At 41.7% G+C, this 288,358-nt stretch overlaps 4 protein-coding genes and 2 long non-coding RNA genes across 9 annotated transcripts; 3 read left to right on the top strand and 3 right to left on the bottom strand.

Annotated features, from left to right (window-relative positions):
- Positions 1 to 21,645: 21,645 nt before the first annotated feature.
- On the bottom strand, positions 21,646 to 35,988 carry LOC135312283 (uncharacterized). The gene is made up of 3 exons (XR_010371849.1): positions 35,896 to 35,988; positions 24,537 to 24,665; positions 21,646 to 22,630 (listed from the first exon to the last, which is right to left on the bottom strand). It is a non-coding gene; the product is annotated as an uncharacterized LOC135312283 (long non-coding RNA).
- A 27,005-nt stretch (positions 35,989 to 62,993) lies between these two features.
- On the top strand, positions 62,994 to 81,436 carry SQLE (squalene epoxidase). Of its 3 annotated transcripts, XM_064442104.1 has the most exons (12): positions 62,994 to 63,326; positions 63,725 to 64,066; positions 66,154 to 66,406; positions 66,678 to 66,858; positions 69,503 to 69,599; positions 72,629 to 72,742; positions 74,355 to 74,526; positions 75,232 to 75,327; positions 75,914 to 76,056; positions 77,162 to 77,258; positions 77,801 to 77,888; positions 79,547 to 81,436. In XM_064442104.1, exons 2-12 carry the CDS (start codon positions 63,785 to 63,787, stop codon positions 79,737 to 79,739), a joined length of 1,716 nt encoding a protein of 571 aa, XP_064298174.1. In that variant the 5' UTR covers positions 62,994 to 63,326; positions 63,725 to 63,784; the 3' UTR covers positions 79,740 to 81,436. The 3 variants fall into 3 exon arrangements, with proteins under 3 accessions (XP_064298174.1, XP_064298175.1, XP_064298173.1); XM_064442103.1 differs by having other exon boundaries at positions 62,995 to 64,066; XM_064442105.1 differs by lacking the exon at positions 75,232 to 75,327 and having other exon boundaries at positions 62,994 to 64,066.
- A 9,669-nt stretch (positions 81,437 to 91,105) lies between these two features.
- Positions 91,106 to 119,240, bottom strand: WASHC5 (WASH complex subunit 5). The gene is made up of 29 exons (XM_064442099.1): positions 119,145 to 119,240; positions 117,590 to 117,890; positions 115,158 to 115,303; positions 113,997 to 114,081; positions 113,635 to 113,735; positions 112,488 to 112,680; positions 110,539 to 110,691; positions 107,892 to 108,005; positions 106,582 to 106,753; positions 105,568 to 105,695; positions 104,594 to 104,723; positions 103,372 to 103,484; positions 102,565 to 102,731; positions 101,871 to 101,946; positions 101,067 to 101,177; positions 100,813 to 100,953; positions 99,277 to 99,357; positions 98,937 to 99,038; positions 98,101 to 98,280; positions 97,273 to 97,397; positions 96,715 to 96,877; positions 95,868 to 95,970; positions 95,678 to 95,757; positions 94,548 to 94,651; positions 93,941 to 94,070; positions 93,728 to 93,824; positions 93,164 to 93,317; positions 92,794 to 92,881; positions 91,106 to 91,533 (listed from the first exon to the last, which is right to left on the bottom strand). Exons 2-29 carry the CDS (start codon positions 117,773 to 117,775, stop codon positions 91,477 to 91,479), a joined length of 3,480 nt encoding a protein of 1,159 aa, XP_064298169.1. The 5' UTR covers positions 117,776 to 117,890; positions 119,145 to 119,240; the 3' UTR covers positions 91,106 to 91,476.
- A 43-nt stretch (positions 119,241 to 119,283) lies between these two features.
- Positions 119,284 to 255,431, top strand: NSMCE2 (NSE2 (MMS21) homolog, SMC5-SMC6 complex SUMO ligase). Of its 2 annotated transcripts, XM_064442102.1 has the most exons (8): positions 119,307 to 119,406; positions 120,323 to 120,380; positions 123,355 to 123,502; positions 150,739 to 150,845; positions 184,391 to 184,544; positions 251,264 to 251,364; positions 251,685 to 251,791; positions 255,055 to 255,431. In XM_064442102.1, exons 3-8 carry the CDS (start codon positions 123,370 to 123,372, stop codon positions 255,212 to 255,214), a joined length of 762 nt encoding a protein of 253 aa, XP_064298172.1. In that variant the 5' UTR covers positions 119,307 to 119,406; positions 120,323 to 120,380; positions 123,355 to 123,369; the 3' UTR covers positions 255,215 to 255,431. The 2 variants fall into 2 exon arrangements, with proteins under 2 accessions (XP_064298171.1, XP_064298172.1); XM_064442101.1 differs by lacking the exon at positions 120,323 to 120,380 and having other exon boundaries at positions 119,284 to 119,406.
- On the bottom strand, positions 237,606 to 265,247 carry LOC135311852 (uncharacterized). Its single transcript, XR_010371383.1, has 8 exons — positions 264,940 to 265,247; positions 259,667 to 259,767; positions 258,797 to 259,062; positions 257,465 to 257,634; positions 254,700 to 254,910; positions 250,920 to 251,011; positions 238,678 to 238,795; positions 237,606 to 237,869 (listed from the first exon to the last, which is right to left on the bottom strand). It is a non-coding gene; the product is annotated as an uncharacterized LOC135311852 (long non-coding RNA).
- Positions 265,248 to 265,505: 258 nt separating this feature from the next.
- Positions 265,506 to 270,834, top strand: TRIB1 (tribbles pseudokinase 1). Its single transcript, XM_064442100.1, has 3 exons — positions 265,506 to 265,808; positions 266,204 to 266,496; positions 268,587 to 270,834. The coding sequence occupies exons 1-3, from the start codon at positions 265,506 to 265,508 to the stop codon at positions 269,053 to 269,055; spliced, it is 1,065 nt and encodes a 354-aa protein (XP_064298170.1). The 3' UTR covers positions 269,056 to 270,834.
- The last annotated feature ends 17,524 nt before the right edge of the window (positions 270,835 to 288,358 follow it).

The following is a 288,358-nucleotide window of genomic DNA, read 5'->3' as shown; positions in this document are numbered from 1 at the left end:
TGTGTACATAACCTAGAACTATTTTTATCTAGCTAGGCACTGACGTTTTGGAGTTATCTCTGCTTATTTTCAAAAACCTTAACCTTTGGCATGTTCCGTATTAGTCCCACTGATTTTGTGTTGCTTTTTTTCCCTTTTCTTTTCATTCCTTGCCTCTTCCCCTTGGTGGATCCCAGCCCATGGTATCCTCCCAAACAGGCACAGGCTAGTTTCAGCCCTCTCTGCCCCACTCTGATTTAACCTAGCCCCTTCCCCTAACCCAAAATTAATAAAACCTTCTCACAATAGTGCTGGTAGCTTGTTTCCAGTTCTTAAACTTACAAACCTATTTATAGGACAAAAGGCTTGAAAAGACATCATTAAGGGAACACATTTGCGAATGTAGAACAAAGATCTGATTCTGGGATTTTCTTTATGCAATTACTTAGTGTAAATAATAACGTTTGACACCTGCTTTCCTCTCCCATAGAAATCTCCAAGCAGTTTACAGCTATGAATTCACTAAGCCACTCTCAGCCTGAGTGCAGCAGAGAGAGAAGCCGTCCTTGAGAGTCTTAGACTGACACCATGTTCAGATCAACTAATGTTATTTTTCTTTGTAATTCACTGACTTGCTCTTACTCTGCCTGTGACCCCACTCACGCACCTCCTCACTTCAGAGGCTGAAGCATGAGTGAATTAGACCTTCACAGATTTGAATTATATCAAAAATATAGCACTATAGCACTCAAAGGTGACATTCAATGGATACCCCGAGCTCCTCTCTTTATTCTGAAGCCATTAAACATTATCATTCATCTATAAAATATAGCACAGTTACACATTGATGTAGAGAGATTATTTTTTCCCTATTTCTTCATTTCATTATTAATGTAATGTGAGCATCAGAGTGCAGGGCTTGGGAGCCCCATCCTAGCCCTGCTCTACAGTGCCAACCTAAATACATTTTTTGTGCAAATTATGTTTTGTTTTTTACCTTTGGTTCTATTGAAAAACTGCAAACTTGTAGTTAGTGTTTGAAAACCAGCGCTAAGTTGGAAAGTTCATGCATTACTCATGGAAATGTGCTTCAAAACCAGAATTTTTCTTCTGGATTGTGTCTCCACCCAGAGAAATTGGGACTCAATTAAAAATTACAATGCCCAAACAGGAATCAAACTGATAATGCAGTCACATGAGCTTACCGTGGCTTTTTTATCCCTGAATTCAGTTTTTCCCATTTCCCTGTCACCTTTCCGCTCGAAGTGCCACTTTGCTGCTGGTCACAAAAGCTCAGCTGTGATGTGCGCCTGTTTGCAGTTTCTTTCCATAGTCAGGCCAGTGTTACAAGGATGATCACATTGACTTAACCAAGCAAAACCATCCACCTGCACCTGATACAGCCCAGCAGCTGGTGAAAAGCACAGCAAGGCCAGGTATTTCAAACACTAGATATGTCCCTTCGTAACCATTTTTCACAAGGAATTTTCTTTAAACTTCAAGCTCACGTTCTCCCAAAAAGTGTCTTTTGGTGGAAGGGTTGATTGACTCTGAAAAGTTTCTTCTTGCCATGAATCATCCTTTTCATTGAATCTTTACTCGTGGCCTTGACAAAGGTCTCAAAGTCCATTTTGTTTTCCCTGAGCAATCACTGACCTGCAGATCAGAGGCCTCATTCTGAAGAGTGCTGGCCATGCTTTGGCAGTGCTGTGAGTTGAGCACCTCTGTATTACATGGATGTGCTCCCCTTGGACCTCGATAAAGCCTGAAAGACACACCTCAGTGAGATTTCCCCTAGAAAATAAGGCAAGAATTAGCTTTATTTATGAAGCACATTTTAATCCAAGTCAAAATATATGGTGTTAGATCTGAGAATTCAAGTGCCTCTTGTTGTCTTAGGTACCTTTTGGGTGAGGGAGTAAAACGTAGTGATAAAATGGGGACACAGCGATTTCATATAGTAAGTGGGTAAAGGGGGGAGGAGAAGAGCTAGAATCACAATTCTTTAGGGCACCAGGAGGTATGACTTGGGGGTGAGACCAGAAATGTCTCTGTAGGCATCAAGTGCGTGCCTAAACCTCATCAGATTCCACAGAGGTTTTCTCCTACTCCCGTGCAGAGCTTGACCTGGTTGGTCTTCTCATGGCTCATGTAATGAGCTGGATTTAAAACCCTCCTATCCTTCTACTTCTTCAGTCTATTTGTGCACAGCACAGTCACTTTGAAACCATGATGGACTTGGCAGAAAGAATCACTGAGATTCTTTAAATTAATAAATTCTTCCCTGTGTTCACTGGGCTGTGCTTACCTGTCTTTGTCCACACCATGTGCCTCACCACTTTTTCTTCACCTGAAATGTGCTTATGCTTAGACTGAGTGTTCAGAGGTTTGTGATACCCTCCTGTGTCTCATCCCCCATCTTTGGCCCAGCTACACCTCCTGTACACGTGAACAGAGAGACTCTCTGGAGCAGAGACCTCTTGGATCTGTGGAAGTGTGAGCTGCTCTTTAGGGCATAAAAAAATTATGGCCCAGAATGGGGCCAAGTTGTTGATGAATAGCGGTTGCAGGTGCCAAGTCACTGATGACTCTCAGGCCTATTGGCAACTCCTCTGGCTACACCTGTACTAGTGAACGGGTGCCAGTGCCCGCCCTTTGGTCCTGAGGCCAGCTGGCATAGTCTGGCCATGTCTCTACTTTTACCTTCTCTTAGCTTCCAAAACAAGCTTGCAAACATCCTACTGTTTGTATTCCCTGGTCCAGGCTAACTCCTGAACCTTTGTTTAGGAAAGTGCTGTTCACCCTGGGCTGTAATCATGCCCAAGACCACTCCAACAGCCTCACAGTGTTGATGTTCCAGTGTCTGAGCCTGGTGTCTGGTACTGTTCATGCCAAATGAATGCTTTATGGTTTAGCAATATCTTCTTTCCAAACATGAAGGATTTATTTCCCTGCTCAGTTGGTGCTAATTTCTGTGAATCCCCTCATTGTCTTCCAGCTTTCCATGCATGTGTCCCCTTGGCTGATCTGCAGTGACACTGTGTGCGTGTCTTTGCTACAATTAAAAAGTGGCAGCAGCCTTGTAGAGACATAACAGAAATCTTCGGTTTAAAGTAATCATAAATCATAAATCACAACTCAGCACTCTACCTTACTTATTTGCAGCAAGATAAACCAACCCCTGCCGAATCCCAGGCTGCATGGCCAGCCGGTATTTCTGCAAAGCAGATATATCCTATGCCCCAGGCCTTCCAAGGTTTGAAGAGCCTGGAGGATCAGGTCCTAAACAGCTCACTAACAGTCATGAGGAAAGTCTGAATGGGATGTGGAAGCAGCTCTTCCAAGTCACAAGGTAGCACAGCAGCCCCTGAAGCACATTTTTCTTAAATTTAATAGGTGATGGGGCCTTTATGTCCTTTAAATTTTCTTCCCTCTGTAATAACACACAGGGCCAAGATTCATATAGGCCAGGGTCATAGCTCCAAAAGTAGTCAGAAAGCAAGCCTCAAGGGAAAAGAAGGAGCCCCATAGGGCAGTGGAATGCTAATTCAGTGGTCCAAATGCCTTAATTGTATGTCTGTTCATATATTACAACCCAAAGGTGAGTAAAACAACTTCCATGACAGTGACATACCTGAGAAGGCTGAAAAAAAATTAATCCCGGAAAACAAAAAGGGTGAATAAAAGACAGAGGAGTAGAAGAAAATGGCGATTTGTTTGTTGTCTGTGGCAAGCTCAAAGTAGGACGTTATTACTGAAGGGCTGATAAGGAAAAGGGGGGACCCAGCACCAAGCATGGGGCAGGAGGGCTTGCAGAGGTTTCCTGCTCAAGAGAGGGCTGGGAGGGCAGCACACCGGCAGCATGGGAAGAGCAACGGACAAGAGCAGGGAAGGCCAGGTATGCACCATGCTGTCTGCGGAGAGCCGCTCCAAAGGGAAGCCCACCCAATCTTTGCTAGCTCTAGCTTGGTAGACACTCCAGTGAAGATGAGAAGTAGCACATGTAGCTCCAAACACAGGAGCCCCCTCTGCACAGAGTGTGGGCGGCTCTCCAGGCATCTGCAGGGGACAGGCACACTCAAGGGCAAAGCAGGTCTCGTTAGGGACAGCTCTGGTGGGTCCTGGAGGATAAGCACCCTGGCAGGTGTGTATCACATTCAGGATGTGGTTGTTCAATCTGCCTGTATTAATACTGGGGAAAATTAGGGTAAAGCAATCGCCCTTTTAATAACACAGGGTTCGCTAATCTTCCCACCTACTGAAACAGCAATATTTTAAACAAGCCTTTTCATTTTCTACCATGGCTGGATCCTGGGGTCTTATTTTATCTGTCATATCCAGTCTGTTAAGAGAGGCAGGTTCTGTATCTTAGTCTGCAGTATGATTTTCTGTTTGTCCTTTTGAATGACTTTGCCCAAAGGGGTGACAATAAAAAAATGTGAAAGCTGGTGTCAAAATAATTTCTCTGAACCTGGAACATACTTTTTTCCATTATTCTTGACATTCTCTTTCATTTATGCCTTCTCATTTCTGTTCAGTATTAGAGCAAAGTAAAGCACATAATACAGATAATTCTGCTTTCAGATTTCTTGGCTAGCATTGACCCACTCTCATGTGGATATGTGGAGCTCTGCACACATATGGTCTTTATATTCCTGCGATTTATGAAGACACATAATTTTCCGTTCATGAGTGTACAAGAGCATGGTCATATGGAAGATCCTTTGACTCCTGCTATTGGGAGTTCTCCTGCTATTTGGCCAGAGCCAAAATCTACAGAAGCATCCCAGAAGCAATCTCATCCAGCAGCAAATTAAAAAAAAAAAAAAAAAAAAAAAAAAAGAAGGAAATGCTCCATAGTGTCATACAGATTATCCAAAATAGATCTTATTAGGTCCTTCCATTCTGCTGGCCAAGTGGGGTGATGCTTCCAAGAGGAGGGGAGTTAATCCAGCGCTTCATGCTCGTTATTCACTTGGGTGGGAAGCTGGGATCTGGAAGGGCTTTAAGAACAGACTCTCCATCCATGATACTTAGAAGGATCTCAGGGTTGTCTGGTGTTTTCTTGTTACATGTTGTGGTGAAGAACTGAAAGGAAGAGGGCCCATGCTGCTGAAAGGACGCTTGTATGTGCTGTTGGGCATTTACGGCAGTTACTGTCCCTGGTGATGTGGTCTGTAACGAGGCACCAGCGTTAATGCCCCCACTCTGTCTGCGAGGCTCTCGGAGGCCCTTAGCGTGTAGGTAGCAGGAGCCAAATGGCAGCTAAGCGAGGCTGGAAAGGGTCAAGAGCAGATGACATTGTTTCAGTGCTAATCCCCAAATGAGGCTATTTTAGGAAGAAAGCTCATCTCATGGTGATACCATATTAACACATAACCACTGGCACAGCTGGCGGGGCGGTTTCTCCCCCTCTCAGCCCTCTTCATCTCCTTCTAAATTCTTTCTTCCCTAGCCCAGATTTTCTGTTTTAAAGCCCACTGTAAAGGACCTGGTCTGCTTCTAAACCCATTCACGGCTATTTCATGTGTTTAGCAAAAGCAGGGGCTGATTTTTGAACAAGTGCCACCATTTTGACATTTGTGTTTCGGAGATAGCATCTCCAAACCTGTATGTCAGGGTGACATCTCAGGATCAGACGTGGTTTGGCTGGCACCGTGGCTTTGTTCCTGGGCACGGCTGCTTCTCCTGAAGGCAGTGCAGGGTAAGCATTTGCGCTTTCCGTCTAGATAAAACATAAGCTGACATTTTTCCCCTTTAGTATTGACATTACAGCGACTCTTTAAATGTGTTAGATGATGTACTGACATGGAGGACACAGTGGTCCAGCTCCCACATCAAAGACAATGAAAAAGATGGAAAAATGCCAGATGCACCATGTGGGGTTATTTCAACCCACCGGTGTCTTTAATATCCACAGCTAAAAAATGGTTAAAATGAAAACTGTTTCGCACTCTGGGATCCCTGGCAAACCATAGTGCCACAAAGCTTGTAAAGATGAATTGAATGCTACAGTCAATTGGTCTTAGTGAGCTACTGAAGTCGATGCAAAAATAGGATTTGCCTTGTGGCTGAAGCAAGGGGCTGGGAATCTCCCGGCATTTGTTACAGTCTCCACCACAGATTTGAAATGGTGGCTTAGGGCAAGGCTTTGTTTTTCTGCCTTGCTGTTGTCCTGCTTGAATTAAACAGTATTTCCTCCCCTTAGAGAAATGCTCATGCTGGGAGATTAGCAAGGTGTACGGAGAGCCTGGCACGGCATGGCCACAGCTGGAAGTTCCAGAAACTGTTTGCTGCAAGGGCATATGTTAAATAATTGTGCTTTCTTTTTTTTTCAGCATGGCTGTTGCTGTCTGTCAGCAGCATGGGAACACAGCAGCGAATGCATCATCACTGTCTTCTGACATAATGGAGTAGCTGGGCCATGGGCTGAGTTTGGGAGGTTTATGAAGGCAGGGTGCACAAATGGTTTTTACGTGGAGATATACACGTTATCCTGGCAGAGGTGATGCATGCAACATGAACAGTTTGGAGAAATGCTTGAGTGGACACACTTTGCAAATAACGTTTGTTGTGTTTCAGAACAAACAAGGAGTGATTGAAATGCACAGAGGTATCAGCAGTGCCACAATGGGAAAATTACAAAGGCACTCACATGTGACACGTCGACTGAGTTCACATATGGGACACCTCTGAAGCTCAGATTTGTGAAAGAACAGAAGAGAACTGGGTCTTCAGATCCCACTGAATTCAGTGGGTTTTGAGTGCCCAACTCCTTTCAGCTTTGAAAATAACAAAAACTTGAGATTAATTTAATAAAAGAAATGGGCATTAATGCACTTGCCTCAGTTCAGGCCAATGATTCCTGGTGTGGGCTGCAGAGTCAAGGAGATGTTGTCACAGAAAGTCCGAGGTTGGTGGTGGTGGTTGCAGTGCGGCAATGGCCAAAGGCCCTGCTCCAGACTGGCTCCCGCGCCTGTGGGGCTGGCAGGAGTGGCCAGCAATGGATTACACCAGAGCAAAGGATCAGGCATGCTTCAGAGGAGAATAAATCAGCCACCTGTAATTACCCATAGGCAATCAGGCAAGGAGGGAAGCTGTTTCCTGATTGCACAGCAAACCATTTATTTTTTCCAGATTTCGGTTTGATTAGGCTCCTTTTTCAATATACAGAATTTCCTTCTTATGTGTTCCCAAATCCAGCCCTGTAGTTCACGAGACCATCCCTCCCAGCAGGTAATTCTGATTAATAGGAAATGGCTGTGAGGTCTCTTCAGGACACAGGATGACTAACTGTGCGACACATATCTCCAGCATAGATCAAGCAACAAGATTCAACCAAAGGACTCAGAAGCAGATTCTGACTGCCTTGACACCGGCTGAAGTCTCAAGTCACTCCATTAGCTTCAAAGGATTTATCTGTTTTGTGTAAGAATAAATAGTCCAAAATCTGAACTGAACTCCTTGCTGCATGCAGCAGCAATTATGTTACATGGGCAAGAGTGGATCCTACCATGCCTGGTTTTGGAATAGTCTCCATCTGATACACCACTCTGGCAAACGAGGTGCGGTCTGGGGTAGCCTGACCCACACTGAATTGTGCCATACCATGAAATCAGCTTCTTGAGCATTCAAGGTATGAGGCTCCCCTCGGTGGGCTGCCATCCCACCTTTCTCTCAGCACAGTGATTCATAAATAGGACCTGGCCATCCCTCGCTGGGACACAGGGGGAGGGACGAGTAACTGACATCATCAGATTGAATGACCTAAATTCTGCCCTTCATCACCTCTTAACCAAGATGGTGACTTGGCTGAAGAAAGAAGAAGAGGAGAGCAACATGGGAAAGACCTAATGAGTAAATTTAGGTAATTTCAGTAAATAAGTTAAAGTTTACTACTGTTATATATATTTTGGACTGGACACACACTATTCGGATGCCCCCCACTACTGCAGTCTGTAAATGTCAGGAGCTGTCTTGGCACGTTAGGGAGGACACACCACACGGGATATTACTGCATTATTTTTTAGAACAAAACTGACCTTTTCTCTGTTCCTCCAATATTGCCTACAGGAACAGTTTGGCCATTCCTGGGTTTTATATTATCTGCAGCATGAGTCTCATTTTTCACCTCAAGCTTTACATGGCAGGATGTGATTGTCAGACGCGGCTCTACTTGCTCTGTGCACACTCCTTGACAGCGCTGACGTGTTTATTATGATTAATAAATATTATTATTCATAGAACAGTGGCAGTTAGAGAGTCTAACGATACATTAGGGCCCTGTTACTCTAGGCCTGGTAGAAACTCATAGGAAGAAGCAGTAATTTAAATAGACAAAGGCTGTTATTGCTGTTTTATAGGTGAGACCCAGAGAGATTTGAGAATTTGTCCCATGCCTCACAGGAAGCTTTGCAGCATCAGAAGCTGAACTCACATCCCTGGAGATCCAACCTCTAATTTTACTGAGACGGAAATGCAGGCGGAAAACCACTGTCAGACGGCCAAGTGCATCACAGGATACACGCACGTTCTCTCAGCCCCATAGAGAACCAGTACTTCTGGGGTTTTGTTTTTGTTTCCCTTCCCTGGTGATTATTTCTTCTCTTTTTCTTTGACTTGCAGCTTATGAGTCATTGATGTACAGAGAAATTTTTCATCTAAACTGAAAGGAGCCCAGTTTTAATCAGGAAAATCAAACACATTCTTTTTCTTTTTTTTTTTTTCCCCCCTCCCTTTTTAATATCAAAGCAGTACCATATTGGGCCTTACAAAAAAAAAAACAACCAAAAGCCCCCCAAACCCCAAATTTCGTTTGACTGATACTCAAGTAACATTTGATTGCCTTTTACTGCACCTGATACCAGTTCACTTTCACAAAGGCTGTGAGCATTTTAACACCTCTTTACTGCTTGTTTTCTTCATCCTGCTGGCAGTGGGGTTAATCTTGTCCTGTAGAGGACATTTGGCATGATCCTGTACAAATATCTCAGTATCTAGTTCACTTGAAGCATGAAGTGATGTCTCCATGATCTCTACCTCAACAACTTGTCTGAGACTCAAATCCTTCCTTAAAACACAGCCCCGTCCTGGAATTACTGAGAAATTCACTGACCCCTGTGTCCTGCCTGGGGGGCAGCTTGAGAACCGCCTCTGTACTCTGGGCTATGTCTGACCATGTCTCTGCCGTCCTGTTTTTCCTCATCTACACCTGCTTCAGCGTACATTTTCAGCCCCCACAGTGCAAGTGGTTTGTTTTCTGCCGTTGGAGAACTCCTAGCTGTGAGTACTCCTATGCTATGAATACTACCAGAAATCACCTTGCTGTTGTGTTTTGGGTGAGGAAGGACGTGGTGAAGGGTTGTCTCCGCATCAGCACTTGCTTTCCTCTTTCTTTTTGCTGCCATGCTTCATTTCATGGCACCCTCAGCCAAATGGGTGCGATTATAGCCTTGCCAGTCTACACCATGCTGTGGATCCAGTCCCAAATACTGCTAGGATACAGCCTCTTTAAAACCTTTGCCAGACCTGTGGGCCAGATGGGGACGTCCAGGCATTCAGCATGTAACCTGGGACTACTCCTGGTGTTATTCCATGTGTGGGATTTCCACGGACGGAGAGAAGTCACCCCCTCTTCCTCCAGAGAGGCAGCTGTTTTAGGATACCTAATACAAGTATCATCTCCCACAGCTGCTCAGAGGAGGGAGGAATCTTCCTCTGGAGTAACAGTCTCTGCAGATAGCAGGTGCTGTGGAATAGTAAGACACGTGGGCTTGCGATCACAGAGGCTTTTCTTCAGCAGGGGAACAGGTTAACAGAGTCTGCGAAGAGCATCTGCTGCTGCTGTGGCAGAGAGAGCTCAGTGGGTAGAATAGCAATGCCTATGATGGAGCTGGCCGGGGTAGAGACTTACAACACTCATCTCCTCCAGAAAGCTAAACCAACACGAACCTGGCACACAGGCAATGAGTCGAGATTTAACAACGTGCAGTTACTAATGTTCCCACACTAAAAAGCCTACAGTACTGACTCCCTCTGGAAAGATGACCCCTTCAGCACAGAGAGGTGGCTTTCCGGTACTGCTGCTCCAGCTCACATATCACTTGGTGTGAATATGTTTTAGAGGCTATAAATACATAGATGCCAAGATGCTAGAAAATGTGGTCAAGGACATGGGCTTGTGGGTCACTCTGCCTCATAGCATACTGCAAACCAGTGCAGCAAAGTGCTTTCCTCGTTATGATATTAATTTTTGCAAGGGAGGTAAAATGAAGCAGACTTTCCTCAGAGGAAAGAGAGCAGATGGCAAAATCCCAAGGCATGCTGGGTTTTGAGTAAAAAGAAGGCATCATGAATGGCTGGATTTGAAGGCAAAGACCAGATATGATTTAGTCTGCTCTCTCCTATTCCCTTTATTTAAGGACAAAAGCTGACTGCATTTCCATTGTGTTTCAAAGGGCTGCTTCAAATGGCACGTTTCAACTCTAGGCATCTGCTTCTTCCAAACCACTGAATAGCCACAGTGCTTCGTAACACCGTTTAGAGCTGTGAATTTCAGGGGCACCAAGTACCAGACCCAAAAAGCTTCCAGGTGGATATTCAAGTGTGGAGACACTTGAAAATATGTGACACCTTGAAGACAAGGGACTACTTTTCTTTGGAGAAATGAGTCTGTTTAACACTTTCTGTTCAGTGCTGAGCAGGTCAGGCATCCACAGATTTAACCATAGATGCCAAGTAGCAGGAAAGTATAATGGCTGTGAAGAGGCATGTTCGTTAACACTGTTGAAAGCCTTCGAGCCTGCTCATGTGTTTCCCAAGGACCTGCTCCATGGAGAGGCCAACATTTTTCCCGCATCTTGTATCCCCCTTGGGCATGATAGACTTACCTCCTCTTGAGTGCAAGAGATGTAGCTCTTTGTGGACCATCCACTGAGTACACACAAGGAAGGGAACTCTTGTGCCATTTCCCCTCCAGCATCCTCATAAATATAGGTCCTGATAGACTGGAAGGAAAAACTGCAATATTTCTAATTGTAGCCTCAGCTTATAAAGACCATGTTTCGCAGCTTTATGTTGTTTGCATTTACCTTGACAACAGCTGCATTGCAGTTCCCTTATCTTTGTGGTTTTGCTTTCTCTGTGCTGTGGCCTTTTAAACCAACATCTGATGTCGAAATAGACTTGGGCTTTCCTGAATTTTCCACTTTTGATGGCAATCTTGTCAGACATCTCAAACCACAAAGATGTGTGCGTGGTGAGGAGTTCTGTGAATGGTCAGACACCACAGGGAGCGGCGCTGACTCTTCAGCATGTCTCACACTGAGTCACTGCTGAACCCATCAATGGAGTTGGGGAAACACAGTCCTTGTCAAGGTACCATGTTCTGAATGAAATAGAAAACCATCCCTTGGATTTGCAGATATTAAAATTTTTGCGGAGAAAACATTGCCATTTAAAATAAAAAATAATGAAAGAGCTCCGCTGGATCAAGAAGTCCTGTGGGGAGTAAGACTGAAACGTTACCTGGTGTCAGATCCCTTAATACACTAAATGAGGAGTTCACCAATTAGCAGCGTATGCTAACAGCTCTCTGACCTAAGCTCACTTTACTCAGCACACAGTATGTGATGGCTTGGAAGTGAGAAGGAAGTTGTTGTCCCCAGGAGGCAGAGGGTCACTGTGATCTAATGTCTGTATTTGCAAAGGCAAGACTTGTTACTCATCCCTTAAATGTCTGTTTTAAATAGTATTATTTTTAAAAGTAGCCATGAGACAGACTGTAAAGCAATTCCTTGTAAAAAAATGGTTCAAAGACTAGTTTCCAAGTAGCCTTTTCACATTGTAACTATATTCTGTGCATTTCAGATTTCCCCTGCAGTAAATAATGGATTAAGTCATGAAAATCACATTATAATGAGAATGACATGATGCTTTAATGAGACCAGAGCTAGGAAAAGTAACCCAACTTTCTGTTCTTCTCAGGAATCAGGCTAAGGTTTATCATTAACATATCAGGACCAGCTTTAATTGAGTAATTTATGACAACAGCAAGACAATAGCAAGGTGCTTGGCAGTGTTATTCTAGCTGCTGTATAGACACATCACAAAAATCTGAGCTTTGTCTAGAGAAGTTTACAACTCGAGAGAAGACTGGAACACAAAGTCCACAGCTGCCAACCTTGGGAGCACCCTAACTACAGGCTGATGGCAAGGTGGACTCTTCCCTACCCTTTCTGTTGAAGCTGAGCCCTACACAAAGACAGACCAGGGAAGAGGTCTTTCACTGGTGAGTAGCCACTGGCATGTCCCATCAAGGAAGAGCAACCCCAGAGCTCTGCTCCTCACCCCTAGCGCTACTTACACATTTCATAGCATGAAGCAGGACCAGAGAAGTCCCTGGTGCAAGGACCAACCATCATTCCCCACTCCCCACCCCAGAAGAACCCAAACATGCCACAGAGACAGGATCTCTTTTGCCTACCTTCTCTTTTGGCACAATAGTCCAGCTACAATTAGGGATGTGGAGTGTGGGGAACATTTCCTTCTCTCACTGACCTCCAGCAAAACTGTGAAGATGCTCATGTGGAAAGGGAAGCAGTGGCTTTGAAATCTTTCAGGCTGAGGGTATGAAACCCAGGTCTCACTGTCTCTGGGCAAGGGCTTGAACTAGCAGGCTTTTATATGAAAAGAAGGAATTATCTGTTCCAGTTATGGTCAGGGAGGAAAAAAAGCTAGCTGGTAATCTCTACCCAAGGGGAGGATTATGGTTATGTATGGGAGCGCTCTGCAAATCCCCAGTCTGGATGGTTGCCCTTGCCACTTCCTGCCTTTGTGCCCAGGGGACACCACGGCGTGCAGTAACCTTCCACTCTCTTCCTCTCTCCAGCTTCCACAGGAAGGAGACATGGGTGCACGGAAGCCGTGACTTGGCTGTCATGACTTGGCTGTATGGAGGACTACATGGTGAATTGTGGATCATTCTGCAGCCAGACAGCTGGATGTCCCAAGGTACAAGCTCACTCCTAATTTGGGCTTTCAGGTAAATACCTAAGTCCAAGAAAAAGGTGGTATTTTCAAGACTGACTACTTCATCACTTAGCAACGTCCTGCTCAGGACAATCAATGCTGTTGGCCCCATTCTGGGACGCCAGCTCTCCTCATTGTGGCAGTGCCATAGGTGCCTTAGCCCATTTAACACTAAGGGCCTTCTAGGTGCCATTCTGTAGCGTGCCTTTCACTTGCAGCTTTGTTCCCTTTCTCCCAGGCTGCCACAGGAGTGTCTTCCAGAGTCTCTGGGGCAGTTGTTTTCCTCTGTGGTTGGTTGTTCTCACACGGTTTTCATGCTGTTATTCTCATGGCCTTGAAGCTGCTAACTGATTCTGTTGTTAAGGTGGGTTCTCATGGGGAGCAGTTGCCACTGGGGTGAGACTTATACCTACCCTTTCCCTTCCCCTTGGTGGCAGCTTTCTATGAGGGGACCCAACAATACACAAAGATTAACAACCAGCCAGCATGCAACACCCACCCAAAGAGTGCTCCCAATGGCATTGCAAGCAGGAATAAAGCACAAATTCCCCCCAAACAGTTCCTCATGAAAACTGTGTGGTTATTATGGAACATTATAATGGGGGGAACCTGCTACACTGGAGATGACATCCAACTGGGAGCCCCATCAGTCGTCTTCCCAGCTGGCTGCTTAGAGAATTTTCCCTTTCCCTTATCTCTCTCTCTACTTCAACACTCACGTCTTGTTGTCTCTAATAGGCTGGTAACAGCAAGTGCTGTTTGATAAGATGATTGCAAACATGGCACCCTAACTCAGGACGTGGTTATGACTGTCTGAGAAAATACATACATCTAGGCACTTGTCTTCATAGTTCATTGCTCTTTCAGCCAGGCTCATTCAGAAATGTACTGAGGACTTCCCAGGAAAGGATTCGTGAGAGGTTCAGCCCAACTTAAGATCAGGTCTTTAAAAGGAACTTTGTCCCCCTCTTTATTATAAAGACTATCAGCATTGCCAATTCTACAACAATGGCATGTGTTAAGATTTCATGAGTTATAGAAATGTGGACCTACTTCCTTGGTGCAAACAATTATGTTGTTCATGATGGATGAGTTTTTTTAATCACCTTTATCTTTAGACCCACCCAGTAATTAAGACTTAGAAAGGGACTGTACAAATATGTTTGCATGCAAAAGATGATGGTCTGCATGGGTAACTGATTATATTAGCAGCTTCAATTCTGGCTGAAGAGTTCCTTAGTCCTGCCAAAACTCAAGAGTCAATCCAGCTAAGAAAGATATGATTTCTTAGTATCTTTTCCAGCTGCTGTCGGAGATTTACTTCAGCCAGAGTCCTAACAAGCACAAACCCAGACAAAGCACTGGGAACACATGGAGATACAGGAGGCTCAAACTGAAGAGGGTCTAACTTCCCAGCATCCTGGAAGGCAGCTGTGAGATGTTTATTAGCTGTGATGATTCATGAGATAGAAGGGAAGATGACTAACAAGCCTTTCACTTTAAACCATGGCTGAGTGTCTCATAACCAGTAACACTCAACTGCCTCTAGGCAAAAGCCTCCATCAGTCCCAAAGAGCAGACAGTGCAGTGAATGAGTAAAGCAAAGCTGTGACACAGCGATTTCTCAAATCATTTGCCATTGCTGATTTCCACCCCTGGTGCTTTGAGCTCTAGGATGCAGCTAGCAACGCCCTTGCTCCAAAATCGTTATTGGCTCAACAATGTCTAACATAACTCACTCATTACACATTGTCTAGGGTTCAGCTGTCATAGCTATAAACAGTGAAATAAGGTGAGATAAGAGACTACCCAGATTACTGGCAGCAGCACAGGCTGTAGAGCAACCTTGGCAAGGCTGCTTTTGCTATCTGGCAGAAAGCTGAGTAGAGAGGAAAACAAGGCTCTGCCCGTTCTGGGGGCACAGTCCTTGGCATCCTGCTAGGAGAGCTTGACACAGGCTGCCATCACCCAGGATTTATGGCAAGCCACCCTTTCAGCTCAACAAGGCTGTGTACAGGCTTAGGGCATCTCCTCACACACAACATTTGCCAACAGCACAGCCCCGCTAAAGGTTCAGACATACAATGGAGTTTTACTAGCCTTGGGAAGCACCACACGGCATCAGGGACCCTCTGCTTCATCATACGCTTACCCTGAGCTGGCGGCAAAAACGGTTTACGCTAACACACAATGAAGCTCCTATGTGCAACAGGCTAACCCTCGTTCGAAAGCACTTGGGGCTCATTCCAGAATGGCAGCCCAGTGGACTCAGGCAGGTGGTGGATGCCCACATGATAGCTGAGCTGTGGTAACTGTTCACGTACATGTTCTCACCCCTTTGCAAGTAGCAAGGAAAGCATGTTCATCTGACCCTCTTCCACTGAGGCTTAACATAATGTGGTTTACCTCATGGCTGCCGTAGGCAAAGTCTATGAATCAGTCAGCTGCTGCAGCGCAGCTGACATGTAAGAACTCAGCCATGTGTCTCAGCCCTCTGGGCTAACTATTGTCACAGTGTCCTTCCTCCTGCACTTGTCTCGGCTTGTTTATGACCCTGCGTGGTTGGGTCACATCAGATTTACTTTGCGTCTTCTCTTAGCAGGGGCCAGGTTCCCGTTTCGTTTTTGCTATGCAGTTTTCACTTTTCTGAGCTGCTGTGGTTCAGAAGACTCTTCTCCCTCCATACAGGGGGGTGGTTCACTGAGCTTTAGAAGTACTTTTTAGGATTTTACTTAAACCCCCCATTGCTAAGCTTTTCTATTCATATTCAGACGTGTTCCTCTATTGCTCTCCACACAAGAAATAAAGCTCTCTTCATAAGCAAGCAAACAAAAAAAACTAGCTTAGCACCAAAAGCTGTTTAAAACAGATAAAGTTTAAAGCCTTACATAAAAAGTGGGGCTGATTTTTGCAGTCCTCATTGTACTCGGCAGAGCATTTTGTCATTATTACTTTAGACTATAGCAAAAGAACCTTGCAATAAAAGGCTGCCATAAATTGACCTTTTGTTGCAAATTCTGCCATTCAAGCATAAAGCGCAAGAAAGGCTACATAAGCTGTGTTAAAAGTAGGTCACTGTACATCCACTGTTACCACGGCTGGTCCTGGCTGCGCGTTACTAACTGGGTTTCTTGGTTTAAGCAGCAACCTGCATGCAGGCGAGATGGCGAACTGACTACACAACTTCATGTGGTGTAGAAAGGCCAGTGTGGTGTTGGGGGTGTTTAAAAGCCTTGTTCCTAGGAGTGGCAGGGCTGCTGTGGACCATCCATAAAGCTGCTTCCTGAGAAATGGGGCATCCTGGTGGCAGGGATGGTGTTTCTGCAAAGACCCTGGTGGCTGGCACTGCCACCCCTTAGGTAGGTCCTAGGACTGCAGAAGTGACACCAGGAGCTGGTGGGAAGCTCTGCTGGTAGTACGACAGCTCTAGCTGCAGCAACAGTACTGCAGGTCTGCATTGCCTGCCCTTGCTGAGCCTCTCTCTCCCCACTGTGCTCCCGTCCAGAGCTGGGACAATGCTACCTGCGTGGGCTTCCTACCATGGCAGTAGTACTGTTCCTCCAGCCCGGGGTGTCTTCCCTTTCCCTAGCAAAGTGCTTCCTGTGTTATGCTCTGGCAGGTACAAGGTAGAGGGAAACAGAAGGGGGTGAAGAAATGACTTGCACTGGGTTATCTCCTCTCTTCCAATCTCAGCTTTTTAGTCGCTACCCTAAAGTCACCATAAAGTCTCCACCATAAAGTCACCCAGTACACAGTAATATTAGTTTGCTGTCAGCTAGAGAGCAGAGAGAAACTTTTACCTGCTCCACAACTGTCTGAACTGTCATTGATTCTTCACTCTTGGTCCTCTGAAATGTTCAAATGGTCTCAATCTCTGCAGCTCCAAGCAAAAATAACAGAGGTGGCTCAAGTCACCCTGTCCCCTTCCAGGTCTACGTACTATGGGTGATGCCCATTAGAGGCTCACTGATTTTTTTTTCAGCATTGTCAACATTACTAAAGAGAAAGTTGAATCCAAGCCTCCAAGAGTCAACAGGATCTTTCTCCATTAACTCCAGTGGGATGGCTACAGACATTACCTCAGAAAACCACCACGCTCCAGGAAAATGCTTAAGCACACAAAGCTCTAAAATGCCCTTCTGAATGGGAATGAACAAAGCTCAGAGTCAAATGTTTCCTTGACTCAGACCCTAACCACCATAATACAGATAATAAAAACTGAGTCATAGGAACTCCTCAAGAAAGTAATTATAACATCCATGTTTCCCCTCACTGTCCAAGCTTATCTGACTCAGCTGTACTAACTGGCCCAAGACAAGACTGGATTCAAGACCCAAGTGCCTCCTGGAGATTGACAGCAGACCCTGGAAGGTGATGGAGAGCAAGAGCACTTCCCCAGAACAGGCAATCCCAGTGCCAGTCCTGCCTCGTCCTCAGCTCAAGGGTTTCCTGTTAAATCTTTTACTCAGAAACAGGGAGGAGCCTTCATTTACTATCCTTGACATAAAATGACATTATAGGGAGAAATTGTTTTCCTTTATATCTCCATTATAAACTTACACAGTGAAATAATACACAGTCTTTGATCTTGTTCTGCTTGTGTTCTGCATTATCTTTGCAGCTGATTGAAAAAATATAGGATGTGTAGACTTAAAGACATTCAAAGCAACAGACTATGTAGACTTTCTGATTTGTGCTGAATTATTTATTGCACAATAAATTACTTCTGTTTTAGTAGACAATCTGTCCACCCATCCCTTTCTATGGGCTGCTGTTCAAAAGGGCTTAAAACACTGTCAGAAGAGGGAAGCAGCAATGGAAGCAAGATGCTGGTGCCTAGTCAACAGAGGAAGGAACAAAAAGTGGAAGTAGTTGGGTGTTTTTAAATAATAGCACTGAATATACATTAAGAAGGAAGGTTCTTCCCAATATTTCTCTGCCAGTTCTGAGTGGTCTCAAATGGAAGTACAGTTCCCTATACTGAATAAACATGGTCTAGGCAGGATGAGTGGCCCAAGACCCCACAGAGCGAGAACAGCACAACTTGGTGAGGGCAACCAAAACCTGGTCTGACTTGCTTGTCTGACATACAAGGTGTTGCATTTAATGTGCATTTTCTACTGGTTTTGAAGGATTTGCACTAAAATACATTGAATACACTTGTAGATATTATACGCCAAAAGGTCTGTGACCTGTAGTGCACAGAAGACCCAAACACAAACACAGTCTAATTAAAAAAATGCTCAGCACACAAATGCCAAACTTTTTAACTCCCCCTGAAACAAGCATTATGGTATTTCTGTTCTCTCTGTAAGCCTGACATTCGGAAGAGTTTATGCAGATGTGCCCACCCCGCAGAACCACAGAACAGTTGAGCCTGGGAGGCACCTCTGGGGATGATCTGGTCCAACCCCTGGTCAAAACAGGGGCAGTTAGAGCAGCTTGCTCAGGGCTGCAGCCAGTTGGGTTTTGAGTACCTCCAAGGATGGAGACTGCACAGCCTCTCTGGGTATCCTGCTCCAGTGTTTGACCACTGAACAGTAAAAGAGTTACTTCTTATGTTCACACAGAATTTCCTATATTTCTATTTATGCCCACTGCCTTTTTGGTGGTGTCACTGGGCACCCCCACTGAGAAGTGTCTGGCCCATCTTCCTTACTCTCCCCCCCCTTCCAGTCAGGTATTTATACATGTTGATAAGGTCCCCTGCAGCCTTCTCTTCTCCAGGGTGAATAATCCTAGTGCTCTCAGCCTCTGCTTGTATGACAGATGATTCAGTCCCTCGATCATCTTTGTGGCTTTTTGCTGGACTCACTCCAGTATGTCCGTGTCTCTCTTGTAATGGGGAGCCCAGCACAGGACACAGCACTCCAGATCTGTCTCAGCAGGGCTGAGCAGAGGCGAAGGATCACCTCCCTTGGCCTGCTGGCAATACTTTCCCTAGGGCAGGCCAGAAGGCTGTTGGCCACTTCTGCCACAAGGTCATATTGCTAGCTCATGCATCACTCCTCCCAGTTTTTTATCATCTGTGAACATGGTGAGGGTGCATTTGGCCCCACTATTCAGGTCACTAATGAAGAGATTAACCAGTACTGGCCCCAGTGTCAACCCCCGTGGGTACCTCAGTGGAGACTGGCCTCCAGCTGGACTTTGAGCCAGTGATCACAACCCTCTGAGCCCAGCAGTTCAGCCAGATTTCAGTCCACCTCACTGTCCACTCATCTAGTCTGTACTTCCACATTTTGTCTTGATGTTATGGGAGACAATGTTGAGAGCCTTGCCAAAGTCAAGATGAACAACATCCACTGCTCTCCCCTCATCCAACGAGCCAGTCATCTTGTAAAAAAAGCAATTGGCTTGGTCAAGCATGATTTGACTTCTGTAAATTCATGCTGACTACTCCCAATTACTTGGAGTTATTTGCTCCCTCACTTTCCCAGGGATCGTGATGAGGCTGACCAGCCTGTAGTTCCTCAGATTCTCCTTCTTGCCCATGCTGAAGACAGAAGTAACATTTACTTTCTACCAGGCCTCAGGAATCTCCCCCAGTTACTAAAACCTTTCAAAGATAATTGAGAGCGGCCTCACAATGACATTGGCCAGCTCCCTCAGTACTCATGGGTGCATCCCATCAGGACCCATGGACTTGTATATGTCTAGGCTGGCTAAGTGTTCCCTAAATTAATCCTCATCCATCAAGGATAAGTCTTCCTTGCTCTAGACTTTCCTATTAGTTTCAGGAATCTGGATTCCTGTAGTCACATCTTTCTGGTAAAAAAAAAAAAAACAAGGGAAAGAAGGCAGTAAGTACTTTCACCTTTTCCATGTCCTTTGTCACCAGTTTCCCTGCCCCATTCTCATCTCATCATCACTGCAACCAAGGCTACCCCTGACTTTCACACCGCTGACCAGTTCTTCCTTGTTGGTGTCGGGTAGAGCAGAGCACTTTCTTTTGCTGGCTTCTCCACCACCTGTGTCAGGAAGTGGGTTATCATCAATGACTCCAGAAACAGCCTTGATTCCTTGTGCCCCGCTGTGTTGTCCTTCCAATAGATATCAGGGTGGTTCAAGAACCAGGACCTGCAAACATGAGGCTTCTTCCAGTTGTCCACTGCTTCTTGCCAATCAGGTGATCTGTAGCAGACACCCACCACAGCTGCTCACATTGGTCTGCCCTTTAATCCCAACCCATAAGCTCTCAGCTGGCTCATCGCCTCTCCCTAGGCAGAGCCAGATGCACTCCCACTGTTCTTTCATGTGAAGCTCTCACACCCTTCTAACTTCTGAATCTTCTAGTTGATTTCAGAGAAATATCTATCTCAAGCATCTGAAGTTCCCACTACATTTTTTCATGGAAACATGTTTCCATAGCTGGTGGGGAGGGGTGGATGACGGACACACGACAGGACAGTGGGATGCAGGAGCTACTCAACCTTTCTTAGACACTGGAAATCCAGTTATAGGAGCCAAATAAATGGGGACCCAAATAAAGGGGGAAAAAAAAATCAGACTCCATTATTTCTACTACGTACAAAGCAGTTCTGTATTTTTATAGAAGCAGTGTGAGGCTTTGGACCTTCTAAAATAGAAAAAATCTGAAAGTTATTCTCAGAAGAAAGGAACAGCTACATCATAGGACAAAAAAAGTGAGATGTTCCTTACACAGCAGGAGTCCGGATCACAAAGTTGTTATCCAGTCCTATCATTGCCTGTACTTTCCACAAGAATTTTAACTGAGCAACAGCCCCTTAAAAATAATGTATGGACTTAAGGATTTTGTACTGTCAGAGAAAATATGAAATATCATTCATTGGGTCATAGAAATAGGACCCCCAATGTGTAAGTATCTCATGAGCACTGGAAACTCCCACTAATGTCAGTAATTTGTACAGTTTTGGCACCACACAAGCTATTACCACTTATTTGTTCTTTACTGAAGACCAGTGACACGCTTATGCCAAGCTTATAAAGAAGACTGAAATAAAAAGCCCTAAGACTCCAAATGTAAAGACACAGCTCCCACTTGCTGTTTCAGAGCCCCACGTCTCTCAGATTTACCCAGGAGGGAGAGGGAATTAATCCAGTCACTGGATGAAGTTATAAACTTCCCTTCAAATCCTGAAGAATTATTCTGATGGCTGTTGACAACGTGTTTATTAGTTTCCTGGTGTAAACAGCCATATGTTCTGTGGAAAAAAAAATTTAGATTTAAATCAGAGTTCCCACAGCTTGTTTGTGAATATGAACCTCTTGGAATTGTTTTAAAGCTTATCATTATTTCTGCTTTCTAAATAGGCAGGAATGAGGAACAAAAACATCAGTTGTTACTTCAAGCAGGTATCTTCTGCAACAGAGCTACTCAAGTGCCAAAGTCCAACCCTGATTCGGGGTTGCTGCAGGTCAGCCACAGAAGGAGCCCTTAGTACTAGTGTCCTGATGAGCAGAGCTCGGTGCTGCTCCCAGTGCAGTGAGAGCAGCCCTCACCCCAAGGAACAATGGTACTGCTGGCCCCATGCTAAGGAATTAGAAACTTCTCTTTTGAAAGGGTTCTTTGTTTCCATAAATAATGGGTAAAATTCTTAAAAGTTCAAATCTTCTTTCTCAAAAGTGACAGGAAGCCCTTGAGCTCGAGTCTTCAACGCAGCTGCAGCCAAGTTACCAGATCACAGGACCTGTAGGATCCAACATGCCCAAATACTTTTGAGAACCTGGGCCAAGAGCTTGACTTTCGCCAATAAGAAATGGAACAGGGACTCCAAAGTGCTATTTGTTTAGAGTACTTAGCTGTCCTAATATGGCATTGTGAAACACATCAGTAGAACCAAAGCACCCCTTGTAATTACACAGCTAAGACGTTTTTTCGTGCTTGGTCTTTGCTGGTTTTGAAAAGTTTATTCCAAATCTATAGCTACTCGTCTGCCTGTCCAAAAGCCCAACCATTCTGGAGAAAGCTCTGCCGCCAGTTACAGCCCGCAAATCACAGAATCATAGATTAGTTTGCGTTGGAAGGGACCTTTAAAGGTCAAATCATCTTGATATAAACATACATGGTGGCTAGATGCCTCCATCAGGCCAAAATGGTGCTTTGCTAGGAAATTGTATGAAGTAATGTTGCACAGGGGCAGTCCTGTATTACCGTGTGGTCTCTCCTCTCTCCATTACTCTAGGACCAGCATTACATATCATTGCAGGCAGGAGTAAGAGAGTGTCAGATGGGGGCTGAAAAACAGCCTTCTAGGCCCTCGTAAATCTGTCTTGTAAATGCGGGTTAGTGTCCCAAAGGGCTTTTGTATTACCTGCAAAGGGGACAGCTCCAGGGTCAATGTCAGGACATTTCTGTCACCACAAATGGTCCTCCTTAGAAGAACTTCTGCAGCTTTCAATCATTCGTAATGAATTATTGCTGCCACAGTCACAGGTCTTCTTAAGCACAGATGTCTTCTCTATTCTTTCTGCCAACATTCAGGATGTCAGTTTATCATGTGTTTCTCTAAACCTGGGAGCAAAGGTTTTCTCACAGGTAGAAAGAAGCATTTCAAGTATTAAACTTGCCTCCAGTAGAATATTGCATTTTGTCCTCCAAAGAGTTCTTCTGATATGAAGCCCTAAACTCATCCAAAAGCTGTGAACAGAAGAACAGAATTTTTTTACTTAGTTGTAAATACGAGAAACAGGTAATATTAAAAAAATATTAGAAAAAACACGACTGAGCTGGTATTTTCATTCACTCGCATCTGCCCACACTGCTTCTATATGAAAATGACAAGACTGTAGAATTAAATTCAAAAGCAATATAAAAGAAATATCATCTAAGCTGAACCATTTTAGTAGGCTTGAAGCTGTCCCGGCCTTTGTGGATTTTTTTGCTGAATCAGAGGTGTTACTTTTCTCGTCGCGCTATCCATGGGCCAGCAGAAGCCCACAGCGGCTGCATGCTATCCTTCCTCAGTGACGTGCTGGAGACCATTCTGTGGGAATGCCTTGTGTTAGCATTACTGCAAACGACATGATGTGCTAGTACAGATGTCAGGTGAGAATTTCACTGTTACGATAAAAATCAGTACAACGCCTGCAGCTGGCCAGCATACCAGGAAACCTCTGCAGACTTATGCAACCCTGTCTGTTCCAGTTACGTCAATCAAAATTGCTCTGGCTTGGGAAAATAAAGCAACTACAAACAATTATTTTCAAATAACAAAACTCCTAAAATGTAATTGAAGAAACTCTGAACTCTGCTTTATTCCCATATAAAAAACATTCCATACATATCAGGGATTCTTCAGAATTCCCCTTCCTCCGTCTTGCCTTCTTGTAAAATTTACTTTTAATAACTGTCAGCTTCCTGAACCACAAAGCTGTCTTTTCTGTTTTGCTGTTATTCACTGGGGCAAAATAAAATGCTAAGGCAATAAGAGAACACAGGTGTGTTTATCCTGGGTCAGGGCAAAAGGAATTTGCACTCCAGCAGGAGTGGAAACACAATCAAGGGGCTAATGGGCTGTTTCCAGCCTTTGCCTGCTGCAGTGGGAGGTCTCCTAGAGGGGTTTGCTAAAGGGCATCAGCCAAATACTGCACCTCCACCTGCACCCCCTACTCCTACCTGCTGCCCACTCTGATGGCTTATCTTGGAGGGAATGTGGTCATCCTCTTCCTATTGCAGGAAGTCCCAAACTCGCAGAGAGGAGAGGGGTGGGCAGCATCTTAAACCCCACAATTACCCCCCAAGAAACGATCCCGCTTCCCTCGCAACCTGAAACTTTATCATTACAATCAGAGAGTAAGTGCCAGGGAGAGGTTTCGATGCCTTTCATCCCACCGGTGCCTCCAAACTGGGAGCTTGGAAATAAGTGCAGTGCAGATGTTAAAAGTGCAGCTACTGAAAAGTCTCCCTCTTACTGCAGAGCTCTTGTGATGAGCCACAAATGGCAATACTCTTATGGAGGAATACGACGGCACTGCACAGATATAACAGGCCAGATTTTAAGAAGCAGTGAGCTCAATGCAAAGGTAGTTAGATCTGGGGGAGAGATTTTCAATAGTGTTTAAATCCCATCAATTTCCATGGCACCTAGGTGTTAGTCACCTTTCAAAAAATCCCACTAAGCACCGCCCCTTCATACCTGGCTTTTAGCTTGCAGTGGCCAGTGCCTATAAAACCACGTTTTCTCTGTGTGTGGGAAGTGGGTTGAGACAACTACTTTGCTGAGAAAGTACAGGCAGAAATGAAGCTTAAGAAACTGAAGCAAAAAGAATTATATTTTGAACCTAGTGTGTAGAATCCTATATAAAACATAAAAATATTGAGAATATAGCAGTGAGTTCAGGCAACTAGTATTTATTTTTTGCTATACTTTATAGACTTTGCTATAAAATTCTTGTACAATTTCATCTAATACCCAACAGAATCATTTCCCAGACCCAGCTCTCTCTTTCAACACACACGTGGTGTGTCAGTGCACTAACGGGCTGTTCCTGGTGCAGGGTGATGACAAGATACATCTTTGGTACATACATAGTGCCATATTGACCTGGAGTATTGACTGCAGACCCACATCCAGAAAGAACTGGAGAGCAACCAGAGATCAGGGAGGGAATCAGAGCTCATAGTGCTTTCCTGATCACTTTGCAGTTAGGTGGAGAGAGATCTCTTTCCAGTCCTGGGAGGACACAAAAAAAAAAAAAGCAGTTGTGAGACCTGCCTCACATCCACTCTCCACGATATTGACTAACCAGTGGTTATTGTCCTTCTCTAAAGAGGGCTTTTCCAAGGTAAGCACATTTCCATAAGCCAGAGAAGCACATAAACACCTAACATGCATGATGCATGCAAATCAGGTATCCTCCTCGGTCTTTAAATCTGTGACTAGTTAGAGCAGTCATGCTAATTCCTGCTTACAGACATAATCTTAAATTATGAACAAAATACCGTGAAGGAATGCCTGCACAGATAATAGACACCTATGAAAAACACATGAGCAAGGACCTGTTTTTCAAAGTAAATTCAGCAGTTGGTCTTCAACTACAAACATGGTCCAATAGTTCATTATACCACTTTTGAAGCTCATTACTTGGCCTATGTGTAGACCATATATGAGTTTATTTGAAACTGTCTCAGAATAAATGCTGGCATTTCTGGCCACATTTTTAACACCCAGTCTCCTCACGAGAAGACAAGGATATTCTCGCACATGGATTTGTTTGTCAGGAACATCCACAGAAAGTTTTCTGCATATATTGCAGGGTATTACAAAATCAAAAGCCTGCATCCTGCCAAAGCAAACACCTGAAAGCCAGCATTCTCTGTTCATACATGGGGACAGTTAGGACACTCATCAAGAAAGCGGGAGCTCTGGTCTTGTACCCTCTCAGGTTGCCATTAGGCTAAAAGGAGTATCTTCCTCCTCTCCCCCAAACCACACTGCTGCCTGGGTACATTAGACATAGATTTGAGTGTACTTGATTTCCTATCAACACCTTTGGGAATGAATGGAAGCACAGGCCTGGGCTCCCAGGCAACTTAGTATCTCCATTTTCAACAATCAATTGATTTTAAGTTCACTTCACTTCCGAGGGCACATGAACAGCCTGAATAAAACCTCAAATTAAGTGTCTCAAGTTACAAATAGGTGGAATTTAAGCTTAGGGTAGTTCTATATATTCAATAGGAGCAGCTAAAATGTTGACTACTAAATGCTTGTAATCAATTTTTCACAAATATCAAGGAAAGAATTGGTAGAAAATAAGTAATCAAAATGTAAAAAAAACAAAAGCAAAATGCAGAAAAATGTAACATACTCATGAACAACTTAAAAGTAATAACGTTACTCTGTAAAAGAAATTGACAGGAGCCACAGTTTGAACTCTGCCAGATGCCCTCAAACACTTGATTTTTATCCCAGCTAGAGCAAAACATCTCCCAGTCCTTTAATACCAGAAGACCACGGGGTGCTCTGTAGTTAGAAGTGAGCTGCACCAGCATGAAAAGTCATTGCCTGCAGGGGCAGCCAGAGCAATTCAAAGGTTTTGTTGTTTTTTTTTTCCCCTGTCCATCTGCAGGCTGGTGGGCTCAAAGGAACACACAGCAGCCACTGAACCGGAGCCACGTGAGTTGCCCTCCCCTGAAAGCCAGGACACAGAGGGCTTCTGCCTTCTGGGAAAGGTCCAGGGCACTTCTTCCTGCTTCTCCCATGTCACTGGAAAGTCCTGCTCAATCATTTTTCTCCGTCCCCTTTGTGTGGCAGAAAAGCCCTGAAGAAACCCAAGTCTCAGCCTCCCGACTATAAAACACGGACTGAGGCTGCCAGCATGCCTGAGTAGGCGTATGCGTGACAGGAGAAGGCAGCTCAGAGATAGGGGAGGAGAGGACTGGGACAAAGGCAAGGTGAGTAGGCTGGCAGCAGCAAGACTGGGCAGGCCCAGCTGTAGCAAGGGTATGAAGTTCAAACAGGGTGATGCACAGGGAGGTGTGGGTTCTGGCCTCCTATCCACACCGCGTGTGGTACCAGGGAAGAGTAAGGCCTCCTGAGACACAGCAAAGCCAAATCAGGAACATGGCCTGTGAGCAAATACCTTCTAGAGGTTAGTGCTTTGAAAAGAAGAGGGTGATCTGGCAATGGTGGTGGTTGGTGGGGAACAAAGTGGACTCAAAATCTTTTTTTATACCTAGCTATAAAAGTATCAGCAGTTAACAGACCGTGTCTCAGATTCCTCTTTCCAGGCGTTATCGTTTACAGACATTTTAAAAAACCACCCTCAAGTTCCATCACATTATCTGTTAGGCTATGAGGAAGCACAGAGAGGGGGATCCATCATTTCCCTACCTGCACAAGGTTCATCTGTGATCAGCAGTATTAACTCAAACTGTCTAAATGATCATCGACTCTCCAAACAACATTTCTCCTTCCATTAAAAGAGTTAACTAGACAAATGGCAAAACCCCTAAATCCATTCATTTAATAAGACAAGCTTTTCTGGGGGTGCTAAATTAGACATTAGAAAGAGAGAGAAACCTGCGTAACTAAAGCTGCCCAGGCAATGGTACCCGGTCATCTCTGCCTCACAGCTGTGCTGACCACCCCTACCAAACGGACAACATGGCCCACTTGTACAGCCCCCAGCCGGTAGCCACGTGCCACCCTGCAGCGTTACGCTTTTAGTTCCCAAGCAGTGAGGCCACAGGTTGATCGTTCCCACTTTGTACCCCATGCAACAAGGCAACTGCTGGCCCATGCTCTTTTTCTCTTTATTTCCTGCATTTTCAGCAGTTTGCAGAGTTAAAATATACTCAATTGCTTAACCAGGGCCATCATCTGGAACACAGTCAAGATTAGGAAACCTGCATTTTGTGTCTTTCTGAACAAAGTACCTTTAGGTATCAAGATAACACACTCAATTTTCAGCTCTGTGTCAGCAACAATTTTGTCTCGCTCCCTTCTTTATTTTTTTCTTTTTGTTTTAGTATGAAATGCATTCAAACAGAACCCAAATCTTTCCAAAGCTAACAAGGAAAAGATTTCTTCTTCTGACTAAAGTGGAGTTAGCAAGGTTGTGATGAAGTGCTGCATGCCGAGACCTGTACAATGCCGGCAATGAACATGTATTAAAATGAGAGGAGTCATTGTAAAACTCTGGGCAAAGGGGTTGGGCCGATCTCTCTGCAGCCTGATGTATACCTCATTATTTCAACAGCAGACAAACAGCAAGACCAGATTGTTTACAAGAGTGTGGAGGTAAATCTTGACAGTATTTTGTTTATTCTGTTGTTAGTAATGACAGAACAGGTGATTATGAAGTGCAATTGAAGTATTTCTCCCCAGATTGGATGACTTACAACTCATTGTTGATATGGTTGTCTCCAAACCAAAGGCTGTTGAGGATGGTGGGAGGAGGAAGAAGGAAGAAAAGAGAAGGCACAAAGAAGTAGTAACATGGTGCACTTGCAGCAATCTCTCTGCAATCCTGAACCACCCTTACGAGCATTCCTTGAGTCACACATACAAATGAGCACGCAGTCCAACACACAGGTAGGAACAAGAGTAAAACATTAAAAGAAGTACAAAAGTAATGCTTACATGGAAGGCAGAAGATAAAGTGCAAGCATTAGTCTAGACACAGGGTCATGCACTTAAAGCCCATTCATAATTTCTCACATTAAACCATCACCGGGATACCCCCAAATGAATAAGCCTGAGTAAAGCTCAGAAAAGCCTTTGTCAGAGCACAGGGACCAGGAAAGGGGTAGGTTAACATGTGCTACATCCTCACCTGCCTTAGTCAGAATAACTAGAACAAAGCCAAAGCAGCTGTGCCACTTTACACCAGCTTAAGCTATGACCCGTTTAAACATTTTTGGACAGAGTCCAGTGACAGAGTCTAGACATTGTTATTCAGAAATAACTTGATCTTCACCTTTTGCTTTTGTACAGATAGGAAGAGGAAATGCATGTCACAAAGCAACATTTCACACAGAACAGCAGGGAAAGACAGGATGGTAACCCAATTAAAGACAGATCAGAAATCTCTCAAAGCCATTTATAAAGAAACATAAACTATCTCCGTCCTCCTGTGACTGAGTGAAAAGAGATTGCATGGAGCAAGGAATCAGGTGATCTGCTTTGCAAAATCTTCTTTGCCTCAGAGAACAAAATCCAAGAGCCACTTCATCAGCCTTTCCCCTTCAGTCACTGCTGCAATCTTCTGCTTTTATCTTCCTCAGTTCCTGATCTGGCAGACCCAGCACCAAAGAAAATGAGTCTTGCCGCTGTCTGCTATCTCATGTTTGCAAGGAAAATAAAAAACCCCTAAGAATCTAGCAAGGTCTTCTGTGTTTAGGGGCTATGTCAAACAGCACTGTCTTTTGCCCCTGACTGCTTACTAGAAAAGACTGTCTGAAGCAATGTACCTTCTCTAATTCTAATATTTTGTATCTTTCTGGTCTTCGCTGCCTCTAGGTCTCCTGGTCACTAAGTTTTATTTTTAGCTTACTTCACTTTATGTAACTTCCGTGGAAGAATTCAGCATGCTCCTTCCACGCGAATATCTGCACTAAGAGCAGGGAGATGAGGGATTCTTTGAATGGAACATCTGTGAAGTCTTTGTGCTACAGCTTCCCGAAGGCCCTGACATTCTGTCTCTTCCTTTGCTTCCACCTTAGCTTCTTGTCTCTTCATATGCAGCTTTTAAGTATATTTTTAGATAGCTGAACAATTCAAACAGTTTGCCTGGAGCCAGCATTTAAACTTAGACCTATATTTTCAGAAAAATGGATTTAAAGTTAGAATGGTTATTTAGAAGTTTCAAAAAAGGTTGCTATGCTGCTGAGATTTTTACATACCTTATTTTTGTAGCTGCTTATATTTCACATGAAAAATTTGTACATTAAAAAAATCTGTTTCAAAAGAAAGAAAAGAGGTCAATAAATTCTGTCATAAAATAGTAGACTTATTTATTTACCTACACTTCTCAGGCTAATCTCAGTGGGTCTGCTTTAGTACAACACAGACTACAATTTGATGAGATCCTAAAGTCTGTGTTCAAGGTCCTAATACTGTATCTCAAACATCATGCACACATGACAAGCACTGGTTCAATAAAACCCCCTCTATTTGCTAGCTCTTTCTTATCAGCGGGTCCTGCACTTTTTATTTACATATTATTTATTAGATAATTATTTATTACAGATTTTTACCAGTGGGTGCTGCACTTCAGTCACAATAACCCATTGCCATGCTAAAGGCTTGGGGAAGAGTGGCCAGAGAGCTGCCTGGCAGAGAAGGCCCTGGAGGTATTGGCTGACACCCAGCTGAACATGAGCCAGCAGTGTGCTCAGGTGGCCAAGAAGGCCAACAGCATCCTGGCTTGTGTCAGGAATAGCGTGACCAGCAGGAGCAGGGCAGTGATCGTGCCCCTGTACTCGGCACTGGTGAGGCCCCACCTTGAATTCTGTGTTCAGTTTTGGGCCCCTCAGTACAAGAAGGACACTGAGGTGCTGAAGCGTGTCCAGAAAAGGGGAATGAAGCTGGTGAAGGGTCTGGAGAGCAGGTCTTATGAGGAGTGGCTGAGGGAACTGGGGTTGTTTAACCTGGAGGAGGCTGAGGGGAGACCTTTTAATTCTCTACAACTACCTGAAAAGAGGTTGTAGTGAGGTGGGGGTTGGTCTCTTCTCCCAGGTAACAAGCAACAGGATGAGAGGAAATGGCCTCAAGTTGTGTCAGGGGAGGTTTAGATTGGATATTAGGAAAAATTTCTCCACTGAAAGGGTTATCAAACATTGGAACAGGCTGCCCAGAGAAGTGGTGGAGTCACCATCCCTGGGGGTGTTCAAAATACATGTAGATGTGGCACTTCAGGACGCGGTTTAGGAGGCATGGTGGTGTTGGGTTGATGGTTGGACTTGACCTTAGAGGTCTTTTCCAACCTTTATAATTCTATGATTCTATGACAAAAAACATTTTTGTAGATTAATGTGGCAGGGGTAAGCAGTATGCTGCTTTTCATGCTGTCTGTTCTGTAGCTGGCCAAAATGAGCATCAGCTTCTTGGGAGCCTTTGCTAGTTGAACAAAAGCACATTCATAGCCCCCACACTAGTCTGATCCAAGAGGGCCCAGGTTCTACTTGCAAATGGGGAACCACAGCCTTGGAAGATACATGGAAAAGAAAGCCAAATGATCTCAGCAACTATCAGAATGGATATAGTGGTTGGATATTTGGGAATTAAAATGTGAAAACACAGCCCCTCATCTCACAGGTGTGCCCCTCGCAGATTGCAGGATTCACTGGAAGACAGCAATTGAGCTTGACAGACAGATTAGTTCTCCTCTAAAAGAACTCCATCTATCACCACCACAGCCTGTCTGCTAGTTCCAGGGAACCCAAACTTCCTGACCTTACTCAGGCATCTGTTGAGAAATTGTCTCCATCAGCCATACAAAGACACCACAGAGAGATGAAGAACAGTGAATTCCAATGGATTTTGCCTGCAGAAGAAAACAGTGGCTCCCCAAGAACCTCACCCCTTCCTGGCTGGACAAACCTGTCTTAGGTACCCAGCTGGCCTCTGGATGATCTCATGATACCAACCTCAACAGATGAAGACTTGCTTCCTCCCACAGGTGAAGTCTATGATCAGCAGCAAGGTTGTGCTGGCCCTAGAGACCATGTCATTACAGGAGTAACATAGGAACTGCTGGAAAGCCACATGTGCCTCAAGGGTCACAACACAGCTACTGCTGTCTTAGCCATATCTGCTTACCATTGAGTTTGCTGCTGTTACGACCTGCCTACCTGCTCCCCTCTATTGCTGCTGTTTCATTAAGGCTCAGACTACTAGTACAAAACCAAATAAAAACAAAACGTTGCAGTTCCTTGCTTTCTTCTGGCACCACTGCTGGTCTGACTCATCCACCACTCACCTCTTCACTTTACACTTACTACTTCTGCTGGTGCTTCATGTCCCTCTTGTGCCTCCCACACAAATGATACCAGCTACCATCCAAACATCAGGATCTTCAAAGACTGCCACAACTGCAGTCTTTATACTGGGATACTTCCCTTCCCCACGCTGCCAGCAGTGTACATTTTCCTGGCAATTACTTTGGACATATCCTGTGATGCTGAATTAGAGGAAACCGAGCAGAAGGAAGATCAGAACATCAGTGGGGTGACTTGACCTTGACAGTCAAGGAAAATAGCATTCAGGTGACTAGGACAGCAGACGGAAGGGTTCAGACAGAATGGGACTATGCAAAGAAAATCAATTGTGATGGGGCTGCACTGGAAGGACAATTTACCACTTTTCAGCTCATCTCCAGGTTTCCTCCACAGTAGTATGTTCTTACCTACAGCATATGTAAAGTAATCCAAAGAAACTTAGTCTTCTCATGGCCTCAAACTGGAAATCCAAACCAAGTGGATCTCTTTGATATTTGCCTATCTGGGCTTCAGCTCTTCCTTAATAAAACAAGGACTTAAACTCATCTCCTAAAAGGTATGAAAATGAATTCCATAATATTAACGATAGTTCTGAGAACCACAGAAGAGCGTATTAGGAATTCAACATTTGTGACTTCAGTGTAGTATTAAACAGAACCCACTGGAACACAGTCTGAAGCTGCACAGTGAATCAGTTAAAGCTGATCATTCAGCAGATATCATCTCTCTTTTGCCCTGAACAAAGTGCATCATATAGAAAATATAGTCATGAAATAAAACCCTGTATTGTAATGCACAGAAAGGGTGTAAACGAAGGTAACATGGAAAATTATAATTCTAATGCTTATCTTCAGAGTTACTGCATTTGTAACTGTATTTTCTTCTAATACAGCTTCTTGGATGAAATATCAGTATATGCTAGCAAAAACGAAATTCAAACCAGACAGCTGGATGTCATTTTTTTCCCCCTCTAAGGAATGTCACGTTTGGAATGGCCCAGTGGGCAAAGGCGAATGCATAATGGTTATTCAGAAAGCAATTAGATTCTGACCGCAGGGAAATGTTTTCTGAATGGATTGAGCTTTAATAGAATAGACCCAATAGTCATTTTTGTTCCTGTATTTCTTATATAAGGAATCTTTTTTCCTTAGAGTTAAGATCTGGGTTAACGACGAACACATAATTACACTATTCGTGCAGTTCTTCACTATGAACTCATACATAGTTACAACAGCTAATAGTTACAACAGCTGCATTCTTAGATAGATATAAATAAAAAAGTAGCTAAAGATATTTTGAGGTAAATTACTTTACACATGCCCTCAACTACAAGCACAGTTACATTAGTGAATTTTTAGCCCTTTCATTTACAGAGACGTGGTATCAGAGGAGTAGTCTGTGTTTTGGGCTGATACAAACAACAAAAGCAAGTAGTAACCCAAGCCATAATTAAAAGGGATTTATTTGCCTTTGAGCAAGCTCTAATGATTTAGAAATCTCCCGTCTTCTTGTGCTGTTTCTTTTAGTTCTAAGACATGAGAAGTTACACTGGATTTACCAAGCTAATAGATAACAGGCCTAATTGTGTTCTCAACAACACGGGCAAATCTCAAAGCAAAGGCCAGAAGGTTCAGGCAGGTTATGTAAGCCGACACTGCTACCAGATCTCGTCACAGGCTAATCAGCAGTGGAAAACAATAAGGCTGCTATAAATCAGTGTTTGATAATATAAGAAAAGTTAAGTCTTTACAATACCTAATCTCATACCTCTGTAATGGCAAACTGTAAATACCTACATTACCTGAGTAACCAGCAATAGGCAAGCTTACGTAGTAATGCAGCACAGGCAGCACAGACACTGAAGAAGGGTGGAGGGGGGGAATAAAAAAGTTTTTCCTTTGTTTTTCTTGAAGACATCCTCATACCAAGGGCAGGCTGACAATTTCCCCAACCTGAAACATGCAAGGCAGCACAGAATTGAGGTAACTTTGCTGTATAGCTACAGAACAAAATATGCTCTTCTATGTAGTAAAGCCTCATCAGAGCAGCTATACTTCCATTACTGGTTTTGCATTATCCCCAGTAACACTCAGAGGCTCCACAAAAGCAGCACATTACTGCACCACCTCAAAAAGCACTGACACCTTAGAGACTCATTTTTCTAGGGAATTTGTCAGTTCTCAGTTGTGGCAGTTACATACACCAGGGTTGCTTCATGCAGGTCTGAATATACCAGCTGTTGCTGGTTTTTAGACAGAATCAATTTCAAGTGTCTCTAATTAGCCAGTGAGATCAGGTGCTCTCATAAAAGACTGCAGTGTTGGCTCAGCTTCTTGGTGCATCAAAGCCAGTCTTGGTAGTAATCAACAGCTGAGGTGTGAGTAAAAATGCCTGAGGTTACATCATCTCCTTTTTTTGATACCAGCTATAACATGAGGTGAATAAACCTCTTTTCTTCCCTTTTTATTACATTATTTCTTCTTTGTGAGTGGGAGAAAAAAAAAGTCTTTGTCATTCAATGCATTTCTATGTCTGAGCAGCCAGCATACCCCTACATCTGTAGCACAACTCTGTTTCAACATCTGTGATGATTTAAAAGAAAAAAAGACTTCCTTGATTTGGTAGCCATATCTGTAAGAATATTTACCCTGTAGTGAACAGTATCCAGTTACTAAGTAGAAGAAGGGGCTTTTTTGTTATTAGTGACATGCAAATAGTGAATGAATTTTAATCACAAAGGTTGTTTCATAAGAAAGATAGAACACCTGCTTGGACAGACACCAAAGTTAAAACACATGAATGATATCACAAGTCATCAAGTGATAAGATCTTGCTCTTATGAAGTGTTTTTCACTGGTATGCTCAGATCATAAAGCACACTTAAATGGAAATCAATACTACAGAAAAACAATTGGGAAGCCAGTAGACAGAGATGTGAAGGACACACTCTGCTAGCCAAGAGGTCAGTGAGAGCAGTGGGAAGAAAATCCTTGTCTCTCAAATCCCTGATCAGTTTTCTGTCCATCACACTGCTGCAGACTACTGTTGCTTAATGTTTTTTTAAGATACAACATTCTAGAGACAAGTGCAAAAAGACAAAAAGAAAAATAATGCCTGTGGAACAACCTTTCAAATTATTACAATATGACAATGGGATTTTGTCCACTGAAACCCAACATCCTCCCCATCACCAGTTCAGGTTTCCAGTAGCATGTGGGAGAATCATGTTTATGGTGTTCAAATACTGTGTGAAAGAAAACATATACTGCAAATATTTTTACAGTCACTCTTCAGCATATAACCCTCTGCGGAAAGACTTATAAGGATTATGCTCTGGTATTTTTGAGAGTAGAAAACTTATCTATTGTCGTCTTTTATACAAGTCATTTTAAAGAAATGTTGGAAGAATGGCAACTGTTTTCATTTATTCTCTGGCTCTCTGTGAAGCTGAATGTAATGGTTTACTGCCTCTTCCTCCTTTCTCTGTAATGGATCATTTAATCAGAAGCTGATAGTCTAGTGGATTAAAATACTAAAAAGCCCATAGAAATTTATTCAGTCTCCTACCTTTTGCAGGCAGGCCACAATAAAATCAGTTATGACAATGTGAGGGAAACTGATCTAAAATTGGAAAGATTGAAGTTAGACTTAGATGGTGTTTAGGTACTAACTTCAAAATATGCAAATCTCAAAAATTTCACTTAGCACTACAGACAAATTAAGTCTGTAGACATCTAAACTTTCACTTATACATTTTCTTAGCAACTTAAAGTTCTGCTTCTAGGCCTGCTCAGAAACACCAGCCAAACTCTACAGTCAGGTCATCCCCCTACCTACATCTCCTGAAGATCCTGATCCAGTTGCTGTGCTCACTTAATGAACACCTAAAACATCCTCTTCTTCCTATAGCAACCGCCACTGTTGTTTGGGAACACGGCTAGCAGAAACCCTCCAGAGCTTATAGTTTGTCCTGTAGCTCAGATACTCTAGGGAAGGACAGTAAGGGGTTGCTAGCAGATATGAAGAAGGGGGCAACCCTTTCCTGTCTCCTCATAAGTACTACATCAGGGTATTCCCACAAAGAATATCATTGACAATGAATTGCTGTGTATGGCCTTAAGGGTCTCTTCTTTTTTTTTTTTTTTAAACTTGGTTGCAAAATTAGTAATTTCTTTGTTTCTTTTTAGAAAGAGCAGAACAATATTTCGGCTTGAATTTTTTTCATCTTTCTTGGGCACAATAGGGGGTTATCAGCAGTGTTAGAAAACCTGTATTTCTGAAATGTTCTCTGCGGCCATCCGAGCTTCACAGGGCTTCTTATTAAACAGAGAGAACAGCAGAGAAGGAAATTTCATATTGTCTATTGGGCATAGCTATGCAGCGTAAATTTTTTGGAAAACTGCTTCATATTGGATGCTACGGATACAGCCAGATTTTAAGAGTGTTGTTTTAAGTACCTGAAGCTCCTAAACCAGCATCCTCTCCTTGTTCCTCTTCCAACCTCAGTCTTAGTTCTTCTGACATGCTCCAGGATGAGTCAGCAATGACACTTAAATCATATCTGTATTGAAGACAAGGAAAATTTGCAAAACCCAGCAAGTCTATTGTATCATGATATATAAATGCATTAGTAACTACACCATCATTCTTGGTATAAACCCTGCTTACTGTTCCTGACTCTTCTTTCTCTAATCTTCCTGACTTCTGCTGTCTCTTACTCCTAGGTAAAATCTGGTATGTAATGGATTCTGTCAGTATACTCACATTTCCAAATTCAAAGCCAAAGTTTGCAAGTAGATTATAAGGTGCCTTTCACCATTTTACACATGGTAAAATATTAAATCAATTTATTATAAGAATATATTGCTACAAGAGTTAGTCTTGAAAACATGGATCATCAACCAGAGGTCACAAATTAGCCATCTAATGTACTCTGTGGGCTTCATCTTCTGTGATAATCCTGGAAAATGTTTTATGGTTAATTTTAATGCACTCCTTGGGTCATTTTGAGCTGCAATTTGTCATGCATGATTAATTTACAAGTCTAAGCAGGACCTGATATTAATTATTACTTCATAGCTGCCAAACATTTTATTAAGCTATAGTAATAGTCCTGTTCTTCATCTCTATCTGTAAGCACCTGGCTGCTGAATATTTGGTATTCGGTGCTTATTTTGTCTCATACTTTGAATGTGTTAGCCTGTGCTTACTAGGAAAAAATACTACAATATGAAGCATGCAATTATGATATTCGCTCTTTAACCTTCTGTGTGGTATTTGACACCCACAGAGATTTTCCCAGCTCTGGGAATTGTTGAGTCAATGTTGTCTCAGATAGAGACCAGCAACCATAGCAAATGTTTTCAAAGCTGTCAGAAGCTGCACTCTTAAATCCATTATTTACACCCTTAGATAAAAGTGATCTGAGTTTTAGAAACATAAAAATCCCAATAAATTCCCAACTGAAATCAACGAAGAGTACTTATTAGCATTCCTAATTAGCAAGTAGAAATAACAGCCTCTATTGACTTTTTTGTATTTGTGTATAGTCATACCACTTTTACCAGGACCGGTTTGGCCCAGACACTCCCATTAAACATCCTGTTACATTAGAAAAGAGGTTCTGAAGCTTGGGATTAATATTTCATGGCAGTGGCCAAAGGGATATCATAATCCAGGTCATACCAATAAATGAATTCCAACTGGTATCTTAGAGAACAGATGTCTAATAGGTTAGAAATGAATGTCAGTGGATAAAAATACCAAACTGTAACATGGCTTTAAAAATTTTTCTTTACATACTTAAAGAATTTGAGAATGCTTTAATTCCAGAGCTAACCAATAGCTTTGTAAAGGCTGATAAACAAAAGAAAAAGGGGGAAGACTATTATCCAAGAGTTTTCCCTTAGAGAATTGCCTGGAGGACACGGTGGGAGAGGTGAAGACTCCTTCCTGTCGCATAGCTAAGAGGTGGAGGTTTGTTCCTTCCCTGCAGCGACTCCTTGGCCTTTGTTGCATGGAGAAGGGAGGGGGGGAGGAGGAGGAAAGCACCCTAAAGTCAGGTAGGCTATTAGTAAGGGGAGGACAGAGTCTTCTTCACCCTGTATCCAAACAGCAGCTGGCAGGAGTTACCTTTGTCCTGCCTTGGAATTCTCTGATTTAGCCTACCCCACCTATTTCAGCTGCCTGGGTTTATGTTTCCTTTGCAGCAGTAATGCAGCCTGGCCAGTCTGGCTGACCTCAGCCAGCAAGCCTACAGCTGAGAGTCTCATTATAGCTCATGGTGATATGCTGTACTTTTATATCAAGAGCTGAAATAACAAACTCAGTTCATGCAGGGGGCAGAGCTTTGGACTCATCTCTGCTTGAGAGGCCTGGTTATTTATTAATTATATTTAAAGTTTTATAACAGCTTAAAAGGAATGTGAGCCAGAGGCAACACTTCCAGTGAAGCCTCCCTTGTGCAATGCTTGTGTAATTCTCTTTTAGCGCTGCTGTGTGTAGCTACAGAAGGCTCCAGTCTGTTCCCATCTCTAATGCCTCCACTGGTCCCGGTGATTTCTTCATCCTTTGACATGGGAGTGTCCTGATACACAGACCCCCCAAAAGCACTACTTTGTTGTGAAATCCCAGTGCATGGGAGTCCAACAGGCAGACCAATGCAAAATCTTGCCCAATCACTTTCTAAAGAAAATCTGTAAGATTCCTGCCTTTTGATCCCCACTCAGTGAGATTGGAGAGAATGCTTTGCAAGCCACTTGCCTTCTCCTTGAAGTCCCACTCACCTTAACAAGGTGACTGTGGTTGGCAGGCTGCAGGATCCACGTTTCTGATCCAGAGCCTGCCAAGATTAGAGTATTAATGCATGGTGTAAGTGAATGAGTTCAGGTTAGTTAGGAATTGATGTATATTGGCTCGTTGAGCCAGGAAAGACATTCATAAACATATGTGATTTGCCACAGCCTTTTACTTGGTGCAAAGCAATCTTTACTCAGTAGTAGGCACTTCTGAAGTAGAAATTCCCTGGTGTGACTGGTTTGGTCTTCAAAACACTGCACAGAGCGGGAACAGGGGAAACTGGTTTTAGCTGAGCCTATTCGGGGCATGGATAACTAAGGACCGGACTCTGCCATAAGGCTGCTTGTAAGGGTACCTGGTGTTAGTCACTTCAGTGAGCCTACCCCGGGTTTCGCCTGGCAGAAGGCATCCTGGGATCCTGCCCCACTCTGGGGCAGCTGCTAGCATCTACAGCCACCTGCTGGCTTCTTCCTGCATCCTGAAGGTTTCTGCACTAGCTCCTGCAAGGCAGAAGATTGGGCGTCAATCTTTCACACCACCCATGTCTTTTTAAACAAACTTCACCTATTTAATTTGAGATCAAGCTCTCATTCAGAACAGATCTTTTGAGATCTTTATTGCCTTTGTGTTCTCTTTTTATATACATTCCCTCTCTCTTTTATACAAGCCAAGTTACTTCCAGACACTTAGCGTGTATTAGCTAATGAAAACACTGCAGTTTTGCAAAGCAGATTAGTATAATTATGCCCATTTTGCAGCAGAGAGTACTGAGAAGAAAGTCAGGTGAAAGTTCAAGGTGTCTCAGCAGCATTATTGGTATGGGTTCTTGTGTGACCATTCTTGCTTACCCAGTTTGATACTTTCTGGTGTTTCTGGAGATGATGGCCCCAAGAAAGAAGAGGCTGGGAGATAAGATGTGCTGCACCCTGTTAGGAAGTATATGAGGAGTCCCTAGAAATCGTTTCACCCTCTGTCCTTCTGCACTGCTGAATTTAGTTTTGCAGGAGTGCAAGGAAGAAAAGGCAGGCCTAAGAAACCTGACGTGAATTCAATGTATTGTAGATGAGCTGCAGGTTGTGCTTTGATTAAATGAATTTGCATAACCAGTATTAGCTATATCCTAATGTATTTAAAAACATGTTAATCGATTAAGAAGTGCTTAGAAAAAGATATGCAAACTAAATAAAACAAGACATAGGAAGACGTGCTTAAGGGAGTGGTTCCTGAGAGGCTTCTTCAGCTTGCTGTCTGTGGATAAGATGCCATCCTGCTTCAGCAAGGCTTTATCAAGATAAGGCAGTAAGTGACTGCTTTGAGTTTAGCAAAAAAAGATATTAACTGTGTTTCTTGATTTCTTTTAAATTAACATGCAACTTTCTGTAGTAATGTTACAGGTTTCAAAAATAAACACTGCAAATGTTAATTGGGCCTACTAACCTCAATTTAATATGATAATCCACATCTTTTGTTTTTTCCCTTCCTGTGTTGCTGAGTGTGTCATTTCTCCCTTGCTCAGTGCATTAATCCTTCAGTTACCCCATTGATTTCATTTTTCCTTGGAAAAAAACATGTTCCTGGCCCATTATGCATCTCTTCACATCTCCGGCCTTTGGTACTATGCAAATGAATAGAACTGGAACACCTTGTCCTAGAGCCCTCACTGTCTCAGACCAGTTTCAAGTCTCTTCCTGCCGGCTCCCCTCCAGATATCCTCCTAGTAATGTCACTGAAAGTCTACTTCCCAACCGAGGTTCAAGCCTGCACATCATCCTCATCTCCTCTGGTGTATCTGTTGCCCTTGACACTACTATTAAATGCTTGTCCTTTGATACCTCGTCGCATTGGACATTATGACTTTTCTATGCTCTTTTTCTCTCAGTTTATGCTTTCTCTCAAGCATCTCTCCCCAAAGCTTTTCCTCCCACCTCAAAGTAGTCCCCTTAAAACTTCCTGGTGCCCCTTCCCCTCCACCCTCAGTTCTCTGTCCTTGGGTGACCTCTTCTGCTGATGTGGATGTAATTATTACCTCTATGCCAACTACCTTTCAAATACTTATCTACCGCTGATCTTCCACACATTGGTTTCGCATCTCACTGCCTCCATAGTGCTACATCCTGACAGACAGCTTGCTGCCAAGCTCACTGAGATCCAAAAAAGGAACACATTAAAAAACAAACCCAACAACACAGCTTTCCCTAGCTCTCTGGCCAGCAGCCAGGGTATGTGTCAATTTTGATGTCTTTGATATTTAAATTTAGCTCTCTTTTACTGCTGATACCATTTGGCAGAAGGTGTACTTACAATATTATTCCCAAAGCTGTTCACCAGGCATCTCTTTGCTACACTCAAACCTTCCCAGGATTTCACTTCTGTGAATAAAAAAATGTAGGGATGAGTGAACTATCAGTGCTGTCCTAATTGGCTACAGGGATGGTGTTCTTGTTTTCAATCTTCTTTCTGCTCTTTGTAAGTTTGTATGCTGTATCAAATCTTCCCTTCTAGCCAAGGACTATCTTTACTTGTTCATGACACATCTTCAGGTTTCTTGGAAAATTAATGTGTGTTTGTGCAGTTCTGTTATCGAATTACAAGGAAGAAAAAAAGTATTTTAGTAACAGGACAGTATGACTATATGGCTGCAATGCTGAAATGTGGTATCAGAGGCAGCTGTTTTATCTGCCTGAGAATGTTGTATTTCTAGGTCCCAGATTTGATGCTAGTTGTGGAAGACAGTGCAGACTGGACTAAAGCTTTTCTTATGTTGAATGTCTTGGTTTAAGAAAAGAAAAAAAACCAAGTTACCTGACAGCCAGACTCAATAAGACTATTTTGATTATTTTAGGGGTCTTTTAAAGGAAACTCGAACACTTCAGACTTGTGCAAGTATTGCCTTCATGTATTTCTTAACCTGTGAGTTCTCCACTGAGGTTCCTAATTTCTCTTTGAGAAGGATATGAGGAATGATTACTCTTGGTGTACTAGGACTCAATTTTGTAAATTTTTAAGAGATTACAGAATGTTGGGGTTACACAACTGGGATTCAAGTGATTCTATGTAATTTTAAGTGGTTTTGACCAAAATATAGGTGCTATTGGTTGTAATAAATAAATACATACATTTTTAAGAAAGAGAAAATCAGTGACAGTTACTTGGATGTTGCCAAAACCTGAAGATGTTTATCGTGCCTTGATACCAACATCTATGTAATTACAGCACCCAGGTACTTTGAATTTAGACATAAACCCCACTGAGATTCAGGAGACAAATTTTTTTGCCCCTCCCATTTCACCTGACGGATTTGATATGATGTAGGTGCTGACATGCAATTCCATACAGCCATGGCTGAAAGAGTCTGCCTTCTTTCCATAGTAGCTCAGAAGTGCTACTATGCAGGCATTAACCTAGACCTAATTCTTCTCCACTTTTTATCCCAGGATATTGGAAGTGGCTAGGCAAGTGCTATAATCACACAGCTATTCAGGGGAGAAGTTCTAAACTCTGTTTTCCATAAAGTGCTTAAATACTAATAAGAGCTGGGCACAACACCCACTTCTTGAACACTCTAATGACCCTATTGTAGTCTCATAATTGTTTGCTTTCTTTGTCCTGCTAAATATTCAGGTATGCCTTACATAGCAGAACTTCCACAGAGGACCAGAATATCCTGCAGCAGATGGGTAGAGTGACAGCAAAGAGGAAGGAGCTCTGGATTTAAACCTTCTCCAAAATAATGGCACCTGGACTTTGGCATCCTACATCCTGGGTGCTTTACCCGGGCAGCTAGATAATTGCCCTGAGCATCTAGGTAAATGCTCAGTTCCTGCCTATCCTTTGAAAGGGCTGGTGTCCTTCATTCCATCTCAAAGGAGTTCTTCCCAAGAGATGAATTACACCTCAGTATGTGCAGAATCAGGATCCCAAGTGCAAATGGTTAGAAAACAGGAGGTAAAGTTCTCACTGATAAAGCACTGTCACTAGATAATTACTCTTTTATAAATGACTGCAAAAAAGGTCTCCCCTTTCTCTTGCCCCCCAGCTCTTTTTTGTTCATGAAAGTCGTCTTATTAAGCTGTAGAGAACTGCTCCCTTTAGCTCCTTAGAACTACTCAGTAAGAACTTTAGCAGGGGATACTTAAAAATGCAGATTACAGTAATTTTATGTAGTAAATTCTGCAGATATAAAAAGTCATTGCTTCTTCCAGCAACAGCTCAAGAATAGTATTTAGCTGTGAAGTTATCTTGAGCTTGTTTGGAGGTTCTAGCAGGGGAGTGCAGCTACCATATACCATTGGACCAATGAACGGTACACCTCTACAAAGAAAGGTTGTCCTCTTCGACCGAGCATGCACCTTCTTGAGGGATGCACATGGAGCGGTGAGGGAGGAAGGGGACACCCACCAAGCCAGCCAGATCAGCTGAATCAACCCTGGCGATCAATGGGGTGACAGATGTCGCAGCCAGATCGCCCTCACATCCAGGGTTCTAGATTTCAGAAGAACAAACTTCAGCTCACTCAGAGCTCAGTTGGGAGGGATTCCATGGGAGGCTTCCATGGAAGATAAAGGACCTAGTGAGTGCTGGGAGTTCTTCAAGAACTCTCTATTGGAAGCACAAAACCAGTTTATGCCCTATAGAGGAAAGGGAAGTAAACAGAGCAAGAGCCCCCCTTGGATCAACCATGAGCTCCTGGGTCTACTCAAATCCAAAAGAGAAGCATTCCAGAGACGGAGAAGTGGAGGATTATCATTTGAGAGCTACAAGGGCATTGCCAGAGTGTGCAGAGATACAGTTAGAAAAGCAAAAGCCCAGCTTGAATTGAAACTGGCCGTAGATGTCAAAAATAACAAGAAAGAGTTCTTCAGGTGTGTCAACCACAAGCAGAAACAGAAGGAAAACATAGGCCCACTGTTCTACAGAAAAGGAGAGTCAGTCACCAACAATGCTGAAAAGGCAGAGGTCCTCAACACTTTCTTCACCTCTGTCTTTACCAACACTTTTGGGTCCCAGGCTTTGGGAGTGAAAGTCCTAGTTGATCCAAACACTGACCCACCATCAGTGAAGGAAGAGTTAGTATGTGAATTGTTACAGGAGCTTGACCCCTACAAATCGATGGGCCCTGATGCATCCACCCGAGGGTGTTGAGAGAGCTGGCTGATGTCATTGTGAGGCTGCTCTCCATAATCTTCGAGAAGTTGTGGAGAACGGGGAATGTCCCAGAGGACTGGAGGAAGGCAAATGTTACCTCTATCTACAAGAAGGGCTTGAGGGAGGAACCAGGTAATTATAGGCTCATCAGTCTTACTTCAATCCCTGGGAAAGTTATGGAACAAATCCTCCTGGGGGCCATCACAAGTCAAATGCAGCACGTGACTGGGAAAAGCCAACATGGCTTCACTAAGGGCAGATCGTGCTTGACAAACCTGGTGGCCTTCTATGACAAAGTGACTTGCCTGGTTGATCTGGGGCGGGCGGTGGACATTGTCTACCTGGACTTCTCCAAGGCTTTTGATATGGTTCCCCACAGCCTCCTCCTGGAGAAATTAATGCGTTATGGCCTAGACAAGTGGTCTGTGCAGTGGGTGGGGAACTGGCTGACAGGCTGCACCCAAAGGGTGGTGGCTCTTTTTCCAAGTGGCAACCTGTCACAAGTGGAGTCCCCCAGGGATCAATATTGGGCCCAATGTTATTCAACATCTTCACAAGTGATCTGGAAAACGGGATCAAGTGTAGCCTGATGGAGTTTGCAGATGACACCAAGTTGAGTGGGGAAGTAGACACTCGAGAAGGGAGAGCTGCTCTGCAGAGAGATCTGGATAGGCTGGAAGAGTGGGCCAGCAAGAACCTTATGAAGTTCAACAAGGATAAGTGTAAGGTCTTGCACATGGGAAAACATGGGAGTGCAGCAGACTGGGATCCACCTGGCTGGAGAGCAGCTCTGTGGAAAGGGACCTGGGGGTCCTGGTGGACAGGAAGCTCAACATGAGCGAACAGTGTGCTGCTGTGGCCAAGAAGGCCAACAGGATGCTGGGTTGCATCAAAAAGGGCATCAACAGCAGAGAGAAAGAAGTCATTATCCTGCACTACTCAGCACTTGTCAGGCCACACCTGGAGTCCTGTGTCCAGTTCTGGTCCCCGCTCTATAAAAAGGATGTGGACAGGCTGGAAGGAGTCCAGAGAAGGGCCACCAAGATGATCAAAGGACTGGGAAGCTGCCATGTGAGGATAGGCTGAGAGAATTGGGTTTGTTCAGCCTTGAGAAAAGGAGGCTTAGAGGGGGTCTTTTCACCATGTACCAGTACTTAAGGGGTAGCTACAAAGAAGATGGAGACTCCCTTTTTACAAGGAGTCACATGGAGAGGACAAGGGGAGATGGACACAAGTTGCTCTTGGGGAGATTCCGATTGGGCACCAGAGGGAAATTTTTCACAGTGAGGACAGTCACCATTGGAATAATCTCCCCAGGGAAGTGGTTGACTCGGCCACACTGGACACTTTTGAGATTCGTCTGGACAGGGTGCTGGGCCATTTTGTCTAGACTCTGCTCTTCCTAGAAAGGTTGGACTAGATGATCCCTGAGGTCCCTTCCAACCTATGATTCTGTGATTCTGTGACACCTATGACTTGTTCTGTATTGTATCTTTTTCTTACACAGTCTTTGTTCACAATAGAATCCAAGGCCTGTTAAATTTAGTGGGAACTGTATTGTTGCTTCTGTTGCTCAACTGGAGAGTTTTTCTCATGGTGCTTTAAAAGCTCTGCAAAAACACAAGTGGGAAAGTTTCAGTCTGCTTGACTGCTTGACACAAATTAACTATTGAACACATATTAATATTCATAAGGGACCCAATTATCTGGGAAAGTCACACTGATCTTATTTGCTGATTAGCAAAGAAAACACTGACATGATATTCTTCTTAAGTTCACCTTGTTGACTAAAATTTGTGTCAATGAGCAAGTGCAAGGTTAAGATGGAATAAGAGGATAATCACTGGTGAGATAATAACTGCTGAAGTGGTAGAAATGCAACTGAGTGATTTTTCAGCAGGTAAGAATCATAGACTTATATGATAATTTAGTTTGGAAGGACCTCTGGAGGTAGGTTGGTTCAACTCCCCGTCAAAGCTGGGCCAAATTCAAAGTTACATTCCTCAGGGCCTGAAGGGGACACTGCAGCATTAATAAAAACATGAAACAGGAGATGCCTGAGCAAAGGAGGTCGATATAATTAGGTATAAAAGGCATACTTAAGGGTGGTTCTTTGGAGTTTCATCCAGGGAAAAATGTTTTTTGAAGTCATTAAGCTGTCCTGTTTCGCCAGGCAGTGTTAAAAGTAAGCAACCTTATCTAAAAGAAAAGAAACCTTATCTAAAATGAGTGCTTTAATTCTGATCATAAGGGAAGATCTCCCAATTTTTGCTATAATAAACCTCAGACTTCCTAGAAAAATGACAGTGATTCAGGACAGCCATGACTGTAGTAGGTAGCAGCTGGGCCTTATCTGCCAATTTAATTAACAGTCAGCATCCCCCACAACTCTAGATGACTTGATGAAGGGCCACTGCAGAAGTGGCTCACAGGAGACACCTGCCGCAGGTCTCTCGGGATGAGAAGAGAGCTTCACAGCACAAACGTGTAGGGACAATAGCCAGGCTGTACCAATGTCTTCCTGCGACCTGGCGTGTGATGGGCAGCAGGCCTACACACACAAGCATCACCATGGAATGAAGCACAGCGCTTCCTGTTCACATACACACCTCCTGACACATCCTTACACTGCCCTCCATCACATATATTAAAGCCAGAGAGTACAGGTTTATTCCTGTTCCTGGGAAGGGTCACCACCTCAGGATTTTACGCAGGATGCATTCAGCCTTGTTACAGCTCTGCCCGTTGCTGTATATCTGACTCATGTTGAGGTGAGAATCGAAGGCAAGTGAACTTCTTGCGGGAGCTGACCTTTTTCAGCAGGGCTCTGCCATCTTCAGGCAATTTTCAGTTTGCCTCCATACAGCTGGAAAAGGCTGACTCATTTAGTGGTTATGATGAAAAAAGTACTCAATACCTTCTGGGAACTTTAAAAATTGGATTTTGGTTAATATTATTTCCACACTGAGAATGTTGCCATTTTTGCAGCTGAGATGGGGCTAATTTGAGCACTGGGGGAAAAAAAATTACAAAGATTCTTATGGAACAACTTGGATTTTTTCCCCTATATCCCTTACAAGTTTTTTGAAAGCCCCAAAATTAAGAGACTGGGAAACTTACTAACTTATGTGAGACTTTGTGAATGCCTAATTTCTTCTTACGTTTACTCCCTTTTTTCCCCCGTTGTTTGCTTTCTGTTTTGAACTACCCATGCCAGCACAGCCTTACTGACTGTGCATGTTCTGTTATTCAGGTCTGATGTATTGGTGATGAAATTTTGGGATCTACCATATATTCTATTGTCCCATGAAGTGCTGTAACACTTTCTTTAGTTTTGCAATGAAGGATTAAAAAGACTGATTAAAAGGTTGTCTTTCTAGTGGTAGCTTTTGGATCTATGTAAGAGCCATAGACTTAATTTTTTGTCCTTTCTGAAATGTTAACTAAAACATACAATGATTATTTTTGTAACGTGACCTCTCCAACACAAGTTTTATTAAAAGACTACTGTAGGTACAAAGGGAAGATTCTGAATAATATTAATTTGCGATTATAAAACTACTAAGTTAACCTCAGACAGTGTCTTCACCATGCTGCTTTGAATGTAAAGCACAAAAACTTCCAGACCAGCTTGAATAGCCCCTCAGTCAGATCTGTTTTCAACTGAACAGGAATGTACATAGCCAGAGCTAAGGAAGATAAACTAAGAAAGGTTTTAATGATTGGGAAAAAAGAGGATGGGGTAGGGTCTGTAAGATATGAACATTAACAACAGAAAGGCAGAGGAAAGACTTCTGGGCGTGATCTTGAGAAGCTGAAGGATGGTCTTTATGGGTCCAGGCTCTGGAGTCACACCCACCCACTTCTATGGCTGATGAAACTGCCTACCAATGTTTGCTGCTTCTGCATGCACAGAAACAGGATTTATACATATTTTTTTCAAATAGAGAAGATTATTCTAAGAACATATCTAATTTGTATCAGCAATTTTTAATCAAGTATAAAAAATAATCCTTGCAAGGCCTTGCAATTTGATGATCCACTTGAGCGAAAAGGGCAACATTATTCAATAACATCTCAAATGCAAAACTGTTCAATAGACCTTGAAATGCTCTGGGGAGTTGACTTTTAGTTAGCATTTTGTTCTGCGACGGTCACGAAGTAAACTAAAACATCAAATTACATTTCTGGTTCTTCTCAAATACTGAAGAACAATGAGTGTGATTTTGCACAATAATATAAGACTAAAAGGAGAATTGCTCAAAGAGATGTCCAAAGCAGGGAAATCGGGACACAGCAGACAAGCAAAGAAACTGAAAAGGTTTGGGAAAGAAATAAATGAGAATCAGCAGAAAGTCTCAAAATAGACTAGAAATCTCAAATACATTGGGTTCTGCTACAGCAAAGGCAGGACTTTATATAATGGGAACTTCTACAGAGCTAATTGAAAATGCTAAAGAAAATTTTAGGAAAACAAATTTCTGAATTCTTTACATTTATGAATTCTTGATACTTGTGAGATACTGAGAGATAAATCTTTTTCTGAAGGCAAATATATACATGTGTGTATACATGTATGGTTTATTTATAGATGGAAAATTTCAAACTGTGGGAAGCTAATAAAACGAAACATCTATTTACTTCAGAAAAAAAGGACTGATACAAAGCTTTCATAGATAACAACAAATCAGATTAAAACAGGATTTTCTTGCAGCTGCAGATTCACCTTTAGGTTTCTGACACATACGCAGTGACAGATTAAATCTGGTTGGCTGATATTTTTCTGTCTCTGGCTGTCTGCCAAACGTTTATGGCAGAGCTAATGCCACAGTGTTTTAAATCTAAAATCCAAAAGCGAACTAACCCTAAACACAACTTGCCTTATCACAGTAGCCTGAAAACTGGAGCAGTCCAAAAGCTGCTTCACTTGCCATTTACTTATCCCACGGCAGGGTGAGGCACATATGTGGGGTGGACTGGATCTGCCATCAATTTTAATCTGCCATCACATTGTGTTTAAGCATTAAGTACAGTTCTGCTGCTGCCAAAGAAGAGGCAACTTCAGCCAAGAAATGTCATTGGACAAGACAAACTTGAGAAAAAATGTTCAGTCTGAGCTGTGAGGAAAAACACACTGAAAGCACAAGCCAGAAAAGCTGAGGTTTGTGGGTGAGATCAGTTCTGTAAAAGGTATTGATTTATCTTTAACTGCTTAGCCCATCACCTGTATCTTGGAACAGGATATAGAGGAAACAAGAAATACCCTTATTCATGCAGCTAACTCTTCTTCTTTACAGCACAGCAGCATGAATGTGGCCAAAACCATTTTGACCTTAGCTAATGACTTCTTTCACAGAAGTGCCCACTAATGCAGACACTCCTTGCACGGTCTGCTTGTCATTACAATCCCTTGCATGGTTTTGAATATGAAATCAGGGCTTCTCCGGGACCTTCTCTTTGGCTCTCTCTCCAAATAACAAGAATTCCTGCTAGTGTCCCACACAGGGGAAAAGAATGGATAAGCCTCACTTGACTTGACTCTAATGACCATGTTTTGTCTTTGCTACTCTTTCAGTAAAGTCCCAGCTCTGATTTCTCACACCCTATCGCCCAGGAATATTTGCATTGCTACAGCCCATTAGGTAATTAAAGACCAGGATTCCTCAAATGCCAGAGCGTGGTCAGAGGAACAACCAAGACCACAGGGAAAGCTCAGTCAGTAGCGCAGTAGGCACTGTGCATAGGAGGACAGGCTGCTTGGGCAGCAGGGAGCATCCTTTGCCAACTTCCCTGAGGGGCTGGCTCTGTGATCCCTACTTGTTCAGTCCTGCTACCAATGGCTCTCCTGTCAGAGCACCCTGAGCCCCTCTCTGAGCCCCTCCTGATGCCTGCAGTTGTCCCTTTGGTAAATAGCAAAGGATGAGGCTCACCTCACCAATGCCCACCTTCAGCACTTCAGCTTTGGCACAGAAGCTGTTGTCCAGCAATACAATACTTGCTTTCACTCTTGAAGCATCCCAGCCACCAGTCAACAGGGCTAGTGACAGTGTGGGTAACAGAGTCTGAGTATCTTCTTGACCGTGGCAGGCTTGAGGTGTAGGCCCATGTGAACCTCATGAAGTTCAACAAGGCCAAGTGCAAGGTCCTGCACCTGGGTTGGGGCAACCCCCAGTATCAGTACAGGCTGGGGACTGAAGGGATTCAGAGCAGCCCTGTGGAGAAGGACTTGGGGGTACTGGTGGGTGAAAAGCTGCCCAACATAGTGCAAGATGTCCCTGTCCACGGCAGGAGAGTTGGACTAGATGATCTATTCTATGATTCTTCACATCCAAGCCCAGAGCACAGCCATAGACAATAGATGGAAAACAGATGTTAGTAAAGGGGAACAGATGAAAAAAATAAAATAAAAGAGGTCCCCTTTTTCCAAGCTCTTCTTTGTCCCTCCAGTGGATTTGCTACAGACTTGCCTTGGCTTTTCTCATCTTCTTGCAGTTACTGTATGTTTGGGAGTTCTCTTTACAGGCTCAGCTAAGGTACTTGCTCATGGAGGAAGCTGTTCTCCTCTTTTCCCAGGCATTCTACTGGTAGAGTCATACTCATCTTCATTTCATTATGTCAGCTATCACAAATTAACCAACCCTTCCTTCTGAGCCGCAAAGCTGCATTTTGCTTTAAGGTTGCCATTTTCAAATAGGATGTTGTAACACTCACCAGCTATTCTGCATGCAGCAGTAAATCTGATGTTCACATGTGTCTCTGCTACAGTCAAGTACTTAGGTCTGGGATTTTTCCTAATATTTCATTTAATCAGTACCCCTTGGCATTTTATAGATGCTCACAGGGTATCTCAGGAGCATGAGGATAACTCCTTCCTTCATTAAGTACTTCCCTCTCTCACTGGTAAACAGCTGGTTTTGAAACCACAAGAGAATACAAATTCATAAAATTAAGTTCCAGGAGGGGATACAGCCATTTAAACTGTCACATATAATACAAACCATCTTGTGTCAACCAGTTACCTCTGTATTTAACCCAATTACTTGTGTTGAATAGAAGCACAGCTTGTGGTTGGCTAAAATATGTACAAGGTGACACCTGATTTACAGATACAAAGAGATGGCTCTATCATCTCTCCTGGGAGTCTGTGCGGCATTAATCACACTCAGCATTAAACATTTGGGCCCTATCTCTCATTTGAATGGCTCTGGATCAGTTGGCAGCCACGGCTTTTGAGCCACTGCTGCTTGATTAAAGAACCCATTGGCACAAGGGATTTTTTACCTGAAGCTGTTTCTCTGCTATAATCCAGTCACTTCTCAGTCATTTATTTGACAAATTCATCACAGTGAATTTCTCATATGTCCTACTGAAATAAATTTTCTCCAGTCTAAAAAATCAGGTGTGGTGGTCTTTTGGTTACCTTTTTTTCAATTTTTAAGGTTGATTTTTGCCTTTGAGAATGCAAATTCCCACAGGACATTCTGGTATCATTGTCAGCAATGCCATACACCACAGTAAAACTCATTTGACTTTTCCTACTCACTCTGCCTATTTATACATCCAAAGATTACTAACGTTAATACCTCTTGCTACAGCACTGTCATGGATGTGCTGTCACGGATCGCCTCATCCAGGGGAGCCTACTGACGAAGCCTTCTTCCTCCAACTCCAGGCTTCGCACTCACAGGCTCTCGTCCTACTGGGGGACTTCAACCACCCTGACCTCTGCTGGAAAAGTAGCACGGCAAGCTGTAGGCAATCCAGGAGATTCCTAGAATGCATAGAGGATAACTTCTTGAGCCAGGTAATAAACAGCCCTACCAGAGGGGATGCAATACTAGACCTGATGGTCACCAACGCAAGTGGGCTCATCGGTGGTGTCAAGATTGGAGGCAGCCTGGGCTGCAGTGATGACGCATTGGTGGAGTTCACACTCCTGAGGGGTATGGGAAAAGCTAGGAGTATAGTCAAGACCCTAAATTTTAGGAAAGTGGACTTCCAGCTCTTCAGGGAGTTAGTTAGCAGGACCCCCTGGGAAATGGTCCTCAGGGGCAAGGGAACAGAATAGAGCTGGCAGATCTTTAAGGACACCTTCCATACAGTGCAAGAGCTCTCAGTTCCCAGGTGTAAGAAATCAGGCAAGCAAGGGAGACCAGCATGGCTGAGTCAAGACATGCTGGTCAAACTAAAGAACAAGAGGGAACTGCACAGGCAGTGGAAGCAGGGACAGGTATCCTGGGAAGAGTATAGGGATGCCGCCCGCTTGTGTAGGCATGGGGTCAGGAGGGCCAAGGTGCAGCTGGAGCTGAACTGGCAAGGGATGCAAATAACAACAAGAAAGGCTTCTACAGGTACGTCAACCAGAAAAGGAAAGTCAAAGAAAGTGTACCCCTCCAATGAACAAGAATGGTGGCCTAGTATCAACAGATGAGAAGGCTGAGGTACTCAACTTTTTTGTGTCAGTCTTTACTGGTAAGCTTTCTCCTCACCCCTCCCAAGCTGATGGACCACAGGATGGAGACCAGGGGGATAAAGCCCCTTCCACTGTAAGGGAAGATCAGGTTCATGACTGCCTGAGGAACTCAGATATACACAAGTCCTGATGAGGACCTGATGAGATGCATCCCAGAGTCCTGAGGGAATTGGCTGATGTAGTTGCCAAGCCACTCTCCATGATATTTGAAAAGTCACAGCAGCCAGGTGAGGTCCCTGGTGACTTGAAAAGGGAAACATTGTGCCCACCTTTAAAAAGTGTAGAATGGAGGACCCAGGGAACTACTAGATCCTCCTAGAAGCTATGCTAAGACACATGGAGGACAGGGAGGTGATTCGAGACAGCCAACGTGGCTTCACTGAGGGCAAGTCCTGCCTGGCCAACCTACTGGCCTTCTATAATGGAGTGACTGCATCAGTGGGCAAAGGAAGAGCTACGGATGTCATCTATCTGGACTTCTGTAAGACCTTTGACATGGTCCTCCACAGCATCCTTCTCTAAACTGGATTTGATGGGTGGACTGTTCAGTGGATAAGAAACTGGCTCAATCGTCGCATCTAGGGGGTAGTGATCAATGGCTCAACATCCAGATGGAGACTGGAGATGAGTGGTGTCCCTCAGGGGTCCTTATTGGGACCGGCACTATTTAATATCTTCAACAATGACATGGACAGTGGGATAGAGTGCACCCTCAGCAAGTTTGCAGGTGACAGCAAGCTGAGCGGTACAGTTGACCCACCAGAAGGATGGGATATCATCCAGAGAGATCTAGACAAGCTGGAGAGATGGGCCTCATGAAGTTCAACAAGGCCAAGTGCAAAGTCCTGCACCTGGGTTGGGGCAACCCCTGGTATCAGTACAGGCTGGGGACTGAAGGGATTCAGAGCAGCCCTGTGGAGAAAGGCTTGGGGGTACTGGTGGGTGAAAAGCTGCACATGAGCCAACAATGTGCACTCGCAGCCCAGAAAGCCAACCATATCCTGGGCTGCATCAAAAGCAGCGCGGCCAGCAGGGCGAGGGAGGGGATTCTGCCCCTCTGCTCCGCTCTGGTGAGACCCCACCTGCAGTGCTGCGTCCAGCTCTGGAGCCCTCAGCACTGGAGTGACATGGACCTGTTACAGCGGGTCCAGAGGAGGGCCACAAAAATGATCCGAAGGCTGGAGCACCTCTCCTATAAAAAAAGGCTGAGAGAGTTGGGGTGATTCAGCCCAGAGAAGAGAAGGCTGCAGGGAGACCTTATTGCAGCCTTCCAGTACTTAAAGGCCTTAGCAAGGCCTGTTGTGACAGGACAAGGGATCATGGTTTTAAAGTAAAGCAGGGTAGATTTAGACTGGATATGAAGATTTTTTATGATGAGGGTGGTGAAACACTGGCACAGGTTACCCAGAGAGGTGGTAGCTGCCCCATCCCTGGAAACCTTGAAGGGCCAGGTTGGATGGGGCTCTGAGGAACCTGATCTAGGTGAAGACGTCCCTGCTCACTGCAGGGGGGGTTAGACTAGGTGACCTCTAAAGGTCCTTCCAACCTAAACCATTCTGTGGTTCTATGATTCTGTTTAGTGATTTTCACTTTCACTTCTTTCCATGACAAAGTCCCTCCTTTTATATTGACTGAAGTGTCAAGAGAGCTTTGAAGACCTGTGTACCCTAAAAATAAATCAAGCATGAGATAAGCCTCAAGTACCCATTAGTTTTTTTAAAAATTCTGCATCAAGCAAAGAAAACTAAAAAGCAGAAAAAGCTAAAGACACAGATTGAGAAGTCCCAATATACAGAAATTAGTGGTTAAATTGAAAATAAGTTAAAATCCTATACTGAAATTGCCTCCCTGTCTAGCTTTAGCCCGTTTGTATTGCAAAGTAGTGCTGCATGCAGCAGCGTGGCTGTGAATCAGACCCTGATTGGGAGGAAAATATGGGAGAGCTTTTCCATGTAATTTAGCAAAACTCCACAAGAGGGGGGTACTAGACACCAGCAAAGCCTGCTCTGACAATGTAAGCATGATCTGACTAGGCTGGTCTGCAGAGGAGTTTGCAGTGAGGCTTAACTTGGCAGCGCTTCTGGGGGCTCTTTGGTAAGGGGGATCCAGCTCGTGTGGTTGCTGTTTAGGCAGCCCTACCTCAGCTATTTCAGGATTCTAAAGGAGCTGAAATACTTTCCCTATAAAATAGGTGAAAATTACATATATTGAAGTAAACATTGATTGAAACTATCGTATCAGTCACTTCAGCTTTTGACATAATAGGAAACAGACTATAGAAAGAAATACGGCCGCACTTAACAGCAGAATTGTTCCTGTGCCTTTAAAGGAAAGGAAAAAAACCCAGATATCCCTTTTTCACAGGGAATGTTACTGAGTCAAAACTACAGGTCTACTTCAAGCCAGCACTGTTCACACAACACAGCACTATACCAAGCAGTATCTACATGCATATTTAACCCCTTTTCTTACCTTTTGACCCCAGATAACTTTGGGTGGTTTTTTTCAAACTTGAGAGTTTGGAACAAGAAAGTCTCAAATTTGAGTCTTGTAAAATCTCAGTTTTACATGTTGATTTTCAATGCATCTCCATTCTCTTCTCAGTGCTGCATGCTTAGCAGAAAAGTACCTCTGTGTCCAGGACACAGATCTGTGGAAGAGAAAGCTCAACCTTAGGGTCCTGTTGGGCTCATTTCAAGACATTCCGGCACATACAAATTTCTCCAGAGAAGCTGAAAGAAACCAGTGTTCTTTAAAATCATCCCAGATTTATCTACAAAAAAACAAACTTGAGATTGCCCCTGAAACAACCTTTGGGGAAAGGTGTAATTTCAGGTAAATTCCAGGTGTTTATGTTTCTTGATGTTTATGTTTTCCCTGCAATACATTTGTACTCATTATGCACTCCTTTCTCCTTTTGAAAGCTACGTGATTGCTAGTTACCTCTTCTGTTGCCCTGGAGTTCAAGCCAACCCTCAACTGTCGTAACTCAGCCCTATCACAACAGATTTCAGTGGGAAATGGAATAACTGTAGCCTAAACTCCTGGTCTGGAGGAAAGGGACATGGACCATTGTCCCATAAATGTGACTATCAGCCACCACATGCAAGTAGGGAGTCCTGTAGGAGGCCACAAATGCCATTAAAGTGCTTCCTGAGAGGGTTTCATACAAGAAAATTCATTTACACTTTGACAGTGAGCACCTAGAGAGTGACCACGCTCTACCATGGGTAGAGCACTTTTGGAGACATTGCTCATCCCACCAGTCCTTGCTGTGTACCTGCTAACCACTGTGTTTTTCTCCTCCTCATTGAACGAGCCAGGGAAGGGTGATTACCCAAGTAGAGCGTGAGTCCTCTTGGCCTTCCACCAGTTCCCAGTGCCTGTGCTTGTGGCTGACTGTAGTGGCCAACTCGAATACAGGCAGCAGCTCTACAAGGCCTGCCCTCCTCAATGGCTGTATGGAGAATGCCCATCGCTTGCCCTGCACATCATTTGTCAGGGAGCCAGCCTCTCCCTAGAGGAAGAGGCAGGCGAGGCAAGACCGTCAGCCAGCCTGATTCTGCTTGTCAGCCTTGACTGAGCTGAAAGAGCCTGGTATTCTTGAAAATCAGCCTGGTCTTAAATGCAGAACAAATTTAGGAGCCAGAGACCTGCCCTAAGCTAGGGGAGACAGAATCATTGGTACATGGGCTTGGCATTGACAAAAACACGTGGAAAACTCTAGAGCAGCGGTAGGACTAGAGCAGGACGTTCAGCAGTCACCACTAAGAGATGGTAAAGTGGACAAAAAGGGCAGAGACAGGTAGCAGTTTTGGCAGCTGTTTGTAATTGTAGCAGTGAAGCAGGCTTAAGCCATGGCTGTGTATCTGAATAGTCCGTCATAGAGAGACTACGTAGTGAGCTTCCTTTGAGGTACAGGTAACACCCCTCTGGTGGAGGAACAGCGAGGGCAGTGCAGAAGGCAGTGCAACCTTTCATCTAGAGGTTCCTCTGTCTCTTATCCATGGCCAAGTTTGCTGAAGCACAGCTGAGTGAATTTCAGTCACTTTTATTGAGAAAATTGTTAAGATGTGAAAAATACATGAACTAAAGCCTTACCAGATAAGACAAATAAAAAGCAGAAGGCTGTTGAAATCCTAACAGTTAGCAGCATAAGGATTAGAGAAGAATTATGATATGAAAGATAAAATCCTAAAACACAAACCACAAGATCAGAAGACAGCAACTCAGCAGTACTGAAGATGGCTCTGCTCCACAGAGCAATGGAGGTCAGCCTCTCCCCACTTGACTGAAAGGCAAAGAGCCATCGGGCATCCCACCTAGGGCAGGGAGCATACGCTTAGCCCAGTAGCTCATTAATTCTGGCTCTGTATTTATTATGTGTTTTGGCCAACAAATTCTTGGGTTTTGCTCTTCACTTGTGTTTATCTGGACTGAAGAGGTTTTACTTAGACAGTAGAAGTTACCTGAACAAAGGCTTCTGATATCTTTAGCTGGTCAGGGTGAATCACTACAAAAATCAGTAACCTCAAGGAGGTAAAAGGGGAGATTAGAGGTACCACTAAATTAACCTTGGACTTCAGAGAAAAGTATTCAGTTCTCTAATCCAAGTGAGTATTTTCCCTAGGACTGCTTTTTCCAGTTTTTAACGACTAAGCAGCAATTGCACCTCCTAAAGAAAAATTAGAGTAGATGCAGAAAATGCTGAAAAGAAACAGGGATGATGGATGGCAGGGAAATATATATAGAACTGAGTGGAAGAACTTATCTGCGCCTTCAGACAATGAATTTTCAGAAGTTTTTATCACATGCTCCTAAAGAGACAATCTTTGGTTTATAAAACAACCAACCAAACAACCAAAATAACCTGCTAAACAGAACCCACCAGCTGCATGGACTCTCTCTGCCAAGTTTTGTAGGTCACACGTCTTGCTGCAATGCACCCCTCCAGAGCCTGTAATTACCGGAGTCACCATTTTTACTGACATTTCCAATCCATAATTTTCAGTCATAAACTTTAACTATTATTGACATTTAAAATGTAAAATGATTTATATGAATAACACTTTTTTTGGCAAGAAATGTTTTTTGTTGTGAAATTATGTGGAAATTAGTATGTGGCAATTAACCCTCTTGGGAAGTAAGTTTGCTCAGCAGCAGGAAAAGCTCACTCACAGCAAAGTCAATGTGGATTAATTCCCAGCTCATAAGATTTTGTTCATATTTGCTAAGCTCTCTGCTGTTTCCTCCTGGTTGTCTGGCTGGTCCTTTCTATCTGTCCTCAAGAGCTCACCTATTCTGAAATTTTAGTGCATGGATGGATTGCATGGGGAGACCTTATCACTCTCTACAACCACCTGAAAGGAGGTTGTAGTGAGGTGGGGGTTGGTCTCTTCTCCCTAGTAACAAGTGACAGGATGAGAGGAAATGGAATCAAGCTGCATCAGGAGAGGTTTAGATTGGATATTAGGAAAAATTTCTTCACTGAAAGAGTGGTCAGGCATCAGAACCAGCTGCCCAGAGAGGCGGTGGAGTCACCATCCCTAGAGGTGTTCAAAACACATGTAGATGTGGCACTTCAGGACGCGGTTTAGGAGGCACGGTGGTGTTGGGTTGACGGTTGGACTTGATGATCTTAGAGGTTTTTTCCAACCTTAATGATTCTATGATTATTGTTGATGTGTAATTTGCAATTCTAACTCATGGGAATTTACCAATCTGAGCTGCTTTCCTGTTTATAGAGCTAGTGCGTGTCTTGCTTCAGCATCGTGCTATCCTGAAGACTTGATTGTCTTCCTGGTGAACGCGAGCTCCAGCTGTGCAGAAACAAACTGCTCACTGAGCAAACAGTGGAGAGAAATGCCCTCTGAGATCTATGATAGGTCTGCCATAAAGAGAAGTAACCATTTGGACTGCATGTGGAGAGAGACACTACAGAGGCTGCATTTCTGTTAAATGCACAAAGACTTTTAAAATAAATGCCATTAGAACATTGATGTGCTGCTCTACCCTACCTCCGTCTTCTGGTTCTTTAGCCACTTTTCCCTTCTCAGTACCTGTCTATTAACCCTATTCCCACACCACCACCCTCACACCGCAAGCCTGAGGACTGCATGCCTGTAGTGTCTTGTGAAAAGAGTTTGCTGTCTTCAGCAAGGCACGACCAGGAAACATCTATGGAACAGAACTTTAAAATCAGGTTAACACACAAAGCTGCTCTGGTGCTGCTGGTGTGAGGACTGTAATTTTTTAAAATGAGTTAGCCTTTCCTTTTCTTTCCTTCTGTCCCAGTCAGCTGACTTGTGATTATGGGTATCACTGACTGAACACTCGCCCACTCTATATAGTAAGAAAAAGAGGTAAACACATTGATGATATATTAAAAAATCACAATGTGCAATCTGAGAGGTAAAATGATAGAAAAATGGACAGCATAATTCCAACCTTGTACGGAAAACAGAACCGAGAAGGGGACAAGTGCTTATAGATGTAGCTGTTGGGGCTGACACAGGGGGCACGTGGCCACTGGCAGTACCACAGCCTATTGCCTGTATTCTTCAAGCCCAAATAACTTTAAATTACAGACTGGACTCCCCAGGCATTACAGCTTTGCCCCAAAGAGGTGCTCCCTTAAATATTCTGTACTATCAGGCTGCAAAGAACATAATAGCTACTGGCTTTAATTCCCTAATTATGCATTAATAAGAGACAAATTATCTTACAATCTTCCTGCTGGGATAAAAAGAAAATATTGCTGAGCACCCCTTTGAACACTTTCTAAATACAGTGTGTCATCAGGACGAACTTTCACGATGTGCTGCATAATATTTAAAACTTCTTAGTAGATTTGCAAGTCATGCATTACATGTATATTTGATAATGGTTTTGCTGTTGCTCAGGCATAAGCTGCTTTTTTTGACATTGTCATGGTTTAACCCCAGCCAGCAGCTAAGCCCCACACAGCCGCTCGCTGGCTCCCCCCAGTGGGACGGGGGAGAGAATTGGAAGGGTAAAAGTGAGAAAACTTGTGGGTTGAGATAAAGGCAGTTTAATAGGTAAAGCAAAAGCTGTGCACGCAAGCAAAGCATGACAAGGAATTCATTCACTCCTTCCCATGGGCAGGCAGGTGTTCAGCCATCTCCTGATGGAAAGCACGGCATCCCCAGGAAAGCGTATGTAACAACTACTTGGGAAGACAACGTGCCATCACTCCAAATATCCCTGAGCCACAATCACTGCCCCCACCCAGCCAGTTTATATGCTGAGCGTGACGTCATATGATATGGAATATCCCTTTGGCCAGTTTGGATCAGCTGTCTTGGCTGTGCCCCCTCCCCTCCTGGCTTCCTGTGCACCTGGCAGAGCATGGGGAGCTGGAAATGTCCTTGACTACTGTGAGCACTACTTTGCCACAACCAAAACATCAGTGTGTTATCAACATTCTCATCCTCGATCCAAAACACGGCACTGTACCAGCTATTAGAAAGAAAATTAAGTCTATCCCAGCCAAAACCAGGACCTTGATTAAAAACATACTAAAAACATTTGCAGAGTTCTCCGTTGTGATCAGTTCTTGAAAACATCCAAGTGCACTGCACTACTTTGTTAGAAAAATAAATTAAACCACCCAAATTCTCAATATAATAAAATCTCCACATGAAGTGTAACATTTTGCAACCTTTCACACACCCACTGATATAGATGCAACAGTGATCATGGTTTTTTATGCAAGTGGCCTCCTGCTTCAAAACTCAAAGCATCTCTAATTTCAAATAATTGCAGTTTCATATGATCACCCTTCTCATTTTTCAGGAAGCCTACCACCTTCCTCTTCCAAACATTTACCAGGCTCTGCTTGTCCTCATGCTGATTAGTGAAACAATGATAGATATTTTTCTTTAATCTTTTAGTCTACATACCAGACTTTCTCCACCTACCTGCCAATGTGGGCAGATGGCCATCAGCTGGATGCACAGTGAGACCAGGCTCTACATCACATGCAGCATGCCCACGGGCAGTGAGGGTCAGTCTCTGATCGTGTTGGTCAGTTTTGGAGCACATAAGGAATAGGTCAGATATCTCAGATATTGGTAGATGTGACTGCAAACTAGGTGCCTGTCCTGGGTTTTGTGGGTCTGCATCTTCAGATGGCATACATATGATATCTGCTTCTGCAAAACCAGCAAACTCTTCATCAAGTGCTTTATTTTTTATACCCTGGAGTTGAGCCAACCATTTCTGGTTATTCCAATTTCACATTGCTGCCCTGCCAACAGCTGATTGCCTGAGCCTGAAAACAGCATTTCACTGAGTGAAGCTGCTTCTGAGGAAAGCCTAAGAGAAAAATGTGCTCAACTCCAACCTCTTCTCAGGTGCATTTATTTCCTTGTTGTGAAGTTGTTACACAATTTTAGAAATTCTTGTTTCGGCCTGTTCATATTTGCCACTGTGAGATTTAAACAATTAGAAGATGTTTCATAGTAGTCATCTTGACAGTGCTTCACAAGTGAAGCAAGTTTCTTGTCCTAGAAAGAAAATTAACGAAGTCTAAGAATGCACATAAATACAAAACAGAAAAAACAGGCTGTTTTGTAAAGTTGGAAAATAAGGCCATAGCAAAAAATCAGTAGGTCTTCCTAACTATCTACAGAAAGACTTTCTTGTTTACAATAATATATGCAAGAAAAGATAGCTCTTACAGAGAACCAAGAAATATAAGTATGTCAAGCTCTTCACCTCAGCCAGGGCAGTGGAGTAGATGAAGAGGTAGTGGGGAGCCACCCGCTTCCAATGTCCTGGCTGGAAATACAGAAATGCCCTATTGACATCTGAGCCTTTACCAGATGCCTCTGTGAGTGCTGCATTCAGAGTCAGAATTCTGTAAATGTTTTCATTCCCAGTGCTAACCACTCCAAATACAAGTGTCAAGAAAAATTACTTAGGAATTACACAATCCTGAAAGATGTTTTGCATCAGTATTTCATCAACAGAAGGTAATTTTCTTCACATGGAAGAACAAGTGTGCAGTTTTTTTGGTCACCTAATAAGATCCAATTACAGCCCACAGCTGAAGAGACACTCATACTCGTTCCTGCCGTACCAGCTGTGTATTACTGCCCTCTCCTCTGGCTCAGACACAGCAGCCACGCAATGACTTGGATGAGACAGAAAGCTAATGTCCTGTAGTGGGTTACAGTGACATGTTGGGACCAAGTTGACATAAGTAACCTTACAGCTGTATAAAGCAGGCTCCACGGCACATGAAGAGGGGTTTTTGGTAGTCTGCAGTAAAGCAGAAGATGAAATTTTATTCTAACCTTAAAATCATCATACCATTATCTTCATTCATATAATTCTGCTTCAGTTTTCTTAAACACCATTCTTCCTTCTGTTAGCCACTTATGCTTGCACTGTTCCTTGGCACAGTTCCGCACTTGCATTACTCTGGCATGATTTTCAGTAGTTGTCGGTTCGTGTACGCCAATTGCCATTTCTTAGTCTTTAGAAGGGTTGCGTTGGTTCCAGTAACCGAAAGGCTATGGTTCCTCTCCACCATGTTTCATCTCTACCATGAAATGCCTAGGAGGGTTACACACACTTTACTTTGGTCTTACAACATACTGAGTGACTCTGTGGAGCTCAGTCCATAAAAGGCGGCACTTCTACCAGGCATGGGGAACATCAGTAAACTGAGCATAGGAAATCAAGTGCAGACTTATTTAAGAGGTTCAGTCTCGAGTGGTTTAAATATAAAACTTGCTGACTGCTGTAATAACCCTAGTTCAAGCTAGGGAAAAGCAGCTCCTGCTGTAAACATGTTTTTACAGGTAGATGATTATGGATGCCTCTGTTGCACCAGAGTTAATTTCATCGTTGAGGGAATAACCATGATCGCTGGATGAGACCAGTGTCTTTACCATGTAGAAAAACCTGTGCTTGACCCCTTTAGCTCACAGGATCTTTTAGCCTAAACTGACTCATCTGGTGAACGAACCAACCCCCCATCTCTTACTGGCTCCTGTTTTTGCCTGTATTCATTTAAGCCTACCCAGTTGTATTCAGTCTACTTTTCACTGCGTGAGAAACAACTAGTTCTTCCCCTCCTCATAATCCCCTCCATTTTGCAACTGCAAGGTTCCCGTCTTCCTTCTCAAGCCCGAATATGCCGCTCCATTTGCTTGTGATCGGTTTTGCTCATTCTTTCACCAGTTCTGCCTGGAGTGGGGTTCTGACATGTTACACAGCATCGTCACTTTTAAGTAGCATTACACTGTAGAGACATGTTCAATATTGTTGTGCTGGAACAAGTACACAGCCCAAGAGAGGCCCCCTCTCACAGAAGAGGCAGGTATGTGCGTCTGCGGAACTCAACGCTAAATATGGATTATTTGTTTTGTTCGCTCTGTCCAGCCATACAAACCATCCCTGCAGCAAATCTCCGAATTCCCCTTCCCACCCGCGGGGCTGGGGCACAAGGGGTCTTTCTTACCTTTCGCCCCCTCCCGTTCCTCCCATGGTTTTACACTTCCAGGCCCAGTTTGCGGCTGGGCGGCTGCCAGCCCGCCCCTGCCCCTCTGGCTGTCCTGCAGCCGCACCCTTACGCCTTTCCCTTGGAAAATGTTTCTAAGTCTCCGCAGGCTGCAGGGAGGCCGCCGTCCCTCAGGACTGACCAGCGCAGGGACAAACGCTGCCGCCCCCTGGTTCTTTGCGCCGTTTGGCCGCAGCCTCCCGCCTCCCGCCTCCCGCCCCCCGCCAGGCTCCGAACCGAGCGGGGGAGACAACGGCGCCTCCCGCCAGCCCCTCTTGAGCCCCGCGCCCCCGCAGCGCGCATGCGCCCCCCCCCCGGCGGCTGCGGGGGAAGGAGCAGGCGGGTTCGCGAGGACACCCCCAGCCCATCCCGTCACCACGACAACCTACCCCGCCCTCCCCGTCGTCACATCGCCCTAGGAGCCCGGCGGGCGGGAGCCCCGCCTTCCTCCCGCTCGGATTGGGCGCCTGGCGATAGCGCCATCTCGGCATAGTAGCGCCGATTGGCCACAGGCCGCTGAGGCACGGGGCGCGCGGTTCCTTAGAAAGAGGCGGACACGGTCGCTCATTAGCATAGCCCCTCCCCTGGCCGCCGGTCCTCTTCCCCCACCCCGTCATCCTCATCCCCCCCGTCCATCCATCTTTCTGCCCGTCCGTCCGTCCATCTGTCCGTCCCCCGTAGCGCTGGCGGGGTGCTTGCTGTGAGGGGCCGCCGGGCCAGGGGGGAGAGGAGGCGGCAGCGGCAGCCCCGCATCCTCCCCGGGTGCGGCGGCCGCCGGGGGCCGAGACGCGAGCAGGTGCCGCATCAGCCGCGCCCCCCCGGCGCCTCCCCCGCCCCCCCCCGGCGCCCTCCCCTCACGCACCGGGCGCGGAGGCTCCGGCCGCACCGCCGCTGCCCACGGCTGCCCTTCCGTCCCGGGAGCCGCGGCGAGGCTGGGAGTGGTGGGTGTGACCCCGGGCGGCGGCGGCGGCGGCGGCGGCGGCACGGAGGGTGGGCGGCAGGGCGGGAAGGAGGGCGGGAAGCCCACGGGCAGCGGCGGCGGGGACGAGCGGCCGCTCCACGGGCATCGCCGGTGTCCTGCCTTTCCTCAAGGTGCTGTGCGGCGCTCGCCGGGTTTTAAGATTTTCTTTGACTATTTTTTTTTTTTTTTGGGGGGGGGTGTTTTTGAACCTGTGGGCTCCTGTGGCAGCCCGGCGAGGTGGGGCTTGTTCCTCTCCAGGGCTTTGCGGAGCTCCTTGGTTTTCAATCGGTATCTCCCTCCCTTCCATCGCAAAGGCAGTCGTTGCCTTTCTGTACATACGGCTTTTCATACCTTGCTCAAAACCCCCGTTTTGGGCAGCATCCGTCGACGGGAGCGCTTTGCAGGAAGCAGCCGGGAGCAGCGAGCACCCCCCTCACGATGTGGACCTTTCTGGGGATCGCCTCCTTCATCTACGTGTATAAAAAGTGTGGAGACCTCATGACTTACGCTAATAAGGAGGTGCTACTCTCCGTGTTAGTGTTTTTCTCCCTCGGCTTGCTGCTGTCGTACAGGTACCGCTTCAGGGGACCCAAGCAGCAGCAGCGTAAGACCCACCTGGGGATGGTGTCTGATGTTCTCGCAGCTTTACCGCTCGTTGGCTTCTTCTGGGCAAAACCCACCCCAGGATCTCAACAAGTCGAACAACCCAAATCCAGAAAGGTAGGTTCAGTTCAGGTGTGGTGCGTGGGGTGCCATGACCTTCTGGTGAGGGCATGCCCCCTGGTGAGGGCAAGGAGCTGAGAAAGCGCTGGAGAGGGAGGGTTTGTCTTCAGGGGCTGGCTGGCTGGCTGATCTGTCATGTTTTTGTATTTTGGATGACAAAAGAAATAGTTAAATTTATTTAAGTGATAGAACAGGGGTCTAATAATGTCAAATCAAATATAAGTGTTTGAAGAAAGATTTTTGGTAAAGCGATATTATACTAGCAGAAAAATATCTTCAGTTGCCAGTCTGTTGCAGAGATCGAGGACTGGAGCATCTCTCCTGTGAGGAGAGGTTGGGAGAGCTGGGACTGTTCAGCCTGGAGAAGAGGAGGCTCCGGGGGATCTCATCAAAGTATATGAATACCTGAAGGGAGGGTGCAAAGAGAATGGAGCCAGGCTCTCTTCAGCGATGCTCAGGACAGGACAAGGGGCAATGAGCACAAACTGAAACACAGGAGGGTGCCTCTGAACATCAGAAAACAGTTTTTTACTGTGAGGGTGACTGAGCACTGGAACAGGTCCAGCCCAGAGAGGTGGCTGGAGTCTCCATCCTTGGAGATACTCAAAACCCAACAGGATGTGGTCCTGGGCAATCTGCTCTAACTGACCCTGCTTGAGCAGGGGGGCTTTAAACCAAATGACCTTCAGAGGTCCCTTCCAACCTTGGCTATTCCTAGTATTTCTGTATGAAACACTTTTGTCTAGACAACTGCAGATACAGTAATTTGAAAATTATTTTAAATTATTGCTTGTACAATAGCTACAGGACCTGAGCTCAGATAGTCTGTTCCACTGAGCCCAGTGTGAGGCTTGCTGTGAGATGGTGGAGAGAGCTGTAGTCGTGGCTGCAGCTTAGCTGGAGACCTGCCATCTAAGACTACCAACTCAGTACACCTCTGGGTCGGCACCGTTCAGCTACTTTCCTGTGTGCTTCTGGGCATTTTCAGCTGGGCACTGACCCCTTGCACAAAAGAACTTGAAACTTTTTGGCCGCAGGTCAAGGGTTTTGCATTTTTATTTTGTTTTTCTGGTAAAGACTGCCTTTACCCCAATTTCTTGTATTATCTGAATTCAGATAGTTTGGCACACCCTTGCTGTGTTGTAGATACAAACACAATGCTATGCCACTAGAAATCCTGGTGTCAGTGTTGTTCTGGGCATTTGTTTCACTGATGCAATCGTGTTTTTACCACTGTCAGCACTGTAGTACTGTGGCATTTGTGAAAGAGCGAACTGGACTCTATTCTACCAGCTGGAGAAGTGACTTGTAGGTTTGCACTGGAATTGCCCGTGCAACTGTTTTTTAACTTTGAAGTGTATGTGCTTAGATGCTGTTGGGAAGGTACTATAGCATACCTGGTCTTCAGGAACCAGTATATATGTTAATTGATATGTAATCTGATGTATGTAAATTCTTAACAGTTTTAAAAGTAGGTGATTGATAATTTTGCTTATACTCCTGACTCTGATGAGTTTTCATTTCAGGACCACTTCTTTATAATGTTTCCCAGGTAGCTGCTTCTGCTTACACTGTTCCATGCTGGTTATTTTGGTAGGTAGGCTCACTTACAGTAAAATTAAAGAGAAATACGTTTTCCAGTTAATGTGATAACTTTTTTCATTGCAAAGTGCTAAGGCCTGCCTGTAGTAGTAGCTCACTGATATGAAGGCATTGGTGTGTTACTTTATAGACCAAGAATAAGGGACAGCCATGGCTTACTGCCTCTGATAGGAACTTGACTTTCAGCATCTCTGAGACTATATTGGTGGTTTGTCTTTGATTAGCGAGGCAGTTTTAAGCAAGTATCTTGATTTTGTTTGGGGGGCGGGGGGGGTGTTGTTTTTTCTTTTCTCTGCTTGTTATGTTTTTGTTGCATTGTAGAGTACAACTGATCTCATTTTTGATAAAACTTGAAGGTGCTCTCCAACAACCGATGTGCTGTCCATCCTCTGGGTCAAAGTAGAACTAGTCCAAGTTAGCCCTCTGATAAAGTTATGGTATAGGTACATTGACACATGTAACTTTGCCTTTCTTTTCTAAAGGGTGAAAGAGAAGTAAACTTCTCAGATGTATATCTGACAGAGACTGCTACAAATACAACACTATCGCCCCAATGCGATCCAGAAATTATCATTGTGGGATCAGGCGTCCTTGGTTCTTCCTTGGCCACGGTGCTCTCAAGGGATGGAAGAAAGGTGACTGTGATAGAGAGGGATCTAAAAGAACCTGACAGGATAGTTGGAGAATTGTTACAGCCCGGAGGTTTTAAAGCACTTAGAGACTTGGGTCTTGAAAGTGAGTACATTTCAAAATGTAAATATATCTATAATACAAAAGTTACTACACTCAATTGTTTGTTTAGAAAAAGCATGCATACAGGGAAATGAAGAAATACATTATCTATGCTTAATATTTGAATTAAAATTGTTTGCGTATTTCCAGTCTGGCACTTTGAAAATATTTGTCCTTCAACGTGTGTATTTTGATTAAGAAAATTGGACTTTACATAAAGAAATAATTTTCTTAAAACCTTTTTTTAACTCATCTGTTGGCTTCTATTTTGCAGATACAGTAGAAGGTATTGATTCACAAATAGTGAATGGTTACATAATTCATGACATAGAGACCAAGTCAGAGGTTGAAATTCCTTATCCAAAATATGAGGATGGCTGTGTGGTCAGTGGAAGATCTTTTCATCATGGCCAGTTCATCATGGGTCTCCGAAGGGCAGCTATGGCAGAGCCCAAGTGAGTTACCTTGTGAATGTCACAGGTGGGATGCAGAGATTGAGAAGCACTGTTCCCAGCATCCTTGAGATTCCTTAACCATTTCACTCTGTCCCAACACAGATGGCTGCAATGAACAAGACGGAGAGAAAGTAACAGCTATAGTTGCTCGCTTTGATTTCTGTAGACGTGTTAATGAGTTGCGTATGCATCATATGTTAGGCTTTGGGACAAGTTAATCTTTAAACTGTGGGAGTATAGGCTTTAAATATTAGGCAAGGTACTGGCCCGTCCATGTGAGAGAACAGTTCAAGGATAAAGAGTTGATTCTCTTGTATGGATCCTTGGGTTTGGCACTGTACCAGAAGCAGTGACCTCTTCTCAGGGAACAACATGTAGAACTCCTTTGGTCAAGAAACAAGTGGCAAATCTGGTATAATTTCTTAGAATCGTAGAATGGTTTGGGTTGGAAGGGACCTTTTAAAGGTCATCTAGTTCAACCCTTCTGCAATGAGCAGGGACATTTATTTCTTCCACAGACGTTATCAGTGTTGCCAGAAATCAACCTTCTTTTACATTTGCATGTTGTTCTGCTTTTTCTGATAACAAGTCGTCAAGCAAAAGTAACTAGAAAAGAAGCCCTAAATGGAAGTAGCTCCTTCCAGTTATTAACCTCTGTTCTAGAGAATCTCGAAGACACTTTCTCTTCCTAATGAAATTAAAATTAGCGTTTGGTATTTCCTCTTTAACTGATTGTTTTCTTCTATACAAGAGATGAGATGGAAACTTTTATTGAAACAGAATAGATTCTAGGTGCTCTTTTCTGTGGGGTGTTTTTTGATTTTTATTCCCCCCCCCCCTCCATTGCTTACAAGGGAAACATGGCTTTATCATCTTTTTACCTTACATGTCTTTATTCTGAACTGGCAAATTGCATTCTCCTATCATACCTGTTATATCATATGAATTATTAAAAGTATCACTAAAAGATAGCAGCTCTGTAATGCAGTTGAAATTAATGACAACTGTGTTTGCACGCTATAAAAATTAAAGCTTTGTTGTTGAGGTTTCAAGTTCAGGGAAATTTGGGCACCTGTTTGTTCAGCTTAGGGGAAAACTCCAGTAGCTGTACACAGTCTTTGAAACAGAAACTTAAAAAAGCTAATGTTTGTGACTTGAATTCAGATCTTTCCCCCTTTTCCACACTCTCTGTAATGTTCATTTTTTGTATGTTTGCTTTCCATTTTAATTGTGGCATAGAAATCTGCGTGTTGAACTAAGGTGTGGGAGAGATCGAGAACTCTTAATAGTGCCATGAGTTTTTGTTTTTCATCTCCTAACTTGTGAAAATATAGGGGCTAATTATTACTGCTTAATATAGCCTCTTTACAAGTACTAGGCAATATGAATTTATTTCAGATGAGTAAAATTAATTTTGCAGAGGAAAGAGGTAGGGCATCATTAGTTAACTATTTTTACACTGGGTGAGAACCAGAAAAAGTGAGCACTTATATAGTTGCCATTTCAGTTATCTAAGAAATTTAAAGCTGATAGGGTCCACAGAACTCTTGACTCACCTGCTGTTAACCTGACATGTTGCTGCACTCCCTTGCTGTTCAGGGAGTGCTTACGTATAACCATTCATAGTTTGTTACAGCCAACCTGCTTGTCGCCTGGTAAATTAAGCCAGTTATGATCTGCTCTGACATTTCTGTGTTGGCTGACATGTAGAAAAGACATGAATTCAGTTGTTCATGTTCCCCCTGAGAGCCTAAAATATCAAGCTGTTGTATTCTCATGTGGATGTTTAGCTCATTTCGCCAAGTTGTGGAATTCTATCTGGATATGAAAATATTTGTGACTGAGAGGGAGTGTCCATTTCGAGCTGCTAAGTCTGAGCTGCTGCGACCAGGTCTAGCAGCTCAGACCCAACAAGGGATTTAAATTTACAGAGATATACTTCGAAATCCAGATAACCCTGGTTGGGAGGTAGGGGTTGAGGATGCTCAGTTCAAGCTCCAAACATAAGCATTAGCAGAACTTTAAAAGCATAAATAGCCAATTTAAAATAAAGAAAGTAATTCCCGAATTCCAGAGGTGAAAAGCTAGATAGCCTAAACAGGTTAGTCAGGTTATTTTGGACTACTCTGAGAATTAGGTACCTTGCTTTTATCCAGTGTAGGTGTTAAGTGATGAAGTGCTACTTCAGATCTTGCTGCTGAATTCTGCTTGGAATTAGGTCTCACCCGCAGTGTCAGTGTTTTCCACCATTTAGCAGGGATGACTCAGCTGCCTGACTTCTAACCATTATTAGGCATCAAACTTCTCCGCATCTCTTACATGGCGGTGGAGCACCTGGAGTGCAACTGGGGATTCTGCTAAGTGGTAGGATGTTTAAGATAAGTACTACAGCTTTAGAGTGTTCTCAGGTATCAAACCAAATGGTAGTGTTGGACTGAAATTAATGCCGAGCACTTTCTGATGCTCAGTGTGGCTTCTGAAGGTGGTCGAGAACAGATCTTTGTAAAATGTAAACAAAGTAAGTGTCTGTGTTGGCAGAGACAAGATAAGTGAAAATCTGGTTTTCCTTCTCTGTCTAGTGCCTTGAAGTGTTGGCACCATTAATCCTCTTCCATTCTGTTCTAACACTTCTATTTTGTTTCAGTGCAAAATTCATTGAGGGGACTGTGTTACAACTGCTTGAGGAAGATGACTGTGTCGTGGGTGTTCAGTACAAGGACAAAGAAACTGGAGACACTAAGGTAAGACAGTTTCCTGTTACAATCTTTGTTAAACTATTGAGAAAATCAAGGATTGGTTTATAGATATATAATTTTTAAAAAAATCTGTTTTAGACACTGGTACACAAATAATGCAGTTATCAAGAAAGCCAAAGCTTTAGTAAAGGGCGATGACTTTCTAGTGGATACAGTCCCAGCATATGGGAATTCTTGTTATAACTTCTTGTGCAGCTTCTGCTTTCAGTGTGTCTGGAGAATTCAGTTCATGGTTTATTTCAATATTCATATGTCTGGAGTTTCAAATCTTTTGAGAGTTACTGGTGGAAAAAGCCCAATATGTTAAGATCTATGTTTTGCCTGTGTATAATAGTCTACACTTCCACGTACACTTCCATAAGAGTTCTGGCCTATTTTAATTACACCACTGATTTCATTAATGTTATTTGCCTCAAGCAATTCCATACTGTTGGCTAAATGCTCTGAACCTGTATGAACTTAAAAAGTTTAAGAGAGACCAATGTAGGCAGAATCTATGTGCTGAAGTTCTGAATATACTGCCTGTTCTCTAGAACAGCCAAACTTAAAATCTTGCCCTTTGCTGGCTTTAAAATTCCTTTGCTGCCTAAAGGTATGTAGCTGGTGTGTTCAGATGTTCTCTGGTGGGGAAGATGGGAAGCTCTGCTGCCTTCCATACAAGACTGAGAAAGTTCCTAAGTAGTTGGAAGATCCTGCTCTCAGCATTGCTAACAAAAATCTCTCATCTCTAGGCCATTTAGAAATTGGAATGGTGATATAAAACCATAGGTAAAAAAGCGTTTTAAAAGTACTTGCCCAAGATATAGGAGAGCTGGCTTTAGACACTCCTGAGGCAAAAGGTGTTTCAGCCTGCTTGATGGCAAAGTGCTCTACGTGGGAAGCTGTAAGAGAGCTGGGTGGAAACAACATCCTTGGCTGCTCTTGAGGTGGCTGGAGGAAGGGGGAGTTCCAAGTCCTGTTCCTTGGTCTGTCTGACACATCATGTAAAATGAAGAAAACCATCTTAGGAAATCCACTCTAGTAGAATAAACGATGAAATCACACATGGGTACTGGAAAGACTGGGAGGTGGGAGAGGAGGGCTTTTTGGGGGTGTGGGGTGGTATGTGTCAAACACGCACTCCCCCCACCCCACTTTATCATCCAGCAGTGGAGGGGATTGTTTTGTTCTGTTTTGTTTGGGGGGTGGAGAGTGATGGTGCATATTTGCATTGAGATCTGTTTTTTAGTTTTACACATTTGTGGATGTTGTTGTAATTTTAAGTGTGACTTATTTGACCAGCAGTAGGGTGAGCAGTGTTTTAGCCTGTGTCTTTCCTGAGAGCATGGATGTTTTTCTTAAGGCTTTGTGTTTCCTCTCTGTATAATGGGAATAAGCAAATTCATGTTTTGCTCTGAATGCTGAAGTTCTGTGGCTGGAAAGAGCTGTTTAATTTGCTGTCCTAGATCTCCTTTGACTGTAGAAATCTAGTGTAAGAAATTTCCACTAAACACTTCTTCTTAACTGTGTTTGCCTGCTTGTGACTTTTTAGATCTGGAAAACTGCTTAGGGGGAAAAAAAACCCAAAACCTGTTTACATTCCTTAACCTGCTTTCATAAAGAAAGGATGCTGATCTATGTTGTGTGTCTGTGTTTTCCTGTTTCCTCCATCCCTGTTGTCTACCACATTGCCTTTGAGATTTTTATTGTCTTAAATGAGGTTGAAATTAGCCAGTATGCTAAAAATCAACTTATAAAATTTATTAAAACCAGGCAACTGAATAAAGGCCTTAGTGTGTCGACTGTGGAAAAATTGTAGCATGAATGTCAGACCATTAGACACTAGGGAACCTATATGCGTGGGTGCAATCATCTGAGTTGGGAATTCAGAGAAGGAGGTTTCCTTAGCTCTGCTCAGGATCTCACTTCTATAACAAATGTATATTATTATACTCAGCTCTACTCTCATCTGATTTTGCCTGACTTCCCTGCGCAGGAGGGAACTGCTCGTAGAGGAACCCATTCACACACTGGCTCACCACATGCTTCCATCCAATAGTAAAATATTTTCGAGGAGTACTAATGAAACATGGCATGCTTCTTTTTTGCCTTGTTATTACATCCTGAAAGCTTAGAAGGAAAACAGTTCTCTTTCAGCTCATGCCAAATGTATGAGATTATTGAAGGCCAAGGACTAATGCTCAGTATAAATCTATAGTATCTGCAGGTAAATCACTGAAAGAACAATGTCAATAGACGCTGAGAAAGCTGTAGAATAGAAGGAAACATCTGCCTCTAAGTCCTTTCTAGTATAATAATGTTATATCACCATAACAGTAAAATGCTTAAAAATACATTTTAATAATCAGAGTAATTTGCTTATGCTAGAGAAAAATGCATGGGTTAAACATTAGGAATTTGCGCATATGTTCAGGCTGAGCCTGGTCATTTCACTCAGATTTTAATTTGTATTTTGTCTATATACACTATTTGTTCTTAAGGTTCCTAAGTGTAGTAGGAAATGCTCAGAGTTCACTGCTTGGTCTTTTAAAGAAAATCTTGGTGTGCTTCCTGCATTTCAGTTTGTTTCACTTCGGTTTATTTTTGTTTAGTTGCTTATGCATGGTTCTTCGATTTAAAATTTCTTCTTTGTTTTCTTTATTCTCCAGAAGAGCATTAGAAGCTGAAGGGAGCAATTACTCTACTTTTTTTCCCTTTTTTTGTTTGGTTTTTTAATCCAAGCTCCTACATAGTCCCCATAACTGTATGATCTGATTGCACATCTAAAAAAGCTGGAGTACATTGTTATATCAACTTTTAGAGGAAATAGAGTTAAATACAAATATGAAGAAGGAAAACCATGCTGTATCTCTTAGAACGTATATTATAAATATGGTCTGTGATCCTCTTACGTGTTTATTGTTCTGTAGAACATGTAATATGTGATTGAAAATGAGAGCTTGGGGGTTGTTTCCTGCTGTGCTGAAGTAAAATGGAAAAATGTAGTATTTTTTAATTTTTTCTTTATGCTGCAGCAACTTCATGCACCACTGACTATTGTAGCTGATGGACTTTTCTCCAAGTTTAGAAAAAACCTGGTCTCCAACAAAGTTACTGTTTCATCCCATTTTGTTGGTTGCATTCTGAAGGTAACTGTTATTTATACTACTGCATAAGCCAGTATGCTACCACTTCCTAGTGTGAGTCTGCATTTCACTGAATCCGTTGTTGTTTATTATCTTTTCCAACAGAATCAATTAGAACTATGCTGTTAGATATTCATCCAGCTGTTCTATCAGCTTCTGATGTGATCATCTGTCCCTCTGAGGAGTGCTTGGAAATTTTGGTCTATATATATTTTTAACTCTTAAATTATTGATGCATACTCTGTCCCAGCTCTAGGATAGCTGGACTTGCTGTGTCAGACTTGACATGCTTGATAGAGTTACAAATCAGATTTTCAACTCTTAAAACATTTTTAAGTAACCATGAGCTGGTTTGTTTTTTTTCTTTTTTAGAAGTTAGATTTCTGGTTTTAAGAGTGGTGTACAGCGTTAAGCATATAGTTGAACAAGGGAGGGTCTTAAAAAAAATGGATTAGGTTTCAACATAGCTAGTTTAAATTGAGCACTGGACTCACTAGACCGGTTCATAGGAAAGACTTTTTTTTTTAAAGAAAAAAGTTTCAGCCTCTCATATAAGGTGCCTTGTGTGCTGTTAGTGCTATATCTTATATATCTCATATAGCACTAATCTGTGGATTAGAGGTAAGCACCACTGAAAAGTTGGACCCCAATTTGTAAAATTATCTCCCTGGATATCAGTGCTTTGACTGATTTACGTTAAGATATCAGTAGCTAAGATGGTGACACTCATTTTTTCACAATACTTATGGCACTTGTCCAGGGAGCAGAAATCTTGAGGTTTAGATCATTGTAGCAGCTGTGTGTCAAACCACCTATGTTTTGTACTCCAGAAGAATGCCCAACCTGTGCTCCTGCCTGAAGGTGAGGTACCTTGTAACCAGGTACATGCGTACCTTCAGGACCTGTAAACTTTTAAGAGAGAAGGTGGCAGTCTAGGTTGGAGATGGTTGGAGAACTCGGGTAGGAATCCTGGGTGGGTCTTGCCCTCTGCGACTGCTGCAATTACCATTGGATTAACAGCAAAAATAATGAAGGGAGAGGGAACTAAAGCTACATAACTTTCACTGGAGTGGGAACACTGACCTGGAGGAACTTTAGCAGTTCTTGGGTCTCTACCCCTGTAATTACCACTGCCCAAGTGCCTTCTGTTACTCTGCTTTTAGAAACTTGTTCAAGACCTGGTTAGCCAGGACCCTGTGATTCTTCCTCAGTTGGTATCTCCATGTAGTCTTATACAGACTAGTGTATTTCTTTCCCTCCCACCACCTTCTTTATGAAAAGAAAACAAAATTATCTTATGGAAAACTACTATAGTGATTGCGTTACAGGTTTTCAATGGCATGGATTAAATACTAGTTGGGTGTTCAAATGAAATATTTACTAGAATGTATGTTAAGTTATATATGTATTGCCAGAAGAATCATAACTACACTGAAGTTCAGAACTTTCCTTTTAAAAACCATTCTCTTGTTCATTTAAAAACAGAAATAACACAAACTTAATATCACATGGGATTTTATTTCAAAGTGTTTCCGAAAATTATTTTGTATATCTGAAGTTTAATATCCTTCCATTAACCAGTCTCAATCTTTCTCTCCCTTCCTTTCTTTTTAAGGGTGCACCACAGTTTAAAGCAAATTATGCTGAACTTGTTTTAGCCAAAACTAGCCCAGTGCTAATCTATCGGATTTCTTCAACCGAGACTCGGGTCCTTGTTGATATTCGAGGGGAAATGCCAAAAAATTTAAAAGAATACATGATTGAGAACGTTCATCCACAACTACCTGGTAAGTCTAGAACGATTTCCATCTGTAATTGTCACAATTAAATGTGCCCAAAAAAGGCACAGTTTGTTGAAATTTTTTGAGGAAAGGCTGAGATACCTGGGTTTGTTCAGCCTGGAGAAGAGGAGACTGAGAGGGGATCTCATCAATACCTATAAATATCTGAAGGGTGGGTATCAAGAGGATGGGGCCAGCCTCTTTTCAGTGGTGCCCAACGACAGGACAAGGGGCAACGGGCACAGAATGGGCACAAGCTGGAACACAGGAAGTTCCACCTCAATATGAGAAAAAACTTCTTCCCTGTGCGGGTGCCAGAGCAGGGGCACAGGCTGCCCAGGGAGGCTGTGGAGTCCCTTCCCTGGAGACATTCAAACCCCACCTGGACGCGTTCCTGTGCCCCCTGCTCTGGGTGTGCCTGCTCAAGCAGGGGGGTTGGGCAAGATGATCTCCAGAGGTCCCTTCCAACCCCTGCCATTCTGTGATTCTGTGATTCTGAATCCATTGAACTGTGTGGGCTTTTTCCACGTGTGCAGTTACTGTTTCAGTAACCATTCATCCTTCTCTATTCCACATCACAAAGCAGTTTGTTCAGCTCACATCTGTGAGGTTAGCAGTTCAGAAGGATTATATCTCTAAGTGGTCAAAATGGGTTGCGTGCAAACTATTTTACACTCTAAGTAGTGTAACTAAAAAGTTTGGTTGTTGCAGATCACTTAAAGGAACCGTTCTTAATAGCAGTTCAGAATGATCGTTTAAGGACTATGCCAGCCAGCTTCTTGCCTCCTTCAGCTGTTAACAAAAAAGGTGTGTATTATGAAACAAAAGAAGGGAAAAAGGTATTATAAACTCTCCTGGGTCTTAAGGCTTTGTTGTCATAGACATCTGTTTGTTGTTCATTACAACTCATAATTATTCTATGCAAAACAATATTTTGAAAATGTGTACCTTGGGCATAGTTTAACTGGAACATTTGTATTAACACCAGACTTTGAACCAGTGCCTGCTTTATTTTTAATTTTATATCACTTGGATGCTCAAGCTCATACAAGTGTTGTCTTTTAAAGGGAAACTTAATTAAAAAAGGAAAGAAATTACCTTGAAAAATGTGTGGTTGTTTGTGTGTGTTCTTTCACAAGCACACATATGCATACCTGTAGGGAAAAATTCTTTTGACCTTCATCATCTTAAAGCCTTCTGAAGACTGATAATTTCAAAACATCCTTTCAAACCCCCTTTTATTTTCTTTTTTAATTTCTAATTGTTATTAATCTTATTTCCTGGTGGGAATGAATTCTTAGTAAGTTTGATTTTTTTAAAAAAATAGAGGGTTTGAGTTCTAAGATCACAGAATGGTCATGCAGTATCCCATTAATTTTTCCCTTCTACCTAGGTGTTCTTCTTTTAGGAGATGCATATAATATAAGACACCCTCTAACTGGCGGAGGAATGAGTGTTGTTTTAAACGATGTTAAAATATGGAGAAGTTTGCTCCAGGATATCCCAGACCTTTATGAAGATTCTGACGTTCTTCAGGTGAAGCTTTATTTTGGACTTACTGTAGGCAGCTTTTGCTGCAATATAATGACACACTTCTATGTTTTATGCAACTTGGGGACATGCAAATCAGTGAAGCACAGCCGTTCTCAAAGCTTTGGACAGACAAATCATACATTTGGCACTCGCCAGTAAGCGGACCTGTGGTTTGAGTGCTGTGGCTGTGTGGCAAAAGGCAGGTTCAAAACTGTGCTTACTGACCCGTTGTGTTTTGCTTGAGGAGACTGGCGTGCTTTGTCTAGTCAGTACGCTTTGCTAGTACAACATGATATTCCTGTATTAGCAGTGATTTGTAATGTAGATTGATCCTAAACGGGGTGGGTTTGGACCATTACACTTGTGTGAGTGGCATTTAGAATAACGAGCATGTGTACAGAGTTTTTTCAAGATGCATCTCGAGCCCCTTAACTGCTGTGTTAATCTCAGAGTAGTAAATTAGAAGACATCCTTCCTTCCCAGGAATCAGGACCATCAGTGTTGATGCTGGGTTTATTTTTTGAGATTTATATCCAAAATTCTGATAAGTAGATAATAAGACTTCTTATTTGTTTACTGTTTTTAATTGGGTTAGGTATATTGTCTTGGCTAAATTACAGCCAGAATAATTATAGACTACAAATAAATGATCCAAAAAGTGTATATGAAAATGAGAAGGCACTTAGAGGGACCCTGAATGTCAGGACAAAACAGGATTTACCTAACCAAATGCAGATACTTACATCTCAGCTAGTTACCACAGATTTTGGTTATTTCCTACTTATTCAACAGAAGGAACTAGCTGAGTGTTGTCCTTCAAGTTTCTGACCTACCCCAGCCACCTACTATGGGATGAGATGAAGCACGCTCTGGAACTATCTTTTGTTTGTTTGTTTTTCCCCTTTCTACATTTAGTGTAAGAGGAGCCCAGATACGTGGTTTTGACCATTTCCAGAGTTCCTTAGTGACCTAGCTTGGAACTAATCAGGTGTATCACTAAGTGCACTCTACATTTTCCTGAGTATGATTCTTAACACCTCTTGGGAAATCTTTTGAATGCTCTTCTGTATTTACTGACGGAAATAGATTTTGTTTGTTTGTTTTTTAGGCAAAAAGAACATTTTACTGGTCAAGAAAAAAATCTCATTCTTTTGTAGTGAATGTTCTTGCCCAGGCACTTTATGAACTCTTTGCTGCCACAGATGGTAAATATATTTTAAAGATAACTTCTGACGAATTATAACTTGGTAAATAAATGTGCCTGGGGAGGGGATGTGTATGTATATGAGCATATGTCCATGTGTTTGTGTGTGTATATATGTGTATATATATGTATATTGAGATATATATTTTTAAAAAAATCAATCAAACGATTTTAGTGGATTAGCTTGTGTTCTCTGCCTAGTTGTTTAGTCCAGTGTTATGCAAACTGAGTGTTAGCAAAGTGAAGACGAGTCTGGATTTAGTATTAAAAAAAAAAAAAAAGAACCAAAGAAAAACCCACAAAGAAAAAAACAGAAAACGCTTGTTCTTGTGTTCTTGTTAATATTCAAGAATACGTAGATATTCTATAAGACTATCCTTTACTTAAATAAAACTAGCTCAAAATCCAGCTAAATTTAATAGAATAACCTAAGTTATTCTAAGTTACAAAAGTACCAAAGTCCTGGATTTAATATCACTGCTGTGTATGCTGAAAAAGTATGTGTTGAATATGTTTTTTGAGTCATTTTAATTTATTTTGTAGATTCCTTGCATCAGCTAAAGAAAGCCTGTTTCCATTACTTCAGACTTGGTGGAGAATGTGTCTCGGGTCCTGTAGGATTGCTATCTGTGTAAGTTTGTTGTGCTGGTAATAGTTAACGTGAACCAGGTTGAGCACTGTGAGCCTCCGTAAGAATCTGCTTTGCCCCCTGTCAGTCAGCTCTGCACAGGGAGAATCATAGAATTGGTTAGGTTGGAAAGGACCTTTAAGATAATCAGGTCCAACTGTAAACCTAACATTGCCAAGACCACCACTAACCCATATCCCTAAGTGCCACAGCTACGCGTATTTTAAATACCTTCAGGGATGGTGCCTCAATCACTTCCCTGGGCAGCCTTTTTCAGTGCTTGACAACCCTTTCGGTGAAGTAATATTTCCTAATATCCAATCTAACCCTCCACTAGCACCATCTCCTCTTGTCCTGTCACTTGTTACTTGGGAAAAGAGACCAACCTCCACCTCAGTACAACCTCCTTTCAGGTAGTTGTAGAGAATTAAAAGGTCTCCCCTCAGCCTCTTCTTCTCCAGGCTAAACAACCCCAGTCCCTCAGCCGCTCCTCATAAGACTTGTCCTCTAGACCCTTCACCAGCTTTGTTGAGTTCCCAGAGCATGTCCAGAGAAGGGCAATGCCCTTCTTGTACTGAGGGGCCCAAAACTGAACACAGAATTCGAGGTGTGGCCTCACCAGTGCCGAGTACAGGGGCACGATCACTGCCCTGCTCCTGCTGGTCACGCTATTCCTGACACAAGTCAGGATGCTGTTGGCCTTCTTGGCCACCTGGGCACACTGCTGGCTCATGTTCAGCCGGCTGTTGACCAACACCTCCAGGTCTTTTTCAGCCAGGCAGCTCTCCAGCCACTCCTCCCCAAGCCTGTAGCGTTGCATGGGTTGTTGTGACCAAAGTGCAGGACCTGATACTTGGCCTTGTTAAACCGCCTACAGCTGGCCTCGGCCCATCGATCCAGCCTGTCCAGGTGCCTCTGCAGAACCTTCCTACCCCTGAGCAGATGAGCACTCCCGCCCAACTTGGTGTCATCCGCAACAGTCCACATGAGCCTATATTTTTAGAATTATACCAAAGGTTGGAGGTTTATTAGAAGCTGTGTGTTTAAATGCTGACTCCTTTTTATTTCCTTTGTAAAAAAATGCCACTAAAAGCTGGAGAGAGGTTAATGTGGGTTAACTCCCATGGAGTTTGAATGAGGTGGAGGGGTCCAGACTAGCAGACTAGCAGAGGAGCTCGTGGAGATGTTTCATGCTTGACAAGTTGAGAATAGTAAAGGAGGAGGCCTTCCATAAAGAGCATAAGGAAGTCGGTAACTATCAAGGTGTTTTGAACAACACCTCAGAAACTAGTGAATGCCCAACACATCACTGCTTGAACATGTGACGATGTGTGCATTTGTATTTCTCCCTTTTTGGAATGAAAGCTAAAACTGATAGAGCCGGTTGAGAATAATCCCCTGGGGGTTGATAAAGGCAGGCGCAGACTACTGGAAGTGAAGAGAAAGCAGCAGTGCGTGTGGCTGTGCTGTAGAAAGGAATGCAGGGTGTGTAGCAGCTGCAGGACAACCAAGTTCATAGGTTTAGTTAGAGACGGCAGAGCTGCCTAAGCTGGAAGGCTCTGTGTAATCTTGAGTGGAGATGTCTATTTGTAAAATGAAATTTGTCAGTGCTTTCCAATTCTGTTTATTTACATGTTTTTATCTATTTATTTTTAATGCAGGTTATCTCCTAAACCAATGGTACTGATTGGCCACTTCTTTGCCGTGGCATTATACGCCGTTTATTTTTGCTTTAAGTCAGAGTCATGGATTACCACACCTCGAGCATTTTTCAGTAGTGGAGCTATTCTTTACCGGAGTTGCTCTATAATATTTCCACTTATTTACTCTGAAATGAAGCATTTAGTCTACTAAAATCCAGGGGGAAATGACTGGAGGAAGAAAACATGAAAGTCACGATGCCTTCAAAATCTTTGGATGTGTTCTATTTAATATTGTATTATGTTTTCTTCTCTTCAAAAAAAATAATGCGATTTCCTTGATAAGGATTTGACTTGATTTTGGTTTTGTGGTTCTATACATATATATTATGTGTAAATATTCTTTTCTTTGCAATTAAAATTCAGAAAGGAGTTAGCTGTTTACAAAGACCATAATTAAGAGTTGACATGTGGTAGGTAATTGCCAGTTTTGTCAGAATTCCATTCTTTGCTTTATCCATTGCTGAATGCACCACTAATATTAATAAACTGAGAAGTGAAAACTGTAAACCATATGCTGCTATTATCCTTCATGCTTTTTTCTGTTCAGCAGTTCCACAGACAGTTTCTTCATTACTGTGAAATACTGTAAGAACATTCTTGATTTGGGTTATTTCATTAGGATTTGCCTCTTCTTTTTCAGTTGCAGCTAAGACACTAGTCTGCTGACACTTAAAAGGACACTGTAAAGGGTTTTAGATCTTGAAGTGTCACCATACCTTTAACTTCAGTCACTGTTGCAAGTGCCATGTTGCTCTTCTGAAATAATTCTTTACACCAGAATTAATTTAAACAAGTACTAATCAAGCCATGGTTACGCTGGCTGCTGCACTGCTCTCAGGTACTGGAAGCACATGGTTTTGAAACTTTCTTCCTGTCTCACTTGCATTTTAAAAACTGGGGGGGTTGTTTTGGTTTACTTGGGGTGTGTGCAATTGAAGTTTAACGCTGCCGCGAACTGAAGCACAGCAACAAACCGTATCCACTGCAACAGATTCCGTCCATGCTATTTCTGGTAGACGGTAAAGTAATCTTTTCTATTACCTCTGGAAATTCATGACAAGTACCACAAAAGTGTCCTTTTAATACTTGGAGTACGGGGGTTTTTCCCCCCCCGTAGAAATTACTGCATGCTACGGAAGAGTTCATGTCTTTTACTGTTGGTCACTACTCTCAATGTTGTCTTTATCAGTGTGCTTTCCTTTGCTCTTGTGTTTTCATTTTCCCGTTCCTCACTTATGGTTGCTTTGCGTATAGCTGTATGGCTCTCCTGTTTTGGCTTGCCTAAGCAATCCCACGTCAGTGCAGCCAACAGGTCAGGGAGCGGTAACAGGTTCCGTTTTTCTGTACTGGTGAAACTTTGACTGTACCTTTTGAAAAATGGCAGGTTGCCCAAGCTGTACACAGACATAAATTGCTATGTTGGACTGTGGGGGAAAAAAAATATGTGGAGAGGCTTTTTTAGTATTTTATTAGATGGATATTTCAACCAACATGTTCTTTTCCAGAAGCAAAAGTATGTATATTTTTCTAACCATATTGCTTTTGATACCCTCGTGAAATCACACGCATCTTGAGCATGCCTATGTTTAAACTTTAGGGTAAAGTACTAATATTTTCAGATATCGTTATGTATGGTAACAAAATGATGCCCCTTTAAGGGTATACAAACTTTGCAGAATTTATACAAGTGTCTTCAAAATTTGTGAGAATTTTGAAAATATTGATTAATTTTACATTTTTCTATTTTTTTATATTATTTGCAGTCAGTCTCTTTAAAGTCAGGGACAAACAGTCCTGAGCCAAATACGCATCCTCAGCTAACATAAATAAAAAGTTATAATACCTGTAGATTTTTTTTTTTTTATTGTGTATCTCTGGTTAACCACTTTTGTTAGGCCCTGATTTAGCAGGGAGTGCCAGCATGCTTAAACTTACGTATTACGTTTAAGCTCTTCTTTTCTTTTCTTGAACCCAGTGGCTGCTTAAGTGTCTTGATGATCGGGGTTACGGTCACTTGTTGGAAATGACCATGGGGGGGAGAATCGTGTGTGTGTGTGTGTGTTGGGGGACACGGGAAGTCATGAAAGAAGGATTTTTTGAGCCAAATGAAAGTAAAAGGAGCCAAGTTAGCAGTGAGTGGGCAATTCTAGGGGTAAAATGGAGTCTAACGACATCTAACACCAGCCAAACGATGCAGCAGGCAGTCTGTCAGAGTCCTGGTTTTCATCATCTGCGCCCCATTCCCTAATTGACGCGGCAGGAAAGATGTGTCGCAGGCATGATTCAGAATCCGAGGGGAACACAATGCACGGTGAGGCAACTCACAGATTGCATCAACTGCATACGATTTGTGCACTGCAAAATTTAATACCATCCTGTACCCTTAGCAGCGCGCTTGGGTAAGTGGCGTGGGCACGTATGACTCGTATCGTGCATATGTGGTTAGCCCCGTATGCCAGGGCTGGAGCAGATAAATGACAGCAGAAGGAACAAGAAGAGCAGCTATACGTAGTGATGGGACTGTAGCTCGTGACATGGTGCAGGGGTATGAAAACTTGCAGGTGGTGGGGAGGAAAGAGGAAACTGTAGCTGCCTTCTCTGCTAGTAAGTGGTCTGGGGGCCTGTTCATAGGCGAGCGGTTGGTACGTGCATGCAAGTGCCGCATCTCTTGGAGCTTCTTTGAGAAATTTGTATCGTGTAGGTTAAGTGTTCTGGGTCTTCTGGTTTTTGGGGGTTTGTTTTGAACAAGCTGTTTACTGGAAAATATACGGGGTGATGAGAGGGATTTTTATTACAGCTTTAAAATTCCTGCTAGTGCAGGCACGCAGCGTGGGGTTTCACGTGAGGAGCGATAGTTGCTTGGTCTGTGTACATGCTTAATGCTGCCTCTAGCTCCAGCGCGAGCAAGTGAAAGGCAGGGTAGTGGTGGTGGTGGTTTTCTTCCCACCTTCAGGTTAATCACCTGGACCAAAGAGAAAGCACTTGATTAGTCCTGGATCAGCTGACGGATTTTGTAATTTATGACTGGATCGTGCTTCTGAAACAGTGGTAGTATGACGTGGTGTTAGACATCTCAAGCACAATTACAGTGTCTCTCTGGGGAAGCATATGAAGAGGGGCTTAAATAGTCTGTTCTGCAACTGAAGAAAAGGAGAGTGTGCCATTTTCTGTAGATGGAGATGGTTTGTTAATGATGTCTGAATAGCATTTGGAAGACTTTACGCTTCAAACTGTCACGTGGATATCTGCAGTACACTCAGAAAAAACAACCGCCAATAGCAAGGAACACGTACTGTTCCTCATCGGGATTGCCCCAGCTCTTTTCAGTTGAACAATGATTTGGCTTTGAAGAACCACGCTTGAGTTTGGTTGTAATCAAGCTGTTCCAAAGTCTGTGCACCATCAGTGCTGTTACTGGGGTTTCCAAACATCTGTGGAAATCTGAAAAAGGGGGATAATTAAAAGAGATTGCTCCCTCCCCGATCACGCCGATTGCTGTGTTGTCTTTCTCCTTGTGCTCGTGTCATACGCCCGATCTCCGCCTTCTGCCTCTCAGTTTTCTGGTCCTTGCTCCGCACCCACAGCCAGAAGCACGCTGCAGTATCTGGCTCCGTCGCTGCACTGCAGAAGGGTTGGTTAGGAAAGGCGCATTGGGCCCAGTGCCTGCACTGGTTTCCCATGTGGCAGCTGTGACCTACCTGTGCTACTCCAAAGGCTGCTTTCATCTCCGAAAACCTCCCCGTTGGTGTCTACTGTAATACCGTTGACATGCGCTGGCTGGTCAGTGTCGGCAGGGCAGTGGTTTATGGCTGGCTCACGGTGCTTGCACGTATTGCTCTCTGGAACCAGCTCGTGTATTCTGGACAAAAGCAAAATCCATTCAATCCAGAAGAAATATGAGCAGTTGATAAATCATGCATCCTGAAATTTTGGCTTGCTCAGCATGACGTTACTACATGGAAAATAGTGTCATCAGTTCCAAAATTGTTCCCTGTGGAGATCCAAAGAGCTACGCGAGCTCCTGTACTGTGCATAGCAAACAGCAGCATGGCAGAGTTTGCTGAGATAAAGTTATTCAAGGTACTGAAAATAAAGTTGACGGGGGTTTTTTAAAATAGTAACTGAAATCCACTGAATATAAGAAAAGTAATATAAATAGGGAAAATAACCCTGACAGTGGAGCCCAGCTGTGAGTGTCCTGGAATCGCCATGACTGGTCTCCTCCAGGCTCCCACTCGCTTCGCAGCGGCAGTCAAAAAGGTAAACAGGCTGTTGGAAATTGTTAGTGAAGGGCTAAAGCAAAAAAACCCAATTCTCCATGCAACGAGCCTTTCCACCAACTGACGCATGGCAGAGCAGGAGCGCGTAGTGCTTCGGGCAGAGGCAAGAGAAGCTGCGGGGTGAAGCTTTGGGCCTTTGCCGGTGTCAGTTTCCAAAGGTAGAGAGTGAGTGAAGAGCCACAGAAGAAGGGGCTCTGGTGTTGCAGCCGGGTCGCAGAGCTGCTGGTGGAGCAGGGGCTACCAGGCGGGCCGAACCCAGCGGCGGAACCCTGGGGCCAGTACGGAAATACAGCACATAATGGGTAACTGTGGAGAAGCACCCAGATGACTTAGTGAGGTGTGTTGCATTCTCAGATATGATTTTAAGTGGTTCCACTTATGCTATTGCAGTTGCTAATTTATTTTTCCACAGGAGCGTTTGGGTTTTCTTCAGCTCAACACCTTGTTTACCTTCGGGTCACTTAGGTAAGTGCTGCTTTTTCAGACTTCGGTCGTGCAGCTCATTTCCTGCGGATGCAGATTCACATCCTTCAGACAATGGCACCTTAACACTGCCTTCCCAGGTGTGGTGTTTGGTATGGTCCTGTGTCGTGGTTCAGTCCCAGGGGGCAACTGAACACCACGCAGCTGCTTGCTCACTCCCCCCACCCCTGTGGGATGGGGAGAGAATCAGAAGAGCAAAAGAAAAAAATAAAAACCCAAAACTTGTGGGTTGAGATAAGAACGGTTAATAATTAAAATAAAATAATAATAATAATAATGATTATTACAATAATGGTATTATAATAAAAAGGAAAAGGGAAAAAAGGAAAAAAACAAAACCACAAACAATACAGCCGCTCACCGACCGACGCCGCCGGTCCCCGAGCCACGATTGCTGCCTCCCTCTCCCAGCCAGCCCCTCCCAGGTAACATACTGGGCATGACGTTACATGGTATGGAATATCCCTTTGGCCAGTTTGAATCTGCTCTCTTGGCTGTGCCCCCTCCCCTCCCGGCTTCTTGTGCACCCAGCGGAGCCTGGGAAGCTGGAAAAGTCTTGACTAGTGTAAGCACTACCCAGCACCAACTAAAACATTGGTGTGTTATCAACATTGTTTTCATACTAAGTCCAAAACACAGCCCTATGCCAGCTGCAATGAAGAAAACTAACTCTATCCCAGCTAAAGCCATGGCATCCTGAAAGTTTACACTGTCTAGTAAAAGTTTACAGAATTATATACACAAATACCAGCCTCTAGCTGCTGCCTGTGTACTTAGGGCACTACTGTTGGTGTGGGTTTGGCCTTACGGGTTCTTTTAGGCTACGAGACTGGATTCTCTGAGGGCAGGACAGGAAGGGGTGAGAGTATGTTCCCAGCCGTGGCGCATTGGCACGAAGGCTTCACCTACACTGGGAGTCACAGCAGGGCCACAGCCGGCTGTGCCCCCTCGCTGGTGGCGCTCTGTCCGTGCCGGTCTCGGCACAGGCCGGCTTGTGCTCTCCCCAGCACCTCATGGCTGCGATTCGGAGGGGAAGAGGATTAGCACAGAGTAGGGATCCTTGCCAGGACCGGGTGGATCAGGCTGCCTTGTTTTGGGTGCGAGTCACGCTGTGCCAGGTGGGTTCTGCATCACAGGATGGGGCCTGACGTGTTTTATGAAGACGTGGCATGAATACAGAGATGCTGAACCCAGGTGTGGGGCTTCCTGGGCGCAGTGCTGAGCCCAGCAACAACCGGTTTGTATACTTTTTGTGTGGGAAGTATGGCATAAAAATGTCCCTCACCTATATTTCAACATAACCTTAACAGCAGGTTTGTATTTATAGATTACGGAGCTTTACCACCTCCCTTATAACTGATGTATTTGCTGCCTTTGCATTTTCCACACCAGGGCACGGGTTGTTTTATCGGGTGCTTTGTCCTTGTGTCTGCTGGAGGAAACTCTTGCAGAAGAGGACACTGGCAGCAAGAAATTGGTTGCTATTTTGAGAATGTGATGGATGTGCTTTGACCTTGGCTAATTTTTGCTTTGCTTTTTGATCTGTGGATTGAAATGCATTGTGTTGGCGACGATCACATGCAATGCACAACCTGTTGCAGGCACATAAACCCCTCACGCATTTGAGATGAGAGACCATTGTGTGCAGGAAACAGTCTCCCGTGTCCCTGTCTCCACCTTCTCTTGAGTCCTTACTACCACCTCCAGTGGCCAGAAGCTATCCTATTAACCTTGGGCCTTACACCATTTTTTCTAGGCGAGTTTTCTCTTTCAACTGAGAATCAACAGGAGGCGGGAAAGGCTTCTGCCCCAGGCTGCCTTGGGATGCCTGGGGTCACCTGTGCTCCCTGGTACCTTAACCCATGCCAGAAAGCTTTTTCTGACTAATGACTGCCACCTCTATTGCACTTTTTCTCCAGGATCTCCATCTCTCCTGCCATCACCAGGCAGGAATCAGACCCAGTACATGAGTTTTCAACTTCAGTTGCTTTTACCTCTATCAAACATGAGCTGTAAAGCGGCACCGCGGTGGCTCAGCTTTGGCCGTGTGGTAACTCGGTAACCACAGGTAATTATGTGCGGTGGAAACAGATGTTGACTTACCATGGTTCCCTGCGCACGCAGAGTACGCTTGCTAACTGCTGTAGCGCACACATGGAGCTGCTCTGTCTCTCAGCGTATTTGGCGTCTGCATTTTTATCTTGTCCAGCATTATTTTCTCCTGCAAACGACATCTGGAAGCAGGTAGTGCATATAAATGTTATCTGCAAGCCAGTCTCTTGTTTTCATGTGTCTGATCACATCAGCATCACCCATCACTCCATATCGTACCTACACAGCACCTGTCAGCTACTGTATTTTTCACATACCATCTGTATAATTAGATAAATTAAAGCCTCGAACAGGAAGGCATTTCTCCTCTTGGACTTCTGCGTTACTAGTCATCACTGCCTGGTGCTGCTAAGAAGATTCTTTCGATGCCCTGGAACAATACTCTGGGGGAGCTGCACACCCTAAAAATACCCTTATAACCTGTGTCAAAAGACTGGCATACCTGTAAAAATGATTAATTTGATTTTATTCAGTTATATCTGGACAAGTAAATGAAGGTGCTTATTTGCCAAATGCAAAATAGAGAAGAGCACAGCACAGCATTCAAAGGTTTAAAAGACACGAGCATGCAGCAGTGAGAGTGTGCCTGCATTAGCTAGTGTATAATACTGTCTTGAAGAGCCCTGTGTGATTCAGCCAGTAAGATGCTTGAGGCTTCAAAATCTTTTATCCTGGTACAGCCACGGCAGCGCTGGGCAGCGTGTCCGGGAGGGACTCACGCCTGCACTGGGGCGTGTTTCTTTTTTGACACTGGAAGAGTCTCGATGGAGATTCTTGTCTTGTGGAGTTGCCAGTTACAGGCGCTGGCTCTCCCCAGGAAGGTGGTTCAAATGCGGCGTGAACGTGCAGGCTTAAATAAATGCCCGTGGCCAGATCTAGGTGTGAGTCTTGTACTTGAGCTTATCTGAAGCCAGCTAATGAGCTTTCCTTGGCCTGGTTAACAAATTAAGCAATGGATAAGGGTGTTGGGAGCCAACACTGCCACTGTCAAAGGTAACAGCAATACACTGAGTCTCTTGTTTCACACCGGATCGTGAACTGAGAATTATATTTTAAACACACTGCTAATAACTTGCTCTTAATTCCCGCCAGTGCTAATGGGACCCAAGTAGCTTGCGGTGGGACTGGCTGTCGGGTGAGCTACAGCACGGCAGCTCTGGTTTCTGGGCAGCAGTGGGAAGCGACCCCCTCGCAGGAAGGCTCCTGCCGCTGCTCTCGGGCGTCCCAGGGACGGGGTTCGCAGCGGCGTGGAGCGACCGGCACCCTCTGTTCAGCAGAGTCGGGACCTGAGCAGCAGCTCGATGCCGAGTCCCTGCTCCGGTGGGGATTCCTGCGAGATGAGAATTTAGGGGTTTTTTTTTTCTTCTTGCCTGATAATTTTTGCATTACAAAGATTTATACATAGAGAATTTGAAGATGGAGGACGTTATATGATGTTGCTTCGTTTGTGTATAACTTAATTTTCATTAATGTCTTATTTGTTGTTACTTTTTTAACAACATGTGAAAGCTGGAAGTCTTGTTTTCTGTGGATTTCTACTTCTTTTGATTATGTGGAAGGATGAGAAAATATCGCTATAACCAATGGATGCCTGCTGGCATTATACCCCTAGAATTATTCTAAGTATTAATTTTTCTGGTTTTGTCTTCAAGACCCACAGGAGTTAAAATTATGCATCATAATTAAAAATGGCATAAACCACATTTTAACTTCCGCGGCACGCTGCGCACTGGTCGCTCCGTACCTGCCTGAAGTGAAAGGGAAACCCTGCACTCAAGGTTTATACCCGAATAAAGCACGAGACAGTAACTTCCAGGGAGGAATGCCGGTTAACGCTGGCATCGTGGGTATGTGTCCCAAAGCAGATGAGTCACGTTTCATAAAGCATTATTGAGACTTTGGGTGTAATATAAGGTTTTAAAGACAAAATGCGGGGATATATTTCCTGCGGAGGCATACTGCGATGAACTAGAGCGCTGGCAAGGTGCCTGCTGATGTTTATGGGCTACTTCAGCTGCAAAAACTAATTACAAGTGTTTTTCCAGGGTTTTTTTTCTAGTCTGACTGTGACCGGTAATTTTCCTTAATCATAACATCACAACTGATTTATCTGCTTGCTGAGTCACAGCAGTGATTTACACTGCCCTCGCACTGCCCCTTGTAACCTGCTTTTCCCCCAGGGTCCAGTCTAACTCTTAAACAGGATGTAAAACTTGAAGTTTAATCATAAATAATTGCAATTACAACAAAAGTCCGAATGTGTTTTGTTTTCTGTGTGTTTTAACCTATCTTAACCAACTTTAGGAAACTGTACTTCTAGGGTGGGGCCAGGTTATTTGCATTTGTTTCAGGAAAGTTTAGAGCTTTCTAAAGGAGAAGCTTAAAAATAAATGCAAAGAGGGAAAAAAAGAGTTTGACAGCAGTTTGTATTCTTCCTCTGTTGCTCTTGGCTTTCCTACCCACTAGAATAGGAGAACGCTGTTCTTGCGTGGGTTAGACATTAAAGGCTTCAGGTTATTAAAGCTGGGCTTCCCTCCTCCCCCATTTCACCCTATCTGCTCTTTTATTTTTTTTTCTGCAATCTTATGCTGCGTTCCCTCTTTCTCCTGCTGTACATCTCCACTTGCTTATCTGGTGCCACAGGTGAAATATTAAGAGGAGTCATCACTAGGAGGTTAACCAAAAGCGTTTCATTAACTATCAAACAATGATCAAATGGTAATTAATGAATGACTGAATGCAAATCAAGTGGTAATCAAATGGTTCGTAAACAACAATTGAATGTTAAACAGTGACTTGATGATTAAAATATGACTTAGTGATGAGACAGTGGTCAAACGCTCTACTACCTACTACACTCTGAATAGCTGGGTGTATAAATGGCGCTCGCATACACTAAACATTTAGGCCTAACGTAAACCGTTGTTTACCTCGTTATAGATGTCAGATGCTGGGTGAGGGATCTCTCAACCTGGAGGAGCAGCCTCGAGCGGTGTCCCTGCTCAAGGGGAGATGACCGCCGTGCAGCCCGCTGCCGCACAGGAGAGCTCAGGGGGTCGGAGGGGCTGCCAATTTTTACAGCGTAAAGGGACGGAGTTGTAGTCGACCCCGCCCCATTGGTGTACGTGCAGGAGCGCAGCTCCCCAGGGCAGACAACGTGCTGGGCTTGTTCAAAAGCCCTTTTTTCATCTTTCCCTCATACAACCTGGTTCCTCTTTCTTGCTGCATTAAACCTGTGCTTAGCGTGGCATAAACTGGCGCCAGTACCCCAGTAATCCAACAGCGCGCTGCACATCGACCTTGTTTTGGGGCTCAGCTGGATGAAATTTTGTTTCTGTAATCTCGCAGGCTCCTTGCCAGACGACACTTCAAAATTGTACTTCATTTGCCGATCCCCATACTACCTTCCGAACCGCGCCCTCGCGTGGTGCCGCGGCGCTGCTCAGTGCCTCCCCGACGTCCTGCGGGGCAGGTGCAGTGAGCAGGATGTCATCAACGGAGCGGAGCAGATGACACGCTGGGGCCAGGCTGCGCTTCTCCAAGGGCTGCGCCACAACCCTGTGCCGAATCCCTGTGCCGATGTGCAGGCAACCCTGAGGCAGCAGCCGGTGCTGGCTGAAGGCTATGGGCTTGGCGGGGGGATCAGCACTACGGTGGGAGCCACAGCCCTCCCCGCTGCAAGCTCTGGGGTCCGAGCTGGCCAGGTACCAATGGAATATTTTCCCCTAGCAGGGGACAATCTGTTAACAGATCGTGCCCCGTGGTATGTTCAGGCACTCTCGTAATCCTCACTTGATCAAAAAAACTGTGGGTACCCAGCTAGTTGCAAGATTACAAAATCTTTTTGATCCAACCCTTCCCCCCTCCCAAATTCATTAGGATTTACCTTTTTATTCCTGTGGTAATGGGACCAATTCCTATGAATTAGGCTGGTCCCTATTATGCTGGCTCCAGTGTAGTACAAAGGGAAGGTGTGGACCACCGCCTCCCTGGCCCGATTCCTTCATCAGCTGTAACGGAAGGGGACTGCACCTTCCCTGCTCTTGTTTCCAGGGAAAAAGGCTGGGGTATTTAGGGGCAGGTGAAGAAGATGCACCTTCAGTGCACACAGAAGGCGACGCAGGTAGGACCAGTGGCCTGGGGCTTCACACTTCCCTGCACCCCTTCTCCTTTGCTCTTCCTTTCTTGAACAAGGGATTTGCCATCCAGCCCCTCCAGCATGTCCTGGTGCCATAAAGGCCTCTGCCCAAGTGACCTTTCCCTTCAGGTGCTGCATTTCCCTCCCTTTTTCCAGTCTGGTAATCATTTCAAGCTGTCCCAGTGACAGAACAACATCCCCCACCAGCTTTCCCACAGCAGCCCTAGCATGAAAATTATGCCAGGCGTAAAAGGTTCCATACCAAGATTTAAAGTTACGTGAATAAACACCTTGCCCCCACTATTAGTCATGTTACAATTGCACTGGAGGAAATATTTGTGCCTTTAAATAGCATGACAGGACTTAAAAATTATTTTTCTGTCCTCTATAGAGGAAAATTAACTCTTTGTAGTAGAGAGGCAGACACCAAACCTCTTTTCAGTGTATATTCATTCTCACTCATGGTTCTTTTAACAGGAAAATTGGCATTTTGGCATCATCAGGCCTGGCCAACTACCCAACGCCTTTATTTCTGTTTTCACTGTTCATTTGTGATACAAAAGTCAAACTTCCACAAACAGTTCTTTAGAACAAAAAACCTAAGTGATTTATACATAAACAATTACATACAGGATTTAGAATGTGCAGTACAAAATGTACACTGTTTGGATGAGATACAAATTGCGTATCACGCAGAGATTTAAACAGCGTTAATTACACAGCCCAGTGCTGACGGTTACGTTTCATAGAGGCGGTTCTAGGTACTGCCTTAAAGCACAGAAATAACACAGTTCTGAGAAGCTGCACTTGTTTCATCCTCGGGCCCCAGCTCACACCATTTCAGGTGTGGGGAAAGACTTTGTCCTTCTCCATATTCATAGAACAGTTCTGAATTCATCAAAAATGAAGCTCGGCACATGCGCTTCAACCACCTGAAGGACACAGGAAGGCACAGTCAGGCATTTCCTCGCTGTTCATCTGTATGCTCTATTCACACACCAACAAGCGGATCTCATCTCCGAGCCAAACACACACCAGTATTGACATGAACCACCCCGGCTTCAGGACGTGCTCTGGGATACGTTCTCGCTTGGTGCACAAGGCAAGGGGCAGGGACATGATGTTGGGCAGCTACAGCAAGCCCCAGGAGGCGAGGAATTGCCAGGACCATGGGTACTGTGTGAGCCTGGAGGAACGCTCACACCCTCTCTGCTGTTTCTCCGCAGAGCACCAGGCAGAAGGGGAAGCTGGCACAGGTGCCAGATACCTCAGCTGCAAGACTGGCACAGCTACTTTCTACTACATTGCCCTGTGGGCTGGGAAGAAGAGAGAAACTGGAAGAATATCACTATTTTAGTTGTGAGTATTAGCTGGGAAATGGCTTATTCAAGAATCATCGAGGTACAGTCTGTAGCAAACAGGATAATGACTTATTTTTAATACCATGTATAAATAACATGTCATCGTCAAATGGCATTAGGGTGCATTTAACCCTAAAATAAAGACTCTGCAAGCCCAGACTTTCAGAACTTCCCTTGCATGTGAAATACAGAAGCTGCCCGGGAAGCCACGCTTTGGCAGGAGGGAAATCAAGGGACTGGAGATAGCATTTAACCAAAATTTGGACTTGCTAATTAGCTTTTTGCCCTGCATTTAGAATACTGCTAAGTTTATTATTACTTAATTCTGCAACATCTGAAAACGTCTATTTTATTTCTTCCCTTCCCAAAAGCCCCCCAGCAATGTACATGCTCTCTGAAGATTAAATGGAACAGACTCTTCTTAAATCCGCACAAAGTTGAAATCCCCTCTGTACTTTCTAGAAAATTTTTCCGTAAGGATACTATGACTAGTATAGGAACAGTTACACAAAGCGCGCAAGTAACACAATTTGGAGTTCGTTCAGGGTAAAACAATTAATTATGACCCATTCCTATCAGGTAACAAATTTTTCATCTGTATTTCCTTTTGGCAATCTTGTGCAGAACATCTGAAGAGAGCCAATGCTGCTTTTTGGACAAGGTTAACAAGTCCATTATTTTGGATATTTGTTTACAGACAATGCCAGGCTCCAGGGTAGCTACGTGTGATCAAACTGCTAGTACGTAACTACAGCATAAACCAAGATCTCGCTCATCTGAACAGGACACCTGCTCAGTGCTACATAGGGGAGACATGGAATTCTTTCTTACCTTTCTTGGTAACTTTGTGTAGCGAATGTAATCTTCCAGGAACATGAGGGCACCCACTACCTCAGCCGGCATTTCTGGTATCTTCTGGCTAAAATTAAACCACCATGAAGATCATACTCTTACTAGCTTATCAGTTAATTTGGATAAAGTTACATGAAAATGCCCACCTTCAAATAACACCGTTTCCACTAGGTACTGTGTGATTCCATTACAAAAAGAAACAGTATTTTAATCTTTTAGTTAGTCAAATATATTGTTACTATTATGTCAAACATACTGTGCTAGAAAAACATACTGAAAAAGCAGTGATAATACTACTGAAGCCCTCTTCACAGAGGTGATACTTAAGGAAAAAGTAAAACATGGATACCTCGTGCACTGTTCCATCGTTGAACGAATAAACTGACCTATCAGAGCCAGAAATTGTTCTGTGTATCTTGAGTGAAACTGTTTTAACAGGGTAAGGAGTCCCAGAACCAAAGGAAGCCAGTCAATTTGATCAGCTGGCCGCTTGCACACCACTCCTGCACAGAAAAAAAAGACCCAGAACAACACCTGTTCATGAAACAGAACATATTCTTTATAGCAGAGGCAAACTTATATGGTATACTCTCATGAGGTTTTCTGCTGTGCCTCCCATTCTGCCAGCCCACACATAAAAATTAAAAACTAATACAACAACAGCATTTCTTCCATAGCAAATGGCTTAATGATATCAACTAAAGCATTAACTAGGATGGAATGAGAAAGTCAGGAGTTTGGCTTCTGTTTCCTACCCCATTGTATTTGGCTTCAATATTGTAACAAACCTGCCTGGACGTGATGGACCGAGGTCAGACACTGAGTATTTTCTATGCAGATAGTTTTACTGTCTTCTCTACAGATAATTTCACATAGGTTTTAATTGGATTTAGACAAACAACTTAAACGGTACCTAAATTTCTGTTGTACTGAAGTTTCGGGAACTGGGAAATGAGAAACAGGAAGTTGACAGTGGGAAAATATGGCAGACGCTTTGTTGTTATGTAGATCTGAGGGGGGGAAAGAAGAGGAACACAGTTTTTCCATGTATTAATTTTTTTTTCTCAGTTAATAATCTATAAAATAGAAAAAGCAAACTGTACCAGGCACTGGAATATAGCCTGACCTTATTTAATGGATTATGAATGCCAGCTGCTTCCAGATAAGCTGTGATTTCATACAAAAGAGTGTTGTCTTCTTTAGGATAAGGTAGCGATGGGTTCTGATAGTGTGCTTCAATGTCAGCCAGTATTGCTCTAAAAGGAAAATAAATTGGTTATATTAAATACTTATTCAAATTACCCCCAAACAATCTTCACACGATGCCACATGTCATATGAATTCAAAAACTTCAAGATACAAAACCTGTAAATGGTTACAAGCGAAAGTAAAACCACCTTTTTTGGAATATCTTTTTATAAACATCATATTTGTTTCAAAATCGCCACCACACATTTTCACTGTTCTTACTTCTCATCCAAATATGACCTTGAATCCAGGTATAACCAAATGCATTAGAAGCTGCGCTATCCACCAGCATGTTCATACAAATTACTTGCCAAGTTATTTATTTTTAATGGTTTTGTTGGATTTGAATTCAAATACTCATCAACAAAAACCTGAATACAATCAGACTCCATATTGTGCTGTAATTTAGGTTTTAAGGATTGCTCAGCTGATAATAATTACACCACAGTGATACATGCAGCTCTTCAGCAAATTTTGCTCCTTACTTGTTGAGATTTTCCAGAGCAGCAGCCAAATGCTTGGAGTCAAACCTGCAGGAATAATTTAATTCATTGGTAATCTGTCGTCTTAAAATCTGCATCTGACCAACCTGTTGAAACAAGCACACAAAAAAGGCTGGGGCGTTACACTGAAAGCAATGACGGAAGAGTGAAGTCAGACTGTGGAAAAACTTAATGAGTAACAGTTTACAATTAATGAGGACATGAAGTCCTCATTACACCTAACAGCCCTCTAGGGCTGTCCAAAGCAGGGACACACGTAGTGGTTGAAGCTACATCCTCATTTTGGTAACAGCGCAGTGATTCAGACTGCCTGCAGTCAGAACTGACAGACCCCAACCGCGCAGTGTGGTCAAAAGGAGGGAGGTATTCACAGCGCTCAAGATCTACACGCAGTTCACAGTAGCAAATACAGGTGGTGTGGAAACAGCACTAAAAAGGTAAGAGGTATAAAACCCCCAGTTACTTGCTTTTTTTTCCATTGGTCAGTGAAAATGCTTGTACTCTTTTCCCCACCTCTCCCTAGACCTTAGGGTCAGCAATGGCAGGGATAAAAACCAACAGAGAGGCTTGTTGCAGTCAACCTTCCCCTTCCTTCCCTGACCTTTCCTCTTCTCTTCAGTAACATAAACAAACACTCACAGCACTCTGAAAAACATGGGTCACAAAATATCATTACAAAGACCAGATAAAGAGACATGTTAATGGGATAGCATGTTTAAGTTTTCGGCACAGTAGACTGCCTTCTGCATGAGCAAGGTAAGTTCAGGAAATGCTACTGCTCCAGACTTCACCCTTGGGTACATTATGTTCACAGTATCAGTGGGGAGTCTCAGAGCTCCTGATACTGAGCACCAAATCTGTCTTCCCAGATCATATCTCTAGTGCCAGGCTCCATTTTTAGCAAACTATTACATATGAATCTCAGTACAAAGCACTTTGTGGAGTGTGAGCTGTCCATACAAACGAAGCTCAGGAGCTCTCACAAATCCAGGCCCACTTCATTTGTGATGTTACGGAATTCCAGGTCAACATAATACAACATTGTAAAATATGCAGATTGAAGTATATAACCAATAGAGTGAATTCTGTGTATCACTGTCACGCAGACCTACCTTCATTATGGAGTCTAAATATGCCGTCCAGATCTTCTGAGTTTTTGCAATTGCTGCAGAATAAACCTTGTTTGAATTTGCTGAGAAAAGAATAAGCGTGAGGCATTAAAAACAGAACAAGTAAAAAGAAAAATAAATGCAAACGTATAAAGCCATTGGCTTTCTTCCATCTTAACCAGTAAGCACTTACTGATAATTCCTTTGAGAGGACTGACAGCATTCATAAGTGCTTTTAAGGTATCCTGTACTGTCCTGTCACGCAATATATTTTTCTGAAACATACTGAGGAAATTCTAAATAAAAGAAAGAAAGAAGTAAGTAAAATCCACACGCATGTACTCTATGCTTAATCTTGGTGGTACAAGAGCCACATCTTTTAACAGCAGGGAAAGAATATTTCCACAGATGAAGAGTTGAGGAATTTTGCAGTTAGACTTTGTGCTTTTCTGAGTTATGCTAATCAGCGTTAGGACAATCAACAGATCCCCCTCATCAATATGGAATACCCACTGTAGAAAACTATCAATTCAATTTTTGAGGAAGAACTGTCTTCATAAATACTTATTCTCCTTAAATCTTGAACCAAGCTAGGACTGGATTCTTCTCAGAAAACAAAAAACCCTCAGTTTCACATACAGGTATTAGGGAGAAAGTCATTACATAGCCTTGACACCTTATTTATATCACGGTAGACCCAAACAATCTCATTCTTTGTTGATATCTAGACAAATAGAGGTTGACCTGAGATCAACTTTTAAGTATACACGAAGCGCACACCTTCAAAAGGCATTCCTTGCAAACCACTGTTTAATGTAACACATAACCTGGTGTTACACAGCACCATTTATTCAAGAGTATCAACTTTCATAATCATATCTGTAACTGAAATTCTTGTCTTTGGGTTTGAATGTACATTTTTCAAATTCTTTTGATTTCAATTTACCATTTCAAAAATTAACAGATTTTTTTTTATTTCACTAGAAGCTATTAAACAATAAATGCAACGTGACCTTGAGAAAACAAAGTTCAAAAATTACCTGCAGTTCCTTTACAATCATGAAACACAGCAGCCTGTCTAAACCATTGAGACCAAAGGTACCTAAAGTATCTTGGATCTCTGAGAAGAGACGACTATTGGTTACTTCCTGATGAGTTTTAATATCATACCAGGTGTTCATTTGGTCAATGTAACATGTGGTTCTGAGGAAAAATTAAACAAACAGCTACTTCAGAATAAGCTGCAGACAGTTCCTGTGATAATCTGAGGTTATATTATCAGGCAGAGATTAGAGATACCCCTCTAAATATCCCCGGTGACGTTCAGTTACTCCTCTTTCCACAAGGGTTCTGTCACCCTTCCCTGGCTTCTCTCTCCCCTATGTGTCTACGCACTGTTTTCTTTCTTAGATTAAAATCATAACTTTTTGAGACTAATACTTAAAACATACAGGATGGATCGGGTAAATTTGGTTTTAGATAAAGATGGTGATATGACAGCTAAAGAAAAACTGTTGTATATTTTGTTTGTATATGGTGGAATTAGAGCGATCCAGCGCATGGTGCTGTAATACAGGCTTGGGACATGCAGTACTTACTTTGGGTCTGTGATCCTCAGGATTTCTCTACAAAGCCGACCAATAAATGTTACAGATTCATCCACAGGTGTGAATTTTGGTATAGGAATATGAGTAGACTGGTATATGCTTTGCCAGTCTTGGATCTGAAAAATAAGTTTTAGAGTAATTTGCAGTGTTACAATTGCAAGTTTTTACTTCGCTTAGAAATTTTATTCCTTTTGTTTAATTTAAAAGCAGTACACTGTAAAACAATATTGTCAGTTACACACAGCAGAACACTATAAAAACAGAATAAAGCAAAGAGAAGAATAAGTCTTATGACAAAGAGCAAGGAGAAGATAAGTGTGGAGGTTGAGAGAACTACTTACACTCCTGGAGAGAATTCCATCTGCTCCCTTCTGCAGTAAGACTAGCCACCACTTTGTTAGCTAAATTTAAAGATCTATTCACTCCACACTTCAGAAATATCACAGAAAGAGCTAGTAACTACTGCAATCTTTCTAAGCCTGCATTCTCATGGCTAACAGAGAGGACTACTGTGATTCAGTAGTTACTGTTTTCTTTGAGAAAGAGAGAAAGGGTATTGTTCACTGCCAAGAGATATTAAAACATTCTGTTTGGGGTACTTTACTCTTCTTATGCACAGCTAATGCAGTGGGGATGCTGAAATCATTCAGAAAAAGCTGGGGGCAGACGTTTTACGCAGCCGTTAGCACATTTAGTTGAAGTCACAACAGCATGGACTGTGCACAAAAGAGGTACATACGCTCCATCAGTCACAAGCTTTAACGTCCAAATATAAAGACATTTATCAACTTTTTAATCATTCTTGTTTTTGAATAGCACCTTTGTTCTTAAGAAGTTATTGCACTCCTGTTCCACATTGTAGTTAATAATACGAGACACTTCCTCTTGCCAAATTTTTAAGCCATATATGTTGACATAATCCTGGATATATTCAAATGATCGATGGAACCCATCCATTGTAGCTGCCATTTCTTTCAGTCTGGGCATCAGTTCACTTGGCTATAGATGGCAAAAAAAAAAACCAAACAAAAACAAAACCAACCATAAAACCAGAACTGTGAACAGGTAGGATACAACGAAAATGTAAAAGGCTTCTAAATAACTTTACACAACAACCTCTAGAGGTTTTCACTATGCTCCAGACAGAACTGAAAAGCGCTGAGAAATTTATCAAAGCTTGTTTGGTTTCTGAAGTAATTCTTCTTACTAAATGTTTCTTCCTCCTACATTTAATGTTTATTTTAGGCTTCAGTGGTACTATTGATTGACCTGGGAGACTCAAGAATCTGGACAGGATCAAAATAAAGAGTCACACTCCTTATTCTGTCATTGCCTTTCTATTTTCACCTGGCTTACACGTATCATGTGTTGTCATCAGTCATCAAAGACAGAACTGTGAACTCAGAATTGACAGGACGCTTGGCAACAGAATAAAAATATGATTTTGAATTTTATGTACTCTTAGCAGTTTATAAACTCATTTTAACATCAAATAAGGTGTTCCAAATAACCTTTAAGAAGTTCAAAAAGTGTACTTCTTTACAAAATGTGAACCTGCACAGAAAAGAAATTATTTTCTAGAGGGTAGTATAATAGAGGTCCCAGCAAACCCAAGATACATTAAAAAACCGAAATCAAATAAAGCTGTTACACACCTTGGCTCTAGGATTAAAGATAAGTCCCCTGTGAAGAGCTAGGGCTACGCGTTTTACCAGCTCCTTCCTTATTCCATCCTCTAGTAACTGTTTTGGGTCCACCTAAAAAAAAGAGCGTCAATTAAGGTTGATGAATCTATTTACAATGAGGACTGTGGGTTCTTACAACCTTAAATAATACAATTCTTATCTGAATGCCAAGTTAGGCGTCACTATTTGAAAATTTGTATGGAAACTTATTGTTGCTTGTCTTTTTATCTTTCCTCAAGGTCTTGCTTAATGTGCTGAAGTGCTAATTGCTACTGAATGACTTTGTCCTACTGGAATAATGGAACATTACCTTGATGATACCAACTAAAGTAGTTTTCATCATGAGGATACCTTCAGTGAAGATAGAAATTGCATGGGTTAGCTTGGCAACCTTTAACAGAAAAGGAAAATACAATTTATTGAAGTGATTCAACAGATTAATTACTGTAAAAAGATATACTTCTTTCCCAGTGGTAGCTTCCTATTTTACATTAAAGTCATTTGCACTGATATACTTTCAATTTTACATCTTGTTCTAGACTTACAATAATAATCTTTCTATTACAATATTTTTTTAATTAGATCAATATAAGTATGCTACCAGTAGGAAAGAACATGTAACTCAGAGGCTTTACAGAGATTATGGGAGGAAAGACCCAGCTGGCTCTATCATGTATGCACAAAACGTCATGGACAAACCTCCAAGCTGGTCCCTTTGAGCAGGGCAGGGACACAGCCTGAAGTAGTTATTCCACAATAAAGCCTGCTGCCAGCAATGAGTCCACTTCAGTATTTCCACTCGTCGAATACAGCAGCACATTCACTTAGTTTTAAATTATCAGGTGAGCATCTTTAAGCTCAGAGTTCAGACAAGCCAGCCTTTTGCCTTCCGGATTTTTTTCAACATAGAATAGACAACACAGTTCAGACTTAAAATTCTACAGAAATCAAAAGTGAGAAGCTTTTGTGTGATATGATTAGTTTCCGCTCTAACTCCTCAAAATAAAATAAATATTACTGAATACTGCCTCCTCCTCCATCTCTGCCCACCCCCAAGAAACTGTCTTTACAAAGTTTAATGTGAGAGTCTAAACCTAGTGTTTAGATCTGAACATCAGCTTAATCTGAGACCACAGTCTGTTTGTATGAAACTCCTAACAAGTGAGCACTTCGGCAAAAACTTCTAGAAAAAGCCGGCATCTTAACAGATACTGCAGAGCTAAAAGATACATTCTTTGAGGTAAACAATTATTAGTCTACTCAGGTTTTTGCTCCTCATCTTCCTCTATTAAAATAAAACCAAATAATTTAATGTTTGTTCACTCCTCCAGACTGATAACAGTGCAGGAAAAAACCCTACAAAAAGCCAATGAGCAATAGCAGCTTTATCTGATCAAATCAACGTGCCTCCATCCTGTCCTCTCATTTGAGGACAGCAAAAGGCTTAACCCTGCTGGCTTATTCAGTCTTCAACCTTCCTCTCCTGGAATAAGCATTCCAAATGCTGAGAGCTTCTTTTCAGACATGGGTTTTTAGGGCTCTCGCCAACCCCCTGCCCAAAAACAAAATCTAAAAATCTTTACCCTAATTTATAATATATTTAGTTTTCCTCCCCTTTTCCACAAGATCAAAAGTTTAAAAGTTTACAAATAGAAGAGCAAAAGTTACTCATCTGTCTTCAGGAAACCTAAGGTATACTCATGATAACACTAGCCAACTTTAATTCTTACTCAGTCAGCAAACCCAACTTCACTGTTAAAGTATAACTCTGTGTTGCTGCACCCATTTAAACTCAGTTTGCTACCTGTAAGATATGCTTTTTCAGAATTCCCTATTTTAACTGCACCTCATATCGTGGTCCAAGCTGAGCATATTCTCGTAGCTTGTCCTTATCCAGGCGAGTAGGCACTTCAATAATATCATGAGTCTGAAGCTTTATAATTTTGAGAAGAGATGTGAACATGCTTTCTGGAATTATCTGTAGAACCTTTGTAAATGAGAGAAGAAGAAACAAACATAGTCAGTATATTCTCATTAAAAATCTTCAATTAAGGAAAAGTAATTAGAGAACAAGACAATTATGTCTCTTCAAATGCCTACCTTTCTAACATAGGAAACCAATTCGCCAGAATAATACTGTGATACACTGAGAAGATCGGGACTGTTTGCTTGATTGATGCGGAGAAGTGGCAAGTCAAGAGCAGAAGCAAGCTAGAAATAAAGTCAACATTTTAACTTCACATCTGTTTTTCTAATATAAATTGCATGCTGGACTCTTTTGCTCAGGCTCTTAACCTACAACTCAAGGCACAAGATTACTCCTAAAGAACAGTGTTGCAACACCAGGTTTGCCAACAGAAAAAAAAAAATTGTTAAAGTAAAAAAAGTCCAACAGTCTATAATGCTACACTTCCCTTATTTTTTTAACATCTTACCACTTGCATGAGGTATTTTTTTGGTTGTAATTTTAGACTCATCCCCATGCTATTTGCCATTCTTATTTCTACAGAAAATATTTTCATCTGATGTCAGATCTTCACCATGTCAGACAAAGGGCATAGCCAACGTAGCTTTTGTAATTCCTTCAGCCTCCTCTGATACATACGCAGAGGATTCCATCTCTGCACCAATGTGTCCAGCAAGTAACTGTAATGACTAGAGGCAATTTGCCCAACACAAGCAATATACCTGGTTGCATAAAAAAAAAAAAGATACATAACTTGGGTTTATTTTCTTTAAAACTAACCTTGAGCTAAGTTAATACAGTCTAAAAAATCTGGATATAGAGAACGTTGGTAAAAGGAAGCTTTAACACTTCTGTGACTTCACAGCCTTAAGGCCCATCTAACAAATGCTTTGGTTGACCTGCAGCATTCAAATACATTCACTGCTATTCATACTTACCTTTAGGAAAGTGGCTCTGAGTTTAGTTACCATAGATGGACTGACTCTTATGCTTTCCTGCATAATAGATGTAAAGCTGGGTAGGAAACAAACAAAACAAATCATCATCTTCCCCTGAAACTCTTACTTTTGGCTCTTAAATCATATGTCACTGTCACTACCACCAGTGTAATCTAGGAATGGCACAGGAGATCACTAAAGAACTTCACTAAAGGGGGATTTTGGTCTGAAGAGATATTAGCTAGGAAAAACCTGTAAGATAAAGGGGGTGGGGGGAAACAAAGGGGCATCAGGGAGCGTTAGCAGTCCAGACAATGAAGTAGCAGCTCAGCAAAATCACACCATTGTCTTTCCTTGTCCGTTTTTGGTTGAAACAGGAACTCCAGCATTTTGGAGAGCACTTAACTAGACCAAAGGCTGGAGATAATAGCTTAACAAAATTGTTATATTTAGAAGAGGACAGACAGTAAAAAGCTACAGTATCACTTAACCTGCAGCTAACAACATGACAAGGATGGCTGTTAATTCTTATTCAAGTTGATGAGAGTTAAATATACTCAACAACACATATAAAAAGCTTCAAAATTGTTTTTAAACTGGAAATTTTGTAGTATTAATAATATTTATGCATGCTATTTCCCACAAGTTTTGTAAATGATGACTGATTTAGAAGAAAAAGCTCCTGCTAAGATACCTGTCAATTAATTGCCAAGCATAAGAAAGATCACCAACTATCTGCATGGTAATCAAGACCTCTTCTTTAATGTTGATAGTTCGGATCATCTGATGGAGAAATTTCCGGGTGTCAGCCAGGAACTGGCAAACTTGCAGGTTAGTTTCCAGCTGGTGAAACTCTTGGACCTATATTTAAAAAAATAAAACAACAAACCCCACCCCTTAAAACAACCATTTTTTTTCCTGTTCCTCTTTACGGACAGCAAAGCAAATAGAATCAGTAAACTGACATATTTCTTCAGGATGTTATTACAGTAAGACACTTAACAAATCCTGGCCTACTTTAAAGTGCATTAAATAAAAAATTTCACAAAGTTACTCAAGGAGGTGTACTGTGAGACACCGTACTGAGTATTCTTTTATACCCTGGAAGTAGAAGAAATGTACACATAACAAATGTGGATGTTTTATTTTGCTTTTCAAATTACCCTCTCTAGCTTCAAATGAACTTATTTTCAGAAGTTCTGATTCAATCAGTAATGTTGCCAAATAATGTTTAATACTGAATTAATTTCTTTGAAAAAACCCTACTAATCTTGAGCTGCAGGTGGCATGATTTTTCATGCTATATCCCTTATTTTACAATCACAAGGCCTATAAGCAAGTCCTGCTGACTGTATATATAAAACTGCAAAGATCTACAGACTTAAACAATTGTCAAAATGTAGATTTGTTTTGTAACTCATCTATCGAAGCCAGTGCATGTGTATCAAATGTTATTTTTCAAAAGGACGAGGTCATTTATCTCAAAATTTCTTTGCCATACCTCCTCCAGTGCCTGTATTAGCTGCACAGTTTTTCTGCCTGCTGCAGTGGAATCATCGTAGTTTAGAGACATTATTTGCTTGGAGATTTCTCTGAACCAAGCCTGAAGATTTTCTATTGAAGACGACAAAAAATTTAATCAAATCTTTGTATGCATGATAAGCAAAGACACAGGGAACTTGCTAGTCAAAACAAGCAAATAAACAAAGGAAAAAGCTATACATATATGAAATGATTTTAAAAGTTTTCATCTTACTCTGACATTTCTAGTCTTTCAGCATGCAGACTTGTAAAGTGGCAAATGCTCAGGTAAGTTTCACACACAACATTAAAAAAACAACTACCAACACAAATGGGCATTATAAAATCTATACAAAGATGATAAAGCCCTTTAAATCATAAATTTGTGTTTTATGAACTACTTTACAATATTAATTGCCTTGGAAGTTGTAATTTCTGTGTTTTAGCCACAAGTTTGCTCACATCAGAAAGATAAAGGGAAATATTTCAGTAAGGTAATTCTGCTTTTAAGTGGAAGCAAGTGAGAAAGTTGCTTATATTCTAAGTGTTGCTGTTTTGGATTGATCACAAATGTTGCCCTTACACTGACACTTTATGCAGTGCTCCTGATCAAATGAGAGAGTGTTTTACAATTCGTGTTCTAACACCAGTCCAAGGGAAGAAAAAAACCAAGGTATTTCAAAAAACAGAGCAAGAAATTTGGAAAGAAATACAGATTCAATGTTTTTGAGAACATGAAGAATACCATGCAGTGCAGATGATAAGTAAAAGAAGGTTTGAAAAGAAATGCTGATATCATAGAAATCCAGGTTACAGCTCAGGAAGGAATGAGAGGAGAGGTTAAACCATCCCCATATTTAATGGGCATGATCTTCGCACTCCTCTGTAGAGAGAGCACAGAAACATGAACTCCATTATACATAGAAAAGTGAACTGGTATTTCATAGTCTTACCCAGCATATCTAAATAAAGTGATTAAAAATATTTTTTTAAATATGGCCATCTAAATATTAGGTACCTAAATGTGACTTACATATGGAATATATGCAGAAAATCTAAAGAAGACAGCATGTAAGAGACGTGTGGCGGTGGAGGGACATGCAAATTCTTCTTACCAGTATTAGCCTAATGTATTTTCTTTTGGTATCAGCTTAGAAATTAAAAAGTTACTTCTTTTCCCACAGTTTAGTTTTAATAATTACCATTTTTCTCCACCCTAGTAAGAGGTTTAACCCCTGAGAAGACATCAGCAAGCTCAGTCATCCTTTCAGATCCCTCTTTTTTATAGTTCTCCCATTTTGTTTGTTTTTCTGACAGCATCTGCTTGAACATCTATTGAAAAATAAAGCATTTGGTTTACAAAACTGGCAAGAAAGCATATACACAATAGATTAAACACAATAGATTAAATAAAATACTGAAAACAGATGGAACTGACTTACAGTGATTAGTAAATAGCTTCAAGATCTTGCCAGAACATTAAATACAAAATTAAAAACATTAAGAAATAGAGCCAGTGTGATGGACATACAGCAACATAAATTAACTGAATTGTAAAAACTGGTATGATGCAGATATTGTTGATTTTTAGTCACTTATAAAAATATCTGATAACTTTTTTAGCTTAGACATCAAAGACTCTGGTCTAATGTTGACTTATACTGCACATAATCATCTCAGCATACGCAGAGAAATACAATTCAAAAAACCATGTGCTTGAAGTTAAGCATACTCTCATATATTCCACCAGGCTAGTACCAGAGCATTAATGGGGACAGAACTTCATGCATAGGTGTAAGAGTTTTCTTAGCAGCTCATCCTCAACATACACAGGCTTTTGTCTCTGTTTAAAAGAAAGCCTGAAAAAGTATGGCAGGATAAAAACTTATGCAGCTTCCTCAACAGATTTTATTATGCCTGTTATCCAGATGTTCATGCAAAATCCTGAGTAAATATAAACACGCTGGGTAAGGATGAAAGCTGCCAATTACTGAGAAGACTGCCAAAGTCACTTACAAGCAATAGTAGTTTGTTGTAATCTACCGAAAACTCACAATTAACAAATCAAAGTAATTGTTCTTCATCTAAGTGGACTGTGCGGTAAATGTACTGCTACCATTCATGGCTCTGTTGAGCCATTCGGGGGAAAATGCTAAAGCAAACAGCAGCACGTTACCTCTTTCAAAATGAATTCAAACTGAGCTGTATCCAGAAGAAGCTGGAAAAGGATCCTGGGATTGTACCTTGAGTCTGTGAGAATTTGATCCTTTATCTGGCGGAGACGTTTGTTATTTGGATCACAAGCTGAAAACACAAAGACAACATTTCTCTACTGTTACAGAATTTGACCAAGCTTTTCAATCTTTGTAAATAGACTTTTTTTTTTTTTAATATATAGCTTGAAAGCAAAAGCATTTTGCTCTTACATGTAAGTCCCCACTGGTTCTCCATTTACATGGGTTGCACCACCTTGTACAACCCTTCCTTAGAATAGGAAATAATTAAGGTTTCTGTGGTGCTTCAGCCTTCTTAAAACTCTTCTGCTGGCTTCTGCAAACTGAATGCGAATTTAGTACACCTGACAGAGAAGCCCAGAGATCAACACTTCTGAAACCATCACAGAAAGCACATGGAGTTTTAACAGAAGCCCTCTCACATACCAAGAAGCCCCAAAGCCAGCACAAGCATCAACCAAGAGAATCTCTAAATAGGTAAAAGTTATCAGACCGAAACTCATGTCAGAGACATTATTCAGCAGCTTCAGTTGAATTTCAGTTCAACGGAACCTTGGTTTTAATCTATTAATTACTAAGATGTTAAGAAGTTGGCTACTGCTTTCCTTTTGGTGCTAGGTAAAACTTTCAGAATGATGCTTTAAGTGATAAGGCAGAAAAAGATAAGGTTCCCAGACTACTTCTGCAGAGTATTATTCAACAGGTTCATGACTTCTCCTACTACTTTTTATACCTGTGTCTAGCTTGCAAGAATTAAGGAAACGCATGCATGGTGTTTCAGATGAAGAGTTTAGGAGGGTGTTAGCAAAAGAACAGGTCAACAACCTCTTGAAAACAGTAGACGAAACTCTGCTGACTTAACAGCAGCACATACGGAACCTCCCTTGGGATGTAACGTGAAGCGCCAGATTGACAGGATTGACAGCTCTGTAATACAAGTCTAGCATGAGTCTTACCTGTGTCTGCAGTGTGAAGCATCAGCCAGCGGATTGCTACATTGCAGTCTCGCAGGCAATTCAGCAGCTTGGGAATATTGTCCAGCACCAGCTCTTCCCTTAGACAGCCTTCTTTGAGAAACTGCTGCACCTGACTGTGCACTCGCTCAGTGACTGCAGCATATCTGCTTGCCTTAGAATATACAAAGCTTGCATCAATATAATCCTTGCCTCAAATGGAATACATCACATACAATGTGACCGTGGCTTCCAAATAACTTAAAAAGGCACACAGATCAAAAAAAATAGCTATGAAAACTATCATTACTAGTATGCAATACCATACGTTGCAACTGCATGACAAAAGATGCAAGCTAAATTTTAAAGTAAAAAGCCTACACAGGAAGCATTATGTTTCAAAAACACAGACTTGTAAACTTCCTATATTCACTCATGTACTCTCTAGAAACCATTCCTAAAAAATGGTACTAATAGTTTATTGCCTAGTGGCAAAGGACAACAAAGATCTATTCCAGAATGGAAATACTTGTTATGAATTAAACGTCAGTTCTATTTAGTGAACTTCTTCCCTAAAGACTACGAAAAAAATGTCTGCTCATATTCCTTAAGTTTACTAGACAATATATAATACAGTACTCCTAATTAGACACTTCTGTGTGTTCTTTCCTGAGCACTGGGATCAGATTCTAAGGAGGCATTTAGCTATCATCAGTCAACTGATTTCTTGATTGGGCAAGCCATCAATCAACTCAATATTACTCACATTTTTTAGACACGGAAAAAATGATTTTACATAGTAAGAACTAACTGCATTGCATCATATAACATTGCAGTATCATTCCTTTAAATCAGATGCTTTCCCAGATTATTGTTTGTTTATTCTGGGAGGCCCTCACACACTGCCAGCATAAATGTGTAAACTTCTAAAGCTGTTATCTGTGAAAGACCAAACACTATAGGCAGCTCAAGACAGCCCGATACTGAACAATACAGCAACGAGCGCTAGCAGATATTCAGTCAAGTCACAACCTGAATCTTTTAGGGGAAACAAACACTGCAAGAGGAAGTGAGAGAAGCAGTGCTGTGAAGACCAAATTTTGAAGCTTTGAAGTATTTTTAACTTGAAGTTATGTACTCAAATTATTGTACTTGAATAAAATACAAATAGTAATACAAATATTGTACTTGAATAAAATACACATAATTGTATATAAGAAAAAAGATCCATGCGTTATTGATGTCATATAATACACTTGAGATGCCCACACAGCTTGAATCTCGCTAGAAATACTTAACTCTGTCTTGTGTACCTGCTCTTTGACATTTGAAAGATCCAGCGTGTAGTTGAGGGCAGTTTTTGCAGCTTTGTAGGGTTCCCATGCTTCTGCTAGATTTACAGTGATTCCCATGTAAATGCTAATAACCTAAGATTGGAAGCAGATAACAAGAAGCTGCACTTATGAAGAAAAAGGCATATTTTTAATTTAGCAATATAAGTAGAAAGTGATATGCTGTGGGTATAAATGAGACCACTAAACTTTTTTGGTAGCTGACCTTTTTGCTCCATCACCTTTGTAAACCAAGGAGTAAGACGACTTTGAAATAAAAAGGCACACAGTTAACTAAAGACTTAGTTCTGAAAACAAGCTGACAGTTCTTTCAGTCACTATGTATGCTCCTTGGCCTCTATTCCTCCCCCCGCAATGAACGTACTTCTTTTTCATTTCAATGGTCCTGTGTAGGGGACTGGAAAAAGCAACTGGGGAAGTGACTACAAGGGGAAAAAAAAAAAATCTGAATTAATCCTGCTCTAAGAATGCCCAAAGGACAAAAATGACATGTAACACATCATCTACGGTGAATGCAAACAGAGGGAAACTATGATTCCACGCTGTGATTTTTAAGGAGCAAAGAGGAACTGATTTCAGACCCCTAGTCCAAGTTTGGATGTGATTAAAAATACAGAATTGTGATTCACTTTCAAGTGTTTGTAAGATACTTGATTAAAAATGGAAGCCTTGGGTTACTGACAGACGAAGATTATATAGAGCTGTGGCACTATGAGCTTTGTCACACTATCGCTCCAATATTCCTCCATCCTGGAGTGATAACACGTAGGGGACACTGTCAGCCTTTGAGCTTTTCTGACAGTGTCAAAAAGGAAGCCAGTAAAGGCAAATGGGACACTGGTCTGCTGATATGAGGATCCCACTCATACTGTTGATGAGAAACGCATTATTTCCTGCAGATGACAGTTCCTCAAAAGGCTACACTTCAACTGCTAATGATGATTTGAAACCAGCCTGAGTCGAGTATTCTGTATGATGCAGCCAACTCATCCATTCCTGATCACAAGATGATAGGTGTTGTCTTAAAGTAAGTTTGTACTATGAAGTCAAGTGAATAAAAATGCTCACATAATCAAAATTTCACAATGTCAAGTTCCCATTTCTAAAATAAGCTTGAATTTTTCAGACACTGATGGGTTCTAATGTCTATTAAAATAGCCACCTACTAGTTTCCTCCTTCCTTTCTTCACTGTTCCACTCGTGGTACAGAAGAATACAATTTGAAACCAATAGATACACACATACTAATTTATAGTTTCTTAGCTAAGTCTGATTCCCTTCGATATAGACTATCTGGGGACTGCATTGGTACATGCCAGCCTATTTCAGTAGCATTTTTTGCAGACTAGGGCTTCTGGATGGAAATCCTAAATCTCAATACTGAGACACATAGTAATTCCATTTTGATCACTCCATATGAAAACATCTACAGAATCGCAGAGAGTGACAGGCTTTGCTTCTAAGTTATTTGGACAACGGCATGGAATGAATCCTTAAACAAATTTTCAAATAACATCAGTATGGGGGAGATTTGCTGGAGAGCTAGACTGCCATCCAGAGCACCCTTGACAAGATGGTATAATTCACAAGCAGAAACCACATGAAGTTCAATAACGATAAATATGAAGTCCTGCACTTGGGACAGAACCAAACCCTTGCAACAGCAATCTGGAAACTGACTGCCTATGTAACAATTCTGCAGAACAGGACCTAAGCGTCCTGGTGGACAAACTAAACATGAATCAGACATGCAGCCTTATGACAACAAAGACTAACCATGCACTAGGCTATGTCAGCCACACTGTAGCCAGCAGACTGAGGGAAGTGATTACTCTCATCAGACTCTCATGAGGTCCCATTTAGACTAATGTGTCCAGATTTGGGCTCCTCTGCACAAGACAACATGGACAAACAGGAATGAATTTAATAGAAGACCACTAAGACACTTAAGGGGATCCACTACAAAAGTAGAGGCTGAGGGAGTTGGGTTTGCTTAAGCTGGAAGAAAGATGAGTAAGGGACCTGACTGCAGTCTTCTGCTACCTGAAGGGAAGTTATGAATAAGACAGAACCAGACCCATCTTAGACGCACTCAGTGAAAAGAAAAGAGGCAACAGTCACAAGCTACAACAAGGGAAATTCCAGTTTTACAGAAGGAAGAAATTCTTCACCATGAGAATGATTAAACACAGCCACAGGTGCCCAAAGGCTGTAGATGTTTTAGATATTTTCAAAACAACTGGACAAAGCCCAAGCAACCTTATTTAACTCTGAAGCTAGCCCCACTTTGAGGAAAAGGCTGGATTAGAAGATGCCTGTATTACCTTCCAGCTACATTCTTCTATCATTCACTTTACCGTGATGATATCACAAGTGGTTGATTTAAGTATTTTAGACAATAACTGATATTTTTAAAGTTTGACTTTCCACACTTATCCAGAAGGTTTGACTCAGACCACTTTGTTCTGAGCAAAGTAAAATTTCCCCAGAGAATAATCTATTCTAGTTTTAGGACATTATTATTTTCTATAATTCACGCTGTAAAAAGATTAATTGTTTCTATAACATTAAATCCAAGGAAGAGTTTTAAAACAGAATTATTTTTTACCCAATTATCTGGAAAGTATTTATCCACTATCTCTCTCATTTTTGCTTGTTGAGTGTGAAGAATAGAAGGGTCAAAATACAGTATCACATAGAGCATAGCAGCCTGAGTAGCCAGGGCAGTGCTGCGGTGTTCTGGTAATGGATATGCAGAAACCTAGGAAAGGGGAACACAACAAAATGCAACATAAACCACTTGCAAACATTATGGGCCACATTAGAGAGTATGGTTTATAGATACTAGGAGGATATATGTGTAAGCTGGATATGCTGACACATGCAGCTTATTTACCAGATATATTTTACAGAATGTAAAAGTTGACTGTGTAGATGCCTGCTAACTTTAACAGGATATAGTAAGGTATTACTACGCTGTAAATGAGTCAAAGAAGGTATGACCCAAAGAGCTTACGGTGAGTTGAAAGGAGCAGAGTTAGAAATAAGCACTTCATAACAACTGGGTTTTTTTAATCCATCTCAGACAGAAACAAGTATGAATTTAATTGACAAAAAGGCAATTAGGATGCAGATAATTTATTCAGCAATTCCATGTGCCAGCAAGATCAAAAAGATTTAAATTATCAACTGAATTTTCATTTAAAAAATACATAGGATAATATATTAAAAGACCTCCATGCTAACAAAAAAAGTTGGCACGAAAATATTATCCAACAAGACATAATGATTTCTCATTAGGAAAACAGTTCTCTGCTTTTATTCAGTAACGTTCCATTTTTCTTTAATTTTGTTTGTTATCTTATTAGGTTAAGTGTTCAGACTAGTAAGAAAAATCAGGAGGCTTCTGCCCATTGCCATCAAGAGTAAGGAGATAACACCTCAGACATAACATAATTTAGTAAAACAGGCTGTGTTCAGTCTGGATTGAGCTGAAGATTCCTATCCTACTTTTTGTACTACATTTAGAAAAAGTACTTAGGTTATAATCATGCTTTGTATAGAAACATTGATGTTTTTAATTACCAACTGTAAGCAATACAAAATAAAAATCCCGAATTCTAACATTATTTTAATGCAAAGGCAAGAAATGAACAATATTATATAAAAAAGAGGAAAAGTAATTTTGATACAAAATATCAGCTGATTAAGGAAAGATTTCTAGGTTAAGTACTTTACCAGAGCATAGTCTCACAAACACTTCACAGTTTCCTATCATAGACATAGACTGTATAATAAAATGGACTCTTCACAACTTGCTAAGTTCTCTTTTATTACTCCTGCCTAAAGACTTAAGCCTTTGTTTATTTATTACAAACATTTGTCAATCTTCAAATGCTCATTTTCTGGCGTCTATAAACTGCTTCAGTTTTCAGGAAAAAAGAATAAATTCACTAAAAGCATGCCAATAATTACAGGAATAAGATTGCTTGTCCATGCTAAAGACTGAAACCCGCTCAAAAGCAAAGGCTTTGTTAAAGATCTCTCAAAGGAGTCATATTAGAGGAGACTGTACATATAGTAGCCGTTACTCATAGAAGCCGTTACTTGCTTCAATTTTTTTCCTTTATCAATGCAATTGTAATAGTTAAAATGTACAATATTAGTGTTTCTTTTTAAACACACTGTCTACTAAGGGATAATGAATCTTTTTGCAGTAACTAAAAGAATGGGAATCTCCAAAGGAATTAGAATTATTAAGAATGGTCAATTATTTATGATTTTAAAGACATTAAATAATTTTTTTTTTACTGCGAGATTGGCCAGACACCGTCTGCACCTCCAGAGATACTCAAAACCCAACTGGACACAGTCCTGGGCAATCTGCTCTAGCTGACCCTGCTTGAGCCAGAGGGTTTGACTATGTGATCTGAAGAAGTCCCTTCCAACCTTTGTGAGTCTGTGATTTATTTTCTTCTGGGCTTCATGGTTGAGTAACTAACTCGAGAAACCATTTTATATTCACTTTTAGATTCCTCTTATCTCACAGTAACTTACCTGGTTATAAATGTCATCTGACCGTAAGCGGCCAATAACCATGCTAATGAATGTTTCACTTATGGGTACCCTGCTGAAGTAACTCTCGGGGTAGTTTGGAGGTCTTTTAGCTCCAGGTTGGCTTGAGTATCCAGTGCTCCGAAGCAATTTACAGATATCATCTAAATTGGAATCAGCAGAGGATCGGGCTGCACTGTTTTACAAAAGAAAGGAACAAAAATTAGGCATATGTCCTAATCGTTTCTTCTTCTCCCTCCCCATGTAACCACGCCTCTCCTTCAAGAAAATGATCAGATACTACGGTCTGGGAGATTTCTGGTTGTTTACTCCATGAATACAATGTTCACTATATTATAGGCGGACACAGATGAATATCTGCACTGGAATCCCAGATAAGCACACGAAGCACAAACAAAAAAATAACTTTATTCAGGAACAGAATCAAGTAGCTTTATATTCAGAGGAGTAGTTTTGTTTTGGTTTATTTTTCCCTTTTCTTTTTGCTCCCCGTTTCTGAATTCCCTTTCTTGAATGCACTTCTGCATTCCAGAGTTAAGGAATCCTCTCATTACATACTGAAAAGCATAAAAATAGTCAAAAGAAGCATAGCAACAGGATACCCCTTTTTTACGTGTGTGAAGGGATTTGCACTGATACCCTTTTAGATCCTCACTGTCATAGAATGATGCTGTCAGCCTACCCTGGAAACTCATTAATGATTTGACTAATCGAGCACAGTAGCTACAAGAAGACTGTCTCGCAATACATTTATCATCTAGATACTCAGGAGTTTTCACCGAGATCTGCTCACACATCTGGGAACCTGTGATATTTTAATAGCTGACACCTGCAATGTTAAAGCTTTAGCCCAAAGTTTATTTGTCAGTGGACTTCATATTTCTATTGTGACAGCATGAAAAAATCTGTTGTTCCAGTTTTACAGCTAGACCTGCAAAACCAGCCAGCGTAAGGAGTTCTGCTGACATGCAGAGAGATCTGCAGAATTATCAGAGTCTATCTGTATGGTTGGATGGTCAAAGAGTTGCTGATATTTCCATTTATCTTACCTCAATAACCTAGCTAACTGAATATACTGCATATTCCATCCTTTCAGCCTTGGCTGCTTCTGAAAACCAATATACATTACCTGTATCTGTAGTAGGAAACCAACATCCTTTCTCTGACTTCTCCTTCAATCTTCTGGTCAATGACCAGTAGCATGACTCCATATAAATACAGCGCTTCACACTGTTTAGAAAAAGGAAGAACGAAGGGAAGAAATCACATAAACATAATTTTGTAGTAACACGTAAAGACAAACACGTACTGGCAAACTAACCCAATGTCAACTACATAGTCAATACAATATGGAGAATGGTGGACTGAATATTTTTGGTCTTTGTCCTCCTAAAAGCGAGTCACAGCATTTGGTAAATTTAAATCTTTGTCTAGTTTGGCACTAAACTAGTTGGTTCACTTTCTACTACTACAGAATTGTTCAATACTTACTAGAAGCTGTTTTCCATCTTCATTAAGGAGGACCGTTTCTAATGTTTGCTGAATATAAATTCCTTCATTGAGGTCATCTAAATATCTAGGGATCATAACAAAGAGTTGGTCATTGACTATTTGGCTCTCAAACTGTATGTCCTCAGAACTCAATTGGCCAATCTTCACTGAAAGCCAACAGACACATCAGAACATTTCCCTACCGCAAACAGCATGGAGTTTTTCAAACAAAGAAGAGATGCTCTACTATGAAATGAGCAGCTAAAACTCCTAGCTAGAGCCAGCAGTTGGCAAAAGCCTCCTTCCATATCCTGGTGGGGTATGTGAAAGACACTAGAGGATACTTTGTAACTTACAGCTAACATCCTCTTAAACTTCTTACAGATGGACAAGAGCCTGAGAAGAGAGAACTGAGAGGGCTTCTACTCCAAAATTTAGTAGAACTCTCATTTTCAAGTTACTTCAAAAATATCTCCTGGAAATAGCATAAATTTATCTCAATTGTAACTTTGAAGGTAGAGCTAGAAATCGAGTATGTTCATCTTGATTAACAGAAAATTTCTTCCTATTAAAGGATTTTCCAGTAACACTATTTATTAAAAAGTAATGTCAAACATTTAATCTTTAATTAATATTTTCATACAAGGTCAGTAACACAATTTTTATGCTTAAGATTCTCTGGAACTTTTTCTTAGAGTATTTCATGAACTTTTCATCATGTTTTTTACAGGTAAGAGTAGCAAACTTGAGAATATGGCAACTCCACTGAAAAATTAAGTTCAGGAAAATAATGCCAATGAAAGTTAAGGAAAAAACCTGTCTGATATTCTGTTTTGCAAGACCACAAAAAGCTTAGTCTAATAATATGAAGTCTCCTTTTATTGAAAAAATCTTCAAGACAATCTCCTAGATAAAGAAGAAAAATAAGCTCTAACGTAGAATTGAGGAAATGACGTAGAGAGGTTAAATATTTTCAGGTCATATATTAAGCTGGTAAGCAACAGTAGGAGTAAAAGTTATCATTTGCTTCAGCAATCCAGGTTTCCGGGTGCACAAGAATATGCTTTGACAGCGAGAATTTTGGGTGTCTAAGGGAAAAGCTTCCCATTATTAAGACTAAACAGTCTTTAAGAAAATTCACACATCTTTAAGATACCATACCTGTTTAAATCTACAATGTATTTATGTACACTCTGAAAAGCGAGATAAAATCTCGTCAAAATTTCAATGTTGTTTTCACGGAATTCTTCATCTAAATCCAGTAACTCAGGCTTAGCTTCCAGTTTGCCTTCACATGTCTCAGGCCCCTGTGAAAAGAAATTCATCTTTAGAAACAAATATTTGACTTCAACCTCTGCTTGACATCTCTTCAGTAGGACCCAGAACACATACAACTGCCACTGCGTATACAACACCAGAATTGACATTTCTTACTAAAACAAGGATCTGTAGTTTTCCAAGCTACTTTATGATTGAACATGGATTCCATAAAGATGAGTTTTGTACTTTGTTACAATCTGCAATGATTGTAAATACAATTTAATCTATGTACTGAACAGAAAAGAATAATGCTTTGGGTAAAGCCCCAGTGCATCTGAAGCTGCTGTGTGCTTTTTGTAGAGCTAACTATCTCCTTGCTGGAATTTTTTCCTTTACACATTTGATCTGACTGATTTGTCAGCTAGAAACCATAACACTGAGGCCTCACAAACACTTGTGAGCTTAGCACCTTCTCATGCATTCAAACTGCTTGAAAGTATTAGATCCATAAGAGAACTTTTGGTTTTTGGGTTTTTTTTTTCAGACTCTGGATCTAGCTCAGCACTAGTCCCCCAAATTAATGAAGAAACGATGTCATTAATGACCGTGGGGGAAAAAGGGTTGGGATGAAGAACCTGACTTCCCTAAGGCAATGGTACAAACTTCTTTAAACATTTAGCACTGTCAACATTTCTCGTAACCACCATTTGGTCTTACCACCACCATCTAAATGAAAATAGTTAGTTTAATTGAAAATATTATTAACACCTGAATGAAAATAAGTCATTGCACAGACAACTTCCACAGCATGAGATCATTGCTTAAAAGGCTTTAGTCAACACAAGCATAATAAAAATAAATTAAAATAGAGTTAAAATGAAATATCAAGCTTAATACCCAGCTGACAATTTTTGTGTGGTTTTAAACATGCTCTTTTGTTTCTCTTTTTGTACAAAATACCTACACAAAACAAAGGATAAGAGCAGGCCCCAAATTGCCTACGAAGTTCAAATACACAAGGTAAACAGCCTGAGTTTTCAAAATCTGAAATCTTTTCTCATTGGGTAATTATAAGAATCATGAATACAGGAATTGTGCATGCGCAGTGAAAATATCTGTAAATTCTCCAATCTCTTCTTTGTAAGTACATCTTTTATGGATTTTGGTGCTCTGAAAAACAGCAGCACTGTTGTGCTTCCTTAATGTTCAAAAACCTTAACATTTTAAGTACTTTTCACCAATTATATCTATCTGCTTTCAAATTTTCAAGTAATTTGTTTTAAAAAAAGACTTCTAACAAACATTTAGATCTAAAGGTATCTCAGAAATTATTTGTGCTCAGGGTTTTCAATGTCCAAGGCTCACAATTAGTGCTTGAAATTTGCAACTCTTACTAAAAAAACCAAAAAACCCCAAAACCAACCCTCCCCCCTTGCTTTACTATTAACACTTCTTGAATTGCACAATCCAGATAAAGTCAGGTTAGACAGTCCCTGTAGTTCCTTGTTAATCATGTTGGAGAATGATAGAGGGAACTAGGTACTGCAAGAAGCTTAATTTTGTAAGGGAAACAAGGGCTTTTCATGGACACTCCGCTTTTATTTGTTTATTCAGTGCATGTGACAAGTCCAGTGAACAATCACAGCACTGTCAAACAGGAAAGCAGAAAGCAGTTTTCATGGCTGCTAAGAATAAGCTACAGATAACCAAAGGAAGACGGGCGTAATGCCCACAGTACTGCTCCAGAGGAAAACAACCAACTGCACAGGCTCAGAACCTGCTGGTGAGAGTATAATTTAAAGGCTCTGCAGGAAATAATATTAATAATAATTAAAAATGAAAACCAGAATCCAATACTCAAGTCTTATATAATCAGTATCCATCAAAGTTCACAGGCCAGATGATTCAAACATTTTGAAATGTGTAGCTGGAACTGCTCTTGTGCTGATGCACTTAAAATTGCCTCCTCCTCTTGCCCTGATACTATCAGCGCAGGTACTGGTTATACTTATATTCTGCTTAGGGGCCTAAGCACAGAACCTTCCCTAGGCTGTTTCTGTGCACTAAAATGAGTAAGATGAGGCTGAGTATGATCAGAAGTATGTAAAATACAAGACAGCCCAGAAGCAGAATGTTAGCATGCAAGCATATCCCAATTGTTATCTCAGTTTTGTGAATTTTTGGTAAAAACTAAGCAAGTAGGAAGTCACAACAGTCAACTCTGAAGAATGCTAGTAATAAACACAAAAGTCAGGAATGGCTGTTTCCTAACCTGAAGCATGCTCATGCAGGACAGCAATGCTTTAAGATATTTTAACAATAAAAGGATTTACCTTAAAATAACTGAAATCGAATATGATATCACCATACTTCTGTTGATCAGCCTTGTCCTTTAGCCTGAAAACACCAGGAATAAATTCAGAAAGTCTCAGAAGTTCTGCAATAATGGCATTTCCACAGGAGACAATCCGAAGAATTGCCTGACCACAGAGATTGTTCTCTGCTAGAAAATCAACCATGATGGAGCCGGACGTGACAGAGCAGCAGAAGTCCTGCAGTCAGATTCTGGCTGTTAGTCTTTAGGTTATTTGAAGAAGAAAGTCTGATGAGAAAACTAGCTGCTCCATTAATAACCTGTAAAAACAAAACCACACACATTCAGAGTGGTTCATATTCATATTTTTGATCATTTAATCTATGTGATTTTTAAGCAGATTTCATAATCGGAAAGATTTGAGAATATAAGTTATTCACAGCTTTGTTAAAGGAAAAAATGCACTGAATTAATCCTCAGCACATACGCTGTGTTTGACTCAACAATCACAAATACTGAAGCAATTGAAACCACACAAGGAGATGGCAGCAAGGAAAATCATTAAGGTTGGAAAAGACCTCTAAGATCAAGTCCAACTGTCAACCCAACACCACCATGTCTCCTAAACCATGCCCTGAAGTGCCATGTCTACATATTTTTTGAACACCCCAGGGATGGTGACTCCACCACCTCTCTGGGCAGCCTGTTCCAGTGCCTGACCACTCTGTCAGTAAATAAATATTTCCTAATATCCAATCTAAATATCCCTGACACAACTTGAGGCCATTTCCTCTTGTCCTGTCGCTACTAACTTGGGAGAAGAGACCAACGCCCACCTCACTGCAGCCTCCTTTCAGGTAGTTGTAGAGAGCGAGAAGGTCTCCCCTCAGCCTCCTCTTCTCCAGACTGAACCACCCCAGTTCCCTCAGCCGCTCCTCACCAAACCTGCTCTCCAGACCCTTCACCAGCTTTTTTGTCCTTCTCTGGACACACTCCAGCACCTCAAGATGTGTTTATAACAGTCACTTTAAAAATACAGCCAAAGTGATCGTAATAGGCTTTAGCAACACGGAAGACTTTTACAGCAAAAGGAAATGATACAGGTCTATTCCTTTATTTACTGCTGAAGGACTAGCTTCCATGCTGTGGTTGCATCTTCTGGTCACGGTTTCACTTACTGACATGTTTCCTGCAAGGCACAGTGCACAGCACTGCCAAAAATAAGCTTTTTTATTTAGAAACATTTATGGGAAGTTACAAGTTGACTTCACTTTTCACCAATAACCTTCCAAACCACTGAGATACATCTGACAGCGCCTCTTCCGCCCCAAAACGAGAACCGGGAGCCCGCCCGCCCTTTACCGCTGCAGCGAGCTCCCCCGGCGGGCCCGGAGCGGGCCTCTCAGCTACACCGCACCGCCCCCGCCTCAGGGCTCCCGCCTCAGGGCTCCCGCCAACGCGCCCCGTCACGGCTTGAACCCCCGCGGCGCGCGACCAACCGCCGACGGCTCCCACCACCTCCCCTCACCCCGCGGCCTCCCCGCTGGTGCCACCCCCCGCCCGGCGGCGCTCACCCTGCCCCGCCGCCGGTCCGGTGAGCGGCAGCAGCGCCCGCGGGCACGGACCGGCGAGGCGGCTGCCCTCGGTGCGGCGCGGCCGAACCCACCCGTCACATGACAACGGCTCCGCCGTGAGGAGCGGAGCGGCGCCGGCTGATGAGGCGGTTCCGCCGCCCGCCCCGCCTCCCGGGCCCGCTCGCCCGCCCGCCTGCTCCGGCCGCCGGTGCGGGGCCGTCTCGGCGCTAGGACTCACCTTGGGCCTCGGCGGCTGGGACAGGTGAGCAGCGGCCGCGCCGGGGAGGGGGCGCGGGGGCGCGGGGCCGCGCCCTCCGTGCGGGGCGGGGCGGGCCGCGGCCGGGGCGGGCGGGCGATGCGGGGAAGGGCCGGCACGGCGGGGCTCCTGCGTGGTGGGGTCTGCTCCCGACCTGCGCCGCGGGGAAGCTGCGCCTGCCTTGGGCAGGTGATTGCCGGGTGAACTGAGGAGGGAGGCGCTAGTCCTGGTGGTCAGTGAGCACCGGTCACCTGCGGATCTCGTGTTACGCGAGTAACCCTTTTTTTCCTTATCTCTGCTTCCTAGTTGGGATGTTGAAGCATAAAGACATCAAATCTTTAAAATAAGTGTCAGAACGGAAACTGCAATTTAAGTTTGCTGCTTGGTAATCACGCCTGGGCCATTTGATAATTTATTGTTGAAAGAAAAAAACCCTGCCTCGGTAGCCTAAGCTGGTCTCCTCGTCAGCTCTGATTTTGCTGGCTGTGTTTTCCAGAACTGAGGGGGTTGGGAGTTGGGAATTTTAAGTGCTTCATTGATGCACCCATTGAAGACCTTCCTGGCAAAGAAGAGTGCCTTAAAAGCGCTGCTCTGAAAACAGTTCGGGTGAGGCTTTTCCTCTGGAGGCCTAATGGACAGCTGCAAGCTGAAGAATTCACTTAGAAAATTCAAGAGTGAAATCTTTGCTTGGGATCATAAACAGTGTCTAAGAAAAATAATCTTTTATTAAAAACAAACAAAAAAATTGTCCAAGTGTACTTAAATTACTTTTCAAAAGACAAATTGAGATGAAACTACCAATGCAATGGTATGATTTAATATTGTAAACAATAACTTCTGGTCCTGTGTAGTTTGCTCAGTGCTTCCACAAATGTCAAGAGAATGAAGAAGCCTTTTTAACGTTTCACTTGTTTTTTTTCAGATTCCTGCCTTTCACAGTGTGTATCTGTGAAATTTCCAAAGAACAGCAGGCTTTCTCAGTAAGTGAGATTTACCAGGTCCAAGAAGGGAATTAAGTTCTCACTGCTAACTTTCATACACTAAATGGGCCTAGAAAGATAAAGCTGCTAACATGATTTTTTGCAACTATTTAATAGTGTATATTTGGATCATCACAGAGATTCTATGCAAACAGTCTTGCTAAGTGGCAAACAGGTGTTTTAAAAAAGAAAGTCAAATAATGTAACATCTGAATGCATTTGCTATTAAATCTTTAAAAGCATAATTTTCCTTTACTTTCAAGGAGTTCTAAGGAACTTTTTCCTTGTCTTCTGTTGTTTGACAGCCTCTAAAGATCTGTAAAGATAGCAATCACTGTCTTTTGGTGGGGAGAGCATGAACTGAGGTAACTGGAGCTGTTGTTGAAGGCCATTGGCTCCTCTGTGGCAAGATGCACCTTTAGAAGGGGATAGAGAGCAAGGCAATTTGTATGTAATTCACCAGTTCAAGTGGTGAACTCGAACTGTTGTTAAAATGCTGTTGGAAGTATGTGACCTAAAAATGGTGATGTAAAAGATAGTCTTGAGTGGCCAAACACATCTTTTAAATGGAATAAAAGGAAATATTGTGAAAGAAAACAATAGAAGAGAAAAGAGCATGACAGCAGGTATTCAGCTTTCATAGTCTTCATGATATTTGTGAGGAATGTGACAAGGTTGTTCAGGTTAGGATGAGCACAAGATGTAACTGGCTGAACAACGGAGCTCAGAGGGTCGTGGTCAATGGAACAGAGTCTGGATGGAGGCCTGTCACTAGTGGTGTTCCCCAGGGGTCTGTGCTGGGTCCAGTCCTGTTCAACATATTAATCAGTGACCTGGATGGTGGGATAGAGTGTAACCTCAGCAACTTCGCTGATGATACCGAGCTGGGAGGAGCGGCTGATACACCAGAAGGCTGTGCTGCCACCCAGCAAGACCTGGACAGGCTGGAGAGCTGGACCAAGGGGAACCTCATGAGATTCAGCAAAAGCAAGTGTAAGGTCTGGTACCTGGGGAGGAACAACCCCATGCACCAGTACAGGTTGGGGGGTGAACTACTGGAAAATGGCTCTGTTAAGAAGGACCTGGGAGTGCTGATGGGCAGCAGGCTGACCATGAGCCAGCAGTGTGCCCTCATGGCCAAGAAGGCCTGGGCTGCATTAAAAGGAGTGTGGCCAGCAGGTCGAGGGAGGTTGTCCTCCCCCTCTACTCTGCCCTAGTGAGACCACATTTGGAGTACTGTGTCCAGTTTTGGGCCCCCAGTTTAAGAAGGACAGGGAACTGCTTGAGCAAGTCCAGTGGAGAGCTATGAAGATGATCGGGGACTGGAGCATCTCCCTTATGAGGAAAGGCTGAGAGATTTGGGTTTGTTTAGCCTGGAGAAGAGAAGACTGAGGGGAGATTTCATCAATACCTATAAATATCTAAAGGGTGGGTATCAAGAGGATGGGACTGGACCCTTCAGTGGTGCCCAATGACAGGCCAGGGGGCAATGGGCACAAGTTGGAACGCAGGAAGTTCCACTTAAACATGAGGAAATTTTTTTTTACTATGAGGGTGCCAGAGCAGTGGCACAGGCTGCCCAGAGAGGTTGAGTCCCTTCCCTGGAGACATTCAAACCCCGCCTGGACGCATTCCTGTGCCCCCTGCTCTGGGTGTGCCTGCTCAAGCAGGGGAGTTGGACAAGATGATCTCCAGAGGTCCCTTCCAACCCTTGCCATTCTGTGGTTCTGTGTAGCTCTGGAATCCCAGGGAAGGTATCAGAGGGAGATAAAGCCTTAGGCATGCAAAGCTTGGGCAAAATTTTGTCCTCTCTATTTAGATATTTTCCAGATTTCTGTTGGATTATAGCTTGTCAAATGCTGATGATAGAACAACTCGGCCTCTTGTTATTTTGTGTACAATTCAGATAAAACTTCGGGTATATGCCAAATTTGGTTCTCTCCCCCAATAGCCCTTGAACATACCAGTTAATTTTCACATGGACTAATGCAGTATTTCTGTCTGTCCAAGACTTTCGTGGGGGTTTGTTGTGAACTGCTGTGTATCTAAAGCTGAGCAGAATTTTTCTTATTTCCTATGACTTAAAGTACAAAATTCTACAGATTCGTGTTTCTTATAATAGCTACGTATTGTCTGAGTGAGTTGTGGCAAAGCGTGAAGAAGGAATAGAAGGAGTCGGAATTTCTGAGAAGAAACTTGACTGATGTGAACAGGGTGCATAGGCACAGCATAAGCAAACCCACTTGAAGGTTGTCTTAATGACAGAGGAGAAGCTGTTAAACCTTGCAAGGCTGTAGGTTGTGTATCAGTTTTGCAAAGGAATAAGGTGGTAAAGAAGATAAACATGATTCCTGTGCAACACTGTTCTGTGCTAATGGAATATTGGTACTAAAAATTTGTGACATCTTTGGGGGAAGTAGGCCCATTTGTAAGTGGGCTTTAATTTAAAATTATGCTAGATGATTTACTCTTACATACATTCGTGGAACAGTTGCCCTTTATTAGATTATGTTTTCCAAGGGCTAGCTGTTGAAACAGGCTTGTTGGTGAGGCTTAATTGGATGTGTGAAGTTATATTTCTTTCTAGCCTAACTGATCATATGCCTAGAAAACACAGAGAAGTTTTTGGGCGTGTGGGCTGTTTGGATCTGTAATAGAGCAGTAATTTTCAAGTAAACAAATCATTGAGTTTGAACCTCATTGTGGTTAAGCAATAGGTATGAGCAGATGAAATCTGCAGGTTGCTTTCTGTGGTGTAGTTTTGCTTAATATTGAATAGAAGGTGAATTGAAAACCCCTGGTGGATTGCCATTCCACTGAAATTACTGACATGAGCTAAGATTTTATCTCTGCTCTCTGATGTTTCAGTGGTTCTGTTGACAGCGCTTTATGGTCAGCTATCTGTACTTCTGTCTTCTCTCTCAAATTCTTTGGGTGTAAACTGCATTCCAAATGTTGTATCTGTTATTTCTAGAGTAACGATTTCAAGATGCCAGGTGGTGCGAGAATCTCATTCAACTGTGTGGATTCCTCTCTTTCATCTCTGAAGAACTGCCAGTCTTACATAAATACCGGAATGGATATTGCTACTCATGTTGCCCTTGACCTTGTGGAAAGTTTCAGTAAGTATATTCTCTCTTGCTTTGCACCCTGAATTGGACAGATGAGTGCTTGGCCTATGTATTTTGACTCGGTTGCTGCCAATATCTGTCTTCGTTGTAGGAACTGTAGCTCTTCTGGCTAGACCAGGGTGTTTTCAACCCAGTCACTTCATTGTCTTAAATGATAAATTCAGTGAAAATGTAAATACCAGGCAAGCATTGTCCCAGCTTTTGTAACACCCTGTTGTTACCCTACAGCTTTGTAAAAACTTCAGTGTTGCTGAATGAGGTGGAGAAGGCCTCTCAAGTGGGTGAATAAAATGGCTTTTCATTCTAATACTTCTTCTTTGTGTGTGTTTTATTTGATGTTTAGGGCAAGATACATTAAAATAATGCTAATGATTTTGAGCTTGAGACATCTGTTAGGGGATGCAGTTTTTTAAAAATGCTGTCTCTTTCTCTGCTGCAAATCGGGCCCTTTTAGGGTGCTTCAGTTTGGACACTTGCGAAGTGGTGTACCTTACGACTGTAATCACTTCTAACAGTCTCGTCAATGCTATTTCACAGTAACAGGTGCACTGCAAAGCTGCTCTTCAAAGACAAGTATTAGGCATCCCATTTCTCTCTCTGCTTGCATCTATGATAATGTTTTCACTAGGAGAAAACAAAAAACTGTAAAGCTCCAAAACCCTAACAGTTTTAATTGAGTGGAGAGAGAGAATCCTCTGAAACAAAAGTTTTGCTGTTCGTTATAAATCTGGCACTCACCTAAGCCAGGATTTATGTACAGTCAGGATGAATGCTTTTCTCTTTGTCTAGTGTGATAGTTCTCTTTCCTTTGAGCTTTTTATCTGTACTGCTGTCAGAGACAATTGACATGCCATTTCTAGCGGGGTAGAGGAAATAGAAAGCTTGTCTCAACAGTCAAATGGGGATTCCCTTTGAGGTAAAACTGCTATAACCAGTTGTTTCCTCTCCTTTTGTGGTCACCATACCTCCTATTTTGCCGTAAGCAACACGTGGAAGTACACTGAATGTTCTGGATTCTTGCAGTCCCAAGACAGCATAACAATCCACAGAAATTAGTTATTGGTACAAAAGTTAAAAGCTTTGACAGATTTCACTTTTCAGTAGAAGCCCTTGTTGCATTCCTGTTTGGAGGTGTGAAAGGCAACTCAAGCTTCACTGTCCAGGTCTGCAGCTGGAAGTCTGTGCATTATACTCCTAGGAAATGTTATCTTCCTCACTTACCTGCTTCTGACACGTTTATCTTTATTACAGCCTTGAAATTATTTTGTGCATTTCATTCAGTAACCAAAAGGACCATATTTATCATTCTATCCTGAGAGGAGGACATTACTCTTGATGAAATACCTATAGTCTTTGTAACGGTTAAGTTACATCATGTGACTGGAAAACAGCTCCTAGACCATAACACTCATTTTATTTTAGCAGGGGCAGCTTTCCTGTAGAATCAGTTACAGAATTATCAGGTATGACCTTTTAACGTAGTCCATCCCATTGCTCTAAAGCAAAGCTATTCCAGGCCTGTATTTGTAGTTTATACCTCTTTGGTCTGGTGTTACGGTGTTAGCTTTTTACTCAACAATACTTGTCTTCTTTACTCCTACACTTTTCCTTGCAGACGTATGTCCATGTGTACATGGAACAAACAAATGAGTGAAGCTCCTCACTTTTATGAGGTTTGGTTTTCACTCCCCTGATTCCTCCACCTGGGCTTCAAGTTCTGATGTTCCTTATACAATGCCCTCAGGAAAGATGCGGGGTTCCTGTGGCTTGACATACTTTTGGTAAACAAATACTTTCAGTGTTTTAAAACTGGCATCGTCTGATCTGCCATACTTGAGTGTTCAGCTCTTACCTTAAACTAAGATGTGGCAATTTCTATTTCTAGAATTGTTACTCATCTATCCTACTTTGCCTTCATGTTCTGAGGCAAAATATTAACTTAATTTTGATCCAGCATTAGATAATATGTTTCTGCATTCTCGTTCCTGTCCCATTTGCAATTATTTTAATTTCTGTTACTAAAAAATCTAACTCTGTCTAGCTTCTGACAGGTTTCATTGCTAGGGTTTGTAGAAGCAAAGAATTCTATTGTGACCATTATTTTATTTTACAAGCACTGTTTCTGTGAAGGTATTTTGTTCCTTTAGACTTTAATATTGGACAATGCTGTTTTTTTGGGAATAGTACCAAAAATTTTCATACCAAGTACATGAGAAATTGTGTTTGCATCTGGAGATAACTGAAAAGGCAGGTGAAGTTAGGCAGTAAGTGGTGTCTGTTCCCTCTCTTAGCTTCTATTCTCCACAAGCCACGTCTTGAAAACTGTTAGTGGTAAGCATATTCATTGAACAGTCCATGCAGTGTTTGCTGGGCTGGCTGCTGTTTAATGCAGTGTCATGGAGGGACTTCCCATAAAGGTACCTGATGTTAAGTTAAATCAAAAGATCTAACTGGATCACTTTTCCCTGCTTTCTTAGGTACAGTAGTGGGTTTGCTCTGGTGCTGTATTTGAGATGCTTTCTAGGCAGCAGATACCGTAGTTCCTCTTTTTTCTTTTTTAAACAATAAAACAGTGATTTGTGAGAGAACCTGTGTGTGATTTTTCTAACTTCAGAGCTCTAGTAAAGCAGAGAAATATAAATTAACAAATTTAAGTTTTCTTTGACATTTTTAAAGGCATTTTATGGTATGTCAAATTTGTGGGTGTTTCCTTGTTCAGTAAAAATCACTTCCTGTGTATTAGCACTGTAGGGCTAGAAAAGGCTGTTTGGTTTCTGATGTGTTTAGCAGGGAACAATATGAAGGACGCTTCTACAGGATGTAAAAAGTGTTTCAGCACTTTTGTATGCATGCAAGTTATAAAGCAGCCACATGATTGTTCAGATGGAGTGAAAACCAAAGCTCACTAGGGGGCAGAAGAAGATAGGAAGTAAGCAGTACGTCCATGTACGTTAAAAAAAGCATGAAAAGAAGCTGGCCCCTTTACCTGCCTGTTGATCTGGCTATGACCCTTGAGCAGCCTAAAGTCCTCTCCTGTTAAACCATCCAGAGGACAAGGAACTCTTACACTGGTTATGGAAACTATAAAATCCTCTCAGAATGATTTTGAATTTAAGCTTTGTATTGTAAACAGAGGGTGGTAGTGTTACATAGAATAAAGAGGGAATAAAACTACTTGTTTGATTGTGAAACCAGAGAGCTGCCGATAGGAAGAGGTACCAGGTTGTGGGCAGGAATTCACTCAGGATATTCCATGATTTATGGTAACCATGTAACCCATAGTAACATTTCTTCAGACATCTCAGATGCTTTGTAAACACTGGCTAAGCCTCTTACCTCTCTGAGGTAAATAATAGTTACAAGGATTACTTGCTTTACCACCACGGAAATGAAACTCTTTTTGGGGAATTATGGCTGCTATATAGAAACATTGTAACTGTATCATAATCCAAAAGAGGAAAATAAAATTTCCACCAACTGAAACAACTGAGACAACTTTATTGGAGAAGGCAGATAGGGGTTTTTTAGTTGGACATCAGGGACATCAGATTAAATTGCTTACTCATGAATAAATATCAATAGATCTTTCACACCTTCATTTTGACATAATGTTGGAAAGTTTCAGAACTAAATCAAACACTGGCTTTTCATTTAAATAGTAATTTCAGATGGAGAATGCCTCCTGTTGGATTGAGACTATCCTTTCTGTCAGCACCAAAATTCCTTTTAGGAAGCTGCCATCTACCTACTGACTCACTTCAGTCCTGCTTAAATGGAACTTATCTGTGTCTGGGTAAGGTGGCATGGCTGCAGGCCAGCACATGTACTGATGCTACCATTGATTACTGTGCCCACTGTTCGTTACTGTGCTGCTGTAGGTAAATTTATTCTGCCTTAAGAGCCCTATGTACATCTACTCGGTATATTCTTAAAAATGAACGCTCTTCATAGTTGGCGTACACAAGGCCGTTATTTTCTGGCAATAACAACAGAGTCTTTTAGTCTGGATACAGTTCTCAGGTTTGGGGTTCTTTGCTTTTCTATTTTTTTCTCCCACACATTAATTGTCCTCAAAACTTCCTATTAACTTGGTATTTTCCCCTTAGCTTCTGACTTTCTGTTCCGGAAAGATAAAGTAATCTCACTGGAAACAGCTATTCTGAGGAGTATAAACAACTGTTAGAGAAACGGACAGGGGAGGAAGGGTTCAATTAAATAATTAAACATTGTAGCTCACCAATAAATAGCAGCCAGAGAAATCTGGAAAAGTGAGGGAATCAGTTTGACGGATATAAATTGCAATTCAGATGACTTTGAAGATCTAACAGTTTATAGCCTGTCATCACATGGTCCCACATTTTGAAATGCAGGACAGAATGTGCCAATTAATCCAATTCTCCGTGTCCTTGAACAAGTTCATTTTACTACTTTCTGTAAAATAATAATACTAATAAAAATAAAAACAATGCTTTCCTGTTTCATATGAATAATAGAAAAATTTAATACCCAATATTTCTAGGCAGATTCACATTAATTTCTACTTATGCATATAGTTTTCTTGACATCTGTTTGCATTCCACAAGAGTAAATTTGAAATTATTCATGTCCATTTAAGCTTTATTTAATGCTGTGAGACGTTTTGGAAATCCTAGTGAGAGATAACATGGAAGTATGGATTTTTCACTGTGGAACTGTAAATAATAACAGACCTCACATGAAGAAGTCAAAAGGAAAATGTATCATAACAGAATTAAAACAGTCTGAAGTGTCCGTGAGGCCTCTAATGATATAAACAGCAGAATCTGCTCCCAGCTTTGTACTAACTCCCCTTTCTTTTGTGCCTTCTAGCATCTTGTTCACTGCTCCTGCACTCTGGAGATAAATCTTAAGTTAGGCTCTAACCGCAGTGATTTCCAAGTCTCTTTCCTCTAAGGAATCCACTGTTCACAGTGTGCCGTAAGGATGAGATACTTGGACTACTGTAAGGTTCATTGCCAAAATTGCACTTAACCAAGTCTTAATTTCATCAAGGATTTATTGCTTAGTCCACTAATATATTTACATCCAATTTTTTCTAGTCCTATAGACTGATGAAAAGAAATTACTAGTGTGAAATACTCAGGTCAGGTGTTGCTCATTTATGAACATGTAGGATCTCTAGCAAAATGAGGCAGAGTTCCTGTTAACTGCTGTTAATTTAGGTGAAGAATAATTTTAATCCATCAGATCCTGAAAACCTTTTATTTTTCAAATAACTTTGTTGATGTCTATGAAGGTGAATTGTCGGTTAAGACCTCCCTGTCCATTAAGAATCTGCAGACCTGTAGCACTGAGCATCTTTGTGGTGTTGTGTTGTGAGCGTGTGCTGGCAAAGAGACAAAATTTTTAAAGATCCTGTAAAGGATTAAGGATTTATATCTAGGGGTGAAAATGAGTTTCACCAAACTGAATGTCAAAGGGAAACAACCAATTTAAAAACTCATTTTTTTTAATGAGTTAAAAAGAAAGATAAGTTTTATGTCCATCTCAGTCTTTCTGCTGATTAGATACTGACATTGTCTAGAGGTCATATTTTTCTCTTCTTTCAAGAATACCACTGTGGTATAGAAACATTTTAAAATGTTACTATACAAAAAACCACGTAAGCAGATAAACAGACTGTGCACAGTTGGTTTCAGTATGTCCTCCCCGTGCTCAAAATACTATTGGATGTTTTGTGGCCCAACCTAGCAAAATACTGAAGGAAAGGATACATTGAAATTCTTGAGTGGTATGCCAACTTTCAGAGTGGTCTGTATATTTTGAAGCTTAAGCACATGCTTATATCCTTTGCTGGATTGGAGTCCTATTAGATATGTGGATTTGAGGTGACACTGAAGTCAGTTATAATGCAAGTAGAATCAGCTAAGTTCTACTATAATTTGCATGTTCCTAAATTTAGCCTCAATCTGTTGTTTGAGCTTCAGTAGTGTGATTGAAAAAAGAATTCACTAAGTCAGTACTTGTTTGGCAACATCTCTCAATTGTAATGCTCCTAATATTGAACTTCAAGCCCTGTATTGACACCTCTGCACACTGAGGAACAGCTGTTTGCTAATTTAACTTCTCTTAGTTGCTGAACTGTCTTTACTTAAACTACTTAAAGTAATCCAAAGAGTTAGAAAGCACTGCTGGACATCATATGAAATATCTGAAGGATAAGTCTTATTCTGTGCTTCTGGAATCGATGTAACCTGCCATGCGTGTTGACTGATGTGCTGATAATGATGTGAATCTGCTGGCCCAGTACAGGTCTGACATATCCAGGACAGGCATCCATTCCCAGCTCTGCTTGAAGTCATCGGGTGTGAATTCTGTCAACTTGCTGAGGATGGCAGTTTCACCCAGCTCCTCAGCAGAAAACAGCAAAACTTTTTCAAGAATATGGGACTGTGAAGTACAGCGAGTTGTAGATACTGGAGTGAAGAAGACTAACCTGTAGTTATCTCCAGGCTTCCAGCCCAGCAGCTTGCTCTTTAGAGGGGCTGTTGCTTTTGTCTCTGGGCTGGAGCTAAAGCTGTGTGGGACTGGGAGGTATGTCCAGTACAAATAGGAAATAACTGGGAGGGCTGGACAGTATGCTAGCTGCAGACAAGATGATAAGAATTTCTTAGCATAAAACTAATTAAAAGCATTATAAAGCATTAACAGATACATTTTTTTTTTCTAATTAGCTTTCAAGTAGAGAGCAAGATGCTTCCTTGATGTCTGGGACTTTCTTCCAACCACACATCACATTCCCACTGTGAAGTGAAGAGGCCCTGGAGTGTAGAACAGCTGGGTGGGAAGCAGTTGTTGCACCTGAACTCTAATCTTATTTGGGGAAAAAAATGAGCTGCTTTTCTTTTCCTTCAAAAACTTACCCTGAAATGTCATGGTCAGATGCTTGCTGTTGCTGTTGCGTGGCTGCTTGCCATCTATATTCCACAGCAGGCATCTTCCTGTAGCAGTATCAGGGTCTGCATGAGAACTCCTCCTCTCTTCCTCCACACTTTGAAAGATTTTTCTGCTCACCAGTATGTACAGGGCAGGCCTGTGGGTCTTACAGAGTGTTAGTGATCCGATTCTTTGGCATGTGCCCCAGATTGTTAGCCCTTTACAGCTCTGGCTTTTCCTGCTTGTCTGCTTGTTTCCTATTCCATAACCTGCTCTCTCTGCCAGCAGGTCTTACCTCAGCTCTGGCTGCTTATCCCATTTGTCCTTTCCCCTTGCCCAGAGCTGTCTCTGCGCTCTTCTTCATGTGTGCTGCACTGCATCTCACATGTGCAATGTCCTCCTTTTACTGTCTGCTCTCGATGCTCCAGATTGCTTGGGATTCACTTGTGTCATGATGCCTGTTAAATACTAGTCTAACAGCAGCTGGTAGTGTAGGATCTTTTTTTCAGTGTGTGTTTAGCTCTGTGAGATTACCCACAGCACTTTGATTTCTCTCACTGCTCTCCTGAAATGGTGTTAAACAGGAATCACTCTAAACATTGCTGGCTCTTGTTGACATAGGAAGGAGCGTAGGGAATATAGACGTGGTGGTCAGCCTAGTTTTACAAAATTATTGGCAACCTTTTAACAGACAGTTGGTTCATGAGTTTCTATGGAATATCCACTACTCTTACATGCAGTAAGAGTAGAAGTAGGCTTTCTAAACACATTGCAGCAACCTATAACAGTCAGACTTGAAGATTGTAACTTGGTCCATCACTGAGAGCCGGGATCCTTTCGATGGAGGTTTCTCTGTCATTGACCTAAAACTTCTCCTACTTGGAGTTGTGCAAACTCCAGTATAAGGTTGGACTCTGTAGCTGTGTTTGAATATAAAATGGTTTGGTTGTTTCCTTTGTTCTTTTTTTTTCCTAGTTCATTTTTCATTGAAAATTCAAATGCAGGATTCCTGCAGTACCATAATATAACATGACTCTTAACATTGGCAAGTTCTTGTGCATGATGTGATTGCTTTGGGATCCAGAAATGAACCTGCCAACACCTGTGCTTCTAAAATTCTCATGCTCTGTTAGTTTCCATGGTGTTAGACATCACCATGCTTCATAAAAATAACCAAAACATAAGGTACTTGTCCTGAGAACAGGCTGTAGTATAAATAGTATACTATAGTATGTAGTACACATGCTTGAGTAAGAGGTAGCATGAAGGTCTGCTGACTGAGGAAATGAGCAGGACTAAACTTTGACTTGCTATCCTGTTCTTGTCCAGGGAAGATAAGCTGTGTCCAGATGTTTTCTTGCAAATCCTACCTTCCTTCGCATATGAATTGTGGTTTTGTTAGGTCACTCTCCACCTCATAGTGGCCTCATAACGGACAAAGCTGTGGCCTGTGTTATAGGGACCCTGCATGAGGAATCAGACCTTGTTTTTCCCTGCGAGTCCATACATCTGTGAAGATTCTTGTGGGAAAAATAGCAAACAATTTTATATGCAGTGTAGGAATAGCATTAGAATTGAGCAATCCATTACTTCTTCATGGACATGAGGGAACAATCTCACCTGGATTTGAAATCCCCAATAGTGTGCCTCAGTCTCTCAGAATTAAAGTAAATTCTAAATTTCTAACTAATTTCTAACTAAATTGTCTTTAGGTTAGAGTAAATTTCAAGTAAGTGTTGCAGGATCTTTTTCTTCTTTTTTCTTTTTTCTTGTTGGAGTATGTAAGTGTAGAATGTCAGAGTCCATCCTGGAGATAAATGGCTTTTCACTGACGCTTGCTATATAAAAACGTTTTCTGGCTACGAGAGAAGGTACTGTAGAAAATGAAGAGAGACCAGTGATCCATGAAGTTCAGTAACCCTTCTGTGTTAGCCTCTACCAGATGCTTCCTGTGAAGCTGCAAGAATTCCCTCATGATACCAGGCTGTTCACATCGGAAGTTTCTTTCTGACCCCACGCATTTTTCTGCCAGAAGCTGTTTGTTAACTGGTCTGCTTTGTTGCTACACCAATGTCTGTGGTACTAATTGGTGGCATGCACAAACTCAGTGTAGGCACCAAAATGGCATTTTTCTTCTTGGGAAGGTTCTTTTCCTGTTGTTTAAAGTAAACTTGTATTTTGGGGTATGTGAGATAAAAAGTTTCCAATTCCCTTTCTCAAAAATACTACTTTTTGCTTTTCTTCAAATTACTCACTCAAGGTTTATCCTTTTAGGAAAGATTTTTTTTTTTAATCTTAATTTATGAGTGTCCTCTATTATGTTGTGCTTCCTGGATTGTTTTATAGGTATTTAACCTTTCAACTAACAGTGAGGAAGATATGTATATTTTCTTGAAGTAGGTAGGTAAACGGTGTCACACTTCAAGTATTTCTTCTTCAAGTGATTTTATTTTTTGAAACAAAAAGAACTGGTTTAGTTCTTGTGAAATACTTTTCTGAAGACAAAAAAATTACACTTTGTGCATTATGCTCTTCTACAGGAGGATAGTCTGATGTTTATTAGTGGGTCAATTGGACCTTGACATTGGACCAGGACAATGGACTAGGTCAATTGGACCAGGAGATTGAGTTGCTTGAGCGTGTCCAAAAAAGGGCAATGAAGCTGGGGAAGGGTCTGGAGAGCAGGTCTTGTGAGGAGCAGCTGAGGAAACTGTGGTTGTTTAGCCTGGAGAAGAGGAGGCTGAGGGGAGACCTTATCGCTCTCTATAACTACCTGAAAGGAGGTTGTAGCGAGGTGGGTGTTGATCTCTTCTCCCAAGTAACAAGCAACAGGACGAGAGGAAATGGCCTCAAGTTGTGTCAGGGGAGGTTTAGATTGGGGATTAGGAAAGATTTATTTACTGACAGAGTGGTCAGGCACTGGAACAGGCTGCCCAGAGAGGTGGTGGAGTCACCATCCCTGGGGGTGTTCAAAAAATGTGTATGCAAGGCGCTTCAGGGCATGGTTTAGGAGGCATGGTGGTGTTGGGTTGACAGTTGGACCTGATGATCCTAGAGGTCTTTTCCAACCTTAGTGATTCTATGATTATATGAAAATTTTGAGAAGAGAGGGTTAGATTAATTTTTTTGTCCTGCCTTTGTGCTTTAGTAATTACAGTGTAAAAGTTACAACATTTATAGCCAGCACTGATTAGTCCATTGCTGGAATACACTGGTTGGTTCTGAAGGCTGTTCTTCAGAGAAACTGTCTGAAAAATAAGAATTTGGAAATCTGCCTTGTTTCAAAATCTGGAAAAATATGACTTGTGATGAAAGATTTGTTTTCTTTTATATTTATCCAAAAACCACCCTGACCGTAGTCTGTAATCATACAAAGTTGGAAGAAACAAATATGTGGGGTTGTTATTATTTCCTAGCTGGAATTTTGACTCTAAAAAGAACACAGTGCAGCGAGCGGAAAGTAGCTATATTAAGCAGTGTGCTTTTGTTCGGCTGGCTCTTTTTCATTTTGGGTACTCTGTAAGCTGAGTGCCTCTAAGTATCTTTGTCCCTCAACTTTTGCAGTTCTCGAAGGAGAGAGGAAAACCCATTAGGTGGCAGCAAAGGCTTTCCTGCAGCTTGTGCTGTTGCTCCTTCACCTGCTGCGGTCAGCTGCTGTGGCACAACAGTAGCTCACTCCTAGAATGGAGTTAGAGGTGTTGGTGCTGTATAACAGTACTCTTGCATTTAGTACACTAAAATATAAATGGAGGATTAAGGTTAATGGTGAAGGAAGAGAATTAGTGTTATCAGATCTTAGATTTTTAAAGCTGTTTGGGACCAGCATGATCTACTTCTTTGACTTCCTGCATAATACAGATCATTGCGTGTTGTACAATTATTGTTGCCTGAAGCTGGTATGTTGTGGTTGAACTAGAGAGTATCATTCAGAATGAAATCCAGTCTTGATTTAAAGCCAGCTTGCTGAATAACTGTCTTCAGTGCATTCTTGTGGAAATGTACTGACAGCTTGCACCTGAACAGAAGGTCATACTCCGGACAGTCTCGGTTTTTGTCAGAATTCTTGTGAGTGCTCAGATGAAAACTGCACAATTTTTATTTCTCAGGTTTCGGTAGGTGGAATTCACATAGCGTCTGATTTCAAATACATACATACATACATATGTACGTGTGTGTATAGTGTTTTCTTATGTATTTTCCAAAGGAAGCGGGTAATTTTCTTCCCCAAAGGTCATTATGAGTTAGGGAGGTTTGCAGTCACCTGGTGGGTTACCTCATGTACCCATAGTCACTATAAATTTCTCTGTGTCCCAGACCTCATAAATTCTCAGCAGTCTTCAAAATAGATCACAAGTGGGATTTAAATGTTCTACAGACCTTTTTGCAGACCCTCTGCACACTAGTGATGTTAACCTTGAGAGAATGAGTGAGCTTACAGCTGTAAGTTATATGCCTGAAATTGCTGGGTGAGGTTCTTTGGCCTCTACTATGCATGAGATCAGAATAGATGATCCTAATGGTCTGTTCCGGCTTCAAAATACTATGAAGTACTGCAGAGGTCTTGTGTGGGCTCTTTGGCGCAAAGATAAATCAACCTCTTTGAACAAAAGCCAGAGAGGAATATTTTATCTGAATAATTTACTGTATGAAAATATTCTTAGTAGTATATTAATCTGTCATTTTCTTATCATCATATTTCTGCCACAGAAATGTGGCAATAAGAAAATACTGCTAACTCCTGTTTAAATGTAGAGGCATATAGTATATATAGAAAGTAGTGTGGGCTTTGAAGAACCCACTCTGAAGGCTTTAATTTTTATCAATTTGAGTAGATCAGTCTTTAGCTTTCAGAGATCTAATTGTGTGCCTAAATAACTAGGGAGGGAGGAGGAACCCACAAAAGTAGAAAAAAATGTGGGGTTGGCAGCATTCAGAAAGATTAAGAATATAAAGCAATTGTAGTTCTTTTCTTGATTCGTTCCATTAGGGAAAGATTTATCTGGGTTAAAAGTAAGCATTGTGCTGACGAGTTCTCAGTTTGGTCAAAACAAGAAAGAAGCCCTTATGCAGACATGATCATTCTGAAACCTTCATCCTGATCCCCTACCAATAGACACAGGACACTCATGTCTCTTTTTTTTTTTTTTTTTCCTCTTTTTTCCTTTCTTTTCCTTTCTCTTTTTTGTTCTTCTCTTCAAGAATTCAAGAACTTGCGACTGTTTTTTTACCGTTCTCTTTTTTTTGATACTCAAATAACTTTCTTGTCAGTGCATGTAGAATTAATTAGGAGAGGTTTTAAATACTTTCAGCTAAAAATAATTTAAAAAAGAAAACTTAAAAATGAATTCTGGCTTAAATCCATGTTTTATAAGATGTTTCCATTTACACCAATATTATACAGCATGCTGTCACTCTAGTGAAGAATGAAGATTATAATATTTACTGATTAAATTCCAATAATTTAATTGGGGATGTTTGCTTTATCATTCAGAATCACATGTAAGACTTGTGTTTTCCTTATATTTGCTGACACTGAGACCTATGAAAAATTTTATCCTTTGGAGGACAAGCAGAGGTTGGTTGTCCAAACTGTAGATTTAGAATATTTTTAATTATAATTTTCATAGGTTTTTTTATTCACTTCTCATGTTCTTTCCCATTTTCTCTCAAGAAAAACAAGGAACTGATAATAGCATTATATGAAAAAGGTAAAACAACTGAGATGCTCCAAGTCTGATTTTGCTGAGGCCTTGAGGCTAGGAACAACTGTGCTTTCAAACTGGCATTGTCACTGTGGCCTTGGGCAAGTCATTAAAGTTCACTAGGCATCAGTTTCCCTTCTATAAAAAGAGGTGTCAGGAGTGTTTTGAGAGGATGTATGAACATCTGAATATTTAAAACTCCTGTGTAGATATTCACTTCTGTTGTTGCTTGTGTCTCCTGTGCTTGTGGAAATTATATTGCAAGAGTCTAGAAATAATTTGAGTTGTCTGTAATGGCGGTAGGTGATTGCAAAAGATAGGAGAGATATGTAGCCTGGAAAAATGTGCGTGCAGGGGAAATAAAAGGCAGCAGAAACCAACGGCCTAGCAAAGGTGTCATCTTTACCTTTTGTGAATTACCAAGGAGGAAGTATCACATCTCCAGTAACCATTATAGGTGATAAAAAATGGTTTGAACTACTAAAATAGACACAGGACGCTAAGTGAAGATTTGCACTAAAATAAGACTTAAGAGTGGATCCTTCAGCCATGTCTACAGGAGGATAGTCTGATGTTTATTAGTGGATCAATTGGACCTTGACATTGGACCAGGACATTACATTGCTGGAGTGTGTCCAAAGAAGGGCAATGAAGCTGGGGAAGGGTCTGGAGAGCAGGTCTTGTGAGGAGCAGCTGAGGGAACTGCGGTTGTTTAGCCTGGAGGAGTCTGAGGCGAGACCGTATCACTCTCTGTAACTACCTGAAAGGAGGTTGTAGTGAGGTGGGTAAGTAACCCAAGTAACCCTCCCAAGTAACAAGCGACAGGACAAGAGGAAATGGCCTCAAGTTGTGTCAGGGGAGGTTTAGATTGGGTATTAGGAAAGATTTATTTACTGACAGAGTGGTCAGGCACTGGAACAGGCTGCCCAGAGAGGTGGTGGAGTTGCCATGCCTGGAAGTGTGTAGCCATGGCACTTCAGGGCACGGTTTAGGAGGCATGGTGGTGTTGGGTTGACAGTTGGACTTGATGATCCTAGAGGTCTTTTCCAACCTTAATGATTCTATGATTCAATAAATAATACTATGTGAAGAGAGAAAATATGACACTGATTCAAAAAATGTGCTACTAAAACTGCTTATGGAAAGAAAATTTACCAGTGAAACCCACAGTCCAGCAAAAAGTCAACTGAAGTGACAGGGAATCGATCCCATATCTGAATAAACAGCTCAACTCTGTTTGACACAGAACCTTGTAGTTTCTTTTTCATTAGGTTTGTTTCAGTTTTCAGGCACTGGATCTTTTGTTTCTGTTTGATAATCAAAAAGCCCAATATGTTCAGAAATCTTCAGGATGGTAGTGGTAGGTCATGAACGAGTCACTTTTAGCATATCTTACTTAAACTCCGCAGGTTGAGCTGCTCTAGTCAGTCTTGATGTAAGTCACACTTTCCAGGCGTTGAGTAATTTGTGTTGCTCTCTCATTGAAATACTGAAAGAGCTTATTGAAGGGAGGTGCAATTGGCAGGATTTAGTCTCATGCTTGTTGGTCTAGGAAGAGCCTTTGCCCAAATTATACACTATGTGATACAGAGATAGGGAGGCACCTGCAAAATTTTCAGCATACAATCAGCTCCTTTTGAAAAAAAAAAACAACCTCAGAACAATCCCTGTAGCCCTCTTTACACATTGAACAAGGGTCTGGCATTCATCACGAGCATCATACAGCACAACCTTCTGTGCAGGGCATGCAGCGATAGCCAGGTAACCTGCCATCACTCACATTGCTGCCCCAGCCACATTTTCAGGCACTGTTTGCATTAGGTTAGTTCTCAAACTGTGCAATACGTAGCAGTTACCATTAACGACTGGGGAGCTTATGCCTTTTTCATTACTGTTGTTTCAGTTTGTTCAGTTTGGGGTTTTTTTGTGTGTTAATAGATCGTTATGTCGACAAAAGAAAATCAACAGCCATTAGTCTGTTAGAGCTGCTATTATATAAAAGGATGAGAGAAAGTAGGAGGTGACCCCCAAAGGTTGTCATCACCAGGAAGATACCATTTGCTAATAGAGAAAAAATCAAAAACCAGGCTAGCAAGTGCCCAGGGGGAAAAAGAGCACGTACAGGGGAATTGGTTAAGGAGGAAGAGAAGGGGAGAGAGGTAAGTGATACAGAAACATGTAATGAAGGAGAAGGAGAGTTAAGAAATAAGAAAGCCACAGCAAAAGGATTAAGCAGGACAGTACGCTGATTGTGCTCGAGATGATGAAAGATATTTAAATGCCTTCCTAATAATTTTTCCCATGTAAGCAACTTCTGTAGCTTCCACAAAGGTGTTAGCTTTTGCAAATGGGAAGAGTAGTCTGACATGTAAATCGAAGGAGGGCTGGTTCATGTGGCTGAAAATGAGAAGAGAGATGTGGTCTTTCTGATTAGTCTCACGCTACAGTTGTTCAGGATATACGTGTGTGAAACTCCTCACTTTTTTAACATTATCAACAAATGCTATAGAGTGCTCTGAAATATGCCTGTGCTGTAGCACTCAGTAGAAGGTGACAATCTCAAACTGTTCCATAAATTACATATAATGAACTTTCTTATTAAAAAAGACTTAACAAAAGGAGCCAGCTGGCTTAAGGAGAAGGTGGCAGATGAAAAGAACACAATTCAAAGAAGTGTTCACACATTAAGGAAGTATTTTAACAGGCTTTCCCCAGACTGTAAGTGGGAATGGAATTATACATTGCATGTAAATGTCAAGTGACAATAATATCTTCTGAGTTAAATCAACCTTGCAAACTCTTTCCTATTTTTCTTAAGCAGATGAATAAAGTTGAACTTGTGATTTCCTTACTAATCATCTTAGTAAGCAGTGGGTGAGTAGACTTTTTACTGTATGGGTAGATAAATGTGACATTTTCACAAGACTTTTTTTTTTAAAAAAAGTTTATTACTTGTGGGTGTGGGTCTAATTCACAGCTGTTTTTTGAGTGAATTAGGTATGCTATCACTCATTCAAATTCTGTATTTCTTCAGTATTTTTAGACTAAACTTTCATCCATGCTTTTTTGGAGGTATGTAGCCTGTCCTGATGTCTCAAGGTAATCTCAAGGTAATCAAGATTTCTCCTCCACTGAACATACTTACTTTAGTGCACAGATTTGGCCCAGTCACTTTTCTAGAAGAACAGATTTTAAATGGAACAAAATTCAAAAGCATATAATTTTTAAGGGGAGGAAATTCTCTCAACCAGTATGTGTCAGCTACACAGATCTCAAGCATAGTCATATGGTTCTGAATTTTATTTATTTTAATAACACAACGTCTGTTAGCTATGTGATAGTTTACCAGGTCTGTTTAAGTACTGAACAGAGGGAGCCTTCTACTTCTTCCTATCTCGTTACAGAACATTTCCACACTCGGTTTCAATTTATATTCCTTTTTTTTCAAATCTGCCCCTTTAAATGCCATGAGGCTCCCACAAAGCTACTTCTTTCCTTCTATGGACAAAGATAACAGCATTATCTAAAAAAACATGCTGAGACACCATCATCTGTGGTGTACTGTAAGCCATCAAACAAATTCCTGTTTCCTCTCAAAATCCTAAATATTTGTGCATATGTGAGAGACCCAGGCAACACAGAATTGCCTTGCCCTTTTTTGCACAGAGATGTGCATTTGCCACATGATAACAAAGTAGCATCTCCTCATAGTAGGAGAAATTTTTGTATGAAGTTTTTGGGAAATGAAATTCCAGCAATGGAAAGATTTAGCTCTGTCACTTACCAGTATGCAAGCAACAGAATGAGTGCCACATACCAGCGATTCATGCCAAAAAGGCGAGATCTGCCAATTCACAGAGAGGTTTATGCAAAGGAGGCTGCTAGAGGCAGAATGAATTGCTGGTTTTCATTATGCTAGCAGTTTGTGTGCAGTCTTGGCCTTTGCCTTGTCTGTGTAAGAGGATTAGGTTGTGGGTTGGTTTTTTTGCATTGGCTTTGGTTTTGGTTTGGTGTTTGGTTTTTTTTTTTTTTTTGTTATATTGAGGAATTATGGGCTCTGAAAGTCCTAGCTTTAGTATTGCTGCCTGGTTAGCACTTCATGTACCATATCAATATGTGATTCATGCTGAATTGGATGTTTTGTGTGGGGAACATCACTTGACCTTTGCTTGCATGGGACATTGGCTTTCTAGACTGCTTTATTTTAACCTTGGTTGTGTTCTGTCTGTAAGCTCTCTTCAACAGAAACTGGAAAATATTCAAAGCATATGGAAGTATCTACCTTTTCAACAAACAACTTCAGAGATGATCCTCATATCTATTTCTACAAATCTTCTCATTTCTGATAATCTAACAGATTAGTGTTTCTGATTTAAAAACCCAAAAATTTCCATTATAAGGTGTATATTATTAATTGGAATTATCTTTTGTTTATTCCTTTATGCATGTGGACCAGTGTCAGCTCTGTTGTAAGACACATCACTGCTCTATCCACAGTGGCGCAGAATGTGGAGTTGCCTGCCAGCCAGATTTGTCTAAAAAGCCGACTATATAACTGGATTGTTTTCCACCCTGAGCAGCTTGCTGCTGCAGCTGGCGTACGGCTAGTCCCCTGGCTAGTTAGCTGGAGTCCAGCTTCGCTCTGTCTGGGGTTACTGATTAACTTCTCTGGATTCTGAGGTCAGCAGTGCCAAGGGTTGTAGAAACAGAAATTTAAAAACTTAGAATGTGAGACTGTGTGGGTTCAGAGAAAAAAAAATAAAGTTATGTTTGGAAGTATCTAATCAAAATATTTGACATTTAAAAACCAGACAGATTTTGGCATTTTTCTTCCCCCAGCTGTTTCATTTTAGGTCAATAATGTTAAAATTTCAGTACTGGAAGTGTGTTCATTTGTGTCTGCATGAAGCTGTTGCTGTCAGTTCTGGAGGCTTAGTTTGGATTCTGTGTTCATTTTCTGTGGGAATATAACTGACCACTGAACTGAGCCAAAATAAGTTGGTGCTAGATTGTCTTGATGTGAAGGATTCTCTTGGTCTTACCTTCCTGTTTGATACGGTTCTACTGCATTACCTTGTGCTAGAGCTCATGCACACTGCAGTCTGGTAATTGGGCTTTGCCTGCGTTAGAAAGAACAGCTCTCAGTTTTAGTGGGACCAGTTTGTTGAGCAGTTCATGCACAAGCACTAGTACTGACACCTGTGAAGTATGAAGGGAGTATGCAACGAGGGACCGCGAGTAAGACTGCCTCTACTGAAACTGCACACTTAGCCTCTTTGAGAGGAAACTCTCCCATGCTTCTGTCCTGCGTCATGGCCCTGTTTTCTGGCCAGGCCATTGATGGTGCACCATGCGACTCCTATTTCTTGTGGTGCCACATGCAGCTTGCCTAGTCTGTGCAATTAGATTTCAAATCTGATATATCTGCACCAGACTTGGATATCATGGTAGCCTAGAACCAAGATAGCTGCATTTACTGAAATATTATATGAGATTAAATAAGCTCTGATGAGGGCTTGTTAGCTTGGTCTCTGAGCTAGGCTGCCTCCAATTCTGGACAGAGAAGTAATGTTTCTGAGAATTTTGAAGGTCTTGGGTGAAATGGGTTTATTTTCCTATCTTTACTGACTTTTTTTTTTACTGAAATGTCTTTCCAACCCATTTCCTGTTTCCCCCAAATGGAGGAAATTCTCAGTAAGTACTGCATTTAGTTTAATGAAGGTGCACTTTGAATGAGCTTCTCTGAGATGAGAAATGTAATAGGTTCATTAACACAAGAAAGGGGTTTTTGTGCAAAACCTAATGGTCTTGTTTACCGCTGGATAATAATACTCACACCTTTTATTAGAGACAGACTTGCACCTTGCACTAAAATGTTTATTTTCTACCTGTCAGTGCAATTTAAAATAAGAAAAGAATTAGTTATTGACAACAGAAAGCATTAACACTGTTGATTTGTGAACAAAACGGGTGGATTATCTCTGTAGAATTCATAACGTGCAAGTAGAGGCCTTGTATAATACAGAAGAAATTGTGCTTCAAAAAAAAAATTATAACAAGTCGGAAATGAACTTGTTGGAATCATAAAAAAAAAATTGAAAAATTATTTTTCTGGTATTCCTTTCCAGTGGAAATCATAGACAATGCAGCCTGTGAACCTTTTATGGAAATTATAAATGCCCATTAAAAGTCTTGAAATAAAATACTTCATTTGAAATAGCAGTTTTAGAAAGAGTTCTGAGGGATCAAGGAGTAACAATTACAACACCTTAACAAATATTTCACTGTTCCTTGTGAGGGAAAATATTTCATAAAATTTTAACCCAAATTTTAATGTTACCATATCAAGTTCTGAGAGGAGAAACTAGGCAGAAGGAAGACAGCAGTAGTCCTCATCTTTTTAAGCATTCCCAGCCCTCCCATCCCTCATTCTGAGGAAGGCAAGGTCAGCAGCAGCTCGGGGCTCTGAACTGTGCTCTATTGTGTGGTGTAGACATGCCCACGCCTCCACAGGCAAGAAGCTTGTTAGTCATAGGAAAATCCTTTCCCATTAACATTATTAGTGAATGTTGTTTTCAGCCTTAATTTCATCATATGTTGAAATCCACTGAGAATAGAGGTGTGTGTGTATATATATGTATGTATAAAAATATATAGTTTGGAAAATAGAGAGGGGTTTGTTATTTATTTTATGAGAGATTGGTCAGATTTCTGTGTGAAGAAAACACATGCCTTGTACTTGCTTTAAGAAACACAAGTTGTCTTAGGAAGTTATGCCCCCCCACAGCCCTACCCTGCTAGTTTGCCACCCCCTCAATTGTACTGGTACAACTGTTTGTGTATCTGCGCTTCAGATTCAGTTACTGGAATGCCATGGTTGTTTTTGGTTTTTTTTTGTTTTGTTTTTGGAGGATGGAATGCTATTTTTAGCTTGGATTGTTTCATTAATCCAATTTATAGTATATATATAGTGTATATATATATATATATATATATGAAAAGTCATATTTTCCTAGCTGAGGGGCAGCAGGGGAGGAACAGCAATGGCTAGTGCCTGGGGAAATGACCTGTGAAACAACCTTTGTTGCCAAAGAAAAGGTACATGAACCTCAGCCTTGGTGTTTTCTTGCTGCTTGTCTGTCAACGTAACTTGCGTTTCTGTTCTTCTTGGGCCTGTGGACGTAGATAGTGTTGAGGAGTGCTGATTTACTCATTTGCTGAGCAGGGCACAGTAGCTCTGGATATATACTGCTATAACTCCGGGAAACTGATGTAGGATTATGATAGAGGAGAGCTTGAGTTGCTCCTCAAAACTGTTGCATCTTGTAAATGCTTTATCCTCCTTTCAGTGCTCTGCTTAATGGTCGTTGCACTGTCTTTGTTAACTTTAAATTGGTCTTTCCTGCAAAATTAAGTAGGTGTTAATTGGTAAAATAAAGATTAACCTCACCTGACCCTGGAATTTAGGAAAGAGAAAAAGAGGTGCTGGTGAGGTGTTGGTCTCTTTTGTCTGAAGGGAGGGAAGTAGCCTGAGATTTGTATGGGCCTTAATATTTAGCCAAGCAAGCATCCATTTTTTATTTATTTTTTATTTTTATTTGTGTACATACTACCTGACTCATGTTTTGGTGCTGTATGTGTGGCACCAACCATAGGGGTCACAGTAGTAAAAACTACGTAAATATGATGTAAAGACTTTTTTCTCCTTCTGTTCTGTAGCAAACTCTGTACTTGTACAAGAGATTAGTTGATGTCTTTTTATTATTTGTGTGCCTGGCCTAAGTTAATTTAATCCATCTCTATTTGCATTGAATAATATTTTACTTTAGATTTTATACAGCAAAGCACGTCAGCACATGTTGGAGTGTTTTGCTAAATCAAACTCTCACTGAGAACCCTGTTTATTTCATTAGGTATGACCGCAGTGTCAATAAGTGTTTGGAAGTATTGCTCTTCTTTACCTTGCAGTCTGTTTGGATACTGTGGCAGAAATATCTAGTAAGATAGACCTTTATTACTGCTTTCAACTCTAAACTGGGATCATTATGACTTTTTAGCCTTCCCCTGCTAGTCTTGAAAAAAAAAGTACTGTAAGGAAGTTGCTTTCAAAAGCACTGTTGGCCTAGTTCTATTGGCAATGGAGTTGAAGGGAGTTTCATGTTGAGCAAAAGTTTCATGATTACTTTATTATAGAATAATATAGTAAGTTATTTTCAAAAGTGGTTAGTAATACTGGGTGCCTCAGCTTCTCTGTGCCCATTCTGAGATGACTCTGTTTTCAGAATGTGTGCAACACCCACTCGCTGGAAATGCTGGCCCCTTGAGATGTTTCAAACTGGGCATTCAGCAATTGAGATGTTCAGACTGGGCATTCAGACCCTTCATGGTCTGTTTCTGGTGAAATTCTGACTCTCTCTACAATATAATGTACTTGGGTTTCATTTCCATGGGATTGGCAGGAGCCTCCTGGGTCATTGAATCTTGTCTCTTCCCATTTCAGACTGTCATAGCCTACAGGGAAATGGCTTGTAACACAAGATGAGGTTTTTGGTTTGGTTTTTTTTTTTTTTTTTTTTTCAGTAGTCTGTGATCTAACAGACACTCTTAGCTCATCTTACTTTAAAAAAAAATTAAGCAGGGAGAAATGTATAATTGAAGATCTTTTTTCAGTTACTTTCTGAGTAAAACAAATGTTTAAATCTAGACTGCTGTTTCCATTCCAGAAGAAAAGCTCAGAAGACTTCACTCATGTACAGCAAAATGCTTGACCTGAATCCAAGTATTGTAGTTCAATTTGCAATTTCTTAACAGAAGCTGAATAAAAAATAAGATGAAACTTTAAAAATCATTCACAAGCGATAGTTCTCGTGCAACTGTGGGCACAGTCAGCTAACAGTGTTCTGTGCTGGTGTTTCCTTTACAAGTTCTAGTAGTCCTGTCTCCCACGCTCCTCTCACTTTTATTCCTTCTACTCAGATTTTTTCTTTGATAGAATATAGAAAACTCAGATTCTACTTCCTTCTTTGCTTGAGAGGACCTGAACTTGAACTCACTTTCAACCATCTTCTTGAAGAATGGTTTAGACACAAGGTTGTTGGATATTGAGGAATATCATAGAATCACAGAATGACTGAGGTTGGGAGGACCTCTGGAGGTCATCTTGTCCAGCTCCTCTGCTCAAGCAGGGGCACCTAGAGTAGGTTTCTCTTTCTCTCATTGATGTCACTTCATTTTGTAAGACATACCTACTTTTCACTGCAGTGCTGGTATCTAGGTGAAGGTACTGATCTGTAAAATCACTCATGCACACTTGGTCTCTAACTCTGTGTGGATGAAAGCTTTCTATGCAGGCAGAATGGCTTCATTAGGGGACAGTAAGGGATATCCAGCTCGAAATACTCTACAGCCCAGTTAAGGCATTTCCTGAGAACTTGGAGGTTTCTTAGGACCAGCTTCAGCAGTAAGTAGCTTCTGACTGTTACATGGAGGGAAATTTTGCAATTACTGCCTTGAGTTTCCCTTTACTCCACCAATTGCCATTCCCTATATGGTTGTTGACTCTCTAATCAGCAGTAATTTTTTGTCTCTTACGAACTGCAGTGGTTAGTTCCCTATCTAAAGGCCTCCGTGGAGATTTTTGGGCATTCCACTTTAAGCCATTTCTCTGGTTTTAATGTGAGGAGACCTGCATTCAGGAAATCAGATTGGTTTTCTCCTGTCCTTTGCTGTTCCTTTGTATTGCTTCTAATTTCATTTAGTTTAAAATTTTCTGTACTAGGATTCTGCTCTTTTTGCAGCCTAATAGATAAAACATGTTACAGGTCATGGAGATGAGATTTGGAAAGAAATCTCCTTCGGTGAGAGTTTTCTGAGGAGCTGTCCATGTAGGAGAAGAAGTGAAGATGCACCCTCAGTGCTGCAGAAGCAACCAACCTCCTGTTTTAAGTTCTTGTTGGTCTTTATAGTCTGGAGGTCTGCATCCTCTTGCTACTGAGGACAGTAGAGGGACATCTTGCTACTGTCTTCTCGATGTGTTTTGTGAATCTGTTTTAAAGAGTGTGGATTGGTTGAGAGTTTTTTTCAAGATGTATTGTCCAACTCGAATTACCAACAATTCTGAGTAGACCAAAATTCGGGGCACAGGTGGGGATCTTAGCACTTTTGGTTTTGAAGATGAAGTACTTGCCAAAAACAACAACAAAATACTTAGCTGTATCCTGAGTTGAGAATGTACGTTCCCCTCCAGAAGATGGAACTAAATCAAGGAGTCGGGGAGCTTGTGTTCCTCTGCCATTGACCGTAACTTGAAACCTCCTGGCAAACTGTGTATTTTATCTGTTGCTGGTGCATATGAAGACAACTCCCTACTACTGCTGCTGCTATTGGCTCAAGTAACGGATGTTGGTGCTACGTGTGTTTTAGAAGTCTGAAATCTATTGTCAAAATCTGTGGGCAATGGTATACCATTCCTCCTTTGCCTTGAATGATGGGAGAGCTTGACAGAAAAAAACAGCGTGTAGCCTTGAAGTTCAAAGCAACCTAATACATAGTGTACGAGGTAGAACTGCCAATGTCCTGTTTTCTTTAAATTGAAAATTTGACTTCTGTAAGCCAATACTATAAAGATATGAGAGTATATTATGTTAATCCATGTTGTCTGTGCTTAAGCATTCATTTTAAGTACTGCTGTATTTGTAGGCTTAGAGCCTTCCTGTAATTTCATGGTATTCCAGACTATTTTGTGTTTGAGATAGTCTGCGGTGGAAGTGAATGCTTATTTGAATTGCTGTGTATTGGCTGCAGGCAGCTGTAACACCCTAAATAAGCAAATACTGATGTTGTAACTTTTGCACAGAAAAAGAGGTAGTTGTGAAAAAATCTTTAGAAATTTTGCTAACTTGTGGATGCATACAGGGAACTAAAGTATTAACTCAGATGTTAGAAGGAAATGCAAGTTTTGGATAAATGGGTGGCATTTTAGATGAATGTTAATATAGGAAGTATTAAACCAACGCTGACTTGACTCTGTCCGGTTATTGCCACTTCTGTTTTAACACTGTGGCGTTCATGATCTGTAACTGAGCCCTGATTACAGTTTGAATCAGCAACAAGGCACCTGAGCATGATCAGTTTGGTCTCTTATTAGAAATGAGAAATTGAACTCTTGCAGTCTCTTTATGTAATTTTGTTCTTTAATATTTAGGGAGACTTTTCAGAATAATATCCCTGTCTCCATTATAAAAAGAGTTCATAAAGTCATGTGAGCTGGAATTTGTAATCATGAAGTGTGCGTATTCAGCCAGCTAATTTTAACATGATGCACGTGGGCCTTTGAAAATGAAAATTATGGCCTTGAACTGGGCTTTCTGTGAGTAAAAGATGGATTATTGCAAAATGTATAATCTTTGGGTGGTGAGGGTAAGGACTTGTGGAGAAATGCTTACTAAACTCAACATATTTAGCCTAGATAACAAGGAGGCTTAACTACAGCATGCAACTTCGATGGTATTTTGTGGCAGTAGCTGAAAGCATAAGCAGAGAGTTTGGAATGCATTCCTTAGATATGAATTAGAACATGATTAGGATAAATTTTTATTAGATAACAGAAAGGCACTGATCCAGCGCTTGCAAAGCATTTGATTTTGGTGCTGAGCTAGGCTGTTGGTCTGCAGAGTGAAAGGCTTGAGTACTTTGGAGAGTTAGCTGGCTTTGTAGCTGGAGCCTGGCTGGACGGTATTCAGCAGAAAATGTGGTCACAGTTTGCTGGAAGAGAGACAGTGCCTTGAATCCCTTTACCATGAATCTCTGCTGCCTTCCTCACAACTGAAATAGAAGTAGCAGCGGGGCTTGCAGAGTGGATAATGGATAATGCCTTTTGAATCATTCAAAAGCCTGATATAATTACTAAATTTTGGTTGTTCTTAACTTAGTTTAACGGGTTGGTGGGATTTGGGCAAATGAGTTCTGGGATGGTGAGGAGAGGTAAGTCCTTCTATCCTAATTTCTTGTTCCCTAGTAAGATCAGGTCAACTGCTGTGTTCTGATTAGTCTGTGGTGGAGTCTCTTGTAAGGAAACATTGAAGGTGCTGGGATCCCTGCCTTGGTGAGCTATAAAACTTTAATCCCCATTCAGTCACCCACAGCTTTTTATCCTGTGTACCCAAGCTCTGCCCTGCATCGGCTCCTTACCAGGGCGGGGCAGAAGTGGTCCTACCTCGTTCGGGGAAGGGGGAGTGTGGTGGGAGCAGAGGAGCCATGCACAGCAGGTTATTGCAGTGTGTAATGTGGGACAACAGGAGTTTTTTAAAGACAAATAGAATAGCCTGTAATGTTAAGTTTTCTTTTAAATCTTGCTTAGGAGATGGGGAGATGAGTGGCTGGGAACAACACGGGAGATTTCCTCTTAGCTCTCAGCACCTTGGACTATGGATTGAACTGCAGATAGAACATGGACTGTAGTATCTATCAAAGAGCAGAAATAGGGGCTGGACAACAGCTGACCTGTATACAGTCCTTCAGATCTATCTTTATGTCCGTAACGCCCTCAACGACAGGCTATGATCATGCGTTAGTTATGCATGCAGCCATTTCCCAGTATATGTAACATACTTCATGTGCATGAAAGTACAGCAACAGGGAAATAGCAGTGAAGGTTACTGAGGCTTAAAACAGGCTGGGGATGGGTGGAACGGTCAGTACGTGAAGAATGTAGGGCAGGATGTAGTTAGAGATAATGTCCCTCTTGCCTGAGCTGTGTTCTACCTCTTCGTCTGAGCTTTATTTTAATGTATCTCTCAAGTTGCAACACTATTATTCTTTACCTAAAGATTTTTTTAACTTTTAGGAAAGATGGCGTTAATACAGCTCTCTTGGTGTTTAACAATGCACTTCTCTTCCCCTAAAAAAAAAAAAAAAAGATTTAGGCCACTGTAGTTTCTTTATGTCGTGGATATGATTCATTTTGGCCATGGGAGGAGAATGACAGTTACTTGCTACACAAACCTTTCCTGTGATTCATGGAGTGCCATTTGTGTCAGCCTTGAAGGAGGCACTTCATATGCTTCCCAGCAGGAAGGAAAAAGAGCATGAACATAGTTACCAGATAGGATATGGAAATTGGGTGGGAGGGAAGGGAAAGGGGAGAGGGAAATGCTGATTATTCAGAAGAAAGTTGCAGGAATGCCAAGATTCTGTCTGCAATATCCATTCTTCTACTTAATGAAAAATGGATACATACCAAGCCTGTATATAATTAAGGGAAAAATCATGGCTGTAATTGCCATGTTCACAAAATAGTATGGCTTATTATGTAACTTTTTTCTGTAAATATATCTTAGCGCTCTTCTTTCTGTCTCCTGGATCCATCACTGTTTCATATGGTATGAAGCTCCTATCCCTGAGTGATGTGTTTCTGCAACAGTTTCAGGTTTTGCTCTCAAGCAAAGACGGCCGCATACAATGCTTTATGTTAGCTTTCTGCAGAGACGGGTTTTTGTTCTCTAACATGCTAATATAGTTAGCAATTTAGGAAGTGCACTAGCTTCCCAGATCAGAAGATGTTTTTCCTTTCTTCACAAAAAAAGTAATTAAAAAAGCTCTACCATGATTTTCTCCATAAAAATGACAGCACAGGTTTGCTACTTAAACTGCTTGTAAAGAATACTCCATTAAATGACAACCCCTAATGCTGCACAGCAGACTTCGGGGCTTTTTTATAATTTCCAGCTGCTTCCAGCCCTTTCCTCTATACCTGGAAACTGCAAGGTAGGAATAAACTGCAGTAGAAGTAGAAGCTTATGTTTCCTTATTTCTTAATGGGTGAGGTTAATTTCTGAATGGGTGAGGGGCACGTGGCTGGCTGTCCTCCTGCAGCTGGCAGTGTTTGGTGTGGCGCACGCACCCGTGTCAGGAGAGGTGGCTGTTTAGCCCTGTAGCATCTGTGAGGAGTCCTCATCCAGCTAAGCAGACGCACAGCAACGTTAGAATGGGAACGCAGAGGTGTAGTTAGAGATGAAAGGAGTGAAATTAGGAGGAATGCAGAAGAGAATAAAAGTGGATGTGAATTACTAAGCGTATGTCCTGCATTCATTGATTTTCACTGGCAATTAAGATTTTACAGCACCAATGCTATTCAGTCTTCCATTATTCCTTGTGTTATAAAATGCTGGCTCTGTTTTGATTTTGCAGTAGCTATGTTTATTGGGGATAAGAGGTCTAATTATAGCTGTGAACTGTACTGTACTGAGGGCATTTAAGTTTCTTCTGACTATTTCTGAGGCAATGTGATGAGTCATGAAATATAACTTTTGCAGATTGCCTAATGACTAGGTGTTGGTAGATGAAATTACACACACTCTCTCTTGTTCACATGAAACCAGGGAAGTGTCTTTCTGAGTAAGCTGTTTGTTCAAGTTACCCAAGAAATGTCAAGGTTTACAGTTGCAAAATAGGAAAAAAGTATATGTTTGAGGAGCTTGAAAACACCTGCTGTGCCTTACAGATGCTTTAGAAATTCACAGCATTAATACTTGTCTTCATATCTATAAAGAAAAAATGCTGCCTGAAAATAATACAATTGATCATCCATGTACAAAATATTTTGTTTTGCAGATGATGTGGAAGATGTTAACAGTATTGAAAACGTCATGTTAGAATATGCTACAATGGACAGAGAACTTAATCATTATATCAAAGCAATTGAAGAAACAGTAAATCAGGTAAACTCTCACTTGTATTAAAGTTATGAAAATATATCCTTATTTAAATAATATCTTTTAATAGATACGAATGTTACAATAAAACAATATAGTTGAAAAGATAGATCTCTGACAGGCATGAAATACTAAAGTCGCCAGTACAACTATTAATTTCCTTCCTCGCTGCATGCAGCGTGAGCTTCCAGTTCCTCCCTGCCAAACTCTTGCACCAGTTGGAGGATGGGATGAATAGCGCTTTGGGAACGTCGGAGGACTGTGCAGTTAAGGCGCCGTAGCCTCAGATGACACCCGCTTCTCGTGCTGCGGGAGGTGGAAGCTGCGTAATGCACGAGGCAGCTGATTTTGGGAATAAACGGGTGGTTGCGGCAGCGGGACACTGGTGAAGCCTGCTCCCCAGTGTCTTCCTGCCACACGAATTTGCCGGTGCTTAACGAAGGGCAGCTTGTTTATCGCTCGCTCGGTTAACCGGCGTCTCGTTTGCTACCTGCCCGCTCGCTTGTGCCACAGCTGCCGCGCCTCAGCACGACCGGGGCTTTCTGGCTCGGCCTCGCGCGCGGTCGCGGTTGCGCAACAGGTGCCGGGGCTGCCTGGGCGACGCGCGCGCAGCACGGCTTGCGCAAGCTCCTTTTCCTCGGCAAAGCGGGCCCGGCGGGGGGCGCCGCGGGCCGGGCGGCCGCGCACCAGCCCCGCGCGGCCGCCTCCCTCCCTGCCTCCCGCGGGCCGAAGGCGACGCGCCGCCAAGCCGCTTGCCCGCGGGGGCGTTCCCCGCGGCGGGGCGGGGCGGGGCGCGGCGCCGGGGGCGGCCGCCAGGGGGCGCGGCGGTTGCGTCCCCCGCGGGCCGCGCGCCCCGCCCGCGCCGCGCCGCCGCCGGCCGCTCCCGCCCCGCCACGGTCGCCGCTTCCCTCGCGGGCGTCGCCCGGGCGGCCGCCACCGGCGCTCCGCTCGCCCTGGCTCTGGGGGTGCGTGATCCGCTCCGCGCTGGACCCTGGTCACCCCCACTGCAGCGCGCTCCCGGGCTGCCCTGAGCGCTCTCTTGGAACAGCTCCCCGGTGTTCCCGTCGCGGGTCGCGGCAGCCTGCCCGTTGGCAAGCGAGGTGCCGAAGGTGCAGGCTCCGCGGCAGACCCGGGCGTCGAAGCGGTCCGCGCCCGCGCAGGCGGTGCTCGATCGCTGCAGCGTTGGGCCGCATCGTGCTTGGAGAGCTCAGCTTTCCAAGTAACCTCTTTTAGTGCCTGCGAGTAGACTTTCAGGTGTCAGTTTTGGATGGATTTCTCTAGAAAAGGCAAAACCCATAACCATGATTTCCCTTCAAGATGTGAAATCTGTTTCAAAGCATGAAGGTAGTAGAGCTTTTCAGTTAAACCTGTCTTGCTATTGTCTTGCTACGGTTTTTTGCTTCTTTTGAAACAAAAACAGGAGAGCAAAGCAATGCATTTTCCACTAGTTCTATCTGGAGAAATGCCTACATGGTTTGTATTTTGTGGAAAGGTTTTCATTTAATAAACTTTGTAAATTATCCTGAGGCAGATGCTTAACTGAAAAATCTTCATTCAAATAATTAAACATTACATGTTTAAAAGCAGTTGAAAACTATGTCTACATCAGCAAATGTTGGACAGCGTTAAATACAGTCACTGTTCCCCGTGCAGTATTTAAATATGCATTTCAACTCAGATGTCACCATAATTGCAGACCTCCTAGTTTATATTTGTCAGAAGCTGGATGGATCAGAACTTTTTCCTTTTATTTGGAATAATCGTGACTTTTAAATCTTTCCTAGTAAAACATAACACAGTCCTCACATCATTAGAGATTAATGATTGACATCCAGACTTGAGTGAAACATAATAGGTTTATATTTTGATTGTAAGCTATTAACTAATTGGTGTGTTGTTATAATAGGAATTTCAAGTCATTTTTCAACAATGTGACTTCTTGCATTATTCCTGTGCCTCAGCAAAACACTTTCTTCATTCTCAGGGGTATAAAGGGTAAGCCTGTGCCTTCACCAGCAAAGCACTCAAATCCTGTTTACTTCAGATGCATTCACTCACAGTCTTTAAGTTAAGCAGAAGTTTAACTGCTTGGCTGAAGTGAAGATATTTTTGTGGGTTTAGGTAGGGCAGTGATACATTTATGATTTTTAGGATTGGACCCAGCAGCATCTGTGGTGTGCATATCTATGCTTGTGTGCAAAGGAAATAAAGTCCTGGAAGGGTTGGTTTTCATATTTCCCCCTTTTTTCCCTAATTTCCACATTTATATTGTGCCAGGGACCCCTCCTTGCTTTGCTAACAAGAAGCTCTTTCCCTGTTCTTTCATTCCTAAGGTTTTAAAAATACAGCTCCAACACTTTTAACACATATCAGAGTCCACAGGGATTATAAAGTCAGTAATGGCTAATCTATTAGCCTCTAGCCACACTTCTCCTATCGCTGTTTCCTACCTCGCTGTAGGGAATTCTCTGTACTTTCCACTGCCAGCATCCTGTACAAACCTTTCTGAGTAAGAGAAAGAAATGTGAATAAGCCTCTGCAGCAGAACAGAGGTGCAATCTGTTCTCTAAAACATAACAGCTAGTGCTTTGTTTTGGAGGGATAGCTACATGCCGTGCCTGTAGAACTGCACAGCGTATCTCCAGTTACCTGTCAGAGACAGCTTAAAATCTGCTTCTGGGAAATGGATACTGTTGCTGAATTTAGGACTGCACCTGGAGGTAGCTGTAGGAAGGCTTGGGTTTAAAATAGCCTCTGCTGGCTTGCTCCCTGGTTCCAGCTGAATTCCTTACCTGAGGGCTTTCTCTGGGGAGTTGCAGCAGCCCATTCGTTTTCACATGCAGACTGTTTTTCATATACAGTGTTAACAGTATTTGTCTCAAGCTGCAAAACATGCTTTATCTGATTATTTTGTGAGTTTGTGTGTTGTCATTTTTTCTGGTCTGCAGTTTCTTCCTACAGCAGTGGATGTCAAAGTATGTTATATTCTGTGTTTCACCTTTTAACTACCTGCTTGTAGTAAATGTCCAACTGGAAGTTAACAAGATAAGAAGGGACCATCAGTTAAAATTCCTGACTTATTATTTTATTATGATTACCTTTGAATGACATTGACGAAAAGATGATATTGTACAACAAAAGTATGTAATGTCAATAACTAGGAACTAGCATGAGATATAGTCACATGCTTTTATAAGCCAAGGTTTTTTGTTTATTTAGGCTGCAGTAGGTAGAATGCAGAAGGTGAAAAATATCAGCATCCTCTTCTGGTTGAATCAGCAGCCTTCTGAGCAAGAAATGAGCAATTGAATCACAGTGCTTCCAACAATAGGCTGTGGGAAATCCTTTGTTTGTGGAAACTCCCTCTGCCACTGGATTTTCTCGTACCTGTGTAATGACTGGACTCCTACTGCTACTTCTTTTTTTCATTTTTAATGAGTGTTTTAAAAATAAATTAGCCAATATTCGGGTCCTTTCCATGCAAAGTCCAGACAGCACTCTTATTTTTAGTGTAACAACAACAAAAGACTGACGGAGCTGGAGTATCTCTTGCTGACTTCTTTATATGCTTGAAGTGGACCCAAGTGATTGGGACCCAGGCTGACTTAGCCAGTTCAAGTGTCCCCTACTCTGGGAGAGCTCTCAAGTGGCCAGCACCAGCATATTGTGCCTGCTCCCTCTCTTCCACTCTGCTCTCTAGATTAGCAGGGGTGTTGGCAGTGGACTCTGATCACTCTCTCAGCTTTTCAAGTATTTGACTTGTTTGGGATTGTAAAAGCTGGGGTAAATTTTCCGAAGTCCTCAGACTTCTCTAAATAAAATGAATCACAATGTATATTATAGGTCTATCTAGAGAACAAGGAAGGCATAACTAGCCTTCTAATGTTGCATTCTTCCCACGTCTCTTTTCTCCTGCAGGGAAAGAGAACCTGGGCTAGTTTGTTTCTGGTGTAGGTGAGAGCAAAGTGTTGAATGTGGTAGTGGCACCTCTGGCAAAGACTGCTTAGTGCTTCCTCTTGTAAGTTACTGCTTTGCCAGTCTGTCGTGCTTGAATTGTGTCTGCCTTTTGCTAAGCCTGAGCACTGTGAGGGAGGGTGAAATCTAAACCTGAATGAGGTGGGAGAAAAACAGGAGATGTGTTTAAGAAAAACTTCCCTAGCCGTGTTAAGGAAGGACTGAGAGTGGGAAGAGGCAGATGGAAAGACAAAGGACATGGGCTTGGGAAGTCATGAAGTTGTATAGGCAGGTGGGGAAGAGACTGGTTGAAAGAGTGACAGGAAGGAGTTGGTGTTGAGCTGGAAGAAAAAGATGGAAGTATTAGAAGTTGCATTGGTGCTTGGGTTTTATCCCTACTTCTGCTACAACTTTCCCATGTTGTTCTAGGTGAGTCATTTCTATCGCTATGTCAGGGGCTGCTGACATATTTGTTTTCTGATTGTCCTGCATGGAAACTGATTTGAGCAATCATAACTGTAAATTACATTAAAGGTAATTATAGTTGGAAGACAGGAAGTGAAATTAAACATGTTCTTTGTTGGGTTTTATCTGTAAAACTACATATAACTGATTGTAGGTGTGTGTCTTGTATAGGGGTTGAAGTCTGGATGTGTTGGTCATTCACGCCTGTGTGACTTCACACCTTGTCAATGTTCAGACTTCCTTTGGCAAAGATGAGGAGTGCACCATGTTCTTTATACAGGAGCGGTTTTGTCTCTACAGAATATGCAGGAACTAGTCATATATTTTGTTTATATTTTTGATAATAGTTCCCTTTAGACTAGTATGTTAATTGGGCATGGGATAGGAGGAGGTGTTTGTTCACTTTGTCGGTAGTTTAGAGCAGATTACTTAGTATTGGGGTCTGTCGTCTTCATGGCCAAGTGTGTAGGTTTTAATCCTGCAGAGGAATAATTCCCTTCAGCGATGCAAGTCATATTCATTCCAAGTGTGCAGCTTATGAGGGATCTAAGGAGCATCTGCAGAAGATGAAAGGATTCTATTTAAAACTGCTGTACAGGAAAGTCCATGGGCTATGTTTGACTTGCAAACTATTTAGAAGAATTCCAGTTTCTTCACTTGAAACTCATAATATGATGCTCTAGTGACAATGAAAGTCTTCCCTGGTCTCAGAAAAACGAAAGGGACTTAAAGATAACATCTTTATTACCCAGTTCTGCCAGCATAGCTGTGTTGGCCGTGGGTCCTATTGGAGAAGTTTCTGCCAATATAGCCAAGTCGTCTCTTTCAACAAAGCAAACTAAACCAACAATACATTTTCTGTAGTGGTAGCTCCACCTGCAGTGTGGGTTTTGAAGGAATAGCAAGGTCAACCAGGGGATATGATTCCACCCAGCTCCCATCCTCCTTGGTAGCACAGCTAAGGCAGCAGAAATTATGTGATGACCAAGTCCAGTCTGTGTGGCAGGAACTGACAGTGTCGTCAGTGACCTCTGTTGCCTATTAGAGAGTGGGCTGTGCTTCAAAATCAGGTTGTCATTTAGGCTTCTGTAGGGCTAACAGGAAGACTATGAATGCCATGGGATTCATGTGTTTTAATTGATTCAGGACTCTGCCAGTGACTGGCACTGTGATACCCATTACAGTGTTGTCAGTGAAACAATTTTTGACATGGAACTTCCTAGTTTGGTGGAACAAACAGCCTTGTTTGGTGCCAGTGCTTTCTTAATGAGCACTTTGCTCTTTTTCTTCTTGCTGCACTGTCATGACAGCATGTTTTAGGGCAAATTCTACTGATGATAGCTATCTCTGCAGCTGTGACCTTTACTGCTCTAGCTGAGTTCAGGGCATTTTCTCTGATACGTGCAGTGCATCAGTGTTTCTTGATTCTGAAGTTTTGTATTCTAGCCATGAAAATGTTGAGACCTTTTCATCAAAAAAGTCCTCTGCTACACAGAAACAGCTCAGGAAGATGTTTGTGAAGTCTGCTACTGTGGAAATGGGTTTACTGAGATGCATATATCTTTTCTTGGGCTGGTAGGAGAAATAAAAGAGCTCTTGAAGTCTTTCACTGCATTCATTCTGACTCTATAATTGTAGAAGCTAGTGAATCTATCTTGAAGTTCACTTACAGTGTACTGAAGTGCACCATCAGCAGCAACAAGTCAATCCCTTGGTGAAACACATAGTGCCTGTGCAGTGACTTCTCTCCCATCAAACAGTAAATAGATTTCTGAAGAACTTGCATCATCTGTCAAGTTTTTGCTAACAATGGGTGTCTCCTTGGCCATTATTTTGGTACCCTGAATGCTAACTGGAATTGCTCTTCACTGCTTGTTTACTTGCTATCTACTAATGAAGCCACTTCAGACAGATAATGCATTTACAGAATAAGCAAAATATGGACACTGGATCAAATCCTTGTCAGAACTTGGGCAGGATAGTAGATGAAAATAATATGTGACTCTACAGTTATGCCTCTGCATATATATAATGCCATAGGGCTTAATAAAACTTTTACAGGCAAACTTAATTCTGGCATTTACTAGCTATGGAGTTCTTTAGCATTTCAAAGTTTCTTCAGTGCAATTTCTTTGATGTAATTTCTAATCAATAGCGCAATGCTGGCTCTGTCCTACTGCTGTCTCCAACCAGTAATTCAAATAATATTGCAGTGTTGTAGGCCTGTACTCCATTTCCTGCAGAAACTGGGACAAGGATGCATTTCAACACATTTCTAGTATTTACTTTCTAATATTTACTTTTTGTGTCTCTCTCTGTATGTGTTGGGCTAAGCATTTGATGGAAGCCGCTTTTTTATTTTCCCAGAATTAGTAAACTATGTGTATAGTTCACTACAATAATATGTTAGGGTCGACATTTGATGAGCTGCAATAAAAATATTTCTTTAGTGAGCAGTATGTTAAGAAATAGGAGTAGTGTTTGATTTTATGTGAGTTACATAGCACACCCTCAATAGTGTGTCTGAGTGTCTCATAGCAGGCATAAAAATGTGTCCTGCCTGTTGGAGACTAAACCCTGGAAACTGTTGCACATGAATATAGGTTTATTTGACTTCACTGCGGTTACTTACATTTGTCAAGCTAAACATTTTCCTAAATATTTGCAGTGTCAACAGTTGCAGTTGCTGAAGTGGCCGTTGGCTTGTGTGGCTAGGCCTGGGGCAGCAGGGGGCACAGCTGCTTAGCAGGGTGAGGGTTTCGGTGAAATGTTCTGGACCGAGGACCATCACATGGAACTGGGAGCTCAATAGACAGGGGCGCAGCAGGGATAGTATTTAGAACAAATGTGCCAAAGAAATCCTCGGAACCCCACTGTAATTTGAAAATTGTTTGTTATGTTGGGCAGCAGTGCTGCCCAGTAGGTAGCAAACTAGCCTGGGACTAAGGAAGACTGGCTACTATTTTCAGATCTAGTAGCAGCCTGTGTGGTTGACCTTGACAAATTGTTTCACTCTGTGCCTTGGGCTATGGTCCCATGTTCATTAATACCACTTTTGTGCAGTACCAAATCACCTGGTAGCACATTCTCATCAAATAAGCCAGATCACATGATATCATGTTTATACTGGCTGCATGCCGGTTGCAGGACAGACGCTACCTGATGGAGCATAGCTCTGTGCAAAATTAGAATTGGCAGAGTGGGTTGCATTTAATCAGTGCATCATGCAGCTGTGGTGTTTTTGATCTTATACTAGACATACTGAAACTGAATTTACTATCTAGTTCAACCACGATCTCAGTCATGTGGACACCATCCATCCACATCTCTGTCTGCAGAGAGATTTATTTTCTTCTACCCAAAGATTTCAAAGCAATTTAAAATAATTTTTAAAATTATTTTATTTTAATACTAAGGATTGTAATTGACAGCTTGAACTGTTTCTGGAATTCCAGAAGGTCACAACAGAGAGCAGCTGAAAGTCTCTGTGTTTTGGATCCCTGCGTTTCTAGGCAATGTCTGCATTTCAGAGTCAACATGAGTTAATTCTGTCTGGCTTAGCTTAGCCTAGAGGAAGAAGATAAAATTATGAAATGTAATGAAATTGGTAGGCATTGAGGTAGATAGTCAGTGCAAATTAAAAGGCCATCTTAATCTCAAATAATGGATTATCGGGGTTTTTTTTGTTGATGAAACTTATTGCTGGAAACACTGGAGTTGTAGTTTCAGTTGATCAGTAGTGAAAACAGTCTTTCAAATTAACCATCTCATCTAGAAAGATCCTGCTGACAGTCCAAGGATTTAAATGCTGGGGCCGGAGGGTGGAGGGGGAGCACGAAAGGCTGGATGATTCTCAGCAGCAGGGGTTTTGACTTGAAATTAATTTGTCCTGTTAATCAAACACAGCCAACTTGATCAGTGTCTTTGGGGAGGCACTTCCATGAAGTGGCATGGGAATGCCTTCGTTAAAATGTCTCTCTCCAAATGTTCAGTGTTGTTTTAATTACTGTAATTGTTTCCAGAAATTATATGTGTATGTTGGGTATTTTAATATTCCTCCCCCAAAAGTTTAAATGTTAGGTTACTCATTTAAAAACATTTACTCTTTCTCCTAGTATGTTTTTAAACTGACCTTATCAATAAAAAATTCAGTTACACAGATTTTCCCTCTGCAAAATTCTTAGCAGCTTTATAATGAATCACAGATAAAATGCTGCTTACAGCATTAACTGGATCACACTTTTTTTTGTGGCTGCTACTACCATGAATTTGGCTTTTTTAAAGAATTTCAGTTAAGAAGGAGTTAGCAGAAGTTGCTACTCTCATTCCTAGCTTCCTCATAAGTGATATCATTTGGGACTTTTTCTTATTGAGCTGTCCCATACACAGTGTAAGGGTTTAAGCAGGAGTGTGCATGCAACATTCTACATGTTGTTTAGAATGTATCAAATTCTTGCAACTTCATAACATGGGTTGTTCTGAATGTTTTAACGTTTGCAGAACTCCATATTTAGGGCTTTTGTCAAAATGGAAAGAACTGAAGGTTTGTAGAGCATTTCTTTGTTTTATTTTTTGATGTTGTGAGTTGAGAGCAGCTTTTTGATGTTTATTTCATTAAATTATATAATGGGTCTCTCATGACTTTTAGCACATGCACTCAACCTGTTCTGCAAATGTCAAATTGCCTCTCTTTCTCACCTTTCACGTTGCTCTTGCTCCTGTTAATGGAGGAAGTGCTTTGAGTTAAAAGAAGCAGCTTGACTTCTGTGTGTTTGTGATTTGCTGCAGTATGTAACTATGCCTATTTTAATGCCTACTAAAAAAAAAATCTGCTTAATAGTACGTATCCATTTCATTATCTTTCCAACTTGAGGTAGAGGTTTCAAAGAAGACCTAAATCCTGCCAGAAATCAATACCAGATGTCACAGTATCTCCCAAATGTGGCCCCATTGTTGATAACCTGCTGTGAGTTACAGACACTGTGCTTGATAATAAGGGTTGGCAAGTTGGACTAATTTCTGGGCTTTCATCTTATTTAACTGAGCTTAGTGCGTAGCCTGAGTAAGCTGATTCAACCAGCTGAGGTATTTCTTTTATCCTTAGACTTGTGTGTTAACATTGACAGTGAATGAAAAAGATTTTAAAAGACTCAAGAAAATATGTGTGTACATCAGATACACTTAAAACTTCCTTATAAAGTGTAAAGTTCCCACCTTAACGTACTCACACACACTGTGCCTGATAAATTCCACAAAAACAGAGAAACGAAAAGCTCAGTAATGTTGCTACTGTTAACTCTTCTGGCTCTTTTCATATGTTGGTACCTTACTGCTTTGCCACTGCTTCTGTGTGAACAACTCACAGTGTTCACTCGCCTAGATACTCATCCTCTGTTCAAAGCTGTTACGCTACTTTTTTCCCCAGCAGTCTGTTGTGTGGGGAGGGGATGGGATAGTAAGGGCTTGGATGCAGTGGTGAGTTTACAAGGGTTGCTGGGAAGATGGCAACTCTAGTAGGGAAAGCTTATAGGGTGTGGTTTTGTGGTGTGTGATAATTGTTGTAATGAAGAAGTGTGGGCTGTAGATGAAATGTTTCTCCATGGATATTTTTATGCTTAGTTGGAGGTGATCAAGGGATATGGGTAAAGGCTGGGCTTCGCTAGAGGCAGTTTGGTCCAGTTCAGTAAAACTGTCTATTGAAACAGGGCGTTTCTGGACGTAGCTATTAACAACCCCACTGTATGCCCTTACTGCCCGCAAAACAACCCCACCTTCCCCCACTGCTGTCTGTTAAATTCCACTAACTACTGGAGCCACAGCCACCTCTTCTCCCCAGAGTCACGTTGATTACGTTCAGTTTGGTCAGCAGCTCCTCTTCCTCTCCCCTTGCTTCCTCTCTTACTGCTTGCTTAGCCTTTAGAATCCCTTTCTTGTCTTCTTTTGACCAAAACCAGAGCTGGCTCTTGTTAGTTGGTGGCATACACTTGGAGAAGACTTACAGAAGCATTGCCTTTTCTCCCATCGGTAGCAGTGCATTGTAACTCAGCAGACAAAATCTGACAGAACAGTGGAGAACCTGTTCAACAGTGTCTTAAGAGAATATAGCCCATTAGTCGGATTTCCCCAGTGCTGCCCCATCAGTTACAAAGATGTATGTCTCTGCTAACCCTCTATGAACTAGTTAGACCTGAGTATAGCTAGTCATCCCCCTACAAAACCCTACAAAAGTCAAACCCGAACTCGTTTTAGTTCCTCCTTATACTAGTTCTTTTCAGTACTTATTTGTCTGTTAAATTTTTAATAGAAGGACAGTGCTTTACGTTAAGGAGAAAACCCAGCTAAAGCAAAAAAGCACCTATAGAGGATCCCAGGTATGGCTTTACTTCTGTTCAAGGAGAAACTGTCAGTTAATTCAGGTAAGAGGTGACTATAATAGCAGTGTGTGCAATCATGGAGGGAACAGAAGTGTTTGTTCACAATGTGTCACATAAAAACAAAGAGCCATTTAATGGAATTATCCAGCAGCAGGTTTTAAACCAACGAAAGGAAGTAACTTTTTACACAGTGAATAATTACATTGTGGAATTAATTGCCACGGGATGTTATGGAGACCTGACGCATTAATGGCTTCAGAAATCTACTAGGCAAATTCATGGAAGAAAACCTCATTGACAGCTATTAGATGTAAAGATTTAAATATAGTCACTTTCTTGGGAATTCCCTAAACTGCAAGTTGCTAGAAGTAGAGAAAGTAAATGGTGGGAAGCAGGGAAAGAGCTTTCTGTTTGGCACTCTTGTTATACTCCTACTCCAGCATTTTGCTTCTGCCACTGCAAAGACAAGAAAATACTCTGGATGGATCTTTGGTCTGATGAGGGACTCATGTCTTTATGCAGCAGAAAACAAACTACATAGAAAATACAGAGTCCACAAGCACTACTGCATCCTGAAATTTATGTTGACTGACTATGTAGCTTTAGATGAATAACATTTATAATCTGTTTCAAAGCTGTTTTGGAATGTAGTTCTGTCTAAAAACTACCTTTCGCCTCCATAATTTAATACTTGGAAAGTCTTCAGGGTATCTAATAATTTATCTCTATGTTCTTACTCATACATTTGATGATTTAAAAAATAAGTAAATGAACAGCTCCTGCTCTGGGCATTGTTACATAATTGAAAAATTCTTAATCTCAAAGCTCACTTCAAACCTATATATATAAAACCACACAAACCATTTAATAATTAGGTACTAGCAGATAAAATCCACCTTGAAGTTAGCAGAGCTACACCCACTTGGACCAAAGAAGGGAGGAATCTTCAGCTAGATCCTTGGCTTGCAGCCAGTTTTCTCCCTTAATGCCCAAGAAAAACTTAATAACTTGTTCTAAATATCAAATCTTACTTGTAATATTGATGGTAGAAGGTGAACTACGGCTCTGGGTGAGTATCTGCTGGGACCCTTTCTTATAAATTTGATGAAATTCCAACTGATGTACCTGCTCCGATCTCAACCACACCAAATGGGATGAAATGTTTTCCTGGTTGGTTAGGTACCATACAACATAGGGTTTTATGTATTTTAATAGATGAGAATCTGAAAGTTTTAAGATCAGTCCTTGAGATTCCTGAACCAGTGAATGTAAAAATGCCTTTTACATCCCCATCCACAGCGTTATAAACTAGAAAGGTGGTCCAACTGGGATTATATATATGGCCAGCTAAGTCGTGGCTATGGGCTGCTTGTTACAGGAGATAATGAATAAGAAACAACAAAGCGTGTCTTATTTTTTAAAAAAGAAAGCACTAAGTTGATAGCACTGTCAGAAAAAAAACATGAGTTTTCATGCACTTTTATTACTTGAGGAAAGCTTGGCTCCACCAGTTGTGTAACTCCTCTTCAAGTAGTTTTTGCCTCTCTTAGCCTCCTGTTTATCAGACTAAAAAAACCCAGCTGCTTCAACTTCTATCAATCAGGAGCCCGTGGCCCCTCCCCAGACTCCAGTTTCTCCGTGTTCCTCTTGAGATGGGGAGTCTGATACTGGATGCAGTATTTGTTATTGCTTAATCAATGCTTCATATTGGGGGAGAGTAACTTCCTTTGTCCTGCTGGCCACGCTGCTCCTAATGTGGCTGGTATCCAATTTGCTTTATTAGCAGTGAGAACTTTTCCTCGTATTTCACTTGGCATCTACCATGACCTCCCTGTCCTTTGCAGCAGAGCTGCTACAAAGTCAGTCAGTTCCTGGCATGCACGGATGCATGGGGTTACCCTGCCCCTAGAAAAGCTGCAGAACTTTTCTTGATGAACTTGGTATTACCAGTCCTGACTTTCCTCAAGGTCCTTCTTGATTAAAGCTCTACCGCTTGATGTGTCAAATGCCACTAGGTTAGTATTGTCAAGAAGATTTCTGAGAGTGCTTTGTGTTTCATCATCCAGGTCTTTGGTGAGAATATTGAACATTTTCAGCCCTACTGTTCACTGCTATAATACTCTGCTTGGTACTGGCTACCAATTGGATATCACACTAATGTTTACTGTGAGTGTTACCCTCTGAACCCAGCTGTCCCAGTAATTTTCAATCTACCTGCCAGACCATTTGATTACATCCACCACTCTCCCCACATCTGTATGTCAGGTCAGTTCATCACATAAGGCAATCAGTTTGATCAAGCATGAACTGCCCTTTGTAAGTCCATGTTGATTGTCGGTGATTACCTTTTTGTTCTCTGCATGTTTGGAGGTGGATTCCAAAAGGATGTGGTATGTAATCTTTCCAGGGGCTGAGGTGAGGCTAACCAGCCTGTAGTTGCCTGAGTTCTTGTTCTCATGCCTTTTTTAAAGACAGGCATAGTGCTAGACTTTTTCCAGTTTTCAGGGGCCTGCCCCAATGATCATGCTTTTTTATGGAGATGACAGGCAGGACTCTTGGAGTCACATCAGCCAACTCTTTCAGCACTTTCAGATGAATCTTGTCTGTCCTCATAGATTTGAGTACATTCAGTTGCTCTATCTCATTCCTAACTTGTTGTTCCTAACTTGTTCCTTCCCAAACCATCCTGGTACACCTGGAAATCTAGGAGTAGTCTTTGCATGTGAAGACTGAGGCAAAAATGTATTGAGTGCTTCAGCCTTTTCCATCTGCACAACCACTAGATTATCTCCCCCATTCAGTAACATCCCCACATTTCCTCTGAACTCATTCCCTCTTGCTGCTCTTTATATCCCTCACTTGTTTTAATTCTAAATGCACTTTTCCCAATTTTATTCCTAAGTGCCAAAGTAGTGCTTTGTACTCCTTTTCTGCTGCCTGTTCTTGTTTGCTGTATGCTGTCTTTTTGCATTACAGTTCATTAAGAAGCTCCTTGCTTAGTCAAGAGGGTCTTCCAGTCATCTTGTACAACAGGATTATTTGTTCCTGAGCTGTGAATAAGTTTTCTATAAACATTTACCAGCTATCCTAGGCACCTTTTGCGTCAACTTCCCAGGAGATTCTGCTGACCCATCTCCTGAATAACCCAAAGTCCACTCACATAAAATCCTAAGTCCTAATTCTTCTGCTTACCTTCCCAATCTTCTTTTGTATCCTGAATGCAATCAGCTTGTGGTCACTGCTCCCAAGCTACTATCTGTCACCACATTTGCCACTTGTTCTTCCTTGCTTGTGCATAGAGGTCACATAGAGTATTATCTTTGTTTGGTCTCTCTAGTATTTGCATTAAAAAGTTATCACCAATGCAGTCTAGAAATACCCTGGATTGCTTGCAGAATGCCATGGTGCCCACATGGTTGAAATCCCTAATGAGGACCAAGGCTGCTTTTGGTAGTTGTTTGTAGACAGCCTTATCCACTTTGTCCCCATGGGCAGCTGATGTGTAACAGGCCCTCACTGCTGCGTGGCCAATGTGGCTTTTACCTTTGCTTTTGACTAGAAGATTCCTGTCAGATATGTCTCTGGTTTCACACTGGACCTCTGCATAGACAAGGAAGTGCTTTGTAAGAAAGTGCAACTGCCCTTCTTCTTCATTGCTTTTTCTCCTTGAACAGCCTCCAGTTATGTCCCAGTCATAGATGCTATCCCATTTAACCTTTGTGATCCTGATCACATTAGAACTCTCTGACTGTGCACAGACACCCAGTTCTTCTTGTTTGTTGGCCAAGCTCTGTGCACTAGTGTCCAGCCACCTGAGGTAAGCCTCTGCATGCCCTCCTTCCAAGTAGAATGTGTAACTTTCCCTTGTGGCCTATTCTCACACATACTTTCTCCTCCCTTCCCTTACCTCTGGGCCAAGTATACATGCCTCAGTGAGTTTAGTTTAAAGCCATTCTCACTAGAATAGCAAGTCTCTTCACAGAGATGTTTTTCTCTCAGGTGGCTTCCATACCTTCACAGCAGTCCACCTTCATTGACTGAGGCATTGTAATGAAAGAAATGGAAGTCTTGTTGGAGGCAGCAGCTATACAACCAGGCATTAATCTGCTGCTGACATTTGCTATCCAAGCCTCTCCCATTGACTAGAAGGATTGAAGAGAGCACCACTGGGATTTCTGCTTTCTCATGCTTGCTCTGAGCTCTCTGTTCCACTGGAGCTGCTCAAGGTTTCCCTTGGCTGTGTTACTTCTGTCCCACAAAGGTTAGCAGCAAGAGGTAGAACTTGGAAGGCTGGGTGAGTGTTGGCAATTTCTCTACAACATCAGCGATCTAGGTTCTGGGGAAGGAACAGACTCACCTGAATAATAGGGATGGATTCTTCTGTTTCACAGGGGAGCATCATCAGCCACTAACACTGATGCTTTCTTTAGTACTTGTACTAATCCAAAAACTTGAGATCCCCATTCAGAATTCTCTCCCCAAACACCCCCTACTGTTCCTGAAACTGTTAGCTAGGTGCAGCTTGAGGAGGAAACAGCTTTATTGCAGTTGCCTGAAGACACAGGCTTCCAGCTTCTACCCTCTGCAAGTTTGTATCCTCTTTGTGGTCCTTCAGTTATACCTTTCTTCTTAGAATCATGGAACAGAATCATAGAGTCCTTTAGTTTGGAAAAGACCTTTAAGATCATTGAGTCCAACCGTAAACCTAAACACTGCCAGTTCACCACTAAACCATGTCCCTAAGCACCACATCTACATGTCTTTTAAATACCTCCAGGGATGGTGACTCAACCACTTCTCTGGGCAGCCTGTTCCAATGCTTGACAATCCTTTCAGTGAAGTAGTATCTCCTAATATCCAACCTAAACCTCCCCTGGTGCAACTTGAGGCCATTTCCTCTTGTACTATTCTTGTTACCTGGGAGAAGAGACCAACCCCCACCTCACTACAGCCTCCTTTCAGGTAGTTACAGAGAGTGACAAGGTCTCCCCTCAGCCTCCTTTTCCCCAGGATAAACACCCCCAGCTCCCTCAACCTCTCCTCACAAGACTTGTTTGTTCTTCAGACCCTTCACCAGCTTCTTTGCCTTTCCCTGGACATGCTCCAGCATCTCAATGTCCCACTTGTACTGAGGGGCCCAAAACTGAACACAGTATTCAAGGTGTGGCCTCACCAGTGCCGAGTACAGGGTGATAATCACTTCCCTACCCCTGCTGGCCACACTATTCCTGATACAAGCCAGGATGCTGTTGGCCGCCTTGGCCACCTGGGCACACTGCTGGCTCATGTTCAGCCGGCTGTCAGCCAACACCCCCAGGGCCTTTTCCACGAGGCAGCTCTCCAGCCACTCCTCCCCAAGCCTGTAGCTTTGCATGGAGTTGTGATCCAAGTGCAGGACTGGGCACTTGGCCTTGTTGAATCTCATGCAGTTGACCTTGGCCCATTGATCCAGCCTGTCCAGATCCCTCTGTAGAGCCTTCCTACTCAAGCAGATCAACACTCCCGCACAATTTGGTATCCATGCAAACTTACTGAAGGTGCACTCAATCTCCTCCTCCAGATCATTGATAAAGATATTAAACAGAACTGGCCCCGTTACTGAGCCCTGGGGAAGACCACTTGTGACTGGCCAACAACTGGGTTTGGCTCCATTCACTACAACTCTCTGGGCTCAGTCATCCAGCCAGTTTTACCCAGTAAAGAGTACTCTCGTCCAAACCATGAACAGCTAGTTTCCCCAGGAGAATGCTATTGGAAACAGCGTCATAGGCTTTACTAAAGTCCAGGTAGCCAACATCCACAGCCTTTCCCTCATCCACTAAGCGGGTCACCTTGTTGTAGCAGGACATCAGGTGAGTCAAGGAGGACCTGTCTTTCATAAACCCATGCTGACTGGGCCTGATCACCTGGTTGTCCTTTACGTGCCATGTGATGGCACTCAAGATGATCTGCTCCATAACCTTCCCTAGCACCAAGGTCAGACTGACAGGCTTGTGGTTATCCAGATCCTCCTTCTGGCCCTTCTTCCAGATGGGCGTCACATTTGCTAACCTCCAGTCAAGTGGGACCTCCCCAGTTAGCCAGGACCTCTGATAAAGGATTGAAAGTGTCTTGGTGAGCACTTCTGCCAGCTCCCTCAGTACCCTTGGGTGGATCCCATCCAGCCCCAGGGACTTGTGTGTTTCTAAGTGGTGTAGCAGGTCACTAACTGTTTCCCCTTGGATTATGGGGGCTTCGTTCTGCTCCCCATCCCTGTCTTCCAGCCCAGGGGGCTGGGTACACGGAGAACAACTGGTCGTACTATTAAAGACTGGGGCAAAGAAGACATTAAATACCTCAGCCTTTTCCTCATCCTTGGTCACTATGTTTCTCCCCTGGCATCCACTAAAAGATGGAGATTCTCCTTAGCCCTCCTTTTGTTTCTAATATATGTATAGTAATATTTTTGTTGTCTTTTATGGCAGCAGCCAGATTAAGTTCTAGCTGGGCTTTGGCCCTTCTAATTTTCTCCCTGCATAACTTCACAATGTCCTTGTAGCCTTCCTGAGTTGCCCGCCCCTTCTTCCAAAGGTCATAAACTCCTTTTTTTCTCCCGAGTTCCAGCCAAAGCTCTCTGTACAGCCAGGCTGGTCTTCTTCCCTAGCAGATCAACTTTCAGCGCATGGCGATGGCCTGTTTCTGCACCTTTAAGATTTCCTTCTTGAAGAATGTCTAGCCTTCCTGGACTCCTTTGCCCTTCAGGACTGCCTCCCAAGGGAGTCTGTCAACCAGGCCCCTAAACAGGCTAAAGTTTACCCTTCGGAAGCCCAAGGTGGCCATTCTGCTAATGCTCCTCCTTACTTTTCCAAGAGTTGAAAACCCTGTGATTTTGTGATTGCTAAGCCCAAGACAGCCTCCAACCATCACATCATCCACAAATCCTCCTCTGTTCACAAACTGCAGGTCCAGTGGGGCACCTTCCCTGTCTGGCTCACTCACCAGCTGCGTCAGGAAGTTATCTTCCACACACTCTAGGAGCCTCCTAGACTGTTTCCTCTCTGCTGCACTGTATTTCCAGCAGACATCTGGTAATTTAAGCCCCTGTGGGGCTTAAACTTGTGTCTTGGAAAAATTTCTTCAAAGATCCTACTGACCTCCTTCATAGCACCCCTGGTGCAGCGAAGCCGGCTGACCTCTCTTGGCAGCTCCTCACTGAGTGTAGCAGTGACTTTGTCAGAATGTACCTTCCCAGCTCCCTGCCCCAGGGAGGAGCACTGAGCATCTGAGCAGTACAAGCCCTGGTTGGCAGAATGTACCCTCAGCACTTCCACGGGGGTTGAGGTTGCCAAAGTACCAGAAAGGCTGTGCTGGTGACCTAGGCTGTGTTATCACCAGCTGGGAGGTGACATCTCTGGGATTTCTTTACGTTCCCTGCAATCCAACTGCCATATTAACTGCTTTGCCTCTGGTTTTGTGTCCTGATGACAGGGCTTCTTGTTGCTGGTGTTTCCGAAGGAGCACCATCTCATCTCTAGATGAGTAGGAAGCTGATGCAGGTTAACTGCCCCTCATGAGACTCCCACCTGGCAGGGAGCTCCTCGTGCAGCCGGTCAGTTAGTTAGTTCCCTGCCCTGTTTGCTTGCCTTGCAAACACATCACATAGTGCTTCCTCTTGTGCTGTTGTTGAAAACAGGGGCTGGAAACTGTATGTGAGTCAGCTACGCTGCTTTGGGACTAGGACTAGCAGTCCTAGTTTTGGGGTAGGCAAATTAAGGTGATTTATGCAAGATTTGGTTTTATGTGTTTTCCACAACAACCATTCAGTAAAGTAAATATATGTTGTTATTTTTTTCTGTAAATTATTTTTAGTAAATCCTCAGTGCTTGTTTTATCGAATGACTAATGCATTTTGGTACATCTGAATTACATCTATACTGAGTCATTTTGTTTTGTAATGACATATTTAAATGTTTAAATCTCTACAGAAATTAAATATTGTAAAAGACTTTAACCTTTTGTTCTGGGGGTTGGTTTGTGCCTGTATTATGTCACCACAAGCCTCTGCTACGGGGAAGAACTCCTGTAAGCTGAAGGCTGACGGGATGCTGTATTGTAAAAAACATTTCTGGAAACCATAAATAAGCCAGTGTGTTTTTCCACAGCCAAAATTTTGTTTTTTGAACAAAATCTTCCCCTGCTTGCTGTGTAATGTTGTTGCATTTAACATTTCACAATACTGTTGCTGGACTCGTTATTTTTCCTAAGTCACTGTTCACCCAACATTTCTAAAATTTTCCCTCATCTCTTCTCAGACTGTAATTACTTCACATTTTGAAACTAAGGCTTTACTTATGTGGAAGGTTTTGTCAGTGACAGAACTAAAATAGTTATATTAGTGTGGGCTTTTTCTTTCTTTTCTTGTGGGTTTTTTTTTTTTTGGTGGGGTTTTCTTTTGTTTTCTTTTGTTAAACCCTCATATAGGATATGTAAGATGAAATGAAATAAAAATATCAGCAAGTTTTATACTTGGATAACTATAATATAAATGTAAATATTTATTGGCTGTGTAGACCAGTTGAACAGCCTTCCTTGAATTACTTTGTCATGTGTACTACTTCTTGAACTACTTCTTCCCTAGTCTGCCATCTTTCTCTTATCAGCTCACGACACCCTTATAGTCCTTGAACAAATGCCTGTTATACCAGGCTGTCCTTATTTTGAAATACCTTACAAGCTTTCACTTGTGCTTCATTATCCTGGATTTGTAATCTCTGTTTCTCCCGATGTGTGGTTTATATTGCATCTTTGCTTGTGTGCCAGGTCCAACATATACTTTGCGAGCTCTTTAGGGTAGAGAGCTGGTCATCACGTCGTGTGCTTTCTGAAGCCCATACCATATTTTTAGAATCTGAAGAACAATCATCAATTGTTGTAAAGACCGATATCCCTTTATTCTGCTATCTATGAATACTGTTTGAGGCTTCTTGTTGCCTTCCCTAGCAAGGAATCAAAACTAAGAACCACAGAAAAAGTTGGTTTTGTGCTTGCACAAATGGGTTGTGTTGTGATAAAGGGTTTGAAAAGGAACATACACCCCCAACACACAAACAAACAAAACACCTCACTGTCACCACTGAGCAAGAGAGCTGGTACTATATATGAGAAGAATGGGAGATATTTGTAGTGGTAATTCCAAAATGAATGTGACTTTCTGCTTTTTGAATATTTGTATGTAAAATACAGAGAATAGGATTTTCAAAAGTGCCTACATGATTTAAAAACCTTGCAGAAACAAAATGAGAGACTGAATCCACAGCTGAATGGTTAGGCAATAACCTGGGATGTGGGAGAGCCAGGTTCAAGTACTTGCTTCAATTATCTTTTAATTAGTTATACAAAGTGGAACAACTTCAAACAGGAGAGATTGAGATGCCTTACCCCTGAATACCCAACAGCCTATGGGCTAGGACAACTAATATGGGATGACCAGAGATCTGAAAATGGGTCACTCACCTTACTGATTACTGTTTTAACCACTGAGATATTAAATCTGATAGCATGTGGATTTCTCTCATTATTGTGTACGAGGAAGGATTTGCCTGGCTTAAGCAACTAACTCAAAGAAAGGGTTTGTGGTGGAGGGACCCGCTGCTATCAGAGGAACAGGACTCCCTGTCACTTAGGCAGTCTTTGCTTAGATTTTGCTTGGCTTTTGTGATTCCTGTTTTTTGACATTTAGCTTTCTCCATCCATTTTATAAAGAGTCTAACTGTCTAATTTAGGGAGGGAATTGCATTAGGTAGCAGGATCTCTAAATCTTCAGTGCTACAATTTGCATCTCTGCTACAACTTAGACTTTTTGTGCATCTAGTTGTCTGCCACAAAGTAGGGGCTTATAATGATGCTGGCACACCAATCAGAAGGGTGCAAAGGACTTTTAGCAGGGCTGACATATTAAATAGCAGACATAAGGACATTACTTATTGTTTAAATGTATTGACTGCTAAAGGAGGAAACCATGCTAATATACTAATTACATTATTTTGAGAGACTCATAATTATCTCTACAGGATTTCGTGAGTCCACATCCATTTGATTTGTCCTAATTCAGAGCCTTGTCATCCTCATCTGCAATCTCTTGCCCAGATGGAGCATGGAAATCAACACAAGCGCTCCTAATATGCAAATAGAGATCTGCAGTTCACTTCAAAGTGGTAGCTTCTGAAGTGGGAGTTTTAATTATTCCATTTTGAGTTAGTGACTCTGCAGAAGAGTTTTTTTTCTTCTGCCAGTGAGTTGGGTGTTCTTCCTTTTCAGTTTTGTTACCCAGCTTTGCAGTAGGCATGTCTCATTCTCTCTGTCATGCGAACAATTAAACCGTTGACCAGTTAATGATCTGTTTACTGACTGTAATCCATAACTTCCTCAGGGAGTTGTTTGTCCTGTTCTTCTGTCCTTTTCCATTTGGTATTTTATAGAACAAGATGAGATTCCTCATTGCTCATCACAGGAGTCTGTCATGAACTTGAGGAGCAAGGGCAGATATCAACTGCCCTATATTTTGTAGAGAAAAGCTGTGTCTGCTGTCCAAACTAAAGTCCCTTGGACAAGAGAATGTGCTGGCGGAGTTGGTGGAGAAGAGAAACTCATGAAGCAAGAAATATTATCATGTGACTTTATATTGCATGGCAGAAGACAAAAAAAATAGGGGAGCAATCACAATGGAGATAAATAATAGTTAATCTATAGGAACTGGCCAAAATAGCAAGTGATCAGCTGAGAGTAGCTGAAATTTCATCTGATTGTGAATAACTACAGAGTAGTGTCAAGTCAAATTTAAGTAATTTGCTGTGACATGTACTAATAGAGAAGAACTCTGTTGAAGTGTGAGATGCAACTACAAGGTTTAGTTACTTAAGGTGAGTTACACTGTTCCACTTTGGATGGTGTATTTTCACTTTGTAGTGAGGTGACTTAAGGAGGTCACTGACAGTTGAGGAAAGTATGCAGCAGGAGCACTCGCAGGACAAAATATTCGTAGGTACCGGTGGGTGAACTTGGGACAGCATGTACTATAGTAACCTGCAAAGAGGTCAGTAAAACCTGCCGTTTCTGTGAGACTGATGACCCATGCATGGAGGGGAGGCAGTTGCCCACTCTGTCTGCTCCCTAAATCCTTTTCCAGTGACTCAGGAGGTGGTGTTTGGTGAGAATGTAATATATAAAAGGAATAATGGAGGCATCCCATAATTAGGGCTAGTAATAAGAGAGGAATCAGTTTAGCATGTGATATACAGTGAATGAGTCAGAGAAATGAAGGAAAAGTGAGTTTGATAGAGTTACAAGAAGGAAAGTGCAGTACTTAAAAATTGTGATGAATGGTGATGAGATGAGCTTCAAAAGATGAAAAAAAAACAGGAAAAGAAAGTAATATGAGAAAGAGAAAGGACGAGTTCAAAACCAATACTAAATATAAGAGCAAGGACTGTAAATTCAGGAAGATGTAGGGAGAAGTTCAAATGGCAGGGGAGGTGTGATGGGGACAGTTGGCTGGCATAGGGTTTATGCTAGCAGCCTGAAAGAATCTGGGGAGACAAATTTGATAGCATTGCAGAAACTGAGGAGCAAGAAAAGAATGTATCTATGGAGTTTGAAAAATAACAGAAAGGAAATACTTGCATACATAGAGGGATAAATTCAGAGGACAATAACTTCTTTTTTTATGCTTTTAAATCTTACAGTAAATGACAGTTTCTAGTAATGGACAACATCACATTTCTGGGATTGTCAGCCAGCATAACAGGAATGTTTTTGATAGTCAAAGAAGTACTGAGTTTTTTCAGTATTACAGCCAAACTCATACTAGTTTGACTCCCTGCGTGAGTAAGTATTTATTGCAACAAGATTTCTATTCCATAACCTTTTCTCGTCAGCCCAGGCAATATTAAGAAAAGCGTATTTAAATTTGAGGTCAGGCTTTTAAATTTATTTTGCTTTTACAAACAGTATTTCATCAGTATATGTGAGGAGTACCCCCATTTAGGAATTTTTCTATTTCGTGCTCCTCTTTTCTCCTATTGCCATGCAAACACTCAGGTAGCGCTGTCTCCTTCAGCCTTACAGCTGCAGTTATGGACTCTTATTTTTAACCTGTTTCTTCTCACCCCTACTCACATTTTGCAGACGTAAGTTAATAGTGCTGTCACACACCAGTCTCATTTACAGAAATTGTTATTTTAACTATGAACTATTTAAAAACTGTTTTAGAGTTGGATTTTAATTAGATCCAACAATATGTAAAAATCAAGGGCTTATGTAAAATGGAGGAATCTATACTGGCTGGAGAGTTGGAACATGATTCCATTTTTAGTCATAATTTTAAACCTGGATTGGTAATTTACATTTAGATTTTTAAAAAGGCATATCAATTGCAAGAGAGTTGCTAAACAAATGTATCTGAATTTTTAAAAACTCTTCTTATGTACTTTCTATTCTACAGTCAGCTATCAGATTGCATCTGGTACCCACCTTACAGTTAGATATTACTATTGCTAATATTGCGTTTAATTACAGCTTATTATATTGTTCACAATTTTTCAGGTTTCCTTTGATGTGAAGAATACGAAGCAAGTGGTTTTGAGTTAACATGTGGAAGTCCGTGTAATGACCTATAATAAAAAAACTATTTAGATTTTGTCCAAAATCTCAGGACCCAGTTTTGTGAGGATTTGTATGAAAAGGGCTGCTCTGGAATCAGGTTGGGCTCAGTCGTGCAGGACACACAGCTGTCATAGCACAGAAACTGTTGGACAGTTGTGAAGGGGTTTCTGGGGAGCCTAATAATAAATCAGGATTTTGAAGAAGTATTTAAAGATATATTACCAAATGCTTATGAAGAGCTTTCCCACAGCAGGAGAACCAGGAGAAAGTGTGAAGGCATTTGTTTTGAAAATCAAACAGGTAGAGTGACAGGGACTGGCATCATCAGATATCTAGTGGCAAGAACCAGCCTCTGGATGCTCTGATAGGTTACAGGAAAGGTGTGGATAGACTCTGAGGATTTTGAAAGTTGGTGGGAAGGATATGTAGGGAGGTAATGTAGACAAGATTAATCCACGTGTTAAATGACACGTGTTGTCTTCGCAAAAATTGTTGACTATAGAGGAACATATAAGCAGCTTAATTTAGCATACTAGGAACAAAGGCCCTCTGCTAATTTTCTGAAACAGTTCTGTTTCTGAGGCTTTGCTGTTAGTTCTGTTAATTACAAAGATGGGACCTATAAGCAAAGACGAGGAAAAGAATTGTAGTTGAAAATATCCTCTCTGTCAGGTGATATACTCCCTTCAGGGAGCCGATGAAAAGCTGTCAGCCAGAACTGGTAAATCAAGAAGGATAAGAATGGAAGTAAGTCCTGGGATTTAGTGGCTAATAAACTCTATTGAGGGCTGTCCCAATAGGAAGCTGGATATGAAAACATCACTAATAATGATTGAAGAGTGTGATATGTGGGAAGGCTCAAACGAGACACTTGTCTCCAAGGCATTCACAGTGAAGTGCAAAGTAAAAGGCAGCTCTGCCGCGGGGCACAGACTGGGACTGTCAACGGGTGAGGTGCTTTGCACCCACTGCAGTGTAAGGAAGGTGGGTCCTCCCTCCTTATAAGGAGAGTTGGGGGCATACTGCGGTTGCACTCTTTTTTTTTTTTTCTGGTTAGTGCAGCTCTGCACCATCACTGAATTCAGTGGTATTTGTTAAAGGTGGAGCTGACCCTGATGCAGGTATTGCCCTCTTTGCCCATATATTAATACAGACTTACTTTGGTGAGTCTAGGCTGTAAGTGTCAGCCAGGATATAAGTTTTTTTTAACTAATGTGAATTCAAATAAAGCATGAGTACTTAGAAATCTTATTGCTGTTTCCCCAAAGTTTAAAGGTTGCATTTAGTCTTAATGAAAAATGACAACGTGACTCACATTGCTGTTTTGGAGAGTATGAAGAATAAATGCTGTCAGTGCTGAAGAACTTTCTTGGGACAAGAATTTAATCTCATCTGAATGAAAAAAAAAACAACCAAAAACGAGAGGAGTAAAAATTGAAAAAGTCTGCTTGACTTTCACTGGAAGTATACCCAAGGAATATGGAAAACATCCCTCTGGAAAATCAGCTGATTTTAACAATGCATGCTGTATACAGTTCTCCAAAGGATAAGTCACACTTTGTATTTAAACAGGGATAAGCTTCACAGCTGGCATAAATCAACAGTGTTTTGTAGGAGCTGATGAAGATAACACTGAATTGTTCTTGTTTTTAGGATTTAGCCCTTTATTTCCACACTATGGAAAACATGGGTTTTAGTGATTCCAGTCAGCCAAACAGAGCCATACAAGAGTAAACAGGTTGTTAATCTGAAATCACCTTAGGGCCTTCTTCTGCTCCCACTGAAATCAATGTCTAAATTCCCATCAGCTTGAGTGGGATATTAAAGACAAAAAACATGCTCTAATATCCATGTTAATGTATTTTCTAAATATGTGAATTAATCAGCAGCTTGGTAAACTGGTTCAACAGCCTGATGCATTTGCTGAATCAACCTTGCTAAAACAGATGCACCATCTGCCTCACAGTTTCTAACATGCTGTTAAAACAAAACAACATTTTTATAAGAATAGTTATTTTTGCTGTTATAAGCCTTAATCTGTGCTCAGGCAAAACTGCTTAGGACAAGATGCTGTGTATCTCTAGTGCACCAAAATTAGCTTGCATATAAACTATGTAGCATACGTGGCAGAACTTTCCATAGACAAGAAGAGATCAGTAAATTTATACTTGCTCTTCCACTGTGTCTTGAACCATATTTTATAGGTGTTTTCATAAATGTCTCCTAGATACTGTAGAGTGTTTTGCTTTGTTGTATTCATACTTCGTACACTGAAAAACTACAGAGAAACAAGATGAAGACAGACTTCTGTTTGGTTGAAATTTCAGTTCAACCCTCACGGCAAACCACAGGCAAGTTGGGCTTTCAGAAATGCTGAAGGGATTGAGGTCCTAAATATCCATTAACTTTCTTTACTTTGGTACCTTGGGAAAACCTCACTTCTAATGCTCACATTTGTTGCTGTCTTTATGAGCCAGGTTTACACTATTGGTAGTAGTTTCAATACTGGTATTTAAGTAAGATCCCCTTTCATTGCTTCTTTTTATCCCTTTGCACTTTGCAAAGCAGTGCACAAGAGGTCTTGGAGAGAAACAAAAGGTGCTCCCAGTCTTGTCTCTACCATAGTGGGTAACTGGGGAAAATATAAAGAGCTGGGGTTTTTTTCTGCTAAAACACGTGCAGAGTAAAGTGTTTTACCTGAGGTGAAATGCCTATCAGATGGGAACCCCAAGAAATGCTGTTCAGGCTATAAACTGCATTTGTGCCCAGTCAATTTTGTCTCTCCACCTGGTGCTCATTTGCTTTAATCCCACTCTGTATATATGGTTCTTTTCTAAACAGGAGACAGAAAGCAAACAGGGTGGGCCAAAGTCCATTCTAGCCTTACCAAAATGACTCTACCGTGCCACAACTTGTGAGGAGTTAGTTTTGGATATGCCCCAGTATACATGGAAGCAGCGTGTGCCCCTTCGTGCTTACTTTATAAAGGTTAAACCTCTCCAGCTGCGTTCAAAGTAGGGAAGGGAAAGTGTTTCCACGGGTTCCAACAATTTCATTGTGGGGGACACCTTAGCTACAACCACCATGTTGACATGCTGCTTTTGAACCATGGCAACCCTGCCTCACCTTCAGACTGTTACTCTGGCAGAGTTTTGGGATATCTGAAACGTGCTGACAGTCATTTTCTGTTGTGCTGGCCCGGTTTAATAGGCAGTATGTGTCATAAGTATGGGTCAGCCCTCATAAATATGCCTCTCTTGGCATTTCACAATTGTCTGTGAAGGTATTGCTCAACTGGAGTCCCAGCCCTGCAGCCATGATGTATAGAGGTGTTGAATCTCGTGAATCAGATGTGAGCCCTCAGGCAATTCTGACTGCAGCAGTGCTGTGTTCAAACTAGTGCAGCTCCTGCGCCTGAATGATGATATCCTTTTTGACTGCCCTTGCAGATGTTTCCAAGAGCTGTGTTTTATTTGTGCATCAACAAATGATCTGATATTCACTAAGGGTTTGAATCCAGCCATTGAAGAATAATAAATGACTGTTTAGGTTGAGCTGAAATTTTGCAGCCTGATTCAGTTACAGTGGTGACTCACGTAGAATTGGTTCTCACATGATTCACAAAGTGTATGGGTGACTCAACCCACAAATTTACTTAGCTCCCATGTTATTTTCCCTCTCAGTGAAAAAAAAAAAGGTTATAATAAATAATCACAGCAAACTTTGACTTACCCTGAGGTAAACTAAATGTGCGTGTTGAAAGACTGCATATTTGTAATAATAAATTATTTAGTGAGGTAAGGATGAAATAATAGGACGTAGGAATTGTTAAACAAGAAAGAAATGTGACATGCATTTTTGGTTTATTTTGTTGCATAGCAGATGTAAATAAAGGAAGAATAGTTATTTTTATCTGATGAAGATGCACAGGGAGGCTACTTTGACAGTGTCTCTACTTGTTGCTGTAGCCAGCCAATTCTTGACATTTGTTCTCTGAAATAAGTAGTTTTAGGTATGTCCATATCTGGGTCAGTCATTTTAAAGTGGTGTCAATTCCAAAAGTGTGAGATACCCAGGTTCTGAACACTGGGTCTTTGTAGGATGTCTTAGGCTAGTCACCCCAAGTCCTGAGGTACCTGAAGTTGTCTGTCTGAAAAATCTTGACAGAGTTCCTTTACAGTATCAAATTCACAGAGATAAGGAATTCTGTCCCAACAGGAGCTATAAGATACTAAGTTTTTCTTCAAAAGATGCAGCTGCTATCAGTGTTCCATAAGCATATGCACAGGCACATGGCTGTAAATATGGTCTAAATTACTATGAATTTAGAGTTAGCTGGAGACATCAATATATCCTTTTTCAGGTTGTCCCAAAAGGATATAAATATCTAGGTAACTACATACCTCTGAGCTTCTTAGCACTGAGTGACTCATCACCCTCCCTTTCATAAATGAAACAACAAAGAATCTGGAAAATGAAGAATTTCTGCTGTGTCAGCTGACTTGGTCATTAAAAATGCCATTAGCAAGCAGGAATGTTTCTTTGCCTCACAAATAGCAAGTGTCAATAAAATCCATAAATTAAAATTTAGAAGTCCATATTTTGTAGGGATTAAATTACAGGGAGCAAATAATGTGTGGCTTGAAAGATTAAGGTGAGAATTTTGAATTATTTGAAAAGATAGTTCTTTAGCAGATTGCATCAATGCTTTGAGGAAACCTCAACATGGTTTAGGCGTGGCAAGAAATTTCTGAGAAATAAAATGATGGCACTGGCAAACTCCCAAAAACCAAAGGATGTAAAAGATAGCCCTGAGGAAGGGTACGTAGAAACAGTGACAGGATTAAAAACATGCAGCTAAATTACTTCTGTGCTAGAGAAAGAAGAAAAAAAAGGCTAAATAACAACTGTGGAACGTCACATGCTGAACCACTGCAATGCAAAGTCCAGAGGAGCATTTCTGTGGTACGCAGAACGCCGCTCTTTTATCGCAAAGTTTGCCAAGCAGCCACAAGCTGTTTCAGGCCTCTTTGTAGAGAGTGAACCAAATGCACGTGTTAATTTGAACTTTCCCTCAGCTAAAGGAGGAGGTGAAAGGATGGTGTTGTGCTCAAAGCACAGAACCCAGATTTATTTATTCTTGGTTTTGCCAGTCTCCTTGCGTAACCTTAGGCCAAGTTATTCATCTCTTCATGCCACAGTCTCCCCGTTTGTAAAATACAGTTGAAGGTACGTATGTCACAATGGGTGTTTGAAGCTAAATTGTTTAATGTTTGTAAAGTGTTTTGGGACATAATACTGGGAAAGACAAATTGCTAAATGCTGCAATGATGCATGCAGATTTATGCTAATTAGTGCCTTTTTAGACACTGATCACTTACTGTATGTAGACTAATACCACAAGCTGGTCCAATTTTAGTCTATGGTACCTTTGACCTCACTGGTTCTGGGATTGGTCTGGAACAGAATAATTTACTTCCCATTTGGTGGTTATGGTAACTGATGAAATAAAAGTTCCCCAGACTGCCCCTTAGAATACCCTGAGTTTACAGTTGTTTTAGGTTGTTCAAGCTGGCCTTTCAGAAAGCCTAATTTTTGGAGGCATAGTCTAACGGTTTATGCATGGAATAGAAACACTACCGGTAAAAGAATCTACAAAAGGAAGGCTGATCCTTACAGATAGATACTGGCAGAAGTCAAAGACCTGCCATGAACTGACTCAAATGAGCCATAAGCATTGCCCGTCAAACGCAGTAACCCCTGCACATGTCAGCTGTGAGCAGGTGGTGTGGTCTGTTGCCATGAGCAAATGTATCTTTTGATAGGCAAACCACACATACGTTTCTCTAAACAATCATTTTTTTAGTGTTTCTAAATGTGTTTTCCTATCAGCACTGCTGATAGATCAAGTATGGAGTATCATTAATTATCATATATGACATGTCTGTTCTCCCTCTTATTGCTGAGCTACCATGTAAATACTCATGTGGTTCTTCACCGCTATGGGACTGTCATAGCAGATGCTTTTGCTTTGTCTATTACTGTAAACAAGCTGTTTTGACCGATAGTTTTTTTCACCATATGTCCTGAACACTCCCAGTTCATAGTTATATGTCATTTCCAGGATGCTTTGTAGGGTGTGTATGCCTCCACCCCATTTCAAAACCAATGTAACTCTCAATGGATTGACTAATGACTGCAAGGTGTTACTTAGCATGCTGGTTTTGGCTGACAGTGCTACTGAACGAATAGTTGTTTGCTTAACATGTCTTTCATGGTTCCCATGTGAAGTAACTTTTATTGACAAATTGAACGTGCCAATGGCTTCAGGTTTGCTAGTAAACATCTGTCTAACGTGCTGCTGAGACCAAGAAGAAATGTGACCCCAACTTGTTGCCCTAAATATCAATACTTTTGACCTGTCCCTTAGCCATATCCTATGTTTGTACTGTCCTCATACATTTTGTTATGCTGATCTCATCATCACTACATCCCTCATGAATCTGTAGAGTAGGAGTGGGTGGTGAGAACTAAAGAAAACTGTAAGGTATCTGTAAGGGTCTTGTGCTGATGCAGTGTGTAAGATATTGCAATTCTGTCCTACTGTGAGAAACTAGGACTGACGTCATATTTTCTTTCATTTGTTTTCATTTATGTTGTTGGGTTAGACCATCCTCAATCCTCTTCATGGAATAGGATATGCAGCACCAACGAGAAATTGCTTGTGCACAGCAAACGTATTTGCTTGTTATTATAGTGGGTGGACATGCCTTATTATTCACCTGTGACGTGTTGACCTTCCAGAAGGTCTACCTGGCATTTCAGTAATAGCATACGTGATGGTGCAGTATCGAGTGTGGTCTGGGACGGTGTCTCTACTAATCATTTTAATGAAAGCAATCGTCTGGAGATGAACAGAAACTGAATTTAAATTGTACATGTGAAAGAAGTTAAACTACAGGAAAGAGCATTCTTTGACCAGCTCTATCATCTGACTCTTAAGGTTTCTGTATTAGATGGTTGTCTGAGCCTGTGTCATATGCTGCATTGCTGGACTATCCTCACAATGTAATGTATTGCAATTGGGAAAATAGCTGGTGTGAAAGACTTTTTTTTTCTTGATGACTGGTGGAAATGTCCATGTTGCCTTTAGCAAATAGGATGCTAACTCTTACTGTTTTAGATATATGGCAGCAAGCTGTGGGATTATAGTTATGTAGCCAAGGGAGGGTTTTGGATAGCTGTTCTCTTGAGGTTAGTAGAGATGTCTATATGCAAATTTTTGTAGCTCCACAGTGGCAGGGGCAAAACTTATTCCTGTGCATATAATGCAGTTTCTCAAACATCTGTCCTTTTTTGTTCTTTTTGCTAACATGACAGTGTAAGTTACAGTTCCTGCTCTTTTTCTGCTCACGCATGTAAAGTCCTTTAATTCTGGAAGTTGGAGTCAAGAGAGCCACTGTTTGAACTAACATTGGCTGTGCCTTTCTCTTCACCTCTCACACTGGGAGTATGATTGAAGATGATATGTTGGTGAATTTCTGTACTCAAATCTTCCATGAGTCAAAAAAAAGATAAAAAGAGCCTGATGTAACTATATCAATGTGTAACATAGTCCCTGTGGAGAGGAAAATATTATTGACATTGTCTTTGCTACAGATGAATGTCTGTAATGAATGTTCACATCATTTCTTCTACTCCTTTTGTGAGTATCAGCAACTTAGAAGCACTTGGTTTGTTTTTTTTTTTTAGTATACACAGCTGGATCTTCTATATGGTATCTAGCCATAGTACTCTCCTTTGTGATGAGGACAGGCCTTGGTGATGGGTTGTTTTTTGGACTATCCTTGTGAGTGCGATCCTGTGTTTACATGTTATTTTTATGTTAAAAAGAGAATGTCTGTATAAACAGCCTGATGGAGCTGTTGCAGAAAGGAGTATGTTTGCACGACATGTTGTCCAGATCAAATCGTTATTCTCTAATGTGTTGGATTTCAAATGTATTTTGATTTAGTAACTGCTTTCTTGTGCTTCCATACACCTGATGGCCAAGTTTCTTCTCCGGCTGAGTACTGGACAATGTTGGTTTTGGTTGTGGTAGGCATTCTTTCACAGCAGTTTACTGTGATGCTGACACAAGCAAATCACTTGAGTGCATATGATTGCCCCCATTGCCCTGGGCACAGGATGTTCTGTTTTCCTTTGCTCCTTTTGTGAAATTTCATAGGATGAGGACTGTATGCTGTTTGGCTTTATGCAGCAGTTTGAGCATCTGCGATGACCTTCTGTTGGTCTTTCGTAGTCACAGTGCTCCAAGGTGCTCATGAGTCTTTCCCATTTGCAGTTGGATGTTGTGGTAGATGATCTTTTATCTCCAGGTGCCTTTGAAAACTCCATGCTATCCCCTGGCAGTGCATGGTTTTTTCTTATTTTTCTTCTTGCCACAACTCGCATCTGCCTAAAGTATGTGTGTCAAACTGGCTTTACTCTTGGAAGAAATAATCATTCTCTGGATTACTTCACTTTGATTAAAAGGGAAGTAAAGACTTCTTGTCTATGTAACATTTTATATACCCTCAAAGTCCATTTTTACAAGAAGATATTATTTCTTTGGCTGCTGAAATAAAATACATTCTGTAGGATTTCCAACATCTCTGTAAACTCTGGAAGCTGTAAACGATTTGTTGAAGTGGACCATTTTTTTCTCCGTAGGGTCTTTTCCTGTCTTTCACAATGAATAGTATCGTGGTCTGGTGAGTGGCAGAATTTAATGCGTGTGGTAAGGGAAGAGTGACTCAGCAGAAGTGATGCTTTCCTCCCTTTTTTCAGATTGGTGTGTTTTGCCATATGTTTGGGGTACGCTAGATTAGAAATAACCTTTGTCTGGTTCGGAAAATGCTTAGCATTAATGACATAAAGGGGGCCTACACTAAAGCTAGAGAGGGACTTTTTACAAGGACATGCAGTGATAGGACAGGGCTAATGGCTTTAAACTGAAAGAGGGTAGATTTAGATTAGATGTAAGGAAGAAATTATTCACTATGAGGGTGGTCAGACACTGGAATAGGTTGCCCAGAGAAGTTGTGGATGCCCCCTCCCTGGAAATGTTCAAGGTCAGGTTGGATGGGACTTTGAGCAACCTGATCTAGTGGAAGGTGTCCCTGCCTGGGGCAGGGCGGTTGGAACCAGATGATCTTTAAGGTCCCTTCCAAGTCAAACCATTCTGTGATTCAATGATTTGTCAGGTGCCCTCCTTCTTTCAGAGTTTGTACTGTTGCTGGTAACAATTGCATAGCACAGTCCCCAGCCCACCACCGGTAAGCTAGTTTTTATGAAGACCTATCAAAGGTACAGTTCCTAGAATTTAAAGCTGGCCTTAGAAATAGAAGGAAAAACTTTAATTATTGTTTTCTGGGGATTCCCAAAGTGCTCTTTGCATTCTTGGAGTACATTAATATTGCCTGTGTGGTGACTTTCCTTTTATTTCCAGTCATTTATTCTTCAGATCTTTCCAGATACAATTACTGTAAGCAAGTGCTTTTCAGGAAACTATGTTTTTGCCTGCCTGTACAGCATAATGCTTCGTGTTCACACAGGACAAATAAATTGGGGTGGTTTCCTTTTATGTTAGCTACCTGCACTGCTTTTGCTGGTGTTATCACACTCATCATTCATGTAGGTTATAAGCTTCTTAAAAGCTGATTCAGAAATGGTGAGTGAGTGGAGGTTTTGAAAACTCTTAAAAAAGTTATTTCTCATTTCACTTTTTTGGATGGAGTCGTGTTTGGTTTCAGTGACGTTCACTGTTACACTGGTGGTTGTTAACATGTTGACCTTTACCACTCATGTAAGTAAGTTTGACTGCAGAGGTTCAGCTTTCCCTGTTGTTAATGTGAGAAGTACCCTGTATACAGCAACTGAGTTAAATGACACTGAGACCCTACATTTTATAGTTACTTTTGCTGAAATAAATAATAATGCGAGGTTATGGTTTCAGAGCAGGAATCCAACTGGAGTCAAAAGAAACTGAGATCATGCTTACGAATTTTTGCTTGACATATTTTCCTTTGTATTAAAATGTGTCATAATAACTAGCATTCTATTTTTTATTCCTTACAGATAAAACGAGAAAAACCAGAAAATATACCAGAGCTGAAAGATTTAGTAAAAGAAAAATTTACTGCACTGGAGAGCAAGAACAGTGACTCAGATTTGCAAAAGAATGAAAAATATATATATTTTAAGGATCAACTTAAAGAGATGAGAAAACAATGTAAGTCTTATTTTTAAAAAAATAAATTCTTTGCATACTAAATGATAAGATGTGACTAATTGCCCAAAGATATAGAACTGCCAGTTATGGCTCAAACTGATGTGTATGTTTTTATTTAAAAAACTTATTTAAATTGATATCTGTGTAGAAAAAAAACAGTGTAATTACCTTGGTAGCTTTATTTAGACTCCCACAATTCCTACCATGTTTGAATACAAATATCATTAAAATCTTGCTTCACTTCTTTTTTTTGTAAGGTGGGATTTTTCTTTTGAAGTTTTTTTTCATTTTTTTTTCTTAATTGATAGGATCTTCTAAAAGGATTAGGTAAGCTGTTTTCATTTGTCACTTAAACAAATTGCTCCTGTTTCACAACTTAGGATGTGTTGCAACTCTAAGAAGACCTTTGCTTTAATCGTAGAACTATATTGTTGGAAAATGCTTACTGTGTGTGTTCTCAGGTTTACAGCTTCTATGCATGCACCATGTAACACTTCAACTTATTAAAATCTGTTTTTCTTAATTCACATGATTTATAAAGTGTTAAAATTTTATGTTATTTGTGCCTGAATTACCAGTAAAGTTGGAGAGTGAACAGTTCTAGTATTTTTGCAACACAACAAAACTGTGTGCTTTTATTGCCCTGCACATATAGCAGCCATTAAAATATCACTCTGATTACTGTTGCCAGGAAAGTTCATGGGCTCTAACACTATTTGTGCTGTTCTTCCCCAATCATGATTATGTTTTGAAATCATATTATTCTGCTGGCTGTCCCTTGACCCCTGTACCTATTCCCTCCCACCCTACATTTTGATTTCAACATAAACTGGTATCTCAGGAACTTCAGGAGTCATAGATTAATGATTTATACCATTGGAAAATGATATTCTGGATGCTCTCCTGTAGCTCTCCTTGAGTTTTGTTTCTTTGGACCTCTTTCCAAAACCTGCTGAAACTAGCGGAAAGAATTTTCCCGCTGACTTCACTGGACTTTGGATTACTTCCCTATAGAGATTTATGAAGTGTGAGGACATGCTTGACACGGTGAATTTTAGATCTGATATCTCAAGACTCCCTAGGATTAGAGCTTGAGGGCTTAATATACTTGTTTCCCATCTTTGTATGGTTTTTAAATTTTGGATTTGAGTATTAGCACTGATCTCTGAGTTTAATAGGCTCTTGGCACTACTCTAAGAATGAAAATACCAAGTTGCAGACCACAAAACAGTGTTTTTTTTACTCCCTACATAACCATAAAATTATTACTGCCCCACCATTATGTTGTAATTCCTAATTTCCAGGTGTTTGTAACTGAGAAGATAAAATCTTGATAACTGACTTTGGATTTACTTTCCACCCTGTAATTGCCTGAGGAAGGGGTGTATGCCCTAGTAATACATTCAGCTCAGGCTATGGTACTGAGTTCTAACTGGCAGACCTGTTGAAAAATACCCAAATTAAATAAGCACAATAAGAATTATTCTTCAAAAAAACCCAACACAGAAACAAACAAAAACCCCACCAAACCGGTGAGGACATAATTCTGCTACTATTGCCTGAAATCCAGATTTGTCTTATTGTTCACTTGGACTTGTAGTTGTGCACAGAGGTCAGACTGTGCCCAAAATGAAATGCATGATGGTGTTGGATGGACCGCTGTGTTCAGTACATGAACTATTGATCATCTGGGTCAGCTGGGGTTTTGTAGAATTCATGATGTTTTTTGATGAGGTAAATTCATTGCGTTTGCTCCTATTGCAGCATTTAATGCAATTTAAAAGGTTGAATGGAAAATTGTTAGGTAGCTTTCACCATCTTGGATACAATATAATGATCCCGTATTCAAATAAACAGTCTGGTTCAGGCCACCTTCTTTTGAAATGGATAACTGAATGCCACCTCAGGTCTGCAGTTAGGAAAGAGGTGGAAAATTCAGAGTTAAATCTTTCAAAGCAAGCGCAATTCTGCTGCCTTAAACTTGCATCAGTGTTGTCTCTTCTGTCTAAATAATCTGTTGATCCACCATAAAGTCACTTTCCAACTTTACTTTCCTCTTCAAAAAGCTCTTTTGCCAGGAAGGCTCCCAGAAATTCTTCAGTAATAATGAGTGACTGAAGATCAGTGGACTCTGTTCATGTTCATGTATGTAAATTTGCTTCCATATGATACAGTGACCTGGAACCCATAAGACTGTCCAGTTTCTCTATTTATGGTAGTTATGTGATCTTCTTGCCATTACCGTTATCCTCCCTCTCTCTTTTTGTGTGTTTTTCTCACTCATAGTTAGCCTTTAAAAAAACCACAAAATTGAATATCACATTTATTCACAAGCTTAAAAATTACAGATACCCACATTCATATAGGATCAGGGCCTCTGGTCGTAACATCTTTGTGGGAGGCTAAACTGATACGTGTACTCCATCTGGTACGAAAAGGCCCTTCTCATTGTGGAGCTCTACATAGTAAATTACTATGCTGAGATGTATAATTGAGCACTGTCAATAGTATCTAAAATATCACATATGCCACATAGAAAGTAGTGTTACTGTAGAGAAAGAGTGGGCTCAGAGGCAGGAATTTCTGGGTGCAATACCAGCTGAACTGAAGATTCATGAAATCTCTAGGACACACGTCCTAGTTTCAGTAAACTGGTGACTTACCTTACAGCACACCGTGTGTACATGTTGGTTTGTTTTAGTTTTATAAGGAGAGCATTAAGGTCATCCTGTTAAATATTCAGCAGCCATGCTTAAGTCAAGTAATCTGTGTATTCTTTAGTTTCTCCTGTATGAGTTGTGGTATCAAAAGCATGAGTCCTACAGTACGGGCACCATAATACAGCATATTATAACATGTCTGCAAATTTTGGGACACGCTTTAAAACTACTTGAAAGTAGTTACGTGTATTTACTACTTGAAAGTTACAAGTATCAAGAACTTCATCAACAGCTACCTGGTTAATATTTTGTTTTAAACTCTTGGCCTTGCCAGGTTTGGGCACAACTTAGTGGGTAACTCCTGGCCCGTTTCAAGCACACATATACAGAATGGTCCAATTTTAAGCTCTTTCCTGGGATTTGGTTTTATTGCTAAATCAGATAAAATACCAAAACTCCAGCCAAGTTTTCTCAGAGGAGCTTTCCTGGAGTCTTCTTTTGTCCCAGCCTTTTGTATCTCAAAGGAGCAGATGAGGTAGATGCTAAAATGGTTTGCCTTCCATGATGAGTTACCATTAATCATTACATCTCTTTTATGTAGAGTTTGACATTTGTATTCTAGAGTAGCTGAACAAGAAAATGCTATATTCTCATGTTATCTTGCTACTTGGAAATTAACTAGGATCTGAGAGAGAAAAACTTTCTTGACACAGTTTTTAAGTACAGTGCAGAGCGTGAAGCAGTTAAATATAACCTTATTTTAACCAAAAATTAAGAAAGCTAATACATTCTTTCTCTCGATATTTGCTGCCACAGCGATGAAAGGCAGCTGCAGGGCTGTTCCCTGCCGCCTGACAGGTGATGTGCAGGGCGGTAGGTAGCTCTAATACTCAGGGAGGAGAAAGGTGCTGTATCACCTTCAGATTGTCCTCTTCTCCAGGCAGTTCTGCAGGAAGGAGACCTTCTTAGCTTTGCACTGTAGCAGCAGCTAAGGTGCAGAAATGAAATTGGGAAAGCGCATCTCTGTGGCAGTAGGGATGATATCATGCCTCGGAGCAGTTTTTCTTCTGCTCATCTTTCAGACATTTTGCAGTCATTTTCCCTCAATCTGTGAGCCTTTATTATGCAGCTACTTTAGCTGGAATTTGTGCAAAATGATGCAAAATCTCCACCTCTGATGATATGTGTCAAAACACTGTCAGACAGGTTTTATGTGAAGAGCAAGTGATTTTTCTGAAGTCTGTTTTCAGAACTCTCTTACATTCCTAAATTCCCACTTCTTATTTGTAATGGAAAATGTTTTCATTTTTCTACTCAAACCTGCTTAGAATATAAGCAGTAGAAGTGTTGATTAATCTTTAAAAATATAAATAATTTAACCATTTCTTGTACCCCAAAATGACTACGTTATCTTTTCCAAATAATTGAGCACTTGGAAGGATACTCACTAAATCTGGTAATACCAGAAAGTTCTAAATAATTGCATGTGTGGTTTGTAAGGGAAACCTTTGCAAACCTTTTGTGACCTTTAACGACTGATGCTCTCCGTACACGTCAGAGTCCTGGACCTGCAAAGTGCTTAGTGATCTTCTGATTAAGTGAAATGCTTAAGCAAGTTGCTTAAATTAAATTGCATGAGTAGATCCTTTGAAATGAGTGAGATTGCTGGCATGTTTCACTTCCTTATTGGAGTGTAACCACAGTACAGAACCTTGTAGGACTGAGCCCATAGGAACTAAGTCATGATTACTGCAGGAATTTGTAACTTTGCATTTGACATCTTCTGTAAATTTAAAATCCTACCTTCTGTTTAAAGTTGTATTACCAAGTCTTTTTATTTCATGCCAGTATATATATATCAAAGGCATCTTCTGGCACAGGGTATGAGAATTTTGCCTTCACAAAATGAAAGTAAGAGCTGTCTTTAGTCTCTGTGTATCAGTTTAAGTTTCTGATACTCTGTGAAAAGAGCTAATCAGAGGTATAATCTCTACTCCTGTGACCCTAGCTGCCACTGCTGTATTTGCTGAAGGTTATTTAGTTTCACATTCGGTGCACAAAGGATGACAGGTTTCATAGCCCTTTTATAGCAGCTGATAACATGCACTTTGGAATCCTTGATAACTATGGTCTGTATGAACACCCAACAGATGCAAGCTTCTGTAGTCATTTTGCAGAAAGTGCTAAGATTTGAGTGAATGACAATATTGCTGGTTATGCCAAACAATTTAAATAGTGAAATTGGCAAATGCAAGAAAGATAATATTTTTTTTGATAGCGAACAAATAATTTTGAGACACAATAGTAGTTCAGGCAACTTTTTGTCATGGGAAACCAGTCATTATAATGTAGTTTGGAAGGTAGCAGGACTGCAGTTGTAAAGCTCATCCTTGCCTTCTCCATTGGAGAAAAAAAGTCTCAGAGGTTTTGAAAGGAGAAAGTATGTATCATGATTTAGCATTTTGCTGGGAGAGAATCATAGTCATTATCAATAAGCAAATATTTGCAAAGGAGAAGTTTTAAAATTTAATATTTAATGTTCAGGTAGACACCATTATGGTCTGTTGATATATGTATTTTAAGCCATGCATTTCTGAGAGGTAATGATGTAAAAAAGGGTTATTTTGGATGCAGATTGAGGAAGAAAAAAATGACATTATGGAAAAAATTATCTTTAAATTAATAAAACAGTCTGTCTGGAAATTCCAGAAAATACTAAAGTCTTTGATTTGCTTTTAGTAGGATAGGAAAACAAGCTGCAACATGACACTGTGAGTATAATGCTTGACAAGTTTCATCCAATTAATCCTCACAACATCACACTGAGGTAGGCAAGTTAATTTTATTCCTCACCATATAACAGAGGTGAAACTTGAGTAAATACTTGAAGTTACTTGTGCAGAGTCACATAACTGATTTACAGATCTGAGTTTCTCTTCAGTAGTACCTAACCTCTTTTATGGTCTATTTTCATCTTTATACTTAGAGGTCTTGGCAGAGGATCAGCTGAAAAATAACATTAGTGTATTTTTCTTTGTATTTGTAATATAAAATAATTATTTTAAATCCCTTTACTGGCTAATTATGGCCAAACAGCTTCAGCACAAAAGTTGAAAAGCTAACTGAAAGTGGGATTGGTGTTATGACAGTTCAGTGGTGCATGTGGGATATGCACTTTTCATTTATGTACAATTCCTTATAGACAGCCCTTTGACTAGTAAAGAAATGAAAGATGATCTAGGACTTAGGAAGGTCGCTTGCAGTTTAGGAGACCTCAGTTTAGTTCTTTACTTTTTTACAGTCTTCTTGTATTAGATCAAGTCATTTAGGTTCAGATCAGATCCCTGGGAGTTAGGTGCCTGAAATCTTTGTGGGTCTGAACCTTATACCTATGTCTGAAAGTCACCTATGTATATATTGTGTTTGTAGACTGTGCAAGGAGAGTCTAATGAATGTGGACAGGCTCATATCCATGCTGCTCTGGGCTAGTACCCTACGGGGCAAAGTAGCCGTGTCCACTCTGCACTGCAAAACACTCAATTGCCCTGCTTCTCCTGGGGCACTCCTGTGGCCCTAAAACATCATTATTACTTTTTGTGATTTTTTCAGTTCAGGGTGCTGGAAATAATAACATAACTGTATTTTAGTCTGCCAGAGTAATGTTTTCATGGCACGATGCTGAGGGAGCAAACTGCAGCCCCTGAGGAGTGACATCAATATGTTTAGAGGCATTTGTGTGAATGAGATCTGACTTTTGGGTAGGGATAACAGGACAACCCTAAGAGGGAAACTTGGCATGGTTTGTCCTTTTGGGACTGTCCTGTCTGGATATTTTCTGTGAGGAACTAGTTGGCTTGTCCAGGAGTGTGTTAGCCCACTGTAGTGTTGAAGGATTAGGAGATCAGGGCCTGGGAATGAAATGGAATGAGATGAAGTGATGATGGTGATGTCTGACATACAAACCCTCTATTTCACAGAGTTATTGGAAAACTAGTGTCCTTGCTAGTTTGCAAAGAGGGACCAATTCTACAATGAATGAAACCATCAGAATTTTTCTTTTGCAATCTGGGACAATTTTTATGGGTCAAAATTTAGCGATGTTGATAGCATTGCTATCAACAGCAGGCAGAAGCTTGCATTAACAGTAATTCTGTTGGTGGATTAATGAAGAACATGAATTGCTAATGTATCTGGTGAGGGTTTCTTTGATGAAATGACTGCCTTTCTAATGTGATTGACCAAAATAAGAAGTTTCTTCCTTTGGCATTTAGAGCTCTGACGTGGAATTCGTAGTTAAAATGAAAGAGGAATCAACTCACCCCCTCAAACAGCCCTTCTCCGTTGTGACTAACCTGGAGTATAGCAGACCTGGGTTTCAGTCTCAGCAATTTAAAATCAGAACTTCACTGACTCTGGGCCTACTAGGTGATTGTCCTGTAGCTCTGGAATCAGTCTCCCTCTCTGTTCAGTGTGTATTTAACTATATCTAAAAATGGAAACAACAGCAGAAGGAAATACTGAGAGACACCGATCCTTTAGCCCTATGGTAAAGGCAGTCAGCTGAGGGAGGTGTCTAAATCAGAAAGAGCATCAGATGTAGGTCTCTCTCTTGTTATAAATATCTGCCCTTCCAATCAGTGAATACTTGAGGGTAAACTCTTTTAATCTCTTTCTCTGTCACTCGTCTGATCTATACATGTATTTTTAAAATATCTTCATTTTATTCCATTGCAAAAGTCTTTGCAAGATACAATTTTTGCTTTTATATTGGCCTGGATTTCAGATCGGCACTGAGTATATAAAATCTAGAAAGGAAATTGCTTGTTGCATAGAAATAATTTATTATTATTATTATTATTATACACAGAGGGATAATACTTTGGGTAATTTATTGTTACTGTCATGGGATAATTCTCTCTTAAGTGAGCGCATTGATGGCTACCAGCATGACATTTTTACTGTTTGTAAGAATGTATAGGTCAGGAAGGGAGTTTCTGGATGCTGATTCCATTCCCTTGATGTTGCATTCAATCACATTACTTAATAAAATGCCATCTTAAAATACATTATTTTTCCCCCCCTTTACTTCTGTTGGAAGTGTGATGAAAATTCTTAGAACCTTGCTCAGATGGTGAGAAATTTGCAGGCAAAGCAAGTCTGTGACCAAGTTTTTGGTCATTTGTTCTTGTGCCAGCACTGCACCCTGGCTTTTGTAGATATTTGCCCTCAATGGTGTTTAGTTCAATTCAGTCAGTCCTGTATTTCTTGCCTCCATGGCATAGAAATCTGAGCAGTGAAAATGCAAGGACTACCTCTGCCAGCACAGTACGATTTTACTTGCCATTATGTCTTTTGCATGCTATTCAGACAAATTTAAAACATAGAGGGTGGAGGAATTCCATTCTTGTGCCATGAGCTTATAGCTTAAACTTCAAGAGTGATAACAGGAAAACAGGTGAAGAACAGTCCAAGGAGAAGAAAGCAAAGAAGGAGGAAAGGGAGAGCATCTCAGTCTTACGATTTTTCAGTTGACATGTTCTCATTCTGAAGTTAGGATATTGAGGAGGAATGAGGAAACTAAAGCTAAATGGAGCTTTAAACTTAGGGAACTTTGTTTTATTTGCTATTTTTTTCTGTTATTTGAGTGTTTTTCTTGGTCCTGGCGGTACAGTAGGAGTTCTTACCCTTCCTATATATTAATTTTGATCATTTATATGTGGGTCTTTGTGCCACCAGTATGCACAGGGATCAAAGGAAATACTACTTCAGGCAGGACTCCAAGTAACACATTTGGATTGTGCGCCAGTACAAAAAGCATTTGAGGAAGAACAGGGAAGTAGATCTGAGATAACGCTGACTAAATAATAATCCATCAGTGCATTTCACACTGCATGGTAACTTCACAGTACCCCAGTTCAGAGAAAGGAAGACACTTGCTATGTTTATGGTTCCTGAAACTATTTGCCATGTAGCCCTTTGGTCTGTCTTTCAGAAGAACTGCAGGTTGAGCTAGATCTTGGCTTGGTAAGCGTCAGTGGAGCTTCTGAAATCAATGGAATTTCCCTGATCTAGACCTCCAACATACAGTAACATGCAAACTAGTAATGTGCAGCAAGATTAATAAACATTCTCTAATTCCTTATCAGAAGTTGGCTGCTTACCATAATTTTTTATATCCATATTGTTTTACTTCCCTCTCAAAGGCCATAGGCACCAATAACCTCACAGTAAACCATGATTTCCTTCCAACTTGAATTTTATGCCATTAAATATACTGGAGATCATCTTCACACTAGCCCAAACCTGCTGAATAAGTTGAGCTGAACGGGAGGAAGAAAGCTAGAGAAGCACTAAAGGACTGCAAAGCCCATCTTTTAGGTTTGTGGACCTCAGACTGGATGCCAGAGTCCAGAGTTAAGTGCTTTGGCTCCTGCAAGGAGGGTTAGGGCACATCTGTGTGAACAGCTTAGTTCAGTGATGAATCTATTCTGTCAGCATAGCGTGCTTTACCTCCATACCTCAGTCGCAGTATTGTATAAGATGACTAAAAACATACCAACTGTAAAGTAACACAAAGGTAATGAATCAGGTTTCTTACTGTGAGATTGAGCACACATGCTTATATTATGTAGCTGGAGAGGAAATGGACCATGTCTCTAATCTGTGGATTTGGGAATTTCAGGTTCTCAAATGGTTACTGATGTTATCAGGGAGATGAAGCAGTAATTGCGTGTACTGCCTCTTAGGGGTAACCTAAGATATGTTGCTTTCAGTCACCATTAGCACAAAGTCAAAGAAGTCAAACACCTTTGATGCCATTTACACTTACTCTAAAACAGGCTTGGAGCATTCAGATGTTCTGTCACAACTGAGGAGTGGTTTAAGTTGTCATCTTTCAGCTGTTATTAGCTCTCATTTGAGACACAGCATCTGACTTGACAAGTGTGGATAGGTTTATCATGTCTTATCATCTCAAATATGGATGTAGATTTGTTGTGTTACCCGACTTGCTGTGAATGATCTCAGGATTAAAGGCAAATTGCTTAACAGGTGTCTGGCAGGCACCAAAAATACCTCATGAGGGAGAGAAGCAGTTAATGGAGTGATGGTGAGAATGTTTCATATCATAGCATTGTGTCTACAGGAGTTGCCCAGGAAGTGGTGCAAATAAACTCACAAATAAGTGCTAAGAAAAATCCCTTATGGGGAAGATGCCACTTTTGGCTCCTCTCTGGATCCTCTAAATGCCCCTGATCAGATTACTGGAGGCTGGACAAGAATACCAGAAAAACATCACTGTAGGCTTTCCCTGCCTCGTGCCTTCCCTGGGATTTGCTGTTATTCATCATCCGAGTAAGACTGCTGGATGGGGTGGGCCTTACACCTGGCATCATACAGTCGTTCAAGGGCTTTTAAGCAACTCCTCGACTGTAGGCTGGTCTGCAGAGGGCACTCTGCAGCTCGTCACTTGAAGCAAAATCAGCATGTGCAGCTGGAAATGGAAGGGGGCTAGGAAGGATGTGAAGAAGGTGCATGACTGTACTCCGGTAGTTAACTCATTCAGCAAGGAATGGGAAACTGGGTTCTCTACATTTCCATCACCACTTTCTCTTCTTCCACTTGGGTGGAGCCATGCCTATTTTCAAGAGCCAAAGAGTGGCAGGACAAACGTCATATTCCTCGTTACTCAGGCTGGGGAAGCTCTGGGCAAATACAGAAGTCAGAACTTCAGCTCCCTGGAGAAGCTGGGAGGGGCTTACCAGATTTATATGCTTTTGGTGTTAGGAGGCCACTGAACAGGATTTTTAACAGTTTTAGGCTTTAGCGTCTGTAGTTTGCTTCAGTCCTTTGGATCTTGCCCAGAATTAAGTATTCTCCCTCATTCCCTATTTGAAAGGTTACGGGTCAATCCAAGACTTCACAAATTCAAAAGAAGTCTTTCCAGGAAGGCTGTTCATCGGGATCTGTCTATAAACTTCCAGTATGAACTAAGTGGCTAGTTTATAATCAGATAAGAAAATGGGGAAAAAAAGCCCTGCTTATTGCAGCATGGAAGAAGACTTCATGCAGAAAAGCTAAAGAGTTTTCTTTGAGGGGAAAAATGTAAATGCTTCCTGATTGCTTTATCAGACTCTACAGTAAAAATAGTAATTACTGCAATTTAAGACTAATGAATAAATCACTGTATTAAAATGCGAACAAAAAAGTTTAACAAGCAATCATATGTAATCATTTGGCAGCTCCATTATTAGTGTGGGCAAAGTAAGCTATTCACCTAACCTTTGCTGCAGCATCCATTGCTTTGGGTTTTTGGTTGTTTTTTTTCTTTTCCCCTACAACACAGATTAAATTCTCCCTTCCTGTGCTCCAGCAGAGTTTTGTTATGGCATGTCAGATGTCTACATAGTTGGGCTCATCTTCCTCCATTTCACAAATACCTGCTCACTGAAGAAAACATGGCTGGGCAGATAGCTCCGCTGAAATCGTGCCTGCGTATGGGTTTTGTCACATCACAGCTATGTCATGGACGGCTATTTGCCAGCTCTGTCGTACTCTCTTTACCACTTCTTTCATTCCACCCAACTGCTCCCCAGCCCGAGTCAGCATCCTGCCTTGTTTTTTTGCAGCTGCTTTCCCTTTTCACATGATGCCATAACCTTCTTCCTCCCTTCAGTGCTCCTCTTCGGCTTTCCTCCCTGCCAGCTCCTCCTTGGAAGTGTCACAGAACATGTTACCCATGATTGATGTACTTAGCTTCACTAGCGAGGCCTTCATGTTCGTCTCATTTTGTGCTGAAAAAAATATACGTCACTTCATTATCTTGATAAACTGTTTGGTTCATTTACACTTGCTTTTGACTGCACAGTTACTGATATACCAGTATGCTTCCAGCCTAGTTGCGTGCACAGGACAAACCATAATTTAGAGGAAAGTAGTGGCTGTTGACCACTAACAGTACGGTTGGTGGTGTGTTAGCTTTAGCCTTACATTTTTGTTAGAGTTGGAAAATCTAGTAGCTGAGTGAGTCATGAAACCAAATGTAGCAAAAATCAGTTGTAAATGAAAGAGGAACATTTCCATATTCTTCATTTGGCTTAATTCCTGTGCCTAATGGCTGTGTATATACCATAAACATTGTGAAGGAGCAACCATGGAAACACTTGTTTTCTTGCATTGCTAAATTTACTCTGGGTTGAATATTAACACAGCGCCTGGCATTACTTTAAAAGCAAAAATAGCTAAAGCGTGACTCACTATGAGTCATTTACTGCTAGTCCTGCTATACTGCCTAGAGCTTGACATTGAACAAGTTGGCAGCCCGCGTTGCTACATTTTTTTCTAGGAACTTTGAACATATTTCATTCTTGTGAATTCTCTTGTGCAACAATATTAAACACAGAAATGTGTTTATTTTGCTTCCAAAGTCGAATGAATCAGAAAATGGTGAAACAAAGAGTATTTTTCTTGGAGGTTCTGGAAGAACTGTATTCTGAGAATTATTTTTTAGCTGCAATAACAAAATGATTGCATGGATGTTAAAAGTTAATTACATTTTATCCAGATTATGTAAGATATACTTTAAACATTTTTTTTTTATTTATTTGGATTTTCGGCAAAGGCATACATGGAATCAGAAAGCTAAGCCTGTAGATTGAGAATGTTTTCTCTTTGGTTGGCAAAGGTTTTGCCATGGGAAGGCAGTCAACTCTTAAGGGGCAGACAAAATGAGGCAACTGTTTTCCCATTGGCCTCTGTATTTAAAAGGCACACCCTAAATATGGTGCTTGGTATCTGTCAGCGAGTAGCTTGCTGGCTGACTGTGGGAATGCCTATAAAAGATCAGCTGATTTCAGTCAGATGGGAAGGGGTAATGAGAGAGGGCTGAAACCAAAAGCAACTTGCTGAGGCAACCATGTGATGATATCCTGAAATACACTGGCAGGGCCAAATATCACTCTTCAGTATGCCTAAATTTTGGTTCCAGCTAAATGTCATTTCTAACTAAGAGATGCTTCTTAAAACAATAGATAATTAAATCCTTTAATATTTTCCATAATTTTTTCTACTTTAAAAAAATATGTTACTACAATGATTGAAGAATCTTATGCCTATCAGCATGTAACCTTCTGCATGTGTTTAAAGGAGATACCATAAATCAAATTAGAATACTAATAATCTAAGCACAAATCATGTACAAAAGTAAAATCCCACAAACCTGGGTATGATTAAAAAGCTTGCTATGTGTCTCTTCCTTTAAGTACAGATGATGGAAATAGAGACCTTACAGTACATTTATCTTTACATTTGATACATGTGGTCACAGGATCTTTGTTAGGTAAAGCATTTTCTCTATCATCTAATCTGTTGGAACACCAACTTCAAAAATTTCTCTTGAAATGGTTTCCCTATTTAAAAAATCTCATTATGATGACTGAAGAGGGAAATAAGAATGATTAGTTAAGCTTAACAATGGCATTCTATGCATTATCCTGATCTGCACTATTCTACATTATTTCAACACAGATTTGTGAATAAAAGTACAGCTATAACTGCATTAAAGAATCTTCTTCTGTTTAAAACAGAAGCTTGTTCAGTAAACTTAACTAAAATAAGGTTAGAATAAGTTTTCTTTAAGTTTCTCTGACTAACAATCATACTAAAAAATGATAGAATGTTATTATCCTAAATCTAGAATAAAAAATGACTGTGTTATATCAAACAGTGTAAAGTGGGACAGGGTTTTTTGATTTTTTTCTGTGTTACCTCTTTGATAGTGACCCCCACATCACTGTTATTAAAATGGTTTCAGTAGTTACGCATGGTATATGCTCTTTAGCAATCTCTTCATAACTACTGAATAGGCTGTACCTCAGCCACACCTCCAGACATGTTATGCAGAATATAGACATGAGAATTTATGTTAGGAGTAAGACTGTGCCTTTTAAAAGACAGCTCTGTGTAGGAGGTTTTTCTGCTCTGAGGATCATCAGAAAGATTGGAGCTGCCTAAGGCATGATATCTCTTGGGCATCTCTATACATGTCGTGTAAGTAATGCCTCTATTAAGCTATAGCAAATTATTCCCCTCACATATGCGCGTGTATCTGTGTGCACATATTGACACAGAGAGTATGGGCAGGGCAGTGACGTGGAGTCTTTCTCCTGAGGACACATCGGAAGACCATGTGCTGAGCACTACATTAAGCACACAGGAGCATGACAGTCTAGCGCTGACTGTGAACTTCATTACAAAGTATTAGCTGTTTTCCAGAAATATATAAGAAACACTCTGTTGAACTGAAACCAACATCTTGTTACATGAGCATCCTAAAATGACAGATGAAAACTCTCAGTTCTTAAATCACTTTCTGTTCCAGTTATGAATCCAAGATTATTTTCTTTAATATTTTCATATGATAGAACAAACAGAACACATTATGCAAAGCGGTAAATCATGCACAGTGCTGAAAGAATTCATATCCACTCAACCACTGCAGGCTGTGAGGATGTCCATCTCGTTGCATTCTTCTCCTGGGTCTTGAATTGTGTTTGAGGTACAGTGTAGGAACCAATATTTCTGTGAGTTGTCAACAGAAAAGTGATAGGAATTTTGGACTAACAAATTGTGTTCTGTGGATATATTTAGTTTCAGCACTGCTTTCAACAGCAGAATGGAGGCTTTTTTCCCCTCCATCCCTCAGAATGATTTTATCTGTTACATCTAACCTGAGGAACTCTTTTTCATATGTAATGGATAGGATGCTTAGGATGTAATTCTAAGCATCATGAGGAATTCCTTATTCCCCATGGCCTGTGAATAATGTAGTTGTTACTAACCAAATTTGCCATTTAATGTAGTACTTGCATAGCATGAGCTACAGATGGCCATAAAAAACTGTTCTTTGTTGCACTATTTTTATGTGACTGTGCCCTTATAGAACCAACCTTACTGACTAAGGTTGTCCTGTGAGCCTTTAATCTTAAAAATAGCCCTTTTTGCTGCAGTTTGTCTAGGGTTGATTCACAAGCATAGTCATACAAGATCCAGTAGCATCATTGGACTGACTGTTAATCACTGTCACCTTCTGAGAAGAGACTGAATGTTAAATTGCTCATTTCTAAACAGCTGCTACCAAATACCAAATTCTTTTCTTTTTCAAAAGCCATTAGTCTAGCAGTTTTCACTGCTTTTGTTTTTTGGGTTTTTTTCCTCCACAATTAAAATCTATGACAGGCCTTTTATACTTATGGTGGCAGGTGTTTTTGTGAAGTATTAGTGGACAAATTTGCCCTGAGATTAACTACAGACCTGAAACTGCAAACAGATGTTTGTGATTGAAAAGATCTTCCAAGTCATGAGAGTCCTTAGTCTTGGGGGAGTCAGTTCACCAAAGACAGTGGGAATGAAAAGACATGCTTTTCACTGAGCAAGGAAGAAACTCGTACTTTAAGGCATAACTAGCTTCTGTATTTCAGATTAACTGTGCCGGTTGAGAGACTTAAGATACCGAGAGTTAACTTTCTACATCAACACTGCACATTACAAAGTTAATTTCCTAAATCCACATTTAGGAATCTAAATCTGGAGCCATATTTTTAGTTTATGTATAAACTTGGAGTAGTATAAACTTTAGCTCCCTGATTGAGAAATTTGATTGTCATCTTTATTATGTTGCCCTCTGTATATCGGGGAAAGTCTGCAGCTCAGGGTGAGTGTCTACAGACATGTGCAGACATATTGAGTTCCTTTGCCTGTGTTGTCTCTACATCTAGCCAGTTCAGTGCCATGCAAATGCAGCTGTACAAATTCTGAATCAGCACTAGTCTCCATCAGTTCACCTGAGGGAATGGGCGAAGGAGCTCTGTTTACACCTACCTATGTAGATGTGCCCTCAGATTCTCCAGAATTCCAGAGAATGAAGATTGTAATTAGAACAATGTGCTCATACTTCTGCTTATATAGGTGTCTCTACATGTGGGTTAATTTGCTTTTACTGCTTGTTCCTCCTGAGCAGAGGTCAAGCTTCTGCTTGAGACATCAGCATGATTAATATTACACTGGATATCTAGCACAGCATCATTATTGTATTTTTTTAAGCAGGTAAAAATAGGCAGCAAGAGCTGAGAAGCTTTTAGTAGGCTGTGAACCTGTTGACATACCTTCTCTTTAAAGAGGAAGACAAAAAAAAGGGAAATATTTTGTATGTGGGATGTATGATGGCGTTTATTCCAAAATTACTTGAATAGAGTTGTTTAAAGAAAAATATCATGTTTGCAGTTCAGGTATTGTTTTAGACCTCAGTAAAATACTACAGAATGTGAGTCAGTTGATGCTTATCTGTGATGAGCAGGTAAACAAAAGATTTATTTCCCAATGGGTTTTTCATATGATGGTGACAAACTCCATTGCACAACAATGGTCACATTCCAAAGCTGCAACCAGGTTCTGGAGGGCTTAATTTCACAACTGCTTACTGAGTCCTATTGCATTACAGTGACCTTTCAATAAAGAAGGGAGATTGCTGGTTTGTTTTTTTTTTGTGTGTGTGTGGATTTTTTCTAACTTAAAAACTGAATGAGGATATAGTGCAGTGCCCTACTTCTACATAGCAAATTTTGTTTTTGACATCTTTAAACTGGGTCCTGTAGTAAAATATTCAGAAGCTTTTGTGTTTTCTACCTTTTTGTTAATCTTATAATATGTAGATCTACTTAAGGTTTGCATTTACCTTGGCAATACAGTTAACTGTAAAAAAAGTAATTTCTGATATTGAGAGACTGACATTAAAAGTATGTTTTCCTGGTATAGAAACTTATATATCATCCTTCTAACATATCAACCCAATAAAAGTATTTATTGTTTAGTTTATATGTGTGGTTTTTTTTCAAGGTGAACTCATGAAGCAGTGATTTCTAAAAAATTATTTGGTTGAAAAAATAGCTACAAAGCAAAAATAAAATCATATTAACATGATAGGATATAAGAAGGATATAAAAAATCATCTAAATTTTATTTAGTTCTTGGCTGTCACAATTTATTTTGTGCTTATGACATTCCCTACATAGTGACTTATTTTGGAGTTCGAATTTTAATAACATGAAGCACCCTGCTACAAGTGCACTCTTACTTCATAGTGTGAAACAGTTATGTAATCTTCTAAATAACTTCCGTGAAAAATTACTCCGAAGCTGATAAATGAAGACAGTACCCAACAACCTGAGAAAGCAAGCTGAAAAGGCCAGACCTGAAATGAAAAATATTTTATTGGGCAAGGTAGAGAGAAGCTCTCCCATAATCGGGAGGGAGCAGCTAGATAATTTCTTACAACACTTGGGCCTTAGATCATCTGTGTCTGTGATGTGTGAACATCACATTTAGAGCTGAGCAGGCTTCAGGTGAATAGTATATAGATTCTGAAGTTTGAGTAAATGCCAATTCAAGATAACTGAATAGTAACTCAAGCCCATTCCCAGCTACAGACTTGCCCATCATCCACAGGTTTTGTTGGGTGTGTGCTCAGATGCAGACTTAGATCTGACTCTGGGAGATCCTCTCAATGAGGAAAGCTTGAGGCTGCGAGCCTGACCCCAAGCTGTCAATCATGAGATCTGATCTGATCAGGTGCAAGTAGATTTGATCACCTAACAACCGCAACTCACCAGCAGATCATATAACCTCTGCTGTTTGTAATCGTAATTTGGATGCTTTGAGCCTGAGCTACAGCTGTGCTGGCAGCTGGCACCATGGTACCAGCTGTGACACCTAGAATACTTTGCTTTCAAACAGCTGTTGGCCTTACAGTATAGACAGAGGCCAGGAATTACCCCTGAAATTGAGTGGGAATTAAACTGAATGTATAACACTACCTTCAAAGTGGTCTGTATTTTTAGTATCAATAGATGTCTTGAGAAGAGTTGGTGGCTCTAATGAGATCCCTAGCAGAGACAAAAGGTCACTTCCACAGTGAAAGTCTCCCCAGCTCCCCGATTTCCACACCAGAAGGAAGCTTTCTGTGGTGCCAGTGAGTCTGAAAGCAGTGTAAGCAATTAGCAAGAAAGAGCTTGAAAGTTCCATTGCAAGAAGCAGGACTGCTCAGGAGTGGAGACGCTTGGGATTTTTCAGCCTGATTAGCTCCACTGACAGAGAGGTGATGTATGCTAATTACAGCTCCTTAACCTCCTTAGAAGCAGTTGCATAAAAGCATAGAACATCTCCATGTCGAAACGTAAGGCACCACAGCATTCCCTGCCTTCTCTACGTTGGTATTCTCAGACCATCTGTACAATCCATTGACCTGCCTGGATGATGCATAGAAAGGTGTGTCTGTGAGCCAACCTGTCAGTGGTTGTGGGTACAGGAACGGGAAAGTTTCTCATTAGGATGTGCAGCTGAGTAATATAACCCCTGATACTATCTCTTTGGGTCAGTCAGCCTTTGAGAGTGGATCATGAAAACTGTGGTGCAGTATTTAGCGCTCTGCAGTGCAGGTCTGATCCAAGTATAAATGACAGGAAAGAGTTTTTTTAATGAAAAATGTCATTTCACTTTTACCAGGTGATATTTTCTTCTCTGGTGTGTTTTTTATGCTGTCTTCATTATAAAAACAAGAAATAATGGCATTTGATTTATAATAGGCAGCATAATGAATTCTGATTGTTCGGTATTGCTTGGAGGGGGAAGGAGAGATCAACATGATATTTAAATTAACTCTTTGTAAATACAAAAGTCTCGTGATAGATAATGACTGTCACATTTTTTCCAGGAATTATAATGAAAGGATGTTTTTCAACTATTTTTCAACACATTTTTCCAGGTGGTTCAGGGAACAGATTGTTTAAGACTTAAAATAGAAGAGCTGTGTTTAGGCAAAAAAATTGATTTAAGATAATGTATTTAAAATAAACAACAAAAGGCTTGAACAAAAGATCTAACTTGAAATAATGCTTTCTGTTTTGCGCTTTTTCTAGGCAGTTCTCTTTAAATTGATGGTAGTGTTGTAACACCTAAACATAATTCCCTTATAGAAATTAATTCATAAACAATAATTAAATAATAAGGGATGTTTCATATACGCAGCACTAGAGTTTAATCTGGAAAACCTTGCATATTGCATGGACTAAGTCTTATGAGGCACTACAGGAAATATGTGCCACAGCAAGCACTTCACACCATCATAAAATATGCTTAGATTTTATGCAGGTCATCAGCATTGCGGCAAATGTCATCCCCACTCTGGAGTGAACTTTTCCCAGAAGTTCCATACACATTTGGTTTAATGCTTGGTGTCAGCATTACTTCAGGTGAAAATGAACCCTCATGACAGTAAACATGGCAAAGAGATGTTAGTGCACTTTTTTTTTTTTTTGGAGAAATTTCATCTTCTAACTGGTTAGGCATTGTGTGCGGGGATTGTTTTGTTACCATTGCCAGGGTCATTTCCCCAGATCCTGTTGTGACCATTGACACTGACTGTCTTTTTGCTTCTCAGCTAGCTTTTCTTCAAGAGCTGAGCTGGAAGCTATTTGACTGCTCCTTCTCCAAAATCTAGCAAAAGCACAGTATTCTGCTGAGGTTTGAGAGTAAATGTACAAGTGGCTTGCTGTTCCTGGATGAGATGTATGAATTTTACGTCCAGAAATACATATTTTAAGCACACAGTAAAGGCAATACTGACGTACTTGATGTGCTGTTAGAAACACACATATTAAGTTTGAACATACTATCAACTAATTCAAAGTCTGTCCAGAAACACTGAACAACACAAAATACATGAGCTAGGCCTGTACCCATGGCCACTGCGGGACTTGACCCAGCACCGTTATTCTTAAAGCTTATGTTTATGGTCTTTTATAGTTACCAGTGTGGTCAATTTAAGCAGGAATTTTCCCCTTTTACTCATGTTTCTAAGGTACTGTGTACATGTTACATGCTGTGTATACATTTACTTCCGTAACTGCGCCCGCTACCTACTCCTGTCAAGCATTGTGCCAACCGAGAGGGATTCACTGATCTGAGCCCTATCTCACACTCCTTCCTGGCAGTGCCTGTAGCTCACTTTGCTTTGCAACCCTGTGGTCTTTCCTTTTCTGGTCAATGGCTGATGGATGCGTTCTGAAGTTTTGCTCTCACAGTGGCAGTGCCATCTAGCCAGATCCCAGCTTGAGAAGATATCCCTAGAAGGTCCTTTCCTTGAGGAACAGCCTGCCACCAGAGCCCTCTCTAGACGTTCAATTTGGTTTGTCCTCACTGAGGATCTAGATACCCACTGCCCCTGTGGTGTGTCATTGAGTACATGGAGGGTCATGCATCAGCATTGAGTTACATCGAGAGATCTCTAATGACAAGTGAGATAACCTTGCTCTTAAATCCTGCCTGCTGTTGAAGTTAGAACAACAGGAGGAGCACTCCAGGTGATTTCTGCTAATTCAGCTGATAATCCATCAAGGCTTTTAAACTTTTCCATATGAAGTCTACAGCACAAGCTGTTTAATGTGCAGTCTAGCTTGTGTAATGTAAATAAATCAAACTGCTTTGACAGTGTATTGTGACTGCACTGGTTTAGGAAAAAAAAGCACAGTGGATTCAAAATACCTGCTTTAAAAGTTAGGAAGATAAACCACCAAAGAATGCCTTTGCTGCTATTTTTATTAATTCTTGATTTACTAGTTTTCCTGGAAATAGATTTTATGTTAAATCTTCTTGCTCACTACCATATAGGACTTTTTTAAACTTGTTTTGATTAAGCCATATTCTGATGCGTATTAGCTATTCAGAGATTGCATGGTGAGGGTGCCCAGCACAAGGCACATGTACTAGCACAGTTCCTTTTATTTCTCCAGGCCGTAGACACCCTTGCCAGTGCTTCACTGTAACTAAGTTTCCCTTCTTTTTAATTTCCTTCATTTCCCTTATTTTCAACGGTAGTCTTATTTCTCTGCTTTCAGTTTTACTCAGTTATTTTTCATCCTTTATCAGTATTTTTGCTCTGGGATGCTACAAATGCAGACACACAGCTGTGAATTTCCCCCAGATTTTCTCTTAAATACAGCAAATCTGCTGCTGTCAGTACCTGTTTTCTAAAGCTGTGGTTAGCTGTGGCTTGCTACAGGGTAATGGTTGCAGTCGTATTTTGCAGCTGCTCAGGATATCCACCCATAATGTGAGCAAGTAGTCTGACTTTCTTTTTGAGAGCTGCCTTATCCGTACAGAATTTTGCAATACTGAGGCCTCAAGTTCAGTGAGCTGTTTTTCCTGTCCTAGTAGAAACTGAAAATGACTTATATTTCCAGAAAGGAGGGACCATGTAATTGTGTAAAAGACTGTATTTACAGAAAATGTCATGGAATGTGGAAAGTACTATTTTTGCGTCTTTATATTCAGTAGATATGTTGCAATGCTATAATAACTGTTTTTGCTAAACCTGAATTTCATGACTGTTTAATCCATAGTCCCTGCTCACATAATGGAGTGATTTATCAGAATGAATAGAAAATGAAATCTCAAGTTCTTCACTTCAGAATTGAAGGGCACAAATCTAGATACACTGAATAAGTTCTGAATCTACAGATTTAGAAGGCTCAAAGGTGATTTGTGTATGGCCACTCTTTAAAATAGCAATTGCTAGAGTAGGTGAAAGCAGGAATTAATGAAAGCAGTTCATGTATTCTGGTTTCCTGTCCTGAGAGAGACAAACATTCTGTTTTGGAGGAAAGGATAGAAACCCAAGCAGGGATCATTGTGTCTACAGGAAAAAAAAAAAAAAAAAGTCTTGACTTCCTCATTTAGAGAGGCTCGTGTATAACCCTGAGGAAATACGTTTTGAGTTCTTTTAAATCACTCTCTTGGTGTTCACACTTCCAATAAAGACAACTTCATTTCGTTGCAAATGATCTCAGTTCATTCTAAGAAGTACAAAGCAACTGTTCAATGACAACAAGTTGAGGTTATACCCTTTCAACTAAGATAGTGTAACTGGAAATAGCAGGTCCCAGTCCATTGTAAATGAGAAGTAAAACCAGTTAGCTTAAACCACCGTGAAGGTGACTTTTAAAGAATGTTCTGACTGTGTGAGAAAAACCTAAACAAGCAGAGTATATATTTCTGACCACTTAGCCCTTTCTGTCTGTGACCTGCTACCTCACTATGACCTTGACACCTGCCTTTGTTGCAGGTCTCAATCTTCCACTTCTCCTTGGGCATCTTTATCTTTTCTGTCATGACACCCCACTAAGCATAGGAGAAGCTCCAAGACAAAGTCCTCCTCCAAGTGTCTCTTCAAAACTGCTCTGCTGTACTGCATGGAGAGAACTCTAATCTAATTACGGGTGGGCAGATGGCATGTTGTGATTGTTCTTCCTCATTGGCTGCAAATCCTGTGCATCCTATTATTTGTTACCCCGTCTTTGCTACCACCCCCAGACCAACCCACTTGTTTGTCTCCTCCACCTGGTTTGTCTTGCCTTTTAGGTTGCATGCTTCAGAGCAGAGATTGTCATTTTGCCTCGCATAATGCTGCTCTGCCCAGGCTGGCATTCAGGTGCTACTGCAATATAGATATTACATAATTGTAATCTTTTTGCAGCGATGAAACAAATGTTTTATATAAAAAGAACCTCATTTTCTTCCAAGATGTACCACATGCAAATATTTTGTGGGCTTAACTATGAGCAGAAGCTTATATCTTATACATCTAAATAGAGCTACTTTGGCAGACTCCCTATGACAAGAGCCAGCGTTCTATGAATGTAATTTAATCAATGAACTGTATTTAAACCACTGAAATTTATTTAGTCTAAACAAATCCAGACTCTTTCATGACAAACGTTTAATCCTTCAAGATTGCATAACTGGGGGATTTAGGGATTAGTTAGCTTTGAAAATAGGTCAGGGAAAACATCTACATTTGGTTAAAAGCTAATCAGGCGAGGCAGTAAGTAAAATAGTATAAAACCTTTAGAAAAAGTCTTTTGCAAAATGAGTTTTATGTAATGGTACAAAGAGTGTTTTCTATTTAAATAAGAGAGGCACAGCGTTGTCCCCCCCTTCATTGACACTGCTAGAATTCAAGGGAAACTGCACTAAAAATGTGACGCAAGTGTGTGCAGAGTTAGGAATTGTGTATTTTGTTTCTCTTTTGTCCAATGCTTTGGAATAATTTAATATAATTTTAAAGAAACTTCAAAATTACTATTAAGAGCAGTGATTCACAAGTATGGACACTATCAAAAGTTGTAGTGAAAACAGGGTTGTAATCCTAGAAGTAGGGTTATGAGAGAAAAGCTTAGGAATCACTGCAGTGGGGCTGTTGACCTAAATCTCAAAATCTCCCCAACCACTGACGTCTGAATTTGTTCTTTCAACTACTGTTCAACTTTTCTTTCCATTTCACCTCTTTTGCTCTCTGAAACAGGCTGTCTGCTTTCTCAGGCTGTCTGGCATCAAGGAGCAGCTTGTATTGTCAGAGGTTATACAGTCTTATCATCTGGGTTCATAAGGGTTTTGTTCTGTCAAGTTATTGGAGAAATAAGTTCCAAAAAGCCCTACAAAGTGGTGCTCAAAGTTTAATTGGGGTCTTTGTGATACATAGAGGAAGAGCTGCTGTCTCTGAGACGAACTGTGTAAGTCTGTGTAACTTTGTGCTTTTGAGTGTTGCAAGAAGCAAAAAGAACTGAAGTATCTTCAAAACTGCGGCACGGCTCACAACGCAAAATGTGCTCCCATGAACAGCGATTGCAGACTAAATTTTTTCCCCTTGTGAAATTTCTGTGCAATACACTGAATGCTTTGCAGTTTAACGTCAGTAAAGCTAAAATCCATCGCAGCACTAGATCTGCACAGTCTTCTAATCAAATGAACAGTTGAAGAATATTTTAAAAAAATGAAGTTTTATTGGCTACAGTATCTCCATCTCCAACATACCCCAGATTAAAAAAATGAACGTTCTCAACCATTATATAGAACTGCTGTAAAATTAGCTGATATCGTAATTCCTATGAATATGATTCTTGCAACCTTATCCGTTCTCTAAGAAAACATACATTTGCCCTGGGTAAGGACTGTGGGGATTTAGGCTACTGACAGGGCGTATTATTGTTTATTTGTTCAAGGTTTTGTAGCTTTCTAAAATGTCATGGTTTCAAGGTGACGTGAATGTAACCAAACAATTTGTCTCTTTCTTTAAACAGTTATACTTGGAACACATGTAGTGTTTTATTTTCTACCTGAAAAAGCTTTAGTGAGCGTCAGTTTGTATTGCAGGCATGTGATATTGAGATGGCAGCTTTGTTACAGAAACACTGAAAACCATGCTAAAGGTTAGCTTAAGATGAGCATTCAAACTTAGGTAAATTAATAATGAAGCTTCTTACTAGGCTGGAAAAACGAGAAAGGAGAAAAAAAAACCAACCCAGCAATGCATGAATCATTGACTTGTGATCCAAAATTCAGCGTTAGTCCCTCGTAGCAGTATGAAAATCTTCTCTAGTTCTGTAGAACTGATTTCCTCCCTGTTCTTTGTTGTTTTCAGATCTTATTTTATAAGCTATTATTCTCTATGCTGTGCCTTCCCATTTACCTGATTCCACTGTTAGCCATCTGATCAGATGCTTTTTTTATGCATCTATTTTCTTGTCTTATTTAACACAATACATTAGATTCTGATTCAGCTGAGAAGCAGGAAGATGGCACAGGGTTTTGATTCCCAGTTCTAGGTTCAGATCTGAACTGCCCAGATGCCATGGGGCTGTTGAGGGGCCGTAGGAGCTGCAAAAATCAGGGGAGTGCAAAGATGGCCTGTGCCACTCGTCTCCTCTGTGAGCCACGCAAGTGCCTCAGGGAGGAATGGTGGTGTTTTGAGATTTATTAGCTGAGCTGCAAAGTTTAAAAAATGTTGTGGAGTCGGCACAGATCTAAGCTTGATAGAAATCCTCGTAACTTTTTTTATTTAGAGCTCATTTCAGAACTGGAATTTCTTTGGGTTGTAAATTCCATCTCATTTCTTTTGTCCTTGTGCTTGACAGATATAGCAAAAATAGCTGAAAATAGGATTTTCATTTGTTGACCTAATTAAAATAGAAAATTTCCTATGTATTGAAAATTGTGAAAATATTTGCTGGGAAAAAATAGACAAGTAGTTGCTCTGAAATGATATGCAGTGTACCAGGGTTGACTTGAACTGTGGTGGTCTTGTTTGTGTAATTGCTATGAAACTGGCAGAAATGGCACTTCCAGCTTCAAGAACCCTAAGACTGCTCTAACGCAACCTCTTCTTGCAAGACCCACCTCCTGTTTCTCTGGCCTGCCATATTCCAAGTCTTGAATACCTACAGACCCTTGTTAGGGCAGTCAGAGAAACTATGATGGCAACAGAGCTTCTCCCGGGCAATATGGCTTTGAATTAGACCTCTGGGCTTCCTTGTCTCTTGCTGCGGCAAAGTGTGGCAGGAGTAGGATTCTGTGAGCCTTGCAACGGCCAGATTCCTGAGTCCATAGCAGGAAATTGGGACATCTAGTACAATGAGACTGTTTTCTGTTTGGAGAAGTTCCTTTTCCCCCAGGAACTCATCAGAAAATCAGAAACATGCTGGTGACATGGAAAAAACGTGTATAAATCCACAACATTTTCTTGAAACATATGAAATTGGTCAACTTTACGTTTTTCATTGTAGAATTTGTGGCTAGCTTTAGTTGATAATCAGTTGCTCATTAATTTAACACAGAAACATATTTGGAGACACATCTGTTTGTGGGACTTTCTGCAGCATCCTGTGTAAACTGGCAGGATTTACATGAAATTGCAGGATATCAGAAAAGCAGAGGACTCTCGTTTAATACAAATGACTAGAAGACAATTAATTTCTGCTGTTGGGGATTTCATTTCAACATCTATACTCAAATGTTGCATTTAGAAGATTCCACTTGGAGGCTGAGGTAGCCTATTCTCCAGTATCCATCTTTGTCTTTTATTTTTTTGGAGTTCACCAGTCAAACCCAGTATTTTCTCAAGACCTTTCAAATTTAGATAATCCCAAGCATTAGACTTAGTCATGAATCCCCTGTTATAACTGTGTACATAAAAATGTAGATAATGTAAAATATTGATTCATTCAGGACAATTTTTGCAGAAGCCAGCTGTTGAGTCTCTGATACAGACTAGACTCCTTTACAGGGGCGTTCAGTCAGGACAGCAGGGTTTGTTTCATGGTGCAGTGGTATATGCTTTTGATGTTGACTTTCATATTCAGTTGTTTATGACCCAAATTTTGGTTTTAGCTTTCAGTTACTGTAGAGTTCACGGCATCATCGAATGTGAACTAACATAGAAGTATAATACACTAGTGGGGGAAAAAGACAAGCAGGCCTTCTTGATACTTTAAAGGCAAACAAATCAATACAAATATGTTTGATATACAGAAGAAAACGCCTTATGCTAAAATCAACAACCTAAACTGGAGTCCCCAAGCCAAGCTATAGCAATAACCGCTTCTTTCTTAACTTGAGCAGATACTTGTCTTTTATTATCCTGTGACAAATGCGGGAACACAGCACAGTGACAGGTCAGTCATAACTAAATGCTGTTCAAAACATAATAGTCATTTTATAGTCAACTTTTTATATTTGTTGCATCACAAAGATTTATTGAAGAGATAAAAGCAGTTATGGAAAACACTGTTCAGTAACTATGGCAACAGTTACTTGATCTCACAATAATTAGCTTAGCATTTCGTTGCACAATACTTTCACAATACCTCCTTGGATAGTTCATTAAACAAAATTAGCTTTTGTTTGAACTTTCAGCATTTGTTGTTTTAAGAATAGTCTAAATTCAAAAGAATTGAAAAATATATTTTCAAGCTGCTATTGTACATGACTAATTTATAGTATAAGTGAATCTGTTAACGTCATTATGCAGTAACACTGAATATATTAGTTCTAGATGTATTTTATTGGTTTAACTGAAAATTTCTTAATCTACAGATAGAGGTGTACACACAGTGTCAGTGTGGAAGTCGTGTGTGTGCCTGCATGAACATCAGTATGTGCACACACATAATGTGGCAACCTTCCAAACTAAGTGTTTGCATTAAAACTATTACTTTATCTCCTCCTCTTTCCCCCACACATAAGTAATCACACAGCCTTTAAGTTACCCAGTCACAGTTTACTTTTTCCTCTCAATTCTGATTTAGTATTTTGTATTCTCTACCTCTTTGGCTATATGGTCAGTGCCTTTTTCTTACTGCTGTACAGGTATTGCTTTCATTCTATGAGTTATTAAATACCAAGACTTCATTCTGTTAAGATATAAACATAGAGAACAAAAGGCCCATTTGTTGTTTATTAATCAAACCCTGTTCTTAATGCAGAGCTAGTACTTCTGTTGTGCTTTTTTTATGATACTCATTACTACAGTATCTGCAAGCATTAATGAATTTGTTTTTACATTACCCATATGAAAGGATTAATACTATTCCCACTTGACAGATGGGAAACTGAGATTCAGAGAGATTAACATAAATGTTTTTGGTAGCTTTTGAGAAACCTAGGACTTCGTTTATCAGAATTGTTATATAGCACGCAGTTCCCACTGACTTCAGCATTTATGCAAAGCAGAGTGTAGTCTTACATCAGGTTTCATAGGTCATCTTGAATTACTTCTTTTCTAAATCTGGAATAAGGAAACTCCCTTGCTAACTTCTCTTTTCCTTTCCCTACCAGTCTTCTATTCGTTCCATCCCTCTCAGACTGCTTTCCCCAGTCTTCCTCTTTCCTCCCCAAGACTTGTGTCTTATCCCATTGTGATCAGAAAGCCCCTTCCTCCACTTAGTTTAGACAGGGGAATGATATTCTTCCTTTCTTCTTTCTGGACTTATGCCCAGTCTAGATGAAATCTTGATATTACTAAGCCCAAAAGCCCAGAAGAGAATGTGCAGATTTCAGCTTCTCAGAAAGTTGTCGTTAGGTAAAATGGACAGATTCTTATAGGAAAGACAAAAATTTATTAGAAACACAGAGATGACTTGAGCTTAACTTCAGGTCCCTGCTTCAGCACAAAGGGATGTTGGAGCTGTCCAAAGAGCAAATTCTCGAATTACGGAGGTAAAACTGCATCGTTTTCCTTAGCTTTGTGATTTTGGTGCTCTTTATGCACTTCTTTGACTGAAATTCAGTCAGTCAGTTTCAGTCCAAGTGGGTACCATTTAGCAAAATAATAAGCCCTATATCGCTGTATTACTGACACTGCTATTTTTAACAAAACTGCTGAATGTGATCAGTTTGTGTATATGTTTGAGAACAAAATATCATTAACTTATTTAGTACTAGCTTTGTCAGATGGCTTTACATTGGGACATGAGAGGAATGTATAGATCCCTTTCTTTAGCAATTAATCTCCTTTGGTTAAATTGCTACTATATTATTGCACTATGTACAATAGAGAGGTTTGGATTCTTCTTCACAGATACAGTAGGAAAGTGGCAGAAAAGCCTAAGTCGTGGGGCTGATACAGAATATAGTTATCCTCTGTGATGGCGTGTTCTAGGGTTTATCCTTTTGTAGCACTTGCAAGAATCTAGTAGCAAACTTTGGAAAGATTACAGGTCAGAGTTTATCCATATTTTAACAGTGAAGGATGTTATATTTAGTTCTGTCTCAATTTGTTCATCTAGGCAACTATTCCATCAAGATATTAGCACTGACAGTATTGGCAGGACAGCAGAAATACTGGAGAATCCTGCTTGATGCCCTCATACCTTTCAGAATATATTCTGTCAGAAATTATGTACTTCTTGGGAATTGGGTCTGGTGAGGCCAGAAACGGAAAGCGAGTTTCATCTGTAACAAATGGCTTGTTTATCTAAAAGTACTGTAAACAGAAATCTTATCATGTCACGATTCATAGCGTCTGAATTTGTGGGCTGAATTGCTATCATGGGTTTTGTTTGTGCTGGATAAGAAGGATAATGAGGTTAACAGTGTTTACTAGAAAAAATTGTTTTCAACTTTTCTAACTGAAGCCCGACTGAAAAGAGATGCACATGAATGCGAATTCAGAGTAGTGACTGATAGCTGTAAGGACAGAAATCTTTTCCCATTTTTGGAAGCAGACAAGGAGAAGGGAGTGAAATTTTTTGACAAGCTGAAGTGTAGACCCATCTCCAAAAACAGCATGATGAGCTAGTAAATCCAGTAGACAGTATGGACTAAATAATGAAAAGAGTATTAGGGGAAATCCAGGACAATTTGGAATCTCATAAACAGCTTCTTGTTTGTGGGAGGGCTTGTTTATAGATTGTGGTCCTACTAATATTGGTGTGATTTGTTTATTGCTAATGCAATAGTTGCCAATTTCAAATGCAGGCTTCACACAATGAAAGTGTTGGCCCTTAAAAAACAAGCCTAAGTCTCATCAAGATTAGTTTGCTTCTCTTAAACCCTACAGTCTCACATACCGCCGACTGAAAACCAGTGACCTACAGCCCATTAATGAATGGGGCCTTACCTTGCAAATCCTTGAAGGCAGAAATGTTAATTTAAGAATATTTTTAAATGGCATGGATGCACAAAGCACAACAGTGGTAAATAGCATTTCGGGACTTGTATTATAAATGGAACTAAACTACAGAGGGAACTTTCAGAATTTAAGAATTCACAAGTGCTTTACACAGCATAACCAGATGTATATACAAAGACCATTATATTTAAGTGTCCAAATTAGTTATTTTGAGATTTTTTAAAGGAACATTACATTTCATACTTGCTAATTGCCTAAGGTTTGGCTGTCAACTTCCCAGCTGTGCAGACATCTATTGTTCAAAATATTTGCTTCCGCAATAGCTCTAGGTGTAGCAAAATAGACTCAAAGTTGAGCCTTTTCTTAAAAAATGCTTTTGTTCATGATGGTATTGGCCCAAAACCTTTCAGGTAAAGGGTTATAACTATATATATGCATAGGCATTAAGGGTATTCAGCTCCCTTGGGGAGTGTTTGGGTTTGAATGCTGCAATTCTGGCAAACAAACGGTATCAGACGAGATATGAATGCTGCAGTTGCTTGAGAAAGAATGGATCGGAAAGTGTAAAGGGAGTGTAGTTAAAGCTGCAGGAGTGGGAACCCTTTCTTTGCATAAATTAGAACAGAGTCTGGTTTGCTGCAATTACGTCCATATGGAGTCTAGCATTTACACGAGAGACTGATTTCACAAGATAAGCAATCATGGATTTACCTGTACATCACAGAACTTTGCATTTGGTACATGCTATTTTGTCCTCTTAGCAATCTCGGAAGAAAATATCTGGGCAAAGGCACATCGTAGTTTGATCATTTCAGTTGGATTTTCTGCTCTGGATATGGAAATAACTCATATGAAAACTACTAAACAACAGATTGTGGTTCAGAAACTTAGGTGCAAGCCAGATTTTTTTGAAATGTGTGTGCCCAGTCTGGTTCCTCTTTCCTTTTTTTAAATTGTGTTTCAGAAATATTTTCCTTTTGGATTGGCTTCTTCAGAGTTGCATATTGAAAGAGTCAGTGTGGTCAGCAGTATGGGAGGAACAATAAGGGCATAAAAGATTTTGTTGATGTTTTAATGACTTTTATTATTCTCTAAGATGGGTTTTCAAGTTAGTTATGAATTTGGGCATCTGGAAGATTTTAACTTCCTCTTCATGAGTTTTAAGGAAGTTTGTATGTATGTTGTCTTCACTTTCTAAGAAAAAGAAAAATATAGCCCAAAGGTCACTAGAATGTGGCTTTCCAGTAATTATTGTTTCTGTAGTCCCCAACCAAGTATTTGATTCAACAAAATCCTTTGATCTAAGAGATGTTTTTACCTCTTATTGACTGTAGAAAGTATGAATATAAGATACAGCTCAGGATGTGTCCTGAACATGTGATACTGAAAGTTCTTCCAGGTATTTTGCAGGCAGTCTAGCTGAAGGAGACTGGAGATTTTTTGGTGTGAACACCAAAAACTACTGTCCTATCATTTACATTAATGTAAATCACAAATAAATAAATAAAAAATAGTCAGAATAAAACCCAAGTAATCAGTTACATTATTTAAAATGGGATTTTCCTTTCTTTTCCTTAGCCTCTGATTCATAGGAGAACTGTAAAATCAAATCTGCTCTTTGGAACTTTGAAAAGAAGAAAAAATCCTAAATGTGGTCCCTAATGTACACAGTTCTTATGGACTAATTCACAATGACAGGTCCCTGCTCCAAGCAGCTTACAGTACAAATACTTCATGGAATGTGATGTGCAAGAGAAAATGCACATTGTTTGTTAATTCTGGAATATTTGCCTTGGTGCATTTATGTAGGATTAGCTATGGACTCAGTATCCATGCAGTGTAGCGTGCATTTTCAGCCTCTTCTTACAGTACTGTGAATAAGCCTCTTATGTGAAGGAAAAGTGCTTAATTTAATGTTCTGTAGCATTCTTTCTGGATCTTTCTTCTGTTGTATTTCCTTTGATTAGGAACTCTTCTGGGAGAACATGAGTAAAAATTGCAGGTAAAACACCTTGCCCGGTTTGGGTGCTGCTTGAATACAAATAAACCTGGAAAGTAACAAATAATAAACTCATGTATTCTCTTCCAGCTACACAGAGTGATCAGAAAATATTTCAGCTCATAAAACATCCTTGTGAGAAATGTTACCTGTTGGTAATCAAACTTGATCTGTAGCGTAGACTGTGGTTGGCAAGATAATAGAGTGTTCAACATCAAATACTCCATGTTCTCGATACTTTCTAGGCTTATGAGTCTCATACTTGTTAACAGAAGTCATATGCATAAGCATATTCCTGACACAAGCAGCAAAGCTGAATGTCCAGCTACTTGTAATCAAGGAAATATTTTTATTGCCCTATAAAATACAGAGTTTGATAGGTGAAACCTCCATACTTCGCTCTCCCACTTGCCTGGGGTTGATACTCTTATGTAACTCCCTGCCTTGGCCTGCTAAGTCTCCTTTTGCCTCTGTGCTTGGTGCCTCATAAAAGGAGTGTGGACTTCTAGGGCTAAATAGAAGTGAGATACGCATTGAGTTCTGGAAGGGCATGCTGAACATCCAAAAACAGTTCAGCAGTGCATGTTGCTTACTCTGGATTTCATCATCGCTTTTTCCTAAGCCTGCTTTTTTCTGTCGTGGAATTACATGTTTATTCAAGCTATTGCCAGCTGAAAATGGCTTCACATGATGCCAAGTGCATCTGTGAAATAATCTCTTGACAGCTGACTTGTCTGTTCCTAGACTCATGTTTCTTAAGCAGAAAGTGGTAGAATAGTCAAATGATCCAAAGCAGCTTCTCGCTTACTAACAACTGCAGATGAGGAAACATGAAGAGCTCAGGCTGGTAAAAGGCCATCCTGATAGGGGAAGTAGAAAGATTATTATTCTGTTATTCAAAATGTAGATAAAAGCAGCAACATGGATGCTGCTGCAATCTTTATCTAACAAGAGGAAAACTAAACAGAGATGCTGGGATCCTGCTGCACAGTTGATGAATGTTCCAAGTATTACCCAAGAGGAAAAACGCTTGAAAGCCTGACAGTTAATTTCCTGCAGATGAATTACAGGCACTGTTAAATGGAGAGTTTTGCCTTTGACTTCAGTAATACCAAGATTTCATCCATTTGGAAAAAAATGAGTAGAGAATAGTTTGAATTTGCCTGTCAATGGCATTTGGAAAGGTTCTGGGCCAAGTTTGGCTTCCCTCTGTGTTTTGTACTAGGTGCGCTGGTTGTGCATGAATTTCTTCACTCGCAGATCTAGGTTGCCTCATCATCACATTTTTGCTGAATGTCTAAAAGAACGTTTGATTGTGGTTTACTCCTTCAGTGAATGAGGGACATTGCTGATACGGCGGAGGCTAGTCTTCTTGCTCTTCCCTGCACTTCAGAGAAAGGGCTTGACAGGTACCGGCAGACAACTGTATGTCATCATCAATTGTTTTGAAATGCAGCAGCCCTTAAGTTCATATTCTGCCTCCCAGGTAGTTTAATATGATGCCTTGTAGAGCCACCACTTCAGAATTTAAAGACTCATCAGTATGCTGGTGAAATACAGACATGTCTCTCTTTACTCAGAAAAACCTGAAAGTTCAGCATCTCCTGTGAAGTAATGCTTGGATGATATTGCCAACTGGCTGTGTTAAAGCTACCTTATTTTCAACCCTGGGAAAACTAAAGTGCTGCTGCTGAGTAAAGGTCATTGATATAAGGAGGTTTATTCTGCCTTTGTCTCCTTGTTTATCCAGGCTATGTGTTCACAAGTAACAAAGCCGAGCTAAAGATCTCAGAATCTCTTAGGACCGTGCCCTTTCACAGAAAATCTTCTGTGTTGGATTTTTAGGATGTATTTTTTCTCACTACCCATTTTGTGCTGTCTGTGGTTTATTTTGCTTGTAATTGTATCAGCATGTACCTTATGCATCTGTGCTCACAGGTGGGCTTTTCTGTTGCCCATAATTCAGCAACACAGCTGTTCACCAGTTTGTATGGACCTTTACATATATGGCTCTTTAGTGGATTCTTTATCCTGTTACCAGAGAAACAGTTAACCATGGGGTTGCACCATTTCTTTTTGATGAAGCAGGTTCTCTGCTTCTTTTGAACTCTTCGTACTGGCACCCGTTACCCTCACATTAGTGTATCTAATAAATGAAACCTTCGTTTGCTTCATCTGTGGAGGTGTGTGTACACACGCTGCCTGCCACTTCGGCAGTCTGTTGTGATGTCTTCTTAAATCATCAGCTTGATCACAATTCTAGTACACTGAGACAGTTAGCATGAAATATATTCAGTTGGCAATTTAATCATGAAGTGAGAGGCGTAAGTCCTGAAAAGCCTTAAAATAAGGGGCTTTGGCACTGTCACAGGCTCGCTGTATTAATGTGTTCCTTTGAAAAATTGCTTGGGCGGTCTTTAATTTACAATCTTGCAGCCTTAAGATTCCAGCTGTTCAGCAGACTATTGAACACCATACAGGGCAATTTCCAGTGTATGTTACTGAACTTTTAAATAACACACACATTGTATTTTCTAGAAGGATGTGGAATTTCCAAAATTTCCAGACTCTAAAGTATGGCCTTTCAAAAACTTTTGCTGTCATCGAACCTAAGGCTTTGATTTTACACTGTCTATTAGACTAGATTGCAAATAAGTTGAGCAAATGATAACTGCTCTCACCAAGGTGGGACTTCATATAGAGAAAACTTTTTTTCATACCTAATGAGATAACTCAATGCAGCAAAACCATCTCCCTTAGCTTCACAACTCTGTGACATGCTAGGATGCAACTGCATTGTAGATTCATAGTGAGGCAATATGAAATAGGTGCTAAAAATAAACAAAATATGACTCAATTTAATTCTGCCTTGAACCTCAGATTCTATACTGAAGTGTTGATCCAACTGAATTTGATCAGTATTTTCCAAATAATTGTCATGTGTAGGACTTTATTTTTCTCTCAAAGTATCTATCAGTAAATATTTACTATAAATAGCTGTGACAAGCAAGCTGTTGGAATACTTCATACGATTTTGATTACATGCCTGCTGGAAAGGAGAGTTTAAATAGGAACAGCAGGAAGTGGCAGTAAATCAAATGCATGAAACTTAATGACAACGATATTTTGGCAGAAAATCTTTGATTCTGTTTCAAATGTAAAAATGTTTCATCTTTTCATTAATTTTTGAAAGGAAGAGTAGGTTGCTATACCCTTGCTGGTTATCTTTTTTTTTTCCACGCTAGTAGAGCCGCTAAGGTTTTTGCTATTCTGGAATCTTCTGGGTGCAGCAGTGTGTGTCAGAGAAACCATGACTGCTGAGACACTGGGACTGTTTATTTTAAAGACAAGTACAAGTACAAGCTTTGGGACTGAAATGTATTTTTCTAGGTCTCTTTTTCTCCTGTCTATTTATGTAATATCCTACACAGTACTGTCTTTAAATTCTTTTATACTGTAGATACTAATGGGGAATATGTGAGCTGCCTCAGAAGAAATGCTGTTTTGTGTAATACCTATTTTGCAGATGGATACTGGAGACCCAGAAAAACAAGACTTATTCCCACAAAAATATTTTTGGGAACTTAACTCTGAGGGGTTTCAGTGAAAGTTAGGCATATCATTCTCTTTGTGGATCTGGGTTGAACTGATTTCTACAGGAGCTTTCAGAAAGTGTGTCAGAACAGAGAATTGAATCCACTTTTCTTCTGTCACAAGCTAATACTTTTTCTTCCAAATCATCCTTTCTCAACCATACCTTTCCTTATTTTCCCTGTCAGTCTGTCTCTATACACACCTCAAAGCAGAACATATACCTAGAGAGTACTTGCTGCATGGTATCTTCAGCCACAAGGAGCCCTAGTAAAATGCCTGCTTACCAGGAGTAAAGCTGTGCAAATAAAACTTATCCCTAATGAACAGAGACATAATTTTCAGAATTAGAGTGGCAGAACCCATAAAGCTTTTGGAAAGCCTGTAAAGTATTTCTGTTTAGGTGGTGAACAAGTTAACATTGTTGATTTTTTTAAGCATGAGAATAATTTCAATAGGGTACTATTGAACCACGGAATTAGTCTGGTCTCCTGACCCATGGCACAAAATCTGAAATTGTTGTAGATAATGAAGTCTTTATCAGATTTGGAAAAATTAAGTCCCTTTCTATAGCACATGAAAAGCTTTTTATTTCAAAATGCAATTAAGGAATAAGGATAAAATAAAGAACAGGACTAAGTAACACATTTCGTCATGAAGGAGAGTCAGTCTGAGGTGACGTAGGGATCCATTCAGAGAAAAAGGGGTCCATTCATAACAAAATAACTTATTTTATTGAGTACATAAAAAAAACCCCACCAGCTAGAAAAACTGTGTGAACTGTGGTAAGTATTACCTTAGATTAATTCAGGCTAGCACAGATAAGTTTAGGGGTAGTACCTAAAGAAAAGAGGACATCAAGTCTGCAAACGTGTGATTAGACCAAACCCTTCCCCTTCTGTCTGCCCAAAGGGCATCTGGGAAGTGTCGGCTGGGTCCCACAGCCTGGCACAAGCACAGGGAGTGGAACAAGGTACATCCAGCAGTCTGGATGTACTTGGCATCCAGCAGTCTCCTTCCAACGGTACAGAAAATCAAGGCATTTTAGAAGGAGAGATTAAGTTATTTCTGTAAAAGATTTCCTTACTTAAGTCAGTAGAAAATACACTTCAGAACACAGAGTCGGCTCATGAGGTCAAGTAGATGTTACTTTGTTGTTGTGCACTTCTGTTCTTTAGCATAACTCCATGGAGGAGAGCTCTGACTTTCCCAACAACTGACTAGGCTCTTTTCAGTGGTGCCCAGTTACAGAACAAGGGCCATTGGGCACAAACTGGAACACAGGAAGTCCCACCTCAATATGAGCAAAAACCCCTTCCCTGTGCGGGTGCCAGAGCAGGGGCACAGGCTGCCCAAGGAGGCTGTGGAGTCCCTTCCTTGGAGACATTCAAAACCCACCTGGATGCGTTCCTGTGCCCCCTGCTCTGGGTGTGCCTGCTCAAGCAGGGGGGTTGGACAAGATGATCTCCAGAGGTCCCTTCCAACCCCTGCCATTCTGTGATTCGGTGATTCTGTGATCCCAGCAACACATTAGCTACTTTGTATAAAAGCCTTCTTGATTGCAGGCTTTTCCTCCCAAACTCTTTAGAAGCAGAAATAATTTTAGCCTAAACCTCTCCAGCTAGATGTTGCCTTGTTTTGTTACTAACAAATGGACAAGAGGGCCCAAAACAATGAGTGTTTTCTTTTCTGGGTCCCTAAAATCAGGTACATCACAGTACAGCAAGAGGAAAAGGATTATATTAAAAATGAATAGAGAAAGCTGAGAGATTATATAAAAATTATGTATCCTCACCATGAATGCTGTATTCATCTGCAGGGATCTTATCTTCAAAGAGAAGGCAGTTAAAGTAAAATTCAGAGAGAGGGAGGAAAAACTATTAAAGGCACAAAAAAACCTTACTTGTATGAAGAAATCTAGACTGGAAATGAAATGACAGAAGAGAGGCCTGTAAAGTGATGAATCTTGCCAAGAAAATAAATTAGAGAGTACAATTTACTCCTTATTTCAGATAGAGAAACTCTACAATATTCAAGTAGGTTCTGTTTAAACCTGCAGAGTGAAGCACTCTTTTAATTTGAAATGCAGAAGCTTAGAGTAATTCAATATTAAAAACAAAAATTGAAGTATGTATTTTGAATACCTCCTCAAATGAAACAAAAAAACTTTACAAGTAGCTTCCAGAAACCAATGTAGTCATATGAGGAAGCAAAAGATATTCTGAAAACCCAGAAGCCAAATCTTTACAGAAATTCAAAGACCAAATAGGAAGAAGTCATGTGAGAAGAGTAGTTTTAAGGGTGTAATGATTTTAGTCCTAAGTCTGTAATGTTAAGTAGGCAGCTACTCAGACTGAAAGAGTTAATCATAAATATGTGAAAAGGAGGGTCTTACAAATATCTCTAGTAAATACTCAAAAATTAACACATGAATGATTCGGGGTGGATTTGAAAAGACAGCTACAGTTTTAAAAGTAGGTCTCATTCAAAAAGAATTATTGGGGGACATGATGCAAGGGAATTACTCAAGACTATAGTTAATCAGAACTATTGAGAGAAAAAAAAAAAGCTTCCTTCTACAGTGAATAGAGAAAAAAGTATTTTAATCTATAGTGAATAAAGATGACTAATAGTTCTGGCACAGTTAACAAGGTGTGTGTGCATGCATTCATGCATGCAGGGCTGAATTTAGTAACAGGGTAATGTTCACCCCAAGTTCAGTGATGACTTCTACATTGCTCACAGAAAAGGAGGTAGAAAGTGTGCAGCTGGAGCACGGTTGCAGAAGTGTTCGATGTCCTCTCAGGACACAGAGTAACAGGTTCAGATGACATGCTGAGTCACAAGTTTTACAGGAAATCAGCAAGGAAATAAATGAACCTGTAACTGACGTTTGCAGATGTTTGCTGCAATAAGAGAACTGTTGGAGGGTTACAAAGAGAAAAACAACATTGTACTTTTAAAAAATTGGGTGTAATTTCTAAATTAAAAACAAAGGAAAGTAATTCAATATCTTCATTTCTACTGTGAAATCTGAAAATACTGCATAGGTTTGTGCTGTAGAAATACTGTGAGCTATGTCAGTAGCACTGTGTACTGCACTGTTCATGTGCATATTGGTATTTCCACTCTGTAGAGGCTAAGGCCGCCTACCTGTATTTTACAGTCTGCATAGTTATTAGGCAAATCTTCAGTATTGTTTGGAGGGTTTTCCTGAGTGATTGCTTTCTTGTTCCTATTGTGTCTATTTTCAAGCTCCTCCCCACCCACCAATCTGTTCCCATAGCTGTACTATTCATATTTATGTACGCATTCATGATTTTCGCAGGAATAAATTCTATTCATCTCAATTAAGATGCGTATCCCATCAGACTGGGTGCTATACATGCACATAATAAGAAATAATCCCTGCTCAGAATATATTATAGTCTAGATGCAGAACAGGCAGTGAGAAATTCAGTACTATTCATAACTTCTGTAAAGCAAAATCCCAAAGATTAGACGTTGTAATGCCCAGGTCTTCGGAGTTCTGAACCATTCCTTTGCAACTAGCCTGATGCCTGCTTTGGGCGCTCCTTGGGAGAAATACTGATGGTCTCTACTAATTTTTTTTGTTGTTTTGTTTTTTGGTTTTGTTTTTTTTTAATTACTTTGTAATGGTTGGAGGAGGAGAGGGTGATGAAAAAGGGTTTTGTTTGGTTTTGTAAGTAATTAGTATTACACACTTTGAGTTCTATTTTGAAGTAATCTTCTGAAAAGAAGGTGAAAAATGGTGAATGGAAGGTCCAAATCTAAATTAACCAACAAAAGTATCCTGTAAGAAGTTGTAAGACAGAACACTAAGAGTCACAGAAATAATTTCTCAATTGAAGTCGGCTTGTTAGATTGAAGAGTTTATATTAAAATGGAGAAGCAAAGCGTAGTCATGTGCTATTTACTCATTTTCAGCAGAAGTTTCATTAAGCATGCTTTATTTCACAAGTACTTGGAAGTGAGGTTTCACATCCTTTCTGAGTCTTTTGTAATATGAACTCTCTCTGATATGCTTAAATATCCAGCAGTCACTGTTGTAGCACCAATTTTTCCATTTTACTGTACAGAAAGTATTAGCACTACAGAATATATTTTAATGCAAAAAGATCATCTTCTCTAGGGGTGTAATGGAGGGCATCTATAAAATCTTCCCTGGGTGGCAACAGGGCGAGTTACTGCTCTTCTATTCTCTCTGGCACCTTTGTCCATCATGATTCTCACTATGAGATTCTGTGCACTGATGGGCTTTTTAGGATGAGAACCAGCAATAAACCACATTACTTCGTTACTTTCTTTCACTGCTACTCTTTGTATTTTTTTCTGTTGATTGTACATACAACTCCATTAAATATATTGAATGTATTTTAGAGTTTCTTTAAAAGGCTGGAAACAGGAAAAAACTAGTAAAATTAGTTCCTTGTCAGCAGATTCACTGAGAGCACATAAAAATGATGAATGAGCTTGCAGAAGTCCATTGCTTTTAGTATCCTTCTTTACCCAATGTTGAATTTCCTCACTTTAATCTAGTATTTGCCAACATCTGTACAGAAAATAGCATCTTTGATATTCCTGTATTAAAAATACCAATAGTCATTATCATGGGTACCGTTGTGTCAGGACTGGTGGGTGTGCTGATGCCTTAAGTACCGTAAGTACACGATAACTGGCTTTTACCTAATTACTACTGCATATATACCTTGTTTTTAATCACCAGAACTTGATGTGTTTTACCAACAAAGGCATCGCAAATGAGGAAATTCAGACGCTGAAAGGGAAAGTGATTTTCTGAAGGTCAGCCCACCAGTCAGTGCAGTGTCAGGAATACGGGCCAATGGCATGGAAAAGCCTAGGAGGAAACGGACCTTTCTGTAATTCTGGTTTTAATGGCTCTAGCGAATGAGACATTTAACCACACACTGAGTCATGATGATAGAATGAAATGTTAAAGACTGATCTGTTTATTGCTCTGCAGCTATCTTGTGCTACCAGTAACACAGGCACCCCATGTTGGGTTTTTTTGTTTCTTTTTTTTTTTTTTTAAGTATGAAACTGTATAATTAAAGGACTGTTTTGTAATGCAAATGTGACAGCTTATCTTCAGGAAAGAGTGATGCTTTTAAAATATTTTTTAAAAGTAGACATGTAAGTCTTGATGTGCTCCACTATGATCCTTCAGAAGATGCAAGTAAAACAATTCAAAATTTGTAAAACAAATATAAAATATTCATTTAGTTTTAAGTTCAAAGGTCTTAAGAGCAAAACCATAAATTTATAGTAGCGATTCTTTAGCTTTCTCTCTTTTCATAACTTCCTTGAGAATTTGTGGACAAGTACTAATCTCCCAAGTTTAGACTCTGCAAGTAAAATGGTAAAATCAGAGAGTTTCTATTTCATCATGTTAAAGCAGTCTAATCTTGTGCTTATCTTTTAAAAAATCTCTGTGCAGGAAAGAGAGAGACAAAAATACACATTACAGGAAGAACAACCCAATTTTTTAAAAAAATATAAATAAAAATGTAAAACAAGGCTAAAATAAGCAGAATAAGCTAAAACAAGACAGAAAACAAGGCTAAACGTTAAATTATTGACTTAAAAAAATAAGCTTACGTAGAAGCTTCTAATGCGAAAAAGCCAAAACAAAACAAAACCTGAGAGCATAGTTGTGAAACAACTGATGCATGAAGTTATGTCTAAGGCATTTAGAACATCAAAACTATTAAACAGATCTTAAGCTATCCTCGTAGGAGATGATAGCCTTGTCAAAGTTAGATAGCTCTTCCCATTCATTTATTCAAAATGATTGTGAAATACTTGACCGGTAATGGGAACAGAGGACTGGAGGATTCTCATGTAGTGAATACAGTGCAGCTTTTATTAAGATTTATTTGATGTTTTACATCACTGAATTTTAGATGAGTAGTCATTAAAGTCACAGGAAGAAGAAGTACTTAATTGACTTTGTAGTTCTCTCTGTAGCAACAGAATAGATTTCTCTTTCTGCCTTGGAGTTTTATGTTATATAGAAATACTGTTAACAAAGAAGTTAAACAGTTTAGACAGTTATCCTGTTAATGAATATTCTTGATGTAATATGGTATTTCCTACTCTCATTGGCTTCCACGACTGACAAAAATGTAATAAAAAATATAAAGATAGACAGTATAATGAATCATAATTTCAGGAGAAATATATACAGAAATGAGTTTATGTTGGCTACTTGAGGTCGATATGTCTTTCTAAGTAAACGTACAGGGGCCCTTAAGACTGGAAGATTTATATGACTACTTTTTAATTGCATGGCTTTAAAATGAAGGACAAGACACAAGTGTTGTCAAGGAGTATTCTAGCAAGATGTTTTAGAATAATATTGCACAATTCCAGCACTTCAAGGTGGAAGTATTTAATCACACTTGCTGTTATGAAATATTTTATTATTAAATTCAAAACTGTAGATATGAATAAATATGAATGGAATTATATTTGGATGTGGCTGATCAACTTAGAAGATTTTTTGTTTGATAATATCTTGAATAAAGATGTTTATTTACTTAGACATGAGGTCAAAAGGGTAAATTCTAAATGCATAGAGAAACCACAAATATATTTACATAGCTCAACATTTTTAATTTCCATGCTTTTTTGCTTTTGCTTTCAGTAAAATTCTCAGCCATACATGTTATAGTAAAAGTGTTATTTTCTATTTAGCAATATTTTTTATTAAAGAGTACGTAAGCAGCTCATACAACCAGATTTGTCACAGTTTTCATCAGAGCAAGTCTGTTTTCTGTTTTTCTGATGAGGAAAAAAATGATCGATTCTGTAATGCTACGTCAGGTGTTTTGCATTTTATATTTACAAGTGTTCCTTCTTCATTTCAGTACACATTTCTTTTCATACCAATGCTAAAAATATCTGTCTGTATAAGGTGGCTGTCGTGAGTTTATTGCCTTCTGACACCAGTTACATGTGTAGAGTGCAACCTGTTGAAGTTTTGTCTTTGCGGTTCATATGGTCATCAGAAACCAAAATAAAAACATATTCTTATGTTATAACATTATACCTTGTAATTGGTGCATCTTGTGCAATTCCTTCAGTGGGGATTTCCCTTTCTTTCCTGTAAACTGAAATCTTTCATGTAAGCAGTGTTTAGACATTATTTTTGTTTTTGTAAAACTGATCTTATCAGAATTATACAGAGCTTCCCACTTTTCTACAGGGGTTAAGGAGTGCTTACCACAAATGGTACTAGTATTTCAACTGGAAAAAGGAGATACTTTCAAAAAGAGGGGCTTTTTTCAAGGTCTTTAAAAAGTTTAAATATTAAATTGAACAAAAGCTATTGTGTTTCCATGAAGACAGTATACTAAGTAGCATATGTGGAGTTAGACAACTCCCTCTTAGGGATATAAGGAATCACTTGTTAGTTTATTATCCATTATTGCAACAGCTTATAAACAGGCTTGAGTATTTTGTAAGTTTTATTGATGTTGGAAAATGATTCATTGAAATGTCACAGAAATAGCCTTATAAAACTTCAGAAATATGTCTCATTGTTATGCCTTACTCCTCCCTTCTTTTCCACCTACCAACCTTCTGCTAGCCCACTACCTCACTTCATATGCATTGTCATGCCAGAACATGACAAAACTCTTACAAGACTTGCAAGATGAAAATTTTAGCACCTAAACTTGGGAAGTACAAGAACTGGCATTGGCTTTTATTTGGTTTGGGGTTTTCTTTTTTTGTTTTGTTTTTTGTTTGTTTGTTTGTTTATATTGGCTTTGATCATATGTCAGATATATTCATATTAGAAACGATTGAGCCAAAAAATCCAACTTTTTATTCTGACTCAGAATGAAAACAGGCAAATCTGACTTATTTTGGGGGAGGGGGGAGGAATGGAATTTCAAGTTTAATTTCAGACTCAAGGTAAAAATGTTGTATTTGTAGAAACTCTCCTGTGGCAGCCTTGGGTATTTCTCCCTGCTACTGTTTCCAGATTTTCCTGACATTCTTCAACCCAGCCCCTGCTTGTCCCTGTCACTCCCACCTCTTTTCCTCCAACCCAATTGCTGCGGTATTTTTCATCTTACCATCCTAATTCTTGCCCAATTCTTCCTCTTTGTGCATTCCTGCTGCTTATCTTACTTGTTACCCAAATCTGCCTCTGTTCCCCTTCCTTCCCCTGTTCCCAGTTTCCTGTTTCCATTCACTCATATTCTCTGCAGACTCAGATTCTAGACTGCAGAAAAGTTTTAGCATTTCTAGTCTCTCCATGTAAAGCAGTTTGCCTGTCTCCTTGATCATTCTAGTTGCCCCTTTCTGTGCCTTTTGTAACTCCACTTTGTCCTTGTGAAGCTGCAAAAACCAGAACTGAACATACTACCCTTAATATGGGTGCACCAGTGTCTTATGTACCGGCATGAAGGCACTCACTGTCATGTTCTTGATGCTATTGCTGGCGATGCCCAGCAGCTTCCTGGCTTGTCCTGGGCATTGAGCTGCTTCAGGGCAGGCAGTGGCAACTCCAAGATCTCTTCCTGGTTTGTAATTACAAGGTCTGAGTTCAGCACTATGCAGGCATGGTTTAGATTATTTTTCCCTAGATTAACCACCTTATGTTGTCTACATTGAAGCTCTTCTGTCACCTTTTTGACCGTTTATTTCTATGAAGTCTTAATGTAGTTCCCTATTATCAGGGCAGCACTTGACTACCTGAAAGAGTTTAATAGCATCCTCTCACTTGGAGGTTTCACCACCTTCTCATTTCTCTAAGTCCTTAGTGAAAAATATTGAATAAAATTGTTCCAGCAGGGAGCCCTAGAAGGGATCATTCCTACTGCTGACTCTTCTCCAACTTTCAGTATCTAAAAGCATCTTTCCTTAGTCCTGCAGAAACAAAATTTCTTTAATAATCTTTGAAGTGGAAACTTCTACACCTCAGCTCCTGCTCATGAGGAAATGCTTAGAAATTTTAACTATCCAAGTAATAATAATTTAGTAAGGTATGCACAATTTTTTTTCTAAGCTTTTAACATGCACAGTTTTGTGTGGGGCTGCCAAGTGTCAGGTCCACGACATGATGGTGTCCCTTTCATTGCCAAATATCTGATACTGGAGATTCTTGAAATCACAATTTACAACATAATTTTCCTAATCTTTGTAATTCTTACTCTGTGTTTTGGCCTAGTTTAATTTCAAAACAGACTTGTACCATGTTTGCTGGATTTGGTATCAAAACACACATATCAGCCAGAGTTAGGTAGCTGGCTCAGAAAATTTCTCTCTGAACCCTTACAATTTAACAACATTACATCTGCTGAAAATTGCTATTATTCTGCCCATAATTTCTGTTAGTGAGATCACATTATGAGAAAGCCTGCTTTCTGCTGGGAAGTGATGCAAAAGATTAAAGGTATGAAATTTTGAAAATGTAATTTGGGAAGAAAGGTAGCTCATTTACAGTGATAGTGTGAGACTTAATTAATTCAGGTGAAGGATCATTCCTGCAAATTATTCTGGTCTAAGGGAGGTCCAGGAATCCTTACAAAGTCATCTGTTACTTGAATAGTTTTAGAAGGGCAGGGAGTTTAGAGGGGCAGAGAGTTTTAGAGGATATTTGCGTTTGCTGGAATTGTAGAAAAGTGGCCTTTCACAATCTGAGCAGGACAAATTAATTCACTTTTAGTCCTGTAGTTTAAATCCTTCTTCACGTATGTACCAGGTAAAATACACAGTGACCCATGCCCCCTCCCATTCCCCCACGTTGCCCACCCTAGAGCATAATTCTCTGATATAATTTATGGTGGTAACCAGCCAAAGGAGCTAATCAGGGAGCTGTACGGAAACTGAGACTTGTTTAAATCAAGTCTTAACTCCTGTTTGGCCTCTTCTGGCAGGCCTCCACAAATGGCAAAGAAAGATTGCTCTGTGGCCTTGCTGAGCTTCGCCAGAAAGAATTGGCAGGATGCAGAAAGCAGATCCTCCGAGAGAAAATCATTAGGAACAAACAATGGTAATTTGTGTTGCGAACAAAAATATTTAAAAACTAGGAAGAAGTTCAAACATTTTTAACTGTGCTTTTAGAAATATGGCAGGGATACTTACCTTACTTTGCCGATTTCCCTTGAACTTTGGGAATGATCTTGAGCCCTCTGAGATCAGTAGTTTCTGTTAATCTGCTTTTGCACTGCAAAAATACTTAGGTAACTGTAACTGTTTACTTTTAAAGATTTTGTTTTATTCTTTGTAACACTAGAATTGGTAAGCTATTAGAGATCTGGTTGTTAAAACTTATTCCATACCTTTGTCTGTAACCAAGGACAACTAATCTTTCTGCTTTTGGTCTAAACACTTAGCACGTTCATGCCCAAAACTTCTCTCTAACAGGAGAACACTTCTGTTAGGAAGGAAATTTTTATGCTCCCAGTTTTACTTAAGGAAAAAAAATGGCCTTAGAGCAACTGATTATTTATTGAATAAGACAAAAGCATTCTATAGTAGGATTAGGAGCAGACGCCAGAATTCCCTAAGTCTCAAGTCCACTATTCAACAAAAAGCCTTTCTTGAAAACATGAAGTGAGTTTACAATGATTTGGTGAAATCATGACTCTGTAATAGTTGTGTACATTGTTAGAGCTCACACATTTCCATTAGCTTTACAGGTCTGATATTTCATCCTTCTTTTCTGTTCATTTTGAAAATTGAACTGTGTAAGTTAGTCTGATTTGTGTATTTGCGCAGTTGTTGCAGTCTGATTATTAAGGTTGAGACGAATTGGGGTCAGTGTAAGGAGTAAAATGAATGATACAGTACAGTATATTTCTAATCCAAAAATATTAAAAAGCCAGATTTATTAGGTCAGCAGCTCCAGGCTCATGGGAAAAAGAAGGATAAACACTGAGGTAAGGTGCTCTAAAAGCTACTTAACTGAAATTGCTGTTGGGAAAACACAAAAGCAGGGTTGGGGATCTCTTTCATTCTACCCAGCTACTTTATTGAAAAGTTTTTGACTTGGTGTCAAAAACTAGCTATCTATGATTAGTTTGAAATTCCTGGTTACTTGCAGAATTTGAAGGTCAAATCTACATTTCTTAGAGGAGATCAATTCATATAATCAGTAGAAAAGCAGAGCTGACTGTGTTAACCTTGAATGTATTTGCCTTAGAGGATTTCAAGCAGATTGACTAAACTTTAATGACATGTATGACTTCATTATGTCTTTGGAGAATACTGCTATTTTATAGTCTTCATGTTTATTTCTTGCCCCAAAAAAATAAGCGCAAAGGGATTTGTTTTGTGCTTGAGAAAATCTGGCCTTCTGGAAAGTAAAGAAGGTCTTTTGGTAGCAGACATTGTGTTCCTCCGGTATAAATAATTGCATTCATATGTGGCTAAAGAATTACTTTTGTTGGAACATTTTGTATGAAGACAGGAAAATAAGGTATGGATAGATACTTTTGAGCTTGTAGAGAACTAACATTCTAATCTGAAGGCCAGTTTTAACAGGAGGTTTCATTCAATGCATGAAGTAACTAGCAATACCATTTCTTAGAAGAGATGCCGATTCACTGTTATGGCATTTACTGGCATAAACTGACCTAGTGTTTAGACATGTGAGTAGGTGTCCTGATTTCTTAGAAACACTGAGACCCGAGTGAAAGGAATTACACATATTGAGCACCTCGAGAATCAGAACATTTTTATTCAGGTGCCTAAAAATCAGTTTGCAAATAGTATGTTGGACAAATTTCAAGGTGTTGGTCTTTCTTCTCTAGGTTTTCTATTTTTACTGATACTTTTCATTTTCTTACAGGTTTTCTATGTATACACTTTCATCTTCTGACTCTAATGAGTTTATATTCCGCATTTGCTTGTTGAACAGTTTCTCTCATCTTTATTTCCCTTTTGCCATTACTTTTGTCATCAGTTGAGAGAAAATGTTGAAAGACAGATGTTGGCTTTGTCAAAGTGAGCATGTGTGTGCTGTGGTCACAACAGGGGAGAAGCAGTTTGTTGAACTGGGTAGTGCAAATACTGATAATGGAATTTTTAGCCCAGCTTAGGCTGATGTGCCCATGGAAAAATAGGTTATCAAAGACAACGCTAATATAGACATGACTAGAGGCAGGTAATGGAAGAAGTATAGAGGTTCAAGAGGAAATGTAAGGGGTGCTCTCTCTCCAGTGGTGTAAAACCAATATTCACTCAATAGGCTTCAAGTTCTAAGGAGCATAACAGATGCTTCTGTGACTTACTTGGAAGTAAGGAACCATCATTGAAAAGGCACCCGTATGTTCTTGTCATCACCAGACTCCAGAATAGCCCATTGGTATCATTAGTGGCCCTCTTCAAGATCAGGCAGACAATGTGGTTTCTCTAATTCATGTTTGGTGTTGGACTCTAAAGAGCTTAAATATTTTTTACTTTATGCTGCATTTTGTAGGCGGTTGTGCAAATCTGTCTGAACAGTAGATTTTGGCCTAAAAATTGTATTTCAACCCTTTATATCTTGATCTCAGTGTTGAGGTATGTGAAATGAGATGGGAGAGAGATGGGTTGAGATACAGGACCAAATTAAAAGAGGGAGATTAGAAAAGAAGAGACACATGCATGAACTGTAGAGAGCTGGAGCTATGTGAGTGGTTGAGGTCACTCGCTGATAAAAGCATAGTGACGAAATAAAAGGTATGAATTGTCTCTATGACACAGAAATGTTATATTAGCAAAGTTCTGCAAATATAGCCTGTGAAAGGTTTGAGGTTTTTTTCAAGCTGCCTCTAAAGGATCTCTCATTGTTTGCATGCTAATGCAGCAGTCTAAAAGCAGGCAGTGATTAAAGCTTTACATTGAATGGCTTATATATTTTGAATATATAATAACAGATAACCTGAAAAAGAAAAAAATATTTTTTTATAAGTATGTTCCAGTGCCTGTAATTGCAGAAAGTGGAAAAGGACAATTGAATGAATTGGTCAACATAGTAAAGAGTATTCACTGTAGTTCAGCTGTTGGATGTTTTCCACAATTAGGTTACCAGAAGATGTAGTTTTGGATTATAAGGGTTTTTTTGTTGTTATTTTTCCCCTCATTCTTTTATTCATTGCAATGAACACACAAAATCTGTACTTTAAATGGGATAGGCATAGAATACACGAATCAATGCTAAAAGAGAGATATGCCAGAGACTCCATGAAGTCTATTGAGGATTTACGTCCTGAAAGAGTCAGATGAAAAAGAAAGAGTGGGTGGGGAGACATTTGAGCATTTAGATATATGCTTCTTAAAGACATCAGAAGGCCAAGTCATGTAGTAGAATGCCTAATGCCAGGTTAGGCACCTCCACGTTCTGTACCATGAATGAATGCAGACCTTTAAGGATAGGATGTACAACAGGTAACAAGCTTAAACAGCAGAATACTTCGAACACCTAAGTGATCTGGACTGCTACATGGAAATGAAACAGTGTTTTTCCTTTAGATACAGGTACCTTGTTCAGGGATGCCTAATATGTTGTGCCATATACTGTTCCTGCGAGAGACACTTCCATCTAAAAGCCTGAACTGAGACACTGCATTTGCTTATTTGGGTTTAGACCCCTGTCTTCCTCTTCTCTTCAAAAAGAGCAGGGGTGACAAGAGGAGACCAAGCAAAAAGTAACACTTTTGCTTTTTAGTGGTTGGGGCATGTAGCTAGGTGTTGGCACTAGTACTGCTCTCAAGATACTGAGGACTGCATTTTACATTAGGCAGCATGTGAATAGATACTAGAAATAACCGAGGGCGCTAAGGAAGAAGCTCAAAAATTCCTCCCTCCCAGTTGAATGCCCTGCTCTTGGAGCTGTAAAATCATGCTCTGGAATTTTGGCTCACATTTTCAAGCTGTTGCTCCAGCTGCACAGTAGTCCAGCTTCAGCAGAAGACATCAGAGTGGCCCCCTACTTTTTCCTTAGCAGGGCTGCAAGCTACCCAAGAATAACTGAACTTTTTACTACCTTCTTAGTTATTGAAAGAAAGGGAAAGAGTGGTGCTATTGCTGTCTCTTCCTGCCTTATTTTGAAAGAAACAATATTGTCTCCTATTGTTTTGAAAGACAGAGCTTTGAACTCCAGAGAAGCCTTAGAACTATAGATCCCTGGTGGTAGGATGCTTTTGCAGAATAAAGCACCAAACTCCCAAATATGAGCAATCTTAAATGCTGTCATCAGCATGTGCTGTGTGATATCTGCAGCAGTTTCAAGGTTGGTGGTAGTTGTAGATCCCTTTGCTAGTTAGCTGACTTCTGAAGCACTGTGTAAGAGTCTTCAGCATCTAACTTGGTGCTTTCCCTGCCAACGCAGTGGCTGGGGACCTTTGGTAGGATGGCTCGTAAAAGAATCCCTTTTAATCTTACATAGCAGGTACCCAAGCAAGACATTAATAGGAAGTTATATAAAACGTCAAGACTGACAAAGACAGGCCATAATCTGGGTTGGTTTGTATGTTCTTGTAGTAACAGCTTATGAGGCAGAGCTAATTTTGGCCAGGATTTAGATAGTTGTCTCAGTCTGTATTGATGATTACTATACATCTTCAGTTAGCAATTTGTACTATTATAACAAAGAACCTTTGTGACCATCCTATACTAAAATTTCTTTATCAGCTCTCCCAGCCCACATGTGGATGCTGAGGAAGGGACCCACATTACAATTTGTGTCCCCAAAAGACATTCGCACCCTCAGAAAACTAGCAAATCCTTGTAAACTGTACTACATGGCAGACTGGTCTGCCACTGCAACAATTAGTAATTATAGGCATGCTTGAAGCAAGACTTTCATAAAACTGAATGAAAAGTATGATTCATTTCACAGGAAGACCCACCCACCCATTCAGCCATTAACATGTCAGTCATCTTCTTTTGCTTCTTCTTTTTTTTTTTATGTTTCAAAGGGAAATAAAATGTCTGAAATAGAAGACCTGCCTGAACATATTCCTCTTCTGTATTTAAATCGATTTGTAAAATAATATTTTGATTATAAGGTTTCCTAATTTCTCAAATGTTAATAACTCTCTTCATTTCCACCCATGTATTTGTGTACTAATCACCAGTATTGCTCAATGGATTAAATCTGATGTTGGCCTCTGATAAGGAAATTTTCATCATTTCAAATCATATTTGAGTGTAAGTTGCTCTTGGTTGGTTAAGTGCTCTTTCTCAAACAATTTTACATAAAGCATAAGAGCTGTGCATTATCTCAAGAGAGTTAATTCATTTTGGAAAGAAATGAGTGAACTCGTCCTGCTAACTAAGATTTCAGTTAGAAACTTGTTTTTACAATATTATAATGCCCAACCCACTTTAAACGCATGCATCCAATAACTAGATCTTTACGATGTTGCATATTAGAAATGATGCCTGTGGCTACCTATGCCAGACAAGTTTGCAGGATTAAAGCAAGAGTGCAGCGGGGTGGTGCTAACGCTACTGGTTTATACCAGTTTTAGTATGTTAGCACTGCCTGATTTCTGTTCCTTTTTCAGGGTTTTAGATCAGTGTGAGCAGGATTCTAATTACGTTCTTCCAAATAAAATTTCCCCTACATCTTCAAAAGCATTTTTATATTATTTGTAATTGTATTTGATTTTTCATGCATGGATATGCTTTGTCTAAGTGTTACTTAAATTCTAAATTTTGTGTGATCAACAGACTAGACACAATTCTCTCGGGATGTTAGCCATGACAGCAGCATATGTAAACAGGGATTTCCGTCCCTTCATGGGGACAACAAGATGACTGTTCAATGCAATTAACAAGACTGCTGGTACTGCCCTTGTGGAGCTCATTTCATGGTCAGGATCATAATACAGAGTCAAATTCCTCAGTTAAAAAACAAAACAAACAAAAAAACTCCATTTTTTATTTTGTTGGAAGAGGAGAAAGTGTTTCATAAGGCCCTTCGAAATTCACACTTGTCAAAAATGAAAAAGATAAATGAAAAAATGAAAAGAGATAGAGTAAAATAATATACATTTTAAGTTCTATTGCTGGGTCAGTATGCAGACAGCAGTATGGCAGCATATAATATTGTATATGGTCAATACTGTTATCTCAAATGCAGCCACAGTTTACCAAATCTAGCTGATCAAAACACCCAATCAGTCAAAGATGTATTCCTGTATCCGGAGTGAACTTTACTCTTGTGGAGATCTGATTATGTGCTTTGGAGACCTGTAATGAGGGAGAGCTTAATTATTCAGATTCATCAGCTTGCAAAGGTTTTGGATGATCTCACATAAGCCTGCTCAATCAGCATTCCAGAACATGTGCAACCTGCGTGTTTAACAGTGGTCGTGGTTTGTTTTAAGCGTACACTTTAAGGTTAACCCCAAGATTTTCAGTAATGTTTTTCAATAACTGAAGAGGTTCCCTCATCTACACAACTGATTTGTGACGCTTATTGAAGAAGTTTCACTTTATATACTGAACGAATTATTATTATGTGTATAGGACCATAAAAGCACTGCCTCTTTACTATATAAAGATGTGTTCCCTGCCCCAGGATGCTTGTGATCCAAGATAAAGGAGAAAAGACAATGAGAAAGTCATATAAGAAAAGGAGGGTGTGGAGTGCAACAAGAGGCAGATAAGATGGAAAAAAAAGAACCTGACAGATAGGACTCTTGCAGGAGTAGGCTCTGGGAATGCTGTACCCATGAGGACCTTCAGGCTGCTGCCGCGCCCAGCTGGGCACTGTGCGACCTGATGGAGTTGCCTACTTACCCTCTGCTTGGGCAGCGCTGCCGACCTCAGTTGTCAGCTTCGCTTATTTTCCCCTAAGCGTCCCTTTGCTTTTTCTTGTGCCATCCCTTACATGAGAAGCACTCACCAGAAAGAAGAGAGCCCTCTAAAATACATTTGCCTTCCTTCAACCCTGCCTTTAATGACTTCCATTATAGAAATACTAGTAATCCCTGAACCAGTGCTAAACTAAAGCTAATATCTTTTTACCGCTTACAAGAAATTAAAAATGCTCTGTTAAGTAGAAACTGTTTGCCCAGCTAATCAGTAGAAACAAACATGCTGCTTGTACACCATCCGTCTCACTCCACCATCTGTTTGCTTCACATACCTATTATGTTTTGTCTTTAGTGAAGTATTTCTTGGCTTTTCTAGATAAAGTTGTTTTTAAACTTACACAGCTTTGCAGTTGGACACATAAACTTGTAGCAGTGAAAATTATGAAGAAGAAAAGTGGAAGGTGCTTTTGACAGAGAAGTAAGATATTGTTCTCAGCCCAAGAGAAACATACCCCAAAGCAAGCAGCAGATTTGAAAATAGTACTGAAGAGGTACAAGAAGACTGGAAATTGAAAAGAGGAAAGAAAGCCATTTTTCTCCTTTTGACAGAAATCTGGGAATAATCAACCCAGCAGCTCCTTTTTTATGAAAGCTCCAGCCGTCAGCATGAGCCAGAATTTCCATTTCTATCCACCAAGTAGTTCTCTGTCTGAGGAAAGTGGGACAAAATTCTCATCGGCTTTTATCAGTGAGATTCCCAGTGTACAACAAAGAGAATTCAGAAGTCCCCTGTGATCAAAGGCAGCGTATCAGGGTCAGAGCTGAGGAAATGACCTGCTCTTCCTTTTGAAGAGCTCTTCTGACGTATCAACCTGCATAGTCTTTTACAGCAAAGTAGGCCAAAGCTTTTGATGGCAAAAATATGAATAGAAATACTAACCTATTATTCTGTCTGTGGCAAAATAGTGCTACGTCTAGGTTTTAGCTAAGTGTGTTGGGCTAAAATAAGCTGCTACAGACACCTACTCTAGCTTTGGCTTGTTTTCCACCTTTGTTATAATTTTCTATATTCTGTTGTTCTTGAGAAGGCTGCAGTAGTTCTTCAACAAAGACTCGTCAGGGAAGATGCTTAGAGATCTGTGGATGCCACCAAAGCCAGGGAAAATATGGAGAATCTAGATGTCCCAGAAAGAACTGGTGGACTGCTGAAAACAGTGCATCTTAGGTGTTCCACAGGAACAGCAAGAGAGGTACTGAAGCAACCACATATACATGCAAAGTAAATAGTTTGCTCTGCCACTGCATTAGCAAGGAAACCACTTCAAACAACTCTCTCTACCTAGGGAAAAATGTAGTAATAATAAGCAATAGCATTAGTCTCCACTCCTTGCCCCAGAGGTTGTCTACTAATCCTTAGGAGCCTTTGCACTCTGCAGGCTTCCTTTTTCTATCCTCATTTGTCACTGGAAAAATATTTGTATGGGTCATATACATAGTGCAAGTCAAAAAAAAATTTATTAGAGAAAAAAACGAACAATTCTCCAATATTCTCCTTTATATATGAGAAGTAAACAACAAACAATTTATCTTCTCCAAGGAAAACAGTAGCTTGTTAAAGAAGCTAGAAATCCCCACTGCTTGTGAGTTGCTGGTAGCTCATTGTGCTGATGCTTCTGAAAGGAAACTGAATGCACTTGCCAGGGTTTTCTTTTCTTTCATTTCAAAAGTGTTCTCTGGTTTGAGATCTCCCCATAGCTAATTAAAACAGAACACAGAGCGACATTAGTTATGCACCAGAGTGGGAGTCAGAAGATGTAAGTTCAGTTCCCAGCCCTGCCACTGACTTCCTGGGTGACCCTGGGTAAGCCTCTTGATGTAGATTTTCAAAAGACCTCTGGGCCAAATTTTCATATTGAAGTTTGATTTTCAAAGGAGCTCAATATCTAGTGATTTCCATGATGCTGATTATGGCCAGAATTTTGAGCGAGCTCAGCAACAAATATGCTGAACTCATTTAAAAATTGGGCTCTTAATCTTTTTCTGCCTCAGTTTCCCATCTCTTACAGTGCTGGTAAGATATTTTCCTTGTCTGTCCTGATTGTTTAGACTGTAGCTCTGCAATGCCAGAAATTGTCTTTTCATGAATGTGTATAGTGTCTTGTAGAATCCTGTCTGTTCTCTATTACAGTTTTCAGGCACTACTGTAATGATTGTTACACCAGTGAACTCTTTTAGAAAAAAAGAAACTGTAATCAGAAGAAGCTTAATTATTGTGCTGTTTCTTTGATCTGGGTGAAGATCATGTGAGAATGTCATCTGGAGAACATGAAAAGCTCTACTTAAAATCAGCATATTTATGTTAGCTGACTTCTCTCGTCCAGTAGGGACAGTTAATCTATCAGAGAAGCAGGTTAGATCAGCCTGGCATGATTTGATTTGGCAAGAAACATATTGACTGCCTCTTACTACCTTGTTATCCTTTAGCTGCTTACAGTCAAATTGTTTAATAATTTGCTGAAGAATATTTTCAGGCGCTGCGTGGTGTGGAATTCCATATGCCTACCTGCCCCCCGTGGTAGATAACATGATGCCGTTTGTAGTTCCTACTGCACCAGCTCTGTTTGCACTTTTCCCACACTGCTTGTATGCTCTTGCGACATCTCAGAACAACATAACATTCTCTGTTGGCAAAGGTATAGAGTGCTTCTTCAATTCAGAGATGCTGTTTGCTTCCCAGGACCCACTACAACCCATTCCTGAAATTCCAGATCAGCATTGTCAGTGATAATCGAGCTCCTGGTTTCATGCTCTGTGCTGTACCAGCCAGAGGCCAAATGTAGTAACCCAGGAATGTGTGATTGCAAAGACTGTCACTTCCCAAGGAACTCTGCTTACTGCTAAATGACTGCTCTTTCCACATACCTGTGGGTGTCACTAACGTGGTAGTTCTTCCCTGTTAGGTTTGTCATATATGAGTGGACATCACCTCAAGCAGCTGAAAGTTTTGAAGCGATCATTTCCTATGTTTACAGAACAGGCATGCAACTCGCTGCTGTCTTCCAGATTCCTCTGTCTCCTTGGCTAGAATTATTTACTATTGTGCTGGTTTTGGCTGTGATAGAGTTAATTTTCTTCATAGCAGTTAGCATGGGGCTGTGTTTTGGATTTGTGCTGAAAACACTGTTGATGACACAGGTATGTTTTCATTCCTGCTGAGAAGGGCTTACCCAGAGCCAAGGCCTTTTCTGCCTCTCACCCCACCCCACCAGCGAGTGGGCTGGGGGTGCACGAGGAGTTGGGAGGGGACATGGCCGGGGCAGCTGACCCCAACTCACCCAAGGGATACTCCACACCATAGGATGTCATGCTCATCATATAAAGCTGGGGGAAGAAGAAAGAGGGCGGACATTTTGAGCGATGGTGTTCGTCTTCCCAAGTAACCCTTACGCGTGATGGAGCCCTGCTTTCCTGGAGATGGCTGAACACCTGCCTGCCCATGGGAAGGAGTGAATGAATTCCTTATTCTGCTTTGCTTGTGTGCATGACTTTTGCTTTACCCATTAAACTGTCTTTATCTCAATCCACAAGTTTTCTCATTTTTACCCTTCTGATTGTTTCCCCCATTCCACCAGAGGGGAGTAAGCGAGTGGCTGTGTGGGGCTTAGTTGCCAGGAGGGGTTAAACCATGACAATTATTCAAGTATGTGCTCTCTGAAGAGCCCTTTTGTCACTATATATGCTTTCCTTTAGATTAAATGGGATGCTCTACCATGATCAGGTTTGCAATGAAAAAATTTGCAGGGCACCTTTAGGAAGTGTATGGTTGCAGCTGTTTTTCAGTTAAGGCTGAGTGTGCTTTGTCATGAGGAAAGCTTAACTGTGTCATTCATCTGTGACTAGCATATTTTATTGTTGTATTTTTAAAAGAATTACTCACTTTATGGTCTTCACTAAAAGTGCTTTTCAGCTTCTTAATCTCAAAAATAATTTCCTAAATTGTGTTACATGTTCTAGTATTGGCACGGACGCCGTATAAAGGTAGTATTTGATCCTGAAGAGCTGTCATTGCTAGTGCTGGTATCTGCAAATACAAGCTTGAAATCAGGGAAATACTGCAGAATGGTTTGGGTTCAAGGGACCTTTAGGGATCATCTAGTCCAACCCCCCGGCCATGGGCAAGGACATCTTCCACTAGATTAGGTTGCTCAGAGCCCTGTCCAACACTTCCAGGGATGGAGCATCCACAGCTTCTCTGTTCCAGTGTCTCACCACCCTCATAGTAAAGAATGTCTTCCTCACACCCAATCTAAATCCCAACCAACCTAAAATTACCCTCTTTCAGTTTAAAACCATTTCCCCTTGTCCTGCCACTGCAGGCCCTGGTAAAAAGTCTCTCTCCATCTTTCTTATGATTCCCCTTCATATATTGATTCTGTCCTTAAAGTTTTTCCATTCTGTCCAGTCACTGAACCCAATTCCCACATACGTTTACAAGCTGTAGCCAAATGTGTAGTAAAGGAGGAATCTTAATTACCCGTACAAACCAGAGAGCCTCAGTAACACTGACCTAACCTAAATTCTGGGCTGTAGGGCTGTGTGTGATTTCTGATGTGAAAGAAACATCGACAAAAGCAGGCTGTGCCTTATCTTCATTGTTTTGAAATGGTGATTCCTTAGTGTAGCTCTATTGTAGTCAGTTTTGTTTTCCTTCCTTAATTAGTGCAGTTTGATTGTTTCACTTATATTAAGCTGTTTATTTTGAGATATAAAATCTTCATGTTTCTCAGCATACGCTTTAGGGATTGTATGTGTTTCTGCAAGAGCTGACGTGCCAGCCCAAGAGTGCAAGGGAAGTTAATAGTTCTTAAGAGGACAACTAGAATGTTACTCCATCCTGGTAATGACTATAAGATTGAAAGAGTGAGCGTAACATTAACTGCTCTGCTAGAAAGATGAAGACGGTGCAGAATGCCATGTGATTTAGCTGTGTGCTCGTTATCCTTATTATGAAGCACCAGTGACACTGCAACTGCTGTCCCATCAATTCAACATTAGCTTTCCTTGCTCTGCTTGTCCTGCTTAGCCATTCTTGTTTCTGCTGCTGTGTGCATCTGTGCTGAGGGTGTTCAAGTCCTCTCTCCCCACTCCACTACCCTATTGAACCTGATCTGGAGAGGAAAGTGTAGAGATGGAGAGACCTTGGGGGTTTAAAAGACTTTTTACCTCGTGCTTGACCTTAGTTAAGCCTCTCAGTCTTCCCAGCACACTTGCCATAAAGCACAGTCATTTCCAGATTGTCTGTTATCTGCACCATGCAAAAATGTCAAGGTCAAGTCTGAAATGCATGTGTTGCTACGTAAATGACACCGGGGGAATGGTAAGGATTTTCTGCTGCATGTAAAATTAATGAAGATGCACTCTGCTGGTGACACTCCTGGCAAATGAGAATCTGCAGAAAGAGGTTTAAAATAAATATTGATCAGATTTAAAATTAACTACTAATTACCATCAGAAGCTACTAGGCTGCTGAAGTTATAATCCATGAGTATTTATAGCTCAGGGCTTTAGCGTTAGATTTTTTCTACTGACTGCCATTCAAGAAGCCTAATCTTACATCACAGGACATGTTGAGAAAAATAGCTGTTCAGCTGTTCCCAACTGATGATAGCATTACGCTTAACTGCACAAGCCCCCCGTGACATTGTTTTGGAGGATGCTGTATAAATTGGGATTAGCAACAATTTCTATGTCTTTTAGGGAAGAGTTTACCAAGGATTATTATAGCGTAGATCTGCTCTGTGTTCACAGCATAGTTTATGCAGGATGCCTTAGTACACACACATGCAATATGTTACTGAGCCTTAACCTAAATGAAAACCTTGCAGTTTTACAGTTAAGCAATGGCATATCTGTAAGTTCCTCTTTACAAAAACCAAACCAAAACAAAAAACACCTGTGAGTTTTAGTTCTTAACTTGTTTCAATATGATATTAAATGTTGATTTTTTTTTTCCTTTCTTAAGTAGTTTAGCAAAGAAGCGTTATTTTATAAATATGAATTACCAGAAAATGGTCATGTGTACTTCAGTGCAAGTGTTAGTTTTCTCAAAATAAACAACCAGATGTTGTGCAATTACTAGAAGATACTGGTTTCTCTATTGTATTTTTTGCTTTTAGCATGGAACTGATGCATTCACTAAGAGTGTATTTGGAAACTGTTCATAGCCTTAGTTACTCAGGGGGAAGGCAGTGTGGTCTAATGGGAAAGGCAACGGTCTAACACACAAAATGTGTAAGTGGCTCTGGACGTATTCCTGCCCTGTGCCCCAGGTTTCTGCCAGCGAAACAGTCATGGTAGTAGAACTGACCTTTTTATAGTGTTTTGTGTTCAAGAGAAGAAGGAATTGGCTATTACTACTTCCACAAATGATTCATTGCTTTAGGAAAATTCCTTTTCCAAGGAGGCTGTTGGGCCCACAGGCTGGGGACCAAAGGCAGGAGCAGAGCGGGAGATGCAGCCCCAAGCGGGTACCCAGCCGGTGCCCGGAGCCGTGACTGCAGCAGGGCCACGCTCCGAGATGGTGCTGGAGTAATGGCCATGACGTGCAGACAGCTCAGTCTTCTTGCCTGTCCCAGAGGCCGTTTCAGCAGAGGCATTTTAGGCAGTGCAAAGCTGCAGAATTCAGAATAACTGGAGTGGTAAAGTTTATATGTAAAATACAGAAGAAATTCATTTCTATAGAAGAAAAGTAGGGAATGAACACAACTTCTCTCTTTGTACATCTTAATAATAAAACTCCAGTAAGTTATGTGGATATATATATAGTACTTCACTGCATGTTGAACTGTAATCATTTGATGTTAAATATTTCTAAATGAAGTGGATTCATTCTTGAAGTTGTTAAGAGTTTTAGAAAGCGCTCTGAAGGATTGAAATGCATCATTGAGAACAGAATTGCAAGTGTCGCTCTCGTTATCAATACTAATTTTGAAATAAAATATCTCGCCTACAAGTTTCTTTCAAGTGTTTCAACACTGGGCTTTAAGGGGTAGAGAAAAGAATATTTTATTCCCACGATTTCAGTTTCACTATTTCTTATTTGTACTCATGTCTTTATTCAAGAGCAATATAGTACATCTGTCTTTTCCTGGTAAAGAGAGGCAGATCTGTCTCTCCAGCTTCCTTTGGGTGGAGGGGGCTGTGGAGCTGGTTTCCTGTACTACAAACCTGCCGACTCCTGAAGGCGAGAGATTGCTCTTTCCTGTGCTCTCTCTGCAGTTTCAGACAGCTGCTGAGTCGGTGCCATCCTTGCCAATCACAAAATCGACAGGTTTATGTTCAGGGATTTTGGTTTCATGCCCTCTCACCCTATACCTCATAAACATTCCTACCGATGTCCCAACACATGGCAGACTACATGCGCCTGACACTGGGGCTGGGGGCATACTTTTTTTCAGCAGAGCTGCTTAGGAAAGAAATACAGTGGAGTCTTTGGCAAAAAGTCTTTTGAGGAGAACATGAAAAGACAGATTGAAATGATAATCAGGATGATAATCTCCTAGGGGTGTGATCATTTGGGCTAGCTAGGGGCTTTTCTGCTCACTAGTTCCACAGCAGCCTGTTGGATGGACTGCTAGGAAGCTACGCTGCCTGGTCCACTTGTCTGATCACTTTTTTTTTTTGTTTGTTTTCTGCCTCTCTGTTACCCTGGAACAGTTCTGTCTAGGAGTGTTTTCTAGCAGAATCTTGCTACACCTGAAAAGCTGTCACCAGTTCAGCTTTTCAGAAGTGAATGACTACCAGAATGCACAAATGACGTACCGAAATGGGCGAAGCGACCTCCAACCATATAGGTTACAAGATACACGATGTTACTTTTTGTTCAGAGATGTCGTAGACATAGTTTCTGCTTGTGAGCTGATATCTAGAGAATACTTGGCATGGATTGTTCTGAGAGAATCTGAACTGATTTTACAGAAGAGACTATCCAAGGACTGCTAAAGACTCATGCGTAAATGGCTGTGGCTCCAAACTGCTGTCAGTACTGACAGCTTTCCTCTCACTACTCCTGTCCAGCATTAACAGTGCCTTTCTCAAGTCCAGTGTGGAAGTGGATTAGGCTGAACAGCCAAAAGGCACTCCTACTGCAGAATAAGAGCGTCCACACAGGGAGTTAATACCAAGTAGCTAATGCATTCTACATTCACACCCTCACTTATTGTGCAACAGCTTCCCTGTGTAGGCAAGCCCTACATGTTCATGTCATTTGATGGTTAGTGTTGCATCAGTGACATTCCAGATTCTGACCACAATGTTAGTAATGGAAAGTGGTTCATCTTCTAATGAAATGGTAGGCCTTTTTTTTTTCTTCCTGCTTGCATCTTTTGCAACTTTTTCTTTCATGTGTCCGGAGTGAAATTCTTAATTTTTTAAATGCGTGTGATATTCTTCTAATCTCTGATATATGAAATGATGCTCTCTAAGCATGGAAATTGCCTTTATTTAGTATTCTGTATGAAGCAGTGGTTGTTCAGCTTTTTTTCTTCTGAAGAGCAGGAGAAAATCCAAGTAATAAAAATGTTCTTTGCATATATTTGCAATTTATTAGCTTCTGTCTGATATATTTTTTCCTCATAAGATATTACAGTTTTTGTCTTGCTTTGCTTGTACTGTGGCATCCCTAACACTTCTGCTTTATTGTCACATGCCTGGCACGCTTTTATGTGGACTTAGAGTTTCCTGGTCATTTAAGTAATCTGTTTATCAGCTAGGTTTGTTTTCAGCAAACCTTTGGTCTTTAACTTGCATCTTAAATTTGCCCGCCATTGCAAGAGAAGATAGCTAGATGGAAGAATATGACTGTCTTTATTTTCCAAAAATAGTGGCTCCTCTGAGCTTACTGATGAGCCTTCGTGACATCTTTTTAGGTAAGCTTTGTCTTCCCCAGGAGGTTCTTCAGATCTAGTCCAGACTGTAGTTATGAGGAAACTGCTGTTTGAAATGTCATCCACAGACTTTGAAGTGTGGATTTCTCATGTTTGTTTGCAATAAAAGAGGGAGGAAGAAAGCTGCCTCTGTTGGTTTTCCTACCAAACTGTTTGAGTGGTGTGGTTTATAATCAAAGATATCCTTTCTGTTCACATTTCTAGGGGCACAGCTCCCACTGCACAACAGTCTGAATTTCCCAAAATCTAAAGGCAAAGATGATGTTTTACTTCTCACTTCGAATAGTGTACGAGTTCCACAGGGCACCTCTGGAGTTTGGTTTTTTTTTTTTCTAGGTGGGATTTGTAGTCACGTTTATTTATTAATACATTAAGCAGCAAATTGTATCTAGTTTCAAGTGTCTTTCCATCTCCTTTACTAACATTTCTGTAACGAGTGTCCTGTAACATTTCCATCAAATCATAGTCTCTCCTCATTTTAAGGACATTCTGGAAAACTGGCATCAACCAGCTCTACCCTGTAGTGAAAGGATAAAACAGGAACAGTATTTCCATTTGGAACAGTGTATTTTAAAAGGCCTGTAGCTTAGTGGGACAAAATACTATAAAACATGCAAGTGCTGTGAATTTGACGGCACCAAAGGAGTTTTTAGAGGGTTGTTGCTTAGTGCAGGATACTGTCCTTTCCTTTCCCACTCTTACTATGTAAAGGAACTAACAATTTGCTAATTTGTTCATCCAATTGTCTTTCATATTCCAGGAAAATCTGAATGGCTTATATTTACAGAATTCTCATTTTATTTTGGATTTTATTTTATTTTGGATACTTCTTACACAAGTATGTGTAAAACAGGGCACATTCAAGGGACTTGTCCATAATTACCAGCCAATTGCTTGGCCTGGGCAGGAGCAAGTAAATTTGCAATTGCAATCTGGAGCAACATGTTAGAGGCCACCTTCCTTAGATCAACTTGTGTATTGCAACACCACCAAGTAATCAAACTGTAATGTACTTTAATGCAAAGCCTAGTTTGGCTTGGTTTGCAAATTAAACTATCGCATGCCTCTGGCAAAAGCAGAAATCCTTTGAACTGTTTGACTGCAGATGTAGCTTGCACACCTTATTTTCTCTCTTAAAAATCAAATTAAACTGTAACCTGCAGCCTCTGTGGTAAGTTTCAAGGAAAAGTAAACTGTTGCTAACCTTTCTAGCAAAGATAACTGTCTCTAACCAAGCTGAAGAGTCCAGGCCCAAATTCCCTTCTCCAAGTTTAGACAAATTCATTGGAGGAAAACTCCAGGGCTTATTAAGTACAAAGATATTACCTCTGACTCAGGAAGTCCTTGGCCACAAATTGCTAGAGACTGGGAAAGTTTGCCAGGAAGGTATTACTCTGTGCTTCCCCTCTTCTTTCACTCCTCCTACAGCATTTACTGCAGATCCGTCCCAGGGGCACAACACTGGACAGTTCTGGACTGCTTCTCCGGATCTGAAGTCTAACCCTAATTCAGAGCACTAATGGGCACACTGACCCACTCTTAAGCATTGCCCATGGTGGTCTCAGCAGTGTGTTTCATGGAAAGCAGCGTTTGGTCTCATTTCCTCCTTTAGATTTGTCCTTGGAGCTTCCACACCCCATGCTAGCAGTGCCCCAGACTGCTTCTGACTCTTAGAATACAACTCTTGGATGTGATGATGCCCTTCAACTCCCCCACCTCTCATTATTTTCTGTGTCCTGCTGGCAGGAACACTTGTCATTTGACTTGCCCTCATAACATTCATGTTTTTCTTGGAGCTCTCAGAGATAGGATTTTTCCCAGCCTGGATGAGTTGCTGTTATTTCTGTAGAGTCAGCAGTACAATAGACCCTCTTGGGAGCCAAGTCCTTGTCTGTCTAGTGGCTCAGGCTTACACAGACTCAGTCCTGCATGCTTAACATTACCCTTTGATTTCCAGGATTTGTGTCTGACAGAGGGCAGGTGACAAGGCAGAACAACCCAGCACAAAAGGAAAGAAATACATTTTTACACTGGAACGTGTACTCACTCAGGGCCAGGTTAGAGAAACAGGAATTGGGTAGAGGACATTGTTGGCACTGGAAGCATGAGCAGGCAGAAGTCTGTCTGTCATAGAAGTGACGGTGACAATGGAGAGGATCTTTCCTCTAATGCTTTTTTAATTTGTATACTATCCATGCTTAGTACAATTCACAACGTAGCAGTTAATGTCTCTGCACTATGGTTTTCTTATTTTTAAAAGTTGACTTCAAAGTTCTGAGCCTCTCTCAGCACAGTAGGTAAAAACTGAGCTAAGGCATATTAGTCACATTTTTATCAAGAGATGAAAGTGATAGAGATAGGAAGTACTACCAGCTTTTAATTAAAATTGAATAAGTAAAAAACAGTTGGCGGTTGCAAAATTCATTATGATGTCTTACCAAAAATAGATACCTTTATGAGAATGCAGTTTTATTACAACGGTGGGCACTAATTAGCTGTAAACATCACTGCTGAGAGAGCCAGATAGAAAATATGTTACTAATACTCAGAACAGGTTTGAATTGGCTGGAATGGAAAACTAGAAACTCTTACGGCTCTTAAATGTAATCTCTCAGACAACCAAACTAGATATATGTAATTCTGTTACTTAAGGCAACATCTGAATTTCAGGAACAATAACTTAGTGTCTTCTGCATCTGGTTTTAATTTGCAAGGAAAACTCAATTTCACAAAAATGTAACCTGGCTTATCTGAAATAGGTGCGACCCTGTGTTTTTATTTCTTGTTTCTATAGAACAGTCAGACTCGCAAGTTAGATCCTCCAAACTTTTATACATTTCCTTTGGTAAAAAATCCCTTTGGCCTTAATAAAAACATCTTCCAATATGAGTTTACAGGTATAGATCTACTGTTTAGAGCATCTTACTGGCCAGTTCAGGATGTATGTGTATCTTGCGTAAACTCTACAAAATTTACTGTAGTTGAAAAAAGCTATTTTCCTCCTGTAATCTAGAACATCAAGCAATGGCAACATGTCTGTGGGTGGTTTATCTGATTTACACTAATTTGCTATTGACATTTTTGAGGTATCACTTGCATCATCCCAGTCATGCATATTTATTATTAAAAATACTAGCTGCTTATGAAAAGGAAATATTTTAAATAATTATTCATTTGTGCTATGATAACCTCTTGAAACCAGGGCCGCACTCTGGTAGACTGTATACAAAATCATTGCAAATGAAGTGCAGCCTGAAGTGTTGCAGCAAGAGGATGATTTGAATTCAGGAAGATTAATATGTCCCACCTACAAGGAGTGGATCTCAACTCATGGAATTTCAGCCATTAAACATGAGGCATCTAAATCACCTCCAAAGCCAGTATGAGAAAGAGGTAAACCCAGCCTGTGATTTAGCTTACATCATTTAGAGACCTGGGGCCTTCAGGGGAGACTCAAGCACCAGTACCCAAGCTTGAGCTGGTATTTTCAAACCTGGATGCTTCAACATAGTCTCTTAAATTCTTGTGTCGGTACCTAAGTAAGCACACACAGAAGTAATAAGTGGTGACTCCTTGGCAAAGTCAGAAGGTGCTGCGCAAGGTGAACGCCCTTTCAGATGAGACCACTTACATGCCTCACTTGGAGTGCTGAGCTTTAAAAGTAAAATCACAGGCACAAGCCCCACATTTTAAAACTTTACCCACCTTCCTTTGTAAACAATCGCTTGTCCTAGGTCCTGCTAGTACTGGAGTGTTCTAACTTCATTGACTGACAGGACGCGCTGGTACTCTGGAACTACATGCCAAGTTCATGAGTTGAAACAAAGTACAACATAGAAAAATGTGAGTTTCCAGATGTTTTCAGTGGCAAAGGTTAGAGCGGCGGTATGGCAAAATTTGCGGATACGTGACTTTAAGGAAATTCTGAATCTCTTGTTCTTTGTTGGCATTACTCATAGGACTAATACCATAGTATGGTATTTAAATAAAGCAGCCCATGCCAAAGCTGGCACCTACCAATATTTGCAATATCATTTAGCCTTGCTGTCTCAGTGGGATTTCACCCATTTCTTTGTATTTCAAAAGCGTCATTAAAAAAATCCCATTTTCTCCCCAAAAGTTGTATTTTCTTCAGAATACTACATGTTTATGATAGAATAAACCTTATATATAAGAAATCTAAGCATAATATGGGACAGGTTTTCTTTTCTGAAAACTGGTAACTGATGCAAGTCTTTTTCTGATGTCTATACCATGATAGTTTCAGTATTTACAGTTAAATTGTGCCCACTTTTTCCTTGTGATTTGCAAGTGTTTTCTTTTATTAGGGGGTCAGTATCTGATAAAGGTATGTTAATATTCTTGGAGCTGAAAGCCTTAAAATTATTATTGATATTGGACATTTGATCTCCTTTTCCCCCTGCATCCACACTCTACTGATTGAACGAGGCCTTAATAACAGAAACAGAAATACCCTTGATGCTTGCCTGAGTATTGCCTAAGTGTTTGCAGGACTACCTGGGACAGAAACATTCCTGAACACTTGGAAAACTCTTGCTATATTGGAATGGGGAGAAGGGCAAGCTCTGTTAAGGAGGAAGGAAAAATACGCAAATAAAACCGGCATCCGGAAAGGTGCTGTGGTGGAGCGATGTCTGCAATACTGATGCCAAGAGTACCTCAACCAGAGATGTGCTGGCTCACATGGCAGTGTGCTCAGTCTAGACTGGGTGTGAGAGACTGTGATTGCATCAAAAGTGCTGTCTGCTGTTATCATCCGGAAGGTGATGGTGTTATACAGACATGCAGGACTGACCATAAGTTAGGAAACACTGGGCCTTAACAGATGTGGAAGACTGAATACCAGGGATGCAGAGATGCAAAGATCGGCTGATAGTGTGCAATAGCAGCAAAGGGAACCAAAGCCGAGACTTTGAGGAAGGCAAATCATGAAGTAACTCTAAACTGTCCATGTTCACTTGTGTTTCTCACGGCCCACCTTGGCAGTCAAAGCCAACGCAGGCCACTGAAGGATTTCATCCTCTCCCAACCCTGCGTTGCTACCTTGTGAACTAGCTTGTGCAGCTAGAGAGAAACATGTTCTGTTCAGCTTGGCACAGCTTGAGGACTAGACCCCAGGGCACTGCTGCAAAAACATTGCAGAGCTACCCCAAAGAAATGGAAAGCTATGGTAGGTGTTGTTTACTATTATTACCAGATAAGATTTAAAGATAAACAAATGCATTCAACTAAAAGCCTAGGTTCACAATAACAGAGCAAAGTCAGGAAAAGATAAAACATGTGTACATTTATTAATGTTATACTTAGCAACATACGTCCTTCTTAGGGGCTCCTGTGTCTCAGCTTTTGACTCTGGCTAATTGGTTTCTGCACGGAACCCTGGGCTGGCGTGCCCCTGGGTACACAGAGTTGCTTACACCTTGCCTTCTTCTGGTAAAGGCGGGGACCTTCATCTTCTCTAGCTCAAAATAGATTCCTCCTTGTTTGTCTGCCCCTCATTCCCTGCCACCGGGCCATCAGGTGTTTTCTTGGAGGTTTCACTATTTCATTCTGCCCCTCCTCCTTAAGGCTACTTCAGTAACATTTTTATTGTCTGTCTCAAATAACACTTTCTTGGCTTTTGTTTTTCACTAATTATAGTCTTGTTAAAATACAGCAGCATCACTTTACAAATGATGCATTATGATAAATAGTACAAATTTCTTTTAAAGTATATGTTGTGTATACAGGCTATATAGCAAGCTCATTTATGACATTCAAACACAAACTGATCTTGAGGGTAGGACTGCCAAACCTGCAAAAGCCCCACCTCATCCTTTGTTAGATTTTGGGGACTCACCTGCATGCCACTGGTTTTTGGTGAACTTAGACAGGCTTTGCATATATTCAGGCGAGCTTGCTTTCCTTCCCAGCCCTCCTTTCTAGCACTGGCTATAAATAGGCACACAGAGACAGACACAAAAAAAAGTCGTTACCATTTAAAAATCCACATTTTTCTAACAGAGACTATACTACAGTATTTTTTGCAGTATCTTGTTCAGAGAGTGGTATAGAAATACGTTGTGGCATCTTAGATATCACTGTGAGATAATGCTTGGCAAATGCTGGATTTTATTTGCTTATTTTAAGTATTGGCTATCTATACTAAATATGAAATAAAAATTGTCTTGTTTCCTATTATAGTTCGCCACCAATCAGATAATGGTAATGAGACCATTGAACAAATCGATGAAGATATAGCCGTGACTCAGAGTCAGATGAACTTTATTTGCCCCATTACGCAGGTATGCTATCACTGCTACTATAGTCGATTGGGAAATAGTAATTTCATATTCTTCATTGGATTGTTTATTACAAATCTGCAATACTCGTTAAAAGTCAGGCAGTATAAATTACAAACATTATCAGAGACGGGCAACATTGCTTGGGAAAAAAAACCCACATAAGTAGGAATGCAGTTAACCGTGCAGGACCTGACCCTGTAATTTGAGTGAAATGCCATGTATGAATAGCAAACACACTTCCTGCTGTTTTACATAAAATGTCATATGAAGCATTTTCATGGGCATTATCAGTTCATTTAAATCAAACCTCTTGATTACAGATGGAAATGAAGAGGCCAGTTCGAAACAAAGTTTGTGGACATACTTATGAAGAAGACGCCATTCTAAAATTTATCCAGACTAGAAAGCAGCAAAAGAAAAAAGTCCGGTAAGCTAACAAGAATATGTGGAAAAGCTATTTGCTTTGCTGTGTAAGTGGAATTTTACTCCACTTGTTCTAGGAAATGTATTTGGATTGGCAAGGCTGCAGGAAGTAATACCTAAGTGTCTGCCCGAGTCACAGTCTCCTCATTAGTACTGTACACGTGAAGGAGCTTTTCTTTTTAATTAAAACAATATGTAAGGAAATATTCAGGAAGTGTGTGGGGAAGTTACAGCTGCTTGTGGTACCTGCACAACAGAAGCAAAGGGATTTCGTATAGCCGTGACCAACAAAGAGAAACTTCAGCTCCCTAAAATTTAATTGCTCACTTTGTTCCCACTCCTTATTTAGCAAGCCCCAAATTTAATGAAAGAAAAACACCCCCGTCTCCTCTGTGCACCCTCTTTTGCAGTTATATTCCCATACAACTGAGAAATACTAAAACACTTAAATGAGTGCTAAAGTGAAAATTATGAAAACACAACTTTTTAGGTAGTAAGAGTTTAAAAATGATCGGACAGAGCTTTAAGAATGATCAAACGGGATTGTACGGTTCCTACTATGATGCAATCAAATAAGTCTTACTTTTATCATCAAAGCAGCCTGGCACTTTCCACACAGGGCATATTTTTTTTTGAATGAAAAGATGTAATAGCTGAATTTTTAACCCTGAAATTCTCACCGATAAGTTTTGCATTTAGGATGGTTTTGATTAAAAAAAAAAAAAAAAAAAAAAAAGAGGGAGAAGAAAAGGGGCTCAAACACTTTTTAGAGCAAGTTTAGACAACATATCATTTCATCATTAATTTCACTGTTGTTTTTACACCATATACACTAGAGCCTCATGCTTTGGGGTTGATGACATCATGGAAACTTACCAGTTGTGGACTTTTTAATAAATGTACAGTTTGCACATGCTCAGAAAGATCTGTCAGAGACTAGCGACCTGATTTCTCCAAAGATAACGCCACAGGCAGCTTACTTCATCCATTGCTCTTGCATTTCTGCTACACTCTACATACTCTGCCACAGGGATGCAAAGGTGGAAAGGGACTTTTTATTCCGTCTTACTTCCTGGCTACAGGAAAGCACTGCTGTGAAATCAAGCATCGAGTGGGATGTCCAGCAGGAAAATGCCATGGTAGTAGAGACTGTTGTGGTGAATCAAAACCTTAGTGTCAAGACATCTTGAAGAACAAGACAGAAGTATCTTGCCTGTGTTATGAGGTTAGGGAGAAAAAGTGGAGTGGGCGCAATGTACTGGGAATAACAACAAAACCAGCAGCGTGGATGGACAGAAACTTGGCTGGAAAAATGAACGGGAGTTGGGAAATAGCTCTTAAATTGGAGAGAAGAAATTGAGTGTTCTGGAGGATAGGGACAGGAAGCATGCGCTCAACAGCCCAAAACCACAACAAAAACACCTTCTGCAATACAAAACTGAATTTAGGATGTTCGTATCTAAATAATTCTCTGTGTTGTTAAATCCATCAGGAAAACGTGATGGCAGTAGAGCTGTTGTTGTGAATCAAAAGTTTCAGCACTGCTGCAAGGTCACATGAGAAATTGAAGACTTAGAGAAAATATAAAGTAAAAAAAAAATCATGTAAGCTGTACAACATTTAGCTTTAAAAGCTACCTTATACCCAAACTGAAGTTATTTGTGCAGTTTGAATCCTGGCAGTTCTTAATTTTGAGCTTTTAGCTTGCAACCTTAGCATTTTTACAGTAGTTATTCCAGCATGGTAGAAAAGCACAAGCACAGCAGTAACTTGGCTTCCTTGTTACTAAGTTAAGAAAGTCTGCTTGCTTTTCTCTGCCCAGTCTCACTGGCCTGCTGTAATTTTAACCTTTCTCATGAAAATGCAGTCAGTTTTGAAAAAACATAGGCTGCTGTGGTGGGAAGACAGGCTAGCTGATGCAACAAGTTCCCCATTTGAGTACCCCGTTCTCGTGGTGTTGCTACTTGGCTGGGCTCCTGCCAGCAATATTCAAGTGGAAGCAGGTATGTTGATAGAGCGGAGTCATGGTTAGGGGCACCCTCTCTGTCCTGACTCTGAAATCAAAGCTGTTGCTCACTCCAGAGTTACAGAAGTAGCTGTTTCCTCACACGTACCTTCCTGTTTAAATCCACGGGACGCCTTTGGTGCACTTGGCAGCGCACTGGCTGAATGACAGCTCTTCAGCTGACGTATGCACAGCCACCGGTTTTGTGCTGATAAACGCGCCATAGACTCCTCTAGGCAGCTCTTACGTGTCTCGGTTTGCTCACTATTTTCCACTGCCTGGAAGGACATACTAATACTTTATGCTTACAGGAAATGTGGGAAGCTTTCTGAGCACTGGTTATTCATTAATCCAGCAAGCAATGGCTCTTATAAGGTGATAAATGGGAAAACTGAGGCACAGAGCAATTAAGTGACTTATCCATGACAAACACAGTAAGCTGTGGACAAATCTGGACTAAAAGCTATGAGTACTGAGTGTAAGTAAGTTCAGCACCTCAGACAAATTTACTCCTAATAGAGTAGAAATTCAGGAAAAGTGTTATTTCTCGCTACAGGGTACCATCTGTGCAAGTTCTGGGCCATTGTCAAAGGAAAATGACCTTTGGTCCCTGAATATCTTTCACCCTGCTGTCTTTATCTGGCTGTTTCAAGTAGTTGTAAGGCATTTTGTATTTGATGATCATTTAGAGGCTGTTAATTTGACCCCATCTCTCCTTGCTGTGCTTTCTCAGTTCATAAAAGGCCAGGTACATTTTTACACCAACAAGATAGTCCACTGATTCACCAGTCAGCCTTTGCAAGTCTCATTCTCTTTTATCTATTTCCCTAGAAATTAATTTCCCTATTTATCTATCAGTGAAGGTTATAATTCTCCACTGCAGATTAATAAGGTAAGAGGTAGTTACCTGCAGTTTGAAGAGGGCTGCAAAGAGGGAAGGCAACACAGAAAAATGCCCATGCAATGCTAGTATCACTACTGGTGCAGGCAGCTTGTGTACACGAAGGAAGGGAGTGATCTACAGGTGAGAGGCTCTGTCTCTCGCTGTGTTCCTTCCTTTCTCCAGCTGTTGATTCCCACCAGTTTAGGCACATGCATTTATTTTTCCCCGCAGAGAACTGGTGAAGAGGAAAAGAGGTATCAAGGAACTGACAGAGGGAATCCCAGATAAATTCAATAAACCAACAGATGTTACGTAAAAGCCTATATCGGACAAATACAATTCTTCCGATTTAATGGAGTCTCTCTTTTCTTTTTAACAGATGCCCTAAAATTGGCTGTAGCCATGCTGATGTAAAAGGATCAGATCTTGTGCCAGCTGAAGCACTTAAAAGAGCGATTGACAGTCAAAATAAACAAAGCTGGTCAACACTGGAGAAGTCAGCTGGATACGCTGCTGCCACAAAGGAAATTTGTTATTAGAGGTCTTGTGAGATAAGCTGCTGATTGTAAGTAGGTTGTGTAACTGATTGTTACTTAAAGTGTTTCATTTATAGGCAAAGTTGAAGGTCTCGGCTGTAACTAAAAGCATTTTTTAAACTGCCAAATATGAGGAATTCCAGTTTAACTTGTTTTTTTAACCTTCCTGAAACCCCAAAAGCTTGCATTTAATAAATAAAACATGTTTTGCAGCATTTAACCTTCCTTGTCAGTGTGCTAATTTTTTCAGCATATTAGAGATGCAGATTCTGCCAGCATGTAATAGCGAGCGCTTTGCTCAATACTGCGGAGAGTTCTGTTACTGTCTCTGTAACTGCTGGGAATACTCGGAGTAGTATTTTCCTCTGACTAAGGATTTACCAAAGTCATATACCCTGCTTGGGAGCACACCTGTGTTTTAATACAAACCTCAGGAAACGTCAGTAGAGTTTAATTTGCAGGAAGGACCGCGCATCTGTACCTTGTGTGTGTATGCACAAAATTACCACTCACCTTTGAGGATCTCAGCCTCATTCTAGTAATTATTGAACGCTCTGCCCTAACTTATGCTTTTCTTTTGAGATTCAGAAGCTTTTATTTTAGGCTTTTTGCGTTTGGAAGTCCCAGGGGGCTTTACCTTAATACTGCAGGTTAGGAGACTACAATTATTTATAAATTGATTCCAATAACTAATTTGTAGGTAATACAAATATATTGTAACCATATGCCTTGAACTGAAAAGCAGTTAATCTCGTTATCTATGCATTTGGGCACAGATCCAAAAAAGGGGCTTATACTTTGTGACACTCCTTATTTATTACCTGAATTGATCTGAACACGTCTAGCAGATAAGGCGCTACATATATGAATTAGAAATAGCCACAGGTAAAAGGAGCTGCCTTGGTGGTCAGATGGCAATTATCTCTTGGTATACATGAAGTTCAAAGGTTTCTTTGAGCTTTGGGATCCTTAGCTGGTTAGATGGTATCTTCCTAGGTAATTTTTCTGAATTTACAATCTGACATTTAGTGTAAAATATAGCTACGGTACCTAAATGCTGAGCTTTTCACGCTGGGTTACTGTTTGCTAACAGCTTTCCTTTTGTAGACCATTATTAACCCCAATTGCACTTAAGAGTGCAAACCACTTCAAACTGAAATTGTTATTTTGTAATTGAAGAATATTAATCTGCAAGCTGATTTCATAGCTAAAAAAGGGAACTGAACCATTATTATTTGCACTGAGCTTTTGTGTGCAAAACACTTCATGGGAATTAGCTGGGTAATTTTCATAATGTGGTCTAACCCCAAAGGTCCATCTTTTCAAAACTGAGCAATCATCATGAGTGCCTCTGCCTGTGGAAGCCCAACTGAAATCGCTGAAAGAGACTGGGGGTGGTTGAGCAGTATGTACTTGTTTATATTTTTATGTGTTAAAATCAGGTTTTAAGACATCTCAGGTCTCAAACCTATATTTTTAAGATGGGTCACCAATTTTCAGTTGAGTACCACAAGGGAGGATGTCAACTATAGCATTTGTCAAAAAAAAAGGCGGGGAGGAGGGAAATGTCCTAAGCTGTTCATAGCTCTTTGTTTCATCTTTAAGTTTGGGGTTAAATTTACTCCAGCACTGTTTATAAGCAGAACACTCAGAAACAGAAACTCGCGTTAGTTAAACAATCTCTGCAGTTTCTGACCAAGGCGCATTAATGTTGTCCTCGTGGATCTAATTGAATCCCTAGTGGTAATCAGTCTCCCAAGTTCTCAGATGCAAAGATGTACATAGTTTTTACATGGCCACATGTTGCACCTCAAATTTAGTTTGTGAAGGTGTCTGGATGCTGGAGTGTGCCTTCCAATGACACGTAACATTATAAATGCAAAATTATACCCAGATTAATTTGTACCGACAAGCTGGTGGCAGCAGGTTTGGTTTGCTACGTGTGGTGTTTGTACGAGCGTACCCTTAGATAGCTACAGTTCCTGGTATGGTCATTACCCACATGTTCCAGTGAGTAATCCTCTAAGGGAGATTGCTGTCTTGGTTACACCTTGTTGTCATACATTAAAGAGAGAGGCTTGACCCATAGCAGTGCTGATGGACCTAGTGGAAGCTGCACTCAATCTGTCTCTGTGTTAGCTAATCCACAGGTAATAATGTGAACTGCCCGCTTAAGATGATGCAGCTGGGAGGATAAACAAACAAATCTGAAGCAACACTGTAAATGAAGAGAACAAATAGTCAAGCACTCACTTATTGCCACTCTAAGTGGAAAGGTATTTTTGAACGTTCACATTCCTGCCTCAGAATATATGATCTTCCTTCTCTCCTATGCTAGCCTGAGCCAGGCAGCATCAGTGAATCAGAGCCTGAGCAGCAAGTGCAGGTGCAGCCTACATTCTGAAGTCCTTCTCCGTCTTCAGCTGAAAGAAACAGACTGATTTTTGGCAGTGCTCACCTGCTTAGCTTTAATAACAATCACATATGAGGTGAAGAGGCATATGCATTTGAATAGAGGTAGGTTTCCTTCTTTTATCATCAGAGATATCTCTTTTCAAGTATGACCATGGCCATATTATCCAGAAAAAAGACAAACACTCATGCACTTACGTCTGGCTTGCTGACAAGAGTACTTGAGTCCCATCAGAATCAGTGATGCACCACATAGATTCAACTGCTAGAGAAAACAGCCTGTATTTACTGAAACCAGTGAAGTTCTCCCCAAAATGTTTGGTATTTCTGAATTTAAACTGTACCATAACATTCAATGAAACCTAGTATGATGAGTGAATCTTTTTTTTCTCTGAACCTGGAATTTGAGCCATCCTCTTGATTTTTCATGCCTGGTTTTCTCTTGTTGTTGGTTCTTACAAGTAATTTTCCATCTGAAATTGAAAGGTTACAGGCTTGGTCACCAGCATGAATTGCGGCTGGCACTTCACTAGCTGGAAGGATGGACTAGCCTCGGCAACTGGGGAAGGCTTCTGTGCCTGTCAACTGACCTGATGGAAGTTATAAACCACTACCGACTCATTGGGGTGGCTGTAGTTACTGACAGCTCTTTGCTTTTACATTTGCAAAGTTTGGCGTTTGTTATGCAGTTGTGACCTCTCTGTTCCCACGTGTCCTATGTCCCCCATAAACTCCGCTCTGGATAGGAGTAGCTTGAAAGAGTTAAAGAATAAAAACAAGGGTCTGTGATGAATAAGCTGATCTGTATGATTCACAGAAGTGGAAATTCAACAGCAGTTAAACCTTCACATCTTAATCTGTTTTGGCTGTAAGATATCGTATGTAAACAGGCATATGTTAACAGTTCACAGGGTAATTTGTGTCTCATTGTTTGACGTCAGAAATTTTGCAACAATATTTAAGGAAAGAAACTCAGAGGTGAGGTAGTTATTTTCTTTTCCGTAAGGGGTGCTTTACAGATGCAGCAAACTTCAGTGTAGCTGATAAGGGTCTGTCACTGAAACCTGGTGAGAGTCTGTCTCTGGCAGAGAACAGAAGTTTCACATAGTATATTGAGTCATTAAAGAAACGTCTAATCAAACATTAAAATAAAGGCAAAAGAGATCTATATACAACAGCTTTCAGTAGTACCCTGAGGCATGAGCCATTAACACAGCTCTCTCACTTGAACAGATTCTCCCCGTGAAGCAGAATTCTCCATTTTACAGCTAGAGACTCTGAAGTTTTCAAATCAGTGGAGCCATGATGTGCAAAGATAAAAACTAATCAGGCAGGCATCTCATGGAAGATTTAGCACACTTGTGCTAAAAGGAGCAAGCATTCCTCTGAATCAAGGATGTATTCATCATTACTGCTCCAGAGCTGTGATCTTATTCATTCTAGAAGAATCAAAAAGAGTAGGCTAAGTCAGTGCTCCCTTGAGAAACACCCAGAGCAAAAGCAGGGGCTGCAGGAAGTGATACCGATGACTCAACAGCCAAGGCCAACACACTGCCTTATTTTAGACAATGTCCTCTCGGACATACTCATGTTTCCTCATGAATGGCCGATGACAAAGGTCTTACCTACCTGTGGTCACAAGTAACTCATGACATTTTTCTCAAGAATATCTCTAGTATTGTGGCCAAAACTAGCTTAGAATTCACTGTGCAACTTGATTAACTTCCACTGCTGTTTCAAGTGAATGTTAATCTCCAACTTCCCTAAAAATCTCCATGTATGGATCCTGAGGTACTGTGTGGTCCCTTAACTGAACGTTTGCATAATGGATAAGTGCTCTGTTATACAGTGAAGAAGATGCACCTAAGAAAGGGGCTTCCCGGAGTGGAAAATGTTAGAATATCCCAAGGACAGGTTTCCTTTCTCTTGCTACAGCCAAAGCCTTAAGCTGATGGCTCCTCACTACAAGTACAGACTAGTACTGACTACAAATTCCAAGTCTTCCATAAATAATGATTTATTTTCCGGTCATAATGTACTTACTGTTAATACATATTATTTCAAACATAGAACGTGGTCACAGCAATGCTCAGAGGAGAATCTTATGTGTAGGTGCCAGCGGATTCTAGGCTGCCAGCCAGGAGCTATAAGAAGTAAAAACATCAGATTGATTGTTAGGCAAGTAAAATTCTGGGATGGGTGTACATCGTACAGCAGATACCCATGTATGTGCTTAGCTCCTTGATGCATGAGTAATCTCAGCAACTGTGTCTCATGGTGTGTCTCATAATTTCAAATGCTGCAGAAAGTGCTGCGGTGGGCTAGGAGAGCCTGCCTCACTCGCTTTATTGTGATGTTAGTCCAGACCCGAAGACAGAGCTTGAAAGCACGCACATGAATTGAATTGCATGGGAAGCTTACCAAAGGAAGTGTTTGCTTGTAAACTCAGTATGAATAGGATCTTCTCTGACCGCAAGGGAAATGGAGAGACACTCATTCACTGTCTGCTTGTGCAATCAACTTTTGAAGTAAAAACAGGATTTGAGGTTTAAAACCTGAACCTTCACACGTCTTTCAAGCAACAGAAGAAGCCTTTATGCTCTTTAGGCTACAAAGGAACAAAGTCAGGAGGTGCTGCTCATGAGACTCCTTGGATTTAATAACAACGGGCTTATCAAAAGGGAATTACTTAGAGTTCCTAGCAACAGCAGCCCTCAGAGCAGCTTCTGCACGGGTTTGAGGGGAGACATGTGAACACTATTACATTGCACTTCTTTTGAAGTCACTACATGCTCATCAGGTTTATTAGATCTTAACAGTGAATCTGCTGCTGAGTTCCACAGTGTCTAAGGATGGTTGTGGGTTCACCACATATGCCATTCCTGCTATAAAAAAAACATTCCTTTTAAGTTCTTTATCACCTGGCCGCACAACTACTCTGAGCCTTGTCTGTGCAGGGTGATTCTGTACACTAGTAGATTATGGACATCCTGCTGGTTTTAAGTTGCTGGTGTTCAATCTAGCAGTAGTTTAAGTTTCAGTACAGGGCTTGAGATAACTTGTAAAATAAAGATATTTATTTTTCATCACTTGCCTGATAGTTTCATATTAGTTGAAGTATTTGTGTACTGTGCCTCTCATCTGATAACTGAAACAATGACTTTTTAATTTCTTCCCATAGCAAGCAGCCAGTTTATTTATAAGTGGCCTAATCTAACAGAGATTTACTCTGTGTATCCCTTGAGACTACTATCAAAGTTACCAGACCTGTCCCAAGCACTTGGGAAGTGGGGAGATGGTTACACAATTCTCATTGCCTCTGGCTGTTCTAGTTACAAAGATAAAGGGTCAGAAAACTGGAGCAGTGGAGATAATCTTGTGAGTATCTAAAGAAAAGCAGCAGATCAGGTGAGTGTAGGCACTGGCTGAGGGTGAGACAGGTAGATGCTTGGATACTGTGTAACAAAAATCCCTTTAAATAAAATAACATGTCAGGAAAAGGGAACGTCAATGCCTGACCACCAGAAATTCTGGATTCTTAAATCTTTGTCTAGCAGATGCAATAGTGCTGCTTGTCTGTTTTAAAAAAGAGAAAAAATATGTGAAAAGCAGCATTCACCTTGCCACAGCTCTGGCAAATCTGTGCTGGGCAAGACCCTTCCCTCTGCTGAGACATACAATACACATCCACAGGGTCTTGTTTCTGCTCGGGTCCCAGCTTCTCGCCTAGCAGCTGGGACTCCAGGAAGAGGGGAGACAGTGAGCAGTCCTGCTTGCTTTGACCATCATTTTCCAAGGCAGGATTTACTTTTTGTCATGCTTTTGTAATGTCCTTTGAGTGGGAGCTCCTCACACTTCCCTAGCATTTGGAAGGTGCCTGTTGCACTCTGTTGTCCTTTGCCAAACACAAAGACTGCTGATCTGTACTCCCAAAGGCCATCCCCGCCCCACCTCTCTGGTACCAGGACCCTGTTGGAGCATCCAAGGCTGGGTGTTTGGTTCCTTGTAGTCTGCTGACTCACAGTGGTTCATTTTCTGGCACTTGGGTAGCAAGACTCATCGACAGAGTCAATGTTTTATCCCAAAGTTAGGTCTGTGAGTGCAATTCTGCACTGATCTGTGCTGCGCAGTGATTTACAGTGCTATCCATCCGAGATGCGTTACACTGCCTCCATTCATTTGGAAGGGCTGTAGAGGCATTCAGAGGCTGGACATTAGGAAAAACTTCTTCACCGAAAGGGTTGTCAGGCATTGGCACAGGCTGCCCAGGGAGGTGGTGGAGTCTCCATCCCTGGAGGTATTTAAAAGAAGGGTAGACGTGGTACTTGAGGATAAGGTTTAGTGGTGGACTCGGCAGTGATAGGTTAGTGGTTGGACTCAATGATCTTAAGGGTCTTTTCCAACCTTAACGATTCTACGACTCTATGATTCACCGCAGGCACAACTAAGCATTGCCATGCTAGTATTCATCGCATGTATGCTAAGCAGGTAGCCCCAAAAGAGTTCTTTTTGGCGGAGGGGGAGATGGAATGATGAAGGCTTGTGCAGGGAAGAGAAGGAAGACACACTCCCCCTCCCCCTGATGGCTTTTGATTTCAGGAGGAGAGTAATGCAGGAGCTATGTCTGGATGCTTAAAAGCCTATGGTATGGCGTACAATGAACAAGAGACCGCTATGGCAAGTGCGGTAGCCCCATATTCTGCAAAAATCTTCTACTATTGAGATGCTGCAACAGTTCTGTTCTTCACAAACCTCTTCCTGGAGTTCCTCCTGTTCTCTGCACCGGTTCATAACCAAACCAGGCTTGCATGCAAGCACTGGTGGAAGTGGGTAAGCAGGACAAGTTTCAACCCTCTGAGAAGCACCATGCCGTGCAGGTCATCAGACACCATCTTTGGCATTGGGTTTTTTTGCATTTTGAGGATCAGCCAAAATTAGAAAAAAAGCAAGAGAAGCCAAAGTGGGAATCAATTCTCATCTTTGCATGTTGGAATGAATTTGGTGGGGGTGAAGAGGAGACTGGTTGCGGCCCTTTTCTTATGATCCATGCCCAAAACATAAGACTGAGAATAAGGCAGCGAGCATTATTAATTTGGTTAATAATTGATACCATATGTTTATTCATTACATTAATGCTTTGAGTGCCTGAAAGCATGCCAGGCATTTTAAAGATGCAATGAAAGCTTCCTGCTGTCAGGAACTGCCCCCCATTTTGCAAAGACCTGCCACCTGGGAGATTTAAGCTTGGGTTCATCGGAGCCACATGTAAACAACTGAAGCTTGATCTACACAGTCAGCTGGGAGAGGGCACTCACCAGCACGCCTGGGATGAAGCACCCAGGGTTGTCTTTTCCTGGCCTTCGAGGACTGCGTGCCCAGCGTCTGTGCTCCAGTGAGCAGTGACACCCCCACAGAGTGAGAAATCTGGGGAATCCCTGTCAAAGGAGGCTGCCCAGACACCAGGAGCCTGCGGCCAAACTGTGGGGTGCAATGCTGTGTGTACCTCTGTGCTCTGCTCTCCTCTCACACCTCAGATGGTTTTTTTGGGGGACAAAATGATGAGGGAGGCTTTTTGCCCTTCTTAAGGACCAGTGGGTGCCATCCCCCATTTGGCTGCCAGTAGCCTGAACCAAGCACCTGTGCTGGTCCTGGTGGCATAGGGCCAGCATGAAGTGACCAGCTGTGGACTCTAAGAGGCTTTAAATGGGTGGGAGGCTGGGGAGGTGAAGAATACGGCTTCCAGTGATGGGTGCAAATGGATGCTCAGTATGGCCCTTCTCCTCAGTGGGGACGACGAGCTGGCACAGGAGCTGAGAGAGGGGCAGCTTCAGGAGGGTGAGGACCAAAGGCACGTACTTACCCCAGGTGCACCGCTTGATTTTTACACCGACATCTTCACTCCTGCTCACGCTGCATCTCAGGCTGAGAGCACTACAAAGGATGCTGTTACATGCTAATAATGCCCATGAGTAGTTTTATGTAGGTCCATTGCTATTTTGATGTGTCTACACCCTTCCCCTGTTCCCAAAAGCACTGAAGCACCCCCCATCTCGCGCTGTCTCAGATGTAGGAAGCAGCCCGCACACTTCCAGGAAGGGAGAAGTAAAACAAAGGTCTGAGGGGTACTCATGCGTGTTTTACCTATGAGAGGAACAAAATAAAATAGTGTGCTTTGAGAGTCGTGGTGAATCACTCAGAAACAATCTGCAGACATTAATGGAATTGTATTTCTGGGAAAAAAAAAAAAAAAAAAGAGAAAAGGAAAATGCAGGCCCTGGGATATCCCTTTATGGCATATGCATTTTATGTTTAAATGCATTAATGGGACTGCTATGCTATGAGTCATCCCACACAAGAGTTTCATGTGTTTCTTAAAATACACTAGAAGTAGCTGAAGGCATGCACGGGTTTGCTCTGCAGTTATCTATCAGGAATCTGAGCGAATACCTGCATGCGTGGCATCACAGGCTTTAGAGCTGGGGGGCCCCCATCCTGGGCCCTCTCTGCTGCTTAAACAGACCAGGGTTGGGGAAACCAAACCAGGATAGGAACTGATCCTACAGAATAACAAAACGTGGGCTCCCCGTGTTATTAGGGAAGCCTCAGCCCTGAATTACAGAGAGATTTGCATATATGTAAACAGAAAAGCTGGAGAGTTTCCTTCTGAAGCACTCTTGTCAAAACTACAGCTGTCTGCATTTTTTCCAGGGATGATTTGCTGGCTGGTTTTCTCTCGTTTTTCTTCTGTTTACTAACAGCTCTGGCTGCAAATCTATTTACTATTGCTTTAAACCCACACTTCTGAGCCTGCTGGTGGCTGCTGAGCTCGACTCTCTGCTCCTCACGGGTCGCTTCGGCTGCTGCCTGCTGCTTGCTCTCAGTACTATTCCTTTTTCGGAGAGCAGATAGTTTTTACATGGGAAACACCCAATGCAAAGTATTTCTGATGGTGCACGTTAAGTCCACGCTGGTGAATGAACGGTGGTAAATACACAACAGCTCCATGATGCAAACCTTGGCATGAACGATTGTTATTTAGTGATTAGTGAAAAGCAAGAATCGGGGCTGGAGGGAAGCATGGCCAGCGCATAAAGGGGAAGCTCCTGGGAACAGAGCTGCGCTCGATTTCTCTCCACAATTAGCCTGGCTTAGCTTTTTTGTTTTTACACATCGCAGGAGGCGATGCTGTCTCGAAAGCGCTACGGCGGCATTTGAAATTTCTGGCAGCGCTTCCCGGCGGCACACGCTGCCCGCGGATCAACCCGCCGCTGCCATTTCCAGGGCTGCCTTTGCAGGAGAGGCGGTGGCTTTCTCACCGCTTGCCTTTGCTAGGAAACGCTCCCTGCTTCTGCCTGTGCGCTTACAGGCGGGCGGTGGAGGCTTGAGGGTTTGGCCAACGGGGTCAGCTTGCAAGGGACGAACCCCGAAATAAGGGGTGACCCGCGCCAAGCTCTGGAGGCCGAAGAGACTGAGGCGGGCGTGAGATGTACTTGCTCCAGACCGGCTGGAGGAGCACGGGAGGGGGGTCCCCGCCGCGCCCCCGGTCCCAGCGGGTCACGCAGCCAGGCGGGGCGGCGGGAGACCCTCCTGCTTGCGTGGCCCGCTGCGGCCGGGGGCGCCGAGAGGAGCGGGCGGAGCGGAGCAGGCGTGTCCGAGCCTCCCTCCTCCCATTTCCCCGTGCGTCAGGGCCGGGAGGAGGAGAATCGCGGTTTTTTTTCTTTGAAAATTTTTTTTTTTTTTTTAAAAAGCCTCCAACTACTTTAGCGCGGAGTCGGCAGCAGATGGTGGACACGGCCCGAGGTTTCGGCGGGGAGAGCGAAGGGATGCGCCAAGCCCGCACCGCCCGCCTCCTCTAGCTCCGCGCCCGCTCCCGCTCCCCTCCATGAGCCGCCCCGCGTCCCTCCGGCCGGCCGCCCGCTGCCGCAGCGCTCCGGCCAAGCGCCTCCCGCCCCTCCACGACGGCCCCGCCGAAGAAACTCCGGCCGCCAAGTGCCCTCGCCTCGCCGACTGCGGACCCCCGGACTGCCTCAGCGCCCCGGGGTCTCCGTGTGCCCCCGCTTCTCCCGCCGGCGGGGGAGCGGCGGGTCCCAGCCTCATCGCCTCTTACCTGCTGCTGCCGCTGGCCGAGCGGGAGCAGGTGTCGAGGGCGCTGAGCGTCAGCTCCGGCCGGGAGCTGCGCTGCAAGGTGAGCGCGGGGCTCCGCGGCGGGGGGCGAGGACGAGGCGGGGGGGGGAGCCGTGCAAAACACCCTCCTGCTGCTCCCCGGTTAGGAACGCCCGGCCTGCCGCCGGTGGGGATTTACGTGCGCTGGAAGTAAGCTGTAACTCCGGGTTACCTCGGAGTACCTTCCCCGAAAGGCTTTGGGGATGGTCGTTTGTCTCATTCCCCCCCCCCCCCCCCCGCCGCCCAACTTCCAATACAGAACGACCGGGAAGAGTGTCGGTCCCGGCTCTGAGCGGCGGTCCTGCCGAGCCCTGGCTCCCCTCCAGCTCCCTCGTCATTGTTTGGGGAGAGTTGCTACGCGAGCGGCTGCTTTCAACGACCTTGAGAATGAATTTAGGTTTAATTTCTGCCTTACAGGTGTTCCCCCTCAAACACTACCAGGACAAGATCCGGCCGTACATTCAGCTGCCGTCACACAGAAACATCACCGGGGTCGTCGAAGTCATCCTCGGGGACACCAAGGCCTATGTGTTCTTTGAAAAGGACTTTGGGGACATGCACTCCTATGTGAGGAGCTGCAAGAGGCTGAGGGAAGAGGAGGCTGCCCGGCTGTTTAAGCAGATCGTCTCCGCTGTAGCTCACTGCCACCAGTCGGCCATCGTACTTGGTGACCTCAAGCTCAGGAAATTTGTCTTCTCTAATGAAGAAAGGTAAGCGGTTGTCAGCAGCCAGCCCTGGGGTGCGTGGGGAGGGAGGAATGCCGCATCCAGAGATGCAAAAAGCATCCCAGGGAGTGGAAACAGCCATGTCAGCCAGACATCACCTGCAAGCGATCCGATTAGGTCCTCATCGCGCGTGTGTAGCAGCTCACAGATCCAACCGGTACGCGCTTGCTCTTAGTTAGATCCCGGGTGATGAAAGGGAGGAAGCTCTCCGGGAGCTTCCTCTCATTCAGCAGAAGTTCAGTCAAACCCGCTTGTAGACAAAGGGACAATAGTTTGGATGCTCGTTAATGCCAGAAGATGTCATGTGTGCCTCTCATTCAGTGTCAGACGAATAAAAGGCAGAGAGAAGGAGAGGAGGGAGGTTGCGGCGTTGGGCTGGGGAGGGGGATCCCGTCCAAGGGAGCAGGAGGAGTGAGGAGCCAGAGCTCTGGTGCCTCCTCACCCTGTGGCAGAGCCGCGGCCAGGAGAGGGGTGCTTGGGAGGGGTCTCCTCGCTGAAATCCCCACTGATCAGGGTTACGCTGCTAGCAAACGACTGGCTGTGTCCTGTGAGGCTTTTCTCCCTCCTCTGCTACCCGTGGTGGTGCTTTCTGTGCCTCCTGCACCCATGGATGTGGGCGCACACAGGCACGAAGCGGGGACATGGTTAAATATTGCTTTGCAATCCTGCACTGAAGAAAAGCACTTTGGTAAAACTTAGCCTAAAGCCTAGGTTTATAGAAAGGAGATCCAGCATCTAGTTGTTAAATTTAGATTAGGGAAATAACTCAGTATTTCCCTGGAGTGTTTGCTGCTCTTGTAGTGCCACCGCATGTGGCAGAGCCAGAAATACTTTTTTTTTTTTAATCAGCAAAACTGACTCTGTCTAGCTGCTTATCATGTGGAAAGCTGAAAAAAATAAGTAAAAGCTGTAACGGAGCTGAGCTTAATCTGATTAAACTGGAGGTAATATTACTGAAACAGAAGAAAAACACAATTTGGTTTGTTGTTTTTTTTTCTTTTAACTGGGCTAGGGCTTCTTCAGGATATCGTTTATAAATGTGATAAGAAAATTAACCAGCACTGCCCCTCTTAAACAGAAACAACCATATGTTGACATGCAAAGAAAGTAATTCCTTTGAAGGAAACTATTGCAGCTTTTCCCGCCCATAAGAAGATGAAACATTTGTTGAAATGTTACATTGCACACAGTCTCGCTCATTTGGAAATAATGCGTTGCACAGGCGAGTGTCATGTGCATCCCATTTGGCAAGAAGAGGGTTAAGCAATGGCAGGCGGACTTGGGCTCTCCGGCACAGGTGCAGTTTCAGGGCTCCCGCAGCCAATCCCGGGCCCACGGTTCGTGTTGAGTCATATTTTCCGTTTGCAGAACCAATGGGTATTTGGTGAGGTCACACTGAGGACAGGCTGCAGCCAACGCATCTACACCCCGGCAGCAGGCTGCAAGGCAGCGCAGAGCCCTTCCAGGGCGAGCTGACGTGAAGCTCCCCTTTCCCCCTGAAACGGGAGGTCGGGGTGGACGCATCTCCACCCAGGAGGTGGCAGGTGCAGCGGTACCCTTCAGAGAGGCAAAAAGAATAATTAAAAAATAAAATTAAAAATTAAAATACAAAACTCAGCAGAGCTGATGATTCCCACAAGCGCAGAAGGGAGCTGGACTTTGCAGTTTGCAAAAATCACGCAGCTGGACACTGTTTGCTCAAAGCCTGAACGGCAAATAGCAGCGTGTTCAACGCATTGTAGCCGATTAACGCCCTGCAGCTGCAGCGCAACCTGCGTAGATGGAAGGTGACTGGCTGGTGTTCCTTGAGAGCCCTCTGTGTTGTGAAAATCCCCAGTAAATAAAATAAGCAGGCATCACTGAGCGCCTACCCGATGCACATAGCTGCGCTCCCATTCCACGGGTCCAGGATTCCAGGCAGCTTCTCCGCTGCAAATTAACAAGTGTTTCCTCTCCTTTTCTTCATGCCTATGGGAGAAGAGGAGTGGGGATTGCTATGGCAGCGTGCTCACTGGGCTCGTCTGTGCCTGTGTGCTGCATTTTCTAACCCATGGCTTCCTCTCTGCCTTCCCTAGGACTCAGCTGCGGCTGGAGAGCCTGGAAGACACACACATCATCAAAGGCGAGGATGATGCGCTCTCAGACAAGCACGGCTGCCCGGCGTACGTCAGCCCCGAGATCCTAAACACAACAGGGACTTATTCTGGAAAATCAGCCGACGTGTGGAGTTTGGGAGTGATGCTCTATACCCTGCTGGTGGGACGCTATCCCTTCCATGACTCGGACCCTAGCACTCTGTTTTCCAAAATCCGGCGTGGACAGTTCTGTATTCCTGACCATGTCTCCCCCAAAGCCCGATGCCTCATCCGCAGCCTCCTGCGGCGGGAGCCCTCTGAAAGACTCACTGCTCCAGAGATCTTGCTTCACCCTTGGTTTGAGGCAGTCTTGGAGCCTGGATATACAGACCAGGAGACGGGAACTTCAGATCAAATTGTTCCAGAATACCACGGAGACAGTGACGATATTAGTTCCTTCTTCTGCTAACCCCAAAATCTCAAAAACCTTGGCGGTTCTCACCTCTGGCATCTTCGTAGGGTTTCATTTTTCCATGTTTGCAAACTCAACAGCGTCTTAAAATGCCAGTATGGTCAGAAAAGCGACCTTGTTCAAAATAAACGCCAATCCATAGATCTCTGCTCCCTGAGCATACTCAGAGTTTCATCCTCTTACTCTGCTGGCAGGTCCGTCCCGCCGGCCCTGGAGGACCCGTGCAGCTTTGTGAGTGCCGCCTGGCTTTTCTCCTGCCTCCCGCGTCCTCCACCGATGTAACTGGCCGCACCTTCGCTGCTGAGTCTTATGGCTGGTGAGGTGTGAGACAGAAAGGCAGCCCCTTCTGCTTTCCCACGGTGGCTACGGGGGTGCGGAGCCCTGGCTGCGATGCTTAGGGGGTGGAGGGCATGAGGCACGTGTCTAACTGAGCAAATCTGACAGAAATGGGTAACGAAGAGACTCGACTCGGCGTGCCACACAGGCCGGCTTGCAAAGTAGCCTTCTGACTGTAAGCGCACTTTAATGAGGGAAGGAGGTCTTCGCCCGCCACGGCCAGCTGCCTGCTCGCTGCTGCTCCTCCAGCTGATCTTACTTCCAGAGGCGTGAAGCTCCTAGAGCCACCCATAAGACAAATCACTGCTGTGGCTCTTTCCGAAGCAGAAACTGGTGGATCTCCCAGGTCGATCCCCTCCGATTCCATTCGCTGACCGGGAAAGCATTTTAAATAGACTTAAGCCTCGCGTTACCGTGGCGTAGCCTATATAACTTTATGCCCTCAGCGAGCTTGTCAAGTAGCAGGTCTCGTTAGCTCCGAGTGCCAAAACATATCCGTTTACCAAACTGTAACACTAGCGGCTGGGGCGCCTTCCCTTGGAAAACGATAAGGGGTATCTTGTACAGTACATGTAAACACAGTCGTGTTTTCCTACAGTCTCAACTCTCAAAAACATCACATCCCCTCTTCCCCCCTCTACCCACCAAAAAGTTAGTCTTAAGAGTAAAATCTCCATACACCCTTAGTTGATTATTCAGGTATGTCGTTTGCCTCCAGCTACATTTTCCCCCCCCTTAAATTTTTTTTTTTTTGCATGATTATTCATAGTCTTTCCAATGTGCGTGGATAATGAATATATCTAAATCATTAACTTCCTGGGTTGGGGGTAAGTAAAGCTTAGTCCTGCCTAAAATTTCTGCTTTGTTTCACACTTGTGTCCAGTGGCTTATGCAGAGAGATGTCCATTTGCCTTAGGCAAGAGCGCAGCTTCTGAAATGGCCGTGAGCTGGGTAACTTGCATCCCCCACACGGCACAGTTCGAGTGAAGTCATTTTAAGGGTAAACCCCCGGCAAGCTGCAGTCCCACCATGCGTTGTGCGAATACCATGTATACCTCATGGACTGTGTACTTTGTACATATCTTACTGTTTGGGGTTTTGTTTTCTTGTTTCGTTGTCCTTTGTTTGTCCTAATAAGAGGTGTCGAAGAGCAATTTAATGTGAATTATTGTTGGCAATACTAACTTGACAGAATCATGAGCATTAAGAGCAGGGCGCTACAGCTCTCCGTTGCACTAAACCTCTCATGATTGCTTGACATTTGTATCTGTGATACAGTTTAACCCTTCTATGAGAAACAGTACATTTGTATATATTGGTAGAAAACTCTGCCAGAAAAGCTAAAAACACTATGTCCAACTTGTAAATATGTATATGTATGTGGAAACCTGGATGATAAAGTCTGACTTGTAGAAAGTTTTAATAAACTTGGTTTCATAATGTTTGTCCCCATTTCTTGTGGTGTCTCGAGGGGAACGCAGCTTGAGTATGTTTGGTTTAATCTGAAAACATGGGATTTGGCCTCAGAGAGGATCGCTTATCTACGGTCCCTATGTGTGCTCCATCATGCCTGAGCCGCTGGGGTCTGAGCCCTGACTCCCCCAGCTCTGCCTGGGGTTGAGTCCCCTTGAGATGAATGGGGACAGGGGATGGCTTCTGCCTCTTAGGGGGTGGAAGGGGCCTGGGATGTCCCCTGAGCTACATGAAATGGGATGTCCTATTCATCTGATAAACAAGGAGTAGAGGCGTTAAGCTCTGCCTCTGAACTTTAGAAACCCTATTGCCTTTCAGCATTCATTACCATCTGTGCCCCATAGCGGAAAATGCTATGGCACTGCAAGGCTGTCACCCTGCACCTGTGTGCATGGCAATGTGATGCTCAAGCCAGTGGAAAATCAGTTCTCAGGTGTCTCAAAGTGAGCAGCCAGATGCAAAGGCAGCGGTTGAAAGCACTGGCTTTAACGGGGAGCTGGAGCCAGTGGGCAGGGGCTTGACCCTGCTGCCAGGAGGCAGCATGGAGGCTGCCTGGTACTCCTCTTAAAAATGAAGAGAAAGATTATTAGAGCTGCTTTTCTTTGTGTCGAGAAGAGAGGAGTATAAATAGCAGCAGTATCAAGGTTAGAGAATGTGCTTTCCTGAAAGAGATCAAGCCACCCTTGTAATCCACCCGGAGTGGTGAGATCATCGCTCACAAGTAGAGAGGAGGAGGAAGAGAGTCTTGATTTTTATTTATACTTTGCCTCATGTTTAACTTTGTCCTTCTGCTTGAAATCTGTTCACCAGAGCAACTGCTTCCAGGCAGCTCTTTGAGCAGGAGCAACTTTTAAATAGGCTGTGCTCTTAAAAGCGGAGTGGAAAGAGAAAAGGAGGGAACAGGGACCTAGGCAGTGCTAAAGCAAAGCGCACTGACTTTCATTAGGCACCTTGACTCCCACTGTGAGAAACCAGCAATCACTGCAGTAAGCATATTTTCTTAGCACTTACTGAGTGAATGTCAGACACCAAAATATCTCAAGTTACTTTACTGATGTTATTCTAGCAAGACTTGTAAAAATACATGCACCACATAGCCCGGCTGATTAAATTACTCCCTGCCCTACCATGCTTTTGGACTTGGACGGAAGCCCTGATGCATCCTTTTAAAACAACTGCAGGACGTTCGTGCTTTGGTGAAACCTTGAAAACTTTCAAAACGCTTATTTTTTTTTCCTCTGCAGTTAAGTCACCCTGAGTAGGTGAATGTGTAGGTCATCCCATGACTTTATTTCACATGAGCTACACTGTAGAGCAATTAAAATAAATGCCAAATTGTAGTAACATCTGCAAACAGCCTCTGTGTTGCTTTAGGGATTATAATGCAACATCCGTTTGTACAGCAGAATGAATTGCTATTGCTTCGTAACCCCATCGTTTGTATTATTGTATACAAAGTTCCAGAGCATGTTGAAAGAACCAGCATATTAAGTGATTAAATTTTGATGGTGGGTGTGAGAACTTTGATTTATGCAATGCATACATTTCTTTTTGAGAGAGTCATAATTTGTCTATTTTTAAATGGTCCTTTTGGATGAGGAGTGTCTGAATCTCTTATGTATTTCTCAGAGGTGGTCACAATTTTCACCTTGAAATTGCAAGATACAGCTGGCCTCTCCAAAAAGTGCTGGGAGTCCTCAGGCCTCTTCTGCTGCTGAGGACACAAAATTAAAAAAAAAAAAAATTAATTGAGGTTTTTCACTACATCCCAGGCTCCATCTTAAACTGGCATCAAACCACCTCCCTGTCAGGACAGATCTTACATCCCAGATATATATTTTTATCAACCCTTGATACTTTGACTGCATTTTAGGCATCAGCACAGCACAGCAGAATTTATAAACCAGCTTCCTCTTAAAGCACCAGGTAAAACAGCCAGCTCAGCAAGATCAGGTTTAAGGTCAACATCTCTTTGCCAAGCAGGTGATACTGCTGAGGTTATCTGCAGTGAATTAAGAAGGATTGGTAGAGGTTCAGTTCTTCCTATGCTAAAAAGTGTCCTGATTTTAGGAGAACACCTTCAAGTGAGTCAAAGGCACTGCTTCATCAATGTGTTATTTATGAAAGAAAAGGGGGAAAAGAGCAATTTTTCATTAAAATGTGCAAAATGAAGATTCATTGCGCTTGGCTGGGTTGCAAAGTCTGTGCAAGCTCTTCCCTAGCGCTGCTTTAATGCATTAAGGGTAGGCCTGAGAGATAACCTGAAAAGCACATTTTATTCAACCAGTGCTGAGTGCGTTCTGCCAAGCAAATCTCTTCAGATTATCTCCTTATGCAAAAGCAGATCTTCTTTTCCCACTTTTTTCCATGCTATTGCATCCTGTCAGGGAAAAATCCCAACATTTAGTGTTATGGCACTGAGCAGATTTAGCAGCAAAAAGAAATATCCTATGCAAATGCTTCTTACAAATATAACATTTTCCTAGCGAGCATTGAGAAGAATAGCTTGACTTAAAACCACAAGTCTGAATTAATCCCTTGCAAAAGATGGCTTTGTTAAATGCGACATCTCTGAGAACTATTGTTGGTAAAAGCACCATGAAATTTGCAACAGTTCTTACCATGATTCCTCCATAACTTGCAAAATCCCGGTCTCCAGGTGAAATCCAGAGTTCAGATTTCAGCCAGGATCAATTTTTGTTGCAGCAGAACGACAAATCCTTCAGGATATGAGTTCATGGCAGGAACATTTTTAATTCTTTTTTATGAAGCCAGCTATTTAGAAAATGCCTTAAAGAAAGCTCATTAGTTTTCATGGCACTGTATATATTTATTTACAGTATTTAACCAGCTAAACAAGCTAATGTGCAGCACTTCATTTCCTAATTTGGCTTTGAAGCCAGAGCAGAAGTATCAATTACATTCTGTCAAATGCAAACATTAACATAACTGTATGAAGCAATCATGTTTCTAACAACAGCAAGCACTGCCCAGAGGACCAAAATAAATAAAATTCATAGAGCAAGAGGTAACGCTTTTCTTTATGGCAGGATTAGGGCTGGCGAGCACCCGTGCGCTTTCCTCTCAAGGGACGTTTGTCTCGCAGGGCTGCGGAGGCAACTCCGGAGCTGAAATGCAGGTGATTAATAAGGCACTTGCTCACCAAGGGCATGGTCTCATCACAGCGGGTGTGGATTTCTGCATGCAACTCCCACTGTTATTAATGGTTAATTAATGTGTAATTTGCAGAAAGATATGAAACTGGGACCTTGGCGGTGTGTTGTGAGCACACAGGCAGGCTTATCGTTCGAAGAAATATCAGGGTGACACGAAGGGTGGATGACAGAAAATAAGTGCAGCATGAATCAGCTGCCCCGTGTTTATCATACGGCGCTGTTGTGGGAAAACATTCACCTCCGCTGACTACCGTCTCCTGCCAGCAACAAAAGTCGAGTTTGATAAATTATTAGTGGAGATGTTCTCAGTGGCTTTGCTTAGATTTTGCTCCTCTTGCGCAAATTGCAGATTAGGAAAGGATTAAGTAACAACAGTGTGGCTAAAGTATTACACATCGTGCTGGCGATTAGCCAAAGAATGTAGCATGCAAAAGCTGACATTGCCTAAGAAATCAAATATAGCTCTGGTCACCACAGAAAATGACTCTTCCCCACCGCCTAAGGTAGTTGCTCAGTTTCTCCTGTGTCACCCAGCGTCTTGCACCAGCAAATAGTTCATTACAGGGCGTTTTTTTTTTTTCTTTTCATTTTTTTCTTTTTCTTAACTTCCAGCTAGTGACAAAGCCATAAACATTTAGATGAATCACAGAAACCATAAATGTAACTGAGCGTAAAGCCATTGTTGGGCCTTGTGATAACATCCCCGTCAAGTCTCGACTTGTCAGGTTCATAGTCTCGCTGAGGTTCAAATACTGCAAGTTTTCTTTGCCGTGCTAGCAACTGGGGGCAAAGATTCGACATAATTTGGCACAAAAGACTGCGCAAGACTCTCATGCCCAATGATGATGACTTTGCAGATGGGCACTGGGACGCCCGGTGTGAGTAAGTGTTTCCCCCAGTGAGTAAAGACAGCAGATTAAGGCTCACGATGGTCAGCCGGCATCCTGTCTTGCAAAGCAGGGGGGCAATGGCCCTCACACCCCAGGCGAAAGGGTAAAACCTACCCTGGTGCTTGTGTGAAATCGTTGGCTGACAAGCATGATGGTGAACCCTGCTCCTCCCCACCCTCATGCCTGTGCACAAGCTGCAGGAATCTGGGGGAAGGCAGGATGCTGTCAGGCCAGCAGGTCCACCCGTCCTCAGGAGAAGCACCAGCAGATGCCTGCAGATGTGCATGGGAGCAGCCAGGTGCCCATCAGGCTCCCCTTGTGACGTCCCCACTGCAGCACAGGGACACAGTACTTAGAGGGGGCCTTACAGGAAAGATGGGGAGGGACTCTATCAGGGAGTGTAGTGATGGGATGAAGGGTAATGGTTTTAAACTGAAAGAGGGTAGATTTAGAGTAGGTATTAGGAAGAAATTCTTCACTGTGAGGGTGGTGAGGCACTGGCACAGGTTGCCCAGAGAAGCTGTGGATGCCCCCTCCCTGGAAGTGTTCAAGGTCAGGCTGGATGGGGCTTTGAGCCACTTGGTCTAGTGGAAGGTGTCCCTGTCCGTGGCTGGGGGGTTGGAACTAGGTGATCTTTAAGGTCGCTTCCAACCCAAACCATTTTATGGTTCTACGACACCATGGCCCACTAATGCCCACCTTGGTGTTTACCCATCCTCTGAGGACCTTCCTATCGAACAGTTACTTGGCTGCCTTTGACCCTATCTGTACTTTGGGGTCTTGAAATCCTGCAGCAGTGAATTCCAGAGCAGAGCTTGATGCTGCTCCATTAAATTACTGTTGTGGTTTAACCCAGCAGGCAGCTAAACACCACACAACTGTCCGCTCACTCCCCCCTGCCCAGTGGAATGGGGGAGAGAATCAGAAAAATGGTAAAACTCATGGGCTGGGATAGGGGCAATTTAGTAAGACAGAAAAGGAAGATAAAATAATAATAATAATAATAAAAGAATATAGAAAACAAATGATACACAATGCAGTTGCTCACCACCCGCTGACCACCCAGCCAGTTCCCGAGCAGTGGCCGTGCCCCCCTGGCCAACTCCCCCCAGTTTTTTGTTCAGCGTGACATCATATGGTGTGGAATATCCCTTTGGTCAGTTGGGGTCAGCTGTCCCAGCTGTGCCCCCTCCCAGGTCCTTGTGCACCCCCAGCTTCCTTGCTGGCAGGGCAGTACGAGAAGCTGAAAAGTCCTTGACTTTGCATAAGCACTGCTCAGCAACAACTAAAACATCAGTGTGTTATCAACATTATTCTCATCCTAAATCCAAAACACAGCACTATACCAGCTACTGGGGAGAACATTTATTCTATCCCAGGCAAAACAAGGACAGTTACCATGCTTGGAAAGGGGATATGCTCCAAAACACAAGAATACAACTGGAACCACTGAAGAGGACTGACTGGCCCAGTTTCAGAGGGACTTTGTGCTGCCATCGCTCCCCATGGGGACCAGAGGTGACACAGAATGGCCATGCTCTGTGCAGCACTGCAGCTTTCAGAGGCGGCTGCAGCGCCTCGGGCAATGGGGGTGCGAGCCCAGAGGACAGAAAGGCTTAATCAGCGAACTCATGGGATTTTTCATCATGGGTCTTGTGATCCTTAATATGTAAGAGCCCCGTCTGCTGAAGTTAATGATCTCCAGGACATTTCAAACTTTCATGTGAGGAAGAACGAGCAAGTGTCCGGTCCTTGTTGTTGGAAAGAGGGATCTGAAAGGATGTGTCCGGTGAACCCTTTGGACTATTCCCCACTCGTCACCAGTGTCCCGGCCAGATGCTCTGTGCTGCAAAGGCATGCTTGACTGGCTGCCTCATTACAGCAGGCAGAGCTTTGTCCTTTTATCTGAGCAGCTGGCAAAACAATAAATTAAAAAATAAGGCAAAGTCAGCAAATAGTTTTCTTTCCCCATGTGCGAGGTTAGAGGAACTACTCCCCCTCCTCCAGAATTATTTCCTGACTTGGTAACATTTTTCTCAATCTCCTTCTTTTCCTCTGGGTGCATGGGGAAAAGCAGGATTTGTGGTTTGGCTGGAGGGGGAGCACCTTTTTATGCCATGCTGTGGCCTAGGTGCTTCATGTGCGTGTGCCAACTGCATCGAAAGCCCTGAAAAAACCTTTCTCCAGCATGGGCCAAGGGTGGTTTTGCAGGGAGAGTGCTTTTGTCATGTCAGGATGGGTCCTGGACTCCAGCCACGAGGGACCCCCCTGCCTGCAGGCTTGTTGGGCAAGCCGTGCTTGCTGGAGACAGCACATGCTTTTAATAATCATGGCCAGGAGATGGTCCATCCTGGGACGTCTTTCTGTGCTGGAGGGAAGATGCTGGAGTTATACCTAGCTTCAGTCCCCAGCGCTGGGTATGGCTTGGAGCTGCTGGCAGGGCTTTGGCTGCCGGACGCAGGCAGGGCTGCTCCTGCAGGGTGCTGGGGGCCGAGCTGGTGACCTGGGGCTGGCCTGTGATGCACATCCTGCTCATGCATGTGGGCATGAGTCAGAGCCCGAGAGGAAGAGGCCTCACCCAGCGGCAGGCAGAGCGGCACAGGGCGCTCGGGCTGTGGGCTGGTAGAGGAGATTGCTTATTACTGCTGACAGCCTCCCTCAGCAAAATCCCTGCACCTGTGGTGCGGGGAAGGTGGTTTGGAGCTAACCAGGTCTCCCACCGCATTGTCAGAGGTTCAGTGCAAACGCTATAGGATAGGTTTGTAGAGGCAGCTCAGAGCCTGCCTTTTGGCATCTGAAAGATGGGGGCTGCCAGCACACACATCCCAGGCCGCTGCCCATCTTCTGCAGTGAGAAGGCACAGCAATGCTGAGCAGATCCACATCTATCCCCCTCTACTCCGCTCTCATGAGACCCCAGCTGGAGTACTGTGTTCTGCTCTGGGACCCCCAGCATAAGAAAGACATGGACCTGTTGAAATGGGTCCAGAGGAGGGTCACAAAGACGACCAGGGGCTGGAGCACCTCCCATATGGGGACAGGCTGAGAGACTTGGGCTTATTCAGCCTGGAGAAGAGAAGGCTCCTGGGAGACCTTATAGCAGCCTTTCAGTACTTAGAGGGGGCCTTACAGGAAATATGGGGAGGGACTCTTTATCAGCGAGTATAGTGATAGGATGGGGGGTAATGGTTTTAAACTGAAAGAGGGTAGATTAGAGTAGATATTAAGAAGAAATTCTTCACTGTGAGGGTGGTGAGGCACTGGCACAGGTTGCCCAGAGAAGCTGTGGATGCCCCCTCCCTGGAAGTGTTCAAGGTCAGGCTGGATGGGGCTTTGAGCCACTTGGTCTAGTGGAAGGTGTCCCTGTTCATGGCTGGGGGGTTGGAACTAGGTGATCTTTAAGGTCGCTTCAAACCCAAACTATTCTATAATTCTATGCTGGGCAGACGCCTCTGAGAAAACAATGCAGACTTTACCTCTCTTCTTCCTATCAGCTTGACCTCGGTCTTGCTATCTTTGGCACCCGTCAGCTGCTCTTTACCCAGGTGCTAATCTTGCTCGGGCACTGGGACAGCTGAGCAATGGTCCAGCTGGCTCCCCGGCTGCCTTGCCAGGAAACAGGTGTCCAGATCTTTTGACCCCTGCAAATATTTGCATTTAAATATTTCTGGAATTTTTCCACTATGGTCTTAGAGTGATTCTTCCAGAAATTGGGTTCATCTTTGCTAGGAAGCTGTTCCGTGTCTCAAGCAAAGGTCAGAATGAATCATTCTGGAAAGCACTCCAGCGCAATGGACTCTCAGCACCGGGTGAGTGGAAGCATGTCCATGGTTTGGCACTTAAACACAAAGCCCTGAACATCCCCAACGCTTCTCGGAGTCAATGGGATGACTTGCATAGAGTAACTAATGCCGGGTGTGACTGTAGGCAGTTCAAAAGCCAGCGGTAGATGGACCGCGGTCCTGCAGCTGTGGCTTTAAAAGGGTTATTGATTCATTTGGAAACAACTAGCAGGAGTGACTTTGTAACAGACAGGATTATTTAGTCTCACCACATGCCAAACATAGACAAAGTACAGTTCAGCACTAAGATCCTTCCAGTGACCATCACATGAAATACACAACCGGATAATGCACCAATGTGGTGGATAATGCACTTTCCTCAGGTATGTTTGCAGCCACCAAAGGATGTGTGTCACCCTCAAAAGCAAAGGGAGAAATTCTTCAGTTAAAGACCTAATAGGGAGGAGTTAAGCTGGGAAGCAATCACCAAATCAGAAGTATATGCATAATGATACAGCCATGATCCAGGCTGCTGCAGCAGTTCAGAGGAAAGAGGAATAAATCACTCTCTGTGTGTATAGAAAATGCATGCTCTGAAAACACACAAGAAGAGCTTCTCATCTTCTATCTGCTTGCTATGCTGGGCAGCCTAAGGGAGCTGGAGTTTTTCTCTATGGGCCAGCTGAGGATGCTCCTGGTGACAAGGCCACACAGAATGTTGCCAGTGGAGCCATCTCATATCCCAATTGCTCCTCCTTTGCTAGCAAAGTGTCAAAAAATTCCAGGGAGTTACAGAGGCAAAGACAACTGGAGACGGGAGCGACCAGCGCATCGCTGTGAGCCCTTGTGGGTCCTACCCCATTGGTGCAAGTGAGAAAGGCTTCACTCAAACCAGATGCCTCTGAGAAAGCAGAGAGCTGCAATTAAACCCTGGCAGCCCCACTGCGTCTTCTTCAGAGATGAGCCAGTTTCCAGGCATGGGGTATCTGGTCCCACGGATCCCACATGTTGAAAATCCCCATCTGGATCATAAGGGTATATCCAGAATTTTGCTCTGACATGAACTATAATGCAACTATAGTCAGGATATACTCAGGAGTTTTGCTCTGGCATAAATTATAATGCAACCACTGTAATCTGGAGCAAAGTCAGGCTTGGCCTGCCCAGCAGCCCACTGCATTGCCAGCCTGCTTGCTGTGTGCTGGGTCAAACCTAGAGATCCTAGCTCAGTGTTCACCCAGCGGAGCCTGAGGAGCAACCCAGGGAGAAATTCTCCAGTGCATGCAACATTCCTGTGTAAATCAATGGGAACTGTAGAGTCTGGCCTGAAGTCAGGATTTCAGGATTTGACCCAATTTAACCTTGGCATAAATAGTTGCCCAACTCCAACTTTTTCCTTTTTTTTTTTTTTTTTTTTGTGAGGCTCAACAATTAACTTTCAAAACAGCTTTAAAAAAAAATGCAGCTGGGGTTCAGAAGTGCTGTGCTAGCCAGCAGTGTTTTGTTAAAGTTACTTCCACTATTATGGTATTTGTTGGTGTCAGCACTTTGTGCAAAGTGAAGCACCGCTCTGGGCTCTCCATCCAGGGCAGAGCTGTACGAGCCCAGGGCAGAAGTTGTGACTCTTCCCATATTCGACACACAGGCACGGTAGTTCCTTTTACCGAATTCAACCGTCGGGTGTTTTTTTTACTCACTGGAGTGAAATTCAGCCACGTGCAAAATGCAAGGACTGCTCATTGCTCAGATCTGATGAGTCCCAGTGTCGAAGGTTTACTGGGGAGACTTGGGGGTTGGAGGGTGAGGGGTGGGATAGGAAGATGGGAAGAAGCAGGAGATGTTTATAGCCTTGCAGAGGGGTGAGCTTTACCTTGGGGACTCACACACTCTCTGTCCCTTCTTGTTTCTATGCAGGTAAAGGGTACCACTTCCCAGGCTGTTTTCAGGAATCTCTTTCAAAGAGCTGATCCAGATAAAAAGCTCTTCTTATTTTTTTTCTTGCCTTGCACCTACAACAAAAGGCATCATTTTAACCCTAAAGATTTTATTGTTTTAATTACTCCACTGAGTCTTGGAGTTTACTATGCCATTACTTGTTATTATATTTAGTAGAGCACAGGGATGCCAACACCATCGGAGCCTGCTGACATTTTGTTTCACCTCAGATCCTGACTCGTAACCCTGCACCGGGCAGTCCAGCAGCTCTGGATCTGACCTGGGCAGCAGCCTCTCGGGACAAGTGTCTGGCTGCCGTGGCAGCTGCTGCAATGGGAAGGACAAGCCCAGCACTGAGAAGTCACCTGCAGCCCCGTTGTGCCCGTTAGGCAAAACCAAATATATTTTCAGGGAAAACAGGTTTTATTTCCCCTGAGGCGAACACATGCATCATTTCTTTCTGCTTTAGAATAAAATCGTCAGGATGGCCAGTTGCAGTGTGTTAACTAGGAGTGGGGTGTTTAAGTGCTTTACTTAGTTTTGGTGCAAAACTCCCTTCCCTTCTACTGCAGAGGAACCTGAGTAGTTCCTTAGTGCTTCAAAACAGTTTTTGAGATTCAGACTTAGGGTCTGAATTTCTTTTTGCCCCCCAAAACACCTTCAAAGTTTGGCTCCAGTTTTTTAACGCTGCCAGCTATGAGGCATCCCTCCGGGCTCTTCAGCTGTGGCTTCACTTGCAAAGGACCGTGAAAATAAGAGAAAAACAGTGATGTTAGCAGTAAAAGCAGCCCATGGAATTTTAAGAGGCGTGGGGACACCGTGCCTCAGCTCTCTGAGGTGTTTTGGTGCTGGAGGTGTTTTGGTGCTGGAGGTGTTGTGTTGTGTTGGTGTGTGTGATGGCGTGTGTGTGATGGCATGTGTGTTATGCTCGGGGACCCACCGGTGCTTCGAGTCAGAATGTGGCTCCTCCCTTGTGGTGCCCATCAGGCGGGATCATCGGCTGTGCTTTTACCATAGGCCAGGGCAACTTTTGGCCCACGAAGCAATTTGCCCCTCACAGCACTGGGCCCTGGGCTGCCCGGGAACACAGGGGAGGATGAGGGTGAGACTGGGAGCTGTGGCTGCAGGGGGAGGGAGAGTGTGAATGTGGAGGGGAGATCCAGGACTGGAGCAACTGAGAGTGGGAATTTTGTGGGTGATGCCAGGGTTGCCGGGGCTGCTGGTCATGTTTTACAATTGCGTGGGTGACGCCAGGCCACCAGTCACTTTGCTCCCGCTGCCTCTTGCCTCCCTAAGCAACAGCAGCTCAGCCTCTGGGCTTATTCAGACTGGGAGGGGAGAAAAGGGGTGGCGGGGCACATGTTCGGATGACTCCGAGGTTGCACCCAGCTTACTGAAAGCCAGGAAGCGCTCTGCAACTCGCTCACTGGGCTTGCAAGTGTAAGCAGAGAACAGGAGGGTTTCAGTAATAGTGAAAATCTCAGATTTGTGTAGGAACTTTTTACTTTTAGCCTTTTACTTTCCCCCTGCCGCCCCGCCTGTGACTCAACGCCGTCGCCGCATGGCAGCGTAACTCCAGGCACACAGTAGTCCTCCAGATATTACGACTGTCAGGCACAGATTGCTCACTCCATTCCATGCTCGGCTGAAAGGATTACAATATAGATTAAGATCAGGATTGCCTTCCTAATGTTCTCAGCCTCAAAACAGGTGTAAGGGTAAAACACGTGAAGGAAATTATTTGCCAGTGGAGAATCTTTCCAGGAGGAATTGTTGGATAAATACTAACTGGAGATTGGGATCAGGCAGCTGCAGATGTGGGCTTTTCCCACTCGGAGGTAGTCTGGGAGCAGCATTACGGGTTGCAGGCCCATGCAAAGCAAAAATGCTGTTGCATGCATGCATGATAGTAATTGCCTGTGCACTCACATGCTGTGTCCTGAGAGAATCTGGTTAAATGGTGATAAAATAAGGGAAAAAAGAACTGAACACACTCCTTTGCTGGCAAGGCGGACAACGTAAGGTACCCGCTCTTGGAGGTGGGTTAAAGAATGGAGTGAAAAGTGTGACTGCAGCACAAGGTCCCAAGGATCCATTCAAATACACAGCCTTTTGTTCAGGTAATCCTGCATATGTTGAGGTTGTTTGAGAACTGCAAATGCAAAGAAAGAGCCACAGGTCCAAAGTCAACATGCATTACCAAGAGCCAGGCATCTTTGTTACGGAGTGTTAACTCTAGCCTACATGTGTGGTGTATCAATTTAGAGTCTTTCCTGTAAATACATCTGTGCTGGAAAGCTCAGACTGGATTCAGCATGTACTTCTCGCCTGCCTTTTTCAGCTGGATAGACTTAAGCAAACTGAGATCATGTGACTTGCCAAAACCACCCAGTGAGTCATTGGCTCAGCCCAGATTAGATCTCAGGAGCTTTCCAGCTTTGATCTAGCCACAAGACCACATGGCCTCTTTCTATAGTCTTTGATGAAAGGCTACATAAACATGCATAAGGGAGTTTACTAAATTTTTTTGGAGGTTCTGAAAAAAGTTTTGCCCCTGCGGCAAGCAAAATTGGAATGGGCTATAAATGGGTGCCATGCACATATCTGCTGGAGTAAAAAAAGGAACAGGGAGAAAAGTACATGTCCGAACACCCGAAAGAAAAGCTCTGTGCAAACGACAACAGGATGCTCTGGATAACAGTGCTGTGGATGCTGTACCTGCCATGTGGGTCTTTCCACAAGAGCTGGTTACCTTATAAAGAGAGGTTGTTGCGTCATCCTTCAGAAAGTATAAACACATTAAGCAATGTTATTCTCTAAAACATCAACACATGAGCTACTTACAATAGACTAAAAAGTCATTGTTGCTTTGAGGATGTATTTGTCCCAAGTGATTCATAACAATCCGTGGCACTGAGGCTATGAAGACTTCTAAAGGATGCCTCCACTTCCAGGCAAGTATCCACGGAAACAAGCCCACAAGTTTGCTTTGTTTGCCTTCTTTTACCTAGGATAACCTTTTAAGCTGCTTTGTAGACAGGCAGACTTCCTGGCTGAAACAGATGTCCATCCCCTCCGGATGCTAGGCTTCGCTTTCTGTACCTGCTGCGCTGCTGATCACCACAACCCCTCCCAGAGGAAGGGCAGTGGTGCCCTTTGGCAGGGCCAGATGTAGTCGAGGACATCTTAGTGGCAGTAGCTCCTATAGTACAGTACTAATGCGGTTCCAGAAGCGGCTGCCAAAAATTACTTGCCCATGCCTGCCTGCGCCAGGAGATGCATGGAATGACGAAACTGAAGCTAGCGGAGTGCAGGGGCCATGTCACTGCGACCCAGGGATTTGGAGCAGGACCCAAGAGCAGCTCAGATATGCTCACGCTCTCAGGAGGGGCAGCTCAATTAGGCAAAGTCTATCCTCTGGCAAGGGAAAGCTCGATTATGACCATTGATGCTAGGAGACTTCAGGCCTGTAAATCATCTTTCTTTCTTTTTGCCCCCTAGTCTGACCTCCCTGACTGTCCGAAATCAGCTCTGACATGTAGGGAGACATCCTGTAATATTTTGGATCCTGTGTAGCTCCCATGGCCGCCTGGAATTTAGCTCTCAGTTTTCAGAGACACACACGTCATTAGGGTAAACCAGCATGTGTGTGTCTGTGTCAACACATAACAAAACACATTGTACGCACCCTGAGCTCAGGAACTAATACGTGCTCTGGCAGGAAGACAGCTGTACCAGCAAGAGCACAGGGTCATAAGCAAAGGCAATATTGTCTCCTGTGGGACTAATAAAGACAAAAGACAAAGCAACTGTTTACTGTACTATTGAGGGGGCTGTTTGGGACACTCTACTGGGGAATGCAGCAGCTACTGTCTCATGGCCGTTAAGGACAGGTAAATGTCCAACCTGAAAAGCATACAGAAACTCAACACCAAACTGTACATAGATGCTCTGGGCACTGAGGCAAGTGCCTAGCTGAGGCACATCAGAGAAGCTTGTCTGTTGTTCTCCTCTCATACTGGTATTAGCTCATCCGACCTTCCTGATTTGAATCAATTGAACAGCATCCACATTGACTCATGCCTTCTATTCACATCATCAGCTGCAGAGGTGCCGAGTCAGCCCCCTTCTGATGCCCTGGGAAACCCAGGACCTCTGTGCTTCTGCAGCAGGACTGGGCTCTGTACAGCTGCCAAGCTCTAAAAGCCTGCACAGCATTTGTGCCCAGTACCAGCAGGAAATGTCTTCCTTCTGGTATTGCAAGTAATGAGATGTGATTTATGGAGTGAAGTTCTACTTAATAAAACTGGAAATGAGATACTGATGGGTGGCTGTGAAAAGACCACCTCAATGCACAAGAGAACAAGGCATTCAATCCTCCAGTCACCTCTTCGCAGCTCAGAGGAGGAAACCCCACCAGGATTTTAATTTACTGTTAGATGGGTCGCTTCATCTATCCAACAGCAGTTCCCTAGAATTTAGAAAAATAGGGGTTCATTTCTTAAACTTCAGACAGCTCTGCTCTGGCTAACTCAAGAGAGAGTCTCTTTCTGACGGAAATGGAAGGAACAATCACTCAATCTAAAAATTAGAAGTTGTTTTTGTACCACAGATCATAATCAAATTAGATTTATCTCATGCCAGTAGATCAGAGCACTAATTATCAGCCTGTGTATGCAGAGCGCACACATATCTGTGAACGTAAACACCCATACGTTTCTATATCCAGAAATATACACAAGGTTGAACCTAAAACCCAAATGGAGTTTACTGCTGCTCTGTGTGGGGAGGAGTATCTCCACATCTGTGGTGCTGGACAATCTCCACTTCATCAATGGCTTTTGATGCTTCAGACATCTGGGCTTGTCCATAAAGACGGTATCTTGGAGGTGGAGGATTTGGCAAAGCTTATGGTGGTGGTGGAACAGCAGTTAAACCATAGACAAGTGTATGGCCTGGTAGGACTAGAAGAGATTGCATCAAAGACTGAGTTTCTGCCAATGAGACAGTAGTAGCCACGGGGCAAGTTAAGCCCTTGTGACCTTGTGGTCAAATTTCTAGCTATAGCCTCTTCAGGAGAAAATCCAAGTGACGCTGGTGCCCTTGCTGAAGTCAGCAGGCCTGAAGAACATGTATCATTGTCAGAAGCCCAAGCACACACTGACAAACTTTGTCGCTTCTTGGAGACACAGGCTGGTACATCACATTACTTCACTGTGAGTGATGGAACCAGGACCTCTGAGGAGCAGCAGAGAGCACCATCCTGGAGACAAAGATCATTGACTTTTTTTTTAAGTAATGACATGACTGAAGGCCTGCTCACCATATCGAGGGTGGTTTAAATGCACTCTCTCACTTTGGTGTCATTACAGCACATTGCCAAGTCCATTCTTTGGTTTTCCCACTTAATACAAATTACTGCTAACACGACCATTTTTTTAGTGGTCCCCTTGTGCCTGAGTTTTCAAGGTTGTGCTGTGCTTATGTGCGCACGCATGCATGTGTGTGCACACATCTAAAGCAGTTGCTGTCATAGTTGGCTGGGACCGTAAATGTAAAATGTGACGTGTTAATGAAAACTGGAAATTATCCAAGACTATTCTACTGGATGTTCAAAAATCCATGATATCATGGAGATGAAAAATAGATAGTTGGGTTAAGAAACAGCCTGTTTAAAAAGATTTGTAGAAAGAAAAATATAACATGAAGAAATTTTGTATAAAGCAGGAAAAATACCCCAGGTAACAGAGCAACGATGATGATAAATTACAAGTTAAAATTAAGTAAATGATTGATAAAAGGAAACCAAAGGATTAATAGACTATCAACAGTTGGTGGAGTGAAGGAAATGCAGAAAACATTCAAGAAATCATGTCAGGAACAATGCTGCCTTCTCTCCCAAACCCATCCCCATGGCAGTAGGAATCAATTGCTAAATGCAGGTGGGAAAATCATAAACAGTGGTACAAAAAAAAAAAAAAGACAGAAATGTTCAATAGCTATTTTTGGACTGCATTTGGAAAGGAGTGGGATATTCATCCCGTATGATGTTGCGGACGGAGTACAGCATTTACCATCTGGAACAACAGAGGATGTGAGGCAGCATCTGCTAAAATTAAACATTTTTCACATCATCTGGCCTGGCTATCTCTGCGTCTTAAAGGAGCCAGCTAAAATGCTTGATGAAGTTTTATATTTACAAATCTGGAGAAATTCCAAAGACATGGGAGACTGCCAGGGTAGATGTAAAAAGGACGCTCTGGGGAGCAATAGGCTGGTTAGCAGGACAGCATCCCTCGACACAATCACCAAAAGTTAATTCAGGCCCCAACAACAAGGCCTTAAAGGCTAAAAATAAACCCAATGCTAATCAGCAGGGTTTTGTGGAAAGTTTCTTGTCAAAGAAACCTGCTGTCTTTCTCTTCAGACAAGATTAGAGATCTGGTTGACACAGTATTCTTGGCTTTCTCCACCACATGACAGTTTGATTAATGAGCTCGCATTATACAGGATGAATAGGGCACACACTACCTGGATTAAAAGTTGGCTGAGTGACAGATGTTAAAAAGTAGTTTTTAATGGGGAAATAGCAGCAGGCCAGGGATGTCTGAGGGGGATGAAGTCAGCCACATAGAGCTCAGTGTGTCTGTAGCTTCAGTCTGGGTAAGTCAAAGGGCCAGAGCCTAACGTTGCACATTTGTCTTGGCAAGGTCTTGTGTGTTTACACATCTGAGTAATTACCTCCATTATCCAGGTAGAAAAGCAAAGAATTAACAGAGATGGGCTGCTATTTTTGGAAGCTGTGAGAAACAGTGGATGCTGAGAAACCAGCCACTTTCTTATGGGGCAATTTGGGCAGGTGATATCAAATTTCTGGCCTGACAAGCCCACCAAGTCCATCAAGGAAATCAGTAGCAGAGCTGGGAAGAGAGCTCAGCAGTTGCTGGCTCTGGGCCTGACCCAGGATGACTCACTTATCTTACACATGTTGCATCTTTTCCATGCAGGGAGCAGGCATTGACATCAGCAGAGCCCAAAAGAGCTGCTGGCCAGCACTGACTGTTTGCTCTCTTCCCAGCACATGCATCAACTTCCACCATCAAATAACTGGAGCAGCATTTCATTTAAAAAAAACCCCACCCTCCTCTGTTACTAAATGTTTGATAGAAGACTAAAGAAACAAGTTCTTGTACGCTAATGTGCTCATCAAGTATTTGCTCCTAATTTATCACCTCACTTACTTTGCTGTCTCTCCTGACAACTTGTCTGTTCACAGGAAATGTCAGCTTGCAGGGTATTGCACAGGCTGATGTGACTGTAAAACACAGTTGTAGGAAGAAGCCAGGTAAGATAAACTTTATTATGTGCATTAATTTTTTTCTACAGCTGGCAGAGCAAAAAGCTTGTGTCTCAAAGTTTGCCAGTACCCCTTCAGCAGCAGCTAGTACCTGGTTTAGTGCTGAGGGCTGTCTGCGAGGCTGCACGTAGAGCCCAGTTCTGTCCTGGGAAGGCTAGGAAAGAAATGAGAAACCCCTTGGGGGGGGGGCAGCACTTTATGGCTGCGCTCTCCTGCACCCTCCCTCCTAGTGCTGCTCCCTGCCAGGCTTGTGCTTTGTAGGGAGAGAAGCACTAGCTGTTCTGAAGGTGAGGGTGAGATAGTCTTTACTAAAAAAAGGAAGAGGGAAATGAAGTAAAATAATTGGTCTGCA

This window comes from Phalacrocorax carbo, chromosome 2 (genome assembly GCF_963921805.1).
Source record: "Phalacrocorax carbo chromosome 2, bPhaCar2.1, whole genome shotgun sequence".
NCBI classification, from domain to species: Eukaryota; Metazoa; Chordata; class Aves; order Suliformes; family Phalacrocoracidae; genus Phalacrocorax; species Phalacrocorax carbo.
This window is presented reverse-complemented; position numbering and strand designations above follow the sequence as displayed.

Excerpts from the sequence above, each read along its gene's own strand:
- WASHC5 (XM_064442099.1), bottom strand. The coding sequence starts at position 117,775 with ATGGTTGATTTTCTAGCAGAGAACAATCTCTGTGGTCAGGCAATTCTT. Across the intron at positions 92,882-93,163 it reads ACGATGGAACAGTGCACGAG|CCAGAAGATACCAGAAATGC; the intron begins GTATCCATGTTT and ends GTTTAATTTTAG. Across the intron at positions 91,534-92,793 it reads ACACAAAGTTACCAAGAAAG|GTGGTTGAAGCGCATGTGCC; the intron begins GTAAGAAAGAAT and ends TGTGTCCTTCAG.
- TRIB1 (XM_064442100.1), top strand. The coding sequence starts at position 265,506 with ATGAGCCGCCCCGCGTCCCTCCGGCCGGCCGCCCGCTGCCGCAGCGCT. Across the intron at positions 265,809-266,203 it reads GCCGGGAGCTGCGCTGCAAG|GTGTTCCCCCTCAAACACTA; the intron begins GTGAGCGCGGGG and ends TCTGCCTTACAG. Across the intron at positions 266,497-268,586 it reads GTCTTCTCTAATGAAGAAAG|GACTCAGCTGCGGCTGGAGA; the intron begins GTAAGCGGTTGT and ends TGCCTTCCCTAG.
- SQLE (XM_064442104.1), top strand. The coding sequence starts at position 63,785 with ATGTGGACCTTTCTGGGGATCGCCTCCTTCATCTACGTGTATAAAAAG. Across the intron at positions 66,407-66,677 it reads TAGAGACTTGGGTCTTGAAA|ATACAGTAGAAGGTATTGAT; the intron begins GTGAGTACATTT and ends TCTATTTTGCAG. Across the intron at positions 76,057-77,161 it reads AAGATTCTGACGTTCTTCAG|GCAAAAAGAACATTTTACTG; the intron begins GTGAAGCTTTAT and ends TTTGTTTTTTAG.
- NSMCE2 (XM_064442101.1), top strand. The coding sequence starts at position 123,370 with ATGCCAGGTGGTGCGAGAATCTCATTCAACTGTGTGGATTCCTCTCTT. Across the intron at positions 123,503-150,738 it reads TGACCTTGTGGAAAGTTTCA|ATGATGTGGAAGATGTTAAC; the intron begins GTAAGTATATTC and ends TTTGTTTTGCAG. Across the intron at positions 184,545-251,263 it reads TAAAGAGATGAGAAAACAAT|TTCGCCACCAATCAGATAAT; the intron begins GTAAGTCTTATT and ends TTCCTATTATAG.